At 37.1% G+C, this 243,793-nt stretch overlaps 6 protein-coding genes across 9 annotated transcripts; 4 read left to right on the plus strand and 2 right to left on the minus strand.

The window, feature by feature from the left end:
- Positions 1 to 2,339: 2,339 nt before the first annotated feature.
- On the plus strand, positions 2,340 to 38,495 carry LOC306846960 (E3 ubiquitin-protein ligase RNF19A-like). 3 transcript variants are annotated; one of them, XM_079380684.1, is made up of 11 exons: positions 2,340 to 2,507; positions 6,176 to 6,242; positions 18,323 to 19,178; positions 25,234 to 25,442; positions 26,302 to 26,446; positions 26,614 to 26,776; positions 28,338 to 28,452; positions 30,136 to 30,297; positions 31,837 to 32,050; positions 33,817 to 33,960; positions 35,067 to 38,495. In XM_079380684.1, exons 2-11 carry the CDS (start codon positions 6,206 to 6,208, stop codon positions 35,779 to 35,781), a joined length of 2,760 nt encoding a protein of 919 aa, XP_079236810.1. In that variant the 5' UTR covers positions 2,340 to 2,507; positions 6,176 to 6,205; the 3' UTR covers positions 35,782 to 38,495. The 3 variants fall into 3 exon arrangements, with proteins under 3 accessions (XP_079236810.1, XP_079236811.1, XP_079236812.1); XM_079380685.1 differs by lacking the exon at positions 6,176 to 6,242 and having other exon boundaries at positions 2,345 to 2,507; positions 35,064 to 38,495; XM_079380686.1 differs by lacking the exon at positions 6,176 to 6,242 and having other exon boundaries at positions 2,345 to 2,507.
- LOC306846961 (sperm-associated antigen 1A) lies at positions 38,236 to 53,406 on the minus strand. The gene is made up of 8 exons (XM_079380687.1): positions 52,952 to 53,406; positions 51,420 to 51,519; positions 50,837 to 50,989; positions 47,078 to 47,232; positions 43,978 to 44,119; positions 42,943 to 43,069; positions 42,617 to 42,743; positions 38,236 to 39,613 (listed from the first exon to the last, which is right to left on the minus strand). The coding sequence occupies exons 1-8, from the start codon at positions 53,307 to 53,309 to the stop codon at positions 39,609 to 39,611; spliced, it is 1,167 nt and encodes a 388-aa protein (XP_079236813.1). The 5' UTR covers positions 53,310 to 53,406; the 3' UTR covers positions 38,236 to 39,608.
- Positions 53,407 to 54,422: 1,016 nt separating this feature from the next.
- Positions 54,423 to 56,281, minus strand: LOC306846762 (DNA-directed RNA polymerases I, II, and III subunit RPABC4-like). The gene is made up of 4 exons (XM_079380358.1): positions 56,219 to 56,281; positions 55,930 to 55,993; positions 55,763 to 55,855; positions 54,423 to 55,174 (listed from the first exon to the last, which is right to left on the minus strand). Exons 2-4 carry the CDS (start codon positions 55,988 to 55,990, stop codon positions 55,152 to 55,154), a joined length of 177 nt encoding a protein of 58 aa, XP_079236484.1. The 5' UTR covers positions 55,991 to 55,993; positions 56,219 to 56,281; the 3' UTR covers positions 54,423 to 55,151.
- Positions 56,282 to 56,353: 72 nt separating this feature from the next.
- Positions 56,354 to 70,969, plus strand: LOC306846971 (protein mono-ADP-ribosyltransferase PARP10-like). The gene is made up of 12 exons (XM_079380699.1): positions 56,354 to 56,458; positions 56,666 to 56,722; positions 57,782 to 57,957; positions 58,054 to 58,296; positions 60,844 to 61,074; positions 61,148 to 62,139; positions 63,235 to 63,444; positions 63,525 to 63,654; positions 65,502 to 66,452; positions 68,011 to 68,144; positions 68,351 to 68,525; positions 69,411 to 70,969. The coding sequence occupies exons 3-12, from the start codon at positions 57,783 to 57,785 to the stop codon at positions 69,707 to 69,709; spliced, it is 3,540 nt and encodes a 1,179-aa protein (XP_079236825.1). The 5' UTR covers positions 56,354 to 56,458; positions 56,666 to 56,722; position 57,782; the 3' UTR covers positions 69,710 to 70,969.
- Positions 70,970 to 73,182: 2,213 nt separating this feature from the next.
- LOC306846957 (cleavage and polyadenylation specificity factor subunit 1) lies at positions 73,183 to 102,929 on the plus strand. The gene is made up of 38 exons (XM_079380678.1): positions 73,183 to 73,328; positions 73,563 to 73,746; positions 73,938 to 73,965; positions 74,058 to 74,191; positions 74,277 to 74,357; positions 74,448 to 74,599; positions 75,507 to 75,653; positions 75,764 to 75,903; positions 76,882 to 76,992; positions 77,102 to 77,195; positions 77,400 to 77,487; positions 77,579 to 77,710; positions 78,282 to 78,333; positions 78,422 to 78,513; positions 78,639 to 78,713; positions 79,473 to 79,553; positions 81,226 to 81,318; positions 81,433 to 81,546; positions 83,025 to 83,166; positions 83,256 to 83,434; positions 84,667 to 84,806; positions 84,908 to 85,094; positions 86,704 to 86,910; positions 86,993 to 87,082; positions 87,174 to 87,317; positions 89,964 to 90,116; positions 90,270 to 90,386; positions 91,481 to 91,571; positions 91,663 to 91,747; positions 93,599 to 93,740; positions 94,799 to 94,951; positions 95,024 to 95,200; positions 95,766 to 95,832; positions 96,245 to 96,292; positions 96,390 to 96,545; positions 96,687 to 96,816; positions 100,817 to 100,955; positions 102,277 to 102,929. The coding sequence occupies exons 2-38, from the start codon at positions 73,603 to 73,605 to the stop codon at positions 102,322 to 102,324; spliced, it is 4,353 nt and encodes a 1,450-aa protein (XP_079236804.1). The 5' UTR covers positions 73,183 to 73,328; positions 73,563 to 73,602; the 3' UTR covers positions 102,325 to 102,929.
- Positions 102,930 to 107,314: 4,385 nt separating this feature from the next.
- On the plus strand, positions 107,315 to 226,767 carry LOC306847405 (RNA polymerase II subunit A C-terminal domain phosphatase-like). 2 transcript variants are annotated; one of them, XM_079381334.1, is made up of 14 exons: positions 107,315 to 108,366; positions 112,503 to 112,586; positions 112,792 to 112,885; positions 114,055 to 114,183; positions 119,720 to 119,870; positions 121,560 to 121,650; positions 128,145 to 128,311; positions 135,776 to 136,726; positions 146,276 to 146,417; positions 148,659 to 148,877; positions 154,814 to 154,970; positions 182,792 to 183,009; positions 224,908 to 225,102; positions 226,401 to 226,766. In XM_079381334.1, the coding sequence occupies exons 1-13, from the start codon at positions 108,092 to 108,094 to the stop codon at positions 225,056 to 225,058; spliced, it is 2,829 nt and encodes a 942-aa protein (XP_079237460.1). In that variant the 5' UTR covers positions 107,315 to 108,091; the 3' UTR covers positions 225,059 to 225,102; positions 226,401 to 226,766. The 2 variants fall into 2 exon arrangements, with proteins under 2 accessions (XP_079237460.1, XP_079237459.1); XM_079381333.1 differs by having other exon boundaries at positions 224,908 to 226,767.
- The last annotated feature ends 17,026 nt before the right edge of the window (positions 226,768 to 243,793 follow it).

A 243,793-nucleotide genomic window follows, 5' to 3' on the forward strand; every position in this document is an offset into this window, starting at 1 on the left:
AAAAAAAAAATGACTGTGTGTGGTACAATGATGGTGATTCCATGGTACTTTAAGAAACAAGACTTTACACTTTAGAAGCTTTATTTTCCAAAAGCACAAGCATTTCACTTGGTGCTTGCATTAAAATGAGAATAAAATCATATTAAAAATTATATATCAGAATCAGAATGAGCTTTATTGGCCAAGTATGTTTACACATACAAGGAATTTGTTGTAGTGACAGAAGCTCCACACAGTGCAACACAAAGATAGTAACAGGACAGGACACAGGTAATAAAAACAAAACAACAAGAAATAGCCAATAACCAATGTATAAAGCAGCAAAAAAAAAAAATGTATGTATGTATATATATATATATATATATATATATATATATATATATATATACACATAATACATATATATATATATATAAATAAATATATACACTCACCTAAAGGATTATTAGGAACACCATACTAATACTGTGTTTGACCCCCTTTCGCCTTCAGAACTGCCTTAATTCTACGTGGCATTGATTCAACAAGGTACTGAAAGCATTCTTTAGAAATGTTGGCCCATATTGATTGGATAGCATCTTGCAGTTGATGGAGATTTGTGGGATGCACATCCAGGGCACGAAGCTCCCGTTCCACCACATCCCAAAGACGCTCTATTGGGTTGAGATCTGGTGACTGTGGGGGCCATTTTAGTACAGTGAACTCATTGTCATGTTCAAGAAACCAATTTGAAATGATTCGAGCTTTGTGACATGGTGCATTATCCTGCTGGAAGTAGCCATCAGAGGATGGGTACATGGTGGTCATAAAGGGATGGACATGGTCAGAAACAATGCTCAGGTAGGCCGTGGCATTTAAACGATGCCCAATTGGCACTAAGGGGCCTAAAGTGTGCCAAGAAAACATCCCCCACACCATTACACCACCACCACCAGCAGCCTGCACAGTGGTAACAAGGCATGATGGATCCATGTTCTCATTCTGTTTACGCCAAATTCTGACTCTACCATCTGAATGTCTCAACAGAAATCGAGACTCATCAGACCAGGCAACATTTTTCCAATCTTCAACCGTCCAATTTTGGTGAGCTCATGCAAATTGTAGCCTCTTTTTCCTATTTGTAGTGGAGATGAGTGGTACCCGGTGGGGTCTTCTGCTGTTGTAGCCCATCCGCCTCAAGGTTGTGCGTGTTGTGGCTTCACAAATGCTTTGCTGCATACCTCGGTTGTAACGAGTGGTTATTTCAGTCAAAGTTGCTCTTCTATCAGCTTGAATCAGTCGGCCCATTCTCCTCTGACCTCTAGCATCAACAAGGCATTTTCGCCCACAGGACTGCCGCATACTGGATGTTTTTCCCTTTTCACACCATTCTTTGTAAACCCTGGAAATGGTTGTGCGTGAAAATCCCAGTAACTGAGCAGATTGTGAAATACTCAGACCGGCCCGTCTGGCACCAACAACCATGCCACGCTCAAAATTGCTTAAATCACCTTTCTTTCCCATTCTGACATTCAGTTTGGAGTTCAGGAGATTGTCTTGACCAGGACCACACCCCTAAATGCATTGAAGCAACTGCCATGTGATTGGTTGATTAGATAATTGCATTAATGAGAAATTGAACAGGTGTTCCTAATAATCCTTTAGGTGAGTGTGTATATATATATATATATATATATATATATATATATATATATATATATATATATATATATATATATATATATATATATATATATATATGATTAATTATTAAATATGGTATGTGGTAATTTAATATATGATCCTTCTCAACCACTGCATCAAATATTATTAATATTTGATTCTATGGTTGAGAATTATTACACAAAAAAGGGGTAAAATATAACCTACCATGAAAAACAAAATAGGTCCAAAAACGTTTAAAGAAAAAAAAAAAAATCACAAATAGCTAGTTTTATTTAATTAGTCGTTTTGAAATAAGCATGACAACACTTTTTGCGATTTAAAAAAATAAATAAAATGGGGAAGACAGTCCAATTCTTCATACAACAACAAAAGCAACCATAATAATATAAAATATTATTAAAGATTAAAATATTATCAGAAAAGCTAAAGTTTCCATAAACAAAAGGAGGCCAATTCTTTATTTATTTTATAAACATAAATTAAAATGTTATAAAAGGAGCTATTTTTGGCAGATTAGTAGGCTAATTTTGTGTAAAAAAAAAAAACTATAAACCCGTTGTATTAATTAAAACATTGTACAAAGAAATATCTGGAGCTCAGCAGATCTGATTTACGTCTTTACTGAAATCCTTGAGCTTGAGGAATGCTCGCGGACTCTCGCGAGACTTGGGTTTGAACTGATATGCGAGACGAGAGCAGACGGACGCCAGTGAGTCAGAGAGCGAGCGGAGCACGGCCCGACAAAACAACTCCCAAGAAGCCTTCTTCCTAAACCACACTCGGAGTTTTCCGTCTTTATTTGTCACCTGGAATGAAATGCTTTTACGTGGATGACTTGAAAGGTGAGTCGCCGGTGTATTTCGCGATATAAAAGGCTAGTTTGACTTGTTGGCTAACGGTCGTGTGTTCGCTTTCACATTCGCTCGCGCTGGAGGACGTGAACGCAGACATTTACGCTTTTATTTTACGAAAAGAAATCTCACATGTGTCCACTTACAACAAATAAGCGCCTATCTGTTATTGTACGCCCGCTAGCTGTCGTGTAGGGTAGTAAATTCGCTTTAAAAGGCCTGTGGTGGGTCCGATGGACCTAAGGTTACCAGCTCGCGCATTGTCCATTTGTTTCTGTTGATTCAGTTTATATTCACACCTCCGTGATCAGGAAGTGTGTTCAAATTAAACATTTACCTAGCTTTATAACTGCCGTTAAACCTTTCATCTGCGTTATACTCGGGTAAGACGTTTTTAGACCCATTGTTAATGGCTTAACTTAGTGGTTTATTTAGTAGCAGATCACACGCCTAATATTACTGGATAGTTATAGACTACATAATCAGCCAGAGAATCAAATTATTGTGCTAGTGTTGAGACTGGTAAACATGTTGCTGTTACATATTGTGCTTGGATTATTTCCTTTAATTGTTAATTTACATGAACTGTAGAAATCGAGTGTGTTTTGCTGAAAATGAGGATTGTGACGTGAGTAAATGCCCGTCTTAAGTCATCCAGCCTTAAAGTTCAAAGGGTGATTTGGTGTAAGGATTGTCCCTAACTCACCCAAGAGAGTTTTTGTAGTAATAGTGAGAACGAGTAAACTGGTTTCTGGGATGGTAACTTAGCTGGAAACCTCCCACAGCTGTTGGTTAATCTTAGAACTGTGGTGTTGACCTGTGTCTGCTGTAAATGTTGATTCAGCATCCACTTTGGCGTATCAGTCTGAGTCAATATTAGAGATGTGAGAGAAAGAAATGGGTGTTGTAGGGTGTCAAAACCCCACAGCAATGAAGATCTCCATGAGTTAGGTCTATTTTCATCATTCTGCTGGTGGTGAAATAGGGGATCAGCTTTTGATGTAAATCCAGCATGGAAGCGGCTTATCTTCAGTGTCTACCAACGTGGTCTGGTTTTGATATGAAAGCAAGGGAGGACCAGCGGATGACCAGAGATATCTGTCATAGTGTATCACAGTGTTTTTGAAAGTGACTGAAAAAAACTTACAAAATAGACATTGCGCTTGATTAAATCAAATTATTTAGTATATGTAAAACAGACTGGATTTTAACAGAAGTGTACTTGTTCATGCATGGTTAGCCATTAAAAAAAAATCCAATGCATAATATATAATAGCAACATATTTACTGAATTAATTTGGCATCATTTCTGATAAATTATTATTTATGTGTATATATTTTATACGTTTTCATTTGTTTTATTGTTATATAAGTAATTGGCTATTTAACAGAAATATTATGCCAAATCAAGTTAATAAACATTTGATAAAATATTACTTGTGTATAGTGCTGTGCTGTCAAATGATTAATCGCGATTAATCACATCCAAAATAAAAAAAAATTGTTTACGTAATATATGTGTACTCTGTATATTTATTATGCATATGTAAATACACACACGTACACACGTATATATTTAAGAAAAATATGTTGTTTATATAATATATTTATATATATAATATAAATTACATGAATATAAATATATGCATGTAAATATATTCTGTATATGTGTGTATTATATATACATAAATATACACTACACACACATATTATGTAAACAAACTTTTATTTTGGATGCGATTAATCGCGATTAATCATTAGACAGCACTACTTGTGTATAACTATTTCTTTATTCATTAATTTTCATTTAAGTAACTTATCAAGTTAGTTATAATTTCTGATTAAATATCACTTTTGTGTATTTGTGTGTATACACATTTATTTGTTTATATACAAATAATATTTTTTAGAAAAATAATGCCAAATTAAGTCAATAAACATTTGACAAAACATCGCGTATGCATAATAACTGTTTTTATGTTTGTTTGTAAGTAATATTTATCAGTAACATCGATCATATATAGTTTATTTATATATAAATAAATCATATTTATAAGAAATATTATGCCAAATTAACTTCTGCTACTCTCTTATGATGCCTATCATGCAAAGCAGACTTTTTTTGTAGTATCCGGATGATCTCATTATGCCACAGGTTATTAGACCATATTTGGCAACGTGGAAAACCACAAATGAAACAGAGGTTCTATTTTAGAAGGTTGTGATGAAGTTCTTTGGCCGAAAACCAGTGTGATGTTGAGATCTGTGTGTATTTACCTTGTTTACGAATTCCCCATGGTCATGTTCTTGACCTTAATCAAAGTCTTGGGCTTGTTTCTCTCTGCGTAGCTGGAGAACAATGGGTGCTTTATGCTCGAGCTGGAAGTACCATGAAAATAGGTGGCTTACTAAAAACACACCAAATTGTGTGTTTTAAGGGGCTAGACATGCCTCAGGATGGCGTATGGCAAGTGTTGTCGTTGTAGTACGTCTATGGCCAATGCGTGTTAACACTACATTAATTCTTCAAGGAAAAAGTTTTCAGTGACATTAAATTCAAAGTCTTTGCTGTAGAGACAAATGTTTTTGCCTGCCTCAGGTATCAGAGTTTAAAGCATGGTAATCTAATGCTTTATGACTGCATGCATAAACGGTAATGTAGTTGATGAATTCTTTGTGTGCGGAGGTCAGGGCCTCATTAAAGCAGCCACAGCGTTTATGCATGCAGTCATCATAAGTCCCCACAATGCAGTGGTTTCAAAGACCTCATTGGCAGTGATCCGTGCTGCAGCAATTTATCTAATGACTAGTTACTTGTTAATTTCTCTTATGATCTACAATCCAGCTAACAATTCAGTATACCAGCATTCAAAATAATAGTAGAGCTGTTCACACTAAGGATGATAATTATAACTATAAAGTTTTAATAGTGTAATTCTGTGAGGAAAGGAAAGTTCTAACCATTGTTATACTGGTAATACAGAGGAACAATGTAATTGTAATCACTTTTATAACTTTTTTTTTTCCTGCTGATTAACAGCCAATCAGAATCCATCAACATTAAAGAGCTTGAGCATTTTAAGTGGCAGATGAAACGGACTGGGGACATTTAGTTTTTTTTTTTAAATGGAGATCACAATTCTGAATGGACAGCTAATCAAAATAACATGTAATTTAGAGGTTCGGTCAAATTGTTAATTGCTGCAGAGTATGATCGTGTGGGTATTTGAACCGAGATCAGTCTTTTAATGTTAAACCATGTTTCTGTGTCATATAAGTTTACTTGTGCACACTGTTTTCTTTGTTTTGTGAAAAAGATTTTCTGTGCTCTGGCTGCATTGGTGTAAGGGAGTGTTTCCTTTAGTGCTGTGGTGAGTCTTGTGAAACAGTGTTCAGGAAATCCAGGGATATGTGTTTGTTAAAGGAAATGTGTACATAGTGTCTATGTAACACCATTTCTGTGTATTTTACTCTTGTAGGGCGGAAGTTCATGTTCTGTAAACGAACATGAATCACTTCATGAAAGAGAATAAACTATTGATTTATTTTTGCTCAGTTTTTCCATGTAAACCACTTACGCATTTGTGTAATTTTATATGAAATCTGTCATTTCCTAAAAGCGACAGATAAATCTGATCCGAACACTTTCACTTTCATAGGAGTGCTCTGTATCCAGAGATGAAGGGAACATGACGGCAAGCTGTTTTCAAAACCACATGAATGCAGGTGTTTGGATGCGGAGGCTTGACTGCTTTTTACATCTCAGTTTGTTGTTTGTATTGCACTTGCCAGTGAAGTTTAATTTTAAACTTCTGCATTCATTCATGTGCGCGTGCGCGCACACACAGTTGATATTTTTAGCTTCACTTTCCCCTGCAGACGTTGTGTACAGCAGACGTATATAGAAAGTCTGTGTGTAGCGCTCATCAATTGGAGCTAAATCTTACTGCTGAATGACCTGAGGAGGCCAGCTGAACTGGCAGCGTCTGGATCAGATGGTGACGTCTTAATCTCCGTCCTTCATTCAGCATCTGAGAGTGAAGCTCCTTTTAGATTAGCCACTCAACCCGCAGCAGTCTTAACACTATCATTGACCAGCTAGAGTTTGCTAATCCTGCTGTGTATCATGATATTGAGACCACTGTGTTGGGGGAAGAAGCTACATGAAATCTGTCGCTTCCCAATGGTAATTTCAGTTTGTAAGTTAGGTTAAACTACTTCCATCTTTTGTTCACTTGTGGATCCTCTGCAGTGAATGGGTGCCATCAGAATGTGTCTAAAGTAATGCTGTTAAAAGATTTATCAAGATTAATCGCATCCAAAATAAAAGTTTTTGTTTACATTATGTATGTTTCCTATGTTTATTTATTTTGTATATATAAATACACACGCATTCAGTAGGCCTATATATTTTGAAAATATTTGTGTATCTAGATGTGTATATAGTAGTCGACCGATATATCGCCAGGGCCGATATCTGGCATTTTTAAAATATCGGCATCGGATGATCAGTTGTTCTGTTTAGCCGATGCGTTCGAGGCGGGACTTTTATTTTGACGGCGCTGAGAACGGCAGCGCCTGAGCACACAGTGCTCACATTCTCCCTTTAGTTTGCTGTCGTCGTTGACAGTTCTGTCTAATACGGATAGAAGTCTGTCTAATAATCAGATAGAACTGTTAAACACCGGAATAGGTATACAAAAAAGGATTATAACGATTCATGTCATTTTCACTGTGTGTTGTATGTAAAATGAGTGTTACCTTGGCTTTATTTGAAAAAAATATGATTCCCAATGCACACAAACATCCCAGAATACTGAGTGCCCTGTTGGTTACAGTGTTTACTTCCTTTATAATTATATTTTTATTAAATATTTTTTGTGAAAAATACTTTGTCATCTAAAGTATAATTGTTTATTTCACACCTTTTGTTTTATCCATTTTCAAATTATTAAAAATGTCTTAGATATTAATTAAAATAAATAAAATTATATCAGCTTTGTATCGGCCATTGGCCACCTTGCTTTCCAAGATATCGGCATCGGCTGTCAAAAAACCAATATCGGTCGACCACTAGTATATAGTTATATTATTATATTTATATTGTATATAAATATATTTAATATATAAACATAACATTATTTTTCTTAAATATATACATGCATGTGTTTGTATTTATACATAATAAATATGCACAGAACACACTCACATATTATGTAAACAAACTTTTATTTTGGATGTGATTAATCGTTTGACAGCACTAGACAGCTGATAAAAACATCACAATAATCCACAACTCTCCAGTCCATCAATTAACATCTTGAGAAGTGAAAGGCTGCATGTTTATGAGAAACTAATCCATCATTAAGACATTTTTGCTATAAACCATCACCTGTTGTCGTCTTGCATCAAAATCCAGTCACACATGTTTAGAACTGTTTTGGACTGTTTACTTGTAAACAGTACTTGATCTGGAAGCAACAATTTGAAGTTAATATGATTGTGGATTATTTACATTACTTATGGATTATTGTGATGTTTTTATCAGATGTTTAATTCTGACGGCATCCATTTACTGCAGAGGAGCCACTAGTGAGCAAGTGATGTGATCCTAAATCCAAATGTTCCAAATCTGTTTCCATGAAGAAACATACTTATGTATATCTTGGTTAGACTGGGAGTGAGTACATTTTCAGCTAATTTAATTTTTTGGGGTGGATACTTTAAACTCAAACAATATACTCAAATATATTTGTTAAATACAGCTAATAAAAATAGAAAACACCCTAATTTATGTAACTGAATTGAAAACATGAACAACAGTATTTTACTACAAATTTTCTGAAATTTGTTTTAGTGACAAATGAACCAACTGAATAAATGGTTTCTTAAAGGGATAGTTCACCCAAAAATGAAAATTCTGTGATTAATTACTCACCCTCATGTCGTTTCAAACCCGTAAGACCTTCGTTCATCTTCGAAACACAAATTAAGATTTTTTTATGAAATCCGAGAGCTTTCTGACCTTGCACAGACAGAAAAGTGAACTGACACATTCAAGGCCCAGAGAGGTAGTAAGGACTAGGGCGGGGTAAAAAATATTGATTCTCCGATTTTAATCGATCTTCAGTTTAACGCAACGATATCGATTCGGGAAATCCCCGAATCGGTTCTTAATGCGCGTGCTTCACGTAAGAGGATATGAATATTCACCTCTCGTCCTGAAGGTGTCACCATCTTTCGAATTGCTCCACTAAAAAAAACAACTGTGTGCACCCAATTATTAATGTAGATGTGTATTTCAGTAATAAACTTAAGTAGGAGAGTTTCAGTTACTAGCATTTATATCAAAATATGGATCCCATCTCTGCAAAATTAACATTTTAAATGAAATATTGATAGCTAATCGATATCGAATCGAATCGAAACCATAAAAATAAGAATCGAATCGCAGAATTGGTCACAATACCCAGCCCTAGTAAGGACATCGATAAAATAGTCCATGTGACATCAGTGGTTCTATGCACATCGCAGAGTGACATGGAAGAGAAGAATTGTTGAATATTTTTGTTTTCTTTGGACACACAATGCAAAAAATTACTGTTGTACTATTGACAACTACTGTTGAAATGAGGGTGAGTAATTAATGACTGAATTTGTATTTCTGGGTGAACTATCCTGATTTGAACGAGAGAGAATTTTATGTGTGGGATGTGTTTGGTTATTGCTTCAGTTTTTCTCAGTGTAGAGCAGCTTGCACAATAAAATGTGTCATAACATGTGACATTTAGCACAATACACTGGTACTTGTAGAAAAGAGTGGCTTGTTACTGGAAAAGCTGTTTAGGCGGGGAAAAAAGTTGTGCTTTGACTACTAAAGAATGTAGTTAAGTGAGTTACATCTACTTATTTACTCCCTAATGCTGCCATATGAAATATTGACGTTTAACATCACTGTTTGTTCTGTTCCGTATGTAAATGCACAGGATACTGAGCTATTTCTGTTTTATTATGTCTCTTGACACAAGCGCCGCCTGCTAGCCAGAGGTCATTTTCTTGGTTAATATTGTATAAGAGCCATTGAACACTACTGGTTGTAACTCCACCTGTCCTTGTTCAGTCTGCTGTGTTCTTTCCTGGTTAGCTTGGAATGGAGACGGATTATAGCCAATTTGAATAAGCCTTTTCTTTTAGCTGCTCAGCTGACAGCAGTTTGGAAAGCAGCTCGGGGATTTTGGATTTGGTGTGTCAGGCTTAATATCTGATCAAAGCTTTGTGTCCAGTATAAATATCAGTGTGATCAATGCCATACAAGGTGAAACGTGGAGAGTGATCAGGACGTAGCAGGGCGGGCTTTTAGGAGTAGAGCGAATGTACGTTGTCACTGTGAGGAAGTCTGTCCTCAGTAAAGAATGCTCCCGGAAATTGCTTTAATAAGCTCATTACAGAAATCCCACTGCATTCTGTACACACGCTTGCTTCTCCTGAGCAGCACGCAGGATGTGTGTGTGTGTCCTGAAGCAGCTGGGACAGTGGCAAGAACTCTCCTGCTGGCATAATCAGCAATTGTGCTGATGAAGAAAAGCCTATTTGGTCTCTTGGTGAACACACAAACACAGAGCAGATGAACATGGCCTCACAAAATGCCTAGCTGCTGACATCATTTCCTCCCAGCCCTCAGCTGACTGGAAAAGGGGGCGGAAGGGAGAAAAATGGGGGGGGGGAAAGAAGGGTGGAATTCTTTATACTGTGCTGTCGTCTCCGCCCTGCCTGTTGCTTTGACTGCTCTTTCTCAGCCACTTTGGGTAGAGGGAAACTTCTTAGCAGTGTAGCTGATTTACATTGTTCCTTTGAGTCAGACGTTACCGTAGTGGCCATATAAATCTCCCGATGTCTCGCTCATGTGAGCTGCTCTTTATTATGCTGGCTGCTGTTTTATATGAGCTAAATGGCTTCCATATGTGAGAAATGAAGTTGCAAATTTGAATGGTGCATTCAGCAGGAAACTGGTTTTGTGGAATACTCATTTTATTGAGGAGGTTTTTTTTTGTTTTTTGGTCAAGCTTCTTGCTTTGACCATGAATGTAGTCTTTTGACATTTTCTGTTCTTATTAGCTGTCCAAAATGACAAACTATGTCCCATGGACTCTCATACTGTTTAGTGTTTTAAAAGCCCCTTTTTGGGCACTGATATTTCAGCAACTTTTCTGGTGATGTGTTTTGACCATTTGACCAACTGTGACTGCATGGGTTAATTTATGATCTGAGAACGCAACAACCTAAATAGCACACAAAGTTAAGTTACCCAATTTAAATTACCAAACCTTTTTTTGGCTTTCGGCTAAATGGAAAAATTTAGTTTTGGTTAAAAAAAATAAATAAATTGTGCGTCACTAGTGCTTCGTACAGTAGTTGTTATTCTTCTTCTTTTTTCTTTTTTTAAATATCAAATGCCTTGTTTTTTTCCCCCCTTTTTTTTTGTTTGTTTTTATAAAGTCAGTGAACATGTTGTACGTCAGCTACCCATTAGCAGTCAGCATTTTACGAGGGGTATAAACAGATTCTGAGTATTTAAAGATTGTTGTGATAACGAAACAATGTTCAGAAAATGGTTTTCCTTTGCCCCAGCTTGTCAGGATGGATTGTTTGTCTGTTGTCTCCTGGGCACATTGTGTGTTTGTTTACTATAAAAGCATTTACACACAATAAATGAAATTCTGTGAAGCTCTCACAGATGTAATGAACTCTTTCAGTGTTTACATTAACTCCCCAAGACCCCTTTTGTAAAAACCCCTTTTGTTCCCTCACTGGAACATTGCTATTTTTGACTTTTACTGTAACATAGGGATGTTGAAATTCTCTTCATAAAGGCACCCAGATTGAAATATTAAAAGCTAATGCTTATGTCTTTTGTTATACAAGTGACTAATTAGGGTAATCGCTATACTCGGATCAGGATTTTTGCAGCCAATACAGAGTACCGATTTCTTGTCATGGTGATCGGCCGACACCGATGCCAATTCTGATGCTTCAGGCTTTATATATGTAATAATGTGTTATAAATAATCACAAAAAATATTCCTTATACAGTGAACATTTTAATATGGGGTTTATGCATAACATTATATATAACAGGATACTTAATATAAGACAAAATAAATGCAAACAAAATGGAGCAGTCTGATGTAACCCCCACAAGGTTTATTTAAACATTATCTAATAGTAAACTGTAGAAAACAAAATAAGCTTTGATCTCCTAAAATTGAGAAGTCTGATGTAACTTAAACATTGTCCAATACAAGTCTGAGCAGTACAAAATTAATATTAAAAAAACAACATTTAAACTCCTAAAAGAACTGATTGGAGTAGTTTGCAACTCATTAGGGTTAATTTAACATTGTTCAATGTTAGAGAGAGGACAAAATAAATAGAGCTTTAGAGACAGTTAAGCTCCAACATGGAGAAGTCTGATGTAACTCATAAGGTTTAATATTGTCCAATATAACACTGAAGAGGAAAAAAGAAAAAGAAACATTTAAACTACTGAAAGAACAAAACGGAGTATTTCGATCACGGTTATATCCACAGGCGAAGAGGATAATCCACAGGTCGGGTAATAAAAATGCATTCTGATTATTTGCGGGTGGATAAAATAAATCATAAATTATGCAAATATTAACTACATTTTCTTAATTTTCTTTTGACTATTTTTGGCCAAGCAGCACGGAGAGCTGCTTCAGAAACATGCCGCGGAATCGCTGATATAAACACAAGCACTGACTAGAGCGGCCTCTATCAGCTCCGGTTCCCGTAGAGCCACGCCACAGACGTGTGCAGTAGGGCTGTCAAAATGGATGAAAAACTAAATTCGAATTTTGTACTTAAATATGATCAAAATTCGAATTATATTCGAATTTAAAAGGCGTAATTTCAGTTAGGGGAAAAAAGCTTTTGGCTTCTCTCATGAGGCCACAAGAGGGCGCATCGAGCAAAATATTACTAATCCACGGTTCTTCAAAGCATAAAATAACATGGCTATCTTTGAAAAATGTGCATAATGATTAAAATGTTTAACCATATATAATTAAGTTGCTTAAACAATTAGAAACAAAACAGCATCATGTATAAAAAGTTTAATACAAAGCACGGAAAACCAATCACAAAGAGTAACGTTACTTTTTTCATTTAAAAACGTGAGATGCAGTGGAATTGGGAGAGATCCGTCCCGCCATAAAGTTTTGAGACATGTGTTTTCAAAGTTGAACTTAAAATATTTTTAAATAGCTTTCTAAATATCCAACTCTCTTCTGCGAGACGCGAGTACAACGGTGATAGATGTCCCTCTAGTCAAAGCCACAGGAGAACTGTTGTGTGTCTCCGAGCAAAAAAAAGCGGTGCTTCATTACTGAATGAATCCACGTTTTTGAACGAATCGAGTGATTCAGTGGCCCATTCAGAAGGACAGTCACTTGCCTTGTTTCTGAATGGATCAGCCGTTTGAATGAATCGGTTGAATGAATGAATGAATGAATGAATGACTCACTTATTAAAACAGACACTTGCCGCCAACTACTGGTCATATTTAAAAGTATCATTGCATTTTTTCAACATTTATTTGTGTAAAAAAATATGTAAAACATTAATCTTATACAATTATTTATGCATTTGAAATTTTTCAGTGTAAATGCATTTATGGCACCTCAGCTTCATCAAACTGTCTATGTAGATGCATCTAATGCCACTTCAGATGCAGCTTCTATTTCCCCAGCAGTGGAAAGATAGAGTTTGTTAATACTAATTTCATTTGAATGGTAACAACTCTACAGTTTCTTATTATGCTAACTGAATTGAAACAAAGTAAGAATTTGATGTGAAAGATAACACATTTAATAAGGTTAGGGGGGAAAAAATTATAATTTGTAAACATAGTGGGAAATTACATCTGTTTTGTTACATACAGCAACTCATTTTAAGTTAACTATTTCTTCCTCTTTCCAGTCACAGAGCACTTTATTTTGAGAGTTGTTTAAGTGAGAAAATCTTAGTCCAGATTGGGGGAATTATAATGTTTAATCATTTCTTTTTTTATGCAAGTAATTTTTGCACTGAAATTTGCATAGATTTTTGTTTGTAAATGCTGTCAATTATAGTTCTTAGAAAATCGGAATCGGCCAAGAAAATTACAATCTGTGTTAAAAATGAACCATCCATTCATCATATCATCATGCAAAACATACTCGACAACAAATAGCTAATTTTTCAATGTTTCTCGAAACGTCATAGCATTTCCACACTGGCGATGACATGACTGCGGCACCAAATCATTTGTCCCCACCCATCATGTACGTCCTCATGCATTGACGTCATCAAATTGCAATCGGTTCGTGAGATCGGCCAAGTGTAGGGAGTACCGATCGAGTCATAAAATGTGCTTATTGGCCGATGCCGATCGATCGGAGCATCCCTAGTAATCACATGGAAATGAGATTCTGCGCTCACTAATATGTCAGTTTTTATTCCTTAAAATAGTTGTATGATTGAACGTTTTTGAAAAGAACCAGATCTATAAAAGAAAAACATATGTTTACAATTGTTGCAGCCTTGAGGGAAATCAAGCATGGGAAACTGCCCTTGATGAGCTAGAAAAATTTGAGTAATGTTAATATGATGCGTCTAAACAGCATACCACACCTGGTTAGATGACGTAGGGGTGTTGTGGGAATGTGTTCAACAGCGTCAGCCGTTTTGCATTGCAGTTCTCAGATCAGTTTAATTTCATTCTGTGCACTTTTTCTCATCGCCAGCACAACCAGCAAATGTTGATTAAAATGAGCTAGAGCTGTTTGCACATACCAGTCAGTGTTATCAGGACTAGACTAAACCCATCGAGCAGAACAGTGCATATGTTATCTGTACTTAACTTTTGTGTTGTGTTGGGAATACGATGAACCCCAGATAATAGTAATGCGGCTGTTAATGATATCTTATCTTTCTTGAGTGCTATCAGCTTGACGTGTCATTTGTCTCAAGGGCTCGTACGTGTCCTTACGTGTGTTTTGACAAGTCACCAGAGTGGAATTAGATGAGTTCGATGCTGATTTCCTGTGTGCACCTAAAATACATGTTAAAATGTATGTTGGGCCAAATATATGTTTATATAAGTTTAATTATTCTGAGTGTTCCTGCTCTTCCTTCAGTTGTTGTTCGGGAACATGCTGGAACAATCATCTATCTCAGTTTCCTTGTATTACATAAACGCACACGTGGAGCTCTTGGCATCTGATGTTAATAATAATCCCTGAAAATTGCTCAGGTCAACTAGCTGGATTCATCTGAAACAATCAAGGACGTGCACCAATGGAATTAATAGACTAGTGAATTTATTATTTAAAGTAATTACAAACAATTGTTTCTCCAGGTAGAGGTGTGCGATATGACAATTTTTGATCGTGGACGATAAAAATGTCTCCACGATCTGCTTTTGAAGAAATATCGTAGTATCCTGCTACAGCACACATTATGTCAAATACAGTTCTGGCGCCTCCGTCTCTATATACTGTACAACACGACATACAGCAGTAGAGTTACTCTGACAGGACACTGCACTTATTCGCGATCGCAAAAGTACATTATTTGCACAAGCCTTGCTGGTTAAATGTTTAATTTGCGCGCTGGTCTGACGTGCGCTTTTTTTGAGCGCATACACCTGAAGCGCGCGCACTAAAAAGCCTGTCTAACAGCGCCTGATTACTCAACTAACTTTTGCGCTAATACTGTCAAAACACACAAGGTTTACATACAGACTCAGTTGGTTATCTCTAAAATGAAAGTAAATAGTTAAGAGAGAAACGGATGCGTGCCTGAATATTAGATGCGTGCAGGCCTTAAAGGGACAGGACACTAAACATGCTGTCATTAAAGGGATAGTTCACCCTAAAATGTAATTTCTGTCATTATTTACTCACTCACATGTTGTCCCAAACCTCTATTAATTTCTTGTGCTGAACCCAAAAGAAGACATTTTGAAGAATGAGGGTAACCAAACAGTTGCTGATCCACATTGACTTTGATAGGAAAGAAAAATCCTATGGAAGTCACTGAGGACCAGCAACTGTTTGGTTTTCCACCTTCTTCAAAATAGCATTTATGTTCAGCAGAAGAAAGAAACTCATTCAGGTTTAAAACAACTTTTGAGTAAATGATGGTATAAAAATAAAACATTATGACAGAATTGACAGACAGATGACAGAATATTTATTTTTGGGGGAACTATTCATTTAACGTTAACAAAACAACAAAACGCAAAGAGAAAAATCACTCACTATTCTTGACTGAAAAACTTTAATACAGTTGCTTTAGGAATCAGTCTATCTAGTGTTTTATTTTTATATTTGTTCATTCAATTTCATTGAATGCTCTGCTAAATACACCCATTGTACCTGAAAATAAAGCACTGTTTGTTTTATTTGTATATTATGTGTATTTGTAATGTGTATCTTTGTTCTTATTTTTTAATAAGAAAGATAAATTGACGACGATTCTTTTTTTTGTTACCTTGAAAGGCTTTGTAAAACAGTCTAGAAAAAATAAAAACGAGGGTAAAAAATGTATATCCAGAAAAGTTGAAATGGAAAATATGGATTTTGGAAAAAATTAAAATAGAATTTGGGAAAAATAAAATGGATGTCTGTCTTATGCTTACTTATACTATGCTCATTCGGTCTTTTGTTCTGTTATTTAACTCATATATTCAAATGTATATTGTGGAATATTTTTGGAACAATTGTTGCTCTGGGAATGTGCATTACAATTCCTCTCAGACTTTGTTTTAAAAAAAAAAAAACGGGTGTCATTGTTTGTAAAGTCAAGTGGAACTCATTTGGCTGACTATCTGCTTCCTTCAAACACATGAACAAAATGCTCTAGTGTCTTTTGAATGGAGAGTGTGAAAAACCCCAGCTGGAAAGTGTGCGTATTTGCACAAGGAGGTTAAATTATTTCTGGTATGGCTTAGAGGCAGCAGAGAGTAAAGACAGAGAAACATCTAATGCAAATTGCCAGAGAGGCCAGAGTGTGGAAAACACCTTATTTTTGTCAGTCATTAATTAAATGTCCTGTTATTCCTGTGGCTTCTCATGTGATGGGCTGCAGTGTTTTTGGGAAGCTCAGATGATTCATGCCCGTGTCTCTTCCTCATTCTGTTGAGACTGACACTTTTTATTGTGCGGCATGTTATATGATCACACCTATTCACATGCAGAAACACTTTCTGTTCTAACTAAAGTATCTTGCTGCGCCCACACTGTGGTACGTTTAACCCACAGACATTCATTTACATCTGAAACTAAATGATTTTTTTCTGAAACGAGAGCTCTGGGCTGCCTCTCTGGTGTGTTTGTGAAAGGCCTGCAGGCAGGGTGTGGAAACGTATCTATGAATGATGAGAAGGATCTTCATTCTCTTGCCAGTCACATTCGTTTCTGCCGTCTCAGGTTTCTGACCAATTACGGTTTCTGTGGCTTTCACTGGCATGCAGTAGTTTCATCTGTCCTGTTACAGTGTCAGTGATGTCACATCCTGTTCAAAAGTGGTACTGCAGTATTTTTGTAATTGCTTCATTACCGTGAACTTGCCGTTTTCAGCCTTTCATCAACTTTTCCACTGAGTCAGGGCTTCTCAAAACTCATCTTGGCAGTGTTTAATGTTTTCAGATCAATTGGAGCCTTTAAACTTGCTGCTCACATGAAATTCATGAACAGAACAATGAAAATGTGCAATTGCTATAAGTATGCACTAGGATTTCTATACGTTGTATTACTATTTCTGTCTGTTATTAATTAACATTTACTTGCTATAAGATTAGGATTGGGGTTTAATTTAGGCTTAGTTGTGTGTAATTATGCTTAATTTATTGTTATTACTATAGTAAGTACAAGTAACGTCTAACAAGGACACTGTAAAGTGTTACCCAGAAGAAATAGTTATCCAGAATTTTGCAACTCATTTATTTATTGTAAAAGCAAAGTCAAAAACCTATTTAAAACAAGTTAGTAATTCCCCTAACCCATATAGGGTTGAAGAACATGCAACATGTTTCTGTTTCATTTGAGGTTTGAATGAAAGTCATGATGACTTGTGGTTCGGTGAGTCAGGTTGAGTAACCACTCATTTAGTGAATGATTCAATATTAGGGCTGCTCGATATGGAGGACAAATAAAATTGATTTGATAGTACAGCGATCACATTTAATTTCATGTAGATTTAGAAAACATGTAATTAAAAACATATATGCACTACAGGTTTGCCAGAAAAATGCCAAAAATAAAAGCTTAATGGTTTAACAATTTTTTTTTTAATTAAGATGTAAAATGTTAGTATTGTAACTTTAAAATGGATTTTTATTTTTATTAAATACTTTTTTTTTTTTTTTACTTTTTTATTAATAAATTGTTTATTTTGTAAAGAGTTTTTTTGTTGTTGTTGTTTTGCTATGCAAATACACTCTCTTATTAAACACCCAGTCATTCTAGAATTATTAATTCTTTCCAAATGGAGCTATACAAGTCATCTGGTGAAATATTCTGTAACTTTTCATATATATCTCATACTATTCACTAGAAATGATAAAGAAATTAACTAATTGATTTTTTTTTTTTTTATTATTGCACATGGTTGCGCCTAAAATCTAAAATTGTAATTATCAATATGTTAACGTCTCAATATTGTAGAATCAATATAAAATGCATTTCAAATGAGGTCATCTGTCTTCCATTGTCTCACTCAGTCATGTCTCTGTTTCTTCACAGATCAGGTCGAGATCCAGCCTGGTGACTCCAAACAGACCCGTGTGTCCCAACTTGAGCTGCCTGGCTCAAGGGAGCAGCTTGCAGAGAGTTCACCGCCATGTCTTAACACCTCACGCTCCCCTCTGAAAACCCTGTCCCCCCTTCCCTCTCTCTCCCCTCCCTCCCCCTCCTCCTCCTCCTCCCCCACTGCCCTCCCTGTAGAAGCTTCCCAGTCCTTTGAAAACCACAGTGCCTCCTCTGGAGAGATGAGTCTGCATCAGCCACAGCAGCAGCAGCAGGGGTCCGAGAGGGACCTTCCCTCCGCTGCTTCATCTGTCAGTCTGCCCTCTGTACGGAAGACGCCTAAAAAGCGCCGCATCTCGCTGCGCTCGCTGTTCCGCCGGCGCTGCGGCGACCCCAAATCCCGCAAGTCACGTGCACTGGCCGCTGGGGTGGATGGCATTGCCAGTGTGGAGAGCGTGCACTCGGAAATGTGCCAGCAGCAGGATCACGCCTCGGCGCTTTCTGCACCTGGTGTGGCCTCCACCTCATCTTCATCCTCCTCATCCTCAGCCTCCACCTCCGAGCTGCTGGAGTGTCCGCTGTGCCTGCTGCGCCACACCAGAGACCGCTTCCCTGACATCATGACATGCCACCACCGCTCTTGTGCCGACTGCCTCCGACAGTATCTGCGCATCGAGATCTCAGAGAGCAGGGTCAACATCAGCTGCCCCGAGTGCTCAGAGCGCTTCAACCCCCACGACATCCGCATGATACTCAACGACCGTGTGCTCATGGAGAAATATGAGGAGTTCATGCTGCGTCGTTGGCTGGTGGCCGACCCCGACTGCCGCTGGTGCCCTGCTCCGGACTGCGGGTAAGGGCACTTTTATAAACATTTTATTTGAGATTTTTCTATATATGCACTACTGTTTAAAAGTTTGGAGTTACGATTAAGAATTTTTTTTGTGAAAATTAATTTTAAAAACCTAATATAATTTTTCTTGCCATGAAAATAGCCATAGAAGCTGGCATGGCATTAAAAACAAACAAACACGAAAGCCATCTCTTATGCTGCATTCATTTGATCAGAAACAGCAATATTGTGAAATTATTACAATTTAAATTAATTGGTTTCTATTTGAATATATTAAAAAAATTTAATTTCTTTGATGTAAAGCTGAATTGTCAGCATTACATCAGTCCTCAGTGTCACATGATCCTTCAGAAATCAGAATTGCTGCTCAAGAAACATCTCTGGTTATCAGTGTTGAAATCAGTTTTGTATTCTACAGAAACTTTTGTATTTCTTTGTAGAAACTGTGATACTTTTTCAAAGCATCCCGACAAAAAAAAAAAAAGTTTAAAAGAAAAGCACTCATTTGAAATAGAAATATTTTGTAACATTTTAAATGTCTTTACTGTCACTTTTATTTTATCTATTTAATTCATCCTTCTTGTAATAATAAACATTAATTTCTTTAAAAAATCTGACCCAAAGCTTTTGAACAGTGGTCTATATTTCTGTAAAAATTTGTGGCATGCACATCAGAATTTATTTATTTATTTTTTTAATCATTGAGATTATGCAAATGTTTTATTTTTGCTGTTTTTTTATTAGTAAATTCATTTTTATATTTTCCATTTATAAATTATATATATATTCCTGTGTAGCTGTTTTAAAAGAGAGTTTTATTTGATTTTTAGTTTATATTAGTACATGAAATAAACAAAAAAATTAGAAACATTTTCTTGGCAAATGTTTTCTTTTATTTCAGGTGACACATTTTCATTGTATTATGATGATATAGCATCTGTGTATTGTACACCCTTTGTGGTATTCCTTATATCACTGATACAGCACAATGCTGACATCCTGTTGCCATAGCAGCATGATAGGAGTTGGGATTTCCATGACACATTTTTTTTCCCTGGTTGGGTCTAAATGGCTGCTCTGGTTTTAACTGCATGGCTGTGATGTTGTCACAGCTGCTTTGTGTTGCCACAGCTGCTATGTCTGCATGTGTGTGTATTTGCTTATTTGTGGCCTGTTTGTTTTGGCACGTCAGTCTTAGAAGAAGAGGAGGTCATTTTGTGTTAGTGTGAGCATTCATAAACAGCCTCTTACCTAAATTGACTTTAGCCAAGTCAACTAGTATATTTACTTGCACAGTTATAATCAAGGTACTGTCTTAATCTGTTTGTCAGAGTAAACCTAATACGTGATTGGAATTTAAGTCAGACTAAAGTGTGCACATGATATTTAAAAAAAAAAAAAAAAAAAAATTTAAGTCCAATTGAAATCAAATTTTACGTGCATTTACACTATTGTTCAAAAATTTGGGATAGGTAAGATTTTTAAAAATGTTTTTGACAGAAGTCTGGCTGCATATTTTAATAAATACTCTAAAAACAGAAATATTGTGAAATATCATTGTAACTGAAATTAACTGCTTTCTATTTGAATGTTAAAATTAGGGTTGGGCATCGTTTTGATTTGAACGATTCTGATTCCGATTCTTCCTTTCGATTTCGGTTCTTTTCGATTCTCAATTCCGATTCTTTGTGGGCTGGAGTCAAAACATGTCACAGGCTCATTTGATTTCACAGAGGATAATTTTATTTTGATTCAATATGAGTTTTAGTTTTAGGAGCTGCAGCCCATGTAGGAGAAAATTACCACATATGCGGTAACTTTTCTGTGGCACTCTTCCACTTTCTCCGCTGGCATTTTCCCCTGCTTTGCTGCCAATGTGAATGGAGTTTCACAACGAGTCTCCACCGGTTTAGCATTAGCAGCAGTAATATTAGGACTGCTACTAGCGTGGGCAATTTGCATAACGCTACATTCATCTACGAGGGGAAAAAAAATATTTCAGTAACGTTGTTGTTCACCAAATTTGGTCAAGCGCTTTATTGTTGTCACTTACCTGATTGTTGTGACGAGGTAGCGTTACTAACGTTGGTTAGCACAGGGTTGCCCAAGGAGGACGAGACAGTGGACCTGCGCAGCACGTCGAACACGCTACACTCCTTAATTTGTACATCATGCAGGCGTAGGTGTTTCGTCATATTCGTAGTGCATCCTCCCTTGCAAGATATCATTTTGTCACATGTGTTGCACTGTGCCGACCCAGGCTTTTTTAGTGTGAAATAAAGCCACACTTTTGAGCGCCGCTTACTGTGCTCCATAGCTGCAACTGAACAAGCGCGCGGCAAGCACTTCCGGAAATGCGGTGGCCACAATGGAAACCAAAACTTGCGCGTTTGGAACCGATGATCGGAATCGAAAACAAATTTTAGAAACAATTCCAATGGCATCGTTATTTTTTTAACGGTTCCAAGTTGGAACCGGTTCTCGATGCCCAACCCTAGTTAAAATGTATTTATTCCTGTGATGTAAAGCTGATTACTCCAGTCTTCAGTGCCACATGATCCTTCAGAAATCATTCTAATATATTGATTTGCTGCTTTTCAGTGTTGCGCTGCTTAATATTTTTGTGGAAACCATGATACTTTTTTTACAAAATTAAAAACAATAGCATTTAATCTTTTGAACAATTTTTCCTTACGGTCATCTTTGGTTAATTTATTGCCTTTGGTTTCTTTTAAAACTTTCAAAACTTACTGGCCCCAACATTTTGAATGATAGTGTAAAAGTACTTATTGAATGTGTTGCAGAAGGGATAAATAATTAATTATAAAGGAGGCTCCAGAGAGCTCTGACTTGTAACTTAATTATAATTGCAATTATTGGTCAGGGATTCAGCTTTTCTCTTGTCGAATCTTTTTTTCCCGGCTCGGGCTCTGAGCCAAAAATATTTGGGACATCTCTGAAGTTAGCACAAGCCAAAGGCACAGTATTGTGTTGTGATCAGCGCTTTTGGAGGCCTGACACTGGTGACACTGTCACTTTGAATGGAGTCTTTTATCAGGCCAGTGGACAGCCTGGCAGCAGATCTTTTCATGCTACGCACTCCTCTCTGCACATCTGATCTGCACCCAGCTGTGGCCTGAGTTTCAATGATAACACGACCCTTTGAGCTGCCTGTTTTCTCTTGTCTTCTTTTGGTTGTTGTGTACACTTGTTTATTATTTTTAGTAGGCGCTATTACACCTGTCACTTCGGAGGATGTGTATATTTATGTGCTTACATAAATACCTACATTAGGTACTTTTTAAACGCGTGTCAACACATCAGTGTAGGAAACGAGAGCTAGTCTACATGTCATGGCAGGTTTGGTTGCAGTTATATATGTTGAGGTATGCTGTGATGGGTGATGAAAGAGATATTTCTGGAAATTGATAAATGGTTTAAACTGTATTTTATCAAATAAATACAGCTTTGGTGAGCATAAGTTTTCCAAAAGTAAAAAAAAAAAGGAGATTAAAGAGGTGCAAACTGTGTGAATATTTTTTTCTGTTATAGCCATTTTCCCCCTCACCTAGGAAACAAATATATAGGGTTATTGTTTAAGTGAAATTGTTGGTTCCCCCAAAATTAAGTAGACTTGACCATCTCCAAGAGAGACATGCTGATCAGAATGAGGGCCTTTCTGTGTTCCTGGTTAATGTGAACAGCAGGCAGAGTGAGTTGCATTGATTCTGCATTGTTGCAGGGTTGGCTTAGAGTTTGCTGTCTTGGAAGACAAATATGCTGTTTAAAAAAACTGTTGAGTGGGAAAGATTTATTCCATGTTTTATGCTGTGTGACGCATGCAGGGCTTTCTTTGTGCTGTGGTGGGGCAATCTTGTTTGACTTTTGTTCTGGTGCTGTCACTATCCTTATTTTGATTTTACTGTTTTGACCGTTTGACTTGATTTGACTTTTGTTAGGGTTCATTGTAGATCAGAGGGGGGGCGTCTCATGTCTCTCCAGCATTGTGTTTACTCTTACACTCTCAGAGTCATGTAGAAATATGGGCAACTCCAATAACAAAGGCCACTTTGTTTGTGGAAACAGATGTAGTGGAGGCTTTACTCAGATGGAAAACCGACAGTTGACCAGATGACATCTGGTTTGCACCATGGCGTTAGCTTCTTTTGTATTAAATTATATGTATAAATGTCAATCCACATGCAGACTCTTTCATGAGGTTTGATGAGGCGGGAATAACTGACCGATCCTGTAGTGCACATTCAGGATCTTTTCTCAGCTTCTAGTGTCCTTTTTCCACATGACAATGAGTGTTAAAGGCTCTTATGTAACTCTTGTCTAGCACGCACATCACTTAGCGAAGTGACCCTGTTGCTGTGTCTCAAATCTGTCCATCTGCATGTTGTGACTTTACAACAACAATTAGCTCTGCAAACAAGCACAAGTTCCAGCGCCATTTAATAGGTTCTCATTAATAATGATCAGGTCACAATGGCCATTGCCTGCTGTAATTGATGATGCCTTCAGTTCAGATTAGCAGGGCTATTAACCTAGATTGACCATCATTGACTTGCATTGTTGCCAGATAGTTACAGCTGTTTTGGATAATGTGGTCACTGATCATTCTCTGGTTTGGAGATTTGAACTAGGGGTGGGCGATATAGCAAAAATATCATATCGTATGATTTTTTTCAGGAATATCACGATTCACAATTTTATCACAATTCTGTGCCATGTTGGTTTTACTATTTTGCAAGTTGTCTGAGCAGTACAGCCAAACTAATTTCCCTATTTTAAAAACAAAGCCTTTTCAGGTAACAAAATATAAAAATAAAAAAAATGGCAGATATTTAGGTCAAAGTGGGTGAAGATAAAAACTGTCATGATTTTATCTTTATTAAAAAATAAGAGCAAAGATACACATTACAAGTAACATAATATACAAATAAAACAATCGGTACTTTATTTTTAGGTACGGTAGGTGTATTTAGAAGCAGCATTCAAGAAATCGAATTAACAAAATAAAAATAAAACACAATACATCAATTATACATTGATTCTTATTAAATCAACTATATTAAAGTTCTTGTTTCGTTGTTTTATTAACATTAAAGGGTTAGTTCACCCAAAAATTAATTCATTTACTCACTCTCAAGTTGTTGTTTTTTTAAACCTAAATGAGTTTCTGTCTTCTGTTGAACATAAAAGGTATTTTGATAAATGTGGGTAACCAAACAGTTGCTGGTCCCCAGTGACTTCCATTGGATTTTTTTTCCTACTATCAAATTCAATGTGGACCAGATACCTTTTGGTTACCCACATTCTTTAAAATATATTATTTTGTGTTTAACACAAGAAAGAAATTAATACAAGTTTGGGACAACATGTGAGTGAATGAATAATGACTCAAATTTAATAGGGTGAACTGTCCCTTTAATGACAAGCAGCAGCATGTTTAGTTCTGTCCCTTTAAGACCTGCACGCATCTAATATACAGGCACGCATCCGTTTCTCTCTCAACTGTTTACTTTCACTTTGGACATAATCAACTGAGTCTATATGTAATCCTTGTGTGTTTTGACAGTATTAGAGCAAAACTTAGTCTAGTAATCAGGCACTGTTTTTAGTGCGCGCGCTTCTGGTGCCTGCTCAGAAAAAGCGAATGAAATGTTTAAAAGGCTTTAAAGCAGATGCAAAAATGTACATTTGTGATTGTGAATAAGTGCAGTGTCCTGTGTGTGTAACTCTACCGCCGAGTTAACATTTGATGTGAATGAATGTGGCGTTGTAAAGTATATTGATACGGCGGCGCTGTAACTGCTGCTGATAGAATGTGTGCTGTAGCACGATACTACGATGTTTCTTCAAAAGCAGATCGCGGAGACATTTTTATCGTCCACGATCAAAAATCGTCATAGCACACACCACTAATTTGAACAAACATGAAGTATTAGTTAACTGTGGTAATACTAATAGAGATTTTCTTGTTTGATGATTTGTATGAACTAATGCGTCGTGTATAGCTGAGAAAGTATTGGTCTGTTTGATTTAACAGGTATGCAGTCATTGCCTTCGGTTGTGCCAGCTGTCCAAAGATCACGTGTGGTCGAGAGGGCTGTGGGACTGAGTTCTGTTACCACTGTAAACAGCTGTGGCACCCAAATCAGACCTGCGACGCCGCCCGACAGCAGAGAGCTCAGAGCCTCCGGCTGAGACCCTTCAGATCCTCGTCACTTAGCTACAGCCAGGAGAGCGGCGCTGCTGGTGAGCCACACACACACACACACACACACACACACACACACACACACACACACACACACACACACACACACACACACACACACACACACACAAAGCGTTAAATCCCATCACTACTACAGTGGATTTGTCAACTACACTGTAAAAAATAAATATGTAAAATAACAGAAAAAGTCCTGGCAGCTCATTACATGGGATATTTTCAAAATACTGATAAAACACCTATAAAAAAAATTAAAGAACTTTATATGTGTGTCAAGTATCCTGCAGTCACAAGTCTTGGCATTATGAAAATTAAAAACCACTTCCTCTAAAATCAAACCAATCGAATTAGTGGTGAGCAATATTAGAAAAATATTAACCCCCCCCCCCAGCAAGAATCACAATGTTACTACTATTCTTTTTCATGTTGTTTTTTAAGGCTATTTTTACTTTTGCTGAGCAGTAAAAACTAGTAGTCCCTACAACTAATATAAGTAAAAAAAAAAGTCAAGCTTATTAAAGACAAGTAAACGGTCAGAACAAAGAAACGAATGCAGAGCAATAGAACAAATACATTCAATGGATCAAAAATACAAATTAAATGAAAAATGAAGTTTAACAGGTAAGTCCGTCTCACTTTCAGATTAGAAATACTACAGAAATTTAATAAAGTAATCAAATGCAAAATACAACACTGTATGAATAAAATATACATTGATTTTTATGAAAGCTACAAAAATTAAGTTTTTTTTTTGCTTGTTTGTTTCTAAATTAAATGCTCTCACATTGTGGTTTGTATCAAATCTTCAAACCTCATATGGAAACATCCTAAATCTTCAACCAGCAGTGGTTTTAACCACTCTGTCTGTGTCTCTCTAAGCCGATGACATAAAGCCATGTCCGCGCTGTGCGGCCTACATCATCAAGATGAACGATGGGAGCTGTAATCACATGACCTGCGCTGTGTGCGGCTGTGAGTTCTGCTGGCTGTGTATGAAGGAGATCTCTGACCTACACTACTTAAGGTTAGTGTCCTGAACCCCACTGCCACACGACATCAATCAGACATCTAAATTTAACTGCGTTATTGACAGTTGACCTGAGAACTGATGAAGGCCAAAACTACGGTCATCAGAATTGGTTTTGTGCTAAGGTTACATTTCTGTGTTTAATTTCTCTTTTCCTGACACAGTCCTTCAGGATGCACGTTCTGGGGTAAGAAACCTTGGAGCAGGAAGAAGAAAATCCTGTGGCAGTTGGGCACGCTTGTGGGCGCTCCGGTTGGCATTGCACTGATTGCTGGCATTGCCATACCTGCAATGATCATTGGGATTCCTGTGTATGTGGGCAGAAAGGTGGGTGGCTAAACTAAACACTGTGGAGAATGAGGAGTGAGGTTTTAATTCATTTGTTCTCAAACCCAATCTTTTGAAGTGATTGCAAGGTATGAAATTGGATACATTTTTCAGACAGTCATGTTTGGTGTACCTGCCATAGTAATGATGAGAATCAGCTCGGTGCCAAGAGATTTTCTTTAACAACTGAGAGTAGCTGTCATTGTGGAAAAAGACGACTAGAAATTGTCTCTGTTGACTGCAGGATGCTAAACTCATGAAAAACGAACAATTAGTTTTTACTCTAAAGACTTTAAAACTATCTTTTTCAATAGCATAACCATATCAGTAACCTTTTTTTTTTTTTTTTGTAACTCTTTCCTCTTGAGTTTTCATAGGCCACGTTTCCACTGTATTTGATCTATTCAAAAGGACCGTAAAATAATAGATTTTTTTTATATATAGTTTTATATTAATAAATAATAATTATATTATATTATACTGTAAAATAAAAACAGTATTTAAAACGGTAATAAAAATGATATAATATAACTGTAAAATCACAATACTAATATTTTAAATCTTATTTTCTGCATTAGTGTTCACACCGAGCCATGTTGTAATTATATATTTTGTTTTGATAGATTGCACAGCTTAAAATCTGATCTGACCATGAAACTGAAACTCATTTTTATTTAGTTTTAATGAAGTTTAAAAATTATATTGCATGTTGTCTGTCATGCGTCGTCTTTGTGTACAAAGCCCGCGCATATTTTAATAACGTTCATGAATGCTAATGATTCTGATAATAGTGCATAATCTTAGTCATCAGTAATCATTAGAAAGTCATTACAGCACTGCATTGTCAGCCTTAACTTGGATTGAACTCACTGGCACATGACATGAGCTAAATTGCCGAAAAAAAGACGACAGTTGATTTATTATTTTTTTTTAATTTGGCAGCGTTTTCTGTGACCGCTTCTGTTGTGAACCAGTTTCTCCAAATGCCTTTGTCATGACTACAAAATAATAAGGGCCTTCGTTTTATCTGACTAGAAGAACACTGCTTGTTATAAACACTTTTAGAAACTGGTGCCAGCGTGTTATAATCAGTTTGACAAGCGCTATTCTTCTGTATTAATAGATTTAAAGATTTATATATCCAGCAAATAGCAGTGATGTAGTATAATTTGTCCACGACATTAAGAATTTGGTTTTGCGTGAGTTAATATGCAACCTGTCTCTGAACCAGATTAGTCCACTGCAAACTGGGTCACTTGTACAATGATTAATAACACTTCAGATATGTGCTGTTCAGTCTGAATTTCATTATGAAGGGATTTCCATAACGTCTGTTTATCTGACCTGAATCCTAACTGAGTGGTGCATTGTGAAATATGACAACCTACATGTATTATCGCACACTTATCAGCCTCGTTTGATCTTCAAGAGACTTGTTAGATCATCGAGTGGGAAATTATGCTAGCATTATGAGTAACCAAAGCGTGATTTTAATCTATAATGAGCAGGGTGATGACAGAGGGATGTTTATTCACTCAGTCTTTGAATCCGTCTGCTTCAGATTCATAATCGTTATGAGGGGAAGGACATCTCCAAGCACAAGAGGAACCTTGTCATAGCCGGCGGGGTCACATTGTCAGTGATCGTGTCTCCAGTCGTTGCTGCTGTCACTGTTGGTAAGCAGACTTCTTTCTTTTTTCTGTCTAATGATTCACTTTATGATTTGAATTGCAGTTCGTTTTATGAAATAATTTGTTTGTTCTGAACCCATAAACCTATATTAAATGTCGGAAATTAATTTAGCCCCAGCTAACTTTTTAATTGGGCTTATACACGACACATTAAGCTTGCCTTAAAATTCAATACTAAAGACTGTTTAATCAAGCATCATAACTGTAATAACTACAATATATTAGTGTCCACACCAATGCACAATAGCCTGGACGTTGTGGAATCAAAGGAATCAAACAAGCAGACGCGCCTGCTAAAGAAGCACTTTCCACAGATTTTGTTTCATATAACCCTCTGATCTTAAAACTGCTATAGTATCCAACATCAACAAATGGTAAAATGGATGTGATAATTGTACCAACAACAAACTCTGTAATCACTGGGATCAGATCTACATAATATACTTGATGCCAAATAAGATATTACAGAATCATACACAAGTTCTTAATATCAAATGAAGATCCACAAATATGCACTTCATGACCACGATCTCTTAGGAAATTATATTACTCTGCAAACATTATTTTTTTTGACAGTTTCAACCCTGAATTAATTTGAGTTTTTAAACCTTATATAGGTTTTAAGATTGCTCTTTTTATACGATTTCAACTTGTTACTAACCATGAAAATAACAAAGGAAGCTGATATGGTGTTAAAACACCAACCAACCACCCAGTGCACGATAATGATCTGTTCATAATAAGCACAAGCTGCAGTTTTGTCTTCTGCCACTTTAATTGCTCAAGCTTATTAAAGTCCCCCCTGCAGTCAAATATTTTATCCCTTAAAACTTATCTTTGATCATCAAAATGACGTATTTAAATGTTTTTTCTTGTGAAAATAATGTTCTCATGCCTTAAAATAGCTTGAATGTAACTACACCCTTGCCTCATTTACTATACACTGATCTATGAATATGCAAATTAGCCCCGCCTCAACTCAGTCGCACCAGCCAGCACCTCCTGATCCACTGAACTGTAGTAAACGCAAAACAATGGCATACACAGATAATGACTGATAAAACGGTTTTTACTAGCGGACAACTACCGTGAATACTGTAACACTCGTTAAAGTTGCTTACTTGACGATGGTGTGTCCTAAAATGCCTTGAAGACTCAAATGCAGCTGTTTGTGATTCTTAATTCACACTCGCGAGTATACGCCGATGCAGGAGAGGTGGGTCTGACTCCGGGCTACTTTTTACACTGTTGCAAACCGAGGGCTGTTTCAAACCGCATTTCTGGGCGTGCCATTGGGAAACTACAGTTTTAAAGAGAAAATACTCAGCAATGGTATTGATTTAATGGATTGGCAAATGGTTTGTCTTAAAGCATATTAAAAATACCACACAGACAAATAAACAACATAAAAAAAACTTGATTTTCACTACAGGGGGACTTTAAGGTTTATCAGCTGGGAAAATTGTTTGGAAAGTGCTTCCAACAATATCGTCCCTCTCTTTTGTTATAGTGGCTTTCCCTGTTTTCATTGAATTTGGATGATTACTAAAACTTTATAGTTATCATCCTTTGTGTGAATGGTATTTCCATCAGGAAATGCCAATTTCATTGTAAATCTAGTTTGTATGTTGCAGTTTTGTGTAAGTGTTATATTGTGTGTCTGTGCAGGGATAGGAGTGCCCATCATGTTGGCATATGTCTACGGTGTGGTGCCCATCTCTCTGTGCCGCAGCGGTGGTTGTGGTGTGTCTGCGGGGAATGGTAAAGGTGTGCGCATCGAGTTCGATGACGAGAACGACATGAACGTGGGCACCGGAGCTGCTGTGACTGGTGAGTGAACCTCACTGAATGCAAACACCTCAATGCCACAGGCTGAGAAGCCAAACAATGTTTAAAGCATTCAGAATCTCTCCTTCTTGGAGTCCTCCTCTCATTCCCAGTCTCTGTCTTGGCTGACCCTCCCCCGAAGAGCTGTCTATCACATTTCACACTTTCTCTCCTCCTCGCTCATGTGTAATGCAAATGTGTGAAGTGTGTTCTAGTTTAAAGCGGCGTGTGCTAGAATCTGTTAGATTTACTGCCCCCCCCCCACCATTGAAGGTGAGTCATATCCAGAGACAGAGTTTATCCTTTTCCAGACACAACTCCTGAAACTCAAGTAGCTTTGTTTCTCAAACACCAAACAATTCCCGTGAAGCTCATGTAACTCTGGGAACAAGTAGCTTTTGTTCTGATGTGCAGAGTAAGCCTGAGGCAAAAGGTTTTGAATCATGGTCATGCTGCTATGTGTAAGAGACATCAGGTTTCTCAAATTCAGTGTTATTTTTCCCAGATTAACATTTAAATTTGAATAATCAAAGATGTGTAGCTAATCAGTTCATTAACTTGAATTAAAAAATCATTAAGGAATGATTTTTTTGTTTTCTTTTAATTTCTTGAATCTGTTTTATGATGAGGAATCAAATAAATAATAATAAAAAAAAATAAGGAAAGCCTCCATAGCTTAACGTGAGGTAAACGGCAAAAATAAAAAGCTTTTCAAAACGAAAACAAAAAGAAAAGTAAAACTAGACTGGCTGTCGCTGACAGGACTTGCATTTGTTTTCTACAAGAATACCAACATGTTCACCTTCTCTGGTTTAAGAAGTGGTCTTTCACTTTAGTTTGAAAACCAAATCCTCTGTTGCGCTCCGTCCGCTGCGTGCAGCTTCGCGCTCGTGCTGACGCAGCGAGTATAAACCAGGTTCTACACACGAAGCGCTCGCACTGAAAGCACCTCTCTTCACGTGATCAGTGAAATCTGCCTCCTGCTACAATGTGCTGTGGCTCTGCAGCGCGTGCTGTATGAAGCAGAAGCTTTAGAGCAGCGCAGACCATGCACTCGCACAAGTGCGACCATGTCAAATTTTTACTCGCATATTCTCAAAAAACATTTTGGTCGCAGTCTAGAGCCCTGTGTGAGATGTATAGCAGATGCTGAAAACACTGAGCATCATGCATCCTTGAGTTTGGGTAGTAGATGAAACTGTGCCATTTACACAGAAACATGAAAACCTTTATATTTAAAGTCTTTTTGTGCACTAATATTTGCAGACACTAATCCATACCGCAATTTGATTAACTGTACAGCTGTACTTTTGGTTTATTTAAAATGACATTCTGCCTTGTACAGTAAATTCCATTTTTATGACTGCAGTTCATTCGTTATATTATGTAGAGCCCTAATCAGGCTTGTAGTGCAAATCTCAAAAACCAAACACTGGAACAGTACTACTGATTGTTTTTATGTTTTTGTTTTTTTCGCTCAGAATACTTCACACTTTTATGAACTGCTGTAATGACCCCTTTCTATCTATTCTCTTCTATCAGACACCACTTCGGTAGCAGAGACCAGGCATAACCCCAGCATCGGCGAGGGCAGTGTGGGGGGTCTGACGGGAAGCCTGAGTGCCAGTGGGAGCCACATGGACCGTATTGGAGCAATGAGAGACAACCTGAGCGAGAACGCCAGCACTATGGCCCTCGCCGGGGCCAGCATCACTGGCAGCTTGTCAGGAAGTGCCATGGTCAACTGTTTTAACAGGTCGGTGACACGGTGTCTGCATGTAATTTTGTGCACAGTTATTGACCAAAAATGGGCATGTATTTTGAAATCCAATTGTGATGTGACTATGTGGACATACTATAAAGTTCAAAATGCAAAGCATCTGCCAGAATCCCAAAAGACCGATAAACATCTTTATTTGAACAAATGGCTGTTCAGACTGACAGGAACATTCGCATTTGTGTTTCTGGGGGCCCCAACACTGCACATGTTGAACGTGTCCTCTCTCACACATCCATTTCAGGTCTTGGGGCTCTCTGCTAATGAGCTGATGACCTGAATCAGGTGTGTTTGAATAAAGAGACATGCAAAAAGTAAAAGCAGCAGGGCTGAGAAACACTGGTCAAGGCAACAGATTTTTTTTTAACATAGCTGTTTTAATGTCTTTTCCATCTCACTGCAAGAAAACTAGCTAGCCAATTGGATTCATTCTTCTGGTCTCATGCCCAGAACCTCTGCTATTATATAAAACCATGATTTGGTGTCGCTCATGAACACAGTGTTTAGGAAGATGGAAGATCATTCACATGGACCGACCGTCACATAAAGTGTACACATGTTTTATGCAGGCTATGCACACGAGGGAGATCTGACAGCTGGATTTGCCCAAGTTTGTTAGATTCGTCATATTTTCCCCTGGTTTCACAGACAAGGCTTAAGCCTACTCCCACTCTAAAATCTTAAAATATGTAAGTGCCATTGTTTTGTCTCAAGACCAGTAAAGCACACCAGTAATGTTTTTTTTTTCTAAGGCACATTTCTAAAAGCTACTTAAATGTTTTAATTGAACTATGGCTTAATCCTAAACCCTGTCTGTGAAACTGGGCCTAAATGTTTGTTAGATATTCAAAGACTTACGTATTTGAGAATTGGTCCCTAAACTTAAGTAAATTGTTTGGCTTTCAGTTATTAGGCAGCTTCCAACACTTATCGGCCAAACAGGAAGTCTTCCTGGCTGGTAATTAAAACAATTAATTAAAAATCAATTCCTCTCAGCAGGTCTCAGAAATGGAAAGCTGGGGTATTTCAGTTTTTCCAAAAATAAACTAAAGTCTACAGTTTTCACGCAATGGTCTGTACAGACCAATTGCATGTGAAAGTTCATGTAGAGATTTGGATCAGTTAACAGGCTGTAAAGGGGTCATATAACGATGCTAAAAAGAACATTATTTTGTGCATTTAGTGTAATGCAATGTGTTTACACGGTTTAAGGTTAAAAAAGATTTTACACATACTTTTTGTATGTTTTGTATGGGATTATTGTTGCTCCTCTCTGCTCTGGCTTTCTGAAACGCAGCAATTTTTACAAAGCTCATTGTTCTGAAAAGCACGGTGTGCTCTGATTGGCCAGCTATCCAGTGCGTTGTGATTGGCCGAATACCTCAAGCGTGTGACCGAAATGTTATGCCGGTTAACATATTTGGAAACACAGTGTCTCCACAAAATGGCGGCAACGGCAACAATACTACAGCGAAAATAAAAAGCTACGCCTTCTTTGCGTAAACATTTGGGCGGTGTTATGCAGATCAGTGACGTAGACGTGGGGGCGTGTCTAAATGAGGCGTTTTAGGAAGGCATGGACGAGTCTTAACTTTAAAAAAGAATATCTCTTTGGGTTTGAGACTTTAGTCTTTGTAACTTTACGGATCTTATCTATGCACAAACCGCTTGTAACACTCCAAAGAGAAAGGAAAACATGAGCGCATCATATGACCCCTTTTAAATGTGCTGTTTGTGTTTCTCAGGTTGGAAGTTCAAGCTGATGTTCAAAAGGAGCGATGCAGTCTGAGCGGGGAGTCCGGCACAGTCAGTCTGGGGACAATCAGTGACAACGCTAGTACCAAAGCAATGGCTGGATCCATTCTCAACGCCTACCTGCCTCTGGACAGGTCTGTGTTCATATAACCAAAAGAATGTAAGGTGGCTCAGTGATGGAGCTTGAGCTGTCATTAGCCCCTTTCACACACAGACTTCACTGGAAAAATACTGGTAAATTGCTGTAAAGAGATCACGTGTGAACAGGACCTTTTTAAAAAATACCGGTAAATTGCAAGAACTAATTTACCGGTATGAGAAGTTGTAATATTACCAGTAAATCGCCAGAATTCTGCTGTGTGTGAACACAGAATGAAGATTACTGGTATGAGCTCATAAAAGTTCAGAACACGCTGATGTAAGTCTACTCTGGGCCAATCCAGAGCCGTTCAACAGCTCTGGGCCAGTCATAACATTCTGACGCATTTACTCTGCGCAGTGTTTGAAGTCATGTAATGCAACGTCTCTGGCCCTAAAGAAGCTGCATGAATGTAAACATTTGACACACAAATGAGAACATCAACAAAAACACTGTGTATCGCATTTACCCCCTCATGTTTACAAACACAAATCATTTCTGGTTAATGATGCCACAGAATTTACCGGTAATTTGAAACCGATGTGTGAATGGCACTTTACTGGAAATAAAGACTGAACGCCATTGCTTGTGAACAGCACATTTGTGACCCTGGACCACAAAACCAGTCATAAGTGTCAACTTTTTAAAACTCAGATTTATACATCATCTGAAAGCTGAATAAATAAGCTTTCCATTGATGTATGGTTTGTTAGGATGAGACGATATTTAGGTGAGAACTATTTGAAAATTGAGGGTGAAAAAAATCAAAATGTTGGGAAAATCGCCTTTGAAGTTGTACAAATGAAGTTCTTAGCAAAGTTGTAATATATTTACAGTAGAAAACCTACAAAATATCTTCATGGAACATGGTCTTTACTTAATCTCCTATTGATTTTTGGCATAAAATAAAAATGGATAATTTTGACCCATACAATGTATTGTTGGCTATTGCTACAAATATGTTGCTTACAGTATGACTGATTTTGTGCTCCAGGGTCACATTTTTGAATTTACAGTAAAGTCGTTCCGGTAATTTTGCATAAATTTACTGGTATTACTGTATGAAAGGGCCTATTAACAGCAGACGTTGTTGTGCAGCAGGGATGGGAGCAGTATGGAGGTGCAGGTGGATGTGGAGTCCAAGCGAGGGAAGCTCAGGCACCACAGCGGCAGCAGCAGTATGGATGATGGCAGCAGTGGAGGCCACGGGCCCGGCGTTTGTCCCTCCGGCTGTCCCCACGAGGGCAAGTGCGTTACCTCTCGCTGGGCCAAGGAGCCGTCCTCCACCTCTTCCTCCTCCTCCGGCAAGAAGAGCAAAGGCAAGCTGCGCAAAAAGAGCGGCGGAACCAAGATCAACGAGACACGAGAAGACATGGACGCCCAGCTGCTGGAGCGCCGCAGTACCAACTCCAGCGAGTTAGACTCGCCCTCTCTGAGCGGCAGCCTGCCGTCTGTGGCCGACTCGCACTCCAGCCACTTCTCAGAGTTCAGCTGCTCTGACCTGGACGCCTGCAGACCGCCCTGCTACGAGTCCCAAGCCCGACATCCCAACACGGCCGGAGCGGTCAGCCCACTTCCAGAGGTTGAGAACGACCGGCTGGAGAACTGTCCCGCTTCTGGGACCCTCCCGCAAGCTGTAGTCGCCCCTCTGACCCCTGACGGGGCGGCAGAGCGTCCGCTATGCTACATTGCGGAGGAGAATGTGAGTTTAATATGCGCGGCTGGCGTGGGCCAGAGCTCGCCTAAAGAACGCAATAACAACCTTCCTCAGCCGACTAGTCCTGTGCATAGCGCCTGCATTCAAACAGAAATATAAGCAGACACACACATGCTAGCTTTCACAGCTAACCTTTATTACCAAGGATTGCACACTGAATTGAAGATTTTAAAGCTCGTTTCATGGAGGTTTAACGTCCCGGTTGGTTGATTTTTGTTTTCGAATGTTGGAGAAGGAGCGCCTCTATTTACATTGGTCAAGGGCAGGATGCGCTTCAAGGTTTCAGAAAGCTCGCTGTGACCAAAGGTTACCGTTTGATCGACAGTCGGTCAGTGCTTACAGTTGGACCGAAGCTCGGATAAGATTCAGAGAGGCAACAGATGAATGTAAGGCAGCAAGTGATGCACAGAGACTGATGATGCTGATGTAGCTGTCAATCACACATGCCTCTGTTTCAGTGTTCAGTGTCGTCTCACCAGTGAGGAGTGAGTGTGTAGATAAAACGTTTCCAGCTTGTTTTTCACCCCAAAATTAAAAGGAAAGAAGAGAAATATCATTCCTTGCATGCTGGAAATGAAGGCTCTGTTTATGACGCGCTTGATTTGTGACATTTTCATGTTAATTAAAGGGATAGTTCACCCAAAAATGAACATTCGGTCTTCATTTACCCTCATGCTGTTTCAAACCTGTATTTCTTTCTTCTGTGGAACATGAAGATTTTGAAGATATTTTGAAGAATGTTGGTAACCAAACAATTGTGTTGTCAAAAAATACAATTGAAGTCAAAGGGAACCAAAATGGTTTTGTTCCAAACGTTCTTCAAAATGTCTTTTATGAGCTCGTATAGGTTTGGAACAACACGAGGATGAGTAAATGATGACTGAATTCAAATTTTTGGGTGGACTATTGCTTTAAGCACATTTTTTCTTAATATTATAAAACAGTATTTTGTTTCTGTATTGCTGTAAAAAAAATAATCTGCAGTACAAATGCTGCCATTATTTAAATGTATCTAATTTTTGCACTTCAGTAATACGATGTTTTTTTTCCCAAATAGTCATTCGAATTGCTTAACTTTCATGAAAATGTCACAAACCTTATCGTTTCTACAAATAGGCTTTTTGACAGATACAATGCGACTGACCCGTGTATTCAGGAGCACCTTCACTACATGTACACACATATACTCTGTTAGCCAGCATATAGCTTTAGTTGGAGGAGTCTGCGACTATTCAGAGGCAATGAGGACGTCTGGAGGGATCCGATGCCCTTATCGAGATGTTGATACAAGATGAGCCTATGAGGGACCAGGCAATAGTAGATTTCCCTTTCACAGCAGTGATTCTTGTACATGATTGTGTTTTTAATTTCTTGGGCTGCTTTTAATTTTTCTCGTGTGGTGTCACTGCGTATTTTCCATTTTTGGGGAAAGTAGATGTGTTGAAGCCACTGCTTCGGTGAAGAGCTGGATGAAGCCGTGTCGTGCCCCCTGCTGGTAGGACGGGGAACTTGACCAAACCCTTTCAAGGGAGGAAGCAAGTCTGGCAAAAAAGAAAAAAGTCGGCCTTGAGAAAGATCTGCATCCTGTTTAAAACACAAAAAATCAGCTTCTTTCATTGTAAAGGCTATGATGGTAATCACGTTCAGGTTGTTTCAACTGATTAAGTGATATATATATTTTTTTTGTATCTGTTGTTGACTCATGGTGCCTTTTGGATCATAGATGAACCACATTTGTTTTCCGGTTTGTGTCTTATGAATTCAAATGTATTGGATGAGGCTGCGCTGAATGTTAGCGAGGCGGCGTAGCATCGTTTCCTAGCGTCCCTGTGCTAAACGCCTACCAAAGACAGCTCTCAGGCTCACTGACGACGATGACTCCTGCACACTTCAACACACTCACAGTTTACAGACGCCTCCTCGGATTCGTGTGTTTGCACTGTTCATCAGCTTCATTTCTGTTGGTCTTTCTCGCTGCCGTTCTGGTGCTGCTCCGTAATCTCTCGGGACTGATCCAATGCCACAAGCTGCTTTGTTTTTTGTTTTTGTTCCTTCTATTTCTTTAGTCTTTTTGTTTTATGTTTTGAGCCTGCCCACATCTGTACGAATATTATTTCAGAGGCTAGGGCCGATTGATTTCTAACTTGTTCAAAACAGCTTGTTATTTGTATATTTGCTTTATAATATGCGTGTAAATGCATATCTAAATGAAAATAAAAACATGAATCCAGATATGTTGTCTCTGTGTTTGATATGTAAGATGTAATTATAATGGCAGTGCGTGTAGGTGAATGGATAGATCTGCTGCTGCATATATACAGTGGGGTATGAAATATTAGCATAAGAGTTTGAGTGTAAAGTTGAGTTGAAAAATGTATTAATTTGGTTCTAGTTAAGCTCTCAAGTTGACATCAACAAAACATAATGATCATGTGACCCAGCATGATTTGAGATCCAACAAGCAGCTTGGGATATGTTCACTTTTTGTGTACGGAGTCAGTCACAGATCTCCTACAGTTCATTTATGACCTAATAATCTTGCATAATTATTTTCAAAGTGAAACTTATTTATTTTCAGGTTTAAATAGAAAAACAAAAGCAGATTGTTCTGAAACTGAGATGAATAAATGCTGTAAAAGATTGGCCATTTCAAATGGAAATTCGTAATTACTGAATTTAACATTTATTTCGTATATGTATATATGTACAAATTTTATATACAAGTATAAAGTTTGGGGTCTGTAATTATTTTTTTATTCAGCAAGGATGCATTAAATGATCAAAAGTGACCGTGAAGACATTGTTACAAAATATAATTCAAATAAATGATTAAAATGATGTTTTATTCATCAAAGAAAAAAAAAAGTATTGTGATTTCCACAAAAATATTAAGCAGCAAATCAGCATATTAGAATGATTTCTGAAGGATCACATGACACTGAAGACTGGAGTAATGATGCTGAAATTCAGCTTTGATCACAGGAATAAATTACATTGTATAATATAGAAAAATAGTCATTTTAAATTGCAATAATATTTAATGTTTTTACTGCTTTTACTGTATTTTTGACTATTTTTATCAACTTCTTTCAAACCTTAAAAAAAAAATCTTACCAACCCCAAACTTTAAATAGTAGTGTACATCTGGGACACTGTTTGTTGCTTAATATTTGCAGTGGTTCTGCGATTATGAAACACTTATTATATTATAAAAAAAATAACCATGTCTAATGGCAAACATATTTCACCTAATAATTTATAAAGCCGTTTATTTAGCTGATGCAAATGTATTTATCTGAAACATATTTCTTTTACTGACATCCCAAAGAAAAACTACATCTAATGTTATTGCACATTCATACCACGTGGGATCTTGTGTTTTATCTATGCATATTGAGACAATGTTTGGGCTGAAGGCTGGAAGATGTCCAAAAAAATGAAATAGCTATTAAAAATATATTAAATCCTGAGAAATGAGATAAATGTAGCAAATTAAATTCCAATACAATTTTGTCTGAGAGTGTTAAATCACTCCATATGTGAGCCACAGCTTCTTTTAAAAGGCACATTCTCTCTCATACACACGACAACCCGAGAATCCCATTTGTTTCACGCTTCCCAGCCGTGCCATGCTCACACGTGCCTACTGAAGCCAGAGTTACAGAGTATGAACCATTTGCATGCTTTGTATTGTCAGCATTGCATCAGACAATATTCCTAGAAGAAGGTGAGATGAGTGTTTGCTGGAAGGGAAACTTTAGTTGCGGCGCATGACAGTCTAAGGATGAGTAGACCCTCGTGGCGGGACTGTGGGACCCTTGAGCTGGAATTCTCAGGCTCGCTGGATCCACTGTGTCTGGCTTTAATGAAGGAGAGTCTGTTCTTCCTGTAGCTCTCTGTTCATTTCATCCTTTATTGCCTCGATGTTAACCTGCAGACAGGAAACAGTCATAGTCAGCATCATGTATGTCACATTGAAGTGCTACATTTGGTGTATACGCTGAACCTCGAGAGAAAGAGACAAAATTGCAACATGAAAACTATGAGGAAAAAGTCTAATTTTGCAAGATATAAACTGAGAATTGTGAGAAACATTTCTGGGGTATAGACTTTGTGAGAAACAAGTCAGAATTGTGGAATATAACCTGAGAATGCTGAAGAAAAAAAGTCAGAATTTGCAAGATATAAACTCAAAATTCTGATATACAAATAAATTCCAAAGTATGAGACAAAAGTTGGAATTTGTGAGATATAGACTCAGAATTGGGAGGAGAAAAGTCAGAATTTGCTAGATATGAATTCGGCATTTGGAGGAAAAAGTAAGAATTTATGAAAAATAAATTTAGAATTGTGAGAAAAAGTCTTGTGTGAGATGCACAGAATTCTTTCTGCCACAGAATAAAAAGGTTAATTGCGACTTTTTGTCACAATTCTTACTTTTCTTCTCAGAATATCAAGGTTATATATAAAAAGAGTTTTTTTATTTTTTATTCTGTGGCAAAAACAGGCTTCCATACGTTTCTCTCTGTTATAGATATAGTATGAACATTATACGGAATTAGAACAATCATTAAAACTTTAGTTATTGCTGTAGTTATCATCGTTGGTGTGAATGAGTTCTTGTGCATAACTTCCCACCATGATGACAGGCCGTTGCCCATGTATTCTGAGTAGATACATTTATTTTGGTCTCTAGATATGAGCCTCAATCCTCTCTCAATGTGAGTCTCTGTGACTTTTTCTCTTTTTTTGTGAGAAACAAGTTGCTCTGTATGTATCATTCATATCTATTGCATAAACACATGGTTATGAGCCAAAGTTTAGTACTTAAGGATCAGGGGATTTGTTCAGTTATGAGCAATAGTAGTAATGACCCTTGCCTCAGTAAACACCACTAATCAGCTAAACCTAAGATTAAAGTTCACTGAGGTACCATGGCAGTCTTGATAGGCTGTTAGATAAATAGTGAAAGGTGTTTTCAGGTTTCTGGTTTTTATTACACACTTTCTAGAATACTTAAATGATCCGTTGCTGCATTCTGCAATCACATTTTTATAAACTAAGTATAAAATAGTTCTGGTCCCAGTCTGTTCATTAGTGGTGGGGATTTTTCAGTGACTCTTTCTGCAGGTGTCGGCGAGTCAGAGAACGATTCATTTAGTAAGGCCACTGCTGTGTGATGCTCGGAAAACAGTAAAGTAAGGGGCAAACATCCTGTCTAACATGTATATTACTTAGTAATATACATATATTTTTCTACTGAAAAAATTAGCAAAGTACGCTGTTTACGCTCAGTGGACACTCTCCAAAAATGGCGCTATGCAGGAGATGAATACTTTTGTTTTCTTTGCGTACAAAACGTATTCTCGTAGCTTTGTAAAATTACGGTGGAACCCCTGATGTCACATGGACTATTTTACCGATGTACTTGCTACGTTTCTGGACGTTGATCGTGTAAATTGCATTGATGTCTATGAGGGATCAGAGAGCTCTCAGATTTCATCAAAAATATCTTAATTTGTGTTCTGAAGGTGAACGAAGGTCTTACAGGTTTGGAACGACCTGAGGATGAGTAATTAATGACAGAATTTTCATTTTGGGGTGGAGTAACCCTTTAACTTTGTGTTTACTGAACAACAGTGATATTGATCAAACAAATATGTAGGCTAATCTGTTTCAAGGCTTAACTGTTTGTGAAATGGGGCTTTGTGCTCGTGTATCCTACCTCTCTCATTCGGCACAAATCCAAATATTCCATTATATTTCTATATTTGCGATGTAACGGATCTGAATACGAAACTATTATTATTTATGTAAATTTTAGGCTTTGTTCTTCAGTTGCGTTCCAACGGTGACACAGAGGTGGGTGCACTGATTTTTCTATTTTATTTTGATAAAGTACCAACTTTAGCAATGCTGGAACTGATGTGTGTGTGTGTGACGCGATCTTTTCCTTATACCAGTAGAATCAACTTTAAACACTTATCGTCTTAATAATGCATCACTGTATAAAGCTTGTAGCATGTGGTGACTGGCCAGACCAGTGTGCAACATACGTCCTGAGGTGAAGCTAAAATATTTCGATCGCCCCCTGGTGGCTGGCTGCATTATGGGTCATAAACCCCGTCCTCTTCATGAAAACGAATCGTATGCCAAACTAAAAAATCTAATTCCACTTCAAATAAATATTTCTATCATTTTAGGTAGTTCTTATCATGCTGATATATGTTCAAGTGTTTGATTTTTCGAAAAAGTTTGGTTTTAGTTATGTGATGCTACAATATAGGGTGTGACGTCATGATTGTGTGCTTGCAATCCTCGGGGCAATGCATTGCAAGCAACACGATTCACGTAATCAGATTACTTTTTTAAAGTAACTAGTAAAGTCATGCATTACTTTTTTTATTTACAAGAAAATATCTGAGTTACTTTTTCCAAAAAATATGCGAACACCGATGTTCCAGACTAAATGTGATCATGCATTTATTCATCTCACGTGCACAAAAAAAGATTCAGTATTCCTCAAAATGAATACAGTGAAACGCAAACTCCTGAAATAATTTAATATGTTATTATTAACCAGTGTCTTATTCATTAACAGACATGAATGGACATTTCCTTTAGCCTGAGGCTTATTCATTTCACTTTTGGTGTAAACGATCTTTTATTTGACAAAATAATATTACTTATTTATATAAAAAAAAAACAAGCAAGCCTAGTCCAAAAAAGAAAGAGCAATGCAAAAGTAACATTTTAGTAAAGTAACAGTAACGCAAAAGTAACAACAACTTTACTTAAATGTTAACAAACGTAACTGGTAACTAGTAGTGCAATATTGTAATGCATTACTTTTAAAAGAAACTGATTTCCTACATAGTCTGAACTGTGCTAGTTTTTGTCTCTCCCTACATGTTCGTTGGCAGTGAGACTATACCTTGAGAGTTAGCCAGTAGACTCTCTCTTAGCAGGTTAGTCACCGTCTCCAGCTCCTGCTCGGCCTCCTGCACATTGGGATCCAACTGCAGTACTTCCTGTAAATCAGTGCTGGCTGACAAGTAGTCCTGAGGGAAAACATACAGACACACCATCAAAGCTCTGCCTGACTGCACTCAATTCAACACTAGTATGATATAAGGTTAGTTTGATGTCTGTTGCATGCACAATCATTATTCACAATGTTTTACTTGTAAAATGCACAAAAATTAAGGAGACATGCTTTCTTATGAATATAAATGGCATATTTGATGGCAAAATACAAACCTTCAAGCCTTTGTGTGCTAGTGCCCGTCTGTAAAATGCTTTCTTATTGTTTGGCTCGTTTTGAAGCACGTAATCACAATCCTGTTTGGCTTCTGTGAAACACTCCAGTTTGAGATAGCACAGCGCTCTGGAAAACACAGCAGACATTTCTCATTCAGCAGTGCGGCCTGACTCTCTCTCTCCTCCGGTGTTTTATGCTGGAGTTGTCAGAGCTAATTAATGACTGAATAGCCTTGTCTGAGCAGCTCCAGTCTCAGCACTTTCTGGAAGGCTCAGGACAACATGTGCAGCTGTGTTCAGAGCAGATTACTAGCGCGCTGCTTGCTTCATACTGTACAGTGTATACTATATTATGCATGTACAGTATGCGTTATGCATCATTTCAAACAGCAGTATGCTACTGTTGTTACACGTGCGCTTTTTGTTGCAAGTTTAATTCAGTAAGTGGTGTTTTCATTGTTTTAGAAATGAAACATTTATATTGCCATTTTAATTTCATTTTGCGCCTGAATGTCTACATACTGCATAAACAGAGTACAAATGTGTCTGTCTACTTTTTCAGCATCATTTTGAGTTATAACCAAATCAACCGTTCTTCAAGAGACAAAAAAATGGACAAAAAGACAAAGGTACAAGATGAGAGAAAGAACTAAGAACTACAATCCCATGATGCATTGCGAATGACGAAATCTAATTAAAAAGGACAGATAGATATTAAACTATTAATTTAAATTTGTATATGTATGCATACATAGGTGTGTGTGTGTATTGGTTGAGATTTCTTTGCAGAATCATGGGTAATGCAGTTTTTCACAATGGATTTGTACTCTGCTGTTTAGCATGATTATTAAAAAAAAAAGAAGTTGAACTAATGGTGGCTTTAACAAAAGCATTTACCACTGATTAGCAACTTACTGTAGCTCACAGTAGGTCTGTATTGAACAGTTTAAAAGTTAATGTACAAAAAAAGTGCTTTTCTGAACACAGCTTGTGTTTGGCTGATAATAACAGATGTCAAGTGTAGGACAGGTTTACCTGTTAGTGTAGATGGCACCTTCATTAGGTTTGATGGCCAGACATTCGCTGTATTTGTCCACAGCACCTTGAAACTGGCCGTTCTTCACCAAGTCATTTCCTTCTTGTTTCAGCAATGTGAACCGAGCCTCTTCTTTTCTGGCTGTGGAGAAAGTAGATTTCCAGTAGAATTACACTTCTGAATACTTCCCTAAATTATAGCTATCCACTCTAAAAGAGCGAATGACACAAAACCCGTCAAAAACATGTCTAGGTCATTATTCTCAAAATTACAAAAGCAAACATTTAAAAATGTAATCAAATTTAAGCACATTTCCTCCCAAATTGTCAGTAGTGTAGTGCAACAACAACAACAACAACAGAAACATTTTAATGATGCAAGTAAAATACATTTAAGATCAAAGTTACTGGACTGTATTGCAGTACTGAACATTCAAGGTGAATATATCCTTAATTGTAATGAAATTAAGTCACAACACAAAAAACTCTTAATGGTAAAACAAATAAGCTTATTTTTTTCTTAATGCAAAATGTAATTTCCAGTGTTATTCTACTATCATTTCTATGCAATTATAATATTTATAAATATTTTCTTAATTAGATTTTATTTTGATATTTTCAGTTTTCATTTTAATTTTGGTTTAGGGTTTTTTAAATGTCATTTTGTTATATGCTTTTTTTTTTTTAATATATAACTTCAATTAAATTATTTTTTTCGCTTTATTTTTTAAATAGTAGTTTTAGTTCTTCAAGACAACATTTCAGATTTTAAGTTTTTTAAGTTTAGTTTTTCATCTAATATTTATATGTATTTTATTTCAGCTTTATTTCAATTACCAATTTTGATAACAATAACACAGCTAAATGTTTTATATTTTTCTGTTGATTTTGGGGTGAAATGAGACCTGGACATGTTAGTGTCAGTGTGCTTGGCAGGTTTGCAGTGGTTGGTCTCCACTCTTAAAAATAAAGGTGCTTCACGATGCCATAGAAGAACCTTTTTGTCTAAATGGTTCCATAAAGAACTTTTAACATCTGAAGAACCTTTCTGTTTCACAAAAGGTTCTCTGTGGCGAAAGAAGGTTCTTCAGATTATAAAAAGATGGTTCTTTAAAGAACCTTTGACTGAATGGTTCTTTGTGGAACCAAAAATGGTTCTATGGCATCGCTGTGAAGAACCGTTTAAACACCTTTATTTTTGCAGTAACATACACCCGTGGCTGACTTCATCTGGCTCAAAGGACAGCAGAGCAAAGGTTGTCCCATTGTTAATGTGATCGGTGCTGATATGTACCATGTGATCATGCGGGTCTTCCTTTCTCAGGTCAGAATGAAACCGGAGCCGTCTGGTTCCATTACGATGAGAGCTGACTATGTTACGCTTTTACATAATTGATTGCCATCAAGCGCGGTACATCCACGCTGACAAATGCAGCGTGTGACTGAAACTGTTTGCATAATTCTTGTAAACACGTGAACAACAGAAAATTCAGACGTCACACACAGTGTCAAACCTAATAAAGCTTCTCAGCGGGTGCTTGCTACGAGTTGTTTTTCTGTATGTATTATTCATTAGCATTGGCCTGCATTTGTAGGTCTTTGGTGTTCCAGCATGGATTTCTGTTTGGAAATGCATTATGTTTTAATGCATACAGCCCTCTTTCATAACCTAGCTGGTCCTGGTCTGTATAGCCATGCCTCAATAATAAAGATCAACCTGCAGGATCAGGTTGATCAGGGAAGTCTCTCTGGATAAACTAGTTAAGAAGCCTAATGTGGACATCCACAATATGATGAATTTACACTGCAAAGGTGGTACAGAAGCAAATCTGAGGTGACATTTCCAAAGACATGAATGCATTTACACAGCAATTATAGCTGTATACTTTAATACCAGTTAAGGTGGGTCTGAGCAGGCATTTCATTACTCTCAGCAAATATATGACGCTTTCTAAAGACACACAGTAAGATCCTTGAGTAATGCCGAGTGCACCTTCCCTAAAACCAGTTCAAACATAATGAAAACCTTTAACGCAGAGCAAGATTACAGACAGCTCATGAGCCAGCTGCAGTTTGGGTTAAGTTACTGCACGAAAGTTATTAACTGCTATTAAATTATTGCATTACTTATTAGTTTCTAAATCCCAAGTCAATCTCGACCATTTGCACATTACGAGGATAGACATGAAACTGCTCTTTTAATTCTTTCAAATAGATAATATAAAATTGCATATATTATTCTTGAACTGACCAAAGTATTTAAAGGGAGAAGGTTACATATATTTTAACATCAGATGTTAAATTCACTATTGTTTTATACAGAAGTGTAGTAACACTTTACAATGTGTTAACATTAGTTAATGTATTAACTAACATGAATGCATTTATTGCACTATTTATTAACCTTTGTTAATGTTAGTTAATAAATATACAGTCCTTCATTGTTACTTCACAATGCATTAACTAATGTTATCAAACACAACTTGGGATTTTAATCATTAATAATAATAATAAGATTTTAATATTAATCCCTTACTTTACTTATGTAATTAAATAACAGTAATTAATTACTTTGTAATGCATTACACCCAACACTGGCCAGCTATACATATATAAAATTACATACATAATATTTGTGTTTTTAATCAGAGGAAGCTCTATAATGCACCTCTACTTTCTCTTTTACTATATGATGAAAAATATTTCAGATTGAATATCTATATACTTTCCTCCTAACACATCTGGAGTATGTGATCTCAGCCGTTCCTGTTTGTACATTTAGATTCAATTTCAGTACAAAAGTTATTGATGAATCATCATCGAATCATGAATTGTGAAAACGTTCAAATGCAATTTCACGCTCAAATTAATGAACGAGATCCACTTTTAATAACCTCGTAAATATGCAAATAAGAGATATATATTTAAAGACGGACCTAGGTTAACCCTTTCAGGTGTGAAAGGCACAGATTTTAACTTTTGGGAAACTATTTTAAACTATACCATCTGTGTACACTTATGCTTTACTATTACAATTATACATTGCCAGTGCTCAAAACGGTCTCTTGTGTCTGGTAGCTGTGGTGCGGTGTTAACTCACCCTTCTCCTGCTCGGCTCTGGTGGCGCGGGCCTGCAGGACCTCTGCACTGGGCTCATTTGTACGGTGCTGCTGGGCAGAAAGTGGAACCATTGGGATCTCTGGAAGCTTCTCTCGCCAGTCAGGACCGTCCTGCTCGATCAGCATTTTAGTGATTCTGAGATCACATCACAAACACAATCAGAAAGAACTAATGACATTACTGGAGTTTTTACCATTTCACTGCAAAAAAATTACTTCCTTACAGGACATTTCACCCAAAAATTAAAATTCTGTCATCATTACTCTAAAGTAATGAAACCTGGAGTTGCTTTCTTCTGCTGAACACGAATGTGAAAAAACAAACAGCTGATGGCCTTCCATTATATTTCTATGTATATATACTTATGACTTCCATAGATACAGTACGTGGACTGTTTTACATTACACTTGCATTGCTGTCTATGGAGGTCAGAGAGCTCTCAGATTTCATCTAAAATATCTTAATTTGTGTTTTGAAGATGAATGAAGGTCTTATGGGTTTGGAACGACATGACAGTAATTAATGACTGATTTTTCATTTTTGGGTGAACTAATCCTTTAAGTACTTTGCTTTTGTCTTTCAGTAGAAAAATATATAAACGTCCTTGAATTGAGATGAATTTACTTGAGAAAGATATGAAGCTGGATCACTAAACAATTGGTATTGATCACACATTAGTGATGGGTCGTTCTTGAACGAATCTTTAATGTGACTCGGGAAGAAGGCGCCGTCTCGGGGAGTGATTCGTTCAGTCGCGCATGCTATAGGTTCTGCACTGAATTTGTTCACCTGTTTCGAGTCTTTGGGTTTGAGTCGTTCGTTCATCACGTGACAGCCTCATAAGCTAAACCTAAAAAAGACTTAATAATAATAATAACCAACTCTTTAGTTGATTACCTTTGTTCCCACATTCAGTGTTATGGAAAAGAACCATCGTGACAGAAATTCACACATTTACAAACTGTAAGAAATAAAAAGCTACAATTTGAGACCAGAAACGCATCACGTAACTGTAAGACTAAATAATAATAATAATAATAACTATGCAGCTGTTTGTAAGGAAGGTTGTAAATGAACTAATTTCTCTATCCAATGCTGTCACGTCACGTGACAAAAGAACGAACGACTCGAAAGACTCGAGAGATGAACTAATCAATTCTCTTTCCGGCTCAGACTGCATAGGTTTAGCTTATGAGGCTGTCACGTGATGAACGAACGACTCAAACCCGAAGACTTGTGAGATAAGACCCAGGTAAACAATGAATTATAGTTTTTTCTGTTTCTCATACCATTATAGTTTTGTATTGTTTGTAGTGTGATCAACGTTTGCATAAGTAGTGTTAGGGAAGTAGCACGTAACATTTTAATTATTTTTTTCTAAAATGAATGAAATGACTCGAAAAAAAGATTCGTTCATTTTGCTGAACGAGACTCAAAGGTCAGAGTCGGTAAAATGATCCGAACTTCCCATCACTATCACACATATAGGCCAACAACAGCCAATCAATACAGGATTTGGCCAGCAGCCAATAGCAAACATACGTTTGGGCCCTGCCCCCTGACCGTCAAAACTTCCTGTGCGTGTGTTTAGATCTGCGTGCTCTGCTCGTGGTTTTGTTATTTCGTGCGTGCAGTACTGTAATCTGCTTGCACTGTTTTAACGCCTGAAAACGCTCGGCTGTGAGCGCTTGAAAGTGCAGTGTTTTTTTCCGTTGAGACGCTGAAATGTTTCTCCAAACATTATATTTCATAACACTATTTATTATGGTAGTCCGGCAATTCGATCTAGTAGAGAAATGAGTACTCGGAGACAAGCAATATTAATAACTTCTCCATTGTTATTCAGCCGTAGTACAGTCGGTAGTCCCGCCCCTCCTCCACTCTGATTGGTTAGCTGACTGAAGAGTGACGGTGATGAGCGCAGCGTTTTATCCGAAGTTCAACATTCGTCAACTCTCGGCGCAGAGAAAAAAAACTGACGAATGCTCAGCGCTCGGCACGTTCCTGGTGTTTTAAAAAACACGGCGCTCCCATCTAAAACAATTGAAACTAGATAAAAACGTTTGTCAACTCAAAGTCCTGCCTGGAAGTATAAAGTAGTTGTAAAAGCCTGAAGTTTGAACATTTAGATAGATTAGATAACCTGTTTCTAGCATGATTAACAAGTTGCTAGCATGATTAGCAAGTGACTAGCATGATTAGCATGTTACTAGCATGTTGCTAGCATGATTAGCAAGTGACTAGCATGTTTCTAGCATGATTAGCATGTTGCTAACATGATTAGCAAGTGACTAGCATGATTAGCATGTTACTAGCATGTTGTTAGCATGATTAGCAAGTGACTAGCATGTTGTTAGCATGATTAGCAAGTGACTAGCATGATTAGCATGTTACTAGCATGTTGCTAACATGATTAGCAAGTGACTAACATGTTTCTAGCATGATTAACATGTTGCTAACATGATTAGCAAGTGACTAGCATGATTAGCATGTTACTAGCATGTTGATAGCATGACTAGCAAGTGACTAGCATGATTAGTATGTTACTAGCGTATGGCTAGCATCACTATCAAGTGACTAGCATGTTGCTAGCATTACTAACAAGTAACTAAAATGTTTGCTAGCATGACTAGCATATCGCTAGCATGTTTATAACATGATTAGCATGTTACTAGCATGTTGCTAACATAACTAACAAGTGACTAGCATGTCCCTAGCATGTTTCTAACATGACTAGCATTTTGCTAGCATGATTAGCAAGTGATTAACATGTCACTAGCATGTTTCTAGCATGATTAGCATTTTACTAGCATATTGCTAGCATGATTAGCAAGTAACTAGCATCTTGCTAGCATTTTTCTAGCATGATTAGCATGTTGCTAGCATGATTAGCAAGTAACTAGCATATCGCTAGCGTGTTTCTAGCATGATTAGCATGTGACTAGCATGCTGCTAGCATGATTAGAGAGTGACTAGCATGATGCTAGCATGATTAGCAAGTGACTAGCATGTTGTTAGTATGTTTCTAGCATGATTAGCATGTGGCTTGTATAGATACATTAGAAATATTAGATGGGTTTGAATGGGTTAGAAATAGTACATAAATGGGAAGTCTGATTGAGTCTAATGGGCTTCAGTGTGTTTAGATTTGAATTTTGACAGTTGGAGTTTGAATAGTCTTGGCTCATCTGAACATTCCGTCAATGTAAGTCAATGGGATTTTTATGATTTTTAATCTTCATTTTTATGAAAACCATAAGTCCGATCAGTTAGAAAAGATAAGGCAACTCGAGTCAGACCAGTCTGAAGATCTGGGCTGAGTTTGGTGGTTCTAGCTTGAAATCTCTTGGAGGAGATGCGTTCAGAAATTGTAGTCTCGTAAGAATAATAATAAGAAGCTTAAATAGCAGAACCTCGGGAAAAAAACGCTTTGGTGGAAACACGGCCTAAAACACAATCATGCAATGTGTAATTCAAAATAAGGTTAAAACACCTGTGAAAACTGCCAATGGTATAACAAGCTGCTCAAAATATATATACGTAGTTATTAATAAAGAATAAAAAAAATTATATATATACTGTATGTGTATATATATCTATATATATATATATACAATATATTCTTAATAAATGAGTTTTAAAGATTATTTTGCAGGATATTGACAATAATAAAATATATTTTTATAAAGCTACATTTGTAAACATATAAACATGTGATGCTGGGGCCTGTGAACTGTACCTGTGCACACTGTCGTGAGCCGCCTGCACGCTGATGTCTATCTGCAGGACTGTCTTGTAGTCCACATAGGCTTTGCTGTAGCGCTCCAGAGACTCATACGCCATCGCCCGCCGGAGGAGGGGCTTCAGCGAGAAGGGGTGGAGCTCCAGAGCCCTATAAATAAACAGAGGATCTTTCTCTGATCCTGTGCCCTACAATGAACTCTCTAAATCTACATAGGAAGCCATTCATAAACCTGCATGTGTTGGAGTCTAAATATTCATGCTAAAATACAATGTTTTCTCTTCTTTACCCATAATTTCCTCTAAGATCTATTATAGGATTAAAGAATGGATGCGTTCAAACAGGACAAGACTCACTGAAATTGTATTATTTGCCTCCAAAGGAGCAGAACAGGGTAACAGACTGCCGGGGCTCTTAGTGACGGTTAACGCGTCTGCTGGTAAAGCTCCTTACTGTGTTGGGTGTTAATCTTTCTGAGACAGTCACACGCACTTGCAGTATTACCTCAAATCCAAGCTAAACAGCTCTCGTTATTCTGTCAAAGTCTGGCCATTGAACAGTGAGTAAATGTGTGGTTCACCTGGTGCAGTCCTGAATGCAGTCTGCGCTGTTTCCATCTTTGAGGTAGCAAGCAGATCTATTGGAGTACAGAATACAAAGATCCTCGGGGCTGTCGATACCTGCAAATACAAGCACAGCACTGAAAATAGACCAAGAAAGCAGCTTTAGATCTGCATGGATACATGTGGGAGGATGGGTTCAGTGTTCATGCTGGAATATATTGTGTTTAGTCACCTGATATCATGTTACAAACCCAAATAGTCATAGAATAAACAAGCTGAGTTTAGTACATCCCTGCTTTCAAAAGCCCCATTATGTAATTTTAAAGTGCACACCCATAATGCCAAGTGGCGGAAGTGAGTGGCATTTGCTTTCACTTCTGTTTCACAAAAATGCGGTTTAAGTCCCCAACATGCAATAGATCGAGGATCAGCGGGTTTAGGCCTTTTCCATGAGACATGTAGACAGCAGAGCCTCTCTATATGAACTGGTATTGGATTCCTCCCCCTGCATTACTCAACGCTGATAAACAGGATCTATGCAATGTTTGCGCAATAGATGCTTTCGTAGTCCACAATATAACATGATTCATTTAAACGTGCTGGTTAATGTGGAACACCCAGTACTTTTAAGTCAGTAGAAGTCACCAAAAACTATTAATGCACACATATAATATATAATATACCCCACCAGAGTCATTCAAATATGGTGCTTAATTTGAAAAATCCAGTACTTTTAAGTCAGTATACTATAAAAGTATCAAAATATTGTCACCTTGCCAAAAATGGCATTTTGCTGAAACCAAAAACTATTAAATATGTTATTAATATAATTTCAATATACTCAAAACACTTTATCCCACCACAATATTTTAAAAACCAACTGCGTTTAAGTCAATATACTATAAAAACAACCACAGTCATGCCAAAACAATCACCTTACCAAAAATACCACCTTGGTAACACCAAAATCGGTTAGATTTTATATCAAATAAATTTGTTAAATAATTAGTTAATTTATCACAAAATACTTGCAACCAGCCAGAATGATTAATTAAAAAACAAATTAAGTGCTTTTAAGTCAGTATACTATAAAGAGTAGGAAAATAGATACTATAAAATACCACTTTGCTAAAAAAGTCATTTTGTTGATACCAAAAATGGTTTAATATACTATTTTAACACATTTATAATTATTTTGAGACAAATACTTGTATCCCACCTGAATGGTTAAAATATGTTGGTTGGCAAAAAAATCCTTTTAAGTCAGTATATGCCAAAAATGGCATTTTGGTGGCACCCAAAATGTGTCAAATATAATATTTTAACACACATATCATATATAATTTCAAGATAATTAAACACAAAATTCTAGTATCCCACCAGAATCATTAAAAAGCAGTACTTGTATGTGAGTGTACTAGTACCTTGCCAAAATAGGCACCTTACCAAAAATGTACAATGTTGGTAAGACCAGACTGTTATATCTGCTCTTGTAACACAAATGTCATGTTTTGACAGCAAGTATTAAAACAGAATATTTGTACTCTACCAGCTTCTATACATCCGTCGATGGCCTGTGTGTATTTCTCCAGCGCGTCCCCAAACTGTCCATTTTTGAACAACATATTGCCCTCATTTTTGAGCCTGGCTAGTGGAGGAGGAAGGGCCCCACACGGGGCGTCCAGATTACAGCTCTCTGTGCCACTGTGCGCCGGACCAGAGCCCTGAGGCTCATCCTGGCTCTTGCCGGGTAGAAGGGTGCCATTCACTGCCGGGCTCTTCCCTTGGACTTCCTTTGAGTTGGCTGTGTTGTTTCCATGGCTCCTCTTGTGCCCCGGGGTCCCAGGTTGAGAGTGGGGGCCCCCTCCCTCTCCGTGACCGGGGGCCTTCTTCTGTGAATTCCCCATGGCTGCCCTCAGTCCCTACCACAGTACAGCTAGCTCTCGTCCTCACACACACACTCATACACTCTCTCGCTCTCTTCCTGTTCCCTGCGCAGACTGTGAGGCTGAGCCAGAAGTGTGAGGACACGCCTCCTGCGGGGTGTACTGTGACATCACACGAGGGGAGGGGCTGCGGAGCTGCTGCAGAGTGGGGGAGGTTTTCTGTGAAACAGCAGCCAAGGGACTTCAAACAGCCCTGCTGGATTTCATTGTGCGGAAAATCAGCTGCAGAGTCCTTCAGCTGACACTGCTCAGGATCTCTGCGCTCTTGAAGTTTACTGTTCGTGTTATGGCTTCTGAATGACTTCATGACGCCATTTCTGTCAAAATAAAGCTCATGCACTTCCGGACACAAGTTTGGAGTAATTCGAATTTTTGAATGATCTGGAAAGAAGTCTTGTATACTCGCTGCATTTATTTGATCAAAAATACAATAAAAACAGTAATATTTAGAAATATTATTACAAATTAAAATGAACTGTCTTCCATTTGATTATATTTTGAGCAAAGCTGAATTTCCAGCACCATTACTCTAGTCTTCAGTGTCACATGATCCTTCTGAAATCATGAAAATATGTCGAAAAATCAAGCATTTTTTGATTAGATTTATTTCAGGATACTTTGGTGAATACAAAATAAATATTTTGTCAAATTATAAATGTCTTTAATGTCACGTTCAATTTAATGCATCCTTGCTGAATAAAAAAAACCTAAAAACTGGAGTAATGATGCTGAAAATTGCAGGAATAAATTGCTTTTTAAAATATATTACAATAACAATGGGTTCTTTTGAATTGTAAAAAAGCTTTCACAATATTAGTTTTTTTTATCACGTAAATGCAGCCTTTTCAAGCATAAGAGACTTATTTAAAACAAAATATTTAACATTTTTGACCACTAGTGTGAACATTTATGTTGTGCTTATAACAGCAGTTATTGTGTTTAGCCATTGAAATTTTGGTTACAGTAACAAATTTTGCAAGCTACACTCTTAAAAATAAAGGTTTTTGCTGTGATGGTTCCCCAAAGAACCTTTCAGTGAACAATTCCTAAAGAACCACTCTGAAGAACATTTTAGAAATCTAAAGAACCTTTACTGCATTTGAAAAATTCCATGGATGTTTAAGGTTCTTAGAACCATTGATGCCAATAAAGAACATATTACTAACTAAACGCTTCCCAGACACACAGAGAACATATAAAGGTTTAGGATTATGAAAGTTGTGATTCTGATCATCTGAATTCATTTGTACAGATTGTCAGATTTGTTGTGCAGTTTTTGCATCTATTAAAGCACAAGATTTTTTTATTAGATTTTTTTCCCCACAAATCATGCTGGATCTCGTGATCATCAGGTTACACACAAACTTGTGGAATTTACTATAATACACTACAATGACACCAAATATTACATTCTTTAATTTACATTTCAACAGGAATTCATGTGATTGGGCGACAAATCTTTCACAACAGGTTCACAAGTTGGTCACATAAAATAGACCTATTTTGCTTGAGACATTTCAGTAATGTAACCGCACCTTAATGGCTGATAATATTTCCATTTCTAAAGGAAAAAAATCCCTTCATCCCTCCTAAACTACAAGAACTACTCGATTTGAGCAGGGTTTACACCAAAACATAATTATAAACTGCAAATACAATAAGAAAACATCCACTCAAGAATTTATGCAAATTGTATTTTACTCAGTTTTGATCCATTACTGCCTATTCAAATTGTATACATGTATTTACACAGTCAAAGATATAAAAAAAAGCTCATTCTAACAGGAAAAAAGCAGATTCATCTCATCGGGCATCAAAAACAACCACTGGAAACAGGAGTTAAGGGAAAATATAATGAACACAGGAGGGTTAATACAGAAGAGCAAAATAAAAAATCTGATTAAATGGCATATATATATATATATATATATATATATATATATATATATATATATATATATATATATATATATATATATGCATAATGCAGAAGAATATCCACACATTTCTGTTCTCCACACAGCTATAAAGCTCCACGCTATGTGTCACTTAACAGCAAATGCCATTGATTAGACATTTTGTGAGCAAACGGTATAATGGCAAAGCTACTTTTTGAATTGAATGAATGAAAGAATAATGATCAATGAATTTAAATGGTCTGTTTTTCACAATAAAGTCTTAATATAGCTTCAGACGACTTGGAAAATATGGTCAGATGGACCACTTTTATGTTTTTTTACAGATGCGGTGACTATGAATTGTCACTGCATGGAAAAGTTATATTCTTCATAATGTTACATGGAAAAAACCAAAGTTACAGCACACAAGATGTGGGTTATGGTCTGGAACAACATGAGGGTGAGTAAATGATGGCAGATTTGAACCACGAAGCATTATTTACTGAGAAAGGATACATCTTTTGGTCCTCTTCTTGTACATGATTCTGTAGCCGCATTCTCTGCATCTGATGGGGTCTCTGGCCTTGATCTCATTTTCTGTATGACACTCTGAAACACAGGAGCAAAAACAGACATGAATATCAATGACTAATACAAACTAAAAGCATGAAGACAGTGTTTACCTCCACAAATATAGATCATTGGCTGCTGTTTAGGAGGCTGAATCTCTTTCTGAGAATCCATGGCCTGAAATACACAAACAGATACCACTTAATGCTTTAAATATATTAGATATATTGTTAAATTAATATATAGTAATGTATCTACTAGTTACGTTAAGAACCCATTTAAGAGATTTATCATTACAGTGTGTACGGACACGCTCTACTAGTTAGATGCATTATTCCTCATATTCATATTAGATACAAAACCGCCCAATTTTACTTTTAATTTAATTTATTAGTGTATTACCTTTCACGCGTGTGCTTGCTGTAAAACGCTGTCGGCATTCACGCATGCGCAATACATACAGAAAGACATCAGAGTAACAAACGCTGCTATTGGTTGAAACGAATGATTGACAGAAATCGAACGCCTGTAAAACACGGGTGGGAGGGGCTTATAATTTGACGCAGGGGACTTTTATTTATTTCCCCGTGTTTTAGTCAGATAAAAACTTCTGAAATCGCGAGCGTATATTTATCGGCAACCGTACGTAATCTGGCAAATATAGAAGTATTTTTAATTTAATTAATTGTTTGAAAGTTTGGCTGTTGGTAATACGTCTTTAGTACTGCAATTAAAAATGGTGTTACGTATTATTAATTATTTGTACAATAGTGTTATACACATTTAATTAATGTATTATTTTTGTTTGTATCCCTGTAATGTTTCTCTGTGTTGTTGATCTCTTCAAAGCCGGAAGTAGTGAGTCACAGCAGCGGCGGCGCGCGCCAGTCAATGTTCATGTTTAAGGTAATCCTGCTCAGTTTAACTCTCAATATTGTGTTATGCTGTTATTATGCAAGTATTGTTCAAACATGATCGTGCACAGTTTAAATTCTTCTTCGCGTTATGAATATTAATGCTTTACTGTCAGTTATGATCCAGCCTCACCCTTTCAGTTTCTCTTTCTCGACATTGGTTTATTATTACACGACACAAGATATATATTTTCATATATAACAAGTTTACAACATCCAGTTACTCTTAATTTCTAATTTTATTCCTAATTACTATCTATCTATCTATCTATCTATCTATCTATCTATCTATCTATCTATCTATCTCTATTTATAATGAGGTTGCCATCTATTCATTCAGTTACTAACCATTGGTATCTGTCTATCTATCGATCAACTTTATAAAAATATAAGTGCATTGTAATATTATGTGACCCTGGACCACAAAATCTGTCTAAATCTTAAATTGAGATTTATACATCATGTATACATCAATAAATAATCTTTCCATTGATGTATGGGTTGTTAGGATCTGACAATATTTGGCTGATACACAACTATTTGAAAATCTGGAATCTGAGGGTGCAAAAAAATCTAAATATTGAGAAAATCACCTTTAAAGCTCTCCAAATGTAGTTCTTGGCAATGCATATTACTAATCAAAAATTAAGTGTTGATATATTTATGGTAGGAAATTTACAAAATATCTTCATGGACATGATCTTTACTTAATATCCTAATTTTTAGCATTAAAGAAAAATCTATAATTTTGATCCATGCAATGTATTTTTGGCTTTTGCTACAAATATACCCCAGCAACTTAAGACCAGGGTCACGTATATAAATCCTCAAAAAAGGCATTGCAGCATAGATAGGTGATTGAATCTTATAAAAACATTTCAATTTTACGTGAAAAAGAAAGGAAAACCCCACAAACACAACATTTGGTTTGATTGACTTTATTTTAATTACTGTAGCCTCACATATGGTTTTCCTAGTAAGTGGGGCAGGAATGTCAGTTATTCTCAACCGGCTCTACTTCATTCTTCAAGTGTGTTTGCTGTTTTGTCAGGATGGCTGAGGGCGGCCTGGAGGAGCGGAGTTTGGAGATTTTGGATATTCCCGATGATCTGGACGATGACCTTCTGTCTCTCTACTTTGACAACAAGCGACGCTCTGGAGGAGGGAACGTGGTCTCTTTGGAGAAACATGGAAATCATGCTTTGGTGGTTTTTGAAGATGCAGAGAGTAAAAAAATTACATTAAATAATAAAATACAATAAATCAATAAAATGGCAATATTACAAGCATGCATAAGCAAAACTTTTGTTTTTCTTACATTAGCTGCTGCCAGAGTTGTCTCCAAGTCCCATGTCCTCCAGAATATCAAACTGACAGTGCGGAGGAAACCACCAAAGGACCCTGGAAAACTGCTGCTGAAAGGGCTCAATCCACAAACTTCACTGGACCATGTGGAGCTTTATGTGGAAAATGTTACTGGAATGCGTTTTGAAACAGACTTCATCCTGTATCAGTCTCCAAACAAGGATCTGGTTCTAGTACACCTAAAAAAACCTTCAGACAAAGGTTTGTAGCTCATCAGTCTATCAGCATTACATACAGAAAATGCTATTGGCACATTTAAAAATGTATGTGTCTTTGCATTACATAACAAAATATCATACCAAATGGTGTTTATTTGAATGAAATATTATAGCACAAGCTAGTTTTCAAGCAAAACATTTCAATAAAAGTGTCTAGGGTTTCACAAGATAATCTTAGTGGAACATGTTCATGTTAATGTGTTCCTCCACACCTCTGATAGGACACCTGTGTGACTTTATACATCCTCTAAATTTCACTAAAACAACAGAAACAGTAAAAACGATGAAGACAATTCTGAGAAAAGCTTGAGCAGCGATCAAACACAGACTTTATAAAAAGAAACTAGTTTAATAATTTTTTTTCCTTAACAAGGATGCATAACAATGATCAAAAGTAACAGTAAAGACATTCAAATAAATACTGTTATTTTGAACTGTATTCATTAAAGAATTCTGAAAATGCATCATCATGGTTTCCATAAAATATTAGGTAGTACAACCATTTTTAACATTCATAATATCAATAAATGTATTTCTTGAGCAGCAAATCAGCATATTAGAGTGATTTCTGAAGGATCATGTGACACAGTAATGATGCTGAAAATTCAGCTTTGCATCACAGAAATAAATTACATTTTAAAATGCATAAATTACCGGAAGTTAGTTCTGAGGAAAGCTTGAGCAGCATGTGAGCACAGACTTTTGGTTTGATATCATTGTATCAAATAATGGTATTTTTAAGTACATTTTTAATACTTTTAAGAGCCACTCTATCAGAGATTTTAGTTCTTATTAGTCTTTTTAAAGGGGTCATCGGATGCCCATTTTCCACAAGTTGATATGATTCTTTAGGGTCTTCATGAAATATCTGCAAAATACTTTGGTTAAAATTCCTCAATGATAGTGTAAAACAATTACAACAAAACAAACAGATAAAAAAATGGCTAAATCAGTTCTGTTCACAGCGATCCGTTTCGGTGCATGTCTCTTTAAATGAGCACGGGCGGCATTTGATTCTCGAGTCGGGGGGCAAGCAAAAATACAATGCCCGTGCATCAAAACAATGCGCTACTATATTGCAATGCATTGTGTCAATATAGTGCAGTGAAGAATAACTTAAAGAGGTTGCCTGCGTTTACTAAGCTGTGAAACTTTAACTCTTGCTGCTGATTTGGATGGCGATGCTTCCCGTTTTAAGTGTCAGTTGATGGCCTTTTTTAACCAGAAATGTGCACGCTGCTTTTCTGATGTTCATTTAAGTTTTCCGTGTCTTTTTCCTGTGTCACTTGAAATGTGTCCGTTTTGAATCATTGTGGTGAGACACGTGAGGAAAAAATAAACGATCAGTTGTGGGACTATTCTGTCATAAATCGTATACCATTCATTTCTGAACTTTCTAGCGTCCCTTACTGCTAATGAACTTACTGGTTGATGTCGTGTTTTCTCTACGATTACATGTAGATGAAGGCTCAGAATGCACGCATAATCAGCTTTAACATAGCTTTTATTAACACTGTTCAGCTACGCAACATGAGTGCTGGCTAACTTCTCAGCAGCAATGAACACAACCAACCTTTGACTAATTTGCATTACCTAGACTGACAGTGAATACAGCCAATAGGAACAGAGACTATGTTGCTTCTGACATATGATTGGCTGAGCCAAACGTAAGAATACTACAGTTGATATGTCCTGATCTCAGTAAAGTTTACACATGCTTTTAGTCCGAAATCTGGATCTCACTCAGGATGCGCGCTGTCTGTGGAAGTTTGGCTGCTTTCAGAATAAATCACTGAGGCATTTTTGTCCCGTCCATTGCTTATCACTGATATTTCGAGAATAAATCCAGCATCATTCTTGAAACTTTGCAGCATGTATGTGTCCGAAAAATTTGAATTCTAAATGGATTATAGTCTGGAAAACACACAAAGCGCGCTCCTTTTGTCACTAAAAGAATCACTTATCAAAGTTCTTCGTGATCTCACAAAGTTCCGTTATAATCAAGCTCTCTAAACTACATAATAAATCTTTTTTTACATCACGTCTGCACTTAGTTAGTCATGAGATGATTCAGGAGCGTGTTCCGTTTTTGTAAATTCAAAACCACCAAACCAAAACTAATCCACTGCATCCTCAGTGGCTCTCATGTCAGGAGAAACTGAAGACTGAGGACGGAAATATGCTAAAACGGGACAGTCCGTCAGTGGCCGTAGGTGGGGCCTGAGCCAATATGGTCATACTGCGCAGAAAATCAAAACGGCTTCATAATTGAGACTAAGCTAAGATAATTGAGATAATTGAGTTTTTAGGGATAAAATAAAAAAGTAGGGAATGGATTTTTATCATTGTATGGTGGTTATGTTCACACACTGCTAAGACACATATATATGCAAACACCATGTAAAAGTGTCCCCTTTAACGCTTGCACAAAATCTAGAACCATCTCAAATAAATTCATGCATGAATGCACGATAATAATCTGCAGTACGCTTCTCTTAAATGTTCTGTCATTGTCTGTGTGATTCCATAGATTTTCAGATGCTTAAAGACGAAGTTTCCAAGAAGCCTTTAAACAGAGCAAAGCTCACTCTGGAGCAGGTCCAATCCACAGACTCCATTTTGGTGGCCAGTCTGTCTCCTACCCTCACAGAGGACATGCTGGAGCTCTACTTTGGAAGTAGTCGTGCTGGAGGCGCTGATGTCCTGGCAGTTAGCATGCTAGCTGGTGGACGTGCTAAGGTTTCTTTTAAAGATGTGAAATGTAAGTCAAGATGTCTTTCTTGAAGTCTCTGTTTTAGAGTTCTGGAATCTCAATCGAGTGTTCTCTTTCACAGCTGTGGACGTCGTTCTCCAGAAATCCCATCATTATGAAGGTACAGATTTAGTAGTGGAGCCGTACTTTGATTTCCTGCATGCTCTTGAGGATCAGTCGTCTGTGAGCGCTCAAGATGAACAGGGAACATTGACGGATGTGAACCAACCACAGACGGTCTCACCCCAAAGTCCGACTGTTTCTGTCCCAGTGGTGAGCACGAGCTTAGGACACAAAGCTTCTCTCACGGACAATGCCACAAATTTGGCGACTACTGCATCTGCTCCTGAGCCGTCTGTCCAGAAGGAATGCGTTAGCTTCGTATCTGTGCTTGACGCCACTAAACATCACCTGCTCATTTCGAGTAGTTTGCTCGAGAACCTCAAAAAGGATCACCCCAAATTTGACGTCAGTCTAGCAAAAGATGGCGTCCATATCAAAGGGCCTGACCAAATTGAGGTCGAAAGACTTAAAAACGAAGTTCTGAAGTTCCTGACTGGTGTTGTAGAGGACCGTCTGACGTATGACAAACTCAAAGCTGAGTTTCTCGGGAGGGAGGATGTTAAAAAGAGGCTTAATTTGTCTTTGAAAAGCGTACCTTCAACCTACAGCGTGTCGGACTGTACGGTCTCTGTAACGTCCCTGTCCCGTAGCGCAGTCAAACAGGCCCGAGACCTGATAGAGTCCCAGATATCAGAGTTCACTGTGCCCATAGTCAAAGAGTGCGAGAGCATGCTGTCTTCAACGGAGTGGTCTGACTTCCTGGCATCTCTGGACTTTTGCATTGCCAAACTGTCCGACGCTGGTGGAGTGATTACTGCCGTCACCCTGACAGGGATGGAGAAGGACAATGAAGAGAAGATGGTTGCGTTTCTCAGCACCTCACGCCAGATGGAGACTGTTCTGTCGATGGAGCCAGGAATGCTCAAGTTCATGCAACTCCATCATCAAGGTCTACTGGCGGACATGGGAGAGGTCATCCTATTCCCACTGGAGACTGGAGATGGATTGAGTGTTAGTTACTGAGTTTGCTTTCATTCAACTGGTTTAAATGGCATTTACACTCCTGATAAAAAGTTTGGGCTCAGTAAGATTTAGTTTTGTTTTTAATTAATGCTTTTATTCAGCAAGGATGCATTAAATTGATTAAAAGCAGAGGTGGACAGAGTAAAAAACACTACTATCCGCCTCTGATTAAAAGTAACAGTAAAGACATTTAATGTTACAAAAGATTTCTAATTAAGATTTCAAATAAGTGCTGTTCTTTTGAACATTGATAATAATGAGAAATGTTTCTTGAGCAGCAAATCAGCATATTAGACTGATTTCTGAAGGATCATGTGACACTGAAGACTGGAGTAAAATTCAGCTTTGATCGCATAAATAAATGACATTTTTAAGTATAGTCAAATAGAAAACAATTATTTTAAATTGTAATAATATTTCACAGTATTGCTGTATTTGGATCAAATAAATGCAGCCTTGATGAGCAGAAGTTCATCAAAAACAAACCTCAAACATTTGAACAATAGTGTGTTGTAGAATGTATTGAAGTTGTTCACAAAATCATTTTTAAAAGTAAAAATGGTTAAATCATGCTTAAAAGTATTTTTATGTTAATATAAATATATAAAAGTATTTAAAATTATTTCTAATACATAAAATGAATAATAAGAAATATAGATATATAATATAATAGGATTGAGTTTTACTGAATTGTTGTTAGTAAATAATAAAAAAAGTAATTAACTAACAAACAAAATTAAGAAATATAAAATTATCTTATTTAATTCAGTTAATTTGTGTAGTAAAAATAGACTAACCTGCAATATTGTGTTGAAAATCTAAGGTACTCAATATCAGTATTTGCATGAGCATTCAGAAAAACAGCACGATTCACTGTAAATTGCATTTGTTAATTTTACTTTAAAAATCTTGCAAACTTAGCCTATTGCCTCTTAAATGGAATTATTTTTCTCATAATTCTTATAATTTCTATTTCTATTATAATGCGTTGTAATTTTTCTCAGTCTTGAGCTGAAGTGATAACTATGAACTGTGGTAATTGTCTTCTATAATTGCTTTGCAATCTCTTAAATTCACTTGCAGATTCAGGGAGAATGGAGTGTGTGCCAATCAACAGCAGAATTATTAAGTGCTATCATCGGATCAGTCTTTACAAAGACCATTGTGGTGACCCAGCCTGGCATTTCCCGCTTCCTGCTGGAGGAGGAGGGTGTCAGCATACTGGGAGAGATGACAGCAAAGTTCGAAGTCTATATCGACATGGCCAAAGTGCACTGGGAACCTCTAGAAGATGTAACATATCCAGCCTTGTTGTTTAATCATATATATGCTCAGTAATACTTTAGGGTTGATTGTATTTGTGCTTTCCACAGGACATACTGGAGCTGGCATGGAAAATGACAACCTGTCAAAACTTCCAGAGAAGTTCCTCTGCAAATTCCATTCAGGAATTCACTGCTGGAGTCCCGAATGGACGTAACCCAACCGATGCACGTACTTCAGGTCATTATAGATAATTTCCCTGACTGATTCTTTACCAGTCGTTGAATTATAAGTGGGCCAAGACCCTTTAGTTCCACTTCTTTTCTGCGTGAAATAAAATACAATGATTTAGGGCCCTATGATTTGCGCAATGCGGACGGAATCGCAGAATCAATAATGGAATTTACTGTATAACGCGGAATGTCATGGAATTTGTTAAAGTTTGGATGAATTAGTTAAAAGTAGGCCAGTACACTTAAATCAAATTGCTATATGGACCAGTATCTGTAAATATTAAACCATAAAAGACTATTTAAATTTAAATCCTGCATGTTCTGAATGAATGGTGCAGCCGCAGACACGAAGTTTCATTTACTACACACATACTGAGCGCGCAGTGATTTCAGTATCTGCCGTCTAAATTAATGAGGACATAAATACACAAGCAACATCCCCAGAACTGCTCTGAGAGTCACTTCATGTGCATTTTACCGTTTCATTTGAGTAAATATATCATCATGTCCAGGGTTGCCAGGTTTTCAAAACAAAACCCGCCCAATTGCTACCCAAAGCTAGCCCAATCGTGGGGATAAAATCCATGTTTTTAGGAGGGGTTCCCATGGTAAAATTTGCATTCCAGGAGCTAAATATCACATTATTAGGGTCGCTTTAGTCTCGCGTAGCCAGACCTTCAAACTGATGGCTGAAGGTCTGGAATCCATGGCAGCTTTCATTGGCCAAGGCCCGCCCATGATGCCGTTTGACCGACATGTCAAACAACCAATCACAGTTTGTTTCGTTCAGCGTCACATTTCGGGGCGTGGAAATGTCGCCACAATAACAGACCGGTGTGTAAGACTCTCGGATATATTTTAAAGATTCTATGCCGCGAACTATAAATATTTCACATCCAGCGTTTAGTTGATCCTGATAAGCGCTCGTCGTCACAGTAGTAAACACGGCGGCTTTCTTCTTTCTTGAGGAGGTTTAGCGTCATGGCATCTTTGTTTCCAGGCGGAACGTTAAAGAACGGGACACACACGTCTCCCGGAAATCCTGTATAATTCAACCAATCCGACGACGACTTCGAAACTCCTGAAGTGTTTCCACTTTTGTGTGCCACATATGCACGTCTGAGGCTGAGACTAGGTTCAGCCTGCAACAGTTTTAAAGTAGCCCATATGGTAACTTGGCAAAAGGTCCTCATGGCAACCTGTCAAAATAAAAGTTTGGTTTAACTTGAAGAAATTGTATAAGAAATATATTACTACTGCACAGTAGAGTGTACGTACTACTACTAAAGAAATAATCACACTATATTTCTTTCATGTTTTAATTTTTAATTGTAATCCCCCTTTGATTGCCAAAAAATAAAGTTTGTTTAACTATCATTGGATTAAAAGATAAATTTCGATAACCAGAAAAATTAAAGTACACAACACAGAATTTCTGAAAAAAACAAAACCTTTCTTAGGGCTATTGTTAATATAAATTTAAAAGAAATGTTGTTTTTATGCACTTTAATAACTAGACATGCTTAAACAGAATTTGTTAACAATAAAACAGAATGCGTGAAAAAAATAAAACATATTTCATAGGGGCCTAAATATAACATTTTTGTTTAACTTTTAATATATAGATGTAAAGTTTCATGGTTTTCATTAATTAGACTTGCTTTTTGATTAATTAAAATTGAATTTAACCATTAAAAAGGAGTCTAGAAAAATTTTAATGGAAAAAACGGAATTTGGAACAAAATAAAACAGAATGGGAAAAACTTGAATGGATTTCATTGGGCCCTAAATACTATGCTAATCTGTTGTTTTTTGTTGAACCCCAATGGTTACTGAATGTTTTCTCTCACTCAGCTCGTATTGAAGAAGCTAAGAAAATCTTGGCAGTCATTGGCAGCGATTTGAACCCCCAACCTTCCAGTTTAGGAGCCACAGACAGTGAATCTTTAGAGCTGTATTCAGACCAGAGTCAAGATATCTCAGCAGCAGCAGAAGAAGAGGACGACCAACCCCAATCACTGCAGGCCCATGACCTCCAGAGCTCCTCTGCACCCATGGACGCCTGCAGCCTCGACGAAGACGCAAGTTTCTTGCTGGCCATTCAGATGTCAATGGAGCTCAACCAAAGATCAGACTCAGAGGACATCCAGAAAGCTCTAGAACTGTCCCGGAGCGACTCCATGCCAAACCAGGAGAACACGCAGCTGGAGAGAGCGTTTGAAATGTCCTTGCAAGACACCATCATGTCAGCTAACAAAGCCGAGATCTGTGTGTTTGCTAACTACAACCATGATCTTGTCAGGGTGGACATCGCATTGGGCAAGAAGGTTGGATTGAGACAGTGTGAGGAGAAGGTCGAGAACAAGAACCTGCGGAAACTCTCCTCCCATCAGAAGAGATGCATAGAGCTCATTAAGAGGAAGCATGCCGTCGAGATCAGCATCCAGGGCACCACCGCAGTCCTCTCCGGCTTTAAAGAGTACGTCTCTGAGGCCGTGATGGACCTGAAGAACGTCCTGAGAAGGACAGAGAATATGTTGACGGATGCTGAAATCGTGAAGACCGTACAGTGGGTTTGGGTTGAGCCGGGCTCCTCCTCGAAGGCCATCCCGTACCCGCCGGATGCCACAGTGTTCATTGAGAACGCTTGGAAGATGAAGCAGAAGAAGACTGATATTCTCTTCAACAATCAGCCGTACACCATTGACTTCGAGAAGATGGAAGAGCACAGTTTGGCATCCGGGAAATCCGGGCCTATTAAACGGAAAATGCTGAGCACAGAGGACTTGTACACGGATGGTGCAGGTACAAATTAAACTGAATTACATAAAACCCCCAAAATAATGAAATTCCCAAAGGGAGACTTCACCTTTTCTGCTGTTGATGCCAGACTACGCTATCATTATTTTTGTTTAAAAACAGGTGAAATAGTTTTTCATAATAGTTTCCAGACATAACACATACATCTTTTTCAGATGATATATACATGATATGCCAATTAATTAGTGAAATTATTTATGAATTTAAGAATATGTAACTTAATTACGTTGTTGATTATGTCAAGTTGATTACACATGATATTCTGATTAATTAGTCAAAATAATCAAAATTAGTGGCTTAAATCAATATTTGCTGGGAAAATCAATCAAATTAAAATAATTTTAAGAATATGAAAGTATTTAATAATTTAGATTGAGTTGTTTAGTTGTTAAAAAATGCAATTGAATTAATTGTCAATGGTATGTCAGTTAATTAGTCAAATTATTCACAATAAACTGCATAATTCAGTGTTGAGAAAAACGTCAAATTAAAATAACCTAAGAATGTTAAATTATGAATTTATAAAATTTATTTATTTATGAATTATAATAAATTATTTGGGGGAAAATTTGGGATTATTGAGCCAGCCTAAGGAAATTGCTAAAATATATATTATTACTTTAATATATTAAAATGTACATATTATTTGTTTTATCTTAATATCTGGCCTTATTCGTTAGTATTATTGGTCACACTTTAGTTTGGGGACCAGTTCTCACTATTAACTATCAACCATGACTTTTGCCTCAAAAAACTCCTAATTTGCTGCTTATAAGATAGTTGTTAAGTATAGGAATGGGGTAGGTCAGGATTAAGAATAAGGCATTAATATGTGCTTTATAAGTACCAACAAACAGCCAATATGCTAGTAATATGCATATTAATAAACAACCCCTAAACTAAAGTGTTCCTGTAATATCTGTTAGTGTGGTTTGGTCTGAATGGGATACTTCAAGCTTGAATTGCTTTGATTGTAGAACAATCTAAAGATATGATCACCTTAAAACAAAAAAAGGTTTATTGTCAATAGTTCAGTGAGGTATGAAGCACAGCTCACACAGAAGTCACTTTCAAACGTGGTGAATTTACACAACCAACTTTAACATACCAAAATCTGCATGGGGAACAACTTCTTACTCTTGTGAATCTCCCAATTGCACAGATTCCGATTGAATTCCTATTGGATTTCATCCTTGCAATTTCGCTGGGCATGTGACCACACTCAATACTTGAATATTTGTGTGTTTTCTGTAATTCATCACATTAAATTAATGTGATAAATAGTGGAAATGGTGGAAATCAGAGATGAGGGAGGGTAGGATCCAAATGTAGCATCCAAGGAGCAGGAACGAAGAAACAGGCACAGAACCGAGGCAGCCAACACAACATCCAACACTGGACAATACTTGACATGAGCACAGGAAACAGGGAAGCCAGAAGAACTACAGACTGACTACAAAGACTCACCAGACAGGAAGCAACTTAAGAAAACAGGGAACAAATGGTATAAGTTTGTATTTAGTAGATGATATTTATTTTTCAGATGAAGATTACAGTCTGCTGTCCAGTTTGCCTGAAGTGTGTCCCGTGGATGTGGACTCTGATGAATTCCAGAATGTGGTCAAAGATTTCTATGACACCCTTCAGGACAACCACAACAAAATCAGAATCATTAAGGTACGATTTAACACGGTCGCACAACTCCGTGTCTGTCAGTCCATGTGTAGTTCAGAGGGGTTTTTACTGTGCATTAATAGTTTTTTTTATTTTACTATCAGGTTTGGATTCAAAAAGTTTACAGGATTGATTATCTGCTTTGGAAGTGTTTTTGGTTGTCTGGTATCGGCTGCTATCTCTCACACTGACTCTGATGGTGTTTTCAGGTTGAGAAGCTGATGAATAAACTCCTGCATGACCAGTACAGGCTGAAGAAGGTCAGTATTGAGCAGACCTCCTCAGAGTCGCAGGTGCAGCGCACCCTCTACCACGGCACCAGCGAGACCAGCGTCAAGGAGATATGCATTCACGGCTTCAACAGGAGCTTCTGTGGGAAAAACGGTACATATGCTGCTGTTTGATATGGCAAGCTTCACAGTTAGCATGCCTTACAGCAGGGCTATTACAGTTAACTAAAATAAAAAAAATACAGGTGACACTTTATTTTAAGATGTGTATTTATACATTTAATTAATGAGTAATATTAATTAACTACATGTACTCACTATATGGTTAGAGTTCGGGTTTGGCTTAGGGTTACTTCTATGTAATTATTAGGGATGCATCGATACTGGTATCGGTATCGGGCCCGATACTTAGCTCCTGTACTCATACTCGTTAAATTCTGAATGTATTTAAATATACATAATAAATAAACACAGTACACATACATGTATTATGTAAACAAAAACTTTTATTTTGGATGTGATTAATCGTTTGACAGCACTAATATATAAATACACACACATGCATGTATATATTTCAGAAAAAAGATGTTGTGTTTATATATTAAAAATATTTATTGATAATATAAATTATATGAATATAAATATAGACATGTAAATACATGTAAATATTTTCAAAACATATACTGTATGTGTGTGTATTTATATATACATAATAAATATACACAAAACACACATATATTATGGAAACAAAAACTTTTATTTTGGATGTTATTAATCATTTGACAGCACTACTTTAAATTGAAGTAAATATGTAAAAAATAACATTAATACTTATATAACTAAAATAAAAATTATATAGACTCACAAAAAAACGAATAAAAATGGCTAAAACTTTAACATAAATTTGAAATAAAACAGAAAATAGCATTAAAATCTAATTCAAAATGTTAATAAAAACTATAATAGTACATAAATGAGACTGAAGTAATACTGAAATGAATTTAAAAATGACAAATGCATCTTCTCTCATCTCTGACAGCCACTGTGTACGGGCAGGGCGTGTATTTTGCGGTGAACGCCTCGCTGTCCGTGTCTGACACCTACTCCCCACCCAACGCGGATGGGCACAAGTTTATTTTTGTGGCCAGAGTGCTGACCGGAGACTTCACCGTGGGCAAATACGACTACAAAACCGCCCCGCTCAAGGAGAGCTCTGGCATTCCTGTCAGATACCACAGCGTGACGGATCAGATGAGCTCCCCGACTCTATTCGTCATCTTCAACGACACACAGGCTTATCCAGAGTACCTTATCACATGCAAGAAGATCTACGGCTAATCGCATACTTTCACATTTATAATGTCTCTGGCAATCATGTCTAATCATTAAACCACTCTCACTTTACTGCTGATGTGCTTATTTTGCTTTGAACAGTAGTTGTTTTTCTGTTTTTGTTTTTTTTATTGTGTGAATAATAGGATTCTTCTGTGTTGTAAGTGACTGAAAAAATATTTGCATATTTTAGTGTTCTTTACTGATTGATATTTTTAAACAAATGAATTCAGTCATATTGATATTGTTTGTTTTAAGACTGTCAGCTTCACATCACTCACAGATTAGTGTTTTTGGTGTAAAAAATAAAGTAAATAAATGCTGGAATGAAGTTATTGTACAATGTTTTTATACAGTAATAGCAGGATAAATACAGTAACAATGTTTACAATAGACACCAATTATTTAATTGCACACTGTAAAATAAAAAGATATGGGGTTCCTCAGATTGTCACACTTGAAATCATTTGGCAACACCAATAACTTTTCAAATCTAAATTGGTGCCCATCTGAATATGTGTGTATCATATTTATAAGTAACACTTTAATAAGGTTCCATTTGTTAACTATATTTCATGCATTAACTAACATTAACAATGAGCAATACATTGTTGCAGTATTAATTAATCTTTGCTAAGGTTAGTTAATAGAAATACAGCATATCTTTCTATTAAATAACATTAACAAATATGACTTTAAAAAACAGAAAAGTATTAGTAAATGTTGAAATCAACATTCATTAAGATTAATAAATGCTTTTTCACTGTTAGTTAAATAATGTTAACAAATGGACCTTTATTGTGTTACTTATTAATAAAACAATATGACTAACAAAGAGAAATAAATAATTCTATTATAATTGTAATATCATGACTTTTTGGAAATTTTACCAGGGGTATATCACTTTTTCATCTATTTTGTTAACATATATATCATAAATACACTACCAGTCAAAAGTTTTGGAAGTAGATTTTTTTAAATGTTTTTTAAATAAGTCTCTTTTGCTCATCAAGCCTGAATTTATTTGATCCAAACTACAGTAAAAGCAGTAATATTGTGAAATATTTTTACTATTTAAAATAACTGTTTTCTATGTGAATATATGTTGAAATGTAATTTATTTCTGTGATTAAAGCTGAATTTCTAGCATCATTACTCCAGTCTTCAGATCTAATATGATGATTTGCTGCTCAAGAAACTACAAACCCGATTCCAAAAAAGTTGGGACACTGTACAAATTACGAATAAAAAAGGAATGCAATAATTTACAAATCTCATAAACTTATATTTTATTCACAATAGAATATAGATAACATATCAAATGTTGAAAGTGAGACATTTTGAAATGTCATGCCAAATATTGGCTCATTTTGGATTTCATGAGAGCTACACATTCCAAAAAAGTTGGGACAGGTAGCAATAAGAGGCCGGAAAAGTTAAATGTACATATAAGGAACAGCTGGAGGACCAATTTGCAACTTATTAGGTAAATTGGCAACATGATTGGGTATAAAAAGAGCCTCTCAGAGTGGCAGTGTCTCTCAGAAGTCAAGATGGCAAGAGGATCACCAATTCCCCCAATGCTGCGGCGAAAAATAGTGGAGCAATATCAGAAAGGAGTTTCTCAGAGAAAAATTGCAAAGAGTTTGAAGTTATCGTCATCTACAGTGCATAATATCATCCAAAGATTCAGAGAATCTGGAACAATCTCTGTGCGTAAGGGTCAAGGCCGGAAAACCATACTGGATGCCCGTGATCTTCGGGCCCTTAGACGGCACTGCATCACATACAGGAATGCTACTGTAATGGAAATCACAACATGGGCTCAGGAATACTTCCAGAAAACATTGTCGGTGAACACAATCCACCGTGCCATTCGCCGTTGCCGGCTAAAACTCTATAGGTCAAAAAAGAAGCCATATCTAAACATGATCCAGAAGCGCAGGCGTTTTCTCTGGGCCAAGGCTTATTTAAAATGGACTGTGGCAAAGTGGAAAACTGTTCTGTGGTCAGACGAATCAAAATTTGAAGTTCTTTTTGGAAAACTGGGACGCCATGTCATCCGGACTAAAGAGGACAAGGACAACCCAAGTTGTTATCAGCGCTCAGTTCAGAAGCCTGCATCTCTGATGGTATGGGGTTGCATGAGTGCGTGTGGCATGGGCAGCTCACACATCTGGAAAGGCACCATCAATGCTGAAAGGTATATCCAAGTTCTAGAACAACATATGCTCCCATCCAGACGTTGTCTCTTTCAGGGAAGACCTTGCATTTTCCAACATGACAATGCCAGACCACATACTGCATCAATTACAGCATCATGGCTGCGTAGAAGGAGGATCTGGGTACTGAAATGGCCAGCCTGCAGTCCAGATCTTTCAGCCATAGAAAACATTTGGCGCATCATAAAGAGGAAGATGCGACAAAGAAGACCTAAGACAGTTGAGCAACTAGAAGCCTGTATTAGACAAGAATAGGACAACATTCCTATTCCTAAACTTGAGCAACTTGTCTCCTCAGTCCCCAGACGTTTGCAGACTGTTATAAAAAGAAGAGGGGATGCCACACAGTGGTAAACATGGCCTTGTCCCAACTTTTTTGAGATGTGTTGATGCCATGAAATTTCAAAAACTTATTTTTCCCTTAAAATGATAAGTTTTCTCAGTTTAAACATTTGATATGTCATCTATGTTGTATTCTGAATAAAATATTGAAATTTGAAACTTCCACATCATTGCATTCTGTTTTATTCACAATTTGTACAGTGTCCCAACTTTTTTGGAATCGGGTTTGTTATTATTATTATCAATATTTAAAACAGTTGAGTACATTTTTTCAGTATTATTTGATGAATAGAAAGCTCCAAAGATCAGCTTTTATCTTAAATAATAATAAAAAAAGCTTTTATAACATTATACGCTGTACCATTCAAACGCTTGGAGTTTATTTATTTTTTGGGTGGGTAAAGAAATGATAGAAATTAATACTTTTATTTAGCAAGGATGCTTTAAATTGATCAAAAGTGATGATAAAGACATGTTATAATGTTACAAAAGATGCTGTTCTTCTGAACTTTCTTTTCATCAAATTCTGCTGAGCTGTTTTCAACATAATAATAATAATAATGCATGTTTTTGAGCAGAATATTAGAATGATTTATGTATGATTTATAGTGATGATGCTAAAAATTCAGCTTTGAAATCACAGAAATAAGTTACATTTTAAAATATATTCAAACAGTTATTTTAAAAACGAAAAATATTTAAAAATTGTGCTGTTTTTGCTGTGCTTTGGACCAAATAAATACAGTTGGTGAGCAGAAGAGATTTCTTCTTCAAAAAAAAAAATCTTACTGTTCAGAAAAGCTTTGACTGGTAGTGTGCATGTTTTAGAAGCGATAAATTCAAAGAAAAGAGTTAGTAAGAGGCTCAGAGAGGGGAACTCATGTTGCGCTCAGCGCGCGTGCAGCCGGACATATTGCAGCGCTGCGCTCAGTGCGCTGCTGTCGCGAGGCATTCTGGGAAGTGGAATGAATGAGAAAGTGCTGAGTTCGGGCTTAAATTTATATCTTTATGAGACCCACTAGTCATAAGGCTCATTTGCTAAATAGCACAATAATTCGCTGGTATGTTCGAGTTTATTTATACAGATGGTGTTTGTTATGATCAAATACAGCTCGCTAGCGGATTAGCAGGAGAAGCTTGAGAGGCATATAATGTCAACAAACGCTCGTGGACTTGAGTAAATCACAAGAATAAGTCAGCAGATGCGTGTATTTGGCGCTTTATGGTGTCAGATAGTAAGAGGAGCGGCTGTAGAGTTTGTAAACTGTACTCTGTCTCTCTCTGTGTGTGTGTAGGTGCTGAGGAGAGCTGCTCCTCCTCCTCCTCATCTTCATCATGTACGCGGTGTACCGTCAGGCCCATCCGCCCACTGCTGTGGAGTTCGCCGTGTACTGTAACTTCATCTCCAGCCAGGAGAAGAACCTGGTGGTGGCCGGAACATCTCAGCTGTATGTGTACAGGATCATCCATGATGTGGAGGTGAGGGATGTGTTTCTGTCGCTGCTGAACTTGAACTCAAATGAGACAAGACAAATGAAACCTTAGAAGGTTGTGAAATGTGTTTTTATTTTTTGTATCTTTATATAAATATGCTTTCTGTATATTTTTAGAAAAAAATGCTGTTTGGTCATTAATATAAACATGAATGATTTTCTCTTATTGCATTCTAGAGCACTTCCAAATCAGAAAAGTTGTCAGGTAAGACTTTAAGTATCCTGTTGACTAAAATGGATTTTATTATTATTAATATTGCTGTTATGGTTATTATTATTATTAATATTCAATTGTAGATGGCAAGAGCCGAAAAGAGAAGCTGGAGCAGGTGGCGTCCTTCTCTCTCTTTGGAAATGTGATGTCTATGGCCAGCGTTCAGCTCGTGGGCACCAACAGAGACGCCTTGCTTCTCAGCTTCAAAGACGCCAAGGTACCTGTGACTACATTACCGCTACTACCTGCAAAAATAAAGCTTTGAAGAGCATCTAAAGTCAGTGTGTTTGCTTTTCTTCCAGCTCTCAGTTGTGGAGTATGATCCAGGCACGCATGATCTCAAGACTCTGTCGCTGCACTTTTTCGAGGAGCCGGAGTTAAAAGTGTGTACTGCGCTTCTGAGGATGTGTTGAACTGCTGATCTGCTGAGGTGTGTTTTGATCGCTCTGTGCTGTGTGTTTGGATGCTTTCAGGAAGGGTTTGTTCAGAATTTGCACATCCCCATGGTGCGTGTGGACCCAGAGAACCGCTGCGCTGTCATGCTGGTGTACGGCACATGCCTGGTGGTTCTGCCCTTCAGGAAGGACATGCTGACCGATGAACAAGAAGGCATTGTGGGAGAGGGGTACGAACAATATTTTCTAAATATTTACTGGCATTTAAAATTTTTACTCTACCACTGAAAAGTTTGGGGTTGGTAAGGAATTTTTAATGTTTTTGTGAGATTTAAAAAAAGTTTTTTTTAATGTTTTAAGTAGAGCTGTCAAACAATTAATCGCGATTAATCGCATCCAAAATAGAAGTTTTTATTACATAATATATATGAGTGTGTACTGTGTATATGTATTATGTCTATATAAATACACACATATACATGTATATATTTAAGAAAAATTTTATGGTTATATATTAAATATATTTATCTGTAATATAAATAATATAAATATAGATATATGCATGTAAATATTTTCAAAATATATACTGTATGTGTTTGTATTTTTATATATATATATATATATATATACACACACACACATAATAAATATACACAGCGCTCACAACTTTTATTTTGGATGCGATTAATCGCGATTAATCGTTTGACAGCACTAGTTTTTTTTTTTTTGGTCGAATTTATTTGATAAAAAAATATGGTAGCAATAGTAAAATTTTTAAATGTTATTGCAATTTAAAACAACTGCTTTCTATTGTAATATATTTTAAAATGTAATTTATTCCTGTGATGGAATGCTGATTTTTCATCATCATTACTCCAGTCTTCAGTGTCACATGATCCTTCAGAAATCATGTGCTGATTTGCTGCTCGAGAAACATTTTTGATTATTAACAATGTTGAAGAAAGTTCAAAAGAATAGCATTTTTGTTTGAAATAGAAATTAATTGTATTTACTGTTTTTATCTATTTAATGTGTCCTTGCTAAATGAAAGTATTAATTAGCTTATCAGACTCTATTCAAATTAAACTGGTATTTATTTACAGAGAGATCTCATTCAACATATTTCTTCTTTTTTAGGCAGAAATCAAATTTCCTTCCCAGTTACATCATTGATGTTCGTGAGCTGGATGAGAAACTCCTAAACATCATCGATATGAAGTTTCTCCACGGTTACTACGAGCCCACACTGCTTATTCTGTTTGAGCCCAATCAGACGTGGCCGGGGTACGGCTGTTCATCTGATTATCAACACTTCATTACACATGCATTTCCTGTCTCGATCATATGCATTCAGTCTTTAGCATCGCACACTTTGTGTTGTTTGTTATGTTTAGGCGTGTGGCAGTGCGTCAGGACACGTGCGGTATCGTGGCGATCTCTCTAAACATCATGCAGAAGGTTCATCCGGTCATCTGGTCTCTCAGTAACCTGCCCTTCGACTGCACTCAGGTCATGGCTGTGCCCAAACCCATCGGTAAAATATCATCCTCACTCACCTCTACTCTTACTGCACCTGCATGAGCTCCATGCAGACGTTCACCTCTGGTTTTATGGCAGAGCTTCTCAACAAGGTCCTCCATTGTCTGCAAGAATATGTGAAGGCCCCCTAGCCCTTGTTTTGTTTTCAAACATTATTTTATTCTAACGGCACACCCAAGTTTCTGTTAAGTAAACAATAATAGTAATAATAATAATAAATCATAATTAAATCCAGAAATTTTAGACGTGGAATGTTCTTCAGGGTACACTGACTCACCCTTGATTTACTAGATAAGAAGTATTTTAGAATTATTAATTATTTTGTAATTAAATTAAAAATATTTTAGACTATTTTAGAAATATCATTTTGCCAGCACGGGTCACAACTAGTTTTTAAGGGAATGAATATCTAGATTTCTTTTGTTGTTTTAGCTCATAAGTTTTATTATTTGTATTCACTAAAAAGTATTTGAAATCATTGAAAGTCCTCTGAGACCCAAGTTTGCTCAGGCCCTCTGGTTGAGAACCACTGTATTATTATGGCAATATTTTTGTTATAGGTATTAGGAGTATTTTCTTTTGAACTTTGAGTGTCTCATCAGAAAAATAAACTTTCCAGTTCTTCTTGTATTTCATCTGTTTTTTATATATTTATGTTTTGGAAGCCTGTTCTAGACAGTATACATTTTAGCCAATGTTAACTCTACAAGCATTAGCATGATGATGTTAAATGTGAGAAGAGCAACAATAATTTATGATCTTAAAGGCCTTCTGATCTCATCTGTTGTGCTTAAGTATTTGAAATGAGTTTGAGATTAGTTTTGTTTGTTGATATAAATCGGGTGATTTTAACTAGAAAGTGAAGGAAAACAAGTCAAGTGTTCAGCATACATAAGGCTCCAGTACTTAAAAGCATCCCAGCATCCACCTCTTCAAGCTGTTTGAATGATAACGTTGTGTGTTTTGTGTTCAGGTGGAGTTGTGGTGTTCGCTGTGAATTCATTAATGTATCTGAACCAGAGCGTTCCTCCGTTTGGAGTGTCACTCAACAGTCAGACCAACGGCACCACAGCTTTCCCCTTGAGTAAGTTCTGCTCAGACTTCTTCCCTCCCCAAAATAACGTCTTTACAGTCAAAGTTATGATTGCTAACTGGTGCCATTTCACTCTAATTCACTCTGTTTTGCTCGTCAGGGTCACAGGATGAAGTGAAGATCACACTGGATTGTTCTCAATCATCCTTCATCACCTCTGATAAGATGGTCATCTCATTAAAAGAAGGAGAAATGTGAGACCTTTCGCTTTTATGACCACATGCTTCCATTGCTTTACATTTTAGTCATTTAGCAGACACTTTTATCCAAATGACAATAGAAGCAGTCAAAACCAACAAAAGAGCTTTATGTCACATAAAAACCAGATAGGTGTGAAATGGTCATTTGGATCAGAGATCTGACCATGTTTGTTGACCGTGTGTCTTGTCATGTTGCAGTTACGTGTTGACGCTCATCACAGATGGCATGAGGAGCGTTCGGGCGTTTCACTTTGACAAGGCTGCCGCCAGCGTCCTGACCACTTGTGTGAGTGATCAGCTGTGCCAGCAGCATCAGTCTGGAATCCTCTGCACTTGATCACAGACACTCACACTCTCCCTCATCTCTCTCCTCTCAGATGACGACCATGGAGGCCGGTTATCTGTTCTTGGGCTCTCGCCTGGGCAACTCACTGCTGCTCAGGTACACTGAGAAACTCCAGGAAACGCCAATGGAAGAGGGCAAAGAGAACGAGGAGAAAGAGAAACAGGTGTGTGAACCATTGTGAAGAGAAGTGCACTTCAGCATACTTGTTGTGGAAGTAATATAATTTAGAAGAATCGACTAGTGTGATTTCAGACAGTTCAATACATGTTTTTGGAAATAAATAAAATCTCAATTAAATGGACGTATTATGGTATTTATTTATAGTAAATGCAATTAGCTGAACTTAAGTGCTTTTTGACCCACTTAAGTAGTACTTGCACATCTTTAAATGTAATTTCATAATTCTATTGTCTATGGTTACACTACAAGTGTGCATTTTATACAATCAAGCACACTTCTTTATCCGAAGTGAATGAACACATATAAGCTACACCAGTAGTTTGTCCAATTCTGCTTTTGTACAATGCCGGTCACATAAACAGTTAAGATTAGAGTGAAATGATCTGTGATCCTATTAAAAATAAACTTTAGCCCATCCTTCCTAAAGCTGAGATCCAGTCAGTGATGAAAAATATATTTTTGTAATGAAAAATATCATTAAATGTGTCTTTTAAGCTCATGTAATCTTTTGTAAGAAGGATCTGAAGCTCATATCGAATGCCTCTGTCTTCCAGGAAGAGCCTCCGAATAAGAAGAAGCGTGTGGATTCCATGGCTAACTGGGCAGGTAGTGTAATTAATGGCAGTGTTGTATGTGGTTCAGATATGGTTTGTGCTGTTGTGTTGTGTACATATGTGTGTGTTGCTGTGTTCAGGTAAGGCCAATCTGCCTGACGAGCTCGATGAAATCGAGGTGTACGGGAGTGAGGCTCAGTCAGGCACTCAGCTGGCTACATACTCGTTTGAGGTGAGGTCCTATCTAATCTGATCTCAGTAACATATTTCATTTGCAAAATACCACATATGTACATGTCCAGTGTTGCTGCCTGTATGAAACAGATGTATAAAACTAGATGTGCTGTTTATGTCCAGGTTTGTGACAGCATACTGAACATAGGACCCTGTGTCAGCGCCTCCATGGGAGAACCGGCCTTCCTGTCTGAAGAGGTAGCTCTTACTTTCCCTACAGTGATGACGTACTATTATTATTATTTTTTTTAGGCCAACCTATAAGTTCGCGTTTCTGTACTTCACTGGGCAAAAACCCAAGAGCTTATAATTCATACATGTTTTTTTCATCATGATAATCTTCACAAATGAACAAAATTTTTATGAATTCTGAAGCCTAAAAACAATCAGCAGAAGTAAAAAGCTAAACATAGGTTATAAACGAGCTGCACCACAATAAAAGTCTTTATTTAAAAACATTTTCCCTGAAGGTTTGAGCCGGAATAGTTTTCAAGAGACTAGTGATCAGAGTTTATCTATTCAGTGTGAAAATGTTTAAAGTCCTCTGCAGTCACATTTAGACACTTGTTAGCAACCACCTTTTTCAAGACAAGTAAAAGCTTTTAAAAAATCAGAAGGACGTATTAATGTTTTATTTTATGTTGTAGAATTAAATGTTCACAACAGATCATAATTCAGGCATTTAACCAAAAACCCATTGACTTGAGAACGATGGAGCCAGAAGTGCTAAAATACGAACTTGTTTCTGGTTTTTGGCCTAAAAAAAAACGAAAAAAAACATAATTTCTGCAGTTAAGATAGTGAGGTATTTCCTGGTAAGACCGAACCCTGAGATACAGCTTGACAAAAAAAGAGACATAATTAGTCTCAAACATGATTAGTTCCATTAACAGTTGGCTTTGTGAAACTATTTGTTTCTGATTAATTGTGATGCAATATCAATTCTTCCGTCATCAGTTTCAAACTAACCCAGAGCCGGATCTGGAGGTGGTGGTGGGCTCGGGATACGGCAAGAACGGAGCTCTCTCTGTACTGCAGGTATGATTATCTGTGACACTGTACCTCCTGTTCCTGTGCTCGTGGACAGGCATCGCATGCACAGACATGCAGGAATGCATCGCAGCTGTGTCTGTTTGAAGTAAAGATGCACAGCACGTGTTCCTGTGGCGGTGAGGCTCGTCTGCCGCAGGCCGCTGCGGGTGCTACAGTGATGTCTGGGCTTTACCAGGGCTGCCTCAGAGATGGTTGGAGAGGCCTTTAAAACACCCGAGATACAGCAGAGACTCATGCATTTCACTCAGAATGCATGACGCTAGTGTTATTTGTCTGAGTGCCTATGCGTTCATTATGAACCAGAGGCTCTATTTACACCTGGTGTTGGCATGCGTCTCGGGTGGTTGGATTTTAATTGTGAATTAGGTCCAGTGTGGGGTCCAGAAAACATCCCAGTATGCACCTCATGAAGTTGGTTGAGTCAATACTCAAAAGCTGGAAATTTGAAAAGGTGTCAACTTTAAAGAAGAAAAATATATTTGAATTTGTTTAACACAAACTTCCAGTTGCGTAGTTTTTGACGTTATTCTAACTTAATAAGGAATGAAAATGGTGATCTGTCTCAACTGAGTAGATTTGATGGGATCACATGAGACCGATGATAACGTGTGAATATGTTCAGATCACAGTTTCCCGTCTGTCAGGAATGGCATCACAACAGCATGTTTCTGGTGTACATACATTTCAACTGGGTTTTTGTCAGTCATGCCAGTTTCAATATGATTGATTGAAGGAGATTTTAGAAGTTGTGATTAATGTTTAGTGTTTTTTTTTTTAACATGTTCTTAGTATTGCCCTGTTGTGAGGAATCCTACTTTTATCATTTAAATATGCTAATAATTGACCATTCCAAAATGATCAACATTACACAGTTATTGTGTTTGATGCTTGGCAGATTAACAAAAGCATTAACAACCCATTAGTTTTAAGTGGATTTCAAATAAATGTTTCTTTAATTGCATTGTGTTTTAAATGTAAACTCACTTAATTTTTATAGATTTCTCAAAAAAAACAAACAAAAGGGTAACACTTTATTTTAGGGTCTCTTAACTAGTTGCTTATTAGCATGCATATTACTACATGACGTTATTCTACATCCTTAATCCTACCAAATACCTAAACTTAACAACTACCTTACTAACTATTAATAAGCAGCAAATTAGGAGTTTGAGGGAAAAGTCGTAGTTAACAGTGAATAAGTGTTCCCTATTCTAAAGTGTTACCAACAAAAAGGTGACACTTTAGTTTAGGGACCAATTCTCACTAGCAACTACTTGCTTAATAGCATGCATATTACTAGCATATTGGCTGTTTATTAGTACTTAAAGCACATATTAATGCCTTGTTCTGCATGACTATATTTTAGATCCCTTAATCCCATAAATTTAAACTACTTTACTACCTTAAAATAAAATGTAACCAAAAACAAAACATAAATATCGCTTAAGTTAAGAATTTGTTGATATTTTCACTGGGAAACAAGACAAAATTACTGAATAAGGAAATCGCTATTTGCAATATTGGCTTTGTGTATATATTTATAATATGTCACATGTATATTGGCCACTGGCAGTTGAAAAGTCCACATAAGTCAACCATTATTACTGAAATTATATTAAGTTTGTGGTATTGAGGCATTTATTTTGCTGTTCTATAGAAGAGTATCAGACCACAGGTGGTCACAACGTTTGAACTTCCTGGATGCCATGACATGTGGACAGTGATACACTGTGAGGAGAAACCTGAGAAGGTGATTTATGTTACAGTCATCTGTCTAAAGTCTTTTATTTTTAATGTAGATAAATAACCCATAATTCTGACGTTTAGCTGTAAACTGCTTAACTTTGAAACTCTGTGTCTGTAGTCTCCACCAGAGGGTGATGGCGAGGGTCCAGAGGAGGAGAAGCATGAGCCCACAGTAGAGGACGACAAGAACAGACACGGCTTCCTCATCCTCAGCAGAGAGGACTCCACCATGGTAATCAAAAGCTGTATTATGTATAACATACTACCATCATTTAGGCAGTAGGCATATGGCGGTATCAAATTTTCATGTTGCGATTAATTGCTAATGCTTTTGTCACGGTATACGGTATTATCACGATATTGAAATTTACTTGCAAAAAAAGTGTTGTCATATAACAGGTTTAATAACTTTTTTTCTTATAACAAAAACATTTAAATACAATAAAGCACTACACAAAAAATGTATAAAGTAAAAAAGTTCACTATTTCATTAGTTAACCTTAGTTAATGCATTTACGTTAACATTAATAATGAGAAATAGCTACATTTGCTACAGAACTTATTAATCTTTGTTAAAAAAATACAACTGTTAGTTCATGTTAGCTCAGGTCCATTAAATAATACAGTTACAATTTTTGATTACATCAATGTGCTATTAAATTGTGAAATTTAAGATTAATGAATGTTGGTTACACTTTATTTAAGATGTCCTCGTTACAGTGTAGTTGTACATTTAAGTACTGAGTAATAGTAATTAACTACATGTATTTACTAGATGATTAGGGTTTGGCATAGGGTTACTTGCATGTAATTATGCGTCATTTATTGTTATTATAATAGTAATACATGTAACGTGTAACAAGGACACCTTAAAATGAAGTGTTACCTGAATATTTAGAATATTTTTTTTATGAGCAGTTTGTTTACTAATGAATGAACTAATGGAGGCTTAATGTAAAGTGTGACCAAACAATAAAGAATCAAAATATTTTCAAACAATATCTAGGGCATGTTATAGTCCAGATTAAAATGTAAGAAAAAAAGTTTGGAAATAAATAGCCTATTAAGTATTTGGCGCTGTGATGAACACCGTAGCGAATACAAAAATCTGAATGGCTTTTTAAATCATTTAAATGTTTCAAAAAGTAGCTCAGCTGCTTTGTTTATGGGGTTTCCAGGGTAACGGCTGTATTTCTGCTGTTCCATTAGCGCCATCTACTGTCAGAGAGTGAAAGTGCGCTTTCATTCAGCACGTCTCCTTCAGTCGCTACGCCATGCACTTCTCATCCGTGCTTGTTTATATGAGAGTGTGCATGCGTCTGTGACGCAGCATACAATGGTGTTGTGCATTGTGACCCATTGATGATAAAGTATTCTTAAAATGCATTTAAAAAAATCAATAAAAGAATAATTTGTATTGGGTTAAATAATTATTCAAGGTATTTTTAAGTGCTCACGATAACAATATCGTGCATGTTCAATATCGTGATATCGCATTTCCAAATACCGGCACGTCTACTAGGCAGTATATACGATATAGTAAGCAGCATGCTAGTATGTCATTCCAGGCAGCATGACTGCTTTCTCATATCAGCTCATTGTGTACTCTTCAACCAGTCACAATGCTTTTTTGAGGCAGTTTATTGTCATGACATTTTTGGAGGACACATTCACTCTTCCAGTGCTTCATTTCTCTTGTGGTGTGTTTAGATCCTGCAGACGGGTCAGGAGATTATGGAGCTGGACACCAGTGGTTTCGCCACGCAGGGTCCCACTGTGTATGCTGGCAACATCGGAGACAATAAATACATCATCCAGGTGTCTCCTATGGGCATCAGACTGCTAGAGGGAGGTGAGGAACCACATCAGTGTGCATGTAGCTGTGACTGTATGATGGATGGATCTGGTGTCTCATCTGGTCTCTTCTCTTCTTGCTCTCAGTGACACAGCTCCACTTTATCCCTGTGGACTTGGGCTCTCCCATAGTGCACTGCTCTGTGGCCGATCCATACATGATCATCATGACAGCTGAGGGAGTGGTCACCATGTTTGTGCTGAAGAGCGACTCGTACATGGGGAAGAGCCACCGCCTGGCACTGCAGAAACCACAAATCCACACGGTCAGTCCATACAGACGTCATGTACATTACTGGTCAAACGTTTGCATTTGAAAGAAGTCTCTGATGATCACTAAGGCTGCGTTTATTTAATCAAGTTATTTGAAATGCAAAATTGAAGTCCTGCTTTCTGAGAAATTGATCAAAATTAAGTAAGTTTATGCTTAACCAGAAAAACCCCCCACCAATGTTGTAAGAAATATAACTACAGTTTGAAAAGAAAACTAGTTTTTATTATAAAGAAGAAAAAGTTTTTATTTTTATTTATTTTTTACGCCATTTGCATTTATTTTTTCTGGTTTTAAGTCTAAACTCATTTAATTTTGATCTTAATTTTGCAAAAAAACTTAAAAAAAAAGTCATTTTGCATTTCAAGTAAATGTCTCTTGATTTAATAATTTTTTTATATTTTGTACTGAAAAACAAGGCAAAGTACGGAGTTAGAAAATCACTCTTTTCTTACTCAGTCTTTTATGCTCACAAAGACTGCAATTGTTTTATTATTGTTTATAAAAACATTAATATTATAAAATATTATTACACTTTAAAAAAGCTGTTTTCTATGTGAATATATGTTAAAATGTAATTTATTCCTGTGATGTAAAGCTGAATTTTCAGCATCATTACCAGTCTTCAGTGTCACATGATCCTTCAGACATCATTCTCTTATGCTGATTTGCTGCTCAAGGAACATACATCATTATCAATGTTTTAAAATGTTTTGCTGCTGAAATTTTTTTTAAGAATGTTTGATGAATACAAACTTCAAAAAACAGCATTTATTTTAAATATAAATCTTTTGTAACATCATAAATGTCTTTACTGTCACTTTTGATCAATTTAAAGCATTGCTAAAAATATATATATATATATATATATATATATATATATATATATATATATATATAAAATATAAAAAAATTAAATTAAATATATTAAATTCTTGAATGAAAAAAATCTTGCCGACTCTTACTGAATTTTTGAACAGTGTTATTTTATGCTGTATCTCATGAAAAACATCTAGGTTGTATTTTATCACAAAATCTTAGGCAAATGAAGACAATGAATCATATTTTTAGGACAGAAGACTTTTTTTTTTGTATTGAGGCATTATTTTCATGAAAATTAAACCGTTTTTTGTAAATCCCATTTTTCTCTGTGGTGATTCTGTGAAATACAGTATGATTTTATTGTTGAATACCTTTTAAACTGCTCTCAATGTTTTGTTTTTGCAGCAATCCCGTATTATTACATTATGTGCTTATCGTGACGTCAGTGGCATGTTCACAACTGAGAACAAGGTCAGCTTCATGGCCAAAGAGGAAACTGCCATCAGAGCCCAATCAGACACAGAGACCATCATCCAGGAGATCAGGTAATGGTCACTGAGCACACCAGACACTCAAATGCTCTTATTTGCAGCTCGTCCCATATTCTCACAATGACTCTTTTTCTTCTCCTCGTGCTGTCCGTCAGTAATGTGATGGATGATGAAGAGGAGATGCTGTATGGGGAGTCGAACCATCTGTCCAGCCCCAGTAAAGAGGAGGCCAGCCGCAGCTATGCAGCACTGAACTCCACTCAGACAGGAAGAGAGGGCGGCCAGGGCAGACAGGAGCCATCACACTGGTGCCTTCTGGTCAGAGAGAATGGAGTCATGGAGGTGACTAACATAAACACTGATTTATTGAGATTTCCTTCAAAGAGCTGCTTGGATTTTGGGTGGATTTGAAAAAAAATGTCTTATTGGTTATAGCAGCACTTTGGGCGGCACCCTTACCTCTGATTGTTTAGCTTGCATTAGCATGCGGTTCAAAGATGTGAGAAGAGAGAGAAGCTTGGCATTTTGAAATCACATAGTGATGTCTGGGTTAGCTACATGCATATCTTCATTAATTTAATATAGGATGCGTTGTGATATTAACATTTATTAACATGCTGAAAGCACTGCATATTACCAGTGTTTAGTTTCATGCTCAAATGCAATGAGAAAAAGTTATTTGAGACGGTCATATTGCTTTTAGATGTTTCTTTAAAAAAAAATACTGATCCTATAACAATGCAGCAGTGATTTTTTTCGTCATATTTGTTCAACAGTAGGCATACTTCAATTAAAATTTTTACACTTCATATGGCTTCGAAAACACGCAGGCGATTTTAGGAATCACTTGATAATGTAGATGAAAATATAGCACAAATCTACTATAAACATTAATGACATAAGCATGATAATGAGAAATTTATAGGATGTGAATTCTATAGTGAATTCTGTACTTGCCCGTGTTTCAGCCATAGACTGTAAAAAGAGAAAGTTGAAAGCGCATCACGGATCTCTCTCTCTCTCTCTCTCTCTCTCTCTCTCTCTCTCTCTCTCTCTCTCTCTCTCTCGCTATAGCGCTTATCTTAAAGTTTACTGGCATATGCATCCTTTTGTGCAGATACAAGTTGTAATGTTAAGTCTATGTTGTGTATCTAAGTTATCTGATTAATATCATAGGAAGGTCATTGAGCGGGTTTCAGTTTATTGGCATGAAGTCAGCTTCACCTCAGGCAGCTATTTGTTTTTAGATGCTTCTTTTTTAATTACATTGCTGCATCATAATCTAACATCTAATCATGTGCTCATGTTTTCATAGACATGTTTTCTTGTCATATTTTTATTTTTAACATTCATTTTCATAAGTCTTCAGATATTTTCATTATCTCCATTACAGCCGTGCACCCCCCCGCACACGCCCCGTCCCCGATTACTCCATTAATCGTTTTTGAAACCTATCGATGATCGAAATAAGAAATTGCCAAAAATGCCCATCTCTAATTGTAATAATATTTCACAATATTACAGTTTTTACTGTATTTGAGCACATAAATGCAGCCTTGATGAGCACAAAAGTCCTCATTAAAACATTTAAAAATCATAATATTTTTTTAACTTTTGATAAGTACTGTAATTTTTAATGTTAAAATATTTAATGTAATATTTAAAATTCCCTTTATATGATTCTAAAACCCTTATGATTTACCCAAAAATGAGAAGCCTGTCATCCTTTATATAGACCCTCAGTTCCTTCAAAACTATCCCTGAACTACCTTTATGAAGTTTATAGATTTGTTCAGTATGAATGCATGCCTTATCAACAGATTTATGTCACTAATCTTACTCATTAGGGGCTGTTTGGTTATGCAGTTCATGTTATAAGCTTCCGTAGAGCGTATGTAAAACATAATTTGATGTTATTGTTCATTAAAAATGTTTGTGATTTGTTAATCAGATCTACCAGCTTCCTGACTGGCGCCTGGTTTTCCTGGTGAAAAATTTCCCTGTTGGTCAGCGTGTTTTGGTCGACAGCTCTGCTAGCCAATCGGCTACTCAAGGGGAGCTCAAAAAGGAGGAAGTGATGAGGCAGGGAGAAATCCCATTGGTCAAAGAAGTTTCTCTCGTGTCTTTAGGCTACAACCACAGCCGTCCTTACCTGCTGGTGAGTATTTATCACAGAAACTCCCTGCTCTTCTGGATGAATTGAGGTTTAATATTGTGTGTTTTACTGTATTTGTCAACAGGCACATGTTGATCAAGAGCTTCTCATCTATGAGGCCTTTCCATACGACCAGCAGCAAGCTCAGAGCAACCTGAAAGTGCGCTTCAAGAAGGTACAAACTGACACTAAATACTCTCCACAGGACGTTAACTCTAGTGATGCTTGAATAATGGTGAGTGGTGGCTCTGTTTTCTTCCTGTCAGATGCCTCATAACATTAACTTCAGAGAGAAGAAGTCCAAAATGAGGAAGGACAAGAAGCCTGATGGTCAGGGAGAGGAGACTCTGGGGGTCAAAGGTCGAGTGGCCAGATTCAGATACTTCCAGGACATATCGGGATACTCAGGGGTACGTCTGTCTGTGACTTGGTTTGAAAACTGAAATGTATTTATTTGATCATGTTTTTTTTTACGCTTGTTGATGGCCTTGCATTGTGTTAAATTCTACATGTATGCAAAACTTCAAAAAATCAAGTAATGTCTGACAAGCAGGGTGATTTTAGTCTTATTTATATACTATCATAGTATTTTTAGTCATGCTTTGCTATATTAAATATTAAATTTTTTCACTTTTTTATTTTAATATTAGTTTCACTGGTTTTGGTATGTGCAAAAATAACATTTCATTTCAGTGTTAGTTTTAGTAATTTTTCTACTTAAAATTAAACCTATTTTATTTCACTTAGTTGTCAAGGCAGCATTTCTAATTTTAATTTAAGTTTTTAATTAATTTATAGTCTATTTTATTGTTCTTTTTATTGTATACTTTTCTTAGAAACCGGTTTTGTTGATCATGAAATGTCTGTCAAGCAAGTTAATTTTAGTATTATTTATTATATTAGAGTTTTACATGTCCATTTTAATGTTAGTTTAGGTATTAGTAACTTCATTATGTGCTGTTGTCATTTTCTTATTTCTATTTCTAACTTTTATTTTTATTTCTGCTTAAATTTTAGTACTACTATTTATTTCAGTTAGTTGTCAAGGCAATATTTCTCATTTATTTCATTATATCTATATCGCACTGATATTGGACTTATTAGATTCGCTGATCGTTGCACTTATTCTGTGAAAGCACTTACAGAATGACGTGTTCGGTGTGTGATGGAGTAAACAGTAACAGCACGTGCAGCAGCAGCAGCCTCCCCCGGGTCCTAATGCCTGTTGGGTTAGGAGTTTTAATCTGTTTAATTTAATTTAATTAAAAGTAAAATAGCCTACACATATAACATTTAGACTGTGTTTCTGATTAAATAAACCAGTAATTGATGTCATAAAATAATGACTGTTTTGATTTAATGGTCAGAAGCTACATGAAGAAAAAATCACAAACATAACACCTGTAAATTAAATAATTTTATATATTCTGATTTATTCATTAATGTGTAATACGTTTTATTTTTTAAACAAATCATAAGCTCTAAATGAGTTTCAGAATTTTTATAACTTTTGTTTTAGACCATCTACAAATGTTAAATCTTAAAATAAAACGTTAGGGTTAACTGCATCTTTCTGGGGAGAAATGCAGCGATTGAGATATATATATATATATATATGTATGTATATATATATGTGTATATGTGTATATATGTTTATTTATAGTTATTTTCAAAGCTTCAATGTGCTGACAAAAAACCTTCATTGTTTTTTTTTTTAATTCTAACAAATAAGTTCTTGTTAAAAACTAACCAAAATTAAAAATATTTTGCTTATAATTTCTGCACAGGAGAGACGTGGTGTTGTTTCCAAACAAAAGGAAATATATTGGTATCGGTATCAACCAAAATGAGTTGGAAAATATTGGCATATTGGCAAAAATCCAATATCGTGCATCCCATATATATATATATATATATATATATATATATATATACATACAGTATCTCACAGAAGTGAGTACACCCCTCACATTTTTGTAAATATTTTATTATATCTTTTTATGTGACAACACTGAAGAAATGACACTTTGTTACAATGTAAAGTAGTGAGTGTACAGCTTGTATAACAGTGTAAATTTGCTGTCCCCTCAAAATAACTCAACCCACAGCCATTAATGTCTAAACTGCTGGCTACAAAAGTAAGTACACCCCTAAGTGAAAATGTCCAAATTGGGCCCAAAGTGTCAATATTTTGTGTGGCCACCTTCCGTTTGAGGATGCCCCACAGATGCTCAATAGGGTTTAGGTCTGGAGACATGCTTGACCAGTCCATCACCTTTACCCTCAGCTTCTTTAACAAGGCAGTGGTCCGTTTTTTTCCGGCATAAAAACATTAATTTAATTTATCTTTTAATTAATGTAAATTAAACAAATCTTTTTTTTTTTTTTTTTTTTTTTTGGAAAATAAAGGGGATTTAATATTACAATTTAAACATTGAAGACATATTTTATGATTATTCCTTAAAAATAAGGTTTTAATAATTTTAGTAGGCTATTACGTACATTCTACTGAACAATAGGAATACGTTTCTGCCGCAATGTCTTCAATTGAAACCCAAACTTTTTTTTTTACAGGTTGCCGTGAATACCTTTTTATATTTCTGTGTGTATATGATATGAGGATAGTTTTACTCAAATGAAATGGTCAAATGCTCATGAAGTGACTCTCAGAGCAGTTCTGGTGATGTTGTTCATGTATTTATATCCTCATTTAGTGAGGCGGCAGACGTTAATATCGCCGCATTAAATATGGGGGAATTTTATAGAGAAATCAGTAGTATTGGGATCATTGATACTGACCTTCAGTCATAAAAAAGATGCCATTAAACAAATATTTAAAAATATACTGTCTTTATGTTGTTTGTATATTAAATATATTTATATTTAATTATTATTATTTTATTTCAGCTTGATTTTAAACATGGAAAATAATTTTTAATGAGGTTTACTTTATCAATAACAACCATACTGGTTAGTTATCAGAGCTGGTGTAAGACATTGGTACCAAATTTTGTAAGAGAAGAACTACATAAATGTTGGCACTGCTTGTTTTCCAGGTGTTTATCTGCGGTCCGTCTCCTCACTGGATGCTGGTGACCTCTCGTGGGGCGATGCGGCTCCACCCCATGACAATAGACGGTGCCATCGAATCCTTCTCTCCCTTTCACAATATCAACTGTCCCAAAGGATTCCTCTACTTCAACAAACAGGTACAGACAAGCCCTAAAATCTGTACCAGCATTTGGTATTAGATCACATCTTAAAATGACAAAATTGTCTTTTCGTCCACCACTGTATCAGGATATCTTGAGAAAATAATCTTGACAGGTTTAGGTTTAACTGAAGCGTGTTTGTTGCTTTAGGGCGAACTGAGGATCAGTGTGTTACCCACATATCTCTCATATGACGCTCCCTGGCCTGTCCGCAAGATCCCGCTCAGGTGTACAGTCCACTATGTGTCGTACCACATGGAATCAAAGGTAATGCATATGCTGTGGGCAGGAGATGAGTTCACTGCATTTTGTAACTGAGCTCGTCTTGACCCTTTTTAAACATTTATATGAGCCTTATTCACTCAAAACTTAAAATTCTGTCATTTAGGTGTCATCTCACATTTTTCTAGACCTCACTCACTTTCTTCGGTGAAGCATAAAATAACTAATTTTGAAGATGTAAACAGTTTTGGTTTTCATTAACTTGAATTGTAAATACATTGGAAGTCAATGGGAGCTAAATGGTTTGGTTATGGCAACATTCATCAAAATGAAGAAAAAAGAGGCCGTTGCTCTGCAATAATTTTAGCAGCCAAAATCCAGTCATTTTAACAAACATCTGCGCAATCAGTAATTTTGCATTCGGACAAAACGTTTGCAGATTTTGCTTGTGTTCAATTTGGTCACACAAATTTGTGTTATGTTGACCAATTAGACTGTCAGTTTTTCCTCCTGTGCCTTAAAGATTCTATATATAAACGAGGTCTGTTATGACTGGCTAATCTGCATAAATAACATCTGTGTCCAGCATTAAAGGTGCTGCATGTAATCTTTTGACTATTAATGCATAAAAATTACATTTAGGGAACATGTTAAGTTTACATACTTATTTCTCCGAGTAACAGTGCTATAGCCAGTTATTCTACTTTGAAATGTGTGTTCCGTGTCGGAATGCCTGTTTTTGTTTGTGTGACTCCGCCCAGTTTGCCCAATAGTAATTCAGCACCGCAGGTTGCCAGTTGGTGGTAAATGCAGCATATTGCAGCCGTGGAAGTCAGCAAACGAACTCTGTCAGAGATTGCAGATTCTACCCGACCTAAAAAACTAAATAATCCATCTAAACGGCTCTATGACCAGAAGAATATCACAACGCAAATATATATACTCTACAACTTAGTTTAAAGCCCTTCCTAAATCTGGCAACCTGCATGAGCGTCGAGTCTGAGGAGGCGGCGGCAGGAGAAACAAAGCTCTTCAGTATTTTGAATTTGGGCTGCACTCAATTTTACATAACACACCTTTTAATGACCGCTGCCATGTAAACGTGGCAGTCATGTGTTGATCATTCGTGTGTGTTTCAGGTGTATGCGGTGTGCAGCAGTGTTAAAGAGCAGTGCACACGCATCCCCAGAATGACCGGAGAGGAGAAGGAGTATGAGACCATCGAAAGAGGTGGGACACTGTTTGCTTGCGTGTGCACATGGATAAAGTGAATGTGTCTGATTTGATGGGGTCTTTATTATTTTAATTGTTGTTTTCTCAGATGAGCGGTACATACACCCACAGCAGGAGAAGTTCTCCATTCAGCTCATCTCTCCGGTCAGCTGGGAGGCCATCCCAAACACACGGTGAGAAGCACATTCACACAACCTAAACTTTGAACCTTTAAAAAGTTCATAAAGACATTACAAAAGTAATCTACATGAATAGAGCAGTTTAATCCAAGTGTAATCCTTCTGAAGAGATGCGATCACTTTATTTGATTTAACGGGTTTAATTTGGGCTTTTATTCATATAAACATTTAGCAGTGCACATATATTTACCATATTTGATGTGTCTTTATGAACTTTTTGATGCATAAAGTTTAGAATCACCCAAAATGTCTGGGATTCAGCTTTTGCTTTCTACAGTCGCCATTCATTGTGTGTGTTTTTGTATTAAAGCCCTGCACGGGACTGTTTTCTTAATCCCGGTCCCGCTGAATTTCTGGCCTGCTCTCACAAACATTCTAATATTGAATATAATTTTTGTGCATTAGGGAGCTGCTATCAATATGCAGAGTATTTAAATCGCTTTGGATGCAACTCTTGTTGGACACAGGGTTGCCAAATCCACATTTGTTTCCACAGAATTGGGCTGATTTTAAACTGTTGCAGCAGGTTGATTTTCTCCCGTGGGTTAAACCAAAGTCCAATTTCTATAGTCTTTGCACTGTAAAAAAAAAAAAAGAAGTTGAGCCAACTTAATTTTAAGGCAACCAGCTTCAGCAGATTTTTGAGTTCTCTCAACTTATTTTTGTAGGAGATTCTCAACTTTTTGTTGTATAAACTTAAAACAGATTGAGAAAACTCAAAAATCTGCTGAAGCTGGTTGCCTTAAAATTAAGTTGGCTCAACTTCTTTTTTTTATTTTTTTACAGTGTGGTTAAACTAAGGTTTGAAAGATTGTATAAATTACATTTGACTTGAAATGCTTGTATTGAAACATTTTGAATTCTACCTATGATAAAACTGTGGTAGATGTTAAGTTTTGTGAAGGATGCCTCTGGTAGGAAGCCTTTTAGCTGTGTTTATGATCAATCTGCAAAACGGTGTCTGTAAAATATGTATTTTAGGTATAGAAATGACATATTTTGAGTTTTCATATGGGATATGGTCATTGCGCTACTTTGGGGATTTCTTTGCTCACATCTGACACAGATCGGAATTTGTTGCATACAAGATTTTTTCGCATTCGATCTGAGCCACTTCCAAATGTGGCCTTTAATCGGATACATATCCAATATCTGGACATCCAACCTACATCTAAACACACACATCCGATTCCCCACCGAACTCCCAATGCGAGGGTGACACGTTTGCCTATAAAGATAGCGTTTTAATGCCGGCATGCTGTATGCGCTCGCATTTTATTGAGATGGAAACTTTTATATATGTAAAAAATAGCACATTCTGGAGCTGGTTTTCAATCCCTGCCCCATGAATTTTATAAATATAAAAGCTAAAAGCTACATTATATTTCTCAGCAATGAGGTGATAACTTAGCAGTTTTTGTAATTAAACCAACAAACTTGTTCACAAGCTTCACACTCGCTCGTTTGCGCATCCATTCGTTCTCTCTCCTGTGAGAGGTCCTATGGTGAGAAGAAGATTCGTTTGTCTTGCGCTGGATGCTGTGTTTATGCAAACGACTGCACCCCCGTGACATCATCTTGCACCTCTGATCCAAAACAAGCCGTTTTCTGAGGGTTATTACATTGATGATGAGGACATTTTAAGTGATGGAACTTGCAGGATGTATTAAGCAAACACCTCTTCTGTATCAAAAGATCAAGGGAAATTTAGTTCCTCATGTCGTGACCCCTTTAAAAATGTCTTCAAGATGAATGGCGGTCTTACGGGTGTTGAACTGACATGAACATGAGTAAATGATGATGATCTGTCTGTTCTGTGTAACGTTGTTGGACTGTCTTGGTCAGCGTTGATCTGGAGGAGTGGGAGCATGTGACGTGTATGAAGACAGTGGCTCTGAAGAGTCAGGAGACTGTGTCAGGGCTGAAGGGATACGTGGCCTTGGGCACCTGCCTCATGCAGGGAGAGGAGGTCACCTGTAGAGGAAGAGTGAGTCTTCACCTACACACACCTGTCAACACTCCAGAAACTGTTGAAATACATTAATATACATCTATTAAATAAGCTTTTTGATCCTCACTCAATAGCATTTAGTTACCAATGTGATGCCATTGTAGAAATACTCTTTACAGGTGCATTTGATTCATATGATCAATTTATTCCACAACTAAAAGTTAAAGAGAGCAATATGGCTGGTGATGTTATCGCAAAATGGGATAAAAACATTTGCAAGGTCCAACAACATTTAAAACTGCACCATTTATGACTGCTTTTAGTTAGGACTGCCTGATCAATTGAAATGAAACCAGCTTAGTGTGATTATCAAATAACAATGGCTGCGATTTAAATTTTAGGTCTCTCTGCATGTTTTCTATCAAAAAAAAGTTTGATTTAAAATTATTAGACATTAAGGCAGACAGAAATCTTATTGTAATCTATTGTAATTTTACAGTTGTACTGTAGTAAAAATTATTATTTTATTTTTAATGTTGTTTTTGAGTGAAATATTGCAATGGTAAAATTTATTTTGTTTAATGTTTTTATTTAGAAATAAAAATAATAGTTAATATGATTTATTATAATAATAATAATAATAATATTACTTATAGTGAAATATAATTATAAAATTAGCTAAATTGTGCAGCCCTACAAAAAACTTTTTTTATTGTAAAATAAAATCTAGCAAAGGTAATATAATACATATTTCATTCAATACGTTTAATTTATTAATGAAAACAATACATTATTATTTATAAAAATAATATTACTTATTATTTAATATGAAATGTAATTAGAAAATAGGTCAAATTGTGCAGCTCTACAAAAAAACTTTTTTTTTTTAAATCTCATTTTATGTCTCAGTTTTTATCAGAAAAATCACAATTTGATGTCTTTTGATTTCTATATGTGGTTGTATCAAATATAGAAATCACAATGAGATTTTTCTCCCAGATCGTGTAGCCCTACATTTTGGTCTCTTTTATGTCGGCAGTTCAGTTGTTTCAGTTGATCAGATGTCTGATCTGGATTCGTTTTCTCTGTGGCAGATCCTGATTCTGGATGTGATTGAGGTGGTGCCAGAGCCCGGTCAGCCCCTCACCAAGAACAAGTTTAAAGTGCTGTATGAGAAGGAGCAGAAGGGGCCTGTCACGGCTCTCTGTCACTGCAGTGGATACCTGGTGTCTGCCATCGGACAGAAGGTAAACCACACGTTTGAATGTGCTTCAATGTCATTTCTGTTGATTCTGTATAATGTGAGTGTGTGCGTGCAGATCTTCTTATGGAGTCTGAAGGATAATGATCTGACCGGCATGGCCTTCATCGACACGCAGCTCTACATCCATCAGATGCACAGCATCAAGAACTTCATCCTCGCCGCCGATGTGATGAAAAGCATCTCTCTGCTGCGCTACCAGGAGGAGAGCAAGACACTCTCGCTCGTCAGCAGGGTATCTGCCAAGAGTTTGCACTCAAATATCAGCCAGTGACACTCAATCCTTTATGATTCAATTGATTTAAAGCATTGGTCTCAAACTCAATTCCTGGAGGGTCACAGCTCTGCACAGTTTCGCTCTAACCCTAATCAAACTCACCTGATCCAACTAATCAAGGTCTTCAGGATCACTAGAAACTTCCAAACAGGTTTGATTTGGAGCTGGTTGGAGCTAAACTCTGCAGAGCTGCGGCCCTCCGGGAATTGAGTTTGAGACCACTGATTTAAAGGGATGTATTTTTAATTTAGTGTTGCTGCCAATTTGCAGACTCCTGGAATGATAGTCATTTCACATTAGTCAATTATGATAGGTTGAAATCTTGATCATCTTTTGCCTCTTGTTTGACTTGAGTGCTTAATGTACAAAACTGAGCATGGTTTAATATTGTTTACTATTTGAGTAGTTTAGATTCGCAAATTGTACCAGCGTACCATGAGGTCACAACACAATGCATACATGCTACACAAAATGCGTTCAGTTTTGATATAATTGTTCCATTCCTCTTCTTGTTTCTTCATAGGATGCAAAGCCCCTGGAGGTTTACAGCGTAGACTTTATGGTGGACAACAACCAGCTGGGCTTCCTGGGTAAATGTTTTATGGTGTTTTCACAACGAAAGCGAATTTAATTATTTGCGCAAGTAGATTGCATACAAAGTCAATGCAAAAACGCGAACGCGCGATATACACCTCAATCACGTCTTCTGCGCAAGTTCAAAAATTTGAATTTGATTGGAAAATTTGCATGATGCGTTGTCGGACAAGCCAGTCAGCGAAGAGCTTATTCACACGTCCGATTGTATCAGACTGTTTTATTTTTTTAAAATATTTTTCATTTTTCGAGTGATGCAAAAAACAGAGTAACGCAATGCGAATATTCGCTTCGCGCTTGATGTGCACACACCATTATTCTTTTATTCTGTCTTCTCATTAGTTTTACGCTTTAAACTCATTAATTCTTGCAGATGTCACTGGTTTGACCTCTTAAACCCTCTCTCAGTTTCAGACAGAGACAAAAACCTGTTGGTCTACATGTACTTGCCAGAAGGTGTGTCATTTATTTGATTCTTTCTGTAGTACCATGAGACTTTGCTCTTTCCCAGTGTCTGATATCAAACATATGTCCTTTATTATACCGCCTCCAGCCAAAGAGAGTTTCGGAGGCATGCGTTTGCTGCGGAGAGCTGATTTTAACGTGAGTGCTCATGTGAACGCCTTCTGGAGGATGCCGTGCCGCGGCACTCTGGACACCGCCAGCAAGAAGGCACTCACCTGGGACAACAAGCACATCACATGGTTCGGTGGGTCTCCTCAGCTGGTTCTCTTTTGAACACATTTGCACCCTAGCGGTTAATGGGCGTTCATGAAACACGATCATTGGCCAGCATTATTTCACTATTCCTGAACTAGTGAACCCAGTTTGATTGTCTATGTCTGTGCAGCTACGCTGGACGGTGGCGTCGGCCTGCTTCTGCCCATGCAGGAGAAGACGTACCGCAGACTGTTGATGCTGCAGAACGCCCTCACCACCATGCTGCCGCATCACGCGGGGCTCAACCCAAAAGCCTTCAGGTACTTACTGACGTAAACCAAAGAAACCTTACAACTAGGGATGCACGATATTATCGGACTGATATCAGAATTGGCCAATAATGGCTTTAAATGTAAATATCGGCATCGGCCCGATATGAAAAATTATGCCGATATGTCTTGCCGATAAGAGTAATATGTTAACTCGCATGTGCTCAGGGTGTGCTAGTGATTAGATCACATCAGCATTGTGGCTCATTCTCGAAGCAAGGTTTTGTCTGAATGATGATTAGATTCACTGTTTTGGATCGCTGCATTTAATCTGTGAAAGCATGTACAGAATGACGTGTTCGGTGTGTGATAAATAGTAGTAAATAGTAATAGCACGTGCAGCAGCGCACCCACCCCCGGGTCCTAACGCCCGTTCGGTAAGGAGTTTTAATCTGTAGGGGCTGTTGACCTACTTCTAATTAAATTAAATGTAAAATAGCCAACATAACATTTAGACTGTTTCTGATTAAATAAAGCAGTAATTGATGTCATAGAATTATGAGTATGTTTTGATTTAAAGGTCAGAAGCTATAACTTGCATGAAAAAACAAATCAAAAACATAACACCTGTAAATTAAATAATTTCATATATACTGATTTATGCATTAATCTGTAATATGTTTTATTTTACAAACAAATCATAAGCTCTAAAAGATTTTCTGAATTTGTACAACTCTTTTGCTTTAGACCATCTACAAATGTTAAATCTTAAAATAAAATGTTAGGGTTAACTGCATCTTTCTGGGGAGAAATGCAGCGATTGATATATAGTTTATTTATAGTTATTTTCAAAGCTTCAATATACTGTCAAAAAACCTTCATTATTTATTGTTGATTAAAACTAACCAAAATTAAAAATATTTTGCTTATAATTTCTGCACAGGAGAGACTTGATGTTGTTTCCAAACAAAAGGAAATATATCGGTATCGGCCAAAATGAGTTGAAAAATATCGGCATATCGGCAAAAATCCAATAGCGTGCATGCCTACTTACAACGTTCCAGCTTGTTATTTCTAGGGATGTAACGATATCAAAATCTCACAATACGATAATATTGCGATATGAATTCAAATGAAGTTTTAATTTTAAAGTTCAATTATTCTATCTAATGCGCTTTGAGAGTTCAAAATTAAGAGCTCCAACCCATGTTTCTTAACTAAGAAAATTTAAGTCAGAAAAAGGTCAGTGAATTGACTTGTACCTGACCTTTAAAGGGGACTCCAACACACTTTTTATTTGTGATATACTGTCTCAGTCTAAATGACATTCACATTGGTGTTTTAGGAAGCCAAACTATTATAATTATTATGTGTTATTATCTGATAATAATAATAACAACATTGACAGCAGTAGCCATATGTTGTAAAACAATTGCACTGTAAAATAAGTGAAAATTAATATTTCAAAGGTATATTATTTTTGCTTTACACTACCGTAGGGAAATTACAATACTTCTTTCCTAATTTCTACACTTGAAAGAGATATTTTGAATTTGGACTGCATTTAAACCCGTCAGCAAATCTTACTTTTAAGCGCTTTTAAGCTTTTATTTTGACGGAAAACTCCAGTTTCAGTGAAAACATGCTTACAAAAACACGTCTCACTACAAATCTAGTGAAATGCTGTAATCATCTGCCGCGAAAATAAAGCATAACGCCGGTTTCACACCACACGCGTAAGCAGAGTGTAATAATCAGATTGTTTTTTAGGGTTTTTTGCTGTGCCGAATTAAAGCCACAGTATATTGTTCTTGATCAAAACTGACCTGATTGACAAAAAAAATCACAAATTTCACCATAAAATCATGTAAGTGAGGTGTTTTATGTTTCACAAGCACCATATGAAAAAATACAATGCACGAAAACACATCACTTCCACGAGTCTGTTAAATTAATACAGGCATTTGTTAGCTTTAAGATTACTTTTTCAATTCAATTATTCAATCCAATTACACTTTATTGTTGGAATTCTTTCCAAAATTTGTCTTGTATCTCACTGTCTGTCTGTCTCGCATCAATTCACATCAATAATTACTAAACAAACAGTACAATAGACTTGCCTTAAAACAAAAAACAACAGTATACATAAACACACGGCTACAGTGCATTAGAATAGTGAGTCCTTTCTATTTTCCAGAGCCCAGAGGCCTATTTGAACCCCCAATTCTGATTTATTAATTTTACAGACTGATACACAAAAGATTTGCGTAATATATTCAATCTAGCATATGCAATTCTAAGCCTTTTGTTAGATGGCAGAAATTTATATTACTCCTACAAAATGTGAGAAGGGTCAGATATAATTTTTATTGACAGGGTCTGGAATTTTTTCGTATACAGATCTTGAAAATTTGGCTCAAGTTTATCATGTAAACTACCTAACTGTTTTATATATAGCATGTTATTTACATATGTGTGTGGGACAGAGAGGGACCCGGTCGTATTACAGAGTATGCTGGCCATATCATACATCAAAGCACATGGCACACAGTGTTCGGAGGAGAATGCTGGAAAATGCGTCAATAGACCAAACTCGTCTGTATTTGCAGTACACAAGCCACTTCTGCTTGCGCATCCAGTGTGAAACCGGCGTAACTGGTGGCTGTTCACTGCATTCATTCACTGTGAACCGAGAAAAACTGGACTTTTTGCCTGGAAGACCTGTCATTTCATATCGTCATGTGACCACGATAATATCGAGACCGTTTTGCTATCGCGATATTGATAATATCGTTACATCCCTAGTCATTTTCATTACCTTTCTGTTGTTTTGACATTCAACGCTTTTGACCAATGAATTGTCATGAGTAGTTGTGGATTTGCATTTGTATCTCAGAGAATTTGTGCATTTCCGCAATTGTCTTTTTCTTTGGAACAGATTTACTTACCCTGTAAGGCCTACTGTATCATATTTGTGACCGTGGACCACAAAACCAGTACTAAGGGTCAATTTTTCAAAACTGAGATTTATACATCATCTGAAAGCAGAATAAATAAGCTTTCCATTGATGTATGGTTTGTTAGGATTGGCCGAGATACAACTGTTTGAAAATCTGTAATCTGAGGGTGCAAAAAAAAAAAAAGTTGTCCAAATGAAGTTCTTAGCAATGCATATTACAAATCAAAAATTAAGTTTTGATATATTTACAGTAGGAAATTTACAAAATATTTTCATGGAACATTTACTTAATATCCTAATGATTTTGGCATAAAAGAAAAATCAATAATTTTGACCCATACAATGTATTTTTGGCTATTGCTACAAATATACCCCAGCGACTTAAGACTGGGTTTGTGGTCCAGGGTCAGATTTGATATTCACATTTCTAAAACCTCTAAATTACCAACATGAACATAACTTTGCTGAAAAAGCTGATGAACACAATCTACTACATGCCTTGTCGTCTGATTGATAATTCATACTTTATACTTTTTTGATTAATTTTTTTTTTACAAGTAAAAGCCTGTGGTTCATGTGTCTTTCTGCGGTGAAGTCTTTCCTGATTTTTATAAAGGAAACATAAGAATAATAACTTTTTTATTGTTAGTAATATTTCAAGATGAACACTTCCTGCACTGAAGCAACTTTGATTTATAAACTTTGTTTATTTGATTATACATGCATCTTTTTTTTTATTTTTAGAAAAATGTTAAAATACGAGTATCAAATATGATCATCGGTCTTTCGATGAATGTTTATTTGTTTATCGTTTGTTTTGTTTGTTTATCATCTTTGAATTGCATTCCATTGTGTTTTGGAACTACAGAGCTTCGTTCATAAACCTTATGAGATATTATTGGAAGATATAGAGCAGGGGTGCCCAACCCTGTTCCTGGCGATCGACTGTATTGCAAAGTTTAGCTTTCACAAAAATCCAAATATTTCAGAAACTTACAATTTTAGACATTTTCATGATACTTGCAGGACAGATGTGACATTTTTACAGTTCTTTTGTAGCTTCTGAGCATTTGCTGCTGTGTTTTGCTGCAGGATGCTGCACTGTGATCGGCGGACGCTGCAGAACGCGGTGAAGAACATCCTGGATGGAGAGCTGCTGAATAAGTACCTGTACCTCAGCACCATGGAGCGAAGCGAACTGGCCAAGAAGATCGGCACAACCGCAGACATTGTGAGTGCTGGACTCTAAGATACTTACTGTCATGCTAGGCCAGAGGAAATGAAATTATGCAGGAAATATATTGAATAATCATTTTATATATTTAACAGGTTTTCCGTGTGTCCTTAAAGTCTTAGATCAAGCTAAATCAAATGAAATGCCTTAAATGATACATTAGGGTCTCAATTAGTATTTCAAGAGATCTTAAATTTGGGAACGGAAAGACAAGAATGATTTCATTGAATAAATATGAGCGCTGCAACTTTCAGAGTCAAAACACCGTGGGTGTTTTTATATCAGTTAATCGCCTGTCTTCAGTAAAGTTTCAATGGCATTTTAATTTCATCATTCCTATAACGACTGATAAAGCAGCGTTTATGAGCGCAGTTCTGTTTTGTGTACAGCCCAGAGAAACCGCAATATTTCTGCCGTTCTAAAAGCGCCACCTGCTGGCCGAGAATTGATTTGCATTTTCGCTAAGCACATCTGCTGTTTGTGTTCAGACCAATTGCGAAAATCGACCCATATGCAGCAAACAGTTGTAAATGTGAACCGGTGGATTGTCAAGAAGCTAATATGCCTTCTAAAAATCTAAAGAATTAAAACAGTAAGATATATGTTTAAATTCACATATTAATTGATACTTTTGATTCATCCCTTTTCCTAAAATTGGTTTAAAGGCTGAAATGTGAAGTTTTATTTTTTATAAAAATGTATAAAACTTTTGATTTTGTGAACCTGTATTTGAACAATTATTATTTTTTAAATACAGTAATTTTAGAGTTTAATGTGTTACCATAGACATTGCCCTACCCTGCTCATTTGGCATTAATTAGGTAGGCTTGACAAACTTTTTTGTCTAGTTTTATAAAAATCCTGCAAATACCCTGATTTAACCAGTACTGGAACCTAGTGCCTGCTTTCTCTTTTTTTAGAGCTCAGTAAACAAGAACTTAATGTGCTTCAGAAAAAAAAGCCAATGAAAACGGTTCCAAAAGAAGCCAAAGCATCAAGATTATCCTGGCCCAAGAAATACAAAAAAAAAAAAAAACAGTCGCTTGCATACTGTAGTAGTTACAAACACTGCTGCCGGTTACACTTTAGTTTAAGGTGTAATTGTACATTTATTAATGAACTACATGTACTTACTATATGGTGAGGATTAGTGTTTGGTTTAGGGTTACTTGCATGTAATTATGCATAATTTGTTATTATAATAGTAAGTACAAGTACACCTTAAAGCAAAGCATTACCCTGCTGCCTTCAAGTGCTACTAGAAATGTCATGCTCGTAATTCTTCCTTCCTGTTCATGAGCGTTTCTGTTCGTTTCAGATCCTGGATGATCTTCTGGAGATCGACAGAGTAACTGCTCACTTCTGAGTGTATTTCGTCACCTGATGATTCTCTGCTCACTGTTTTATATTTCAATGTTTGGATAGAAAAAGAAGAAACTAAAATTTGTCATACTGTTTTTTGTTGATAGAAATAAGGAAATGCAGTAAAGGGTATGGCATTTCATAGAATATTTTGTAAAAAACAAACAAAAAAAAGAACATGTATTGCATGTTGACATCCAGAACAAACATGCTGATACTCCAATGCTTTGTGTCATCATTCTTTACTTCCATCACAGATGATGAGAGTCTGACCACTGCAGAAGAACAACAACTTTGCCGTTTTCTCTCACACTTTCCTCAAAAACATTATAATCCGTGTCATTCTCTGGGAAGTGTTCATAAGGGAAGCGTGAGAGAGATGCTTTCAGGGTTAAAGTAGCAAGTGACAATTCTTTTGTGTTGTGATTTGCAACTGAGTGTAATGGATTATTGAAAAGGAAAAACACTGGGTGTGAGATGCGTGTTGCACTCAATGAATACAAGCTCACAGATGATAGTAGTGGGATGAAATCCAGCATACATCACCAGACAGAAGTCTGAAACTGCACCAAAAGATAAAGCTTTGACAGTTTGATTAAATATGAGGTCAACAAAAAAAATATTCTCAATAGGGTGATTTTATTTTTATTCGTTATGGTTTTAAGACTCCAGGTGATATGTGCACATCAGTTTGGACTCAGAACAAATGAAACTGCAATATAAGTGATTTATATTCAAAATACATTGCATTGTAGATTATGTATCCAATCTGATAATAAGTCTATAAATGTTTGACGGTAAAACCTCTCTGTTCCAACTGCATATCACCAATTAATCCCCAAAACCCACAAATACAATATAAAATGGCAACATTTTTAAATATGAGTAAAAAGGTTTGTCATTGAAATATGACTAATCCATGAGGTAAAAGGTTTTTAGCAGAATTATTCACTTTGTTCAGACTGATTTGTTTATTATTGCCACCATGAAATTATAACTATGAATTATTTTTGGGTTTCAACCCGAGGCCTACAGAAGAAATGAACGTAGCTCAGCTTTTTGAATGAAACAAATCTTTTAAATGCCGGAATATCATAATTGATAAAAGCTGAATTAAAAAGTCCTCAGCTTTCAGTGAAATGCAGCTCACCAGTGCTCATTTCAGAGAAAAGCATTGCTGTCTATGGAGGGTCAGAAAGCTCTTGGAATGCATCAAAAATATCTTAATTTGTGTTCTGAAGGTGAAGGAAGGTCTGGAACGACATGAGGGTGAGTAATGAATGACAGAATTTTCATTTTTGGGTGAACAATCAGCACAGAGTGCAAAGCTACACGCAGCTTGAGTAAAACCAGAGGCGATGATAACGAGGTACGAGACGGTTCATTTCAGATACTGATACACGTCCTGGTCCAGCGACAGCAGCTTGAGCAGAGAGCGAGTGACGCTCATGAGCACCATCTCTGACCTGGAGGAACAGAATCAATGAGATACATGTCAGAGACCATCTTATGCATATTACACAAAAATAGGCTAAAACGGCACGCTTCATTGCTGTTTAATGTTAGTTCTATCTGCCGCTGAGACGAGTGTCACAGGGTTCTATGATTTCTGCAATACTGAAAATGCGAATGAAATCCAGAATGCAGTCATAAAAATGGAATTTACAGTAATAACGTGGAATGTCGCAGAATTCACCAGCATTTCACCACTGCATTTGATAAACTTGTCAGTTACACAGAACCTCAAACCTGGAAAAATAAACACTCCGTTTAACTTTTAATATTAACGGCAAACCTCTGCAGCACTTTGGTTTCAATTTGAAAAAATGAAAATGAATGGAAAACAGATTCTTACAGGGCCCTAAATACTGAATTTGATAAATTGTTAAACTGCATAAGTTTATGATTTTAATTAATTGGACAATTAAGTTGACTTTTTAATAGTTCTGTCAAACGACATAATAAAATAAAATAAAAGTTTTTGTTTACATAATGTGTGTGTACTGTGTTTATTATGTATATATAAATACACACACATACAGTATATATTTTGAAAATATTTACATTTATATTATTATTTTATATTATATATATATATTAATATATAAATAAGATATTTTTCTTAAATATATACACATGCATGTGTTTGTATTTATATATAAATAATAAACGTACACTGTACACACACATATTATGTAAACAAAATTTTTTATTTTGGATGCGATTAATCATTTGACAGAACTATTTAATAACTACCAAAACAAAATTCAGAAAAATTAATGAAAAAAAAACATTATTTGTGAAGAAATAAAATGGAATTTGGAGAAAGAAATGAATCTGATTAGTGTCATCACCTTTAAGCGAATTCAAACTTGATGCTTTCCCAGAAGGAGCAGACCCAGCGGAAGACGGACAGTCTGGACAGCATCCTGGTGTCGTTGGCCTGAGCTCTGCCCCATCCCCTCACACTGAAATACACACACTGCCACTCATATGATGGACAGAATCCAAACTCAAACGAGGCTGAAGTTATTCAACTGTATTTGAGACATAACTGCACAGATATTTGGATCAGTGGTGAGGTGGTACCACTTGGCCATGATGAAGTAGCGGTCGACTGGAGCTCCCAGAGTGATGCTCAAGAAACATTCTATTATTATTAATGTTGAGAACAGTTGTGTTGATTAATATTTTTGTGGAAACTGAAGACTAGAGTAATAGCTGCTGAGAATTCATCTTTGTAGTACAGGAAATATACACAAATATTTGAATAAAATACTTATATGTATGTGTATATATATATTCAAATGTTTGGGATCAGTAAGATTTTATCAGTAAGACGTTTTTATAAAGATGCAAGGCTGCATTTATTTGATCAAAAATTCAGAAAAAACTGTAATATTGTGAAATGCTATTGCAATTTAAAATAACAGTTTTATATTTTAATATACTTCAAAATGTAATTTATTCCTGTGATCAAAGCTGAATTTCAGCATCATTACTCCAGTCTTCAGTGTCATATGATCCTTCAGAAATCATTCTGATTTATTATCAATAATGAAAACAGTTGTGCTGCTTAATATTTTTTTGGAACCTGTGATACTCCATAAATATTGGGACATCGACACAATTCTTACATTTTTGGCTCTATACACCACCACAATGGATTTCAAATGAAACGAACAAGATGTGCTTTAACTGCAGACTGTCCGCTTTAATTTGAGGGTATTTACATCCAAATTAGGTGAACGGTGTAGGAATTACAACAGTTTGCATATGTGCCTCCCACTTGTTAAGGGACCAAAAGTAATGGGACAAATGGCTTTTCAGCTGTTCCATGGCCAGGTGTGTGTTATTCCCTCATTATCCCAATTACAATGAGCAGATAAAAGGTCCAGAGTTCATTTCAAGTGTGCTATTTGCATTTGGAATCTGTTGCTGTCAACTGTCAAGATGAGATCCAAAGAGCTGTCACTATCAGTGAAGCAAGCCATCATTAGGCTGAAAAAACAAAACAAACCCATCAGAGAGAGAGCAAAAACATTAGGCGTGGCCAAAACAACTGTTTGGAACATTCTTAAAAAGAAGGAACGCACCGGTGAGCTCAGCAACACCAAAAGACCCGTAAGACCACGGAAAACAACTGTGGTGGATGACCGAAGAATTGTTTCCCTGGTGAAGAAAACACCCTTCACAACAGTTGGCCAGATCAAGAACACTCTCCAGGAGGTAGGTGTATGTGTGTCAAAGTCAACAATCAAGAGAAGACTTCACCAGAGTGAATACAGAGGGTTCACCACAAGATGTAAACCATTGGTGAGCCTCAAAAACAGGAAGGCCAGATTAGAGTTTGCCAAACAACATCTAAAAAAGCTTTCACAGTTCTGGAACAACATCCTATGGACAGATGAGACCAAGAACAACTTGTACCAGAGTGATGGGAAGAGAAGAGTATGGAGAAGGAAAGGAACTGCTCATGATCCTAAGCATACCACCTCATCAATGAAGCATGGTGGTGGTAGTGTCATGGCGTGGGCATGTATGGCTGCCAGTGGAACTGGTTCTCTTGTATTTATTGATGATATTTACTGACAAAAGCAGCAGGATGAATTCTGAAGTGTTTCGGGCAATATTATCTGCTCATATTCAGCCAAATGCTTCAGAACTCACTGGACGGCGCTTCACAGTGCAGATGGACAATGACCCACAGCATACTGCAAAAGCAACCAAAGAGTTTTTGAAGGGAAAGAAGTGGACTGTTATGCAATGGCCAAGTCAATCACCTGACCTGAATCCGATTGAGCATGCATTTCACTTGCTGAAGACAAAACTGAAGGGAAAATGCCCCAAGAACAAGCAGGAACTGAAGACGGTTGCAGTAGAGGCCTGGCAGAGCATCACCAGGGATGAAACCCAGCGTCTGGTGATGTCTATGCGTCCCAGACTTCAGGCTGTAATTGACTGCAAAGGATTTGCAACCAAGTATTAAAAAGTGAAAGTTTGATTTATGATTATTATTCTGTCCCATTACTTTTGGTCCCTTAACAAGTGGGAGGCACATATGCAAACTTTTGTAATTCCTACACCGTTCACCTGATTTGGATGTACTACTTTGGATAAACTAAATAATAATAATAATAATAATATTATTGCACAGAAAAAAATATGTTTACGTGAAACGAGGAGCGTAAATAATTAAATAAACAAGTAAGCAAAAACTAATAATTAATTAATAATAAACAAATACAAAACCCTACATGAATAATATAATAATAAAAACTTTTTTTTTTTTTTACTTTGGTGTTACTCCCTCCAGTGTTTCAGAATATTATTAATACTGTATTTGGATTATCACAAGTATTACGCACTGTAAACTTCCCCATCTGAAACAGACAAAAAGGTAAAAAAAAAAATGGTTTTAATTTAAATTTATTAAATGGTTTTTCATTTATTTATTTATTTATTTATTTATTTTTTTTTTATTATTTATAATTTTGTGTGCCCCGCACACGTTCAAAGAGATTTTTGTTCTGTTGCATATCATATGTCTATATAATGTTTAATTTTTTCTTTCCTTGTAATAATTGAAAAAAGCTAATACAGAAAAAAAGTCGCATTAGGATAAAATAAAGATTAAAGATATTACAGATGCATTTGCCTCTTTGAAATGCACGATTTGAAACTCGATCTTAGCAAAAGCAGTGCAGAAGTTTCCATGTAGCGACGATGACGCTCGGCCTAATCCCCGGACACTTGGAGGCAGATGATATGATCATGATATTTCATCAGATTACATCACAAACCAGGGCTTTGCCTGTCCCAGAGGGGGAGGGGAGAGATACATACAGCTTGTTACAAATACTCGGGTCAGATTTTCTCTAAACCACAAGTTTGATATGACTGTAAATATTTGGTGTATTATTTATTTATTTTTGTCACACGTTTTAAATATTTATATAAATTATTATTATTATTATTTACGTACATAATTGTTATAAACTACAGATTATACTCTAATATTAATTTAATTCTAAATCAAGTGTGATTAAGGTCTCCCGGAAGTGGAAAGACTTTCGCTCGCGCTGCAGCTTTGTGTTTCCTGTTTACGGGCGGGAAGAGTGAACCTGCGCCTCAGCCTGTCCTGCGTTACAGCTCGTTTCCATCGCTATCTTTCCTGGTTCGCCGCTGGATTATTTTAGCGTTTTTAACTCCGTTGATTAATTCTCCTCAGGCGCTCCGCCGCGTGTCTCTGGCGGAAACTTGAAGCTCTGATGGAGGAGCCTGCGGACTCCGGAGGCGGCGCGGCAGAAGAGGGCCCCACGGCGCAGGTGACGGAGATCCGCTGCCCCGCCGGAGCGCGTCCTCTGCGGCTGCTGGAGTGGAAGGTGAAGCCCGGAGCTCTGGTGAACGTGGACTCCGTTATCGCGGTTTGTGCGCCGATCCCCGCCGAAGGCGAGAGCAGAGCGGCCGAGAAGAAGCTGAAGTCGGGCCGCGCTGGAGTTGTGCGGGAACTGTGCGGTCAACTCGGACAGGTCATCGCGCCTGGGTAAGACGCGCTGTCGTTTTAACGCGTTTATTTGCTTATTAGCTCGAGCTAAGCTAAATTGCACGCGCACTCAACGCTGAGCTCGTGACAGCAGCAGCAGCTCAACTTCCACGCTGCCCAGTAACAACACGATTATTGACATATAAAGGTGTCACACGTGGTTGTTGTAATGTCGCTCATAAAGAGTATCTTGAGAGATAAAGCAATGATAGAAAGCCCAAAGCTCTGTAAACAGCAAAACAAGAGTTGGGGGAGCGGCCCGCCCTTTTTAGCCAATCAGAAACGCTCTCTGCGTGTCAATCAATTTGTGCCCTGTGCTTTGCTGCCGTCGGATTGGCTGAGACGTATGCAGAGGGCGGGGCATTGGAGAGAGGGTGTGTTGATGAACGCATGGAGCCGAGTCTAGTAAGTTAGTGGAAGAGAAACGTGTAAAATCGTTACAGCTGTTTTTCCAAATAATACCCTAATGTTTAGATGCCCACCAGCACGTTTGTTTAAAGTTGTGGAATTAAAGACCTCCGATATTTAAATGAGTTTTGTGAATATTAGTCTGTCCATGCCTATTAAAAGGTTTCTGCGGGTCTTAAAAAGTCTTCATTCACCCTTTCAAAATTAAAAAAAGGACTTAAAGCGAAGCAGAAAGTCGTAGCATTAAATGGTGCATGCTGTAAAAATCTGTTTAAAATAAAAAGCTGTAATAAATGTTGTTTTTTAATACAAATACTCAAACATCCTTAAATCCAAAATACTTATACTTGAAATGCAAATTTAAAATGTAGTCTTGTTTTCTGAGAAATTAAGCAAAATGTAAAAAAATAAAAATAAAAAAGCTGATGCATGATAACTAATATCTGTCAGTGGAGCATGGAAACTTTTCCCTTTGAATTAAGTTGGTTTAAGATGTGTTCTTGTTTCAATTATGAACTCACTTAATTTTGATAAATTTATCATAAAACAAGACTTCTTTTGTCATTTTGCTTCTCAAACAAATGTATATTAATTTAAGTATCTTTACACCTTTGCATATGAAAATAACACACACTGAAGAAGAACATCATGTTTTTGCAGTGTGATTAGAAAGTACAGTAAAAGTTAGTTCCATCTTTTAGTTGTTGGAAGCAGAACTATTCAAGCCTTAAGCTTTTAATTTTTAAATGATTAAAAAAAAATGGAGATCTGTCAGAAGTTGTATTTTCAAATTTTGAAGCATTGCTAATACATTTGCATTTAGAGAACATATTGGAAAATTCTTTTACATTCAATGAAGTCCTTAACTTTAATTGTTTTAAAAAGTCTTAAATGAACTTTTATTAAACCTGCAGAAACCCTGAATGAGAAATATGCATCAATAAACAATCAGTTTTAACTAACACAAACAGCAAGATATAACTACTATAAAACTTAAAGAAGACAGAAGAATGTTACACAATGGGGTTGATTATAAAAATACACCTCCAGCAGATTACACAGCTTAAGGGTTTTTGTTATGCATTAGTTTTAAGGATGTGAAGATCTCCAATTCCTTCTGGAAATGTGAGTGCATAGGAAGGTTGTTAAAACATCCACATTTACATTTAAAACAATTAGCTAAAACCATAGTTATTAATCAAAAATTCTACATTACAATTCAGAGAGATGTCATGAAAATATCCCTTCTCCAATACGGTCCAATTAGCAAATTATGGGTGTAAAATGTAAATCATGCCTGTTGAGTTTTTTTTTTTTTTTAATGGGATGAGCCCTTTGATATGTCTGAACCTGTGTTTCATTAGAAAATATGTCAACAGAGGAAAGAAAACTGTGCCGAGTCAGCTCATGTAATGTCAGTTAGTGTCATTCATGGCTGCTTTTTTGCAGTCTTTAACAGTAGATGGTGCTGCATTTATTAGAAATTGCTCAGTTTTTTTTTATTAGTCAACTGAAAATGAGTTACACTTCTCTTTGTACTTATACTGGAGTTTGGAGAGATGCTTTGCATAAATTTTCCTAGTCCACTGAGTGAAATATCATTATAACTTTAGCTCCACTTTCAATACCATTATCCCTACTCTCCTCCGGACTAAACTAACCCAGCTCTCTGTCCCTAGCTCTGTCTGTCAGTGGATCACCAGCTTTCTGACAGAGCATAGGCAACAGCTAGTGAGAATTGATAAATTCACATCCAACACCTGCATCATCAGCACTGGCACCCCTCAGGGCTGTGTTCTCTCCCCACTGCTCTTCTCCCTCTACACAAACGACTGCACATCTAAAGACCCCTCTGTCAAGCTCCTGAAGTTTGCAGACGACACCACACTGATCGGCCTCATTCAGGACGGTGACGAGTCTGCTTACAGACAGGAGGTTAAAGAGCTGGCTATATGGTGCTGTCTTAATAACCTGGAGCTCAACACGCTCAAAACAGTGGAGGTGATCGTGGACTTCAGGAGAAAACCCCCGGCTCTCCCGCCACTCACCATCATGAACAGCATTGATCATCATTCAGTCTGTCCTGTGCACATCAATAACTGTCTGGTTTGGCTCAGCTACAAAATCAGAAGACTACAGAGAACGGTACGGACTGCTGAAAGGATTATTGGTGCTCCCCCTGCCCACCCTCCAAGAACTGTGTACATCCAGAGTGAGAAAAAATATGCAATAACCTTATTTGTTCATCACCCTACATCCTAGTACATCCCTACATCTTATTTCTTACTTTTTTATTCTGTTTCTATATTTTGTCTATATATATATATATATATATATATATATATATATATATATATATATATATATATATATACATACATACAGTATCTCACAGAAGTGAGTACACCCCTCACATTTTTGTAAATATTTTATTATATCTTTTCATGTGACAACACTGAAGAAATAACACTTTGTTACAATGTAAAGTAGAGAGTGTACAGCTTGTATAACAGTGTGAATTTGCTGTCCCCTCAAAATAACTTAACACACAGCCATTAATGTCTAAACTGCTGGCCACAAAAGTAAGTACACCCCTAAGTGAAAATGTCCAAATTGGGCCCAAAGTGTCAATATTTTGTGTGGCCACCTTCCATTTGAGTCAATAGGGTTTAGGTCTGGAGACATGCTTGGCCAGTCCATCACCTTTACCCTCAGCTTCTTTAGCAAGGCAGTGGTCGTCTTGGAGGTGTGTTTGAGGTCGTTATCATGTTGGAATACCAGTCTGTGCTTCAGTATGTCACAGTACATGTTGGTATTCATGGTTCCCTCAATGAACTGTAGCTCCCCAGTGCCGGCAGCACTCATGCAGCCCCAGACCATGACACTCCCACCACTATGCTTGACTGTAGGCAAGACACACTTGTTTTTGTACTCCTCACCTGGTTGCCGCCACACACACTTGACACCATCTGAACCAAATAAGTGTATCTTGGTCTCATCAGACCACAGGACATGGTTCCAGTAATCCATGTCCTTAGTCTGCTTGTCTTCAGCAAACTGTTTGCGGGCTTTCTTGTGCATCATCTTTAGAAGAGGCTTCTTTCTGGGACGACAGCCATGCAGACCAATTTGATGCAGTGTGCGGCGTATGGTCTTGTCTGAGCACTGACAAGCTGACGCCCCTCCCCTTCAACCTCTGCAGCAATGCTGGCAGCACTCATACGTCTATTTCCCAAACACAACCTCTGGATATGACGCGGAGCAGGTGCACTCAACTTCTTTGGTCGACCATGGCGAGGCCTGTTCTGAGTGGAACCTGTCCTGTTAAACCACTGTATGGTCTTGGCCACCGTACTGCAGCTCAGTTTCAGGGTCTTGGCAATCTTCTTATAGCCTATGCCCTCTTTATGTAAGCAACAATTCTTTTTTTCAGATCCTTAGAGAGTTCTTTGCCATGAGGTGCCATGTTGAACTTCTAGTGACCAGTATGAGAGAGTGAGAGCGATAACACCAAATTTAACACACCTGCTCCCCATTCACACCTGAGACCTTGTAACACTAACGAGTCACATGACACCGGGCAGAGAATATTATATTTATAATCTATAAATATATAGATTACCTTTTCCTATAATTGAGATTTTTATCCTGTTAACAAGCAGTGTATGTATATGAAGTGCATTTGATTATTGCTGAATTTATTTCTATGTTTTTTGTCTTTTTAACAGGAGTGTGATAGCAAAAGTGGAAGAATGCAGTCATCCCGTTGTAATGAAGGGCTTGTGTGCTGAATGCGGCCAGGACTTAACTCAGTGAGTTTATATCTACATTAATTTTGTGCTGTCAGTCTCCAGTTCAGAATTGTTTCTCTCCTCTTACCTGAAAAAGTGAAAGGACGTCTGTCAGGAGCCATTCATGAGAAGCTATTATTGTCTTTCCCTGTTTTTCACTTGTGTCGGCTCTCAGAGTTATTTCTGTTAGTAACTATATGGTGCTGAAGATGCTCTTACGTTTCAGACTACAGAGCAAGAATGGAAAGCAGCAGGTGCCCATCTCTACGGCGACCGTTTCCATGGTGCACAGTGTTCCCGAGCTGATGGTCAGCTCAGAGGTGAGTGCCTACCGTTTGCCACTTCTGAGGATGGAGACTCGTAAGGCCTCTATGTGTTTCAATCCGAATCGAACAACAAACTGGTGTGATGACATTTCAAACAAAATTATAAATCTCACTTTGGGAGTCTAGGAGTTCGAAACTTTTTCTAAATGTTTTCTCTGATATAGGACCTCTGACTCTGGTTCATTCCTTCTATTCAGTCTAACGAAATCAGACACAAGTAAAGACATGAACACACTGGAGAGCTGCTTTATTGTAGAAACTAAAGAAGTAATTCTAATGGAAAGGGAAACTGACACAGTTTTTTCATGTTTAAAACCGTAAATTTGCTTGCTTTAAAAAATTAATCATGAAAATTAGACTTTTTCTGTGTTTAAGTGCTATAATTGGGTCCCTGGTGCATCTACCAACCCAGAAAGCGTGAAAAAGAACAACCCAGTAAATTTTTTTTGGCAATCCTTTCTCTGCAAGCTTGTGAAAAAACGAGCTGCTCAGATTTTGCTCCCCCCGTGACGTAGAAAGGGGATCTTATTAAAATATTACCACCCCTTAATCTGCTCGTTTCCACCCACGGCGCCACCATTGTGTTATCGCAAGTGATAACGGTGTACCAGTTTTAACGCATGGCGAAAGTTTGAGCAAAGCATGCTAAGTGTTCTGTCTTTGGCTGCACTGACGAGCACAGAACACCGTTTAGAGTGCAGAGAGCAGTGGATTTATTGATTTATTTACTGTATATTACACTGTTGTTACACAGATCCAATATAAACATCCAATTTCTTTCCCAGCTGTTTACCTTCACAGACGTAACTGACTGTTTTTGTAACTCGAGTGTTTTTTTTTAACAAACGTGTGTATTTGACAGTTTAAGCACAATAAGACAAGAAAGAGAGCTTAGTTTAATACTCACATGCCGTGGGACAGTCGCTTTCTGTGCGTGTGCTTCGGATGTGTGCAATAAGAGAAACATATATCAGAAGTTTGAACTAATATGCCGATCGAATACTTTCTTAAGTATATCGGGGGCCTTTAAATGTAAAGTGTGTAATTCATGTTTTTGTGAAGATTTGCGGGGTCAAATACATTTCAAAGGGGCTTTAATAAATGGTTGTGTATAAAATGGTTTGTATTTACAGTGTTTTTATTGTCCCTGTGTGTCTGAGCAGCAAGCAGAGCAGCTTGGCCGAGAGGACCAGCATAGACTTCACAGGAACAGGAAGTTAGTGCTGATGGTGGATCTGGACCAAACGCTGATCCACACCACTGAACAGCACTGCCAGCGCATGTCCAACAAGGTAACAGTTAAAAACACTGCACTACCATTCAGAAGTTTGGGGTCGGTAAGATTTAGCAAAGCTGCATTTATTAGACCAAAAATACAGTAAAAAGAGTAATATTGTAAAATATTATTTATATTTAAAGTAACGGTTTTATAATTAGTAGAGATGCACCGATACTGAATTTCTCTGCCGATACCGATAGCCGATTATTCAGAATGATATCTGCCGATATTGATAGTTATGTGAGAGTTAAAATTTTACGTGGTCGCATTTGTACCAGTGCATGGTCTGCTGCAGAGCCGCCGCACAGTGCAGCAGGATTAAGATTTCTGATCACGCGAAGAGTGAGAGAGGCGCTTTTAATGCAAGCTCTTTGGGAGCAGAGCCTGGTTTATACTCGCTGCGTCAGCATGAGCGGCAAAAATGACGCGAATAGTGAGGAAACGATGGCGGACGGGACGGAGGATTTGGTTTTCAAGCGAAAGTAAAATGCTTCTTAAACCAGAGAAGGTGAACATGTTAGTTTTGTCTTTACTGTTTATCTCACGTTACGCTATGGAGGCTTTCTTTAAATGTTCTTTATTTATTTGATTCCTCAGTGTTTGCTAAACGTTCTGGTGTAGCCTATGTCATGCCTCATCTTATTCGTTTGTTAATTACATTATATAAGTTAGTTTGTAGCGTACTGTTTTATTGTTGTGCTTTTCAGTTAAGAATAACAATGAATCCATATTTCAATCATTTGTTTTAGTTTTAAACAGTGAATAGATGTAAGCAAAACAGACAATTATCTTGTAAAAAGTGACGGTCGTGAATTCAAATTCGAAAGTGAAAGCATCCAAAGCCCGGCTTATAGCACAGCAAACGAGGAACTCCCATTCACAAAATTAAAATCACAAATAATACTGATGAAAAAGAACAGGTTTTGTTACCAGAAACTTAAACATAAACATAGCCAATTATTAACATTATTCAAACATAGCATAGAAACAAGCGTAGAACATAACTTTTATTAACTAAACAAATAAAAAAAACACCATGCTATATGCCTAATATAAAATAACAAATAACATTTTAAATAGGTAGCCCTATACAAAACTGAAATTCAGTAAAGACTGAGGAACACATACAGTGGGGTAAATAAGTATTTGATACACTGACGATTTTAAGTTTTCCAACTTACAAAGAATGGAGAGATCTGTAATTTTCATCGTAGGTACACCTCAACTGTGAGAGACAAATATAAAACAATAATCCAGACAATCACTTTGTATGATTTTTGAATAATTAATTTCCATTTTATTGCATGAAATAAGTATTTGATCACCTACCAACCAGCAAGAATTCTGGCTCTCACAGACCTGTTAGTTTGTCTTTAAGAAGCCCTCCTATCCTCCACTCATTACCTGTATTAATTGCACCTGTTTGAACTCGTTACCTGTATAAAAAACACCTGTTCACACACTCAGTCAATCAGACTCCAACCTCTCCACTATGGGTAAGACCAAAGAGCTGTCTAAGGCCCCGTCCACACGAAGACGGGTTTCTCTGTATACGCATAAATTTTTTACCGTATAGGCGTTTCGTCCACACGAAACCGGCGTTTTCGAAGAGTGAAACCGATCATTTTTGAAACCGGGTCCCAGGGTGGATAAATTTGAAAACGCCGGTTTCATGTTTTCGTGTGGACGGCGAATCGGTATATTTTCTGAAACGATGACGTCATTAGCCCACGTCTCGCCCCTAATCAGACATCGCTACGTCACATAACAGCGACAACAACAACAACAACAATGTCAGACTATGTGCTTGTGTTCGTGCTGCAGAACCTACTGAGCTCATTAATTTATTAAAGCAAAATCTTGATCCCTGAATAGAAAGTTTTCAGGATTGCTGGTGAGACCCTGAATTTCCTCAGCTGTCACAGATGGTGAAGTCTTTGCCTGGCTTTCTTAACCTGTGATTGGATGTGTGTAGTCCAAGTCAGGTTCACGAAGATGTTTGCACCGAGGTACTTAAAGCTACTAACCCTCTCCACAGGGGTCCCACTGATCATAAGAGGAGTGTAGGGCCGCTGCTGTCTCTTCCTAAAGTCCATGATAAGCTCTTTAGTTTTCCCCACATTCAGAGAGAGACAGTTGCATGGCACCATGATGTGAGTCTCTGCCAAAAGACCATCTGGATGATCCAGAGGAGGCATGGGAGAAGGTCATGTGGTCAGATGAGACCAAAATATAACTTTTTGGTATAAACTCCACTCGCCGTGTTTGGAGGAAGAAGGATGAGTACAATCCCAAGAACACCATCCCAACCGTGAAGCATGGGGGGGGGGGGGGCATCATGCTTTGGGGGTGCTTTTCTGCAAAGGGGACAGGACGACTGCATCGTATTGATGGGAGGATGGATTTGGGCAACAACCTCCTTCTCTCAGTAAGAGCATTGAAGATGGGTCGTGGCATTTCAAGGTCCTGGAGTGGCCTAGCTAGTCTCCAGACCTGAACCCAATAGAAAATCTATGGAGGGAGCTGAAACTCTATGTTGCCCAGCGACCGCCCCAAAACCTGAAAGAGCTGGAGAAGACCTGTATGGAGGAGTGGGCCAAAATCCCTGCTGCAGTGTGTGCAAACCTGGTCAAGAACTACAGGAAACGTCTGACCTCTGTAATTGTAAACAAAGATTTCTGTACCAAATATTAAGTTCTATTTTTCTATTGTATCAAATACTTATTTCATGCAATAAAATGGGAATTAATTATTCAAAAATCATACAATGTGATTTTCTGGATTTTTTAAATTTTTTATATTGTCTCTCACAGTTGAGGTGTACCTACGATGAAAATGACAGATCTCTCCATTCTTTGTAAGTGGGAAAACTTGAAAAATTGGCAGTGTATCAAATACTTAATTGCCCCACTGTAATTATAAAACGCAGAACGTTTATTAGCTAAACGATTAAGAAAGTTTGGAGGCATGGACTGCATACACCTTGATGTAAAATAATGGGAAAAAAATCACAGTGTTTAAATAAAATAAAAATCAGCAAATACCATGGATCCAAATAAATGAAACGTACGTTAAAAAAAAAAAAAAAAAAAAAAATTCTAATATCACCGTAGATAAATAGCAGGCCAACAGCCTTTTCAAAATCCAAAATATTTTTTAAAACGGGCACTTTTACTGTCTGTCTCACCTCACTCTTCTTGTTAGTCAGCTTGACTCACTCTCCTCACGTGATGAATGAAACCTGATCTGTGGTGCGCGACTGTCGTTCGTTTGGTGTGCTGCATTGAGCAGCAGTGTTCAGTTTTAATTGTAGTGTCTGTTCTCTAGCTGATCTAAATGATTTTTATTACTATTAAAAAAATTCAAAATGACGTGAGGGACGTTGCAAGTGACGTAACCGGTGTTGCGGTATCACCGCCAACATCGTCTATCGCAGCAAGCCTAGTACATTCATGGGAAAAGTCTTGAAGTTGAACTGAGGTGCAGTAGCGATCATTCACATCACATTTAAAAGTGTCAAAACGGCATTCATTGTATGTATTTCGTGATAGAATATACAAGATTTGAAAGCTGAGAGTTTGTTTCTTATCAGAAGTAGCACAGAACTCTTTGTGATTATTGGATGCGAGGCGTGCCACAAATGTTTGGTGTAGAGAAGAACTGCGGATCTGGTAATGCTGGCTTGAACTACGGGTGATTCATCTGGTCAAATAGAGCCTGCTTTTTTAACTGTTAATGCCTTATTGTCACATTAATTTTGACAGCCCTAAATTCAACAGATTTTCTTCACTCACAGTATGAGTTGCAGTCTGACTCGTTTTTCTGCCGCCTTTTGATTGACAGGATATAATCGGCCCTGATCATCAGCTGATTTTGAACAATTGCTTTTATCGGCACATACCGATTGTTGGCCGATACATCGGTGCATCTCTAATAATTAAATATATCTTAAAATGTGATTTATTCCTGTGATGTAAAGCTGAATTTTCAGCATCATTACTCCAGTCTTTAGAGTCACATGATCCTTCAGAAATCATTCTAATATGCTGATTTGATGCTCAAAAGACATTTCTGTATAAAGAAAATGTAATTCAGCATTACTATTGTCAATGCTGAAGTGTGTTTTTGCGGTAACCTTGGTACATTTTTTTTTCGAGTTCAGAATTTAGAACAGAATTTATTTGAAATGGAAATCTTTTGCAACATCATGAATGTTTTTGTTACTTTTGATCAATTGAATGCATGATGAATAAAAGTATTAATTTCTTCTCAGTTTGATTTAAGAATTCTTTAGAAGTTCAAAAGAATAGCATTCATTTGAAATCGCAATTCTTTGCAACCGTATGAATCTTTTAACTGTCACTTCTGAACAGTATCAGTTTCTTTATAATACCCTAAACCGTAATTAAAAATGCAGGAACAATTATACTCAATATTAATGGATATTGTATTGTTTTTGAGTGTTATTGAAGTAGTTGTTTCACTGGTTTCTATTGTGCTCGTATGACATTTTTAAAGGTATAGTTCACCCAAAAATGAAAATTCTGTCATCATTTACTCAACTTCAAGTAGTTCCAGACCTGTATGAATGTCTTTGTTCTGCTGAACACAAAGGAAGATATTCTGAAGAAAGTTTGTAACCAGGCTGTTTTGGGGCACCATTGACTTCCATAGTGGGGAAAAAAAATACCCCCAGAACTGCTCTGTGTCCCACATTCTTCAAAATATCTTCCTTTGTATTCAGCAGAACAAAGACGTTCATACAGGTTTGGAGCTACTTGAGGATGAGTAAATGATGACAGAATTTAAATTTTTGGGTGAACTATCCCTTTAAGGCATTTGTTTAATCTGTCACTGGTTTGCTGTGTTATGGTGGCTTCAAAAGATTTATCTACAGTACCCTCGTTTCGTTTGAGTTTAACAGTAACAAAAATAAGACGTACGGTTTTCTTTGACTTCTTAGTGATCTCATTTGCGTTTTTCTATGAACTCCAGCGATTGTGGGTGTAACTGGAAGTGTTGCTTTGAAGAGCCTAAATGTAGCAGAGCATTGATTGATTTCTATTTAAATGACTGCATCGGACTCTTTTTCTCAGCTGTCATCCGTTTTCGATTCATTCTTCTCGTAGGCGTTAACGCTTTCGTTCTGCCAGGCGTGCATTCACTAGATCAGCTCGAGCAAAAAACAATCTCAGATCTTTATACCAACCAATTACTAGACCATTAACTGAGCTATCAAAGGCTCAAATGCTTTCCTCAAAGACTCCATTATGTCTGCCATCAGAAATTGTGCTGCTTTGAAAGCATTTTCCAGAGCATTTCTATTGAAATGTATGTTCATGAAAGCTTCTGCTACAGCTGGACAGAACTGTATTGAAGCAGTTTAGAATATGTATATGCTTTTCAATCTAAAGCAGATGTACTGCTATTTAGAAGTGTTTTTTTTAAATATATATTATTTTAGAAAGGAGGCATTTAATTGATCAAAAGTGACAGTAAAGACATATATCTGTTTCCTCTAACTGCCTTGCAATGTTTTTTTTTTCTAGGGAATCTTTCATTTCCAGCTTGCACGGGGGGAGCCCATGCTTCATACACGATTGCGGCCTCACTGCAAAGACTTTCTAGAAAAGATCGCCAAACTCTATGAGCTGCACGTCTTCACCTTTGGCAGCCGTTTGTATGCTCACACCATTGCAGGTACATTGTTGTGGTGAGACAAATTGAATGATTAAATGATACCTCAAACTGAGAACAGGTGCGGTATTATTTTTCTAAACGATCTGAATTTTTGATTCTCACTCGGTGGATGATAAAACACATCAAACAGTCCCATAACTCCTAGTGTTTCTGTGAGAGATTATATTGGCCTTTCATAGTGACACCAGGTGGCAGCATTTGTTCATATGTTTGAGCATTTGCTCTGTGTTTTGAGTTTGAAGATGAATATATTGTTTGCTGTGTTTGGTTATTTAATGCAACATATTAACAATAAATGTGTCAAAACAAGTGCCATCTGCAAGAACTGTCCATTATCTGCTTTGATAAAAGCCTCTGCTAAATGAGTAATAAACAAGAAATCGGTTTAGTGACCGTGTTTATTATAGCCATCTATAATATGCCCTATAAATTTGTAATCGTAACCTTTATGAGTGCTGCATTAATTCTTTCCTTTAGGTCAGAGTGTTTATTATTGGAAGTGAAATTGGTGTGTAGAGTAGGGCTGGGCAAATTTATTTTTTTTCGATTAATCGTTTTTTTTAATGATGTCGATTTGTTATCAATTCTCAAAAGCCACGAATCGATCTTTTCCGGTATTTATTTCAGCACACATTTAAAACAAGATCTGATTAATGGGATTCTTATCATTAGTCTTCTCCACTAGATGTCACCCTTATTTATCTTGCGAGATGTTACAACAGAAAGCCTGTTATTCATTCAGTGCTTATCATGGCAGAGATACTGTTGATAAGAACCAAGAACAAAGCCATATGCGTGATTTGTAATGCTCAGGTGAAATGCTATAGTAATACTACAAATCTGTGGAAGCATTTGATATGAATGAATGAATGGCAGATGGCATGACGCACTGTTTTGTTTGTGTTTTCATCTTCTGCCGTCTCACTATATGATGATATAACACACGAATATCATCTCCAGCTGCTCTGAGAGTCATTTCATTAGCATTTTACCGTTTAATTTGAGAAAACTACTGTCATATCACATACACAGCAACTTTGTAAACATATAAACAACTTATGTTTACTGTTCATTTTTAGAAATATGAATAGCTTTTGTATTAAAACTATATTCAGTGAATGTAATAAAAAAATCGAGAATCGAATCGGGACATCTGATTCGATACCCAGCCCTAGTGTAGAGTGTAGGGTCTGGTTTTAGTTCAAGTAGGATTTTGCGGGATATCATCAGCACAGTACATCGCTCAGGTTTCTGTGTTTCAGGTGTGTTTCATCCTTGAACGAGACCTGAAGTGTTCTTGCATTAAGTGAGCTTCATATTTGGCATTTCGCATATTTGAGTCAGTGCTTCCCACAAACCCAAATGTGTGGAGTCTGGTTGTGGTGATTCAGATGGACACAATCAGCAGTAGATAAGACACACTAAAGGAAGTAGCTCAACTTTTCTGAAGTAAAGTCTTGATTTATTGTAGTGCAAGCAGGAGATTGAAAGCTTGGCAGAGGCAATCTTTGAGAGCCTGAAAGCATTGGTTCGTTTTATTTTTCCTGTTTTCCTTTTATTACAGCTGTAAATAGTCTCAATGCAGTTATAGCTCTGCTTCCAGCTGTAATTTAGAATTCATCTTTAAAAGAAATGACTGTTTCCTCTCTTTCTCTCACTCATACCAATTTATTTTTCTCTTTTAAAAAGGTTTTTTAGACCCTGAAAAGAAGCTCTTCTCTCATCGGATCATGTCTAGAGATGAATGCATTGACCCCTTCTCGAAGACAGGCAACCTCAGGTGAGGCATGTTTCACTCGTTTCGGTCTTCTACTTCTGGAGTAGTTTAGCCTTCAGCATCTGTCTTGATGCAGTTTTAACAATGAACTTGCATTTATGTTGTAGTTATTATTAACTTCAAGATCAGCTTGTTTCAACAAAATGAAGCATCGAATTCAACTCTTTTACTATTCAGAGGTCTTTTTTTTTTTTTTTTTTGAAAGATAGTAATACTTCTAATGGAGTAATTATGCCGAAAATTCAGCTTTGATCGCAGGAATAAATTACATTTTAAAATATATTCAAATAGAACATATGTATTTTATATTGTAAAATATTTAGAATTTTTTTTTACTGTATGATTGATCAAATAAAATTTCACTGTTTAGAGCAGGGGCTGTCATGTAGAGTTTGGCTCCAATCATAATAAGAATTACTAGGGCTACAGGCAGGTGAGGTTTTTTTCAGGGTTGGAACTTAAACTCTGCAGGACATCGGCATTACAGGACCGACGTTGCCTACCCCTGGTTTAGAGTAATATTAATTAGTGCTGTCAAATGATTAATCGCATCCAAAATAAGTTTTTGCTTACATGTCTGTGTCTGTTTATTGTGTATATTTGTTAAGTATATACAAATACGCGCTTTGGATGCGACTTTGAGCGTACAGAAAAGTGCCTCTGGGGAGCGCGAATGGCTTAAAAAAATAATAAATTTTTGTGACAATGCAACAGGCCGATTAGGAAATTGACAATTGTCAACTATACAGAAACGCGAGCTAAAGTCTTGTATCGGAGCGTGCAGCTCTAGATACGCCGATGTGAAGAGAAGGTGAAAGAGAGCGGTACAGCTGAATCACTCACGCTGTTTTCAAATGATTTGATCTGATGGTTTGTGTGGATTTATTTACTCATCTAAATATATGCTATATTGAATAGCCTAAATGTTTTGCAGTAATTTCCCTCATTTAAAAGTTGAAAGCTGCGGGAATGAGTAATGCGCATCCCACACCGAAATTCAGGACCTAATTAGACATAATTCTATTATACAGAGTATTGTGAAATATTTCCATGACTTTTCCAAAACTTTATGGTTTTATTTATTTTTCCAAAACTTTCCATGCAATACTGGAGGCTGTAGTTTTAGAACCGGATTTCTAGGACCCTATAGTTTTTTTAATTTAATTTTAATTTATTTATATTTTGTATGTAAACTACACTGTAAAAAAACAAAAAAAATGTTTAAGGCAACCAGCTTTTTTTTTTTCTTTTTTTCTCAGAGTTTTCTCAACGAATTTTAAGTTTATGCAACACCAAGTTGAGAGAACTCAATCTCCTACAAAAATAAGTTGAGAATACTAAAAAAATCTGCTGAAGCTGGTTGCCTTAAACATTTAACTTTTACTGTGTATATATTATGTCTGGTCTTCCAGCCAGTTCTGTCAAACCTTTACAATTAATCCAGAACACGGCAGCAAGATTAATTTTTAATGAGCCAAAAACGTCACACCTCTCTTTATCAATTTGCACTGGCTACCAATAGCTGCTTGCATACAATTCAAGGCATTGATGTTTGCCTAAACATCCCTTTACCTAAATTCATGACTTATGTACCCTCTAGAACAGGGGTTGGCAAGTAATTTTGGCAGCGGGCCCAAAAAACAAAAATGCCACTAGATGGAAGGCCAGAACATAGTCAAAGGATAATTTAAGAAATTGATTGATAAAAAATGCAACTAGAAATGCCTGACAGACTGTTACAGTGTCTTTTGTAAGTGGTAGTGAGCTGTTACTCTGTGTTTAAATCCTGTAGTAGGACAGTCATTATCAAAAAGCCACGTTTGTGGCGGTGTCCGGCAGAGTATTTGAGCGGAGTGGAGCTGCAACAATTTCCCCTCCGCGCTCCAAGCATTTAATAATCCGCTCCGGGTTCACCATTTCCCGCTCTGAAATATCACAGTTCTGTTCATAACGTATATTAAAAAATTTAATAAAACAACAGGAGCGTTTCAAAGTGGCTTATTGGAACACTAGCGTGCAAACTTTTTCCCTACCACATGACAAGCTAATAACACGGTTGTCAGCTTTAAAAGGTATAATTGCTGCTTTTTGCAGTGCAAATTTTGTTTGTGTTGAAATTAGTACGTTTTCGTCAGTTATTTTACCTACGGATCGATGCATTTCTTCTCATTCGAAATCGGATACAGAAGTAGCACTGAAAGATTATAATTGTATCGAGAGAGCGATTGCGTGTGAATAAGTGTTGTAGTAGCTACTTGTTTAAATCATGCTTTCAACTGAAAATATTCAGTGGCCTATCTAGAAGGAACAAACCAATTCCTTGAGAACTATCATAGCCTTCACATTCTTTCTGATTTGAGTGATCCTTCTCTATCAAGCTAGCTAAATATGTTTAACATGTGAATTCTTGCTAAATATGCAGTTATATTACGGGCCGTTAGCATGAATTGTACTCATGATGGAGTGCTCTTGGAGCGAGTGAAAACCACGATGCTCCCACTTTTAAAAAATCCGCTCCTCCCTCCATTCAAAATCAGACCGCTCCACTCCGCACTCTGCTCCGCTCACATACTCTGATTGTGAGTAACTGTTGCTGTCATGACAAATCTATTTCAGAACCAGCCGCTATCAAAATAATCTGGCTGCGGGCGCGAGAATCACTTTCACAGACTTTTAAATTAAATGTTCCCTCCTGGTGGAATAACCTGCCCAACTCAATCCAAACAGCTGAGTCCTTGAAGAATCGGCTAAAAACACATCTCTTCCATCTTTATTTGACCCTCTAACTCTAGCACTGTCTAGTCTAATTCTATTTAAAAAAATAAAAAATAACTTGCATGTGGTATTAATTTTATTTAGGTCTTAAAGGTCTTAAAGGTCTTAAATTTGATCTTAAAAATCCTGCAGCAATCCTGATTCTTTAGTTGAATTAATGTTTAAAGATTAAATGATAAAAGTCAAGCATCTAAAATGTTTTTCTTGTTAAGTATAAAGCTTATTCAGCCTCGTGTGACAATGCAGAGTTTTTTCTTGACTCCAGCAGTGTGAACAAAGGTTCTCTGCACGAGTGCGCGTGCACAGAAGAGACGTGTATTTCTGAACAGCTCTGATTCAACTTAAGACTAAACGTGCTTTCAAGTGCGGATATAAGGTGCTGTTTCGCATACCCCTGCTTTTTACCCACATCTATATTCATTTGGCTCTGCATGACAGATCAAGAACACTGAAGTGAACACTGAATACATTTAAGACTTCAATGTATTTGTTTATGCAGCATGGTCTTATTTCAGTTCATAATTCAGAAGAACTATACGTTAGGCCTGTAAAACATTTTGGGGTGATTTATTTTCCATTTTTTCTGAAAATACACCTCATTTCTGTCAAGCATTTCTCTCTCGTACATTTTTTATGTTTTTTCCTTTGAGGTAAAAAACACTCAGTAAATCTTTGAACCTGAATCCTTAACATTTTAATCATTAAAATGACTTGAAAAAGGCACTGAGTTTATAATTTAAAATGACAACTTTAGTCTTTCTTACCCTTTTCACCTTATGTAAGTTTATTTTACTGTATCTTGTTGTTAATTGTAAAGTTTAACAACGTTGAATTTAAACAAGTACTAATAATTATAGTATTATCATAGTATTTAAACATTAGGAACACTCCACTTTTTTTGGAAATAGGCTCATTTTACAACTCCCCTGGAGTTAAACAGTTGAGTTTTACCGTTTTTGAATCCATTCAGCCGATTTCCGGGTCTGGCGGTAGCACTTTTAGCTTAGCTTAGCATAGATAATTGAATCGGATTAGACCATTAGCATCTCGCTCAAAAATTACCAAAGAGTTTCGATAATTTTCCTATTTAAAGCTTGAGTCTTCTGTAGTTACATCGTGTACTAAGACCGATGGAAAATGAAAAGTTGCGATTTTGTAGGCCGATATTTCTAGGAACTATACTCTCATTCCAGCAAAATAATCGAGGAACTTTGCTGCCATACCGTGGGTGCAGCAGGCGCAATGATATGACGCAGCGCCTGAAAGTAGTCCCCAGCTATATCATAATTAGTTGCCTAGCTGGGGACTACTTTAGTAACCATATCGGCCTAGAAAATCGCAACTTTTAATTTTCTGTCGGTCTTCGTACACAATGTATCTACAGAAGAGTCAAGCTTTACAATCCGATTCAATGATCTATGCCAAGCTAAGCTAAAAGTGCTACCGCCAGACCTGGAGATCAGCTGAATGGATGCAAAAACGGTAAAACTCAACTGTTTAACTCTAGGGGAGTTGTAAAAGGAGTGTTCCTTTAAAGGGGTGGTTTACTGCCTTTTTTCTTTGCTTGAATGTGTTTATGGGGTGCAATATAACATGTCTTCGTGTTTCGTTTGTTAAAAAACGCCTTATTTTTCATAAATTTCACCTTTATTGTAAGCCGCTTTCTCCTCTGTCATTTGAACGACCGGTTGACTTCCTGATTCTATGAAACCACGCCCTCAGAAACAGGCAATGGGCTCTGATTGGTTAGTTGGGCCGGTGTGTTGTGATTTGGCTAAACTGCGTACTGCACATTGTCCGGAAACTTCACGCCCATTACTTTTACTGGCGACAGTTGCATGTGCTCCGGTATGTAAATAATGTCAATATTGCCGTATCAGTTTGAGCCAGAATCAGACCCAGAAAGCGGTAATGAAGAGAGTCAAGCAGAACCTCCGCAAGCATGGCTCTTACAAAACGTTTCTGAATGGTAAAAGTTTTTAAAATTATTATTCTCTCAAAGAATTTCGATACGCTGTCACTTGAAAATGCTACTGCTGTTTGTTAGCTTTTGAGATACGGTTTTCTCCTGATTAAACATTTAATATAACTGAATACATGACTGAGTAATTACATGAAAAATTACGTCATAAAGTATACATGGAAAATACATTTACAAAATTAGTACATAATTACAAATTCGGGTCCAAAATGTGTGTACGCGTTTGTCATAGACACGAAGTAGCATAACTAACTGGCTACTAAAGCCAGCGTTGGCATTTGTTTGCGTCCTTGATAAAACTAAAACATTACGTCTGAAATTATACATGCAAATACATTTAAAATTATTAAATCTTACTTACAGGTTGTGGCCCAAGAACTGCTGCCTCTGGTTTTAAAGTTGGAACTGCTCCATGTTTTAGTAGTTTCTGGATGAATCCGGCATTGAACTCGTGTAGATTCTGGAAGTCTTCCGTAAAATGCGCAGCACAGAGAGCTAAGTTACAATTGTAATTGTCAGGAACATAATCAAACATAAATTTTAACCATTGTTGACGAACTACAGCGTCTGTAGGAAGCCCGAACACAGAAGACTTGACAGCTGGGTGAAAATAACACACTTTCGACGGCATGGCTACAGCATGACAAAGCCGCGGAGGGAGGGTTGATGTAAATTTATGGGTTTGTTACGTATGAAACCCGGGAAGTATCTCGTTGTAGTCCCATTTGAGTCGTTTTTGTAGGCATTAAACTTCCTGATTTTTAAAAGACGATATCTCTGCTTACGTTGAACTTTCAGCGCAGCAACTTTGCAGATACTGTTCATGCACCAACAGCAACATTACACACTATTTAAAATGAAAAAGGTGAAATCGCAATCAACCACCCCTTTAATTATTCTACATTGATAGCATAAAAACATCTTCGAGCCATTGTTGTTTTATGCAATAACTACGCCGGAGGAAATCCAATTCACTTCTCTTTCCTCGTGTCAGACTGTTAATATGTGTGGGTTTCGTATGGAGCTCTCATACTGACCTTGAAGGAAGAATAGTCTCACAGAGCGGCCGCTATCATACAAAGAAAGTCACGATCGGACTTCAGTGGCGCACAGATTACTTTCTTTAGGTCGATAAACCTACAGAAGCCAAGCCTCTGCAGCCCAATGCTTCTATTAGTGTGAATGACTTTGTTTGCCATTTCAAAACTCAAGCTGTTGGAAAGATGTTCTTGGGGGCTGTTTAGATGCACCAGACATTCACAGATAAATCTATACTCATTACGCTGTATACCCAGAGTCCCCAGATGCGTTTGGACCCTCAAGATGTGCTTCAAAATGTCTGAATAACAATTTCACTGCATTTATTTGAAAGGCAGACAGCACAAACACACTTTTTTCATTGCATTGTGACATTTTGTGGTTGTGAGATGTTAATTAGCGTTAGTTAATGTGCTTTTCTGCACCTGTGGTTCCTATCTTAGGACATCTGTGTGAACTTGAGGAGAACTGACTTCATACATCCACTAAAAATCACCTTGAGACCATCTAATTGTCTAAATTGTTTTTGGCCACACTATTTTTGGTATTGTACCAGTGTTAATGTTATAAAATGCTCATTGACATTTTGGTCTTGGCAGGCTGGCACTGTCTGGGTGCTGTTCATTTAGTCATAACCAAGCACCAGCTGCTAAATGAGCGTCTTAAAATGTCAGTATGAAAACTGTGTGCTTTTTTTTTGTAGAAATTTGTTCCCCTGTGGAGACTCCATGGTGTGCATCATAGACGATCGAGAGGATGTTTGGAAGTTCGCCCCCAACCTCATCACAGTGAAGAAATACATCTACTTCCAGGGAACCGGTGACATCAACGCCCCACCGGGCTCACGAGAGGCCCAGGTGGCCAGAAAAGGTAATGTTTATTTTCCCAGCGACTCTTAATTAACGATAATGATCAGCAAACTGGAAATTAGCCCTAGTGTCCTCTGTCGGTATAGCATGCTAACTTCCAAGGCAGAATCCTGAGCTAAAGTGAATTGTGAAAAGAGCGTCTCAAAGAACAAATCCAGTTTTTTCAATAGGAATCTACACAAATTGGAATTTTGCATGAAGATAAAAGATTTCCTATGCAACAAATTTGCTGCATAGGAAAGTGGCTTCTGTGTGAGCTCGTATATTTCTACGCAATGGATAGTAGACCATTTTTTTTGTGAAATTTTGCCCAAATTTTACTGTGCCTACATCTTAAGCCCAAAACACGCTGCACAATTTTAGCAGTCCTATAAGATCACTGCATGTCACACTGTGCGACATGGATCTAATAAACTTGGCCACAACGAGTGTGTAGACTGTACGATAATGACACCTATTGACTTGTACTCTTCGACGCACATTACTATAGTAGAATAAAACATAAGCATGCGCTAGTGGTAAACAAAAAGAGCATGATAAATCACACTTTAGGAGTTGTATTTTCATTTGTGCTGAAAAAAGTGAAAGGAATGAAAGAGGAAGGGATAAGAGCTTGAGATAAGCAGTTTTATGCTTTATGCGCCATGTTGCGTTGATTTTGTCGCATTTTTATTGGTTGGTCCGTAAATGTGGATCGTACCAGCAAACAGTGTTTCACGATGCCAATCTTTTGTCTGGTACAGCTGAAAATGGTGCAGTGTGTTTAGGGCTTTAAAGGAATAGTTTATCTCCAATTAGGGCTGTGCGATTTGGGGAAAAGATGTAATTGCGATTTTTTTTTTTTTTTTTTTTTTTTTTTTTTAATTGTCAATATTGTCAATAATATGCAGGACAGTATGAGTATCGTTACCCTGCTTAAAAGAAACTAAACAAAACAAAAAAACAATAGAAACCATTACAGAAATTCTTATTTCCATAAAAACCAATACAAAATTCCTTTTTGTTTTGGGCATTATTCCAAGGAATTACTGTTGTTCTATTAGTTGCCATCTGATAGATTACATCCCACCAATAGAATGCATCAAATACCAGTAGACACCATTATAGTTTACATTAAAACCAATACAATTCCCATCATAACCCTTAAATCCATTACAGTTTTTATTGTGTTTTGGGAGGGGTTTTACTCTTTTTGTTTTTTCTACAGGGAAGATTATAATGGTATTACTACTTTTACAGAATTACTGAATTTCACAGGAAAGATTTGTTTATTTTTTATAAATAAAGAACTTTATTTCTTTAGTCAATTATTAAAGTATTACATGTTACGCGGGCTGATTCATTCATTCTTAAGTATTTGGGATTTTAAGAACAAGTGGGAAATGTGTTGAATGTTTCATTTCATCCAAGTGAAATTGGCAAGTAGTTATTTACATTCGTTTTAAACGTGGAGCCAGGCGTGAGTTGACACCGGTTGCACGCGTGTGTCAGGCCTCGTCCATATTGCCAGATGCGCTCGTGAGAGACTAGCGGAGCAGAACCGGGCGCGAGACCGTGAGTATAAAAGAGCATTACGAGACAGGCTGCGTGTGTGCGGCTCGTCCGTGAGACTCGGGAGACGTGCAGCGTGGGGCAGAGCGGAGCGAGTATAAGAAGCATTCAGAGACACGGGCTGTGTGAGCGGTCTTCTGAAATAGCGAACATGCATTATAAACTTATTTCAAATTAATCTGTTGGGGAGATAAAATGTGTAAGATAACTTTCATGTAGCCTACTAATAAAAACATCTAAAAATGTATCTTTTATTCTCCAGTACTGAAAGCAGAACCGATAAGGGAGCTCTTGATATGCGTTGTGACGCAGCTCTTGCAAATTACCTTTTTTGTTCGTTGTCTGTCATTTCGAAGCTGAAGTTACATACGTTTTTAATTTGCCTAACTTTCGATCTGTTTTGCCTTTTTAAATGGTGGGCGTTTACGCAGTTGGCTAGAGCAGTGCTGATCGGGGAGAATGGAGGTGCGCTCACTCTATTGGTTAATAAGACTGTCACTCAAGGCTGGCAGTCATGCATATGCTCTGGATCAGTGTAATATCGCGTCCACATCGCAGGCTTTGCGATTAGCAAATCGCAACGTCTCAAATTGCGATTAGATTTCGATTAATCGCACAGCCCTGTCCCCAATTATTTTTAATTTTTTAATTTATCCACCCTCAGGACATCCAATATGTCGATGAGTTTGTTTCTTCATGCTCACCAATGGATCCTCTGCAGTGAATGGGTGCCATCAGGATGAAAGTCCAAACAGCTGATAAAAACATCACAGTAATCCACACCACTCCAGTCCATCAATTAGTGTCTTGTGAAGTGAAAAGCTGCATGTTTGTAAGAAACATCCATCAAGACGTTTCTAACTTCAAATGGTTGCTTCCCACTAAAATATGAGTCCTCTATCCATAATATTGCTTTTTCCAGTGAAAAAGTAGTCTTGTCTGAATCAGGAGAGAAATATACACAGATCAAGAACTGTTTATGAGTGAAAAGAGTCCAAAACAAATACGTAAGTGGATTTTCATGTGAGAGAACAACAGGGGATTGTTGTTTTCACCGGAGGAAACTTGATCATGTATTTTGGCCAGAAGCAATGGTTAAAACGCCTTTTATTCTGACGGCACCCATTCACTGCAGAGGATCCATTGATGAGCAAGTGATGTAATGCTAAATTCCTCCAAATCTATTCTGATGAAGTAACAAACTTATTTACATCTTGGCTGACCTTGGTTTAACACATTTTTTTTGAGTGAACTATTCCTTTAAAAGTTTGGTTAAAATGAATGAAAAATGCCGTTTGGAGCAGCCGTCATGACAGGAGTTCATGTATGATGCCTTAAAATGCAGTCGTTGTAGACGGCTAACTAGATATTGGAACACAGCTATTCGTCTTCTGTTCAGTCTATCAATGTGAATTCTTTTGAGTATTTCCTGGTTCATTTTTATTACAGATGAATATTGCTCACAATTGTTACTGAAGAAGTAAATTAGATTTGCTTCAAATTGCAAAACGTTTTTTGGGTGGAAAAGTAGTTCCGCTCGCTCTCCAGCAGGGAGGGTTTAATAAGAAGTGATGGTGGTGTTTTAATAAAGGCGCGTGTGCGTGACCTCTCTGTGAGCTCTGAAATAATCTTCTTACCAGAAGAGAGGAGTGCACTGCATTTTACAGCAGCTCCAGGAAACACTCTGCCAGCGGAGGTCGACGTGCCAACCAGCAGCGGGATCTATTAAACTGATTTGCTCCTGCACAAACTAAAGAAAGTTCACAGCCTATGCAGAGGCTCTGTCTGTCAAGAGCTGTTTGAAGTGAGTCCCTGCGGGCTGGACACACGGGAAACAAAGTTACAAGAACATTAGAAATGTCTGTTTGTGAACTCTGTTCGCTGGGTGAAGAGTGGTTCAAGTGGAGCTTCTCTTTTGAAGGTTAAAGCATGTTTGTGGTTGACCTTTTGTCTGTACATCTTGTGAGGGATGTACAAAACTACATAAAAAAAAAAAAAAATCAATTAGTGAATGGTTGTCTGACCAACCAGTGGTCTAGTACAGTGGTTCTCAACCGTTTGACTTTAAGGCCCATTATATTTGAAGTATTTGTAGTTCCCTAGCCTTATTTTTTTTAATTACTTTAATCTATGGGCACTCTTAGTCTCCTAGTTAAATAATTAAAAGTAAAATAATTCAATTTCAGGATTACAGACTTTTTAAGAGCTTAATGTTCTTCAGTGAACATTTAATGACTCCAGTTTTTTAGCACTTGCAATAATTAATAACACTGGATAAAAAGGAAACTTTGTAATGTGCTTTTGTTGTGTCTGTGTTCACATACAACAGCGTTTCCCCGCTCTGCATATTTTGCATGTCCCTCTTCGTGTAAGCACCTGATTCAGATCATCAGCTTGTTAGAAGTGAGCTCCGTGCATGAACTGTGTTCCGATTGACATGCTCCCTACACCGTGTTCTTTGCTCCTTACTCCCTGAGCAGCGGAAATCCGTTTAAGTTTATTTCACTTCGGAACATTCATTCCTGGATTTGCACTGCGCCGCGTCTTCACACACAGACAAAACTTACTAGAGAAGTGTGAAATGTGACATGAATATACCGAGGATTGGGAAACGCTGACATACAATATCATATAGAGCATTTGGTTGTATGTTTAAAGTATACTTTGAGCTTAATTTATTAATAAATTTACTAAATTTTATTTACTAAAATTGAATCTGAAATTTAAAAAAGTAACTACTAAAAACCACAACAATGTACTACAACTTTAACTATAAATAAAATGAAAACAGAAAATAGAAAAAATTAAGTTATTTAAAGTTTGTAAAGCAATATTAAATGTGTGTTCTGAGTTTCACACCACAGAAAAATGTGGCTAACCATCCAGCCAAATTTGAATGCTAAAAAAAACTGCCAAGTAAATAAAATAAAATCTCAAAAAAATAAGCAGTATTCTCTGCTCTCAAATGCTGGGGGCGTGTCCACTGGCTGTGCTGAAACCACGCCCACTTGCGGGAAAGCTGCCGTCTCTCTCAACTGTCTTCCTCTAGCACAGTGGTTCTCAAACTTTTTTGGTCGCGCCCCCCTTTTAACCTATAAAAAATCTGAGAATAATTATTATTAATCTCTGTTATTTATATTTTTTGTTGGTTTCATGCTGTCTGCTAATGCATAGGACCCATTATATTCAGTGATGCTGTCTACACTGGATGCGGCGCGACACGACAAATCCCCGACATTAAACTGATGCCTCATTCTATTTATGACGTAATGAGTACTGACACAAAGTTAAAATGATTTGCAACGGTCGCTTTGTCACGTCCAGTGTAGAGCTGTTGCAGTGCGATGCGACAACTGTAGCGTCTGGTGTAGACACGGTGAGTGAAGCCGAGAGCAAGATATGCTTTGTCATATTTTCTGTATTTAGCTTTTGAATTACCAGCACCTGCCTGGGTCTGTGCGATTTCATCTATGGCTTTTTTCTTCCTTTTCACAAACCAATCCATTACAGTGGGGGAAAAAATAATTTTATCCCCTGCTGATTTTGTACGTTTGCCCACTGACAAAGAAATGATCAGTCTATAATTTTAGTGGTAGGTTTATTTGAACAGTGAGGGATGGAATAACAACAAAAAAATTCAGAAATACGCATTTCATAAAAGTTATAAATTGATTTGCATTTTAATGAGTGAAATACGTATTTGATCCCCTATCAATCAGCAAGATTTCTGGCTCCCGGGTGTCTTTTATACAGGTAAGGAGCTGAGATTAGGAGCACTCTCTTAAAGGGAGTCTCAGCTTGTTCCCTTTATAAAAGACATCCTGTCCACAGAAGCAATCAATCAGATTCCAAACTCTCCACCATGGCCAAGACCAAAGATGTCAGGGACAAGATTGTAGACCTACACAAGGCTGGAATGGGCTACAAGACCATCGCCAAGCAGCTTGGTGAGAAGGTGACAACAGCTGGAGCAATTATTCACCAATGGAAGAAACACAAAATAAATCTCCCTTGGACTGGGGCTCCATGCAAGATCTCACCTCGTGGAGTTTCAAAGATCGTGAGAACGGTGAGGAATCAGCCCAGAACTACACGGGAGGATCTTGTCAATGATCTTCAGGCAGCTGAGACCATAGTCACCAAGAAAACAATTGGTAACCCACTACACCGTGAAGGACTGAAATCTTGCAGCGCCCGCAAGGTCCCCCTGCTCAAGAAAGCACATACAGGCCCGTCTCAAGTTTGTCAGTGATTCAGAGGAGAACTGGGTGAAACTGTTGTGGTCAGATGAGACCAAAATCGAGCTCTTTGGCATCAACTCAACTCGCCGTGTTTGGAGGATGAGGAATGCTGCCAAGAACACCATCCCCACCGTCAAACATGGAGGTGGAAACATTATGCTTTGGGGGTGTTTTTCTGCTAAGGACAACTGCACCGCATCAAAGGGACAATGGATGGGGCCATGTACCATCAGGGCCAGGGCATTGATGGGTATTGGGTCGTGGATGGATATTCCAGCATGATAATGACCCAAAACACACGGCCACGGCAACAAAGGAGGGGCTCAAGAAGAAGCACATTAAGGTCCTGGAGTCACCTAGCCTGTCTCCAGACCTTAATCCCATAGAAAATCTGTGGAGGGAGCTGAAGGTTCGATTTGCCAAACATCAGCCTCGAAACCTTAATGACTTGAAGAGGATCTGCAAAGAGGAGTGGGACAAAATCTCTCCTGAGATGTGTGCAAACCTGGTGGCCAACTACAAGAAACATCTGACCTGTGATTGCCAACAAGGATTTTGCCACCAAGTACTAAGTCATGTTTTGCGAAGGGATCAAATACTTATTTGACTCATTAAAATGCAAATCAATTTATAACTTTTTTTAAAATGCTTTTTTCTGGATTTTTGTTGTTGTTATTCTGTATCTCACTGTTCGAATAAACCTATCATTAAAATTATAGACTGATCATTTTTGTCAGTGGGCAAACGTACAAAATCAGCAGGGGATCAAATTATTTTTTCCCCCACTGTACGTCCTTTGGCCTTTTACTCTTTTATGTCTTTTCTTTTTCTGCTGATGGCCCGCGTCCCCCCTGCAGTACTCGTGTGTCCCCCCTGGCGGACGCACCCCACACTTTGAGAACCACTGCTCTAGCAGCTTAATTTAAATAAGGAGACCGAGCTGTTTTGTAAATGATCGCAACCAGGTATTATGCATTTACGTGAGGAAGGCATAGCTAGCTAGCGATTCAAACGCATAAGGAGCCGTCTGCTCTCTATAGCTCTCACTGTACTTTGATGTCAAACATCGATCGGTCTGCGCAACGCTCTTTCAAGTCGAACACGTGTCTTATAGTGTTGGGAAAGGGGCCGTGCTTAGTGGCTCGATTGCGTCATCGAGTCACGATTTTAGCCCCGCCCAAAAAATCCTGTTCAGACAAATGGTTTATTGGTCTAACTCCACAATTAAGTACTACAGAGTTCAGTCTTTGTAAGATGTTTCAGCAATGCATTTCCAACATTTATAATGGGTTTAGAAGTAGTTCTCAGAATTGACTTTACAAAGACTTTAAAGTATTAATAATAACAAATTTAGTAGTATTTCAATGATACTACAATAGTACTACCCCCTAGTGGGCCCCAGCACTAGTAGGTCTGAAACCCTTTTTATGCAATGCCAATATATGCAATATTTTTATAAAATATTGCATATACTGTATAATCCTTATTGTAAATATTTTTTATTTGTTTGGTTAACTCTGTATTACAACTATTTGTACAATTCATTGTATATACAGTAGAAGTGCTTCAAGTAAGATATTTAAAATTGCTTCAACACCGAATTGCTTCAAGTAAGACACAAATTGTTACTCATGAGTTGTACTTTACGCACTGATTCTGTTATCATGCTGTAGGTAACCAGGCAGGTCGGCCGGCAGAGAACTTGGAATCGTCAGGGCAGGAGGAACAGAGAAACGGCCTCAGGAAATCCAGCAAGAACCGAAAAACTGGTCACGAGGAGTCGTCCCCCTCTGCCACTGCCACTCAGGGAGCATCAGCCAATGAGAGGACTCACCCCACAGGGGAACGGCCCACTGACAGCACAGATTTAACTGACAAGTCTAATGTGAAAGCGGAGGGGGAGGACAGCTCAGGTGTGACATGTACCTCAGGTGAGATGGACATCCCAAACGCTGACGTTGCCATTGACGCTGCTGCCAACGACCTGGATTTTGACCTTTCCAGCGATAGCGAAAGCGAGGGTAAAACAGAATTATCTGATAGCGATGGCGAAGCCAAACAAAGCCAAACAAAAACAGAGGAGTGTAAAAGCAAAGAGGATTGTGGGGAAGGGGACAAACAGAGGACAGAGGGGGATGTTGTCCCAGAAACAGATCCTGAGGATCTTGGTGATTTGGGCAACGGCTGTTCCGACAAGAAAGAAGTGGAAACTGAGTCTCAAAACAGCGAGCAGTCAGGCGTCACCATGGGTGAGGAGTCTTTAGATCACAGTATGGAGGATGAGGACGATGAGGAAGAGGACGACATTGACCAGGACGACCACCTGATTTACTTGGAGGAGGTTTTGGTTCGCATCCACAGTGAGTATTACTCACGCTACGAGGCCTTCCTCAGGAAAGAGAGTTCAGAGAGTCCGGACATACGGAAGATCATTCCTGAACTGAAGGGCTGTGCGCTGGTGGGCACCACCATCATCTTCAGCGGCCTGTATCCCACCAACTACCCAATGGAGCGCACGAGGGAGTGGTACCATGCCAAGGCGCTGGGTGCCAAGCTTGGCAAGACCCTGGTGCTCAATGCCAAAGACCCAAACCGCACCACTCACCTTATTGCTGCACGCGCAGGTGAGTCTCGCATGCTTCAAACACCAGTTATGAAGGAATGTTTGCAGAAGCGACTAGTCGTTGTTTTTTTTTTTTACTAGTTGGTCTTAAAGGGTTAGTTCACCCAAAAATGAAAATTCTGTCATTAATTACTCACCCTCATGTCGTTCCAAACCCGTAAAACATTCGTTCATCTTCGGAACACAAATTAAGAAATTTTTGATGAAATCTGAGAGCTCTCTTTCTTTGCACACAAAAAGTATTCTCGTAGCTTCGTAAAATTACGGTTGAACGCCTGATGTCACATGGACTATTTTACCAATGTCCTTGCTACGTTTCTGTGCGTTGATCTTGGTAGTATCCTTGCTGTCTATGGAGGGTCAGAGAGCTCTCAGATTTCATCAAAAATATCTTAATTTGTGTTCCGAAGATGAACGAAGGTCTTACGGGTTTGGAACGACATGAGGGTGAGTAATTAATAACAGAATTATCATTTTTGGGTGAACTATACCTTTAAAGGACATCCTGGGGGTCTGCACGTTTAATCAAAACAAAACCAAAAATGTGATTTTTATTTATTTATTTATTTATTTTTTTTGGGCTTAGTGTGATTGATTAAATCACGAAAGTTGTGATTTAATTAAATAAATATGCACTGCGTGTTTCAGAGTGAAGCGCAGTGCTGTGTTCATTTAGACATGAGCAGCTCATGAGCCATGTTTTCAGCGTCTCAGAGCAGCTCGTTTCGCTCCATGCAAACTCCATCTCTGCATCTGCTTTGAGTTTTGGGTCGCTTTAACGTGCATTTTGTAAGAAAAGTGAAAAGCGCTTTTAAGCTGCCTGTTGTCAACAAAAGAGAAGCTTTCCACCAAAATAAAAGCTCTATAGTTTAGCATTTAAAGATCGACAGCCATAAACAGTGGTGGCTGGTGAAAAATGTTGTAGGTAGGGCAAAATATTCCAAATTGTTAGCATACATTTTATGATTTGTCCCATTATAACAAAAGGAGAATAGTAAGACTTGAAACATTTTAAACAAAGATAATTGTTTGTTTGCACACTAATAATCAAACAGGAATTGTTCTTCTCAGGAATTCTCAGGTGCGTAGAACAAAAAGGAGGACATTTTCCAACAGGTAGCTGAAATTGTCTGCACACTGAAAAAAATCCAATCAGACCAAAAAAGGTCTATCAAAAATCTATTTTTTATTTTCCATATGCAAAGTTGAAAAAGTGACAGGTGCCTTTATACAGTGATTCATTATTAATAAGACAATAAGTGTTTAAAGTTAATTCTGCTCTGCTGGTATAAGGAAACAGTTGAAGTGATCGCGCCGGAGCGTGCGCGCACACACATATCAGTTCCAGCATTGCTAACTTGACAGCACAGTTGGTACTTTATCAAAATAAAATACAGTGAACCAAACATCAGTGCACCCGCCTCTGTGTCACCGTTGGAACGCGACTGAAGAACAAAGCCTATAATTTACATAATAAATAATAGTTTAGCATTCAGATACGTTACATCGCAAATATGGAAATATTATGGAATATTTGGATTTGTGCCGAATGAGAGAGGTAGGATACACGAGCACAAAGCCCCATTTCACAAACAGTTGAGTGCACAAGCCTTGAAAGTATACTCCTTTGTCAGTCTATGTGAGATACTTGTGTTCAGAATCAAGTGCACAACTCATGGCATTCGCTGTTCTTCTGCTGGCGGTTATCAAACAGTGTTGCATTACTGCGGGCGCCCCCATCTGGATTGGGGGTGAATTGCCTGTATTCGTTGTAAGGCCTCGTGCACCGAACCGAGATGTCAGTACCGTGACGGTTCGGTACGAATACATGTACCGTGCCACCCCAAATATATATACATATCCTAAGAATAACTTCTGCAGATGACTTGAGCTGCTGTTTCTCTTTAAATTCATTATGCAAAGTGTTAATAACAGCAGCAGAAAGTCAACATCATGTCTGACACAGTCTTGGAGCTTCGTGAAATTTTATTTATTCAAACTCAAATGAGTCTGTTGTTCATCCATGCTCATCTCAACACTCTCCGCCCCCGAAGAAACCCACACACACACACTGAGACACACACTTGGACGATCAAGTGCAAACGTAATTACTGTCGAGCGCTGTCTAATTGGCCACCATTAAGCATTAAGCAAACATTTCCACACTCCAATGTCACCACACTGTTGTTTTAACTGTTTTCATCCCCCCTTTCGTCCGTCAGCACCCTCAGCTCTGCCAAACACGGCAGTTTTAATGTTGAGCGGCTAATGAGAGAAAGAGTGGAAGGAAATCCACAAAGCCAGACGGGAGAAAAAAGAAGCCGAGAGCTGACAAACTTTCTCTCCCTGTACTGTATTTTTTTTTTTTTTTTGACAGCTTTTCACAGATCTCAGCCTTTGGTGCTAAATTATTTGTCTGGTGGCTGGCTTGTGTAATTGCATGGATGTCCTTCCCGCTTTCTGATCCCTTGCTTATACAGACACAACTTCACACATGATCAATTCAGACGAGAGCGGTCACTCAGGACATTCTGTAATGAAAGTCAGTAGGTGGCTGTGAGCAGATTTAATTCATGTCCCATTTGGACCGACATGATTAGTGCTGTTTGAGAGGACAAGTGTCACTTTTGCTCATGGCGTTACACTTATTTTAACTACACTGGGAGAGAAGTATATATGCATGTAGATATAGACAGCAGACAGAGTCAGAGTTATGCAGCAGTACTGTTTATTCATCACACGTGCAAAACATACTGATTGCATTTTTTTGTTTGATGCATTAAGTTGCGGAGAGGTTTGCAAACACTGAAATCAATGCAAATCTCCCTTAATTTAATAATACTCTCTGAAGCTATTCACTTCATCAAGATGTTTTTGCTGCTGGGTTTTGATAATCAAATTCCACCGTAACAGCTATTGTAGAAACTTTTCGTAGATCAAATCTTGATTCTCTGAGTGTCTTTATTGCAGATATTTTATAAAGCTTTATAAAATAATATACTACCATTCAAAAGTCTCACCAAGGCTGCTTTTATTTGATAAAAAAGGGCAATAAATACAGTAAAACTGAAATATTAGTACAGTTAAAAATGACTTTTTCTAATTTTTAATTAAATTTTTCTATTTAAAAAAGTAGAAATCTTCAGTTTCACACGATCCTTCAGAAATCATTCTAATATGCTGATTTACCGCTCAAGAAACATTTCTGATTATTATTAATGTTGAAAACAGTTGAGCTGCTTTTTGTGGAAATTGTGATACATTTTCTTTTTCAAGATTCCTTGATGAATAGAAAGTTCAAAAGAACATCATTTATATGAAATAGAAATCGTTTGTAATATTATAAATGTCTTTACTGTCACTTTTGATTAATTGAATGTGTCCTTGATGAAAGTATTTAAAAAAAATCTTACTGACCCCATGCTTTTGAACGGTAGTGTATGCTTTATAAAATGCCAACAATTTAAGAGAGTGGATTAATTAATGAAACTATTCCTCTGCCAAAATAAATACGGTTCAAACATCATGGTTTAGTGTCTGAACTAAACTATAACAATATGAACTCTTTTGTATTTACTATGGCTGTGTGTCACTGTAGTTACAGCTGTTAAGTGGCCATCTATAGAAGCAGGTTTACATTAGCTGTGTGTCCACAGATGCTACTCATTCCATTTCTATATACTGTGAAATAAGCTCATGCAATTTACATATCAGCTGAATGCTGTGGGGGGTTTTTTCTCCAAAAATATATTTTTAAAACGCTTACTGCATGGATAAAAAATTCTGCTGCACACATCAGTCAAAATTGCACTGAGGAGAAAACAAAAACAAACATTAATCTCTTAAGAATTATCTGCAAATTTACTGGTATTCAGATCAGAATAAGAAGTAAATGTATATAAAACTATAGTACTAAAGTATGCAACTATAAATTATAACTACTAATAATGGCATTCGTTATAAATAGCATAGGCCTATAAACATCTACCAATGCTATAAATTGTGTTGTGTGCATGTGAGAGGCTCATCAGATATCGTCATTATCACTGTGGGAAAAACTGTGGTCAGTTTTGGTCATAAAGATAGGAATAAAACATCATTTGAAACTGTAAACAAAACAAAAGTATGCCTTTTGTAAAATAAAGAACGCAAACAGGATGCACTTCCCCTAAACTTTTGGAAAAATTAAACGAAACACTTTTTTTTTTTTCTTTTGTTTTGCTAATTTATTAATTATTTAACTGAAACCTATTTTGGGTCCGCCTATTTAGTTTTGTTGCTATTATATGTCATTTTATTCAGATTTCTCCTGTTGTATATGTGCATACAAAACTAAACCACTGAAAAGATTTATTTTTAATGGATCACACACAGAAATCCATTGTAATTGAATTTAAATTTAAGGTTACACTTTATTTTAAGGTGTCCTTGTTACAGTGTAATTATACATTTATGTACAGAGTAATATTAATGAACTACATGTTATAATAACAATAATTTATGCGTAATTACATGCAAATTACCCTAAGCCAAACCCTAATCCTAACCAAATAGTAAGTTCATGTAGTTCATTAATATTACTCTGTACATAAATGTATAATTACAGTGTAGCAAGGACATCTTAAAATAAAGTGTAACCTTTGTTTAATGTTTAAGAATTAGCTCAGTCAGTGGAGAGTAGGTGGACTTTAGTGGCTGTTTGAATGCAGTCAGGTCGAAGGCATTTTCGATTACTTCTGGAAGTGGTCAAAATTGGACTAGCTTAAAACATTTTAGTTCCGTTCACACCTGTATTTAGCATCGTCTACTTGCCGTTAGGGTTGGTTATCGTTACAAATTTTCAATACCGATACTGGTTCCTAAACGATTTTTTTTTTCGATAACAATTTTATGAAATCAATTTTAACAAGATTACATTATATAAAAAAAAAACTTTTTATTTTTCAGCTTGTTGATGTTTATACAGACTCAAAGACTAATCTCCTGAGTAGGGATGTAACGGTATGAAAATTTCTTATCACGATTATAGTGACTAAAATGATCACGGTTATCAGTATTATCACAGTATTGTTAAAATGTGCGGGAGATGTTTAAAAAGAAAACAAATAAAATAGCTTTTTGTTTGCATAATCACTAAAACAATAACATTACCAATGATGTGACATGTGAATTTCCCTTTGGGATTAATAAAGTTAATCAAATCAAATCAAATGTTCGGATTTTAAATGACAACAGTGTAAAAGCATGTTCAAATATTTAATGTGAATGTTCAAATAAAGTTTTGAAAAAGTTTCATAAAAAGGTAAACCTCACATTTCAGCCTTTAGATAAAGAAAAATTAAGTCAAAATGATAATTGATTAATAAATATGTATTTTATCTGCTCCATAAATTTGATTGTGAGATTGGGAGTCGAATCAGTATGCTCCTATCGAAGCATCGAATCGTCAACTATTTGGGGGCACCCCTAATATTAACGTTATGTTGTATAAATAACGAAGAGTATTCTATATGAGATAAATGATGAGTTAAATCCCACTGATTAAAATGCTTCGTTCTACTGGTAATCTTCAGCGCGCGCAGCTCAAAACAGAAACGCAGAACATTAATAACTGTCATATATATAAGGTTATAATGAGAGCACTGTTGTACAAAATGTTGTGAATTCTTAGGGGTTCGCTGACGTTTAATATTAACATCTTTTAATCAAAACATAAAACATTTATGTATATGTGAGGTGTCCGTTACACATTTTCCCTGTGTTAGCATAATTTATTATGACTGTTGAATGTCTGACTTGACTCTTGGTAATGTATTTTGCCCCGCCTCCAAACATATGATTCAACTCAGTCGACTATCGGCAAGATTCAAAAATTCCGATTCGACTGAAATCCCTTAGTCGGGGACACCCCTAGATGAAACATCTTTTTAAAGCTAAATAGTTCTAAATCTGAAATTAATAATCGGCACTCCATCTAATGTTAATAAGTGCAGCAATTTAAACTTTCAGTTGACAAAACTCAAATATCTCCTTCTGCCCAGATGCGTAATTTAGGCATGATTTTCGATGCTCAGCTGACTTTTAATTCTCATTTCAAAAACATAACTAAGGTTGCTTTTTCTTCGTAACATTTCTCACATTAGACCCTTTCTTTCCAGGCCTGATGCGGAGCGGCTTATTCATGCCTTCATCACATCACGGCTCGATTATTGTAATTCTCTCTTTGGGGGTTTAACGGCAAGTTCTGTTAAAAGATTGCAAACTCAGCTGCGCGAGCTTTGACTTATACATCTGCACGCCATCATATTACCCCAGTTCTCCAGCAACTTAATTGGCTCCCGGTTCAATCACGTATTGATTTTAAAACTAATCTATAAAGCAGTGCATTCCACTCCTTCTCGCTCATCCTGCACTGTTCCCCAACCAGCTGCTGACTCAAATGTCTCTTTGCACATGTACAGTATTTGTGAAGCATTCGTATAGTTTGTATTTTTTATCCTTTATTCTTTTAGTTTGTATAGGGTAAATACTTATATATAGTACACTTATAGTTAAATCTGTTAGTTGTGTATAGGTTTATAGTGTTTTTTACTTCATTGTTGTATGACTGTATTTATGTAGCACCGTGGTCCTGCGAGACACGACATTTCGTTCCACTGTATGTCCCCACATGTAGCGGAATGACAATAAAGCTCAACTTGAACTTGAAATATTCGCGGGGTGTTATGATCATGCTATTTTGGCAATATGGGGGTGCTCAAATGTCTGATTTCACATAGAACTACCGGTTTTCTCCCAATAAGTTAATTGAAAGCCTATTATGAAATTGCTGTAAATAAGAATCTGAAAAGAAAGAAGCTTTTAAATAAATATTTTAACGTACGTGAATAAATCCAACCACCCCTATAGATTTAAGTTTCACTTTCCATAATCCGTGACCGTCAGAGGAGCATCTTGGCGGCAGGGATTTAAACTTTAGTGAGACTCAAACTGACACAGGCAGAGTGAAAGACTGCATTTTTTCATCAGGTAGGGTACAAGTGATTTCAAAACATCTTGGTCTGTTTATATATATATAGCGTATATATTCTTTATCTTGTATAAGATGAATTTGGTTGAGTTGCACTGCAGTAAAGCGCTTCATTGTAGTACCACGATGATTACCTCTTACCCCGTTTGTATCTGCGAGGCGTCCGTACACATTTTCCCTGTGTGTTAACATCAGTGATGACTGTCGAATATCTGACTTGACTCTTGGTAATGTATTTTGCCCCGCCCCCAAACATATGATTCGACTATCAGTTGACTATCGGCAAGATTCGACATTTCCGATTCGACTACGAAAATCCTTAGTCAAGAACACCCCTAGTTAATATTATGACTTATAGGCTATCTGCACAAAATGCCCCGAATGCAGAAGGGAACGTCTGCTTGGCTCTGAATGAACTCATTTTGTGGACTCGTTCTTCACGCAACAACGTGCAGAAACACGGCAACTAAACTCTAAAAATTCACAGCATTTTATTATAATAGTGTTCTCCTTATAATTGTATGCATATGACAGTCCCAGTAGTAATTAATATTCTGCTTTGTTGTTCATCTTGCTGGCACTGCACGCTGACAAAATAATCACCGTAGTAGCCTACTACAATGACGCGCACTTTACTGCAGCGTAACTCAACCAAACGCATCTTATACGAGGTGAATAATATATATGATATATATAAACCGACTGAAATGTTTTGAAATCACTTGTACCCTACCTGATTGGAAAAATCCAGTCTTTCACTCTGCCTGTGTCAGTTTGAGTCTTGTTAAAGATTTAAATCCCTGCCGCTTTTCTGTCGGTCACAGATCATGAAAAGTGAAACTTAAATATATAGGGGTGGTTGGATTTATTCACGCACATTAAAATATTTATGTAACGCTTCTTTCTTTTCAGAGTCTTACTGTATCTTAATAAGCTGTTTATTAACTTTTTGGGAGTAAACCGGTAGTTTTATTTTTTTAGCAATAGATACTATTTACACTAAGTGCAAATAGCGATGGATTCTATTTACACTGTTAAAATAGCTAGATTTTCTGCTATTTATGCTAGGCTATTTATGGCAAATAGTGGCAATTATCTGCACCTCAGTATTGTAGTACATTATAAAACCGTACGCAATAATAACGTATTGAGTGTAAATGATAGTTTTAATTATTATAAGACATTATATGCACATTCTCCTGGTCGGTCTTTAAGGTCTTCTGACCTGCACCTTCTAGCTATTACTAGAACATGTCTTAAGACGTGCTTTTTGTGCTGTGGCTCCAAGGCTCTGGAACTCTCTCCCTCTAACACTCTTTTAAAAGACACCTAAAGACGCACCTCTTTGGACAAGCTTTTAATTAACAGTACGGTTTGGCTGTTATTAAATTTCTGAGATATTCGGTCTCTAATTTGTTTTATTTTTATGTTTTTATTAGATTTTTTTATTGAATGTATGTTTGATTTGTTTTACTGATAGTGTTGTAAAGCACTTTGTGACTCCTTGTCTGTGAAAGGTGCTATGTAAATAAATTTTACTTAATTCAAATTATTAAATGTCTTATGTCTGCTAAATGACAAAAGTAAAAAGTAAAGAGTGTAAAGACCATCAACTCTACCGTGCGACTCCACCGGGCAGGGACACCGGCAAGGGATAGAAGTATCGCTTTTTATTTGAGTTTATTCATTTATATGTTTATTATTGAAATGTTGTTTTATGCATGTCAATTTTATTTAATTTCTTTACTTTCTTAAATATGTGGGTTATAGTATTTATAGAGTTGTAACTTTTAGTTTTAGTTACTTTTTCTTATTTGTAAGTCGCTTTGGACAAAAGCGTCTGCTAAATGACAAAAGTAAAGTAAGTAAAAGTAAATGGATGCCACCGTATTGGGACAATAAAGCCCTCCCTAACCCTACCAGATACTTTTATTTTCAACTTTTTGATTATTTCCTTAATTTTTATTGAAAATAAATGCTTTTCCGATGCGATATGAGATTTGAAAAGGGAGAAAAAAGTTTGGTAAAAGGCGGGCTCGATCTCAGGTCGATCGCATCAAAAAGCATGCGCCTTACCATCTACGCCACTGAAATTGATGCTATATGGGCGTCTTTTTGTTGACTAACTCAATCGCACGTTGGTGGGCGGAGTTGGTGTAAATAGCCTTTGCCAACAAGGCAGTTTATTTGCGCTTAATGTAAATAGACACTCCGTAACTTGTTTTGAACAATTTCTTTGTCATCTGCAGATTGATTTTAAGTAGGGGGGAAAAAAATCGATTTAAATCGTAAATCTGATTTTTTGTGAAAAAATCAGGGATTATTTTTTTTTTTAGACCATATCGCCCAGCCCTAGTGTCTTGGCATTTTGCATTTGGTGGTAAACAGGTTTTTTTTTTTTCCTCTGACTACATTTCCTTGCTACTGATAGTGGAGTGAGAAACACTGGGCAGAAGTGTACACATGGAAAGTGTGGTGTTGTTTATCTCGGTTGTTTTTATGTATGCATGTTTCCGTCAGGTACCGAGAAAGTTCGTCAATCTCAGGGCTGTAAACATCTCCATGTGGTGAATCCTGAATGGTTGTGGGCCTGTTTGGAGCGCTGGGAGCGAGTCGAGGAGCAACTCTTTCCTCTCAAAGAGGACTGTAACAAATCACACAGGTATTTATCTCTCACAGTCTCTCTTTCTCTTCTCTTCTGTCTGTCTGTTCTGCTTTTCTTTATCCTTTAAGTTTACTTGTGCCTTTCAGCATACAGATTGTAAAAACAACATTCTGTTTTGTCGGTATTTTCTGTCGTGACTGTTGTACTTTTCATTGTGCTTTTCACTCGCTGAACTGCAACACTCATGAATCGAATATGACACAACCTTGGCAAGAAATCTTTCAGCTTGTACTGACTCCTGCAGTATTAAAGAATTATTAGATTAATGAGTTACCCAAACATGAGATTTTGTTCCAAAAGCACATGACTTTCCTCTGTGGAACACAAAAGGAGATGCCTAGCAGATTGTTAAAGGAAAGTGAACTGTGTCCAGCACTGACTCATGCAAGATTTTCAGTCTCAGTTATCATTTGTAAGTTATGTAAGTTATCCTTTGGCTTCAGAAGGCTTTATAGCACATAACTAACTATACTATTGAAATTAACTACCTTTGTTACCTTTGTTACACTCACGAGACACTGCACTTTTTCGCAATCACAAAAGTACATTACTTGCATGTGCTTTAAAGCCTTGCATGTTAAATATTTAATTTGCATGCTGTTCTGAGGTTCACAAGTAAACAGTAGAGAGAGAAACGGATGCTTGCAGGTCTTAAAGCGACATTACTAAACATGCTGCCAATTGTCATTAAAGGGATAGTTGACACCAAAATAATAAAATTTACTCACGTTGTTCCAAACCTGTATTGATTTTTTTTATTTGTGCTAAACACAAAAAAGCATATTTTGAAGAATATGGGTAACCAAACAGTTGCTGGTCCACATTGACTTTGATATTGTGGGGAAAAAATCCTATGGAAGTCACTGGGGACCAGCAACTGTTTGGTTACTCACTTTCTTCAAAATACCTTTTATGTTCAACAGAAGAAAGAAACTAATTCAGGTTTAAAACAACTTTTGAGTGACAAAATGGTCTAAAAATAAAACACTATGACAGAATCGCCAAACAGATGACAGAATTTTTTTTTTTTTTTTTTTTGTGAACTATTCTTTTAATGTTAATAAAACAACAAAACACAAAGAGAACTTGTTACTGCTAAATACACCTACTGAACCTGAAAAATAAAGCACTGTTTGTTTTATTTTGTGTATTTGTAATGTGTATCTTTGTTCTTATTTTCTAATAACAAAGATAGAGTAATGACAAAGATTTTTATCTTCGCCCACTTTAGCTTAAATATCTGCCATTCTTTTTTTATTTTATATTTTGTTACCTTGAAAGGATTTGGTTTTAAAATAGGGAAATTATTTTGGCTGTACTGCTCAGACAACTTGCAAAATAGTAAAACCAACATGACAAAAAAAATCATGAAACGTTACACGAGATTCCTGAATTTTTTTTTAATATATATTTTAGCCATATCGCCCCCACACCTAGCATACACCATAGATAATGATAACACTAAGGAATGATATCACTGGAGTCACTTTCAGAACAATTTTTTTCCATCTGATCAACACCAATCAGAATCCACTGAGCATTTAAAGTGTTGTTATAAACAGAACAGTATCATCTGTTGGTGTGGGTCTATTATTGTTATTGATTTATTGTTTTTAGTGTGAACCAACCTTTACGGTGCCTATTATGCGCTTATGTTCTTTATTTCTGCTGTTTCATAAGCGCCACCTGCTGTCAGAGAGTGAATTTGCGTTTTCATTCAGCCCGTCTGCTGTTTTTGTTTCGTTCAGATGTTTTATATAGTATAGTTTGTTTGCTTATATGAAGAGGTTTATTTTAGTAGTAGTATTTATTTATTTGATTTGGGATTTGTTTTAAAATTTCAATTTAGTATTGTTATTTAACACATTTCAAGTTTACAAAGAAATGTATAGCATTTTGTCTGAGAAATAATCAAAGGACACCTTTTCATTTAGAATTTGTCTTAAATCTCATTTTGTTAAAAAAATTGTGGGAAAATCGTATCGTGAAATTAGTATCGTGAAGTGTATCGCTTCGTGAGTTGAATGAATCGTTACCTCCCTACTAAAATTCCTAAAGAAGTGTCTAGTTTTATTGCTACTATACAGTGCTTCACTCGTCCCCACCTCCAACTGGTGGGGGTCATTTTGGACCCGAAAAGTAAATGTAAGAATTATCACAAACTGTTTTTTTTTTTTTAAGCTTAGGAGGGTTTATTTGTAAGATTAGAGGTTAAATATAACGTCTTTTTAATTGTAGGAGCAATAGTCCTGCCATGTTTCCAGACATCCCTGGGTCCGCTCCGAAGCCTTTGTTCCAGGCCCCTCCTGTCCAGCAGAAGCCCCTGCCAGCACCAGAAATGCGGACGTATGACCCGGTCACTGGCAAACTTATCCGCCGGGGTCCTCAGGCCTCCCGTCCTCCCTCTTATCTGCACTCGCATGGATCATCCATGTCGGCCAAGGGAGATCTGTCCAGGTACTTCATATGTTTTGTGCATTTATGTTTGTTTGGCACAGTTCATACTGATGTTCATCAAATCCAGTCACTGAATATCTGATACAGTAATGAACTCAAGGTTGTATCAGAATCATGAATACATCTTACGGGTCTTTTTTTGCAGATTCTGCACAATGCATAACATTCTTTATTTCTTAAGAGCAAGGTAATGTAATGTTGTGTTATATAATGTTTGATTCTATATTTATTAGGCGTCTGTATGAAAGTCCAGTGGGAAATGTGCCTGGTTGGTAAGAACTTCCCTGATGGCGTTTAAGCGGTCTGTAGCCCGTATGCTGTGCTTGCCTTTTCTTTCCTGGCTCATATTGAATTTCTCATGGAGTCTATTTCACATTAATCTCTAAACTCTAAATAAAATCTGCGAGAAATAAAGCATTGCGCCTTGGCAGCTCTGAGATTGTGAAACAGAAATTATTAGCAAATTTCATCAGCACCTTTGGCCATTGCTGTGACAAGGGAATAATAAAAACAAGCCTGTAAATGCTGAACGAATGTGAGGAACCTCCTGTGTCAGCATCTGATGAGGAGAGAAATAAATTAGAAAAGAAATAGTTCACCTTAGGAACAGTCATTATTTACTCATAGGTTGTTCCTCTATGACTTACTCTCTGCAGTGGAGTACAGAAGGAAAACTTTTAAAGAATATCCTGCCCACTTATTTTAGTATAACAGAACTTCGGAAAATATATATATATATGACTTCAGAAGGCTTGGAATATAACGGGAGTTGTATATAGACCATTAATGATATGTTAATGATGCTTTTTTTTAGTGCTGAGCTCCATACACAATTAATTTTAAATGTTTGTAAAAGAGTAGTGATTGGTATTTTTGGTGTTCCACATAAAAAAAGAGTTTTGCAGGGTCATTCTTTCATTCATGTTCAGATTAGCTCCGATTTTACTTTACCCTGCCACTGGTTTCTACTTGCACATAATTTACACATTTCAATTTATTTATTTGTGATTTTTATGAATTTTATATTTACGTTTAGTTTTTTAAAAACGTTTTTGGTTAAAAATGATCCAAGATCAATTTTTGAGCAAGTACATAACCAGCCAGTGTTCAAAACTATCTCCTTACTTTAGCCCAATTAACAGGAAGCTTGTAATGTTTTCTAATTTGAGTGGTACTGCTAGGCACTGTGAGAAATATGAGCATGCAGGCATTCTGCGTCATTGTCACATCTGTAAACATAAAAAAGGAGTCCCAGCTAGTTGTCTATATCGCATGTGATGATGCTGCAGGTGGCGGATCATTACAGGACATACATTATAAAAAATTAAGCTATAGCACCCAATGTCAGCTGGGTTACTTACTTAGTAGTGATGCAATGCAATCTGCCACATCACATTAAAGAGCATCAAAATGATTATTGTTTGAATTTTGTTATAAATTTGGACAGAATATGAAATTTGAGACTTTATTTCAAAAGTAACAAAGCACAAAGCTTATTGCAATTAATGGGTGATAGACGGATTATAGCACTTTGAGTTATACAGACTTTAATGAGACTTCTGTGGTGATATGTGTCCTTTTTGAAACTTTGAAGTTGTTTAAGTTAAATTAGACGGATAACTAGATGTGGAAAGTTCATCAAAAAGAAAAAATGTCTGAATAGTTCTTAAAGTTAAACTTTATTGACTATTCCCAGTTTCATGCTCATGAATATATGGTTATTTAAAGGGGTCATCGGATGCAAAATTCACTTTACAAGTTGTTTGAACATAAATGTGTGTTGGAAGTGTGTGTACACATCCATCCTATAATGATAAAAATCCACCCAGTGTTTTTTTTTTTTTTTATATCCCTATTTTAAAATCCTCTTTCTCAAATCAGGCGGTTCTGAGATTCCAGAATGACGTAGTTCTGTATAGGTTTGGGAATTGAAAATCGAATCGGATACTTAAGGTCAGGAATCGGATACTTGTTGTCAAATTAAAACTTTGATTCCGCCTATCGATTCATATGCACTTTTTTGTTTTTCTTCATCTGTGAGGACCAGTGTGACCTAGCGATCTGCCAGGAGCTTGCTCGCTAATCTAAGCGCTCCAAGGTTTTGCTACATTTGCTAAGTATAATATCTGTGATAGCTAAACATGTTGCAAGAGAGGTGTCACCACCAACATGACATTAATTTAATAGATCGTTAAAGATCGCGAACATAATTCAAACACCAATGTGATTCTATTCCTAAATTACAATAATTAATCTGTTTCATTCCTCAACCTTTGTCGTGTGCGATCACAATGTTGTGATCACTTGGTTCGTCCGTGCAGCGTATGATTACACCAGTGTGACTTCAACATTTAAATCTGCATTCGTGCTGCTTCTGACCTGAAGAGAGCAGCTGTCGTATGAATGAAACTGCTTCACAGTCTTCTCAACCACACAGTATCATTTCTGTGTTACAAACATTCATGTTTATAGTTCAGATATAAACTCTGATATGTACGGTAGCGATTAACATAGAGTAAATCTCCTTTTGAAAGCTTATCGATTACAACGCAAGTAGGTGGTGAAAAGGGTCTGTTAAATTGTATTTGTCTTTGAAACATACAAGAGATTTCCAGGACGCTTATTCATCCAGTCATGAAACAAGTACAGCCTGAGTGAGTCATTCTTAAATTACATGTGATTTTGTTTAGCTGTCTAATATTTATTTCTTCAGAGTCATGAGAGAACCACAACTTCCATTGGGGAAAAAAGAAACAAACTCAATTTATCCAGAATCATGCAGCTCTATTTTGCACACAAACGGCTCTTAAAGAGTCCAGTTTATGGTTTGTATAAAAGAGACACAGGATAAATGTTTGATATTATTTAATCACATTGGAATCGAAAAGAATCGGAATCGATAAAAATTCAAACGATACCCAACCCTAGTTCTGTGTCGACTCGGTGCAGGGGGAGACGAGATGTCTCAGATTAAGCAATTGAGGTGTTTTGTTGTTGGATGTAATAATGACTGTCAGTTACTCCTGACATCTGAGCCGCTGAAGACGCAGAAGATTGTTACTTTCGCTTTGAAGTGAATGCGCCGATCCCCGATCTGCTAAATGCATCTACGTTCGTGATCTAGCTTCATCTACAGAAGAAGTGACTGAAAGGGTTTTTATGGGGGATTTACCTCACAAATCTGATGAAATGGTGCACGTTGCGTTCCCAGATGAATGTTATAATAAACCCAAACTCACAACAGCATGCAGAGATGGAGTTTGAGACGCTCCACATGTAAATGATAAGTTTCTGTGGAGCTACTGTGAACGGAGCTGGTGTGTGACGCACGTACGTAACCTACACTCATGGAAATAGAGTGGTGGAACTATGATGTCACTTTGTAGGCGAAAACCCAGAAGCGAGTTAGCATTTGAGCACTTCCGGTTCCATCGTCCCAGAGTCAGTGGGTTTTTTGAATGGGATTTTGGTTAAATCCCTTAAATAAGGTCCGTGGTTCACACAAGCTCAAGATACTTTCATGTTTTATTCTACGACATAAAACACACTAGTTATACCACACTGCTGATTTTTTTAAGCTGTTACGTTTCTTAAAAAAAGACTTGCTTACGAGTTGCTAAATGGGACTACAGGCGCTGTCGGAGACATTTAGCATCATCACGCCGAACAGTTTATCAATTTACAGTATTTTCCAGTTGTAGTATAATTTGTAGTTCAATTAATTTTAGAATAACCAATGAATAGTTTCCCAGCATTTTATATTGTTGTTCGACAATGTTTTTTTTGCTTTGCCCCGAAATGCAACAAGTCTTTGGATGGAAGATGCTCCTTTTATCGCTTTCTTACTGATGCGGAGACTCTGGGTTCGTACCATAAGGTAAACTCATATTACGATTATTACATGTAAACACCACATTTACCGGCTTTACTTGGTGAAAGTGAAACTTTAATGATGCACAGTGCTTAAAGCCATGTTAAAATAAAATGTTTACGGCCATATGAAGCTGTTAGAAAGCATACAGAATGAGGATTTCCTGGACGCAAGGATAAAATAACATTGTGTGCCCACCCTAACAAAATGAGAGCTGAAATGTGGTGCTTTGTTCACCAAAATAAGTTTAATCTCACCATATCCAAAAGCTCGCTCACTCTGCTATTTAAAAGATTAAATACGCGGGGATATGTTTTTAATTCAAATATTCATATTAATCAAGGATTTGACTTTTAATGCACTTTATTTCGAAATGTACAGAAATACGTGCTTTAAATGTCCTTTAGTTAAGATTATTTCATTTATTCTCTATACTATTTATTACTGATGTCCCATTTTAGTTTTAGTTTGTCTCTAGTTTTGTATTTATTCCAGTTTATATGAAAAGGTTCATGTAGCTTGGATTAAAATTCATACACATAGTAAATATTTCACTGAACAAGTTTGACAAAGTTGTCGGGAGCGCGGTGGTTCGTTTATAGCCTAAGTTTAGCTTTTTAGTTCTGGCGCTTTTATTTAGGCTTCAAAATTCGTCAACATTGTATTATTTTGTGAAGATTATCTTGGACAAAACGTGTAAGTTTCATGAACTGTGATTGAACACAGAGCTTATTTTTTTGCGATAATCCAAAAGCCTATGGAAAAATCCTATTGGCTTTTTGTCAAGGGAACCAGTTTCGTGCTAACAGCCGATCCGCCAACAAAGTGATGTCACAGTTCCCCCACTCTATAATTAAAGTGCATATGCTGTATTAGAACTGCATTGCATAATTATTTAATTAGATCGTAGCGTTTGTGAATTTACAGTTATGCTTAATTCTGGTTTTAAATGGGTTTAATATATCATGCAGCCTTGGAAAACAGTTTAATAATGTGTTTTATGGATTCTCGTCTGTGAAATGCGTCACTTCCGGTATTTTGCCGGTTAGTCGACGCAAGCAAAATGAAGTCGAGGATTTTTTAAAATCAAATAGTCAAATAAAATTGGCGAATTGCGACAGCCTTAAATGAAATATTAAGTTTACCTGCATAAACTTTCACTATTTTGTTTGAAAACATTACAGAAATTGTGATGTTTCGTTAGAAAATAAATTTGAAGGTTTCATAAATGTGGACTGTTTTTGAGCAGTCAGGAGTTATACATTGAAAGAAATTTAATTAAATACATTGATTTGAATGTAGTTATATTCAAATTAAATTTAATAATTTATTTTTTTCTTTCATCAGTGTTTTTTTTTTTTTTTGGTTTTGTTTTTTGCCCAGTAGTTTTAAAATTTTTAAATTTCAATTATTTTTTATTGAAAGTGCAGAAATGTAGTAATAACATTACACAGTAACATTCAAAACTTGGAAATGTTTGTGATTTCACTCATTAATGAGAAGTTATTGAGCAGATAAAATGTAGTTTGTTTTTTTTTTTTTTTGAAAAAAACCCTGTAATCTAAGACCGGTAAAGCCGTTTTATTAGCTTACATTCTACCAGGTCAAAACAGACCCAGATTTCAGATTTTGGATTCTAGTTTTTAAGAACTCATTGATTAAAAATGCTTGTTCAATACTTTGTTTAAACAGACTGCGGGAGCACATGTAGTGAGGTTAATCGGTTCAGACGCTGTCTGCGCTGACCATCTATCTCCCTGTGCTAAATTATCGTAATTATCATGTTGTGGCTCCTCTGACCGAAGTGGAGATGTGATTGAATGTTTGCTGTCTGCTGTGGACAGCCTTGGTCTGTGTGTGTGTGTGTGTGTGTGTTTGATTTGCTCTCGATTGGTTTTTTTAGGTGTTGCTCAGACCAGGGGAGCCACTGTCCTGCTTTGGTGTTCAGTCAGAGCAAACTCAGCCAGTTTTGCTTGATAAACATATTTCAGCCGGTGACTGATTACAGCTGCCGCTGATCTGGAGTGTGCATGTTGAGCCATTGATTGTTTCTGTGTTTGTTCAGGTCAGCTCAGGGGTCTCAGCAGACGAATGAGGCTTCAGGATCCAGTCCTGATGATGAGCAGCCTGGACCTTCCCGCAGGGAACGACAGCCCAGCATGTCTGAATCCATGCCGCTGTACATGCTCTGCAAAGAAGACCTGGATAGCATGGACAAAGAGGTTAAACACCCACATTTTATTTGCTAAATGAGGACATTGCATAGACTTCAGATGTTTATAAACATTAGTTTTACTAGTTATAAAAAGTATGAAGAAGTAGTAAAAAAAAAAGGCAAAAGTCCCACACTTTATATTTCTTATGTTTATTTGCGAATTGACTTTCCTTTTCCATGGAAGAGAGGGGCGGGGTGAGCAGAGTCCATTAGCATTTAAAGAGACATGCACCGAAATGAGTCGCTGTGAACAGAGCTGTTTTTGACAAGGTGAAAAGGATGTTGTTTTACACTACCATTGAGAAATTTTAACCAAAGTATGCTGCAGACATTTCATGAAGACCCTAAAGAATCATACCAACTTGTGGAAAATGGGCATCCGATGTCCCCTTTAAAGTCAGATTTAGGTGGATCTATTTTTATTTATTTTTTTCTTTGGTTGTCCTTTCAGTGTTGATTCTTTTGATGATTGATTTGCTGTTGTCCTGCTTGGCATTTGTGTTGGTAGTTCATGTACTGAATTGTTTACGGTGGCGTTACATGTTTAATTCATGACTGAGGCACAGTTGCAACCCCCCCGAACACAAAAGCTTTTAAGATTCATAAAAGCTAATTAAAAATCCTGAACAAATGTCCTGAAGTCATTCCCTGACGATGAGCCAATGTTAATCACCCTCTGAGATCAGGAGCGGCTGAATATTAATGCCGAGACTGTTTGAAGAGGACATGTAAGAAGCAAATTACTCTGATCATAGCAAAGTGCAAATTGAATGGCTGAAAATTAAAATGAAGGTCCTGCCTGATAAAGATGCATTTGCCAAACAGGAAGTTGAGGAATTAAAGATGTTGGGAATGGACTATTTAGTATTTAACTATTTATTCACCCTCATGTTGTTCCAAACCTGTGAGTTTCTTTCTTCTGTGGAACATAATATAAGGCATTTAAAGGGATTGTTCACCCAAAAATAAAAATTCTGTCATTAATTACTCACCCTCATGTCGTTCCAGACCTTCCTTCATCTTCGAAACACAAATTAAGATATTTTTGATGAAAACCGAGAGCTTTCTGAACCTGCACAGACATCAATGCAACTGAAACATTCAAGGCCCAGAAATAGTCCATGTGACATCAGTGGTTAAAATAGTCCATGTGACATCAGTGGTTAAAATAGTCCATGTGACATCAGTGGTTCAATTGTAATTTTATGAAGCTACGAGAATACTTTTTGTGTGCAAAGAAAACGGTTTGTCCTGTCTATTTGTCCTGCTGATGCAGGAGCCAGCATTATGATGTAGAACGTCCATCTCTCTTAGTTCATCGTCTGTATATTAGGGCTGGGCCGATATGTCGAACGCGATTATGCAGTAAAGCCGGTTCCGTGATTAGCGGTAAATCTCCATCCCCTGCTTTCAAATGGAGCGGCATTTAATACACGAGCCGTTTTCTGGTTCAAATAAGTAAAGCTGGGCAAAAAATTTGCAAGTCATCCTCTCTGTCGAAATCTGTTGTTTATGAAGACATGTTTACGAAGACTGTTTTACGTACAGCAAGCGTTGTCTTCTGCTTGTAAACAAGGCTCAATGCATCTGGGTTCTACGTCACGCAGCAAAGTCTGACACGGAAGAGTAGAAATTGTTGAATAAAAGTCTTTTTTCTTCTTTGCACACAAAGTATTCTCATAAATTCTAAATATTTCGGTTGAACCACTGATGTCACATAGGCTTGCTGCGATATTCTGGTGTTAAGCGGCAACGCCCGGTTATGTCACTTGCCCACCGTGGCACTGCCCCCCTCTGTCGTTTTGATCTTTTTATAGTAATAAAAATAATTTAGTTCAGTTAGAGGACAGACACAACAATTTAAAAACTGAACGTGGCTGCTCAATGCAGCGTACCGAATAACAATAGCATCGCAGATCAACAGCAGGAGTCAGATTTAATTTATCAAGTGAGGAGCGAGTCGAGCTGACTGACGAGAAGGGTGAGGTGAAACACACAAGACGATGGCGGAAGATTTAGTTTCGAAACTAAATGCAAACGCGCCTGTTTGGCAATATTTTGGATTTTTAAAAGACTGTTGACTTTTGCCATTTATCTAAGGTGATATGTATTTGGTTCCACTGTTTACTGATTTTTAATTTATTTAAACTTTGTGTAGGCTATTTTATTTTACATCAAGATGTATATCGTGCCTCCAAGCTTTCTTATTCTTTTTGCTAACAAACGTTCTGTTTCTTATTTATTTGGTTTCACAGTGTTTGCTGATTTTCAGTTTTGTATACTTTTGTGTAGCCTAAGTAATTTGTTATTTTATATTAGGCATGTAGCATGGTGTGTTTTTATTAGTTTTGTTAATAAAAGTTCTATGAGTGAATTTCATTGAATCGATGCCGAATTGTTGCTAATTTGAAAGTTAAAGGAAAATGTGCACGGCGCTTTTATAAGCTATTTAAAGCGAAGGAAAGCAAGGAAAAGAGGGAAAACTCAAACGGTGATACCGGTATTACCGGTGTTGGGACACGTCGATTAAACATGGCAGTTGCATCGCTGTCTGTGCAGGGTCAGAAAGCTCTAGGATTTCATTAAAAATATCTTAATTTGTGCTCCAAAGATGAACGGAGGTCTTGGCTTTGGAGCGACCTGAAGAGTCAGTAATTAATGACAGAATTTAATTTTTGGGTGAACTAAGCCTTTAAGAATGTTGGTATCCAAACAGTCCCCGTTGACTTCCATAGTATAGAAAAACAAATATGGCTACTGTCAACTAATTGAATATCAACAATGTTCTTTTGAGTTCAGCAGAAGAACGAAATTCATGCAGGTCTGGAACAACAGGGTGAGTAAATGATCACAAAAGTATGATAATTTAATTTTTGGATGAATTATCCCTTTAAAAGTGAGAAGTCCTGAAGAGAAGCGTTTTCACATGTATGAAGAACAATAATGGGCACACTGGGTGCTATCTTTCTGTCGGCGTGCTGGATCCGAGTTATTGCTGTGTGATATGAGTCTTTGCACTTATATTGCTTTGCTTATTTATGAGCACATTTCCGTACAGCCTTCCTCTTCTGACCTTGCTCTTCATTTAAGGTCATCGTCATGCTTACTGGCTCTGCTTTATTAACGATTTTATCTGATCTTTAAAATTGGTCATGGGTGTGTGATTTAAAAAAGGTGTGATTGTAATGATGCATGGATTATTTATTTTATCCCAGCTTTGTTGCCATCAGCTACACTGTCATAGCTCAAAGTGCTGCGTCAGGCTGTATATGGAATGAGTTTTTTTCAGCTTTTTCTTTTGCATTTGTCTCGTCTTTTTCCACTTTTTCTCTGAAGTGTGAAAGAGAAAGATGTGCCTCATGGCTCCCTCTTAAAATCACTGACCTAGAAACACCGCTTCAGAGCTTTTTTGACTTCTTTCTCATTTGTCGGCCTGTCTCAGTTCTCTGCTTAGCAGTTATAACATATCAGCAGTCCATGTCAGAAATCCTGTCACTGCTGACGGTGTTCATAACAGCCGTGTTGCGCTTCCCAGGTCAGATAGCTTCATTTTCTTTTCTGTTCACCTTCATGCTCACACACATGGATGAGACTAAGCCACATCTTACCTTTAACGCAGCAGTGGCTTCAACACAGCTGCACGGGTTTGATCGCTCATAGGCACATTTTTAAATATATGCCTTGATATTGCCTCTTGCACAGTTGTCAATTTATCCGCTTACCTTTTGTGCAAACATTATACTTTTTGTAAATTAATGTAATTTTTTTTTTTTTTTTTTTAAGACTTCAGTATGCATTTTAAGGGCAATTTTATTTTTAAATGTAAAATTCAATAAGAATTCTAAACTGTAAACCATATAAAGCTTAAATCCTATGAGACACAGGGCATTTGTTTGTCATTTTATATCTGCAACTATTTATCTATTTATAAAAATAGCAAAAAATGATAGTTCTTTTAAAAGAAATTTGAAGTAGAAATATAATACATGTTTTTCTCCAGTGTACTGAAGTTTTAAAAATGTTTTAAATTTGTTTTAAAAATTGCTTTTCGAAAAAAAAACAAAAAAAAACACTGATGTGCCAAGTCATCAGAACCGAACCAAAAACCGTGGTTAAAAACCCGAGGTTTGTATTGAACGTGGGCTGATGGTATTGTTGCATCCCTATTACATAGCCTCAAGGACTATTTTCACCTTTCACCTTGTTATAAGCCTTTGTTAAAAATAACAAAATAGACTTTTGTGCACGCATGAGAAACCATTAAACTTAGCATATAGGACAATGCACACTGAGCCACCTATTGTGTCATCAGCCTATTTCACGGTGTGGATTCTTGGCCTCCACAGAGTATGTGTTAAAGAGACCTAAGGCCTTGAAATATGACATACTGCCCTAATGAAAGCCAAATTTTGAACACTTTTTACAGTACCAGTCTTTTTTTTTTTATAGACCCTTGAATTTGGCAAATAGGACAAGGAAAACAGCCGTATTATGCCATCAGCCTATTTTGAGTCATGATTTATCCACCACCACAGAGGAAATTGAGCAAGTAGATCTCTATTAAATTCATGTGCGTTCATGGTCTCGTTTTATTCATAGTAAGTTTACAATGATGTACAAAGGAAATAGGTTATATAAAACTAGAAATTGCATTCTTGTGTGCATGCAAAAGTCTGTATTTATATTTTAGGGGCTCTGTATGTTAATGTCACTTTGAGGAAATCATTGAAAAAAGAAAATAGAAATATTTACAGATGACTGTACTATATACCAAATGTCTACTGAGAGGTTTGGAAATTTGGAAAAGTATGGAATTTTGAAATGGAAAATGTGTAGGTTATAATATATCACAATATTACAGTTTTGACCATATTTTTGTTCAAGTAAATACAGCCTTGGTGAGTATGCACTCTCAGAAAAATTATACACAAGCTGTCACTGGGGCAATGTCTTTCAAAAAGTACAAATATATACTTTTACAATGCTAATATGTACACTTTAGGTTCTAATACACACCTTTAAGGTACTTTTAAGCACCCTTTGGGGTAAAAAAGGTACAAATGTATACCTTTTGAAAGGGCACTCTCACAGCGACAGCTTTTGTACCTTTTTTTTCTGAGAGTGTAAGAGACGTCTTCCATAAAATGTAAAAACCTTATTGACCACAAACTTGTGACTGGTAGTGCATATTATTTTAAATTGATAATTTTGACAATTGATTATTAAAATACCTGAAAATTTAAATCCCTAGTACAAAGTGTTGTGCTGGAATTGTCAGTCTTAGCTGTATATGTGATCAGTAAGCTGCCTTTGAACAAGTAATATTGTTCCTTGTTAGGGTGAAGTTTGGCAAACTACTACTTTTCAGTGCTGCATCTCGCTGGTTCAGCTGATATTGTCTCCACGCTGCTGCTTGTCACTTCGGAGAGTTGTGCCAGGGTGAACACGGAGTATAAACACCTCTCAGCGCTTCTGAGGGGCACATGCAGTCTGCCGTGCTTCATGCCACAACCAGTATATCAGGCATAAACAATATTTGACTCAAGAGCTCGACACCATCCCAAGATAATGTTAATTTATTTGATACATTTATTATGCCGCACGCAGTTGGAACCAGCTTCCAGAAGAGATCAGATGTGCTAAAACATTAGAAATGCAGACTCAAAACTCATCTGTTGACCTGTGCATTTATTGAATGAGCACTGTGCTACGTCTGAACTGAAAGCACTGTATTTTATGTAAATCGTTTTCTATTTTTAACTGTTTTAAATTCATTTTAAATCAATTTTTAAATCATTATAAAAGTTTAAGTTTCCTGTTTTGTTGTTGTGATTATTTTTTATGATTATTTTACTTCCTTTTATGTAAAGCACTTTGAATTACCGTTGTGTATGAAATGTGCTATATAAATAAACTTGCCTTGCCTAAAAGGAAATAAAGCATTCATACTGCACACTCTACAGCATCATGTGACACCGAAGACTGGAGTAATGATGCTGAAAATTCAACTTTGATCAAAGGATATTTAAATAGTCCAAATATTCAAATAGAAAAGTTATTTTAAATTATAATATTGTACAATATTACTGTATTTACTGATTATTGATCAAATAAAACCCCCCTCAGTGAGCATAAAAGACTGCTTTCAAAAACATACAATTTTCCAGACTTTAAAACAATGGGGTATAACACATCTTGCAATCATGCACAGTGGCTTTGCACAAAAATGATGTGTTGTTCATTTAAAAGGTCATGTTTTATGGTGAAGTGTGATTTGTATGTTTACTAGAAGTATCCATGGTGACAGACATTACATCAAATGTCAAAATGACTGGGAACATCAAGCTTTAACAAGCTCCAGCTTTATAGCAACCTTCTATTTAGGGACTTTATTTAGACCGTAAATCCCTTTCAGTAAAATATCCTGACTTGGAGATCCTATAAAATGTCATTCACATGAGGCTGCACGTGTAAAATCTGTTCTGTATCCTTTCCTAAGCTCATTTTCTCTCCCATAGTCACTTATGGGTACTATTTGCCACCGCTCAATTTGTGCCCCATTGTTCTAGCAGCCTAACGGGTTTTGTTGAATAGCCCCCCTTACTCACCAAATGTGACATCTCCACTGAGGCGTCTGGGACTTTGCGAATTGGGATATTGAGGGGGTTAGTCCTTTGTTCACCAGACCTGCTGAATTGAAATAGAATAGTTTCTATATTTAGCGTGTGGAGAGAGCTGTAGCTGGCTTTTAATATATGAGAAAGCTAAGGTTGATTGAACGTAAATTGCTATTTGAAAAGTCACATTTGAGGGAGCCGTTCATATGTACTTTACTTCTGGCATGGCTGCTTGGAGGAAGTAGGAAGTAAGGAAGTAATTAACTTGTTGAAGGTCTGGGGTGGACACTGGTAGCACTAATGTTCTCCTTTCTTGCATTGCAAAATAGATTTCTGATTCTTTTAATGCAAACAATATGTTGACCCGAGTGAAAGTGAATGTTAATTGTTCCCAAAATCATTCAGAGAAGGTTTTGTAATGGTGTTATCATCCTCGGTTGTTTTTCACTCTCTCTCAGAGTCATGACTTGTCTCCGGTAGGTGTGCAAATAAACAGCGGTGACTTCCACTCAAGCAGAGAGTCCAGCCAGGTTAATTATGTTAATTCTTACATCCATATTACGTGTAGGAGGTCAGCAGTGATCTCATTTGTTGGTGAATGTGGCTTTGGCACACAATAAATGTGCTGAGAATCCGCTATGTTAATTAATCATGCGTCATATTCTGCTTCAGTAGATGTTTATTTTTTGTGTCCTTTTCTGTCTTTAGCTAAAGCAGTACGTCACCAAAAAATATAATTTACGTTACGAGAATTTAAGTGTTCTTGTTGCTCTTTTTCATACAACAACAGCCTATAGTAGTTTTCTCTAAAATTGCGCCCCCCATAAAAATAAATGCACATGATGAATATTTTGACTATTTGTCACAGCTGTTGTGTGGCTTCATACGACTTCAAAAACAGCACATAAATAATATGGACTGCTTTTATGATGCTACTTCTGCGTAGCATCTAACTAATCATTATAACCTAACTATGGCAAACTTTTTTTTAAAGATTTTGTTTCCAGAATCGATACGAATTGATTTTAAATTACTTTATTTTAATCATTGCTTAAAAAAAGATTGACTGAAACGGTGGCGTTCATTTAGGCTGCGTCCGAAATCGCATACTACTTGTGTGTTTAAATTCAAACGTACTTCTCGACCGTTAAAGTACGTTCTATATAGTATGAATGAGGGTAGTATGAATGGAATTCGGACGTACTACATCCGCCATGTTCATGAAGTCATCTCATCTATTTACAACGTTTAAACTTTAATAAGTCAGCCGTTTACTTTGATTATTTTAAACAAGTGCAATTTAACCGCTATAAACAACGTTTGTCCCTGAGGTACTTGCACTTGAAAACAGCCGCGTCGCCGCTTTCCGCCATTTTTCGAATATGACGCCTCCTCTCCCGTGGCCTCATGGGATAGTAAAGTGTCCATCGTATGCCTACTACAGAATTCGGGCGGAAGTAAGTAGGTCATCCGGGTAATTCTGGCCTACTGTTTTTCGAATACTATGAATTCGGACATACTACTCGCCTCGCATACTGTTTTTCGCATACTATATAGTAGGGAAGTATGCGATTTCGGACGCAGCCTTAGTGTTTGTACACACAGCATATATAAGGTAAATAAGTTGTCTGTGTGGATGTTGGAGCTGGGTTGACATCAAATTCTCGTTGTATTTTTTTTTATGAATTTTCAGATTTTTAATGAATTTTTCAATTTTAAGAACTGTGGTCTTCTGGACTAAAGGATACATTAAGGTCAAATGGTTTCCAGTGAAATGCTAAGGCTTTTTGTTGGATTCGTTTAGTTTGCTTCAGTGTAGCTCATTTTGCCAACCAGTCCCTGCAGTCTTTACACAGAAATTTGGACTTGAAACAGTGGCTTCCCATTTCCCATGATACTATTCACATCAACATTGGCATGCAAACTATTCTATTGTTTTAAATAAATAAATTAGTGAGAAACCAGGGCTCAACGCTAAGGATTTTTTCTACTGGCCCTGCCAAAAAAAATTAAATAGCTGCTGTTATCATTGTTTTTGACCCGTATTATTTTTTATTCTAATAACTAAGCTTATATGACACCAAAATTTTAGATACCAATTAAAGTTTACAATTATTCATTCCAATTTCGAATCAAATATTATTAAAGACAAGTAAACAGTCAGTAAATAAGAACAAATTACAAATAATAGCACAACTGAATATATAGAACAAAGATACAAATGAAATAATGCTTTAGGAAATACAGACCGGCTGAATGAAATTGCAAATGAAAAAGCTGTCTTTGGAAACTTATGGAGCAGCAATAATACAGCATTTACTTGGTTGCCACTTTCGAATGTTTGAAAATGCAAATGAAGTACCTCAAACCTGGAATAACAAATGCTGGGTGTTAAAGGTCTGCATCCATATGCATGGTTTCCTCCAAATATATTCACTTTTATATAATTAAACATGGTTTTATATAAATGACTCTATAAACCCACCCACTCCAGACACAGCTCTTAAGTTGTCAAGAATAGAGGGTCGTTTTTGCAGCTGTAGGATGTATTACATTACAGGGCCATATAGGGCAGCAGTGCATAATTATGGCTGATGATAATTGTATGATACAATACCAGTGCAAATAATAGACTTACAGATTTATACTCGTCTCAAGAGTTTTAGAGCAGCATTGCTTTAACAGCCCCCATAGTAACTGTTTTTATGATTGACTGTAAGTGGTTTATATTTGACTTGATGGATCTGTGTCACATGCTTTCAGATTAATCTAAGACTGAGAACAGGAGCCTAATGTTTTATGCATGGCCTCAAATGTACACAAATGTTTAAAGGTTTGGATTCAGTAAGAATTTTAAATGGTTTTTTGAATAGAAGTCTCTTATGCTTACCATAACTGCATTTATTTGATCACAGCTACAGTAAAATCAGCACTTTTGTGAAATATTGTATTATTGAAAATATTACAATTTAAAATAATAGTTTTTATTTGAATATATCTTAATGTAATTTATTCCTGTGATGCAAAGCTGCATCATTACTCTTCAGAGTCAAATGATCCTTATATTCAGGAAGTAAATTGACAAGTAATAAAATAAAGAAAATTTAAATAATAATAATGGTAAATACATTTATTTTTTTAACTGATTTATGTCTTTTGAACTTTCTTTTCAAAGTTTTAAATTGTAATAATATTTCACAATATTGTTGTTTTTACTATGTTGTTTTTTATTTAAATAAATGTAGCCTTGGTAAGCATAATAGAAGTTTTTTGAATATATCAACCACAACGTTTTGGATGATAGCGTGCTTTTATGTTACTTCTGTGCCATATTAAAAAGTAGGTGTATTTGCTTCTTTTTGTGCTTCAAAAAATGTGCTTCCAGGAGCTCATGTTGCTACATATGCTATTTTGAATTTTATTTTGTATTAATTCATCAGTTTAATCTCCTCGCTTCCCTTTTTTATAGCACCTTTTGTGTGCCCTTAGCATACCAAAGTGAGTTCAGATGCAGAAATGACATTAAAAGGCAAGCACCAGAAGCGTTCTTACTGTTGTTAGTTCCACAGAGGACCAAGATGGTGAAGGTGCTCGGCCTGAACCTGCAGGAATTCTTTGTGCAAAGGGGCTGATTATAGTGCCTAATGGGGGTCTGTTGTCATTCCTGTGAGGAAGGAATGACATGAGCGGTGTTATAAACTGAATATTACCCAAACCATTAGTCAGTGCATTGCAAAGACCTGAGAGACATGAGAATATGTCCGTACATTTAAAACAAGGAACGTATGGTAGATATGTTCAGACACAATGCTGGTGAGAAGGGTGTTGCAGTAGTCAAGCTGTGAAATGACCCTGGATGTGGCGCTGAGGAACGTGATTGTCGAACGTGCAGTTATGCTTGAAGTGGCAGGAAAGTACGAGGTGACAGAGAGCTTGTCAAAGGCTCGACAGTGCCGGCGTCTCACTTGCATTTGCAACTAGATGTGTGCAAACTGTAAAATGTATTTAGAAGCATGTGTGGGAAAGTCCCCACAGGCCCTTAAAAAGTCTAAGCATTTCAGATGGGTCTGATTTAACTCTTAAATATCTTAAATGCTATAACAAACACCTTAATTATCATTTTAAAAAGTCTTGGAAGGAAAACCAGGGACCACGATACATCCTAATGTGATTATTTAACTTCAAAAGGCTATGATTTTATGAAATAAATATGAGTCAGATGTGGTGCTGCTGCACGTTCTACAGGCTCATGGTTTCAGAGCAGTTCACAATCAATGAATACTTCATATTTATGCAAATATACTGCTGATGAATTATGGCTGTTTCACAGTGATTATATTATATTTTATTATTTTTTCCGCCCACATATTTTTTTTTTATATTCAAAAAACAGATGAAAATATACAAACACCTTCAGGAGGACATTAACAAAGAAAACAAGATAGAAGTAAGTAGTAAAAGTAAGAATATCTGGATAAGAATATATCTTATGCAGTATTTTAAAGTGGACTTATTTGGTCTTATCAGGAAGAAAATATTTATGAGGAAACAACCACACTCTTCTCCTTTCTATATTATCAATTAAGGCAGCACCTACTTCGAGGATCAATACAGTCTCTCTTCTGAAAAGAAACCTACCTGCAAAGCTACAGTGCTGTTAAGTTTTAGGCACTTGTGTAAAAGATGCTGTAAAATGAGGATGCTGTCAAAAATGGTCATAGTTTTTCTTTATCAACTAACTTCTATTAACTAAATTAAATCAACATTTGTTGAGACCATCCTTTGCGTTTAAAGCAGCTTTTGCCCTCGGTGCACTTGAGCAGAGTTTTTCAGGAGCTTTGCAGGGAGGTTTCTTGAAGCATCTTGGAGACGTTGGCACAGTTCTTCTGGATTTAGTCTCAGTTTATTCTGTTTCTTCCTGTCATTCCAGACAGACTGATGATGATCAGATCTCTGTGTGGAGCACTAAAATCTCCCTGGATTATTACAATTAATGGCAAAATGAATGTTTGGAAATATACACTGATATTTCCTACTGACACACTACAGCAAAACATAGAAATAACTGACTTAAACCCATTTTTAGCTGCTGAAAATACTAGTGTTATAATAATTTTGGCCACCACTGTATATAATTTACTAGTATTGAAACAACAGTCGATTACATTTTAAATTGTACAACTGTTATATGTAACTTTTGAGTGGCAAGTATGACCAAGCTCTCTCAAAAGACAAAAGCTATAGAGAACAAGGAGGACATTGGACAGTCTATGGCTACAACGAGACACTAATGGTGCGTTCACACCAGACACGAATGAAGCGTTAAGCGCGAATGATTTACATGTTAAGTCAATGCAAAGACGCAATTAGACATCCTGCGGTGCGATTCGCGCGAATGAGGCGGTGCGAATGACGCGATTCGCACGAATGGCGCGGAGCGAATTGAGCGTTTTGAGCGTTTGACGCGCGGAACGCGAGATTCGCGCGAATCGCGCAAGTTGAAAAATCTGAACTTTGGCGGATATTTCGCGCCGCGCCAACCAATCAGGAGCTTGCTCTAGTAGTGACGTGATTAAGAGCGGAGGCAGAAATCAAAACAACAATAAAGGACATCTTATGTTTATCCACTACAGAGACATCAGAGCCAGCGGCAAATGTCAGAAGGACTAGCCGAGGTTATGCTCCTCTCTTCGGCATACATGAGCACGAGCGTCCGGTGATCGCCTGGAGCTCACGGCTCCGAAATCGGCGAAGCACATTTTCAAATAGGGGCTGTTTTTATAAATAAACTGCAGATTTGAGTTTTAAACAACTACATTCTCGGCTGAAATACACACGTCCAGTGTTTCCATAGCACATAAAGGTGATTTTATTTGCCAAATTCTATACATATGCTCTCTCTGGCAGTCATACCTGTGCGCCTGGCAGAAGCCCATGATGCGAATTCGCGTCTGTTGTGCAGTGAATTTCACGCGCGAATGAAGCGAATTTCACGCGCGAATGAAGCGAGTAAACCCAAAATGTTCACGCGTCCAACTACGCGCGAATAGCGCGATTTATTCGCGCAAGTCGCGTCCGGTGTGAACGCACCATAAGAGTTCCAAGACACAACTAGCAGCCTTATTCATAAGTTTAAAATGTGTTGTACCAGAAACCCTTGAGGGTGCTGGGGAAAAAAGCACATTGTCATCAAGAGGAAAAAATCCGAGAACAACTGAGAAAGCCCCTCAATTGACTACCAGAGACTTGCAAGATGACCTGATGAATAGAGGAAATAACATGTGACTGCAGCGTATAGGGAAAAAACTAGGCATATTCTAACCAAGAATCACCCACTGGGACAGGAAACCTTTGTTTAACTGATATTTAAAGCATCCAACTACCATAGTTGTACAGCATTCAGAATGCCTTTTTAAATTCAGTTTCACTGAGGTAGCAAACCTCATTTTAATTTGAATTTGAATGTGATTTTAAAATTAATTGAAATTCAACTGTCCTGATTTTGAAAAGGGACACGGATGCTAAATTTGGGATTTGCATATAAATGTTTCTTAACGGTGTGTGGACACAACAACCCTACGATTATAAAAATCCATCGACTCCTTTTTTTTTAATCCCCCAAAAACCTTAACATTAAACAGTTTTTGATTTTGTTTTGATGACCATTGAGGAATATTAACCAAAGTATTTTGCAGACATTTCATAAAGACCCTAAAGAATCATACCAACTTGTGGAAAATGGGCATCTGATGACCCCTTTAACAAAATTAGTCAAAGTTTGCCTTAGATTTGTAGTGTTGTGGGCCTGATGAATTCGTTGCATAAAGCCAGCCAATCAAATCAGAACTTGTGATTTTGAAAAGTGCTTGCAAATGTGATATGTATCAGACAAACAGTGAATGCCCTGTGGGTGGCCCGCCAGTGTCTGAGACTGAGACCCACTCGTCATCTAGAGTGACACCAAACGTTTTAACACACCTGGAGGCATTGACTCTGTGATCATCAGCTGACACAGAGAGTGAAATGTGTGATTGATAAGGCTTCATCAGCCCGTCGCCTCAGAAAACACCCACTGCTGATGCAGGTATCAATACATTAGAAATGACACCAGCTGTGAAATGCTTTCATACCAGCATGTGCCTTTTCTTCTCTCAGAAAAACACTTCCCAGAACTATGTCCTGTGTAATTTGCTGTTGTTTGAAGACAAGGCTTATTTTTTCCTTATTTTATTTGCTTCAATCACAGTGGTCCAGCTAGCAGTGATTTGATAATCGAGGTCTGTTTGTGTTCAGTGATTCTGAAATTTGATTACAGCTAATAGCTTTTCTATCACAGGCCTTTCAAAGATGGCTTGTACAGCCACACGTGGCTCTGTTTTCTTATTTGGCAAGCTGTCTAAAACATGTTTTTCTTTAGAGTAGTTTGTTGTTTTGTCCTACTTTGTTAGTCGAGCTAATATTTAGCTGAGAAATTTGACGCTCACCCAAAAATGGAAATTCTGACCCCATAGGGCTTTCGTACGTATAGACTTTCATTCATCTTCGAAACAAGATATTTTTAGTTAAACCCTAAAGATTTCTGTCTCTCCATTAAAAGTCCATGTGATCAAAAATGTTATGTTTCAAAAAGGTCATCCATATGAATCGAGCTGTTCAATCCTCAGTCTTTTGGAGAGATATGATTGCTTTATATGATTAACTGATACTGATTTAATTTGATCACATAGAAACTTTTTACTTGCATTTGATTTATTTGCTGTCCATTTTGGACACTGGTCTCCCTAAATGAATTAGCCATCTTCCTGTATTATTTATTAATGAACATGAGTGAGATTTTGTTAACTTTGGCAGCCCAATTGTCACTTTGCAAATTCTGTCATCAGTGACCTATTTTAAAGTAGAAGAGTCTAGGGCTTTGACGCATGTCTCAGTAAATGAAGCCAGTATAGTCTTAGCAGTGTGTGTCTCTTCTTTTGAGAGTCTTCTGAACTTCAGAGCTGGCCACACGTCACATTTGTATTACAACGTAAAGGACTCTGGCACTGTTTGCTTTTGTTAGTCAGTTCAGTGGTGCTGACCTGGGGTCATCTCAGACTTTATTTAAATGTCTGTCTTCATTTCTGCCACTATTAGATGCTATTATGAAACAACTTACTACTTTTTATTATGTGTATTTGTTAGGGCTTGCATAGACTATTCGAGTAGTTGAGTGATTGACTACTTCACTAGTCAGCGCTGTCGGAAACAATCGACTCGAGCGTGCATTAACCATAATGCATGCACAGAGTTTGCAAGTACGACGCCAATTTTAGGATTACAAGATTGCACGTAACTGTTACTTTCTATGACTTTCTCTATGTTGCATGTAAAATTAAAATATGTAATGTAATAATTAGGGGTGTGCCCGAAGCCAAATACCTTATTCGGAATGGCACGGATAATGGCTTCAAAAACGGATAAGGAATAATTCTGCTTGAATATTTGGCTGAGGCTGGCACAGTCTGGTGTTTGCTAGAGAACAGGTGAGCCAGGGGATCAGCGCAATATTATACACAGACCTCTAAAGTCACACAATAATGAGTCTGTGAATGAATGTAAACTTTATGAATGAAAAGAGCGCAAATCAAATCTCTCCGTGCATCTCTTAGAAATCAGAGCTTGGCAAGAGTAATATCACCTATAATAATACATCATACACGTTCTATTATTTGTGTATGTTTAAAAGGCAACGATTTAAACCTTAGGCTACGATATGATACACGAATGAATGGAATAAGCGCAGCGCGCTCGCCAATCAAACAGCCGCGTTGCGCATCTCAGTCTCTCAAAACCAAACCAGCTCTCTCTCAAGAGTAGGCTAATAATCAACATTTTCTACTAGGCCTTGTTTGCTGCTTTAACTTTTGCTGGTTTGTGTGGCACACGCACGTTTGTTTAGTGAAGTAAAAAAACTCGCTTAAACAGTTCTGCGTAATGAGATGCGTCTTGAATTAATTCAGTCGTGTTCAAATGATCACTAAGCGTTTGTCATGACATTGCTCTGCTTGTATGAAAAATGTATTTTTTAGAAATTCATAATTATTTTAGTTTAACACGGCATATTTGTTCAATGATAACTACGGAATAAAAAGATAACGGTCTTATCAGTACGAAGTTCCACCTGGTTTTATCTGAATAAAGATATGAATAATTTTGTGATTGTTACAGATACAAAAACTGATATAAATACTGGCTGTTGCAAGAAAATGTAAATATGCAGTGTCATAATTATAAAGTTTTGACAATTTACGAATGTTAGGTAATTGTTGCATTAGGCTATGAATTAATACATTTTTATTGATAAGAACTATTTTTTTTTTTTTAAGAACTAGCAGAAATCAGTAGTCGTGCAACCCCTAGTATTTGTAGATTTATATAAATATTTGTACAGTCTTTAGTTTTATTTTATCTTGTACCCCATTTGGATGACAAAAATGTCCTTTAGGTTTGGACTGACAGTACTGACAATGTCAGGATGTCTCAGACACCATCGGTCAGGCAGATCTGTGGATCAGAGCACATTGTCACTCAGGTCACTGTGTGCCTCTGTAATCATCATCAGTGCCGTCATCTCTACTCAAGCCGAAGCTCTGCTGTTTCTAATTGAAACGCCTGGTTCCCAGACAGGAATGAAATTATCCTCTCGAGTTGTCATTTTGAGCAACATAAGAGATGATTAAACTCTTTCTCTCGATCTCTCAGCTCTTTAAATGTTTCAGCGGTCTATGCTGACAAAAAGAGAAGCATCGCAGGATTCGGTCTCACTCTTGATTTGTTAAGAATGATTCCAGAATTGAGGGTCAGATTTGATGTCTTATTCTGTGACTTGGTTCAATGTTATGACATACTCTTAAAAATTTAAATGTGATTTAATTAAATAAATGTGAGCGCTGCACCTTGCGAAGTAAAAATGCATCACTGTTGCACTTTTGCAGTTTGAGAGCCTTTTGCAAGTCAATACGATGCATTTATGCCAAGTAATAACTGTTGATGGTTTAGGGCTGTTTACTTCATGGTTTTTATAATGTATTATGTTTTAGATGGTTGTGTGAGATGTGTATGGACATACGGTATTCATTTTATTTGTGCAGATCTTAAAGATCTTCAAAACATCTTAAACTTAATTTTAATAACTCTGAATATACCCTGGTAATACATTTATTTACTGAAAATTCCTTCTCAAAAGTATATATACAAGCTTGCCATGTGAAGATACATCACGCTAAGTTCTATTGAATTAGACACACTGATGTTCTTTTTGTTATTCTGTGAACAAAGCTGTTAGGCTTTTAATACAAATGTGACCAGAATTGAAAATCTGATGGCTTAAATGTTTCCAGAGCTGCTTCAGGTCTTGCTGAAGATCTAAAGGTCTTTAGGCCGCTGTCTCTGTAGGCCGTACTGAAGCTCTCCATTTATCCCACAGCATTCTCAGCAAGACACAGCTTGAGCTTGTTGCTTCAAAGAGAATTTTAATTTATTTTTTGGTAGATTTTATTGTAAGATGTAGGAGCCCTAAGATATTTCACATAGAGTGCTGAACATACACTTTTAAAAAAGTGTAGCTGCTATTGGCTTTTTTTTCTTTCCCTCTTTTGTTGAGGCTTTACTGTTGCCACGTACGGCTCAGATCGCCCCAATACTATTGGCTTGGCTCAATCATTTCCCCTATTGCAGCCAACCCTTCAGTTCACAGTGTAAAACCAGAGCTTTGTTCATACAAAAGAGAATTTGTAACCCTAGGGCCCTATGATTTCTGCGATGCAGAAAACGTGGACGTAATCGCGGAATCCAGTCATAAAAACGGAATTTACAGTTTAACGCGGAATGTCACGGAATTTGTCAAAGTTTGGATGAATTGATCAAAAGTAGGTCATTACACTTCAATCAAATCGTGATATGGACTAGTTTCTGTAAATGTTAAGCTGCAAAAGTCGATTTAAATATGCATCCTGTGTGTTCTGTGGTTTTGTTTACTAACGTTACATACACAGCGCGTGTGGCGCTCGCAGTGATTTCAGCGTCTGCCGTTTCAATGAGGACATAAATACACGAACATCTCCAGAACTGATCTCAGAGGCACTTTACGAACATTTTACCATTTCATTTGAGTAAAACTAGCGTCATATCATACACACAGAACTTTAAAGGTATTCACGGCAACCCGTCAAAATAAAAGTTCGGTTTAACTTAGCCTATTAAAGACCGTGTGCCAGAAATAGGCTATATTACTATTATTTAGTAGATTGTACGTAATACTACTACTACGACTACTACTGTTGAAAAATAATAAAACTCAAATAATCACAAAATATTTAAATTTTAATAGTAAATCCTTTCATTTGCCAAAAATTTAAATGTTTAACTTTCATTAATTAAAATATAAATTAAATCATTGTTTTATGCCTTCATCTAATAACCAGTAAAATTTAAATACACAACACAGAATTTCTGAGGGGGAAAAAACATTTCAAAAGGCTACTGTAAGAATAAATCGGAAAAAAAAACGGAATCCAGAAAAATTAAAATGCAAAAAACAGAATTTAGAAAAAAATAAAATGGAATTTGGGAAAAAATAAAACCGATTTCATAGGGCCCTATAACCCTGACTGAGTCCAGGCTCACTATCTCAGTCTTGTCTCTCCAGCAAACTCTATGCCTGGGAAGATTTATTTCTTCACACTTCCAGACTTTACCAGCGCTGTCTCATATATTTCCGATTCCAGGCCACTGAATGGGTACCAAGGTTGTTTGTGCTCTGTACTTTTTGTCAACCTTGTCTCGTCGTGAGAGTTCTTTCCCACTGCAAACACTGAGCAAATTATAGACAACCTCTGCTCTTTTCCATTGGCAATATTGCAATAAATATGCTGTGGTTTTGCATGATATGCTGAATGCTAAAATAAATGCATGAAGCGCATGGAAAAGGTTATTATAAGGTTTCTGAAAGCATTATAGTACCTTCAGAATGTAATGTAAACCCAAATTTATGAATATAACCATTGCATTGATTGACAAAAATATCTACAAATATCTTTTAATATGTTTATTTTAAGTGATTTTCACTGACTAGCGAGTAACTTTTGTTCACTTGTGTATTTACTGTACTTAATTTTGTGTGGGTGTAAGTTATCATGTTACATAATGTAATACTATGTTTATGTTCTGTATATATGTGAATAATGTCATATGATGCATTTGGGTCTGTTAACCCACTAGGAAATCAGTTTACCAGTGTTCATTCACTGTTTAGCTTTAGCTTAAGCAGGAATCATGGGTCAATGCAAGATTTTTGAAATTATCATGTTTTTCTAGAACTTTCTTCTTCAAAATTTTAGTGCATTAATATTTTGCAAAAACAAATTGTCAACTGTTTAATTTAAAAAAATTAGTAATGATGCACTTTTTGTCTTATCTTTGTTTGATGACATCAAAAACTTTTTCCTTACCAACCATTTTCAAAACTATCTGTATATCAAATATCAACCTAAAAGCATTTTTTTAAAATATCAAAACTAAAAAACAGAAAAGATTTAGAAAAAACAATTAACCAACAGTAATCAACTATTTGCAATTCGAATACACTTGAATACACTTTTTTTTTTGTTATGCTGATTTATTGCTCTTTGGATTTGATTTGAAGGGGACGGACATTATCTTAGTTTGGTCGTGTTGAAATAAATGATGGCTATAAGCCTCATATTACATTTCGTAGATCTACATAGCAGGAGCTCCATCATTTTCTCTCTCTTGAGACTTCTTTCAAGCTCTGGGCATTCATCTTTTACAGTGAGAAACCACTGTGGAGTCAGGAACCTTCTGAGATATTACAAAATCTGTGCTGTATATTTCACTGAAGCTGTAATGAATAATTAATCTGTGATGGGCCGTACAGTAAGGCAGCTCGACTGCAGCCTTGAGGTGACTTTTAACATTTGGGGTTTGGTAACTTTACATAGCATCACTGGATTCATGCAATATCTTTTACCTTATAGGTTATGAATAATGTAACGTGTCCAAATGCTTTTTCCTCCCCGGCGGCTCTTTGTGACGCACTCCGAGTCGGCCTTCGTGTTTTTACCCAGACAGCTGCTACATTATGAAAAGTTCCTTTCCAAATTAGTGGGGGTTGACTGTTATTTGGGCGCAAGGATTTGGCAGGCAAATCTGCATGGCCTCCCACCTGACACTTTGCACCGCATTTATTTTAAGCCTTTATGCCCTCGTGCGCTGGGCAAAAAAAATCTCTAATTTGTTTTCTGCAAGATATGTGCATATGGGAATAGGGGTAGTCATGCGCAAGACTTCACCTCTAGTTTTGGAAATTTTGAAGTTGTGCTCCCATACCAGACTCCCTTGTGACTCTCATCCAGACCTTATTCAGAGTCAAACTCAATTGGACTGGAAGAATTTTAATGTTGACACAGTATAAAAACGTGCTTACGAAATGGTCTCGCGCTTCACCATATTTGACAAGCTTTCATGGCACTTGCACAAGCACAGACACAACTGTGGGGGATCCACAAAGAGTGTTTTTTTTTTTTAAGCACATTTGTTTTAAGCACTGTTGTCACTTTACTGATCCACCTATCGTTGTCATGCTCCAACCTGCCCTCACTCATAAACAAAAGCCTGAGATACCTGCACTCCTCCACCTGCGGAAGCAGTTCATCCAAATTGGGAAGTCCACCTTTTACAGTGAGAATCATGGCCTCAGATTTAGAGGTGTTGACCCTCTTTCCCACCACTTCACACTCAGCCACAAACCCACCCAAGCACTGAAGGTCACAGGCTGACAGCTCAACATGGTGCAAATGCTTTAACTACTTGGCTATGTTTACTTCGTTTTTAACATTATGCTTTTTTCATGGCCACATCTGCACACAGCTTTTGAGTATGGTATGATGGCAGTCTTTGAGTATGAACCACGCAAGTTAGCACTGAAGGTCACAGCTCAACATATTTCATACTTTTACTTACTTTTTACCACAATGCTTTGCCATGGTCACGTCTGTGCAGAGCTTTTGGGTATGCCATTGGTTGAGTTGCTTCCCCAAGCCCAAGTGTTATATGAAGTTTTGTTGCATATTTATAATAACAAGAGTTAATTCTCTGTGAAAGGAAGGGAAAGCTAACCCAGCGCTGAACAAGAATTAAACCTGGATTTCCTTCCAAACACCACAGCTCAACACTCAATCATTCCCCTGCCACTTTTCCATGACTGGGTCGTGGTGCCAGTAGGCTAAGCAGGGCCATCGACATGCCCTTTTTCCAAGAAACATCCTCCAGCTCATCCTGGGGTATCCAGGACGTGTAGTCCATTCCGCGCATCCTGAGTCTGCTCTGGGGTCAATTCTCAGTTGTACAAACCTCAACTGAGTCCTTTTGACACTGAGCGGTTGTTGTCCCAGTCCCTCCTAGATGTCATAGCTTTGCACCCTCAGTCTTATCCCAGACAGCCTGTGGAGAAAACTCTTTCAGCATTTTATACCAAAAATCTAATTCTTTTGGTCTCTACCTGAAGCTCATGAACATAGGTAAGGCTACATCGAATGGTGAATTGCAAGCTTCGGACCACGCTTCACCACGTTGGTCCGGTACAACGACTGGCTTTCTGTTTTCACCATACCGATCCACCTATCAATGTAGCCCTGTAGCCCAAGGCTGGTTGCCCACTTAAGCTAAGCAGGGTTGAGCCTAGTCCTAGATGAGAGACCTCCTGGGAAACTAGGTTGCAGTTGGAAGAGGTGTTAGTGAGGCCAGCAGGGGGTGCTCACCCTGCAGTCTGTGTGGGTGATAATGCCCCAGTATAGTAATGGGGGAAAAAATACTTTCCCCACACTATACTGGGGAAAAAAACACCATCCTTCGGATGAGGCGTTAAACCGAGGTCCTGACTTTCTGTGGTCACTAAAAATCCCTTGGCGCTTCTCATAAAGAGTAGAGATGTAACCCCGGCCCTTATCAGCCATAGCCTTCTAATAATCCCCATCCATTGAATTGGCTCCATCACACTCTGTCCTCTCCACCTGTTGCTGGTGTGTTGTGAGTGCGTTGTACTCTGGCTGCCATCGCATCACTCAAGTGGATTCTGCACACTGGTGGTGGCTGAGGAGAATTCCCCTCATATGATTGTAAAGCGCTTTGGGTGTACAGCAATACACAAAACGCTCTATAAATGCCTCATTCATTCATTCATTCATTCACTTACTCACTCACTCACTTGGGGAAGCAACATGCTCCATACCCAAAGTCCTCCTTTTACAGCTGAGAATCATGACCTCGGTTTTAGAGGTGCTGACCCTCATCCCCACTACTTCACACTCAGACACCAACCATTGGGTTACAGCCCGACAGCTCAACATAGTGCAAATGCATTAATTACTAGGCTATTTTATATCTTTACTTCATTTTTATGGAAGTGCTTTGCCATGGCCACATCCGAGCAGGGCCTTTGAGTATGACGTCAGTTGAAAGCACAGCAGCAATACTCAACTTTATCGACTTTTCTCCAGCCATGTGTCTGCATGGAGCTGTGGTGCTGATGGTGGCCTTCTAAAGCAGCCGCCTTAAACTTCAAAAAGTCACAGACGGCATGTAATGCATTTTCCCAGCAAGAGTGATGAGACATGTAATTGAATTACGTTTTTTAATATATCAGTGCTTGACTCCTCACGGAGCTGAGAATGAGAGAGACAAACCCACAGTGTGCCTGAGAACCTTCTGTTCCCTGGACTTCACATTAGCTTACCTAAAAGATGCCGACATCAAGTCCTTCTGGGGAGTTTATGCTTACAAACTTGGATGCTGTAATTATAAAGTGATTTGTAAATGTAATTTTTGATAGAATTCTGGCAACTTTCTCTTTTTTACTAAGGCTAAGCCTTGTGCAACACAGTGAAGATTTTTATCTATTTTACCTTATGAACGTCTCAATGTGTAGAATTTTAATAATTAAGAATGTTTCCACTCGAAATTCACAGGTGGCTTTAATGTATATGAGTATATATTTTTAGTCTGCTTCTCTATACCAAGATCATCAGGGCAACTGCTGTTCCTTCCTTCACTTTGAGAAATTGTATCAAAGACTAAACTCAAAGTAGGGAAGACATGTAATATAAGTGCTGCTTTTAACTTGACAGATCCATGTTCGATTGCACTCTTGTCAAAAATTCAGTGTCTGAAAGTACATTTTGAAGTATTAAAAATCCTCCCTTGGCGAGCAATGAGTCGCCATCACTTTCCTAATATCTCTGCTTGTCAGTGAATTGGGGGCTTGCTGAGTCTCTGCTTTTATTAACTTGGGAATGACGTTACTAGTTTTTGTTTCATAGCCCATACAAAGTAAAAGGCTTTGAGTAATACTTTGCCCACAAATAAGGCTCCCTAGCAAGGACACATAATTGCTGAAATTCACAATCATTTTGACTGAAAAATGTCTGTTGTTAAGCTGACAAACCAAAGGTTGAAGCTACTACCACCATGTTCTCAACTTTGCTCTGTTTTCTCAATGTGGGCCATGGCTTGCCGGAGTTTGCAAAGTCATGAGCAAAAGTGGAAGTATGTGCATTGTAAGGTTATTTGTTCATATTTGTATAATGAGGTTTTATCAAAGGCTATGACCTTATGGAGTCATGCATCTTTGTGTAACTATACAGTGATGAAACGTTTTAATAAAACACTCCCAAATATGTGGGTGCCTCTCCTAAGTGTGCACTGGTAATGGTGGGCTATCAGCCCCGGAGCCAGTGCTTGCTTTCCAGGGTTCATTTGGGTTGGCTATGCCCCATGCAATAAATTCAAATCTTCCATGTAATGTGTGCTTTTTTAATGACCAATTCAGGTTGTATGTTTGAGTCCATATGTGTTTGCACAGCTTCACAGTCACATTGGACCTCAGTAATGAGAAACCAATTGCCTTGCCTTGGAGCCACAGTGTATTTATACCACATTTCGTGCCGTTGTGCAGCCAGTAAAGCTGATGATTGTGCATCTGTGTGACAGGGCTTTTGGGGAATTGTCTCTCTCTTTGCTCCATCTGTTTGCTCTTATTAATTTCCTTGCTCATCTAATTATGTCTGTGCATTACAGCTGCACAAGGTCACTTTAGAGGTGCTGATCTATTATATTGTTCCATTTGGTCACTGGATTTTGATTTGCTTGAATGCTATTCTTGTTTTCAATGGATGGGGACTGTGATTGACTTGTTTACTAGCAAGAAGTAGGGCCGTCAAAGTATCAGCTTTTTACCACATAATGTGCGGCAGTAGTAACTACACACTGCATCGTTGCTATTGTTTTTATTTTTATGTATTTTTTTGTTTGTTTATAAAGTGTAGCAACCAGCATTTAGGGGATACACCACCACCTACTGTGTTGGAGCGTATCATATTATCGTATGTGTAGCATTAACATGATATCAGCATTTCATTTTTTTTTTAAATCACCATTAATCACATTTTTATTCCAATATATTGCAACTCCCATACCAACTCCCATTCAAACACAATAGGGTCAGTGTTTAAAAATGTCAATTGACCTCTGAATGACTGAGATTTAAATATTTTCTTTTGAATGTGTTTGACTGCTTGGATATTAAATATTAGTTTAGTTGAAGATTGCTTTGAATGATTAAATTGATATAATCAAATTCCATCCGAAATTGTTTTACCATTTAATAGCTTGCGTCACACAAATACAAATTTCATGTTAACTTAAAACAGATGTATACCTATTTATACCAGACATTGGACATACAGTTCTCTAGATCAGTGGTTCTCAAAGTGTGGTACGCAGAGGAATCTCTGAATTAAATATAAATTAGGCCATGTGTCCATCAAAGCGTTTTTTTTTGTTTGTTTTTTGATGAGCGCTTTAAAACTTAGTGCTCATCACTGTCACTTTTTAGTCCGCTAACCAATCACAGTGGAGGAGGGGCGGGACTAATACGTCACACCCAGCTTGTACTACATGGAGAAGTTAATATTGCTTGTCTCAGAGTATTTATGTTTTTACCAGATGAAATTGCCGGAGTACCATAATATTGTTATGAAAAATAATGCTTGGAGAAACATTTCATTCGTGATGCGTCTGCCATATTACTTCAGCCGATATTCCATATCATAGCAACCTCAGCGTCTCAACTGAAAAAAAATAAATAAATACGCTGCCCTTTTAAGCGCTCACAGCTGGGCGTTTTCAGCTGGCTTTGGTGGACACGTGGCATGATTGTAGTTACTTGCAGCTGCACATACAGCCTGTGTTATTTTAATTATTTTTAATATACTTTTTTATTTAAAAGTTAAATACTGTACTTAAAGATTAAATGAAAATGTATTGTAGCTACTTAAAAGTAAAAAAACTAAGTTACTGTACTTAAATGTTAAGATACATTTCCATTTAATCTTTAAGTACAGTTTTTTAACATTGAAGTACAGTACAGTTTTTATTTAACTTAGGTACAATATATTTTAATTTAATAATTAAGTTCTTTTATTTACCTGGAAGCAAGCATGGTGCAGTGTTAATGTTCAAACTGTGTATTTACAATGTTTTAATCGGCTGACAATAATAAATATTCTTATTAGGAATAAAATTGACTTTTTTTTTTTTTTTTACTTTGCATAGTGCTATACTGTATTTTAATGTTGCTCATAATGGTGGTACTTGGAATGCCAAATATTTTCTGAGGTGGTACTTGGTGTAAAAAGTTTGAGAACCACTGCTCTAGATTGACCTAAATATTACTGAACTATATCTTTAATTTTTATTGTTATCAGCATTTACTAGTGAAGTATTAGGGAACGGCGCAATTATGTTGCTCTTGACCTTTCGTCTGATGCTAAAGGTGGAGTTAATGGCGCCTTCAGTGTTAGAAATTGCCTTAAAGTATAACTTTAATTCACTTCTTAGATTAGCTATGGCACAGTTCATAATTGCATCCCAGGGGTGCCTGGGGATTGTTCCATCTACTAAGATGCTTCTAGATAACACTCCTCACCAACAGTCTACTTTTAATTAAATGTTTCCCCCTCATTACGCTTATCTGTCAGATTAAACTGGAAAAAGTTCTGTGGGGCTATTTTTTAAGCACCCTTCCTTGAGCTCATTTATAACCTGTGTACATGGCTTTGGCATATTTTCTGCAGGCTGTTTCAGAGGCTCCATTCACTGTAATAATAAGCAGAAGGGGAAAAATGGTGTGTATGATTGCTATTCCCAAGAGGAGGAGAGAGCAATTACACTGGGCCAGTAGAGAGATCAGTCGTATGTGACTTGCTGATCATTTTTGCCAGTGCCTGTCTAACGGCTCTTGCTAAGAATAATTGGGGTGATCTGAGCCCCCGGTCTGCCTTTATGAAAGCACCAACATGTATCAGTGAAAGCCCAGACTGAGGCTAAACACTTGAGTGTTAACATTCATACACATTAAAGGGGTCATATCGTGACAAATTTTTTTTGGAAGTGTTCAATGCGCTATGAACACATCGTAACTCATAGCTGAAAACCCCAATTAGAAAAGACTTTTTGGAAAAAAAAAAGGTAAGTTGTTCAAATAACTTGCACTAAACTTTTGCAACTTTCAAATTTTAGTAAGATGTATGCATTATCTCATGATATCACACATTTGCATTTAAAAAATGGTTTTGGGTTTTCACAAACTAAGATGTAGATGTTTGAGACTAGCTCTCCTAGACCAGGGCTATTCAACTGGCGGCCCACAGGGCTATTCCTCAATTGGCCTCAAATTGTTTTTGCTCTAATTCGTTTGTCCACAAGGTGGCAACACTGGCCCGGGCTGTTGTTTCACAGCAGAAAAAGAAAAAGAAGACACTCAACAACAACAATCTACCGGAGACCACAACATCAATAGACATGTGAGATGGGATTATGAGATATCCGCAACTCTAAACGAGTATAATGAGGGTCATATCTTCTAGCGAGAAATAGCGCAGGGACTGGACGAAGTTGATTGTCAAATGGAGTAGATAGTTTGAAAGGCTTTTCGCATTCGACTTTCCACATACGCTGCTGAGCCACTTCAGCAGACAAACGCACACAATGTTAAAATATGCTGTTATGGCGAGTTACCTCTTAAACACGTACTTAAATGAGTCCTAAATGACCGTAAAATGTTGGGAGAAAAGCTAAAGTATGTGTCAGACCCGCGTCGTGTGCATCAGGTTTTAAAGAGATAGCGATGCTTTTAAAGTGAAACCTGATGAAGTCTGTCATTGATGTAAATCAAAGAACAAAAGAAAAAGGAGAAATTACTCCGCTGCTCTAGTCGCTAGTTTGTAGTTTGAATAAAGATTAATTTATATTAATTTTATAGTTTATTATACATATACAATTTATAGTTTGTGAAGACTGTTTTAAGGTCACTTAAATTAAAAGTTGTCATTTTTCAGAGCCTATTAAGTGTTAAAAATAATGACTTTCAATTATACTGTAATGTTGAAAGGCTATAATTAATGGCTAAAATTAATTTAATAGAGATATCCGTAACATTGGTATCAATGATACTGGCCTTCATTAATAGTAGGCTACTTAGCAAAAATATGCCATTATACCGTATTAAAAATATACCACCTTTATATTGTTTCTACATTAATTTGGAGGTCAATGTGAAATTATGAGAACATAAATATATTAATATGCAATTAATCACAATTACATAAAAAAATGTGCGATTAGTTATTTGTTAATCTATTGATAGCACTAATGTTAACCTTTCAAAGATGTTATTGTTGGTATAATATTTGTTTATTTTACAGCTGAATATGCTTTTCAATTTAATTTCTTATTTTATAGGCTCCCCCAAAAAGACATTGGGACGACTGCCCCCACCCGGCCCCCTTCAGATTTTCAATTCGATATTCTGACCCTCAAATGAAACTAATTGAATAGCCCTGTCCTAGACTTTTCTAAAATGTTGCATTTTACATGCAAAAAGCCTTTTTAACATAGAAGCCTTAAAGGCTTGGCAGCAATAAAGCCAGCCTATTTGTTTCAGAGTTAAAGTGAGTGTGGAACATGTTGAACTGAATTATGACTTTGGATGTCAGGGGGGGGGGAGAAACATAAAATGAAAAATAAATATACAACAATTTGACATGTACAAACAAACCTTGACCGATCCTTTAATTGTACGTTGAACTCTTTTGGGCAGGTGGATGACATCCTCGGGGAAGAGAGTGACAATGAAAGCGAGGGAAAAGGGAAAGAGGAGAGGATGGAGGTAGTGGAGGAGGACGAGGAAGAACAGCCCCACACGAGCAAGCAGAAGGCCCCAGCATCAGATCATGTCCCGCCACCGGCCACTGTTGTTGAGGAAGCAGCTCAAACATCGACCAGAGAAGAAGTCTGTGTAGCGGGGAATGCGCCAAGGTATTAAACCCCCAGTGCCAGTAAAGGAAAATTTTATATATTTTTTTTCTTGAATTGTTAAAATTTGAAAATTTAATAAATTTCATTATGGCATTCATGTAACCTATAATGCTCATGAAGTGCTTTACCGATAAAATAGAGCTCAGTGATTGAGCTTTAAACCTCTTGCTTCAGTGGTGTAAGTGTTGATTAGTGACACGCTGCTGTGCACGATTTCCAGCAGCTCCTTGTACTCCCAAAACTGCCACTGTCTTCGGCAAATAACATTACCAGTTGCCATAGCGATGTCTGGAATTAGAGATCTAGCAGAAGGTGGGGTCACATCCTGTTACTTCTTCCTGTCCAAGCACAAATGCCCCACCTGCTGCCCAGACTTCTGTCCGACACTGGCGTAGTCGGCAGGATGTTGTCAGATCAGCGTATGTGAGGAGCTGCTTTCTGGGCTGGCCCGCTTTTGTCTGGAGCAGCTAAACGGACAGGAAGCACGCTAGTCTTTTATCATATGGCTCATACTGCGCTCCTTTTCCACCAGAAAATTAGACCCGTCTGACTTTATCTAGTTTCTCTGCTTCCCAGCAGTCATTAGCAGTGACTCAGAGCCCACAGCGCTTTATCCACTGCCTGTGCCAACTGAATGAATGCAGTAGTGTAATTGTTAGGAATTCAGAGCGGTGAACAATGAGATGAGTGGAAGAGAAAAAGAAGTTATTTGAGTGTCTATTTGGCTCCAGAAGGACCTGCATCTAGTGATTACAGCTTCTCAGAACAACCTGGTTATTCTCTTCATGTTCTTTCTTTATCATTTCCACACTTTTTTGTCATTTTCTTGGCGAAGTTGGCGAAATCAGAGGATGGTAAAGGTTTTTGCACGCATTTCGTTCTTGATGACAAACCCATGTTTTACTTTGAAGCTTTAATTTTCTCGACATCCGAAGTCAGATGGTACAGATTAAAATAACCTCTTTTGAGGAAGAACTTGGATTTTTGGCAGAGTTAGCCAGGTTTGAGGAATCATTTTCGCAACACAGTTACCTTTGCGGTGCGTTCGTGAGTTATGCTTTGAAGGCAGATACTTTAGAGTAGAGTGTCGTCAGCATAACAATGGAAATTTATGCCAAATTTATGAAAAATGTGATCTAAAGGTAAAGGATGAGTAATAAACAGACGAGGGCATAAAACTGAGCCTTGAGGCACGCCAAGGCTTTAATCAAACCTGTGATCTAAACCTCATAAATATAATGCCCTCTTCTATAACCACTTTAAGCAAAGAGTTTCAGCTGAGAGAGAGAGCATTTACTTTTCCCTCATTGGCCATTAGTTTCACTTGGGAGCAAAAAAAAGTTTATCAGACCACAGTGTACCAAGTTTACGTTGTCCACTGTTAATTTTTTGCAGTAATAAGTATACCTTGAGTAGCTCCACCCTCCCATTAGGAGTTTAAAATTGGCAGGAAATGGTTGCTGTTGCAGGATTTGATGCCATGGAAACACTCTGTATCTAAATACTGTGCACGAGTTACTTCATGATGGAGAAATGGCATTTTCATTAAAGTGAAGCTTGCACATTTTTCACATTCAATGAATGGAGTGAATAGCACATTTTCTTTATAAATGAAAAATGATGTGTGTTGAGATGCTGCAGAGTTAGGAGGAAATGGATCATTTCAGAAAATGAATATATGAATTTGGTTGCAGTCCAACTTTGCATTCTTTTATAGATTTAAAGGGAAAGTTCACCCAAAAACAATTGCCACCATTTATTCACCGTTATGTCTTTTCAAACCAACATGACTGCTTTTATGTTCAGCAGAAGAAAGAAATTCATACAGGTTTGGAACAGCATGAGTGCGAGTAAATAAAGACAGAATTTACATTCTTGGGTGAATTATCCCTTAAAAGTAAACAGCATCATATTTCAGTCATGCTTGTGTTATGCATGTCTTTGGTTCTTGTGTGTCTTTTGTGCATTGTTCATCTTTACAGAGTTTATGCTGCACTGTCATGAATAATCAATTTTCGGTGGCAGAATTTTAGTATTTGTCTCCGCGATAGTTCCAGTGGTAATTGTCTAGCATCATACTGATGAAGCAATAACATCTGTCCGTCTGGTAGACCGCAGTAATGAACTGGCCTTTGCCATGTTCAGCAAATACTGAAGTTACAGCCAAACGAAGATGAGGTTATCTCCTGTTGTCTCTCTGAATGGCCCAGCAGTCTCGACTCAAGCAACTGTGTTACTGGCAGAGAAAATGCTCTGATTATGGAAGAAGAGCCACCGGCAGAGGCAGGCTTTGAATAATAGAGATGGGCTAAACCGCTTCTCACACACAGCTCACCTGAGACAGACTCCTCTGCCCGCCGGCCAAAGGTTAGCTTCCGTAAATATCGCCAAGACGTGCGGCACTTTTGAAGATAATCAAATCCTGTTTATGAATTATTTATTCTCAGAATATGCACATAATTTGTGTTTCTGAGCTGTGAGGATTTTTTTCTTTGTTTTTCAGTTGTTGGATGACATGGGGTCAGAAATTGATAGTAAATCCAACACCATATCATTTATACGTCAAAACATTGAGAAAACTAGGAAAGCATCATGATAAAAGTGTATCCGATACCTGTAAATCAATTTGAATGTTTTTATGTTGATCAGTAACTGGTAAATGGCAGAAAGTAAAAATCTGTACTATTTAGTCTAAATTATTTATTTATTTTTATTAAGAGAATTTAAGCTTTTATTGAACTTGTATTTGGTGAAAAATGGATATTACATTTTGAGATTTGCTAAAGATTACATGCAACAGTGTAATTAAATTATTAGTATTTGAATGGAATTGTAAGACTGTTCAGTATTAGCCAGTCCTGATTTCTATTAACGGCTGTTAAAGGGGTCATACAGTATGATGCGATTTTAAGTTTTCCTTCATGCATATATAAGATCTGTAAAGTTGCAAAGACTAAAGTCTCAAATCCAAAGAGATATTAATAAAATTTAAGACCACGCCTTCCTAAAACGTCTCATTTAAGCGTGATGTTGTGGAGACGCTGTGTGTTTCCGAATATGGTAAGGGATGTAACATTTTACTCACACGCTTGAGGTATTTGGCCAATCATAACGCATTAGATAGCTGGCCAATCAGAGCACACCACGCTTTTCAGAACAATGAGCTTTATATAAATATCGACTCGTTTCAGAAAGGTGGGCAGAGAGGAGCAACAATGATTTACAGTATGTGGAAAATGTTTTTTGAACTCTGTTAAAGTGCACAGATTAACCGATAGAGAGATGGCGATGATCCATTGGTTGAGGACAGGATGAACGGATAGGATAAGATAAAATCACTTGAAGCTTAACACACTTCATGCACCTCTGTGCTCTCCTTCACATCTCCTCGTCTTCCTCTGCATCTCCAGAGCTCCTGTAATTGCAATCAGTCTCCACTCAATGTTCTGTGTGGTTGAGATGATTTGATTTACGTCATTGGCAGATGTAGAGAGTCAAGCAGGTTTGGCCGTTGATTTGGAGGGCTCTCTGCTGATCTGTGTGGGCACTAAAGCCATTGCTTATATGATTGTCATTACAGTATCGCCAGACGAAGACATGAACGGTATAATTGAACCATAAACAGTACACAGCAGCTGCTGTTACGCAGGCTGACCGGTCACTCCTGTCAAGTTTGAGCTCAAGTACTATAAACTGCAGAAGTCAATAACACTGCATGTGGTCTTGTTTTCATGAAAGCTTCATTTACTGCATTTTCTACCAATTTTTTTTTTTTTAGTAAGTAATTTATTTATTGCCTACAGAAAAATCTTCTGTTAAAAGCTGAGTTTCCAGGATGATTGAGTTTGTTTTAGATGTGAAGTGCATGCTGGATTGATTTAACAGCTGATGTTTTGAAGGTCACATCACCTTCAGCTGTCAGCTTCATGTGACAGTTGTTGACCTCCGTTATGATGTCTTTTTCACACGGTCTGTACACACAGCCACTCTGTGTTTCTATAGCAGCGCTGTTTCCCTCCTCTTCCTCTCCGATACTGTCAGACTCGTCTTCTTATTTTATCCTCTCTCATGCTGTCTGACATCCATGTAATTTACTGCAGCTAATATAATTTTGGTTTGTAGAGGGAAGTATTGAAGTGCTGTAAATCGCGTTTCTCAAACACGTTTTTATTTCTGTCCATTGATTCCTTGCTTTTTTACTCTCGTGCTTATCAAGCCTGAATGCTACTGCATTTACCAATTCAAGATGAGACACTGAGGGTGTCAAAAACAACAACATCATGCAAGAAATGAATTGTTACTGGTTGTAATTACGTTTTAAATAAATTAACATTAGTTTTAATGTTATTTGCAAGCATTTTATGGTCATGAAGACTAGTGATAAAGCTGGTTAGATTATATTAATTTAACCAGTTTATGCTGCATTTCCAGCCCTCCAAAGAGCCAGATATCTCCTGTAGAGTTAAATGTGTGTATCTCCACACCTCAGGCCCTGCCCGCATTCACAAACCCAAAGGGCAATAAAAGATCCGGCTTAAAAGACAATTGTAGGTCCCAGTTTGTATGCTTCTTAATTACCGTGATTAGACAAAGTTGTTGTTGTGCTCTGAAACCTCATCTCTCTTGTATATTAGCCATCTGATCTGTTATCTGCCACTTTTTTATCTAAAGCAGTTTTGAGTCGTTATAATCTATAAACCGCATGTGTGTCCTGCAGGATTGCTGGGATCAGGACATTGCAGAGGCTCTGAGGGTTTTATATTAAGTTCTTGCTACCATGAAGGCTTTTTCTTGAGAGATACGTTCATGCAGTTTTTTTATTGTTGCACAAGCTTGCGCTCAATTCCTCGGCCTGTAATGTGCAAATCAATACCTCTCGACCGTGCCTCAAAGGGTCAGGCGTTCAGATGCAATCTACAGAAAAAAGACAATTTCAGCAAAACAGATTTTTTTTCATATATACAGAAAGAAAGAATGTTGTGAAGTGGTAGTCTGTGCTGAACTTACCGTCTTCAGGGCTCGCAAAATCGCTAGCCCGACGTCCCGGGGCTATTGTGTTTTCTAGTCGGGCTACCAAAATGTATCACTGCCCTGCCCGACGGGCTACCTTAAATACAGGGCTCCCACGCAGTGTTCCCTCTAAGCTGAGCGCGACCCCGTTCTTCGTCCACCACGGCCGCACAGAAGAAATGTGCCTCGCGCACACAAATGAGTTGGGAAGCCATTGATTGAATGCCGCCAGTAAAAGGGAAAGAATAGCAATGCTCGGGCAACCCGCTATAGAGCTGATGTCATGACAGAGTTAGTGCCGGTGAATGCGGTTTACAGGTTGAGAGAACGATGTGCACCAAATGAGTCGCTGTAGAAACTGAATACTTCAATGGTTGCGATGCGCTCAACACGAGAGACAACACAAACACAATGACGGGAAATAAAACGTCCTCATGTATTAAAGAAGAGTGGCTTGATTAAGTGCTGGAAATAGCGGAGGATGGGTAACAAAACTCTGAAACATGTACAGCCACACATGTATTGTACAAACTGTACTTCATAACCATGTTCAGACAGCTATAGAAGAATTCATGTTCACGGTTTTTTTTTATATTTAACTTACAGATCTCAGCTTAAGTTTTGCTTCAGTTTGTATTCTATTCTATTCTATCAGTTTAAATAGTTTGTTTTGATAATATATTATGTTAGGGCTATATTATAAACCTGATAAATAATTGACCTTGTTTTTGAGTCTTTGACTGAGTCTCTTGCTCATCAAGGCTGTATTCATTTAAAAAATAGACAAAAACAGTGATTATAGTGAAATATCATTGCAATTTCTAATATCAGTTTACCTATACTATAAAATAGCATTTATTCCTGTGATCTGCAGCTGTATTTTCAGCATCATTACTCTAGTCTTCAGTGTCCCATGATCCTTCAGAAATCTTTCTAATCTACTGATTTATATCAGTGTTGAAACTGTTGTGCTGCTTCATATTTTTCTGGAACCTGTTACTTTTTTCTTTGATTCTTTGATTAATAAAAAGTTTAAAAGAACAACATTTATTCAAAATAGAAATATTTTCTAACAATAGAAATCTTTACTATCAATTTTATCACATCCTTTCTGAATAAAGTTGATTTAACTTTCTTCAAACTTTTTTTTAAAGTATCTTTTAAAAAAGAAAGAAAAAAATTTCTGACCCCAAACTTTTGAATAGCTTATATTGTAACACAAAATCTCTATTTTGACTAAACACAGGTCCCAAAAAATACAGTACAACACACAAAAAAACAGTTTTCAATATTGATTAAAAATCAGCGTATTAGAATAATTTCTAAAGGATCATGTGACACTGAAAATACTGCTTTGTTTCACAAGAATTAATTAAATTTTAAAGTATATTAAAATAGAAAACATTTATTTTAAATTGCAATAATATTTCACAATATTATTTTGTGAAATAATATGCAGTATTTTTTATCAAATAGATACAGCCTTGATGAGCACTTTTGAGCTGCAGTGTATTGTACAGTAAAAATGTTTTCTCAGGTAACCTTAAATGTACATCATTTAGTTACATCAAGGGTCACATCAAATATAAATAGCACATTAAAGTTAAAAGTTACACATTTTTTTATGTGCATGCTGTACAGGTCTGGTATAAAGAATGCTTTTGCTCAGGTGCCCGAAATGTCCCCCAATAGAGAAAAGTTTTGCTCAGCAAGAAAAGAAATTAGAGGAACATTGCTCCCACGGGTCCTTAAATTTGATACAACTAAATTGAACCGTTTTAAGGACTTTTATAGGAGTCTTAAATACGTTAAATGGTATAAGAAATAATTTTTCAAATTGGCTTAAATAGATTTTTAAAAAATTGAAGGTAATTTGGATTTGCAACTAAATATTAAGTCTTTTTCACTTTAATCTGTTAATTCTATCTGTTCCAATACTTTTGGTAACATGAACAATGGGTGGGTTCAAACAAAAGGTGCTATCTTCTAAGTTGTGTATCAGATCCAGATGAAAATACCTGTAAATAAAAGCTGAAATATTAATCTCTCATCTCATATTCATCTTTTGATGTCAAACCCAAGTGTTTACAGTCTACAGCAAAAATAAAGGAATTGGCCTCACTGTTCCAATACTTTTGGAGGGCACTGTATATGTGAATAATTAATTTATTATTAAATAAACTTTAGTATTGGTTTCGTTTTTTGGCTACATGAAAACTGAATTTCAGGTTTATAAAAAAAATTAAAATCTATGTGCATTACTAATGACCAGTTTTTGAATAATATCATAATAAAATTATAATTATTAGTTTATAAACTAAGGGCTACACAATATGGCCAAAAATTACAACTATATGATATATTTTGGGCCATGTTGTGTAGCCCTTCAAACAACTACTGAAAGCAACCACTTTATCAGAAGTTTTATTTATTTTTTCTCCCCAAATCACTTTCCCAACGTATGAGCAATAGTATAATGATACATGCCTTAAACACCACTAAAAGTAAAATATAGTAAAATTGTAGGGTGAAATAATTCTGTAACTGGTAGGAGGCCGAACGCAGGCTGCGTGGAGGCTCTCTGCAGTGGGGTAATGGTGTAATACGATTAAACCTCTGTCAAGCTCCTCAGCTTGAAGCCCATAGAGGACATGAAACAACAGTGTGACTTCCTCCCACCCCTGCTGAGATAGCAGCATTGTAGTCCTTCACTTCAGAAGAACTTCCTCCTGCCTTGAAATTGTGAGAGAATACAACAACCAGTTTACATGCTCGAGCCGGGGTTAATTAGGCCCGTGTTTCTGTCACTGTTCTCTGGCCTGTGGCAGATGACCTGTTTAACATATCACGTATACACAGAAAGTAATATGTGTAATATATTTCTCCATTTTTAATAAAAGGCTTATTTACTTACACTGGCTAAACTGGAGTAATCTGACCGAACAAGACCTGTTATTAATAGAGAAAATGAGCAATATGGCCAGAGGTGTAGTGTTTCTGGTTTCTCATTTACAATATTGTGGCATACAGAAGTTGAGTTAACACAAATCTCCATTTACCCGATGTTACAAACATTTTTAATTTCAAATGTGTCATTTTGACAGATAAACTGTGAGGTATTTGGTCTGTTGAATTTCCCTAGGAACCTTCCCACTGTAGAATATGGTAATACGGATCAGGGCTGTAGCTAGTCGGGGGAAGTTATGGGTTCAAAGGATCTCAGAACAAATTCTACATTTTAAAATGGAACGGAGCCCAGAGCAATATAAGAGTCGAGGGGTCCTGATTCTGAATCCTGATAGCATTTAGAAGTGAAGACATTTAGAGAAAGTCTTAAAGCTCTCCATGAGAGGACAAAAGGAGAGAGAGAGAAATGTGAGTGATGATTTAGGGAGGAAACCCCACAGGAAAACTAATTCAGGAGATATTGTTCACTACATCATGTGAGCTAATTGGCAAAATGATCATTTAGTACTGTTTTGTCTACATAAATACAAAAAGTGAATTTAGGCATCACAATGTAATGTACTATATGAAAATGGATGTTCATTCTGAGGTTTGTTAAATTATTTGAGTTATTAAAAATGAATTAGGTGAGTAGTAGATGAGAGCAGAAGTAATTTAAAAAGGAAATACACAATTAAATATCCAATATTAGCCAGTAACTGATATGCTACCGATAGATTATACATCCATGATATGTAGACTGTGTCAGATGTATCATTTTTAATTATTGAAAATGTTATTGTGTATACTAAGATGCAATGTGCATAATGCCATATGCTACCGATCAGAAGTTTGGGTCAGATTGATTGATTTATACTTTCATTCAACATGGATGCATGAAATTTATGAAAAATGACTAAAGACATTTATAACAAGAACTAAAACTAAAATAATGTTTTAAATTAAATAAAAAAACTTTAAATGAAATTTAGAAATGTTGTCTTGGCAACTAACTGAAATATGTTTAAGTTAAATAAAACTGTACTAAACCTGCAATAAAAAGAAATTAAACCGAGAAAAAAAAGAAATAGAAGTTAAATTATTTGAAGTAAATTAATTAAATGATTTAAAATAAAAACATTTATAAAAAACTTAATTAAAACAAATTTAACTAAAAACGGAAAATATAAAAACAATTTAGTTCAAAATATTAATAAAATGTGATTAAAATATACATGTATATAATTTTAAAATAACACTTTTAATAACATTTACAATAATGCTTTTACATATTTTATTCACCAAAGAATCCTGAAAAAAAATGTATCACTGTTTCCACAAAAATATGAAGCAATTATTGATAATAATTTCAAATGTTTCTTGAGCAGCAAATCAGCATATGAGAATGATTTCTGAAGGATCATGTGACACTGAAGACTCGAGTAATGATGCTGAAAATACAGCTTTAATCACAGCAATAATAGTTATTTTAAACTGTATTTAATATTTCACAATATTACTGTTTTACTGTATTTTTCATTAAATAAATGCAGCCTTGGTGAGACTTCTATCAAAAATATTTAATGTAATGTAAAGTTAGATAATTTTCAGGAAAATTAAAATGATGAGTAAAAATAGAGCATGACGGAACATTTTCAGCTCATCAAAGTGAGGAATAGTGATTGTTTGTAGCACAGCCTCTGGTGGTGTATTCTCTGGGGAACTTGTACTACATTTGTGCTGACAGATGCAGCTGCTACAGGGCAAAACCCTGCGGCTCTGAACAAAGATCAAAACCTCTGAAGAGTTCCGTCGACTTCTCATTTCCCCCTTTCCATAGCTACTTTGTCTTCCTCGGTCACGCAAACAGCCACTGGCAGAATCAATGGGAATTCATCTCCCGTGCATTGGATGGGAATCTGGAATTCAGCATAAATGATGAGGAATTAGCCTTGGTTGGAGGAGAGGCTGAGTTCCCTCCAGATCAGTACACGTACGTTCCTGAGCCAGCAGCTGACAGACGTGCTCTCTGAAGGTTGCGTATAATGAAGGACCCGTGAAAATATTAACCTGAGCTCATTTTGGGCCGATGGATCAGAGCGCAGATCAACGAGAGAGGCAAAGACTTGTCGTTCACAGAAAGTCTGGTCCAGTTGTTGCTAAGAGCATCTAGATGAATATCGTTAATATACAGTATATGGTTTTACAAATGATTAAACTTTACAGACGGACCTCCTACCAGGCGTTTGGCTCTCAAACGTTCATGTGCAATTTGTCTTCTGTTACTCGTGTACAGCAGGGGGTTTTACATCGATCGCACCGACACAACAGCAAACGCTCACACACACCTGCTGATATTTCCCAGGATGGCGCTCATTGTTTTTTTCCTCTTATGAATATTGACATTGTGATTTCATGCTTGTCTATCAGCGCAGTAATGATGCAGCAAGATTCTCCAGGCGACTGGCAATCTGCTGCTAGTCATGTCAGATTCAGCCATCAAAGCACACCGAGTCTGATTTGGTGATGAAATGTTGGCCAAATCGTTTTACAACTTCCCATAATATGCCAATTATTTGTTTTCTTTGTTTTTAGTGAATCTCTGTCTTGATGCAAACACGGCGTTCTCACCAAGTGTGACGCGTTACACCAGCAATGAATGAATCGTATCTGTCCCAGCTCCGAAACAGATGTGACATTATAATTTGTTGCTGAGTAAAAAAGTATTGATTCCTCTGTGCCGTTAAACCAGGTGTGTTATTCAGATTAACTAGTTCAGCTAACTTGCTTAGCAGGTTTCTCTTAAATTAGTGCCTTACCCAAAAGTAGTTACAAGACAATTGACCAAAGAAAAGTCGCTGTCCACCTATTGTACGATACTAAAAATGTCACTTACCTCGCATTTTGAATTTCAGAACCCTACCATCACGCTTTCATAGCTAGAAGCACTTATGTTGAATACGTTTCGTGCTTGTTAGCATGCTAAAACCATCTGGAAGAAGTTGTGCCTCTAAATTCACCCCTTTACCTCACATCTTGCAAACATCTTAGCATCGTACCATAAGCATTATGTTCTAACACCGCAAGTATCAAGTTAAAAATGGTGTAAATACTAGGCCTTCACAACTCATTGGTACCACATCATTATTGGCTGATATTAGAGATTTTTAATTTATCTGTATTGATATTGGATATTTAATTGTGCTTGCTCATTTTCTATTTTTATGGATAATAATATAAAACAAAATAGTATAGAATTTTAACATCAGCCATTTATCTGTTAATGAGCATAACATTGATATTAGAAACTTTGGCAACACTTTAGAATAGGGAACACTTATTCACTATTAACTATGACTTTTCCCTCAATAAAATCCTAATTTGCTATTTATTAATAGTTAGTAAGGTAGTTAAGGTATGGGGTGGATTAAGGGATCTAGAATATGGTCATGCAGAACAAGGCATTAATATGTGCTTAAGTATCAATGAACAACCAATATGCTATTAATATGCATGTTAATAAGCAACTAGTTAATAGTGAGAACTGGTCCTTAAAATAAAGTGTTACTGAAATGTCTCATCACATCTGATGGACATGTCCATAACCCAGCGTAATTATATATGACATGAAGACAGACTGGTCAACTCTTTGTTCAGACAACCCACTGAGAAGTTGATTTTGAAAACGTTTGTGTTTAACACGTTCCTGACAGAAGCACAGTCATATTTCTCTCTTGCATGTAATCCGTGGTTTGTTATCAGGTGTTGTGGCTGTGGAGCAGCAGACGCTCAGCTGGATCACCTCACTGATGGAGCGGCTCAAGTATTTGGTCCAGTCTGTCCACATGTCGTGTCAGTCTCACTCACTCACCTGTCATACTCTCACCAACCAAAACTTCTGAATGGTAGTGTCCATCCTGTCACCATTCATTTATTTAGTCTAGTGTTTTTCAGTGAGCATTTTTAACATATTTAGGAGTCATAATGTGCTCATTAGTGAAGAAAAAGGACCTAGATTTATATTTGAAATGGGACATTGCTTGAGTTCATTCCCCTGTGCCTTAACATTTTGAATCAATCCTGCTCATTAATATCCTAAAATAATGCCAAACCAGGCTAATCAAGTTTTGAAAAGAGCAGAAAGTGGAATTGGAGCAGATCTCAGCAGATGGAGTCATAATTGGTGTGTTGTGCTGTTCTGTACAGACAGAGCTTGTGAAGGTGATAGATGCCACGTTCATGAGAAAATCAATCAGCCGCTGGGTGACGGACGGCGTGATGGGGGATGAGGCCATATTTATTGATGGAGGCCAGAGTTAGTGTTGAGGAATAATCATTACTGAGGATGAGGGATGGAGTGCAGTGTAAGAAATGCTTGAAAAGTGCAGGCAAGTATCAGAGTGCGTGAACAAGCAGTCAACTTCATGCAAAATCCATGTACAACTGAATATGTAAAGACAAAACTGTGCTTGAACAAAAAGCAGTTGACTTTCAGGGTCTCTCTGCAGGTCCTGAAAAAGTCTTGAAATTTAGTTTTAGCGAATTTAAAGGCATAGTTTTCCCAGAAATACAAATCATGATTTACTCACCCTCAAGCCATCATATATATATATATACTATATTAGGGCTGTCAGTCGATTAAAATATTTAATCGCACGATTGTCACGAGTTAACTCGAGATTAATTGCAACTTAATCAAACATTTTTATTGGTTCTAAATGTACCTTAAATTAATACTTTTTAAGTTTTTAAAACTCTAATCAACATGGGCATGGACAAATATGGATACTTTATGCAAATGTACGTTTATTATTATTGAAACAATAGTCAACATAGAGCATGAAGACTAGACATGTTTCAAAGGTCATAGATGTTTTTCAAAGAACTTGTTCATGTCTGTTAGACACATGAATAAAGAAATACCAGGTTCCCATTACTTCTCTTTCTTTGCACTGAGCAATTTACTTACACTAACCTGTTTACATTTTTGCAGGACAGGGCAGCTCACTTCTTCTGAACATGCTGTGTATTTATTAATTATTATTACATTTGATTGCCTCTCTGTGCCCACATACTGTAATTTGATGCAGCCAAATTCTCAATAAAGCTGTTTTCATTGATATATTTCACTGTTTCTGTTGTCAGACAACAGAATGAATATGAAATAGTGACTGAAATGCGACCCATTAAGACTACATAACCAGCTCTCACTTCCAAGATGTTAATCTGCACAAAAATCCTGATAATCGCACGGTCATCTGATGAAATCAAATACACATAAGATAAAGACAATAGCCGTGCTGTGATTTCAACTATACTTGCATGTAAAATTAGAGAAGCAACATATCTGGTTTAACTAAAAGCGCTGCTCATCTCCACCGCTGTTGTTGTTGTTGTTGTTTTTTTCTCTACCACCATTCACTGCCATTATAAAGCTTGGAAGAGCCAGCACAATTTTTATTATAACTCAGATTGTTTTCATCTGAAATAAGAAAGTCTCACCTAGGATGGCTTGAGGGTGAGTAAATCATGGGGTAATTTTAATTTTTGGGTGAACTTTAAGGACAGAAAAAGTATCTTAAATGGTGAATATTTAGTAAAAAAGTATCTTAAACGGTGTTGTGAAAGTGTTAATTATCATTTAAGAGGTCTTGAATTTGGGGACAGAAGAAACGAGATCACAATACGTACTAAATGGAATAATTGCGTTACTTGTTGCACATTCACCGTTTCGGAGCAGTTCACAATCATACATTTATGTGAAGCTATTGGTTATAGTCTACTGTTAATGAATTATAAGAGCGTTTCATTTATGGTGTTTATATTGATGGTTGTATGTTTTTGATTGAGCAGCTAGGAGTAGTATAGGATAGACATTTCAAAGTCCCAATGTATTTCTGGCTTGTTTATGATTACAAGTCTTGCATTATGCATAAAATCTATACTTTCTTGTTTTTATTGATAGTTTGGTTACACAATAAACCGTATTTGGGATTTAATTCAACATAAAATCTTGTAGCTCGCAGGAAGTAAAGACTAAACATTATTTAACACATTAAATTCTTTTAACATATTATTATTATTATTATTATTATTATTTTTATTATTGCATCAGCAAGTCCAATATGTTATATATAGTGCTATAAATCGATTAAATTTTTTTAACTAATTAATTGCACATTTTCTCTGAAATTAATCCCACCTAACATTAAAGTTTTTAAATATACTTTTATATTGCAATAATTTTACATTGTCTTCAAATTAATGTACAAAAAACATATTTTTAATATTTGTTTAGTGGCATCTTTTTTTATGACTGAAGGCCAGTATCACTGATACCAAGTAATACTGATTTCCCTATAACAAAAACTTTCCCCTAATATTTAACCATTGACTATAGCCATTAAACATTAAATTATAATTCAGAGCTATCAATTTGAACATTTATTAGACTTTAAAAATAAATTCTAATTTAATTTAACTTAAAACAATCTTCACATAAACCCATTATAATAAACGTTATATTTAGCTAGGCTACCTGTGCCACTCAGAAGAAATATACAGAAATTGAATAAAGTTATCAAACACTAAATTCTAAACTAAATACAGATAAATACTTACAGCAATATAAAAGTTATTGATTTCCTCTTTTTTCTTTTATTCTTGATGAACAGACATCACAGCAGCTGGCTATTAGGTTGTTTTTGGCTGCTATTTCTTTAAGAGCTGTCGCTGCTAAACGTGATGCAGATCTGACACCCATCGTATTTTCTCTAAACTCTCATCACTTTTTCTGGCCCTTTTCAGGTCGGACCTATTTCAGTCTCTTCTAATGAGCTGACGAGTTGAATCGGGTGTGTTATATGAGGGAGACAGTGCTAGGATGCTCCAGGACAGTTTTGAAAACCATTTCAGAAACATGTTCTTAATGTAACTCATATAACATATTACATGCACGCACAGTTTTAAGGCATGTAGTTTTAATCGCCTTTTTGGTAACTTCATGCCTTAACTGATCATGACATTGCATGCACGTAGTTTCCCCTTCTAAGGAAGTCAACGCTGCGTCCTGGTGGACACTTTGTGGAACGCTGTCTGTGTGACCGGTACCTGAAGCATGTGTAAAACAACTCCAATCCTATTGGTCCACGTGGCCCGTGACGTCATAGGCGGGCACCCGAAAGTATAAAAGGGCACCTGCTGAATACGTCACCAACTTTTGTTGTCTTCGGAGCCGTCTGTCTGTTGAACGTGTGTGAAACCTCATCCCGGTGAGTCGAGCAGCGCTTTGAGGAATGTGTACCTCCGTGTTGGGGTTCTAACACTTGAGAGCATATTCTTACCTTTTCGTCTTTGTCTCGGCGATCACGCGCTCTTTTTGATGACTCACGTTAATGCACTCGGCTCACGTTTGTTCCTATTGCCGAGGGATGCGGGGGAAAGCGTTTGCATCTCGGGCCGTTGCTGCGGCTCGGTTTTTCTCAGCTCACAGCGATTGCTTTGATCTGCGGTGTCTGCATACCCTTTACTATCTGGTTGCCTGATGCCGCGGATATTGCTCGCATTGCTATAACGATGAAGTGTGAGCACTGAGTCGTTTTTAGCAGGTCGTGCGAGATCGCGGGCGGAGCTATACTCAGCTCAGCCGTGCCTCTCTATTATTCATGTTATTGTGTGTGGAGAGCCTCGCTGGGCATGGATATACTGAATACTCTGTAGAGTGAAGCTGTTAGCTTTCTCTCCCAGGGTGCTTCAGTAGTCTAGAGTGGTTACGGGGAATATTCCTTCCTATGTTTCGCCGGTTGATAAGTGAACAGTCTCTGCTCAGAGTATAGCCATCTGCGGATGATTGTGCTCCAGCTCAGGCTGTTTTGCTTTGGAATATAGCAGTCGGAGGACAGCTATGCTTTGGTTCCCCTTGGGCACAAGTTTTCTCAGGAAAGCACTGAAGGCTTGTTTGGAATCTGCTGTCTGAGGATAGCTGTGTTCCAGCTCGGAGACTGCTTCCCCTTGTGGGGTCTTTAAATAGTGATCTCCTTGAGCCCTTGCCTAGACTGTGCTGTCTCCCCTGTTCGGGTTTTAAAGTAGATGGCCCACTTCATGGCCTGGGCAAACTTCAGCCTTATCTGAAGGGACTGCTATTTGAGGATAGCTGTGTCCAACCACCTAGTGTTATGGCCGTTGCTTGCATCAGGCTTTGATCTGGACTAGTGGGTTTTATGTGTTCACTTCTTAGTGATTCATTACTATAGTCTGGATCTTCCTATTGTGAGCCTCTGGTCAATATATCGAGTGAGCTCGCTAGCCTACTGTGGGGACTCGCACGGATTGGGGACCTCCTTAGTATAGTCACCTAAGGGTGGTTATATTTCAGCCATTGCCATGGCAGGACGGGCTTACTTGGATACAGCTTTCTGAGGTTAGCTGTGTGTGTGTGTTAACTTACCCTTTTCTGGAAGCGTAACTATCTGAGGATATCTATGTGCTAGCTCGGTGATTGCTCCCCTTCTTAGGGTTGTTAAGTAGCGGTCTCCTTGAGCCCTTACCCAGACAGTGCTGTCTCCCCTCTTGGATCTTAAGTAGACAGCCCACTCTTGTGATCTGGGCAGCCTCATAGGAGGGCTTACCGGGGTTTTTCAGGCTAGCTGTGTGGGACCAAAGTTCTGCTGATAGCTCGGTGATTGCTCCCCTTCTTAGGGTTTTAAGTAGTGGCCTCCTTGAGCCCTACCTAGACAGTGCTGTCTCCCCTGCTAGGGTTGTAAGTAGACAGCCCACTCTTTGTGGTCTGGGTAGTCTCAGTCAATCCCCCTTCTGGTAGCCTTCCTAGGTGCATGGCTATCTGAGGATATCTCTGTGCTAGCTCTCAGGGACTGCTCCCCTTCCTAGGTTTTTTAAGTAGCGGTCTCCCTGAGCCCTTGCCTAGAGTGTGCTATCTCCCCTGCTAGGGTGTAAGTAGAGATAGCCTACTTACACTTGTAGCAGCCTCATAGGAGGGCTTACCAGGTTTTTCAGGCTAGCTGTGTGGGACCATCTGCTGATAGCTCTGTGATTGCTCCCCTTCTTAGGGTTTTAAGTAGTGGTCTCCATGAGCCCTACCTAGACAGTGCTGTCTCCCCTGCTAGGGTTGTAAGTAGACAGCCCACTCTTTGTGGTCTGGGTAGTCTCAGTCGGTCCCCTCCTGTTCTACTATTCCTAAAATCCATGTTTATAGTAAGCTTTCTAAATCCACATTGTGGTAAGTGTGCACGCTAGGGACCCTGCGCACTTTCTAAAATCCTGTATGGTATGGGTTACGCGCTCGACTTTGTTCCCATTCTCTGAGTTGGTTCTGGCCCCAGTTCACTTTGGGCCCCACTCCACTTATGTATCTCTGGTGATACTTCTGAACAGGGCTTCCTCTCGTTTTAAGAGGGTCATTCTGCTGAAGCTCCACTTAGGCAGTACTATTAGTATGTAGGCTCTATTGTGAGCCTTGCTAACTGTCTCTAGCGCGGAGTGTTGTCAGGTTTCCTCTCGTTCTAGAGAGTTGTCATGCTGAGACCTCCACTCTTAAGAGTTCCCCTACCAAGAGTGAAGACTTCCTAGGTACATGGCCATCCTAGCATATCTATGTGCTGCTCCCCTTCTGGGGGTTTTTAAGTAGCAGTCTCCCAGAGCTATGGCTTAGACAGTGCTATCTCCCCTGCGGGGTTTTAAGTAGATATTCCATTAGATATACCATTCCCTTGGTCTGGGCAGCTCTTTAGGAAGGTCCTTTTTCATAAGACTCTTTGGATATCGCTATCTGCGGATAGCTGTGTCCTAGCTGGGATTGTTGGTAGCAATCTTGAGAACTCATCTAGGCTTCCAGCCTCTCAGTGGTCTTATGTATTTGGCTACTATCGCTCGCATAGCATAGCTATCTGAGGATGGCTGTGTTCTTAGCTTGGTTAGGGTGTTCAACCTTATCTGGTATCGGGCTCCCTCTTTTTACCAAGTTATGTGAGCGGCCCGAGGCGTCAGTGGCTTGGCCCCTTTCTGAGGAAAGGTTTGGTGTATGTCTGTCACCTCCTTGGTGCTCTCTTACCAGGTGGACAGGCATGCACCTCGGCATGGTGTGATTGGATATCGTTCCCCAAAGTGTCCACCAGGACGCAGCGTTGCGTTCCCTAGAAGTGGAACGTCTCGGGTTACTCATGTAACCATGGTTCCCCAAGAGGGAACGAGACGCTGAGTCCCTTCGCCATGCATTCGGCCTGCCTGTTTACGTCTCCTCAGACAACTGAGTTGGTGACGTATTCAGCAGGTGCCCTTTTATACTTTCAGGTACCCGCCTATGACGTCACGGGCCACGTGGACCAATAACATTGGAGTTGTTTTACACATGCTTCAGGTACCGGTCACGCAGACAGCGTTCCCCAAAGTGTCCACCAGGATGCAGCGTCTCGTTCCATGGTTACATGAGTAACCTGAGACGTTATTTTGCACTTTGATATGAATTGATACAGGCTACAGCATATGAATTGATACAGGCTTTCTGCACTCGTTTAACTCGCGCCTGCCACTGAAGTGAAGCTGGAACGCGTGTCTGAAACGTCTCCAGATTGATGTGATCGTAAAGACATTCTGCGACTGAATAAATGCACTTCTTGTCAAGAAAAAAACAGACAGAAACAGCAGTTATGAGTGGGGTGACCAACCCTATAGGCTCCGCCCCTGCGTTAACGGCGTTAAATAATTTTAACACGTTAATCTGAAAAAAAAGTAATTGCCTGCGTTAATGCGCTATATTTGACAGCACTAGTTATAATATCAACTTTGCTTGTGCAGCTGATTTTTTAAAAAAGTCTTAAATTTGACATGGAATCCTCTGCAGATATCGTGTTGTGTATGACTCAGGCTCCTGTGGAGATGGCCTGCATTTGAACGACAAAACGAAGACGGTGCATAAAATTGACACCCACTTCATGAATATTCCAACAGTGTCTTTGTAAAGAACAGGCCTTTTGCATTTTGCTGTTCAGAGAACGATTATTCAAATTTGGATCTTGTCTTACATGTCCAAAGTTTTCTTAAATGTGCTGTTTCTTCCTAGTGAATGCAGTGGCATCAGTCTCCAAGTGATGTTTGCTGAGGAGAGATAGCAGCGGTGTGTTTGTGTGTGTGTGTGAGATTAGCGCTCTAGCTTTCTCTTTTTCTCTCTTATGTGTTCTCTTCCTCAGGCTGTAGCCATTCAGATCATCTGGCACAGGCATGCCATCACGGAGGATTACTGTTAGCATTGCAGCATGGGTCCAGATGAAGGCAATTCTCAAGAGAGCTTCCCAGATTCATTCCCTTCAGGGCTCTATTTACATTACGTAATTATTGGTATTCATTAAATTCGTGCTCTTTTTCTCTTGACATTAAACAGGATATAAAACTGAATGGCCGTCTGAGTCATTACATCACCAGTAAGCCACTGCATAACATGCTGTAAAATAGGAATTAAACAGGATGGGTTTGGCTCTAAATTCTGCACACTTTGATGGCAGTTATTGTCATTGACTTTTGTTGAATTCTAGTTTTAGTCAGCAGAAAAGTGAAGTTATGATTGTCTTTTCTTCCAGTTATTGTGACTTGCATGCAAATTAGCTTCTCCATTGGGAGTTGTGATCTTATGTGAAGGACAGGTTATTGGAGGGAATGCATTGTCCTTGAAGCCTCTCGTTGTGAGAGGGAGGGAAAGGTAAACTTATGGCAGTCGTGGCCTAATGGGTAGAGAGTTGGACTTGTAACCCAAAGGTCGTGGGTTCGAGTCTCAGGTCCGGCAGGGATTGTAGGTGGGGGGAGTGAATAACCCACACTCTCTCCACTCTCAATACCACGACTGAGGTGAGACCCTTGAGCAAGGCACTGAACCCCCAACTGCTCCCCGGGCGCCGCAGCATGGCTGCCCACTGCTCTGGGTGTATGTTCACTACTGTGTGTGCACTTGGTTGGGTTAAATGCAGAGCACAAATTCCGAGTATGGGTCACCATACTTGGCCACACACCACTTCCCCCTTTCCCTTGATTAAAGATTATGAAGACACATGAATTTTAAAAAGGCAATGTTGTGCATTTATAATAACCCAAGTCCAAGTAAAATTTGTGGTAACACTTTAGAATAGGGAACACACATTCACTATTAACTATGACTTTTTTCTCAATAAGTTTCTAATTTGCTGCTTATTAATAGTTAGTAAGGTAGTTGTTAAGTTTAGGTATTGGGTAGGATTAGGGATGTAGAATAAGGCATTAATATGTGCTTCATTACTACTAATAAATGTCTAATATTCTAGTAATATGCATGCTAATAAGCAACTAGTTAAGAGACCCTAAAATAAAGTGTTACCAAATTTTAGATTTTCTGTTACAGTAAATATCAACTGCCTGATTTATTTATTTTGTATTTCGTCGCAACTAAATTATCTGCCCTTTATATAAAGTTTGATATATAATTATGTCTTTATGTGCAAACAATACAGTATACTTGTGCAGAGCAATATATATACTCTGTAGTGCACTCTATTACTTTGTGTTCCTGTAATAATAAACTATATTATTGCCCAGCTCTAATTTGCTAAATGTGACTGCAAGGCATTAAGATATTAAAAAATAATGTTACAATTTTCTGTAAAGCTGCTTGGAAACAATGTTTATTGTGAAAAGCACTATACAGTACAAATAAGCTTGATTTTGACTTTAAAAGTCATGTAGTGTATTCCTGCCTTTAATCTGTTAACTTTAAAAAAAACATGATTTATTCATGATTTACCTTTAGAAATTGTATTGCATTAAAACAGATGACAAACAAATCGCCAAATATTATAAAGCATTTTAACTTTGGTTACACTTATTTATTAAAAGATTACAACGAACATTATGAATATCTTCATAATGCATTATACAGAAAGGGTTTAAGTAAGGTGTTACCCATCTTTTATTGTATTATAATTTCATTGATATATTTGTTTATTAAATACATGAATCAAATGTCAGAATGCTTGGTTCAAAGCTTAAACACTTTTTTTTTAATGCCTATGGAGAAATATTTAGGGTTAAAAGATGAATTTTGAAATGTTAATTTGTATTTATTTCATAGTTATTCATATACTCTTTTATTTTAGATTAAATAATAGATACTGACCAAAAACTGAGCGCTCTAGCTTGCACTACAAGTCCTATAATACACAGATAACAGGCTGAAACGGTGTCCTTAACGCAGTACACAGATGCTAAATAAACTGACCTGCTGTTGCTCACTTCTCTGTGATTTATGCTGCAGTAGAGATTCATTAGAGCTTTTGATTCTTTTTCTTACTTGAACGGGTTTCACGCTACTGACTATAAATGTTGTTTACCAAAAGGAAAACAGCGGTGGGCTTTTATCAGCTCTTGTGAGGCACTGAGACACTCCATTAGTGGTGCATCAGTGCTCTAAAGGCAAGAGGCTAGCGTCCGCTGCAGAACTGTCTGTTTAAATGAAAAGCTCTAAAAAGTTCATTGACTTCACTGCGTAACTAAAGTCTGTTCTCTCACTCTAAAGTGAGCACTTTGAAAGCTATTACAGTGGTTTGAGTGGACAGTGATGTTAAAGCACTAGCTCTGGTCATAGACACTAATGTGTACCATGATGCCCCTCATCCTCACTTTATATTAGCTTTCTTGAATGTGACGTGCTCTGATTTGTTTTAGAATAATAGAATGTTCAGAACTGTTTAGATCTGTTAGAATGTTCAGCATTGACTACTTATCTGTCTGTGTTACATATTACATAATCCACATTTGGGACTGAAACTAAAACCTACAGAAAATCTGGTTTGTTTTGCTGGTTGCGAGTTGAATTCACGAGGTTTCGTGCAGTGGTGTTGAACTCCAGATGAAACACAGCCGAGCTCGTTCTACTGTCCTCTCAGTGCTCATGTTGTTCAGTCATCTGAAGGCAGGATTGATTTCACCCACTATTTATCTTCTCCCAGTGGGAATGGACCTGATGCTCTCATCATTAAATCTCCTGGTCTAAAGTGACTCCAGTGGAGATGAAAAGCACAGAGCAGCATTTTTCTCCGTACAGTACGCTTCACTACCTGTTCAGTCTCAGACCCCACTGTTCACAGAATATCAAAACGATGTTGCATCCAAAAATGACAATTTATCATTTAATTTTATTAAATTGTTGTTATAAAGAAGGCCTAATATCGATAATGCCGAGTTCAAAAAATATCAATAAAAACTTTCCACCGTATACAGTTTTTCTGTTGCTGATTGGATGTAGTAAAACACCCACAGATGTAGCAGAGAACATCTGGCTCATGTTTGCATTTTCTTCTATCATTGGCCATAATTCTAACCTTGAAATCAGAATTATTCATGCTTGTGAAAATCATCTAAAAACTGAAATAAATGGCTGTAATCTGGCTCAGAGGAAGACAGAAATCATGCTTCTTTTTTTGTCATGCGGCTGATTAAGGGCTAATACAAGACTTCTTGTCGAAAGCACAAATGCTACAGAATGCACATCATATTTTTTTTTAGAAAGCGTGAAGTTCTGTAGAGCAAAGCAGGCAATATTTTGGAATCAGCACCCCAAAAATGAGTAAGAAATGAATTGCATTTAATTCTGCAAATATGATGCAGGGTGGTGTTATTAATGATATTTAGAATAAAGAAATTATTATAATTTGTGATTATTCAACCATTCACATAGACATTACACACAAAAACGAGAATTCCAATTTTATGATTAATAAATTGTTGTTGGTGTTGTTAATAATGATATTATTGATTGTAATTATTTAACCCACAGTTCACTATTCCCAGATAGACATCAGGTAGAAATTACACACAAAAATGCTGATTCCAAATTAATAAATCATTATTATTATTATTGCTTTTAATAAAGACAATTATTATAACAGGTCACAGTATTTACTTTTAATAAAAATATTTACAATTGTCAATGCTATTAATAATAATAATACAACTATTTATATTTAATAATAATTCTTATTGTTATTAATATTAATGATAATAATGAAAATACACATTAGTTTATAATTAATAGATTATAAAATATTTATTGTAACACTTTAGAATAGGGAACACTTATTCACTATTAACTATTCACTATTTTTCCATTAAATTTCTAATTTGCTGCTTATTAATAGTTAGTAAGGTAGTTGTTAAGTTTAGGTATTGGGTAGGATTATGGATGTAGAATAAGGCATTAATATGTGCTTACTTAGTACTAATAAATGGCTAATATTCTAGTAATATGCATGCTAATGAACAACTAGTTAAGAGACCCTAAAATAAAGTGTTACCATATTTACATAATGTTGTTATTGAAGTCAAATTATTAGTTATAAGTAATTATTAAAATAAATCAGTTCTGCATATAAATTATTAGACAATAAACTATAAGTTGTTAAACTCATAAAGGCATAAAATGGGTAGTGACATTAGAAGACAGAAAGAAGGAAGAATTGGTGATAAGTTATACAGTATAGCTAAAGTAGTTATTAACTATTAGCACATTAATGTGCCAACTATATATTGAGTGGGAAAAATAGTCCTTTTATATCTACTAATTGGGTAAATTATTCTCTAAGCATGAAAAGGATCAGATTTGCATTAACGTTAGCGTACAGAGCTGCACAAACTATGCTGTAAGCTGTTATTAGTTTGTTTTTGTTGCGGTTAGAGTGAAAGGACGCCTCATGTCTTCATAGTGCTGTGAGGAGTCATCTCTGCGCCACATTAAATGAGTTCAGTCTTCCTGTTTCTAAGCATATTACTGTTGTGTGACTGCTGTTTCAACAAAGAGCGGGGAGCAGATTGAATTATGTGTTTTAGCGTACTGCAGTGCTGTAACTGTGTGCATGTGGGATGCTGATGAATTCAATCAAGCAGCCCACCTTGTTTTTTGATCCTCTGAGAATGAAATGAATTTCGCTGCTAGTGCCATTATGATGCTGTCATCACGTGGTCACCTGACATTAGGGCTGCAACAACTAATCGATAAAATCGATTATTATCGATTATGAAAATCATCGACAACGATTCTCATTATCGATTAATCGGGTCTGCCCACAGTGCACGTCCAACTTCAGCTGGTTAGTCAAATTACGGCACTGAATAATGCATTTCTATGGACAAAATGCATCTAAAAATAGTGGAGGAAACAGAATGAGATTCTGCCGGAGAAGCACGTGATCCAAGCTGCCCAAAACATGATCATTCTTTATTTTACGCTTTAAGTTAATGCATAAGAGTAATGGCTTGCCCTGTCAGGCGCTTTGACAGATGCGTGTGCGTCCTCAGCGCAAAAACGTTCAGTTTACGGTCATATCCTTATCTATAAATGCCACAAATTCACGCGAGCATATCCATTTTTGCATAAAGGTCCGTCCTGACAGTCTATGTTAAGTTTAAAATACCGAATGAGCGCCGGCGCGGCGGGCGCGCGCGTCAGACGGACAGAACACAGTAGAGAGGGAGACAATTAATAGGCTTTTCAGCGCAAACATATCCATTGTGCTGAATTATCTGTTGTTGAAAGTTAATTTAAGGTTTAAAATAAATTAAAATATTTTATGAGAGTAGGAACTTTAAAGGGATAACAGCGTGTAATTGTCTGTCTGAATATAAACATGAGACGCTCCATAACGGCCTTTTACAGGATAAAGAAATGACGAGGTGACTGTGATCAAAGTAGTTCCTGCAGAACATTACTCTTACCTGTTGGTTAACACTGAGTTTGTGTTTTTATTCCTCTTTATTATTATCTTTATTATTTGAATTTTTAATAGAGGTTTAAACTATATTCAATTTTTACAATGCTTAACAAATTTATGTAAGTTTAACAATGTGTTTATGTAAGGTTTGTGCCACTGCTGCTCTAAAGTAACAGTATTGGTGATAACCAAAATCATTTTTCGGCTTTCTGTACTGGTTAGTACTCCAATATGTGTAAGCTCTTTAGTAACAGTAGTAGGCTATTTTTAATGCTATAATATCATTATTGCTGTTATCTATGAAAGAAAACCAGAGCACTTTTTTTTTCTTGTATTTTTTATTTGAGTATTTTTTTTTCGCGATACCCAATTGCAGTCAAAAAGTACATAAACAATACCAGCAAGAATGCAAGCTGTTATGAGGACATTTTTTTATTATTATGTCTAATAAATGACAATAACATTTTTAAATTTTTGACAAATTTCTAAAATATGTTTTCTCTTTATTATGATAAGTGGTCTAATAAATTAAGCACTGTATGTTTTCATAGCATTCAGTTGTCACGTTTGTTTGAAGGACATTGGGCAGAATGTGGAATAGTGTTTTTTTTGGTCAATATTTCTTTAATCCGATTAATCGATTAATCGAAAGAATAATCGGCCAACTAATCGATTATCAAAATAATCGTTAGTTGCAGCCCTACCTGACATGTCACAGCACTGTCCCACAGTATGACATGATACTATTGTAATGGTATTATTTTTAAACCTGCATCAATATTACAGTTTCTCATTTAAACAGACCTAATCATAAGCACTGTATATTAAACTTCAGAGTTACTTGTATGGCTTGGTGATGAGATTATAAAAAGAGCAAAAAGAATCCCACAAATCTGCATTGGAGGAGGAATCTGAGCCTTTTTATGACCTAATATTAAAAGAATCATTCTAAAAACAAACTCTATACATTAATATATATTATGCATTTAATACTATATATTTTTATCAATAAATTTTAAAATGCTTTAAAGAGTGCTTTTTATTTAGTAAATGTTTAGTAAAAGGACTGCACGTCAAACCCATACAATCAAATTTTTTTGAATGGTAAATGGTTCTGTTAATAATTATAAGGAATTAGCTTTTCATGAAATATTGTGTATAGTTATTGAAGAAAAAAAAAAAAAAAACGTTATTTCTATAAAAAAATCAGAGCCAGCATAAAATTGATACCTGCTATGCATGCCATCAATCCTTGAAACATTTTTTTATATATATATGAATTTTTTGTAACATTGTATTTGTTTTTCTTGTGTAATATAAAAATAAAAAATAATTAAAATAAATTGTTTTAATTATTTAATTGTACTTCAAATTAATATAAACTAATATTTTAAAATGTAAAATATATATTTAGTTCAAATTAATATAAAACACTGCAGAACTATGTGAACTATAAAAAATTGCTTAAAATGGGAAACTTGCTTGCTTAATTTTATATGTATATGTATATGTGTATATATATATATATATGTATATATATATGTATATGTGTGTTACAATTATGTAAAAATTATATGCATTATCTATGTAAAACAAAACATGAAAAGAACTAGTCTGAACTAGTCCTCATGTAATATTAAAATAAATAAAAACAGGAATGGAACTTTTTTTAATTTTGATATACCTGGTAACAATTTTAAAAGCAAATAAATATTAATATTATTTCTTGTTTTATTGTATAAATAGTGCCTATCTTGGATGTTTTATGGGTTTTCTTGTATAATGGAGAAAAAATATAGATAATGTAGTTAAAATTCATATATTTAAAATGTTGTGTGTGTGTGTGTGTGTGTGTGTGTGTGTGTTATGAATGAATGAACTTTATTGGCCAAGTATGTTTACACATACGAGGAATGTTATAGTGACAGAAGCTCCACAGTGCAACAGAAAGACAGCGATAGGACACAGATAATAAAAGAATAACAACAAATATCCAAAAAACAGCAAAAACACAATATATATAATAGACAATTATGTGTGTACAGGTCTGATATGTGCAAATTTGAAATGAAAAAAATAAATAAGTGTGGTGAATAAATAATGTATAGTAGAGTTGTGTGTTCCGCATTTTATTGTCTAGTGTTCATGAGATGGATTGCCTGAGGGAAGAAACTGTTCCTGTGTGTACACATTAGTTAAATTATTATAAAATAATACTGTGATCTACAAAAAAAAAAGGCTTAAAGATCGTGAAAACTTGAAAAGAAATAGTCACCAATCAGAGCCTTTGTCCTTAATTTTTCATGAATCTTTGACCATGAAAAAAGTAGTGTTAATGTTTTTCAGCAGAGATTTGTAAATCAGACAGCCGTAAGGAGCTGTTAGGCCTGTGTCCTCCTCTCAAACACCGGCCATGCTAAACCCGGGGAGATCCTCTCTGAAGCATCGGCTGGCAGATGCCTGAGGGCAGGACTCGCCTCATGAAGGTCTGCTCAGTGATCAGAGGTGTCATTCCCCTCGGAGCACCAAACAATGCCACTTCCCATCAGTAACATCCCTCTTCTGACACGGCCAAGATGGCAGCGACAGGAAATTCCTGATCCTGTGTGCTCAGGGCAGGAGAAAGTCATGAGCACATCCCTGGATTTAGGACCTCTCAATGAGGGAGCGAGAGCTCTGTTCTCCATAAAGATCTCATCACTCAGACTACAGCAAGGAAGCCTGTCTACTTAGGGTTTTAATGATCTCAGAGACCCTGGTTATCCACAGCACAGTCCATCAGCCCTGCTTTTGAACCACCGCAAGAAACCAAGCATATCTCTGGGTGTTCAGCTCCTTTCTGGATCTCCAGGATGAAACCTGAGGGAGAAGGTGGATGGTGGTGGTGGTGATTTTGAGTTTGCTGCTAGATGCTAATGAAACAGGGTTGATGTGTGTGAGTAAAAAGCCCTCGTGTCTTTGACACTTTCTCCTGCTGTGCTTACGGAAAATCCTGTGATTGATTCCAGGAAAAGTATCCGTCATGTTGTACACATTATCTCTATGGCAACCTGCATCTCCAGGCTAACGCTGATATTTGATTTTCAGTCTATGAAGTATAGCTGGCTACTTTTTCCTGGAAGTTGAAGCCATTGGTGACTGAGCCAGATGAGCTTTTAATTTGGATGGAGCTGATTGATGCTTCAAGAACTGGCTTTGAACAACAAATGATCCTTTGAAGCTTTGTATAATTCTAGTAGGGGTTTTTTTCTGAAGAAAATTAGTTTTTTTGCCTGTTTGAAACTGCAGTGCTTGCATGTTGCCAGCTTACAAGTTAGTGTTAAATCTTGTCAAATTAATGAAAAGGTTTTTTTTTCCAACAATAACAAAGGCAAGACAAGGCTGTTACAATTACTCAACTAAATTCAAGTACTTGGATTTAAAACTAATTGTGTATCAGGTTTGCATTATGAGACAAGTTTGATGTTCAAGAAATAACAGTCACTGTAGAATTTCTGTTGTAAAGAAGTCAACTGAGTTAATCGATTACTCGACTGAGTTATAGGATCTTTTGAGTTAAATGGAGTTTGGCCAAGGATAAAAACAATTAACGTTCATCCAATCATTATTACAATTATCATTACAAATAATGGTTTAAAATTGACTGACTAATTTTCATGATGATTTTAACAGTATTGTTCAAAAGAACCATACGAGTACTTTTGAGAAAGTACTCTTTGATACGTTATTGATCAAGTTATTTTCCCATTGTTATAAATGTATTTTAAGTCATTTTAAAGGCTATTGTTCACTTGGGTATATTTTTAACAGTTTCTACACATAGGAAAAACATCACTTTACTCAATTAATCGTCAAAATAATCGGCTTATAACTCGATTAATCGCCAAAATAATCAATAGTGAAAGCTCTAGACAAGACAAAAATTGACATTTTGATGATGATTAAATGCTTTTTATTAAAACATACTGTTGATACTAAGAGTTAAACAACATGGCAAGATATGATGAAATATTGACTAAAGCTTAAGGATATTAAAATTAAGTCTGATCGTTTACTCGCAGCGCACCTCTCTCTAATAAGGTTTAATGTCAGGATCCTTAAGTATGGGCAGTAGTAAACGTGAAGCTTGCTTTAGCAAACACCAGCAATTATCGCTCATAAACAATACATGTAAATGTCATTCTGTTGCATACAAATGCATACAAACAACAGATGTCTCATTTTCGATTGCATGTGGATTGCAGATTCACAGACATGTTTCCTGCAACATAAATATGTGGCATCGTAGTGTGGATTCGGCCCCTGAGGGCCAATTAGAGCATGCCGTGGGAGGAGAGATGAAAAGCTGTTGTCTGTCCATGCTTATGTGTTTCTCTGTGTATGTGTACACACATTCATGGGCATTCATTTTGGCTGCTTAGCTGTGAAAAGGCCCCAGTCGCCATATTAACGCAACTATCATAAGTATACACACATTCCTCCCCTGCCTCTTCACGCTGACGACTTTGTTCAGAAACGGGACAGAAGGAAGTCTTCAAAAGTGCTCATCATCAGCTTTCATTAATTAATTATTAGTCTGAACTGAGCTCAGTTCGGAAACACTATGAGATGTGCAGCAGACTGTTAAAGAGCACTATAATTAACATTTTGAAATGTTTTACAATAGCAGTACTTTCGCTTTGGGGAATGAAATCCCTTTTTTTATAATCAAGAGCAGCCTTGGCACTCGAGTCTTTAAAATTGATGCTTTTTCATGTTTAATGACAAGTGAAGCTTCTTTCTTTTTTCCTAAAGCCACAATGAGTCATCAAGTTTTGTCATTTACTCAGCATTGCGTCTGCTCTTTGGATGCTGTGCTGACCAGGGTCTTTCAAACTCCAAAAAGGGCAACACCTCGAACGTTTTTGGTGAACTGTTCTTATAATCAAAGAATTTAACCATGGGTTGCTCTGTGGGGGTCGTCCCTGTAAGTCATTTTTGATCAAAGTTTCAATTAGTGCATACACACATACAATGCTGATACACAAGAGAAATCAGCATGAGTCTTGCTTTTGAGAGTGCCAACTGCTGAGAACTATCAGATATACTCGCATAAATATCCTAAATTATGCTGTTTCATCTTATAACTACAGTTTTAGAAGACTATGTCTTTATAACTTGCCATAAAGAAGTCAAAAGTTTAGATACTTGACTTGAATATAAATTTCCTCATAATTTTGGAAGTCTAATGGAATGGTTGAAAATTAAGCATTTAAGTGATTTCTTATAAACACTTTTGATATTTGAAATCAACACCCAAAAGAAACACACCCCTCCCTTCACTGCTCCGACCCCAGATTCGGTAACAAATCTATTACAGGTGGGATAAGAATAAGGATTTATAGTGATAAAAACCTGAACCGAAAGAAAAAGCAAAAATATAATGCGCATATACAGGAAGTAGTTTGTTGTTGGTTAACACCAGCTCCAGACAAACAATGACACTTCAATCTGTCTCATTGCTATACCTAACATTACAATTCATCAATTCTCACAATTCATCAACCATACATCAATTCTCTGTATGTATGTGCTGTACATGTGGAAGAATTGACAATAAAGCTGACTTGACTTGACTTGACAACAACAGTATATCTTGGTTGTGTGTAACATAAAGCCAATGTTACTCAAGTACTCAAAGGGTTGCTTAGCTCTGGAAAGCTTTTCCAACACAGGTCTTTCTGTAGTTCTTGCCTGATCGTAACAATCAATAAATAAGCTTTCCATTGATGTATGGTTCGTTAGGATAGGACAATATTTGAGATACAACTATTTGAAAATCTGGAATAAAAAAAAATCTAAATATTTAGAAAATCGCCTTTTAAAGTTGTCCAAATTAAATCCATAGCAGCGCATATTACTAATCAAAAATTAAGTTTTGATATATTTACAGTTGGAAATTTACTAAACATCTTCATGGAACGTGATCTTTACTTAATATCCTAATGATTTTTGGCATGAAAGAAAAGCTCATTTTGACCCACACAACGTATTGTTGGCTATTGCTACAAATACACCCATGCTACTTATGACTGGTTTTGTGGTCCAGCGTCACATATTTGATCATCTCCATGTATGCATTGATCAATGATTATGTGAATAAAAGCATAAATTCAGTTTGTTTATCGGATTAAACTGCATGATTCATATGGATTATTTTTACATTGTCTTTATGGACTTTTTAGGTCTTGAATGTTTTGGTGGAATGGAATTTCAATAGAGGAACAGAAATAATCTTCATTTGTGTTTCGAAGACAAACAAAGGCTTATGGGACCTGAGGTTATGAAAATGATGGCAGATTTGTCATTTTTGGGTAAACTATCCCTTTAATCATCATACAGAAGTGTGTTCTTCTGTTGTTTTCCTCGTCAAACCTGTATCAAAGATGGTGCTTTCAGAACATTGCTGTTAATAGATTTCCTTGAGCTTCATAAGCCTTCACCTATCTGTGCAATGTACAGTTCCTCCAACGGCTTTCAGCGGATTTTCAAGACCTGAGGCCGCCACTTAACGCCATGGCAACAGACCTGTAGGTGCTGTTTTACATTCAATCTCCTCAGATGGCGAATATTATGGGCTGTGAAATAACTCACGGAAGAGGCCCATTATTGCACTCTTAATGGATCCATCAGAACTCTCTGAACAGCCCAGCGTGATTTTAAAGGCCTATAGAGCCACAGAAAGAGTATGGTATACTCCCGATCTGAGTTAATTACCGCTGCCCATGTCTCGGGTCCGTTCTCCATGGAAACAAACAGAGATGAAGTGAATGCCGATTAAAAAGGATTTGGATTTGTGATGTCCCATGGGATCCATTTAGAAGATCCTTCCACTCGTTTCCTCGCTAATGATGATTTCACTAGCGTGTGTATGAATGGCACGTTTATGAAGTTAACGAGGCAGAAATAATTTGCCTGTTGACTGCTTAATGATGGTGCGCAATGCTCTCCAAATCTGAGGTTCCTCGTGGAAATGTGCGTTAGTATTTTATTCCAGTGGTTAAATAAAGATAAATGAGAAATTTCACACTCATCACTCGTTAGTTACTTTGTAATTGTCGTTAAATGGTGACTTTTTGCCCTTACTGTAGATGAATCCAGCTGCATTTCTCATGCACGCTGTAATTGATGTATCACTGCCGCTGTGTCCGGGGGCTTCTGGGTAAATGGATGATCTTTGAATAGGGCCGGCTTCTTTTTATGTCCTCCCAGAACAGACCTGTGATGGATTAAACATGGTGAACGGCTGTTGAGATGATGGATGATGAGGTGCATGGACTTCCTCCCTCTCATACCGGCCCCTCGCTTTCTCTCTTGTTTCTCTGTGTGGTGCACTTCTAAACTGCATTTCTGCAAAGGTTTTTCTTGCAAAACACAATATGAACAAAACAGTGCTCATTTTTATGCTAAAGTGATAGATCCAAGGGCGTAGGTTTGCTTTTTACATTGGTGGGGACATAAACCCCAGCACCCACCCACCAAACACCCAATCATTTACGCATTTTTGATAGACCTTTGACCACAGTTTCATGTCACATAAAGTCTTCATTTATAGCTTATGCCAACATATTCATAACTCCTAAACATTTTTTTTGTTATGTTAGTGTGATTATCAGACAATAATTACACAATTTTTATTTTGTGAACCAACAACATCCGCATCAGAGTGCTGGGTGTCTTTATCACACATCACTTTATTTTAATATTAATCGAAATGGACCCAGGATGATTCTGGAAGAATAGTTTGCTGTTGCTGTAGTAACGAACACAACTTTCCTGCGCATCTGATTGACAGATAAACCGCACGCTATTTAGTAGTGATATTTAACTAAAAAAAGTTACAGTATATTGTCATTACATTCACTTTACGTCCACTTCAGGAAGCCTCCTAGCAGTGACAGGAAAGAGAGGGATAGAGAGCAGTAGAGCTGTAAATGAAAGTGACATTGCTTATCTAAAAGTTTGTTGTAAACACAATCATCATGCTTACCATTTCCTTACCTACTTACTCTTTCCATCAGCATGTTCTGTTGAAAAACTAAACTAACCTGAAACCTTAACTGGCCTAAAACATTCATATTGTCCTTTTGCTGCATTAAAAGCACTGCTGTTTCTTATTTTTTCCATCAGAATTCTGACTGTGTGGTTTAATTAATTACAGGTTAATGGAGCCATCTTAAAACCACTGAGCCTTAAATCTGTTACATAGACCTGCTAGAGACATCAAAGCTCCAGGTCAGTCCACGAGACTCCTGCTGTGTGCTGCAGTGCTTTTAATGGAGACTGTACAGCGCTGTCTGACATCCTGCTGTTTAAAGAGCATCCAGTGATCCAGACCAGCTGACTCAGAATCAGGATTTAAAGGACCAAATGAAATAGTTTAATAATTTTCCTTTGTTGATGTATATCTTGTTCACACAGTTGCGTATGGGAACACATTGAATTTCATCATGTGCATATGCCATCAATATATGATCCATTTGTAGTTTTTGTCAACATTCAGGAGTTTAAATGGGTCATATGACGATGCTAAAAATAACATTATTTGGTGTAATATACTGTGTTTACGTGGTTTAAGTTTCAAAAAACACATTATTTTCGACATACTGCAGATTATTGCTCTCTGCTCTGGCTTTCTGAAACGCGTCGATTTTTTCAAAGCTCATCGTTCTGAAATGCGTGGTGTGCTCTGATTGGCCAGCTATCCAGTGCGTTGTGATTGGCCGAATACCTCAAGCTTGTGACGGAAATGTTACGCCCCTCAACGTATTTGGCAACACACAGAATCTCCACGACATGACGGTGACGGCAACAATACTACAGCGAGAATAAAAGTTACACCTTCTGTCTTTGCATAAACATTTGGGCGATTTTATGCAAATCGTCCAACACATTGACGTGGGGGCATGTTTAAATTAGGCTTTTTAGGAAGAAGTGGACGAGTCTTAGGGTTATTCACACCAAGAAAGTCCGCTAGTTCACTTGCTTTGGTCCGGACCAAGTACGATGTTGTTGTTTTTTTTTTGTTTGGTGCGGTTCGCTTTCACACGTCCCTTTTTGCAAGTGAACCAGAAACTGTAAATAAAACCACACGTGTGCTTAAGGTCATCCATTCATTGGTTCATCCATTCAACCGTACCAGAGTTAGTTTGGCACCTCTTCAGTTGGATCTCAGTACGGTTGTTTGGTGCGCACCCGAGTGCGATTGCTGTATTCACTTCTTCCTAAAAGATCCGCACCAAGTGGGGAAACGAACTTGAGTTCGATTCAGTCGAACCAAACAAGACAGGTGTGAATACACTCTTAAATTTGATAAAGAATATCTCTTTGGGTTTGAGACTAGTCTTTGCAACTTTACAGATCTTCTATATGCACAAACAGCAAAAAAATTATTTGCGCAGACATAAACGAATTTAGGTGTATTCAGTGGCGCGTTAACATTAAAAACAAAACTAATGCACTGCGTCCTCAGTGGCTCTGATGTCGGGAAAAAAATTAAGATTCTTATGTTCTTCTATATCACAAAACTACAAAATACCTGCATTGCTTACAAGACATTGTCGCTACAGCTGCTGAAGCGTGGAGAAAATGATGGACTTCATACAACTGGCTGAGGGTAAAAATATGCTAATATTGGACAGTACTAATAATTGATAGGCCACAATACTTAAATGTGTGCGGCTTGTCTTTGCGACTGCTACAGTAAACAAACTCCATGATGTCTGAAACAATCTGCAAACATTCATGCCTTGTTCACCCGTCCTGACCACATCTTCACACTGATTCTTGAGGATGCATCAGGACAAAACGTGACACTTATTGACCTGTGCTGTCTACTACATGCATGTATACCCATAAATTACTCCCATCGTGTTCAATCAATACTGCCCATCATGGTGCTTAACACATGGCTGTATGAGAACGAAACCTTGTGGGTTCAATCGAACATACATCATTAAACCTCCAGGGTTGATTTGAATGCCTCTTTTGTGGCTTTAAAAGGATAGTACATTTCTGTCATCGTTCACTCACTTGTATGATTTCCTTTCTTCAGTTTCCCATGAACCATCTTCTGAGTTTCACAGAAGAAAGAAAATACAGGTTTGGAACGACATGAGGGCTAAATAAAATGTTGTGCTTTTGTTTTTTTCTGTATTTTCAGTATTTCTCCCTGTCTTATACTTTCTCTTTTGTCTTTCCTCATCACTGCGCTTTTTCTCAAGTTGCTTTTCTTTCTCTCGGCTATAAGGGCTTTGTCCTGTTTAAATCTTTCAGGTGCATTCAGAGGGAACAAACTCTGAGCCGGCCGAGTTTCTGCAGTCACATCCTCCTCCCACAAGCCCATTCTCTCATTCTCACAGCCTTTGTTGCTTATGTAATCTGTTTCTTGTAGACAGTGAGAGACTGAGGGAGTGAGACAGAATGTAAGAAATAGGGATATTCCTCCTTTTGTTCTGTTTTGCCGCTGCGCCATTAGCGACGAGTCTATTTGCGGTTTGAAAAGAAGTCCTCCATGTGTCCCGCTGGTTTTCCAGCCTGACAGCACTATTCCCAACAGAGAAGGTGCTCTTTGTTGAGGCATCTCAAGCATGAATATTATTTTCAGATGTGTGCTGTGAGGTGTTGAGTCAGCAGGGTCACAGGCTGCTGTCGCTGGGTGAGTGTTGAGCCGTTGGCAGAAAACTCTCCAGACAAATCAACAATACAGCATTTCTTTGCAGTATGAAGATGAGGTTTCATGCAAACTTTTGGTTTTGCTTTTGGTCAGTTGTAATTTTTGTGGAGTTGTCAACAGAAACAATGATTCGTCTTTTTCCAAACACTGTCTGTTATGGGGTCGTCATTTCATAATTGCACAAAAAAGACCATTTTTGGCTGTACGCCAATGTCATGGGTTTGATTCCCAGGGAATACATGAACTGATTAGTGGGCAGTCGTGGCCTAAAGGATGGAGAGTCGGACTTGTAACCTAAAGGTCTGGCAGGGATTGTAGGTGAGGGGAGTGAATAACCAGCGCTCTCTCCATCCTCAATACCATGACTGAGGTGAGACCCTTGAGCAAGGCACCGAACCCCCAACTGCTCCCCGGGCGCCGCAGCATTGGCTGCCCACTGCTCCGGATGTATGTTCACTGCTGTGTGTGTACTTTGATGGGTTAAATGCAGAGCACAAATTCCGTATTGGTCACCATCAGGGGTGTAACGATACAAGTATTCGTATTGAACCGTTCGGTACGAGGCTTTTGGTTCGTTATGCATTATAAACCGAACTATTCGTTGGACTAATCCTATTACGTTTGGAAAATAAAAGAGCTTAAAGTGTGTGAAGTATAATGTTCTCAGTGCCACTGCGCTCAACAAGGCAGCCCAAGCGACGTAACAGGCATTGTGCTGTCTGCCCCGCGATAACCTCCCCTTGCTGGGGTGCGTCAAAAGATGATGATCTTGTATCGACGATAGCCAGAGATATTGTCAAAAACATCAATTATTGGCAGCATTAGAGTATTTGGCATTTCCAGTTAATGTAGGCCTGTTACATTCTTATTTTTATTAGGCCTATTATTATTATGAAGCTAACTTTATTATTAAATTAAAATTACAATTAATTTGCCCTGCAATAATTACTCAATTAATTATTCAAAAACAACCTGTTTAACACAAAACACGTTTCTTTTCTTTATTTGTTTTCACTATGTATGGGCCACAAGAGAAATATTGAGGGAATAAACGAAAACAGCTATAGCCTATATATCGTGATCAGCATATGTTGAAGTAGATTCGTCTCTCGTCGAGAGAGATGCCGAAAGCTCCGTCATTCCGTTTTTACTTTCACTTTCTGCTTATAGTGAATTGACTGAGATTAAGATGTTCACCAGCATAAATATTGTGCAAAGTTTGCACGTGTGCTTGTGTGATAAACATTGGCTCACCTTCATGGTTTAAAACAGAAATATTTCTGGTATAGTTTTAGTTTTCATTTTTGCTTTTCATTTTCTTGTAACACTACAAAGTGCATTAAAAAAAACTTTTTTTTAAATCTAAGCTAAACTCAACCAAATAAACTGGATTTGCAAAACTTTCCAAATGTATTCATTTGCATTTGAGAGCATTTAATTTTTCTTATAAATATAAAGATATCAAGACTGTCTAGCACTGATTGAAAATATGACAACTAAAGTAATTTTTATGTAATTCTATTTAAAGTTAAAACCCCACTTTTTGTTTCGTTCTTTTTTTGTAGTTAATGTAGTTATTATTGTTGGCTAGTTTTCACTTTCATAATAGATGATAACCTTGACGAGGAGCTCCCATATGCAATTTGCACCTCTGTTTTATTCCTAACTTCATATCCTTTATTCTGAGTTAAATCTGATTTCAGATTTTCTCATTAAATATCACATAAAGAAAGGGTAATAATGGCAGTCTGAATAACAGCGCTGTGCTTTGGTCAGTGGTTTGATTGAAGATGTAAGACTGTGTGGTGTTATGAATCACTGTTAAACTAAAATCTGCAGTTTGTGTACATGCACAGTGAACTTACATCAACTTTGAGAGACAAACTTCCTGTTTGTATTTCTTCTAATTATCCTAGGTACATGGACACAGACAGAAATGATGTGAATACAACACTGAGCCTCATTTCCCCGTTACTCAGTCCATAAATATCAAACACATGGTCTGCTCCATTGTCAGGTTGACTTTCTTTCCTAATGTTTTCAATTTTGTGTCCTTCCTTTGCTTTTATCTTTTATTCATGTAGTCGGGCCGGCTCTTTATCAGCAGGTGGTAGTGGATTCATCATTACACTAAATGTGAGACACACATACTATCCATTGATCAAAGCAGCTGTCTGTACTGTCAGCACATCTAATGACAGCTGGCGCTTATTTAGCTCCGGAAGAGCATTATTAGGTCTGACTTCTTCAAAACTTGCTTACAAGGTAGTTGTGTGTGTTTGTCAGTGTCAATTTGATTGGCTTTAATGTGTGTGAAGCTAATGTTCCTACACATGTTACTGCAGGGTGCTTTAAAGGAATAGTTCACCCGTAAATGGAAATATTCAGTCCTTCCAAACCTGTATTCATTTCTTCCTACCATGAAACACAAAAGCACCATAAAAGTTGCATAAACGTTTCTCTCTGATTTGTGCTCTTTATTTCAAGTCTTCTGATGTCAAATCATAGCTTTGTGTGACGGACAGACAGAAATTGAAAACGAAAGAACTACAGTGGAAGATTTTTAACAAATAATTACTTATATTTGAGTCTGTTCCTCACAAAAAGGTATCGTATGACCAGAGGTGGGTAGTAACGAGTTACATTTACTTCGTTACATTTACTTGAGTACATTTTTTGGGTAACTAATACTTTTAGAGTATATTTTAAAATGGGTACTTTTACTCTTACTCAAGTATATTTTTAGAGAAAAACCGGTACTTTTACTTCGTTACTGTGGGCGACTCTCCTCTCGTTACTGTATCTTAATGCAATACAAGTTAAAAATGCTTCAGTTTATTCCAAACGCGCCGTCTACTTTTCTCTGGGCAATGAACGATGCCCATTCGCGAATGATTCATTCTTTTGAGTCGATTCTGTTTAAAGGCTTTATCAAACCAGTGAATCGGTTCGCGAATCAGTTTGAATGATTCATTCAGTTCCCTGCCGCACGCGCTGAGTCTCTGAAGCGGTTCTCACTCAGATAACAGAGAGTTTAAGAACATCAAGAGCACTGAAGACGTGGCTTTGGATCTACAGTCAGTTGAAAGCAAATCTGCAAAGGCTTGTTTGCTAGAGCTATATGAAGATCTTTTATTAGATGAACACCGCGTGTGTTGTCTACTGTTCCACAGGTATAGGCCACGATACCACTATGACATTACCAGTTTGTTGTACATGTACCTTACATTAAATACAATGTATAATTTATACATTAAATAAGCTGTCACAGAGTATGAAATGAAAACCCGCGGAGCCCGCGTTAGCTCTGCGCAGCGGCCTGTTCTAGACACAATTAATATTCATATTTTTACAATATTTACGCTTGCAAAAATATAGGCTACATTTGTTTACATTTTGCAGAACAGAAGATCCGTCAATATGCATTTGTTTCGTTATGTTCAGAGCAGTCATGTGAGGCGTTTTCAGAGGTTTCAGTGTTATAGGATAATACATAATTAATTTACTTTAAAATATAATTTAATTCAGTGATGCAAATCAGAATTTTTATCAGCTGTTACTCCAGTTTTCGGAGTCATGATCCTTCAGAAATCATTATAATATATCGATTTATTACCAGTGTTGGAAACAGTTTTGCTGCTTAATATTTTTTGGAACCTGTGACATTTTGTTCAGGATTCTTTGATGAATAGAAAGCTAAAAAGAGCAGCACTGATAATAAATCAACATGATTTCTGAAGGATTATGTGACTCTGAAGACTGGGGTAAAGGCTGATGAAAATTCTGATTTGCACTGAAATAAATTACATAAAAAAAAAAAAAAAAAAAATAAAATATATATATATATATATATATATATATATATATATATATATATATATATATATATATAGAACGGCAGTGTGTGTGTGTGTGTATACACATACACATTACATAAATGTAATCTATATATCTAAATAAAAATAGACTATATTCAGTACCTATATGATCCAAAGTAAGTAGTAACTAACTACTTGAGTAGTTTTTTTTATCCAATACTTTTTTACTCTTACTCAAGTAACTATTCAGACTATTACTTTTACTTTTACTTGAGTAAATATTTCTAGAAGTACTTTTACTTGAGTACAGTTTTTGAGTACTCTACCCACCTCTGCGTATGACTTCAGAAAACTTAATAATTAATTAATTCATTAATTTATATGAAAAAACGTAAATATTCTCTAAAGACGATATACAGGTTTAATTTTATTTTTATTGTTTGAAAATATGTTGACCTACCGTTCAAAAAGTTCAGGGTCTGTTAGCTCACCTCTCTTATTTACTTGATCATAAATACAGTACAGTTATTTTGTGAAATAATATTACTATTCAGTAATATTACTAAATATTATTTCAAATAACTGTTATCTGAATATATTTTAAAATGTAATTTATTTCTGTGATCAAAGCTGAATTTTCAGCATCATTACTCCAGTCTTCAGTGTTTCATGATCCCTCAAGAAACATTTCGGATTATTATCAATATTGAAAACATTTTTTCATCTTTGATGAATGGAAAGTTCAAAAGAACAGCATTTTCTGAAACAGAAATCTTTTGTAACATTATAAATTTAATCAATTTAATGCATCATTGCTGCTGAATAAAATAATTTATTTATTTTACTTACTGACCCCAAACTTTTGAATGGTGTTCTAGTTCTAGTCTTTTAATTATTTAGCATTAAACTGAATTCTTTGCCCAATCATTAGGGCATCAGATTTGACATTAATCTTCTGTTCAGGATTCTGTGTTTGTGGGAGCAGTATTCATGCACAGCAGCTGTGTTGCATCATCTTACTGTCAGAAGCGCTTCAACAAAAATACAGATTTATGAGAGATGTGCTCTCTCTTCGGTGCCCCATCCATATTTTCTTTCGTTTTGTGAAAGAGGGGTATCAGAAGCACAGTTCTGCTGTGAGCATGATATTTGAATTTTGGTATTTGCATTATTAGTGGTCATTGAATCCTTCATCTAATCCATCCATCAATAGCACCTTCTTGCAAGTCCAGTTCTTTTTTAACAAGTGAAGAGTGAAAAAAGCTGCTTAACCTTCAGAAAATATTGTTCGTTTACCTCAGGAAGTCAAACTATTTGCCTTTTCTGTAATGTTTGATTATAATTGGTCAGTTGCGACATTGAACAGTCATTGAATTTATTTAATTACGTTCTGCTGGATGAGAGAACTCTAAATAGAAAGCTTATTCCAGACTAATATTAGTATTTATGACTGTAATGTGGATGCAGTTTTCATTTTAATCGGCATTTGATTGTATTTTCTTATCAAAAGCTTTAAGGCAGTCTAAGTAGACGATAATTAATTCATACCTAATAACAGTATGTTGTTAGGGTCGTGATCGCCATCTTGGGGGTTGTGATAATTGAAAAACTTATTTTATGATGAATGAAATATCTGAATTCAGATTAAAAACTGGGTTGTGTGAGGCCATTATTTTTCAATATTAAATAAAAATATAAATTTGAATGAATGTAACCTAACAGGGTTAAATGGTTCAGCTTATGTAACTCCGAAAATGTGTGTAAAAATTGAGAAAATGGAAAGAGATTATTTGTCTAATATGGCGTTCCATTTGTGCCAAAAAAGTGTCTGACTGATTTGTACAATACTTTAGTCCGTCTACTGTTTTGGCACAAACATAACACTACAGTCTTCTCGTCATGCTGTAGAAAGGGTCCAAAAGATATCACTCCCTTAATTTCACAAGCGTTTCATTAGTGAGATGGGTAAACGTGGGCCACTGCCAAAGTGAAATTTTTGGTTGTTAATTAAAAATAGCTTTTCTACAATTAATTCAGTTCAACAGATTAGAAAACCCCCAAATTGAGAAAAAAACAATGTAGTAGTTTTTCAATTTCTAGTAAATTTCACAATTAATAACAAAGAAATGGCAAAGAACACATTGAATTAAAGATTATATTTTTAAATAGAAAGACTGAAAATATTATTTTGTAGTAAAACATACTCCAGTAATCTTTGTTTTACAACAACTACAAGTAAATGTGTTACAAGGACACTAACATACCATTAAGGGGGGCTTATTTTACTTATGATAGATAATTGTTAATTGAACATTTAATAGTTCTCACTCCAAAGAACATGAGATTTGTTCTTTTATAGTTCTTAAGCAAACATACTTAGACAGTAGTTTGTTCCTATTCTCAGAGAGTGCCATCTAAGTTAGGATGGCATTTTTTGTGTTGTGGTGCTTCAGGCTCCTGGCACCGATCCCCTCGCAGGTGGAGATGGTGACATGTGAACCAGCGGCCAGCAAACCATGACCGAGTGCTGCAACCAATCACTGTCAACAACACTCAACACTGCCATACGTAACCCTGGCAACCAGACCGCTTTGAACCAATGAGCTTTTCTCTCCAAACTTCTTTGACTAACGAGCATCACTGACCGACGCCTCTGTGTTTCTATCTTTAGGGGACACAAAAGAAAACTGGAGGAGGCCAGAGAAGATAACGACGACGATGATGATGGCGGCTCCAGTAAAGAATCCAATGAGGGCGGCAGCAGTTCAGAGGCTGATGAGATGGCTGCTGCACTGGAGGCGGAGCTAAATGATTTCATGTGAGCTGATTGGACGACGATGCATATGAACTATTGTGTTCTCATAAGGTACCAGAGATGAAACATGCGTTCATGTCGCTGTTATACAGCGCAAGTAAATGTGTGTGTGTGTGTGTGTGTGTGTGTGTGCATGTGTGAGAATAAAACAAAGGGGTTTACGAAGTAGATAGATATGTACAGATAGTCCAACACAGTCATTTTATTGTGAATTTACTTAGAGTACATAGCGGTGTGGGAAGTAGAGCTTCTGTATCTGATGTTTTACTTAGTTTCTGTTCCAAAATTAATTTTTATATAAATGTAAATGAAATTAAATATTTCAACTAATTGGTAATGAATGCCAAAGAATCTGAAGAGCTCTGCTCATGGACCCCTCAGAAGACATTTGGACGTGTTTGTGGTCCTCACCAGCAGTCAAGATCAGACATCCGAATGTGTCCAGTGTTGTCTCTTTCCTTTGGTTTTGTGCATCGCCTTATGCCGTCGACGCCCCTGTGTGTGACTGACACTGTGCTGCACCAATCCCAGAATACCAGCACCTTTAGACACAGCCACTATTACCGAGAAAAAAATAAATAAATCACAACTGCTACATGAAGAACTGATAAGAACGTGAAATGTAAAATCTGTAATGTGACTGATTTATTACGATATTAAAGGAACAGTTCGTAAAAATGACTTGTATAGTTCTGTCATCATTTACTCACTCGTTGCAAACCAAGAAACAGATAATGAGATATTAAGTAGAATGTCTCAGCTGCCACTGTCCAAATTTAACACCATAATAGTGATCCATATGACTTGTATGTCCATAGTTCGTCTTCTTTATGTGAGGAAAATACAGGAAAGTCACTTCAAATTTAGGGTTTTTGATGCAAGTTTGACAAGAAATTTGGTAACAAGACAATAGATATTAATGATATCAATGCACTATTTTAATAGTCCATATGGCTTTTTAGAGCTTGGTGGAGTGAAAGATTATCAGTTTGCTTCTCACACAATGATATCTTATTGCTTCTAAATACTTTGAATATGAATCACATGGGCCACTTTTAATGCCTTTGTTCATCTTGGAGTTTGATATTATAAATCCAACTTTTGTTGTAGATAAAAGAGCTGCTCGGACATTCTTCATCTTCATTAGTGTTTCGCAAAAGAAAGAAAATTACACTATGGAACAACATGTGCTAGTAAATGATAACAGACTTGTCATGTTTGTGTGAACTGTTTCTGTAACTACCTAAAAATTGATACTTGTGGTCTTTTCTGCTCCTGAGATGACATTGAAATGCCAGCTTTTACTCTGATGTCAGCGTACAGATTTCGTCATCTTCATTTGGCTTCAGGTGCTGATAGTGAACACTGTGGCAGCGTTAAACCGGTGTTTGGTTGGCTCTCACGCCACCCTGAACCATCACTGTACACACTGATCAGATCTGGACCCATGGGCATCAAGACTACTTGTCTAAGACCGGTTTCATGAATTCACTGGTTCTAGCTGGTTTTCTTCTGCGGAGCTGCTTGAACGATGAGACGTCCTGATCTAATTTCTAGTTTCTCAGAGGTTTGTGCACCTGATCTCTCGTGTTGTTTTTGACTGATGGATTTTCTTTCCTTTCATTGTGTTGTTTTCAACAATGTAAAGTATTTGTATATTCTATTTCGTACTTGACAAAGAAAAATGCTTTTCATTTAATAAAGATTTGTTTTATAAACCAGTGTTCTGATGGGGGGGGGTGTATTGTTGAATGCAATGTATTTTGTTATCTCAATGCTAAAAAGTTAAGAAAACAAAAAAAAACTTGAGGCAGCCAGCTTTAATATACTCAACATATTGGAAAAAAAACTTATGCAAATATGTTCTAAAAAATAAATAAATAAAAATACTGTAATTTGTGGATTTAAGTTCATTAATCTTACATTTTAAGCTGATCATGAACATTACTGTACACAGTAGAGATGTGGAACAGAAGTCTGTATCAATTTGTTGGGTAAACTGAAAAGCTCATATGGAGTTACTATGTTTGTACACACCGAAAAAAATATAGTATATGCTTACTGAACAAACTTCATCAAAACACTAATCACTATAACAGTGACTCGAAACATCTACATAGAGCTAAAACATGAATAAATTCTGAATAATGCATATTTATCATAAATCCTCATGTTTTGACAAATGTTTTTTGTCTCTTATGCTCACCAAGACTGCATTTATTTGATCAAAAATATAAATATTAATTGAAATATTAATATTAATTAAATTAAATATTATTAGAATTTAAAATGACTGTCTATTATTGTAATATATTTTACAATTATTTATTTGTGCTGCAAAGCTGAATTTTCTGATTTTTTGAAATAGAATAAAATACAATTTTATAAAATAGTAAATAGAAATCTTTTGTAACATCATAAACATCTTTACTGTCATTTTTGATCTAGTTAATGCATCCTTATTGAGAAAAGTAGAATGTATAAAGAGAGACAAAAAGCATCACTTTTTAATTGATCTGATGCAATGACATTAAGACAGTATAGCTTAAGTGAACACATTTGGGTCAACTATATTAAATATTTCCTCACTTTGAGATAAACGATGAGAGAGCTAAATTTAGCTAGTAAATCTGTACTTTCATCCATTTAGCATCATATATTCAGATTTATAGGCTTCATTGAAACACTAATCCCTGTAATGGTGACAATGAAGCTAAACATCTACATAAAGCTAAAACATCAATTATTTCTGAATAACAAATATTTAACATCATAAATCTTCATGTTTTGACCAAAAACACAAATGATGTAATGAAACCGAGCATGCCTTCAACACCAAACATCCAAAGTTTTTGCCGTTTAATAACAAGTTGCTTATACTAAAGAGTCTAAAATTTGACTTTGATTTAATGTCAACTTTATCCACATTTGATAGTTCAGTTAACCTTTAAAACAGTGTTGCCTGACAAAATGGAAGTTGGATTTGTACAGAGTATTAAAAAATAAGGGGACAAAACAAACTGGACGTGGCTTTTTAAATGTATTTTTGCCTCTTTAAAAAAAAAAATAACCGGTAGGACTACATGAAAACCATTAATAAAAACTAGTGCTAAAGAGAAATAGTTTCTGCTAGATTTCCCTGAAGTAAACTTAGCTGAAGCTCATTAGGCTTGCAGTGCTGCTTCAGTGTGACTCTGGCCGCTGTGTTGTAGAGGAAAGTGAGTCTGGACGCCTCCTGTCTCTTTGATCCTCTTTCACCCACCCGCTCAAAATCGTTCAATAAAACACACTAAAGAGTCTTTCAGTGCAGTGAGCACAGCTTTACTGTGAAGCAGCACATCTGGAATACTGCTGATGCCTATTTACAGTGCAGTCCAGACTGTGAGGATTGCGCTTTAGTTTCAATGATTCATCTTCGTCTGAGAATCACTACAGATCCCACAGCCACTCTACTGTACGTCTCGAGGCTCTGCTAAAATCTCATAGCATGAATTAATCCTGAGATTACGCATTAGATCCCTCAATGGGCTTTTCAGAATAATCATAATCCCACTAATCTTTTAATTGTGTCATGTATGCGATTAATATTAGCTGTGTTGTGTACGAGCTTGAATATAATTAAAAGCTCAATGTGCGGTCTCAACTTTTCTGTCTTCAATCGTCTTCCAGTTTAACCGCTGCTTTAATATGTAAAGTATTATAATTCCTTAGGGGATAATGTTAAGTGGCCCAGAAGTATTTGAGCACTTAAGTCACACTTAAAAATCAACTTTTATTATTCTTGAAAGGAGTTAGGCACAGTATAAAAATATAAAAAATCAAGCCAATTGGCGCATATTTTAAAGAAGCATAATTTTTCGAGCAAATAATTTCACAAAAAAAATTAAATAATAATATTAACACTATATAGGCTGATATTCAAATTAGTTTGGTAATTTTTAAATAAAAAATGGTCTCTTTTGCTCACTAATACTGCATTTATTTGATCATATATATATATATATATATATATATATATATATATATATATATATATATATATATTGTGTGTGTGTGAAATTTTATTTGATTTTAAAATGACTGTTATTGTAATACATTTTAAAATGTAATTTATTTATGATGCAAAGCTCGAATGTTCAGATTTTTAAGTTAATTAACTTTCCTGCTTAGCGATATTGAGATCAACTTGCAAGAAAAACAAATACAAAATACTCAAAACGTATTCAAAACATTCAATAATACTACACCACATAATAAAAGATATACAGTTAGGCCATATATGTTTGAACACAGGCACAGTTTTTATTATTTTAGCTGTTAACCAAAACATATTCAAGTTACAGTTATATAATGAATATGTGCTTAAAGTTCATCATTCAGCTTCATAGTACAAATGGACGATAACCCAAAACAAACAGCAAAAGCAACCCAGGAGTTTTTGAAGGTAAAAGATTTGAATATTCTGTAATGGCCAAGGCAATCTCCTGATATCAACCCAATTGAGCATGTATTTCACTTGTAGAAAGACCCACACACAACAACTGAAGTCAGCTGTAGCAAAGCATCATAAGGGAGGAAACCCAGTCTGCTGATGTCCATGAGTTCCAGACTTCAGCCAGTCATTGCCTGCAAAGGATTCTAAACAAAATATTAAAAATGAACATTTTATTTATTGTTATATTTATTTATCCAATTACATTTGAGACCCTGAAAATAGGGGAGACTCTGGAAAAAAAAAAAATGGTTGTAATTCCTAAGCTTTATATGTTATATTTTTGTTCAACCCCTTGAATTAAAGCTTAAAGTCTGCAATTTCATCTTGATTGTTTCATTTTAATTCTATTTTGGTGGCATACAGAGCCGAAATTATGGAAAATTGTGTCAGTGTCCATATATATATATATATATATATATATATATATATATATATATATATATATATATATATATATATATATGGACCTAACTGTACATATGCGCACACACACATACATCCATACACTCGCATACAATAATAATAGAAAATTATGAAACATACAAGTGCGGTTGCAAAAAGAACCCTAAGCATCCACATTATTTTCATTGAACAATTTAATATGTGACCCTGGAGCACAAAAGCAGTCTTAAGTCGCTGGGGTATATTAGTAGCAATAGCCAAACATACATTGTATGGGTCAAAATTACCAATTTTTCTTTTATTCTTTATATTTGTTCTTTTTTTTTTTAAGTAAAGATCATGTTCCATTAAGATATTTAGAAAATTTCCGACTGTAAATATATCAAAACTTCAAAACAAATTTTGATTAGTAATATGCATTGCTAAGAACTTTAAAGGGGAATTTCTCAATATTTTTTATTTTTTTTTACCCTCAGATTCCAGATTTTCGAATAGTTGTATCTCGACCAAATATTGTCCGATCCTAACAAACCATACATCAATGGAAAGCTTATGTATTCAGCGTTCAGATGATGTATAAATCTCAATATAGAAAAATGTACCCTTATGACTGGTTTTGTGGTCCAGGGTCGCATATGATGTTTTGTAACGTCATAAACATATTCACAGCCTCATTCGAGAATTTAATGCATCCTTATTGAATAAAAGTATTAATTTTCGAAAAGTAGAATGTGTTAAGAAAAGACAATAAGCATCACTTTTTGATTGATCTAATGCAGAGACATTCAGACAGTAAAGTAAATACATTTGGGGCAACTATAACACATTTCCTCATTTTATTTGAAATGAACAGCTAGAGAGCTAAATGTAGCTGGTAAATCTGTACTTTTATTAATTTATACATTCAGATTTATAGGCTTTAAAGTGATGTTCGGGTTATTTATCTGTGAAATTGGCTTTGTTTGGCTCTCAGAGCTGTGGTGAGTATACATGAGCCCTTTCTCTTGCTCTCTTATGGTCTGTTCTCAGGGGTGTGCGGTGGGAAAGGTCAGCACAGTCCAGCAGAAACAGCTGCTTTATGTTTTGACTGACAGCTGTATCAATGGAGCTCTGTGAATTGCTTGTTCTCATCACGGATTTTCTGCCATGTAAGTTTGCCAGTTTCCACTGGGGAAATACTATGAATGAAGCTCAGAAAGCCAATAAATAGGTTTTTTTGTGTGTTGTTGTTGACTGACAGGTGAGGCCGATTCTCTTGTCATGTACACAGGTAGTGCAGAAATTCACTGAGGGAACAGAAACGATTAGGACCTGGCAGATGTTCTGTTGTCCGATGTCTGTTTATGATTTTTACTGAAGGTCAGGCTTAGACATTGAAAATGAGCACAGGTTCATTCAGAAGTAACTGATGCTGAGGAAGTTAACATTTCAAAAAAATCTATTAAAAAGCAACACTGCAAATATACTATGTAGGGAATAGTTAATGAAAATCCTCAGGTCTTCTCAAATGAAGATGAGTTTTCTTTTGGAGAAATGTAGCATCACATCACTTGCTCACCAACAGATCCTCTGCAATTTCTTACAAACACACAGCTTTTCACTTTACAAGACATTCACTGATGGACTGGAGTGGTGTGGATTATTGTGATGTTTTTATCAGCTGTTTAGACTCATTCTGACGGCACCCATTCACTGCAGAGCATCCATTGCTGAGCAAGTGATGGAATGCGACATTTCTCCAAATCTGTTCCTATGAAGAAACAAACTCACCTATATATACATTTTCAGTAATTTTTCATTTTGGTGAACAACAACTTTAATGAGTGAATAAGTGACCAGCACAAAAATGATCCATTAATGGACTAAATGCCATTAAACTGCGATTTCAAAGGGCACCTATTATGCAAAAATCACTTTTACATGTTATTTGAACATAAATGTGTGTTGGCAGTGTGTGTGTGTGTGTACACAACCACACTATAATGATAAAAATCCACCCCCACTCTTTTTATTTTTATTATTGATCCCTGTAAATCATAAGTGTCTCAGAACAGGTAGCATCACATTTTACAAAGCCCTGCCCACAACTGTAGACGGACACCGCTGTATTAGCAGAGTGAACCGCACACAATCCTCCATGTTTATCTTCACGCTAGAGCATTTAAAAGCAGCATTCAAGTAAGAAATGTCTTCTTATTACAGCTATCGAAGTTATTAAATCAAGAGCAGTGAGTGATTTTCTGTTATTTTATTGTTTGGGTCATATTAACAGTGTATACAGCTAGGTTCTGTATATTATGCTGCGGTCACTTAATACACAGATCTAATACAAACATGTGATTCCTTTCCCAGCTGTTTACCTTCACAGACATAACCGACTGTGTTTATGTAAATTGTGTTTTTAACATAAACTTGTATTTAACAGTTTAAGCATAAGACATGAAAGAGAACTTAGTTTACATTTACATTGTCATTTAGCAGACGCTTTTATCCGAAGAGAATTACAAATGAGGAGAATGGAAGCAATCAAAATCAACAAAAGAGCAAGATGCAAGTGCTATGACAAGTCTCAGTTAGCTTAACGCAGTATACGTAAACAAGGTTTTTTTTTAATTATATAATAAAAAGAATAAAGCAAGCTAGTTTTAGAGGCCTTTTTTGTATTTGTTAATTGTATAATAAAAGAAAACAGATAGAATACAAAAAAAGAATAGAGAAGCTAGTGTTAGTTTTTTTTTTTTGAATACAGGGTGGGCCATTTATATGGATACACCGTAATAACATGGGAATGGTTGGTGATATTAAAGTCCTGTTTGTGGCACATTAGTGTATGTGAGTTATTCATGAGTTATTTACAAGTTTCTCACCACTTATAAAATGTGTTCAATGTGCTGCCCATTGTGTTGGATTGTCAATGCAACCCTCTTCTCCCACTCTTCTAAGGGGGTCAGATCGGGAGACCTTGGGGGCCATTCAACTGGCCCACGACGACCAATCCACTTTCCAGGAAACTGTTCATCTAGGAATGCTCGGACCTGGCACCCATAATGTGGTGGTGCACCATCAATGGAAACCTCAAGGCCACTGGATATTTGAAATTGCTACATGATGATGTGTTTCCCTCTTTATGCACTGAAGCTGGCACGTTTTTCCAGCAAGATGGTGCACCACCACATTATGGGTGCCAGGTCCGAGCATTCCTAGATGAACAGTTTCCTGGAAAGTGGATTGGTCGTCGTGGGCCAGTTGAATGGCCCCCAAGGTCTCCCGATCTGACCCCCTTAGACTTTTATCTTTGGGGTCATCTGAAGGCAATTGTCTATGGTGTGAAGATACGAGATGTGCAGCACCTGAAACTACGGATACTGGATGCCTGTGCTGGCATTTCTCCTGCGGTGTTGCTATCAGTGTGTGAAGAGTGGGAGAAGAGGGTTGCATTGACAATCCAACACAATGGGCAGCACATTGAACACATTTAATAAGTGGTCAGAAACTTGTAAATAACTCATGAACGAATAAAGTTACGTTTAAACCAAGCACACCATTGTTTTTCTTGTGACATTACCAATAAGTTTGATGTGTCACATGGCCCTCTTCCTATTGAAAAAACAAAAGTTGTATCCAAGATGGCCGACTTCTAAATGGCCACCATGGTCACCACCCATCTTGAGGAGTTTGCCCCCTCACATATACTAATGTGCCACAAACAGGACTTTAATATCACCAACCATTCCCATGTTATTACGGTGTATCCATATAAATGGCCCACCCTGTAGAATGAATAGAGTGCAAGTCTAAAAGGGGCAACTTTTTCTTTTTTTTCTATATAAGAATAGAATTAGAATAGAGAGTGCTAGAGTTGGAGGGTGAAATAAAGATGTGTTTTTAGCCGATTCTTGAAGATGGCCAAAGACTCAGCTGCTTGGATTGAGTTGGGCAGGTTATTCCACCAGGAGGGAACAGTTAATGTGAAAGTGATTTCGTGCCTCTTTGGGATGAACAATAATGCGTCGTTCGCTTGCAGAACATAAGTCTGAAGTAATGAATTTAGGTAAAGGGGTGCCGAGCCAGTGGTGGTTTTGTAGGCACAAATGAACCCGTTACCTTCTTGAGAACTTTAGAAGTATTTGTGGGTTTTTATTTGTTAGAAACATCATTCATTGAGTTTCTCCTCCAGCATCCACAGAGCAACTCTGTCTCTTTATCTGATGATCAGATAAGCTGTGGGTGAGCATAAAGTGGTTGAAACATTAAATATATTCTGCATTAGCTCTCTCACAACCAAGAGTGGAAATAATGGTGCAAGACAATTACACCACCATCACTCATACAGATAGTGAAAATGGCCCTCGGCTGTAATTTCCTGAAAAAAAAACGAATGAATTCAGAAGCACTGTTCTCCATCCACTGCTAAAATTACACCAAAAGCATGCATTTCAGGTCTCCCCCCCCCCCCCCTTCTGCGATCATACAACAATATATATATTGAAATAAACCATTTTTTGATTTATTTTGCCGTTTAAAGGTTTAAACTAAATATATTTGAAATTATTTATAAGTATATATTTAGCATATATTCTACATATATTTTGACTAGGATTTATTTATTTGCCCTTTGAGGGATGACAATATTGCTCTAAAATAATGGCAGCATACAGTATATGATAACGTTATTTATAGATTGGCTAAAAAAAACAACTACTTCTGCTGCTGTCAGGATTAATGTTCTGCTGTTAGGGAGAAAATAGCTAATAAATGTCCTATAGTTTTAGCTAAATTAGAAAATAAATAGCCTGTTTCTGAATGTCCATTTAAAATCAAATGAGCTCATCGTGTGACTAAAATAATGTGTTTGGGTTAGTTGGGTTTTTAAGGATTTAAACATCATCTGAGTATTAAATTTTGCCAGTCCCACACTGTTTATGCTACAGACATAAATGATTTCTCAAATCATGTGCCTTGAGAAGAGGTGTGCTGCTCAGACTTATTACTAAAATATCAAAGTTTTGATGGTTGCTCTTTGAAACTGTTAAATATATTTTCTTTAACTGAAAAAGTTAAGTTACCTTTCCATATGCTGAAAAATTAAGCATAATAGGTACTTTTATTGTAAAAATGTATTGTTTTATTGTCATATTTATAGTTTTTGGAAGTAGAAACTATTTTATAATATGTGGTTTAATAAAGGGACATTCTCAGAAGTTCCTGTATGACACCTCAAATATGATTTTATTTAAATAGTTTTCTTATTTTGTGGGCATTTTTGGTTACATTTTCTGTTATTTAGTGAATGTTTCTTACGTTATTTCATGTGTAATGTGTGTTACCCTGATGGTGTTTTGTGTATATGTCACTGTGCACCATATACCAGCACTGGCTGTGTTTGATGGAGAGGACACTTACAGTATGATGAACTCTGATTCATCATGTGGTTTTCTATTTTACCACCTGTCATTTGTAAGGTGCAGAGCAGATTTTGGGGGTTCAGGTAGACTGTTATAGTAGCATTTTATCATGTAATGAAATACACTCACCTAAAGGATTATTAGGAACACCATACTAATACTGTCTTTGACCCCCTTTCGCCTTCAGAACTGCCTTAATTCTACGTGGCATTGATTCAACAAGGTGCTGAAAGCATTCTTTAGAAATGTTGGCCCATATTGATAGGATAGCATCTTGCAGTTGATGGAGATTTGTTGGATGCACATCCAGGGCACGAAGCTCCCGTTCCACCACATCCCAAAGATGCTCTATTGGGTTGAGATCTGGTGACTGTGGGGGCCATTTTAGTACAGTGAACTCATTGTCATGTTCAAGAAACCAATTTGAAATGATTCGAGCTTTGTGACATGGTGCATTATCCTGCTGGAAGTAGCCATCAGAGGATGGGTACATGGTGGTCATAAAGGGATGGACATGGTCAGAAACAATGCTCAGGTAGGCCGTGGCATTTAAACGATGCCCAATTGGCACTAAGGGGCCTAAAGTGTGCCAAGAAAACATCCCCCACACCATTACACCACCACCACCAGCCTGCACAGTGGTAACAAGGCATGATGGATCCATGTTCTCATTCTGTTTACGCCAAATTCTGACTCTACTATCTGAATGTCTCAACAGAAATCAAGACTCATCAGACCAGGCAACATTTTTCCAGTCTTCAACCGTCCAATTTTGGTGAGCTCGTGCAAATTGTAGCCTCTTTTCCTATTTGTAGTGGAGATGAGTGGTACCCGGTGGGGTCTTCTGCTGTTGTAGCCCATCCGCCTCAAGGGTCTGCGTGTTGTGGCTTCACAAATGCTTTGCTGCATACCTCGGTTGTAACGAGTGGTTATTTCAGTCAAAGTTGCTCTTCTATCAGCTTGAATCAGTCGGCCCATTCTCCTCTGACCTCTAGCATCAACAAGGCATTTTCGCCCACAGGACTGCCGCATACTGGATGTTTTTCCCTTTTCACACCATTCTTTGTAAACCCTAGAAATGGTTGTGCGTGAAAATCCCAGTAACTGAGCAGATTGTGAAATACTCAGGCACCACCATCTGGCACCAACAACCATGCCACGCTCAAAATTGCTTAAATCACCTTTCTTTCCCATTCTGACATTCAGTTTGGAGTTCAGGAGATTGTCTTGACCAGGACCACACCCCTAAATGCATTGAAGCAACTGCCATGTGATTGGTTGATTAGATAATTGCATTAATGAGAAATTGAACAGGTGTTCCTAATAATCCTTTAGGTGAGTGTATGCAGGCCCCGACATGCCATCATGTCATACCTGAAATATTTTTACAGTGAATTCCCGGCAACCACAGCTGTCATTTAACCATTTATGTCCTGAAACATGTTGGTGAGTATCCCTTTAGGATGAGGGAATGTAGTTAACCGAAGAGATTTATTGTGAACCGAGAGCGGTTGTTCTGTCCACTCACCTCCGCGCTGATAGTGACTGAGCTCTGGCAGATGCCATGTGTTTATCTCTCATCTCTCATCTCTCAACCAAATTACACACCAGCCACCCCTTCCTGAACCGATGGCTTTATTGCAGGGCTGCTGGACCTCACAATATCCGTCTACTGAATGTCCTCATATACAGCGTGTGCTGATGGATGAATGCTCTCCATCTCAGACACTGTTGAAGAAATTACCTTTTAAAACGGAGCAATATGTCACAATGAATGTGATCTATTTTAATAGCGTATGTCAAGAACAGACCCGCTGATTTAGCTATACATCCACTACATCAGATAAATATTGATATGAGCAAAACAACCACTCTCATCATGTTTTTATTTTCTCATCCAGCTAGACGATTGTCAAAGGAATGAGTCTGGTGTTTGGATGTGTTCTTGTATGATTATTGGAGGTGTGTGGTTATGATCTGGAGCTGTTTCATCATTGGATGCAGCATTGCATTCACTGACTGCTCAAGGTTTTCAGCTCTTCAGTGTCTCAGAAACACGCAGCGGTGTCTGTAAATACATTTCAGTGAATAGGAAGCACTTGGTATAGAGAGTTGCACAATGACATTACCCTTGTAAAGCCTACAGTATCATATTTGATGATCAACATGATGAAAACTTTGCTGAAAAACATTCAGCTCGTGGTTCACGTTCCTTCTGCAGGGAAATCTTTACTGATTGTTATAAATTAAATATGAGTGAATTTAAAATTATTCATATTTTAAGATGGTCACTTATTGGACTGAAGCAACTCAGGTGTACTTGTTTATCCAGACAATTTTTAGAAAGAAAAAAAACTTAAAAATGTATCAAATATGAACAAAGTTTTGAGGAGCGTTTATTTGGTCATCTCTCAATCATGCATTGCAATTAATTTTTTGAAAGAGCGATGATCATACAGCTAAATTTAAATATTATCTTACTAAAACTTACTATTGAAATATAATCTTAAGATATATTATTGGGAGATTTAGAGTAACAATTTACATTATAAGCATCAGAATGTCATATGCTTGTTCATATACTGTAAATATCAACTCCACCAAATTGCATATTTTTGCTCAGTGAATAAATGAATTCAGAATAAAATTGGTATATTGTCCACATGCATGAGCTCTATATTCTCCTGCATCTTATATTAGCCATAAAACCTGATGAATCAAATACAATATTCACCAAAAAAGTAGATATGCAAACTTTTATTTTTTGTTTTTTGTCTAAATGTTCAACAAACTGTTTAATTAAAAAGTAGATTGACGGATGGATGGATGATGGCTAGATGAATGGATGGATGGGTGGGTGATAGAGGATGGATGGATAGATAGATAGATGGATGGATGGATGGATGGATGGGTGATAGAGGATGGATGGATAGACAGATAGATGGATGGATGGATGGATGGATGGATGGATGGATGGGTGATAGAGGATGGATGGATAGACAGATGGATGGATGGATGGGTGATAGAGGATGGATGGATGGATAGACAGATAGATGGATGGATGGGTGGTAGAGGATGGATGGATGGATAGATAGACAGAGATGGATGGATGGGTGATAGAGGATGGATGGATGGATAGATAGACAGATATATGGATGGGTGATAGAGGATGGATGGATGGATAGATAGACAGAGATCGATGGATGGATGGGTGATAGAGGATGGATGGATAGATAGACAGATAGATGGATGGATGGGTGATAGAGGATGGATGGATGGATAGATAGATAAGATTGATTGATGGATGGATGGATGGATGGATGGATGGGTGATAGAGGATGGATGGATGGATAGAATTTTAAGAGGAAAGAGTACATTTGTTCATCCAAAATATGAATATTTTAGTCCGTTAATTGATGTTCCACAAAGGATAATATCTCCTTTCAGACTGGAAACTGATTTCTATGCACAAGACAGGTTATTAAGATAGATACTGATCGATGATGATAAAAGTGTTTGATCAGTGTTGGATATGAATCTTTTTTGTTTTACTCGTACAGAGCTGTCTCTTATGGGAAACAGCACTCCACATATATTTATTATATTATATAATAATATACAATATATTATTGTCTTGAGGCAGAAAATGTTGAATTTTCCAACAGAGGTTGTCAGTAAACAGAAACTTCACACAAAACTATTGTATGACAAGCTCAAGTTTTATAGTGATTTATTTATTTATTTAGTTCATATTTGGAGTCTGTGTGGTATTAATATGTATATAAAGCATATGGTTTATATGGTAAAGAGCAGCTCAGGCATGCTGCACAGAAGACCGAAAATCAACCCCCTTTGGAGCCACATGATGAGGAGTAAATGTATACAAGTTATAGATAACACTTTATTGTAGGGTCTCTTAACTAGCTGCTTATTAGCATGCATATTACTAGAATATTAGCCATTTATTAGTAGTAATTAAGCACATATTAATGCCTTATTCTACATCCTTAATCCTACCCAATACCTAAACTTAACAACTACCTTACTAACTATTAATAAGCAGCAAATTAGATGTTTATTGAGGGAAAAATCGTAGTTAATAAGTGTTCCCTATTCTAAAGTGTTACCAAGTTATAATAGCTTCGGGTGAAGTATATTGTTCATGACACCAGAGTGACGTTTCAGCGGTGTGGAGGATTAAACCCAGAGTGATATTTCCTTAAGAGAAATGGTGTTTTTTACCAGCACAAGTAAGTATCTGACATCATAGGCAAAGCCAGAGACGACTAATAAATCGTACAGACAATGGTTTAATTTTCACTTTAAAGATCTGTGTGTTTGACTCCAGCAGAAACCAGTCTTCAGTATCATTTGAAATTCTATCACTTATCTTGCACATGAGGCTTCAAACTAATTTATATCAAATGTGTTATGTATTGCTCTTGGAACACGAGGACTGAAAATCGTAATTTATCACACAGACCTGGAGGCAATTGGTTTATAAACCTTTTAAATGTGAATACAGTCGATTGCTGATTACGTGAATGCCTTATAATGATTCAAATTAATATGCATCATAATATATTACCCAGAGTTTTGTATTTACTTGTCTTTTCCACTGCAGATAAATCCAGCATACAAAGCTGTTGTGTTTAGCTCATTTAAAGCAATAACACAGAAGTATGTCAAATTACCTCTTAAATCTGCTTGCAAAAAAAAAAATGAATACGATCAAACATTTTACTCAAATTTTGACTCTCATTACAATAGATGCCGAAAGCCATTAATGCAGAAATGTGACATTCAGTCTGCTAAAATTGGTCTGAAATGAGCAGGCATCCATTCATCTCAGATAAAACCACACACAAAAACATGGCCAGTGGTTGGTCACTTTAGGCCAATAAACTGTGATATGAGGACTAGACTCAAAAGTGTGTTGAGACTGGTTGGTGTTAATACGAGTGTATGCGTTTTCCATCAAATATAGCTTTACTTTCACAGCATAGAGCTCAGTTTTGCCATCATTAGAGCTTTTTCTTCTAAAAGGCTTTCGGGTTTTGTCACATGGCTTTCAGCAAACTCTAAATGTAACTAGCTCAAAGAACTGGAGACATGTCCTTCTATAAATTGTCTTTCTAGCCACTCAACCACAGAGGCCTGGTGTGTGCAGCTCTATCAGCCTCCGATCACAATTATCCTTCATCAAGCCTGATCCTTATAGTGTCTACCATGTTTTTATCATTTTCTTACCATGGACTTCACAGTGGCCCTAACAAGATGGTTCAATGTTTTACCAGTTTTGTTTTATTACTTTCTTCAACTTTTAAACTACTAACAATTTAATCTTGAAGCTCCACATGCAGCTCTATAATCCTTACAATGACGGGACTCGTCTGATTTACCTCTATTCTGTTATTTAATAAATCCGTGTCATAACTAAACATGACAGCCAGTGATCTCTGTGCACTTTCATTGTATGTTAAAATAGCAGCTTGGGCATTTTGTGTCACAAAAAAGAAAAACGAAATTCAACAAACCTGCATGACTTCTTTCTTCTAAGTGTAAAGTATCTGTTTTAATGTATTAAAACAGAGTATAAAGTATTTAAAAGTAAAAGTATCCGTTTAGTTAGAGTATCATGGTGGAAACAAATTGGCATTGATTACGAAGTGCAGTTGTGATTTTCATCTGTTGAAGTTATTTGCATTTTAAGCACTGTTAATAAAGCTTTCCACAAGTGACTATTTCTTACACAGATTTGTGTCAGAGATCCTTATCATCCTTTTGAGGTGATGCATTGCGATGTATAATAATATTTTGCTCTCATATATGATTTGAGGTCCTATTTAATTGTTTTTTAAACTGACTACCCCAAATCTGCCATATATAACTCTTATTTTTAGAGTCTCACCAAGGCTACATTTATTTGATCGAAAATACATGTGCCATTTTTTAAATCCCATGCTAAAATGCACACAGTAAATGAGACATTGGTTAATGTCCACAAAAGTTATCAAAACATTGCACTCCTCAACACTGCTCTAGTCAATGCCATGAGTTTTGGTACCTGTTGACCAATGGGAACCATTTTTGTAATTTAGTGTTGCAGAAATGACACACTTCACCTATAAATCGCACTCTTACATCATGCTGACAGATAGTTTTCAAGCCAAGAAAGCTGCAGGAGCAGAGATTGAAATCTGTTCGGCTCTGGCACGCTCTTGTCCTGCTGTCAGAAACTCTGAACTCCTCCAGCTGGTGCGGTTTGTTGAGTCTTAAGAGATTATTGATGGTACCTTTTCAGGACTCGAGCTTGTAAATCTCTAAAACAGCTTTAAATGTAATAAAACGCTTCCACCTAAAAATAAAGCAGCGCTCCAGTGAGAATTACCAAAGAAACCTGCTCTTTCAAATCAGTTTCTGCTTTAGCCAGAACAGCAGGGAAGAGAGACTTGTACTCCTCTCTTTGATTTTCCTTGAGCTTTTATCATCTTTTTTTAAAGTCAGTCCTAATGGAGAAGTATTTAATTTCTTTCAAACAGGTTTCCCAAATACTTCCTTTCAGCCAAGCCTCATGTTCAGATATTTACCCTTGTTATGCAAAATCCTTGTAAATAGTGGCGAATGCACCCTCAGAAGTGTTTCAATGAAGAAAGATTACTATCCGCACTGCCAGACCAAAAAATAAAAAAAGACACAGTAGAGTTAACAGTAAAGTTAACCTGTTCAATCAGACTTGTATAATGAGCACGTGTTTCGTTTTCTGTGCCTAATGTGATGGAATAATAGTTCTGCACAATGGCACGACTAGACAAATGCCACAAGAACAGATCCCGGGGTTTAAACTTGAAGTGTTTCTGATTTTGCACAATATCAGTGTCTGAAGATGAGACAAAAATGACAACAACCTGAAATTAAAACATCATCTAACAGGCATTTAGACTTATCACTTATTACAATGTAATATACAGTCATTTTTCTTTTGAAGGATTATGACTGTGGTTGTAGAGAAAAATACTTTTTTTCATTTGGTGAGCAAAGGGTTAAAGTGACTCATTCACTTTATGACTTATACAATGTCAATCACTCCACATTTCCATCCAGCACCTTCTCAATTTAGCTCCATCAAGACGTCTGCTAAAGAGCGGAAATCAGTTGTCAGCTCACCCTCAAGACCTCCGACAAAAGACTAAGAAACAGCCTCATGAAAGCACTCAAGCACCGTGTCATTATGAATATGACATTTCCCATGAGTGGAATGAAAAGGAGTGAAGCAATATCACGTGGCACGGCCTAAATAGCCATTGTGTTGCGTTACTGCATTATGCTGATAAATTGCACGTTAAAACATCTTTATCTAATAGTTTTGGAAATTTCACGCTGTGCCATTGTATGCAACCGAAAATGGAAATGAAGCGAGAAGGCTCATTTTCTTGCTAGTATTTGTGTTTGTCACCACTACTGAAAGAGTGTACATCATCATCATCATCATGGTCAAACAAATATCATGTGTTGTGCATATGTTTGTTTTTGCATATTTATGTGTGCATGCTTGCATATAACCATGCATACACCATATATATATATATATATATATATATATATATATATATGGTGTATGCATGGTTATATGCAAGCATGCCGGTGAGTATATATATATATATATACTCACCAGCCACTTTATTAGGTACACCTGTTCAATTGCTTGGTAACAATTGCTAATCAGCCAATCACATGGCAGCAACTATGGCATCTAGATGTGGTGAAGACGACTTGAAGTTCAAACCGAGCATCAGTATGGGGAAGAAAGGGAATTTAAGTGACTTTGAACATGGAATGGTTGTTGGTGCCAGACGGGCCGGTCTGAGTATTTTAAAAACTGCTGATCTCCTGGGATTTTAACGCACAACCATCTCTAGGGTTTACAGAGAATGGTCCAAAAAAAGAGAAAATATCTAGTGAGCAGTAGTTGTGTGGACGAAAATGCCTTGTTGATGTCAGAGGTCAGAGGAGAATGGGCAGACTGGTTAGAGATGATAGAAAGGCAACAGTAACTCAAATAACCACTCGTTACAACCAAGGTATGCAGAATAGCATCTCTGAACGCACAACACGTCGAACCCTGAAGCAGATGGGCTACAGCAGCAGAAGACCACACCGGGTGCCGCTCCTGTCAGCTAAGAACAGGAAACGGAGGCTACAATTGGCACAGGCTCACCAAAATTGGACAATAGAAGATCGGAAAAACGTTGCCTGGTATGATGAGTCTCGATTTCTGCTGCGACATTCAGATGGTAGGAATTTGGCGTAAAGAACATGAAAGCATGGATCCATCCTGCCTTGTCTCAACGGTTCAGGCTGGTGGTGGTGGTGTAATGGTGTGGGGGATATTTTCTTGCCACACTTTGGGCCCCTTAGTACCAATTGAGCATCGTTTAAA

The sequence above is a fragment of the Barbus barbus genome (assembly GCF_936440315.1).
Source record: "Barbus barbus genome assembly, chromosome: 27".
NCBI lineage: Eukaryota > Metazoa > Chordata > Actinopteri > Cypriniformes > Cyprinidae > Barbus > Barbus barbus.

Bases quoted from the DNA above. Each gene is read 5' to 3' on its own strand.
- LOC306846960 (XM_079380684.1), top strand. From the start codon at position 6,206: ATGACGGCAAGCTGTTTTCAAAACCACATGAATGCAG. The intron at 6,243-18,322 runs GTGTTTGGATGC...GTTTCTTCACAG, and splicing joins TCAAAACCACATGAATGCAG to ATCAGGTCGAGATCCAGCCT. The intron at 26,447-26,613 runs GTTAGTGTCCTG...TTCCTGACACAG, and splicing joins TCTGACCTACACTACTTAAG to TCCTTCAGGATGCACGTTCT.
- LOC306846961 (XM_079380687.1), bottom strand. From the start codon at position 53,309: ATGGGGAATTCACAGAAGAAGGCCCCCGGTCACGGAGAGGGAGGGGGC. The intron at 47,233-50,836 runs GTACAGTTCACA...ATGTGATCTCAG, and splicing joins GCTCACGACAGTGTGCACAG to AATCACTAAAATGCTGATCG. The intron at 43,070-43,977 runs GTAAACCTGTCC...TGTGTTTTCCAG, and splicing joins GGTGCCATCTACACTAACAG to AGCGCTGTGCTATCTCAAAC.
- LOC306846762 (XM_079380358.1), bottom strand. From the start codon at position 55,990: ATGGATTCTCAGAAAGAGATTCAGCCTCCTAAACAGCAGCCAATGATC. The intron at 55,856-55,929 runs GTAAACACTGTC...CCTGTGTTTCAG, and splicing joins AATGATCTATATTTGTGGAG to AGTGTCATACAGAAAATGAG. The intron at 55,175-55,762 runs GTATCCTTTCTC...TCCTGTTTCCAG, and splicing joins CAAGAAGAGGACCAAAAGAT to TGGTTGTTTTTGATGCCCGA.
- LOC306846971 (XM_079380699.1), top strand. From the start codon at position 57,783: ATGGCTGAGGGCGGCCTGGAGGAGCGGAGTTTGGAGATTTTGGATATT. The intron at 57,958-58,053 runs GTAAAAAAATTA...TTCTTACATTAG, and splicing joins GGTTTTTGAAGATGCAGAGA to CTGCTGCCAGAGTTGTCTCC. The intron at 58,297-60,843 runs GTTTGTAGCTCA...GTGATTCCATAG, and splicing joins AAAAAAACCTTCAGACAAAG to ATTTTCAGATGCTTAAAGAC.
- LOC306846957 (XM_079380678.1), top strand. From the start codon at position 73,603: ATGTACGCGGTGTACCGTCAGGCCCATCCGCCCACTGCTGTGGAGTTC. The intron at 74,600-75,506 runs GTACGAACAATA...CTTCTTTTTTAG, and splicing joins GAAGGCATTGTGGGAGAGGG to GCAGAAATCAAATTTCCTTC. The intron at 85,095-86,703 runs GTGACTAACATA...TTTGTTAATCAG, and splicing joins GAGAGAATGGAGTCATGGAG to ATCTACCAGCTTCCTGACTG.
- LOC306847405 (XM_079381333.1), top strand. From the start codon at position 108,092: ATGGAGGAGCCTGCGGACTCCGGAGGCGGCGCGGCAGAAGAGGGCCCC. The intron at 114,184-119,719 runs GTAACAGTTAAA...TTTTTTTTCTAG, and splicing joins GCCAGCGCATGTCCAACAAG to GGAATCTTTCATTTCCAGCT. The intron at 146,418-148,658 runs GTATTTATCTCT...TTTTAATTGTAG, and splicing joins GACTGTAACAAATCACACAG to GAGCAATAGTCCTGCCATGT.